The sequence below is a fragment of the Pristis pectinata genome, chromosome 12 (assembly GCF_009764475.1).
Source record: "Pristis pectinata isolate sPriPec2 chromosome 12, sPriPec2.1.pri, whole genome shotgun sequence".
Classification (NCBI taxonomy): domain Eukaryota; kingdom Metazoa; phylum Chordata; class Chondrichthyes; order Rhinopristiformes; family Pristidae; genus Pristis; species Pristis pectinata.
The window spans coordinates 10,220,706-10,428,512 of NC_067416.1; the positions used below are offsets into that span (position 1 = coordinate 10,220,706).

General features: G+C 41.1%; 2 protein-coding genes and 2 non-coding genes across 5 annotated transcripts; 2 read left to right on the forward strand and 2 right to left on the reverse strand.

Moving 5' to 3' along the window:
- Nucleotides 1-22,817: 22,817 nt before the first annotated feature.
- xpnpep1 (X-prolyl aminopeptidase (aminopeptidase P) 1, soluble) lies at nucleotides 22,818-87,951 on the reverse strand. Of its 2 annotated transcripts, XM_052027450.1 has the most exons (21): nucleotides 87,814-87,881; nucleotides 82,819-82,896; nucleotides 75,316-75,431; nucleotides 72,069-72,132; nucleotides 70,033-70,137; nucleotides 68,627-68,719; nucleotides 67,973-68,116; nucleotides 65,731-65,826; nucleotides 60,687-60,768; nucleotides 53,909-54,119; nucleotides 51,038-51,127; nucleotides 50,423-50,473; nucleotides 50,095-50,153; nucleotides 46,065-46,142; nucleotides 42,611-42,682; nucleotides 40,390-40,450; nucleotides 36,966-37,035; nucleotides 34,298-34,471; nucleotides 29,660-29,736; nucleotides 26,219-26,317; nucleotides 22,818-23,120 (listed from the first exon to the last, which is right to left on the reverse strand). In XM_052027450.1, the coding sequence occupies exons 3-21, from the start codon at nucleotides 75,421-75,423 to the stop codon at nucleotides 23,001-23,003; spliced, it is 1,854 nt and encodes a 617-aa protein (XP_051883410.1). In that variant the 5' UTR covers nucleotides 75,424-75,431; nucleotides 82,819-82,896; nucleotides 87,814-87,881; the 3' UTR covers nucleotides 22,818-23,000. The 2 variants fall into 2 exon arrangements, with proteins under 2 accessions (XP_051883410.1, XP_051883409.1); XM_052027449.1 differs by lacking the exon at nucleotides 82,819-82,896 and having other exon boundaries at nucleotides 87,814-87,951.
- trnad-auc (transfer RNA aspartic acid (anticodon AUC)) lies at nucleotides 24,330-24,400 on the forward strand. Its single transcript has one exon. It is a non-coding gene; the product is annotated as a tRNA-Asp (tRNA).
- A 16,973-nt stretch (nucleotides 87,952-104,924) lies between the features above and the next one.
- cusr (Copper-only SOD repeat protein) lies at nucleotides 104,925-197,317 on the reverse strand. Its single transcript, XM_052027438.1, has 10 exons — nucleotides 197,095-197,317; nucleotides 194,857-196,933; nucleotides 176,172-176,271; nucleotides 141,066-141,149; nucleotides 138,939-139,040; nucleotides 132,692-132,833; nucleotides 131,087-131,210; nucleotides 123,372-123,496; nucleotides 113,802-113,885; nucleotides 104,925-110,394 (listed from the first exon to the last, which is right to left on the reverse strand). Exons 1-10 carry the CDS (start codon nucleotides 197,165-197,167, stop codon nucleotides 110,291-110,293), a joined length of 3,015 nt encoding a protein of 1,004 aa, XP_051883398.1. The 5' UTR covers nucleotides 197,168-197,317; the 3' UTR covers nucleotides 104,925-110,290.
- Nucleotides 186,841-186,914, forward strand: trnat-agu (transfer RNA threonine (anticodon AGU)). The gene has a single exon. It is a non-coding gene; the product is annotated as a tRNA-Thr (tRNA).
- Nucleotides 197,318-207,807: the final 10,490 nt, after the last annotated feature.

Here is a 207,807-nt window from a genome sequence, read left to right on the forward strand (position 1 = left end):
CAGTTAATATTCAAAGGGAATTGCTTCAATCTCCTATTCAACAATCCTGTCTCCAGAATCTGTCAACACCACTAAAAATAGATGAAACCAGGTCAGAACAATAGACCTTGCTATTTATGTAGCATCTCCCTTGAACTTGAAATGTTTCAAGGCACTTTGCAACTGGTTAATTACTGTTCAATGGACTTTCTTGAACTGAGTAAAAGCAGTGCATTGCTTTATTGGGTCACCAGGATTAACCTGCAAAAAATGAGAAATTATGAAATAAGAAAGAATGTGAAAGGTAAAAAAGCTTTGGGAAAGCAAAGAGACACAGATATAATGAGAAAGAATGGAAAAAAACAGAGTTGAAGGCAAACACACTGAAAATAATAGACAAGCAGAAAGGAGCAAATTATAGGACAAGAAACAAGAAATTATTTTTCACTTTTGTCCATAAGCAATGTTAAAAAAGATTGTGATAAACCTCTGAGAGTTTACTGAATCTGCAGTCACGTTATGTATTGAACCTGTAAATAAAGACCAGTTACAACTAAATGTTTCCTTGAGGTCCTCAAAACATTTGCTATAAAAATACGTTCGATGAAAAAGCATTTTCCTGAGAAAGGCAGAACGTCCTCAGAGTATTGCTCGCCTGTACATGTCAAAGTCTATGAACCGCAATATTTTAGCAGTGAGGGAATATATTTTCATTATCAAATGCAAAGATATGCCACAATGGCAGCCCACAGAGCTTCATAATTACATGTCACCACAGCATATTCCATTACATAATCTAAAGTAATGCAAAATAGATCTGAATTCATCTTCTGTACTGTTCCATTGTAGCCTGCAGTTATCCTTTACCTTTTACATTTTCAATTTCTATTTGCTATATCAGATTTGAGTTTTTATTTTGCCCTTGTGGATAGCAACAGCCTGGGGGTATAGGCTGCTGGGAGACTTATTTGGCACATGGACGTTCTTCATCCACAACCAAGCTGTGCATTCTAAATATGTTTTTCACCCTGCAGAAGAAAGTTCTGCCACGCATTCCGAATAAAGTCGGAAGGTCCTTCACAATAAAGCTTCCCACATGCCTGCAATGGAGCACTTCTTCAATGCAAAAGCTGACAGTGCTGAAAGATATTACCAGCGTCCATAAATGAACAGCTTCCAATTGTGCTACCAGATTTAATAAATCTGAATAACACTCCAAAACACACCATTTCCTTCTTTTAAATATTGTTTCATTGAAAGAGATGTATATCTATGTGAAGCAGGCTATAAATCTCCTTGCACAGCTTCATGAGCCATTTTGTCTTTGATTCCTCGAGCATTTTCTAAGGTGCCAGGAATGCTCCAACTTCCACTTTGAACACACTAGCACTCCTTGGCCCCACCTGCCCCCTGTCCCCCATAACTCAAATGCTAACACACACACTAAAGGCCAATGGACTTTTTATTGGATTCCTGATTTCTAAAATGCTCAAGAAAAGCAATTCTTTCACCGCAAGGATGACCTCTCTTGTCTGGTTGCTTCACCGTTCAATAAGACCATTTGTTACATCAGCACCTCTTTCCTGTACTAGCCCCGTACCTTCAACATCCAAAAATCAATCAAATGAGTCACCACAGCCTTCTTGAGTAGAAAATACCAAAGATTTACCACCCTCTCCTTGAAGAAATTTCTTCTGATCTCAGCCCTGAATGAGTGACCCCTTATTTTCAGTCTGTGACCTATGGTTCCGGATGTTGCAGTCAGGGGAAACATCATCCCTGCGTCTACCTCATGAAACCCCGTAATCACTTTGTTTATTTCTATGAAAACGCTTCTCATTCTTACAAACTCAAGAGCATAGTCCCAACCTCTCCTCATGGGACAGTCACCTCATCCCAGTTGTCAATCCAGTAAATCTTCATCGCATTCTCTCTGTTGTGAGTATATATATTAAGATATCTAAGGTATTTATTTATTAGTCGCATGTACATTGAAACACACAATGAATTGCATCTTTTTGTGTTACTGAGAATGTGCTGGGGGGCAGCCCGCAAGTGTCGCCACTCTTCCAGCGCCAACATAGCATGTCCACAACTTCCTAACCCGTACATCTTTGGAATGTGGGAGGAAACCGGAGCACCCAGAGGAAACCCATGCAGACACGGGGAGAATGTACAAACTCCTTACAGGCAGCGGCCGGAATTGAACCCGGGTCGCTGGCGCTGTAATGGTGTTACGCTAACCGCTACACTACCGTGCCACCCTCCGGACCAGACTTGTACACAATAGAAAAGCTGCAGTCTCACCAGGACTTTATATAATTATAGCAAGGCGCCTTTACTCTGGTATGCAAATCCTCTTGGATTAGAAGCTAACACAGTTTGTTTTCCTAACTGAGTGTTGCACCCACATGTGGCCTTTCAGTGATTTGTGTACAAGGTCATCCAGGTTGCTCTTAATACCAACAGTTTTCAATCGCTCGCCATTTAACAAAAAAAACTCTGCTTTTTCTTTACTTTTTCGACCAAACTTTTTTTATATCAAAGCTGTTGACTTCATTTTTTTTGTGCATTATGTTTCATCTGTTCAGTCCGTACGCATTTACTTAACCTACCTCTATCTACTTGAAGCCTCTCTGCATCCTGCCAGCAATGCACTCTGCTGCCCAGCTTTGCGTCATCAGCAAATGTGGATGCATTACACTTGATCTCCTCATCCCGTTCTTTGACATCGACTGGGAACAGCTGGGGTTCAACAGGAATCCCCGAGGTACCCTATTAGTCACAGCTCCATAACCTGAAAGTTACCCATTTGTTCCTACTCTGTCTTCTGTCTAATAACCAGTACTCAGTACGTATGAAGTTGAAGCTGTTTGTGATATATAAGATGACCTGGATGATAATGTGGATGGGTGGATTAGTAAGTTTGCAGACAATACAAAGGTTGGTGGTGTTGTCGGCAGTGTAGAAGATTGCCAAAGGATACAGCGGGATATAGATCAGTTGCAGATATGGGCAGAGAAATGGCAGATGGAGTTTAATCCGGCCAAATGTGAGATGTTGCACTTTGGGTGAACAAATGTAAAGGGACAGTACACCGTTAATGGCAGGACCCTTAACAGAGGGATCTTGGGGTCCAAGTCCATAACTCCCTGAAAGTGGCTGCATAGGTTGATAGGGTGGTAAAGAAGGCGTATGGCGTGCCTGCCTTCATTAGCTGAGGCATTGAACTCAAGAGTGCAGAAGTTACATTGCATTTCTATAAAACTCTGATTGGGCCACCAGTATTGCATTCAGTTTCGGTTGCCCCATTGTAGGAAGGATGTGAAGGCTTTGGAGAGGGTACAGAAGCAGTTAACCAGGACACCACTTGGATTAGAGGGCATGGGCTATAAGAGTTTGGACAAACTAGTCTTGTTTTCTCTGGAGTGGCAGAGGCTGAGGGGAGATCTGATAGAAGTTTATAACATTATGAGAGCCATTGATAGAGAGATAGAGTAGTCAGCAGGTATCTTTTTCCCAGGGTCAAAATATCTAATACTAGAGGGCATGCATTTAAGGCAAGAGGGAGAAAGTTCAAAGGAGATGTGTGGGGCAAGTTTTTTCCACAGAGAGTGGTGGGTGCCTGGAATGTACTGCCAGGGATACTGATGGAGGCAAATATAATAGAGGCATTTAAGAGGCTCTGAGGTAGGGACGTGACTGTTCAGCCAATGGAGGGATAGTGACATTGTATAGGCAGAAGGGATTAGTTTAGTTAGGCATTTAATTACCAGTTTAATTAGTTCGGCACAGCATCATGGACCAAAGGGCCTGTTCCTGTGCTGTACTGTTCTATGAGTATGGAACCCTTAACCCCACATGTTCTTATTTAGTTTATTAGTCTTTTACGTGGCACCTCATCAAAGACTTTCTGAATATACCAAATACACCACATCAACTGGTTCACCCTTATCTTCCTATTCATTACTACCCCAAAAGGAATTAGCGGATGTCAAACATAATTTCCCTCTCATACATTCATTGATTCTGTTCAGTCCCATTAACGTTGTTGATTAATATTGTCCACAGACCCTGTTCCCAATTGCTCAGTAACAAGTTCTAGTGCTCTCCCTGATGTAGATCCCCATTTCTCTCTCCTTTTTTAAATCGTGGGGTTACATTTATGATCTTCCAATATGTAGGTATCATTGCAGAATCTAAAGAAAATGGAAAATGACAACCAGTGCATTCACCATCTCCAAAGCAACCTGCTTCAAGTCCCTGTGATGCAAGTCATCAGGTCCTGAGGATTTATCAGCACAATATTTTTTCATTTACCAATATTATTTTCCTTCTGTCATCATTCACTCTAGACCTGTCATTCTCCAACAATTTTGGGAGGCTTTTTTCTTTGCATCTTCTTCAGTGAAGACAGACACAAAATATTTGCTTCCTTCTCCTGCCATTTCCTTATTTTGTAACATAATTTCTCCTGTCGCAGTCTGCAAGAGACCCACACGAGCCTTTGCTGATTTTGTCCTTTTTTCCACATCTATAGAATAGCGAATGGAAATCTGTTGAAATTATCTTTTATCCCCCATATCTGAATAACTTCCACAAAATTGTTGCTTTTTCATGTCTTGTGTTCCATCTAACCAAGTGAAATCTGGATTTAACATGATGTCTTTTATAAGTGTGAAGGGTTCAAATCATAGAATGCACTTCTCATTTTTCAGCAAATCCACTTACATATTTACATATTTTATTCAGCAAATCCACTTATGCATTTTATTCAGCTCTGAAGAGAATTACTTTACTATTTTTGTATCAATCTATGTAATTATCTTAATCATAGGTCGATAATGTGACAGGGAGATGATTTACATCTTACTTCCATTAATTCATTATAACCACAAACAGCAAAATGCAAAAATGGTTTTTATAATTCCTGTCAATGGTTCACTTGGTAAAGAAGCAAAGAGTTATTTTAACTTTTAGTGATCCAGTCAGATACTGTTCATTTAACAGCAGAAATTAAAATGTCACCAGACATTAGTGTACATGTCGTGCATTTATGTGTAAGTTCACCTTTAAGAACTGAATGTACCATGTGACCTGACTTTTGATAGATCGTTCCACAAAACACTGCCATTTGTTGAGTGTTGGCTGCCTTGTGACCCCCTCAGCCCTTCTCTTTCCCCTCCCCCACCCTCATGACCTGTCCATTTATTCCCCACCTCCTTCCCTTTATTCCACGGTCTACTGCCCTCTCCCACCAGATTCCTTCTTCTTCAGCCCTTTGCCTCTTCCACCTCTCACCTCTCAGCTTTTTACATCACTCCCTTTCATCCCCCCTCCCCCACCCACCTACCTTCCCCCTCCTGGACTCACCTATCACCTGCCAGCCTGTGGTCCTCCCCCTCCCCCTCACCCCACCTTCTTACACTGGCTTCTGCCCTCTTCCTTTCCGGTCCTGATGAAGGGTCTCAGTCCAAAATGTCAACTGTTTATTTCCCTCCATAGATGCTGCCTGACCTGCTGAGTTCCTCCAGCATTTTGTGTGTGTTGTACCTCTGTTTTAGCCTTCATGTAAAATTCTATTGGGTCCTGGTAGGGTAGATGCAGGGGTGGTATTTCTAGTGGCTGGACACCTTGAACCAAGGGTCCCAGTTTCAGAATAAGGGACTGAAGTGAGAAGAAATATCCTCACCCAGAGAATGGTGAATCTTTGGAATTCTATCCCCAGATTCAGTCACTGAATATATTCAAGACAGATTGATGGATTTTTAGATATGAAAGGAATCAAGGTTGTGGGGTTAATACAGGAATATGGCAACAAGATAAAAAAAATGCCATAGTCTTATGGAATGGTGGGGCAATATGAACGCTGACTGGCTTGCTCCTGTTTCCATTTCTTATTTGAGGAGGTTAGGAAATTCATACTGAAACAAAAAATCACTGCAGCTCCTAATTACTGATTATCAACTACTTGAATGTGATGCAGGGTGGCAGTTGGAATAAGTTGGATGTAGATCCACCCACTTCACTGTAAGATTTAGTGTTATCATTTAGGTATAGCCTCGATCTCTGGTACCATTACTCAATAAAAGCATGCATCAGTGATGAAATTCACCATCACTTCCAGTGTGCCAACATCGCCCTTGGCCTGCTGAGGAAAAGTGTGCGTGAAGACCAAGAGCTCAGACTTGGGACCAATGGTGAACCAGGCAGCATTGATTTCTGTCCTCTTGTCTGCTTTGGAGGTCAGGAGAACCTACAGTGAACATCTCAAAAGTATTAGAGAGGTATCGCCAACACCATCTCCACAATCTTCCCTTGACAGGGTAGACAAACCAAGATCAGTGTCCTCTCCAAAGGCAACATCCACAGCATCAAGACTTCAATCACACTCAACCAGCTCGAATGGGTGGGCCATACTGCCTGGCACATGAGCAGCACAGTGATACAACTAGTAGTGCTGCTGCTTCATACCTTCAGAGACCAGTTCGATCCTGACCTTGGGTGCTTCTGTGTAGAGTTTCCACATTCTCCCTGTGACTATGCATGTTTCCTCTGGTAGCTCTAGTTTACTCCTACAAACCAAAGACATGCTAGTTGGTAAGTTAATTAGCTACTGTAAATTGCACCTAGATTTTTCGTGGGTGGTAGAATCTGCAGAGAGTTGTTGAGAATTAGGCAGGTTAGCATAACGCTATTACGGCGCCAGTGACCCGGGTTCAATTTCGGCCGCTGTCTGTAAGGAGTTTGTATGTTCTCTGCGTGACTTTCCTCCGGGTGCTCCGGTTTCCTCCCACTTTTCAAAGACGTACGGGTTAGGAAGTTGTGAGCATGCTATGTTGGTGCCAGAAGTGTGGCGACACTTGCGGGCTGCCCTCAGAACACTCTATGCAAAAGATGCTTTTCACTGCATGTTTCGATGTACATGTGACTAATAAAGAAACCTAATCTTAGAATGTGTGGAGAATAAAAATAATGAGATTAATGTAGGATTAGTGTAAATGGGTGCTTGATGATTAGCACTCAATCGATGGGCCTATGGGCCTATTTCTGTGATACATGTCTCTATGATTCTACATGTCTGACAACAGACCTCTGAAGCAGGTATTCTTCTCGAACTTTTTCATGGTTACCAACTTCCAGGATGTCAGGAAAAAAAATGCCTTAAAAACATTCTTAAATTCTCCTCAAAAAGATGCAACATCCTCTCCAAATCATGGAGATCGCCTGGTGCGTGAATGCTCAATGATTTGGAAAGGACTAAATGGGAAATGGGAATGGACCGCGAGAGAGAAGACACCGAACACCTCAAGTCTCTTTGACATAAGCACATTCATGCACAACATCCCAAACAACCCAACCTACTGCTCCACCTGTTAGATCTTGCACCAGACCTTCCACCTTCCTCAGAATCCACAAAGCTGGAGAGGAAGCAATTCATTCTCAATCCCAAGGGATTGCCCAAGAAGAAAGTGAACATTTACAAGGTTGCATTACCATCATTGATTTCAAAGCAGGTAGAACCATTGACACAATGCCAGGCAAGTCAAAGCCTTGTGTCGTCATACTTAGTGCTCCAAGAACACCTCAGTACATGCATAAAAGCTAAATACTGGAAGTACAGAATAAAACAGGATATGCCTGTGCCTAGTTACATCTCATCTTCCCATTCTGGCTAATGGTGCAGCGTTAGTGCAGCTTCTCTGTCCAAAAATGCTGTCTGACTTGCTGAGCACTTCCATCACATTCTGACTTTCCATGTCAGCATTATTTTTAGTATAATTTCTCTTTATTCTCTACCACTGGTCACTGAAATTTAATGCATGAAGATGAGTACAATTAGCGGCCAATATACTTGCTACAGTTTAATATCTGAAATTAAAGATTAATTTCTTCACCAAGCTAAGTGCTTTATGTTCTCCATAAATATCCTTGTAACTTATTAAAGCCGCAAGCAACTGTTATAAACAGCAAGGACAGGAGGTTAATATCCTTAAGTATACAATCTACCTTGCTTGTTTACCCATACAAATGGGTTGTAATTACTGACCAACATAGACATTTAAAACTCCCTCTCTATATTTTTCCCTTTGATAGTTTAATAGCATGAACAGGACTGACAGACAAGGACTTCCAGTAACTTGGTAGTCATAATTTATGCACAAAATCTAAAACCTGTCACTTTAACAAGGTACCAGGTGACCTTTTAATCGCTTTCTTCAAAAAAAAAGTCAATTTTGAAAGTAAACCTGACTGAAGTGTGGTGTTAGACAGGATGTACTTTCTTGTACAGGAGAATAAACTAGAATAATTTTGAATTTAATTAGATAATCGGAATTTTTTTAGCAGCAGGAGAAACCCAGAATGAGTGCTGAATGAAGCTTCCTCAGCAGATTAACTCAACCTGCCCAGCTCAGTAAAGCTCTCAGACCCTTCCAGCCTCTATGCACAGAAACAGGCTCCCTTGACCATGCCGACCATGATGCCTACCTTCACTACTCCTGTGTGCTTGCATTAGGCCCGTATCCCTCAGTGCTTTTCCTTTTCAAGTACTTGCCCAGACACCCTTTAACTGTATCTTTTATGAGGCTGCCTAAATGGGTTTCCCCTCAAGAGATTTAGCACAACATTTTTATACAAATTATGCTTGTTCTATGTGATGCACATTTACAATCGTTATGGTTTTGTGTTTGACCTTGGTTTGAATTCAATGGGAATGTCAAGGATTTTGAACCCAAGTTATCAGCAACATGAGGCACCAATAAGCTCAGAAGAGTTCCCAAGTCCTGAATTGGTACCTTTACTCCATTCCTTCCTGATGCTGCCTGACTCATTGATTGCTTCCACCATCAGCCAACTCCCCTCCAAGTCACAAATCATTACTTCATCTTTGAAGACAAAGAGAGGAAGAAAACTTCTTCAAAGTGGGCATCCTTTGAAGAGAAGATTTCATCTTGTTCAGGACTCTCCCATTGGTGAAAACGTCTCAACATCTACCTTGTCAAGTCCCCTTTGTCTGAACAAAGTCACCCCTCATATCCTGTCTAGTCACATTACAGCCCGACTGCAACTTTTACCGAAAGCATTAGGACGACTCACAATGCTGTTTTAATACCGAGAAAAGTCCACTCGGGTGAATTCCTAGGCCCATATATTTCAATCCTCTAAACCCAGTTTAAATTTCATGAACTCTTCCTTATATTAGTGGGTGGAATGGCACAGCATTTTTATACACTGTCCTTCATTCCCAGGACCTGAATTTAAGTCCAGCACACACTAGTTGGATAAAACTCCTCTCCCTTTGCTTTCTAAAGCAAATTGGGCAATTTCAATCCAGAAATATATTTTGGGGAAAAAATAGGGATGCTCTGGGGGGGGGGGGGTTAGTGGGGGGAGCGCAGATAATACCATCAATCAATCTCCTTCTGGAATATATATTTGCAAAGATCTGGAAAGGGCCCTCATTGAGGTTCATCCCACACGACTGCACAACACAGCTCCGTGTGCTCAACAGGCCATTTGCAAGGACATACACTGAGATGAACATCAAGTGTGGCCAGACAATTATCAACTCGGTGAGAGCTTCCCTGAAGTTTCCAGTGTAAGGAGCTATCCACAAGCAAATGTTGCAGACTGGCCCAATCGGGGTTGGTATTGGTTTATTATTGTCACTTGTACCAAGGTACAGTGAAAAACTTGTCTTGCATACCGATCGTACAGGTCAATTCCTTACACAGTGCAGTTACATTGAGTTAGTACAGAGTGCATTGAGGTAGTACAGGTAAAAACAATAACAGTACAGAGTAAATTGTCACGGCTACAGAGAAAGTGCAGTGCAATAAGGTGCGAGGTCACAACAAGGTAGATCGTGAGCTCAGAGTCCATCTCATTGTATAAGGGAACTGTTCAATAGTCTTATCACAGTGGGATAGAAGCTGTCCTTAAGCCTGGTGGTATGTGCCCTCAGGCTCCTGTATCTTCTACCTGATGGAAGATGAGAGAAGAGAGAATGACCCGGGTGGGTCTGTGCTGAGGGTTGTGGTGCACATTGGCACTGCCACCACAGAGACCCCATGGGAAAAGACAACAACTTAGGAGCCTCCACTACTACACACCAAGGGCCTGAAACCTGCACAAAGAAATTCTGGACATATCACTTCTGGAACAGTACATCTTACATTGTGAATGACAATGTACAAATGTGCTGCATTATTTAGAAAATTTGCAAATTATGTAAAGTATATTTATGGGAAAAAAGTCATCAGTAGACAATAAATGTTGGCCCTGCCAGCAACATCCACATTCTATGAAAGAATTAAACAAGACTCTGTATTTAACTCGAACATTACTTGTCCTGGGGCCACTGCCTGAAATGGGAAGGCACTTAAAATGAACAGAAAGCCTCTGCTCATTTGTCTGACTTGGCACTGCAATAAGTTCAGCTCTGCTTTGCTTGCCCTTGGAGGATATAATTTCTATAAATAGATACATCCTCAATATTACTCAGTTACAAGAACTGTGTTGTGCTGGCCAAGTAGAGCTCCTTTGACTGGGAAAAGAGTTCTCATTTTACTGATATAAAATTATAGATTTTGTGTCACTGTGAAGATTTTCAATCAAGGAAAGCAGGTTCTGGCTACAGCAACATAATGAATGATTACTACACCAATGCCTCCAGGCTCACTTGCTTCCTTGGATACAATTTGCATAAGGATTCAAACATTTTCTCACAGAACAGATGTGGATCCAAGAGTTCAAATCTGCCATTGAGAGAGATACAATGCACCCATTGTCCTGTTCCCTTTAGCTCAAGTGCCCAGATCCATGAAAGAATCAATCAAACACATTTTGTTTTTAAATAGAATGCACAACTAATAAAAACTTACAGCCTTATCCTGCCACTAAGTTAGCTCAGAAAATTTTAGGTCTGTTTTTCCAATAAATTCGGTTTATGGATTAGAAGGAAAGTAGCTGTTGGCATGGAAACCTGTGTCGTCCAGTCTAATCGCATGGTTTCGCAATTGAAGTGGCTATATCCAAGTTCACTCATTCCACATTGATGTGAAGATGAGCTTGAACGCCACAGATATTTTGGTGGGAGTTATAATCAATGGAACAGACTGCCGTAAAGGCCCGGAAGCTGCTGCCTTGGGTAAGCAGGTAAACGTTAAAAATTGAGTTACTTGTAGGAGCTTCATTCTCTCTCAACTGGTAATGCAAGTCTATGTTTCTTCTTGTTTACAGAATTTAAAATCATGAACATTACCATGGCCTCCATGGCATTTTGCATACTGATTGTGTCTGGAATTATCTGCAGCCTCTCCTATCACAGGCAAAGAAGGTAGAGTGAAGATTATGGGACAGATCAGTTAAGGGACATTTTGCTTTTCTTGAGACATTGGTCCCCAGTAGATTTCATTTGGTCTTGTAGTACAGAATAAGCAGGGTTTCCTTCCAGTTCACGATAGTGATTCCCAAGGAAACTTTGTGTCAAACACTTCTGAATAACGTGTCGGTGCTATTACAAAGATCGTTGCAAAGGAACTATCTGGAGAGGAGTCATAGGTTCAGTTTCCTTACATTGCACAGTACAGATCCTCCCCAGGTTACAACAGGGCTCCATTCCTGAGAACTATTTGTAACCTGAACAGTTTGTGAGTCAGAAATGCAGTCACCCAACAATATACTTAAATAAAAACACAGGCCAACTCAAGGTAACCTGTAGTTAAATCTGGACATTCAACTCAACCATTGCGATGTCTCTGCAAGATGCAATTATAATGTCACAAACCAATTCCCACATGGCAGAAGATGCCTGTAGCAGCCACCAAATCCATCCCCATTCATCTCACTGGTCTCCTAAATACTTGCTCATATATACAGGCTGTCCATAAGTTGGGCATTTATAAACGAAGTTGGACCTGTATGTATTTAATAGAAATCATTTAATAAATGGAATATTTTTGATAATTTATGTGGCTTTTACAGTATTTCATTCACAAAAAAAGGTGACTTGGTTCTTAATACAGGAATTAATTAGCAAAACCTACGGGACACAATTCTAAGTGCTCAGATCAAAGCATTATTTCAGGGCACTTTAACCCACTGTGGAATGACTTTCATTGGCAGCCTTCAAATTACACTCCTTTCTCCTTATCGATTTTAATAAATTATTTCCTAATGGCGCCAGCATTTATATATTGTGAAGCACGGCTTACAAGTCATTACATCATTCTTCGTCAATCACGAGTGAACATTGCTACAAGTTCTAAAATAGAACTGACAGACAAAGCCTAGACTAACAATAACCCACAGACTTTTAAAGGAGTAGACTGTAGCAGTATCAGAAGGCATTCACCATGGAGTTATGAAAGGATTTATTTTAAGTTTTGATAAAGGCACTCTGTAATTTTAATTCATTGTTAAATTCACCATTTAATATAGAATTGTACAGTGCAGAAACAGGACCTTTGGCCCACCAAGGCTATGCCAACCTGTTTGCCCATTACTCTAATCCCATTTGTCCACACTAGGATCACATCCTTCCAACGTTTTATATTTTGATCCAAGCCACATAACTTCATTCAAAAAGAGGGGAAGTGGGCCCGTTCCATGCTGCCACTTGGTTTGGCACTGGACAAAGAGAAAAGCACAGCTTCTGGGGAAAAGAGGTTCTATCGATTCATCCAAATTCAGGATATTAAATGGTCACTGCTACATTTCCTAATGGTGGGATCACTGACAGTGATCTCCTCCTGTCTGGAGGTTGGATGTTATACCCGTGACCATGTGGGTTTTCAGCTCAGTGCTCCAGTTTTCTCCTACATCCCGATGGCCTGCGAGTTGGTGGATTAATTGGCTGCTGTGAATTGCCCCTTTTGTGTAGTTTAATGGTAAAATTGGGGGGGGAGGGTGGGGTGGAGTTGAAAGGGGGGAATAAATTGGGATTAATGTAAAAAAAAGTGTCTGATGATTGGCATAGATTCAGTGGGCTGAAGATCCCATTTCTGTGCTTTATAAATCTATGATAAGGCACTGTACACAACCACAGGATGTCCCAAAAGGGCCTTAAAGCCACAGGCAAGCTTTAAAATTTAGTCATCATGTCAATGTAGGAAATAATGCAACCAAATAGTGCAAGTTCCAGAAACAGACAATGGTATCGAACAGTAATTTTTTTTTAAGAAGTGGTAACACTTGTGGAATAAATATTGCCCAGGACAGTGGAGAGAATTCCTCTACTGTTTTTAAAATAAGAACCACGGGATCTTTCACAATCATCCTAGTTTAACATCCCATCCCAATGGAACCTCTGACAGCAATCTCATTCACTACTGCTCTGGAGAGGCAGCCTAAATTTCATGCAAAGTCTTTGCAGTGGGACTTGAACCCACGAATTTCTAACTCAGAGTGTGGTATCCACTGAGTCACGGTTAATTATTACACATCTGAACACTAATAGCCATTTGTAGTTCTACAATTCCTTCTTTTAAAGATGTGTCCTGACAACAGCACGTGTGAAGGCATATCCAATGGGAATCATCAAACCATTCTCCACTTATAATTCAGTGGTCTAGCAAACCTTTCATTCCACACTTTAACACTTCTCCTGACTCAAATTAATATAGCATATATTCATACCTAAAATTCTTGCAGTTCTGAATGCATGTTCTGATCTAAATAATTGATTAATAAAAGCAATAGAAAAAGCCATAATTTGGTCAAATTCTTTATTATTCAATTCCATTACATGGTTATTAAAGTTGTAATGGTATTATCCAAATCACAACTATGAATAATAATTCCCTTTAAGAAACAAAGAAAGTAATGAAAGTACTGAACTACAAATAGGAGATGGTCTGGCTGGTCTTGCCAGATGTTTTATCACATGGTTAATAAAATATTAACCAGTTGGAAACCCAGGACTGGGATAACAAAATAGGGGAAGTGAATTTTGTAATTTGCAGAAAAGTCAAGAGTATAAAACAGAATTCTTAAGGACAGGAGTTTGGAAAGAAAAACTGAAAAAAATTGGCCCGAGGTCGATGAATGGAATTCACCGTGAAGATCCACTGTGTCTAATGAATACTGAGTTTTCTGGCAAACTTTGAGGCAATATATGTAACACCTCAGTGCTGTTTACAGCTGCTTGAACAGTTTTAAGAGCATTACAGTCTCAGATTTAATGCTTTTAAGTCTTCATTACCAGTTTTGTTTTACAAAGGGAAAAACATTATATTCATTTCCTCCTTTTCAGAGGAATGTTTTTGGTAACAAATGATTGCCGAATTCAACCACAGTTCAAAAGGTTGGGGAAGTTCTTTGAGACAGTTAAACGTAAATAGTCATCAATTACACCTTGCAATCCTAAACTGCTGGAAATAATGTCAAATACCAATTAAAAAGAAATGTTTTGTTAATTTCCCCAAATAAATTGAGATGTGTAACTTGTTTTTATATTATTCGAGGGGAAAACTAAATGACAAAAATAAGAGCTATTTACCAACATTTGAAAGAACTTTTCTTTCAAGTTTCTCAAGGTAGGGTGGATAAGGGAGAGGCTGTGGATGTTGTGTATTTAGACTTTCAAAAGGCCTTCGACAAGGTGCCTCACAAGAGGCTGATTAATAAGATGAGAGCCCATGGAATTACAGGTAGGATGGAGAATTGGCTGGTAGGGTGGGAATAAAGGGATCCTGTTCTGGTTGGCTACTGGTTACTAGTGGTGTTCCGCAGGGGTCGGTGTTGGGGCCGCCTCTTTTTACTTTGTACATTAATGATTTGGACGATGGAGTAAATGTTTTTGTGGCTAAGTTTGCAGATGACACCAAGATAGGTGGAGGAGTAGAGACTATTGATGAAACAGGAAGGTTGCAGAGAGACTTAGATAGTTTAGGAGAATGGGCAAAGAAATGGCAGATGAGATTCAATGTTGAGAAATGTGCCGTTGTACACTTTGGAAAAAGAAATAAATGGGCAGATTATTATCTAGAGGGGGAGAAAATTCAAGGTACAGAAGTACAAAGGGACTTGAGGGTTCTCGTGAAGGATACCCTAAAGGTTAACCACCAGGTCAGATTGGCGGTAAAGAAAGCGAATGTTATGTTAGCATTCATTTCAAGAGGTATAGTGTATAAAAGTAGGGAAGTGTTGATGAGGCTCTATGGAGCACTGGTGAAGTCTCATTTGGAATATTGTGTGCAGTTTTGGGCGCCATATCTTAGGAAGGATGTACTAATGTTGGAGAGGGTTCAGAGATTTATGAGGATGATTCCTGGAATGAAAGGGCTTACATACGATGAGAGTTTGTCGGCTCTTGGACTGTACTCACTGGAGTACAGAAGAATGAGAGGAGACCTCATAGAAACATTTAAAATGTTGAAAGGACTGGACAGAGTAGATGTGGCTAAGCTGTTTCCCTTGGTGGGTGAGTCCAGGACTAGAGGGCACAATCTTAGAATTAGAGGGTACAGGTTTAAAACAGAAATGAGGAGAAATTTCTTTAGCCAGTGGGTAGTGAAATTATGGAATTCTTTGCCATGTACAGCTGTGGAGGCCCAATCATTAGGGGCGTTTAAGGAGGAGATAGATAGGTATCTAATTAGTCAAGGTATCAAGGGATATGGGGACAAGGCCAGAAATTGGGGTTAGATAGGTATAGTTTATAGTGTAGCTCATGGAGCAGACTCGAAGGGCCGAATGGCCTACTTCTGCCCCTTTGTCTTGTGATTTTGTTAGCAAGAACCAGATAAAAGAATATAATCAATTGCTGATTAAACTTTTTTCCTTAGTGTAGATTGGTAGTTATAACCCCACAACCAATGATTTAGGCTCAAAATAATTGGATCTGGAAGACTGTGAAGATTACTTTGCAGGGAGTAAGAGAGAGAACAGAGATTTTCAAAAGGATGGAAGATCTTGCAAGATAAGTGGCAAAAGTTACTTCTACCAGTTGGCAAATTGTCAGAAGAATAAACTGAAAAGGGAAATTAGCAGAACTATTACCACATGAATAATTACTAAACTGTGGAATGTTTTTCCATAAATATCTAATGAGAGAGTAACAACAACAACATTTAAAACAGACAGAAGAACATACAAAGTTTAGTAGAAAGGATAGAAAATGAATTATTGACAGGAAGGACCAGTTGAAGAGTGAACAATCCTCCATGATTTCACAGAAAGGAATTTAGATTCTCTAAGATCACTTTTGTTTCATAAGTATAGACTATTCCATCACATTTTTTTTATCTTGAGATTTTTGAGAAAGAAATTTACACTGAATATTCTTTTGATAATTCAGAATAAACCAGGTCTTCGTTTTTCTAATCTAAGAGAAAAAAATGACATGTTGATGCATTAACTGGCATATTTTTCAAATAGGGCTATGCTGCTGCTACCACAATCATTCACAAGTCATCTTCACTCAACACACACAAAGTACATGGGCTGATGTGACAGATCATTCACTAATTTCCAATTTAAGGAAAACTGTAACAACAGCTCGTGTAACATTTGATGGATGCAATGGTGATTAATGCCTATATACTCATTTTATCCTGTTAATGAACACTTCATAAGTCACAAGTGACAAAAGAAGCAGCTTTGCATCAAGAGTATCTGCCAACAAGTAATAAAGAGACATTCAAAAGGTTCATTCAGGGATCCCTTGCAAAATGTGCTGGAAAAACAGAACACTTCATGGCCATAGTCTACTGGCAGCCAATGATATGATACTTAAAGTTTGAGCTCCCAAATTCTGGTCTGTGGTGAGTAAGCCCATTTCAATCATTGTAGTAATAGAGACCACATAATGGCATTAACAAGAATGTTTTTTTTTTAAATTGCAAATGCTGGAAATCTGAAATAACAACACAAAATGCTGGAGACACCCAGCAGGTCAGGCAGCATCTGTGGCAAGAGAAACTTTAAGTCTAAGTTGCAGATCCAAGACCTTTGTCAGAACTGGCATCAATGTCCCCAGACATGGGATAACAGAGGTTAAAATTGCCGGGGTAAGAAGTGACTCAAATTTCTTGCTTCATTTTGCCATCAGGTACTTCAGATTGGGTGGGACAAGTGTCCAGGCAGGACTGAACAAATATAATCCCACCTTGAGGACATGTAGCCTAGTGAAGCCTGCACTTCCAGGATGATGCTTTAAGCATGACCAATTAGGCGAGATTTCAAAGACAGGTTTGTGAACTTGCAAAATTGCATACATCATGATGTTGGAAGCAGTCAAATATGCGTTTTGACTAAGCATTCATCCACCACTAAGACAAGAGATATAGGGTCAGAGTAATACAGCAGGGAAACAGGTCCTTCGGCCCAACTCGTCCATGCTGACCAAATTGCCTGAGCTAGTCCCACATCCCTCTAAATCTTTTCTATCCATGTACCTGTCAAAATGTCTTTTAAACATTTTAATCGTACCCTTAATCTACCACTTCCTCTGACAGCTCGTTCCACATATCCATCTGCTATAATATGAGAAGGCCTTTTCCCAAAATGTCAAGGCTATAAATTTCAAACACAAATAAATTACTAAATTAGGAATAAGGCCTTTGCTTTGGGTTGAAGGGCCAAATTACTAAGGCTTGAGGCTGTATATCAATTGACCATCAAGTTGGAGGTATCTTCATGGATATCAAAACAGGAGAAGGCTTTCTGTGGACTTTGACTAAATACTAGTTAGATTTCTTGGAGCTACATAACAATAAGTAAACCTCTATAACCAGGGTACAAAAATTATATTGCAAAGTTAATCAGACAGTAACTAATAAAGGGGCCTTTCAGTACAACTGAACAGACCATCTATATTTAAAAGCAGGAACAAAATGGAGAGGTACAGAAAATAAAGAGAGACAAATTTTAATAACTCGCATTTGCAAAAAGTAACAAGGGCATTTTAGTTCAACTTAGTTTTTAAGATGAAAACCAAAGTGCATTTGTTCAAAGTAGTTTTGGTAAATTAACAATGGACTTGACTCAAATTAATAAAATAGAAATAGATGTACTGATTTTTTTCATTCTTACTTTACAGACAACATCAACAAGGCTGCCAGTATGAGGACACAATCAGAAACAAGGCAAATGGTGTAAATATAAAGAGTGTGAAAAGAACACAGAGTTTCTGCAAATCAATTTTCATGAGCAAACGAGAAAGCCAACACAGCATAGATATATTCTTTATTTATCAAAACCCATCAGTGGCATCATCAAAGTGTATCATTAATGTATGAAGAGAAAATCCTAAATGAACTTGCACAAATCCTAAAAGAAATGTACATCCTTTAGCAGAGATTGGTAGAATAAAAATATAGTTTATAAAACCCCATCACAATAAACCATCACTTTCAAATACATCTAGATTGCATTGGTTTCTAATCTTTAGCCATAACACGAGTGAAAAACATTGCTCCTGTGTACCTTGCTGGTTTGACCAAGCTGGTATAGCGCTAGACCCTATGGTAGGACGTTCAAACCTCACTCAAAGGCTAAAGTGTCGATTGTTGAAGATGCAGGGCTCTGGATGTGATGTAAAATGAAGTTTACATGTTTGAATGGAGATAAAAGGTAACATGGCATTTGTAGAATGAGTCCTGCAATCAAGTCCCAGCCAATATCTCATTACTCAAAGTACGGCACCATACTGCACAACTGGCAGGTGTGTTTCCCTACATAACAATGAACTATCAAGAAAGTGATAAAATGTTGTTTATGCTCATCCCATCCACAGCAAAGCACAACTTGTTTTTCGTATCAGCTGTGAGGCCTCTTTATATGAGATTACCATTTTAATTCCATTCTGGTGGTAAGAAGTGCTGCTTCCAAAAAGTTATTACGTTCCTGGTCCACAAATATTGCATCAACAGTGTTCCATCCAACAGGGCATCCAAACTGTAATCGAATCATAATAGAGTCACAGAGCTATACAGCACAGCAACAGGCCCTACAGTCTATACCAAACCAGTTGCCTACCTATTACGTCCCATTTGCCTGTGTTTGGCCCAAATTGAAATTGGTTTATTATTGTCACATGTACCGAGACAAACTGTTTTGCATGCCACCCATACAGATCATTTCGTTACACAGTGCATTGAGGCAGTACAAGGTTAAACAATAACAACGCAGAATGAAGTGTTACAATTACAGAAAAAGTGCAGTGCAGTATGACAATAAGGTGCAAGGTCATAACGAGGTAGATTGTGAGGTCAAGAGTCCATCTCATCGTATAAGGGAACTGTTCAATAGTCTTATCACAGTGGGATAGAAGCCGGCCTTGAACCTGGTAGTATGTGCTTTCAGACTTTTGTACCTTCTGCCTGATGGGAGAGGGGGGAAAAGATAGAATGTCCAGGTGGGTGGGGTCTTTGATTCTGCTGGTTGCTTCACCAAGGCAGAAAGAGGTATAGACAGATTCCAAGGAGGGGAGGCTGGTTTCTGTGATGTGCTGAGCTGTGTCCATAATTCTCTGCAGTTTCTTGCAGTCACAGGCAGAACAGCTTTCCATGGTGCATAGATAAAAATTGGTGAGTGTCAAAGGGGACATGCCAAATTTCTTTAGCCTCCTGAAGTAGTAGAGGGGCTGGTGAGCTTTCTTGGCCATGGCGTCTATGTGGTTGGACCAGGACAGGCTATTAGTGATGTTCAACTCCTGGGAACTTGAAGCTCTCAAACCTCTTGACCTCAGCACCATTGATGTAGACAGGAGCATGTGTACCGCCCACCTGAAGTCAATGACCAGCTCTTTTGTTTTGCTGACGTTGAAGGAAAGGTTGCTGTCATGACACCATGTCACTAAGCTCTAAACCTTTCCTATCCATGCACCTGTCTGAATTCCTTTTAAACATCACAAACGTACCCACCTCTACCACTTCTTCTGGTAGCTCGTTCCATATACCCCCCACCCTCCATGTGGAAAAACTTGCTCCTCATATCTCCTTTAAATTTTTCCCCTCTTACCCCAAATCTATACCCTCAATTTTTAGGCACCCCTACCCTGGGCAAAAGGCCGTAACCATTCACCCTATCGAGACCCCTCTCTACAAGGTCACCCCTCAGCCTCCTTCGCTCTGGTAAGAGGTTCTTAAATTGATATAATCTGCAATAAAGAACAATCCATATTTGGAGAATTTTAATGGATTCCCACTGTACAATGATACTGCAGTCTGCACTAAATTCCTGACTGGGATACGTCTTATTTCTATCAGAATGCTGATAGTTGGATAGCCTCTCATCTCTAATCAGGTTCTTTCTCCAAAATTAAGACGGACAAGCACATGTCCTAGCAGATGTTGCAAAAGCTCCACTGGGAGCAGTAGAAATTGGTCCATTCCTATCAAAATACTTTGCACTGTTATCAAACTAATTCTCAACTTATTCAATGATAAAGCTTCCAAATTTACTTCTGCTGCCAGCTTCCTGGAGGTGCTTCTCCATTCTTTAATCATTGTTCTCCTACTCCAGGATCAAAGATTTCCTTTTCACATTTCAGGATCTGATACTCACTGCAAAAGGTACAGGAACAGCAGTGGCACAGTGCTTAAATTACCAGGTTACTAGCCTAGAAACCTGGAATAACAATCCAGGGGCACAAGTTTGAATCTCTCCATAGCAGCTGTTGATTTTAAATTCAGTGAATTAAGTAATATGGAATTTAAAAACTAGTCTTGGTAATAGTAACTGTGAAGTTACCAGATTGTCTCAGGGGGAGAAATGTCCCAAACTTAGCTGGTCGGTCCTGATGCAACTCCAGACCTGCAGTAAAGCGGTGGACCCTTAATTGCCCTGTGAAAAAGCCAATCAACGGAACATGCTCTTAAAGTAGGGAGCACAGCATGTATTCTGGGTAGACCACATGAATATTTCCTCACCAAAAGTAGCTTGATAGCATCTTTACAGGCTAGGTTCTGAAAGAAGACACAAGAGACTGCAGATGCTGGAATCTGGAGCAGAAATCTGTTGGAGGAACTCAGTGGTCAAGCAGCCTCCGTGGAGGGAAATGGACAGTCGACATTTTGGGTCGAGACCCTTCATCTGGGACGCAACTCCCTGCATTTCTCTTGGAATGGATATGCCGTAAATGGACATCTATTGTGCCTCTGCATGAAGAGAATCCACACTGTGATTCAGGGAGAAGCGATTCAGCCACTAGGTGGAGAAGCAGGAGCCTGGTGACGACTTTCCCCTGTGACAGCCTTCAGGGAAACCTCTCCACAGTTATGGTGGTCAAGATGGTCACAACTGCAGCATCTGAGGTTCCCTGAAGCGTCTGTATCTTCCTAGACAAGGAAAGTGAAGTTAACCATCTGTGACTGAAGTTCCTCTAGGCTAAAGCTTTAGAACTTCAGCACAGATACCTTCTGCTCCCTCAGTTGGCATATGCCCTTTTCTACTACTTGTCATTTTGGGGTGACAGGGAGTTTGGACTGGAGACTTTGTTGTGGTATTCAGAGACACTCTTATCAAGGACAGAGTCAGACTTGAGGTTCTCCTTCCAGCAGCTGCTCACTACCTTTTTGTCCTCTATTCTTGGCTCTTAGCAGGGTGATCTCCTTGGAGTTTGGTCTGTAGATTGTCTTGACAACACTGAAGAATGAAGGCAGCAGGTCATAGAACAGTACAGCACAGGAACAGGCCCTTCAGCCCACCATGTCTGTGCTGGCCATGATGCCAATCTAATCCCATTTGCCCGCACATGGTCTGTATCCCTCTATTCCCTGCCCGTTCATGTGTCTGTCTAAATGCCTCTTAAACATTGCTATCATACCTACTTCTACCACCTCCCCTGGAAGCACGTACCAGGCACTGATCACCCTGTGTAAAACAAAAGCTTGCCTCGCACAGCGCTTGTTTCTTGGTTATCCTTCTACTACTAATACACAGTGGCTGCAGTGTGTACTATCTACAAAATGCAGCTGTGCAGTAACTAGCTTAAGCTACTCTGACAGCACCCTTCCAAACCTGGGATCTCTAGCACAAGAACTAGTGCAGCAGGCACATGGCAACACCATCACTTGCACATTCTCATTCAAACGATATACAGTCATTGGTCCTGAATCCTAGAATTCCCTCCGCAACACCACTGTGGGAACACCTTCAACAGGAAGGTAATGTAAGAAGGTGGCTCACCTCCATTTTTATAAAGGCAACCAACGCTGGATTTCCCAGCAATGCACATATTCTAAAAAGTAAATTAAAATATCTTGGACTTTTTATAATGCCTAGATGTGATGGAAGATAATTTTTTTCACAAGAGTATTATCAAGGAAAGTTGGATGGCAATTCACAAAATGGATAGGAAAGATCTGGGTCTCGAGGTATACAGAAGTAGTTTAGGGAAGGGATTCTAGAAGCATGGGTCTACACATGAAAAGATATGGAAACCTGTGGAGACATGTTGGAATTCAGGAATGTCCAACAGGCCAGTTTTGAAGAACAGACACCTCAGAAGCTTGTAGATCTTGAGGAACTTGCAGGGAGAGGAAAGTCAAAGCTAGGGAGGAAACTGAAAACAAAAGATAAGAATTTTAAAACCAACATGTGGCTGGTGCAGGAGTGAATGCAGATGTGTGAGGTAAAGGGAGATGTTGAACAAGGCTGGGAGGGCAGGGTGCAAACACGCAGCAGTACTTTGTACAAATTCAAGTTTCATCTCAAATAATAAAGCTACCCACAAACAGTGATCTCAGACTTGATGAATACCTCATCCGCTCACAAGGCTTGGAACCCTAAACACAAACATCAAAAACAGCTTTTTAAAACTGAGATTCATGAAAGGAAATGCAAGTCCTTTGAAAATCAATTCAGAAGGAAATAGAGGTAATGAAAACTTAGAAGCATGAAATATTTTATTTGTAAGAATTACATAATAACTTTGAAGGAGACATCATTTTAGTTTCCGAAAGTGTATTACAATGGTGAATTATCTGCCGAATACATTTACAGTGGGTCATAATGAGAGAAGTGCGCATGATAAACGAATAGGTTTTCTTTTGCAAACTTCATTCGGCCCATCAGCTGACTGGTTCGGTTTCCTTTATGAGCCATTGCAATGTTTCCAGTTTTCCCTGTTTCTCCAGTTCCGCTCCAATCACCTCTCTGCATGACCGGTGGTAGTGGTTGAGCCAATCACGCTAAAAGACATTGATAAAAGTGGCATTATTCATCATAAATTTAAACGTAATAAACAAAGGTGTTGAGTGATTGCATTGCAGGAGATACTGTATGTTGGGAGGATCAAAAGGAGCTGAATCTTGAGATAAATGAATAACTGAAAGAAAAAAAGTCACACTTTAGTGTCTGAAACATGAGATTTTGGCGATTGTGAACAAAGCCAAATGGATTTCCCCACATTCTAATGGATGCCTGATAAATCTATAATTGTTCTAATCACATATCCATCGGCAGAATTATGGTTTTGTGTCAAATAATTGCACACATTGTCAGCACGAGTTTGCGACTGTCAATTCACACACCTCCTGTTCAAGTACATTACAGGAAATAAAGATTATTTTTAATCCAATTATTTACCTGTTAAAATTGAAATCTATTTAGGAAAATATAAAAGTACAAGCTTCATTTCCCCTTATATCCTCCTGTTCCCCCATACTTTATTCATTTAAACCCAGTCTACAGTAATTTGTCTGTTCAATATTTCAGTTGTTCACTTTTATTCCCCCTTACTCACACAATTTCTCAACATTCATTTAAGATGGAACACCGTTTATAAACTTAATGAATTTTGATAGACTTGAAAACTAATTTTGAAGGAAATTTTAAATGACTGATTAAAATATTCAGATGCAGAAGTTGATGTTCTCCCATCGACTTTGCAAACTTGCTGGCAATCTCCAGGTACCAAGGTCACCTAGGAGGCAACCAGTCTACAAGATTTTAAGGACTAATTAACAGATTTTTGCAACAAATTCTGTTCACTGGTCACTGTCTAAGGTTGAAACTTCGTGGTCTGAAAATAAGCTTCACATCATATCTCTTGCCTCAGCTTATCTGCTCCAGAAACCTTCATCAATGCCTTTGTTTCACCTAAGTTTGTCCAATGCTCACTTGGCCAGTCTAACTCTTTCACCGTCCTGTGCACCATCACTCCTGAGTATAAAGGCTATGGATTAAAATCCCACTTGGAATCCCACTAGGAAGACCAAAAGGAGCCATGAAATATCCTTGGCCTCGCACAATATTGTGGGCTGAATAGCTCGGCCAGCGCTGTACCATTCTATGTTCAAAAAACAGCACAGTGGTGCAGCGAAAATGTGCTGTTCCCATAACCCAGAGGTCAATGGATTGAAACCATCCACTGCTATTCCTCAGCTGAACATTACCTTGCACTGGTGGTTCAGTGGTAGAATTCTCGCCTATCATGCGGGAGGCCCGGGTTTGATTCCCGGCCAATGTAATTGCATCTTTAGGGGCAGGCACGGTGGTGTAGGGGCAGGCACGGTGGTTTAGGGGTTAGCGTTACGCTATTACAGCGCCAGCAACCCAGGTTCAATTCCCGCCACTGTCGGTAAGGAGTTTGTACGTTCTCCCCACGTCTGCGTGGGTTTCCTCCGGGTGCTCCGGTTTCCTCCCACATTCCAAAGATGTACGGGTTAGGAAGTTGTGGACATGCTATGTTGGCGCCGGAAGCGTAGCGACACTTGCGGGCTGCCCCCAGAGCACTCTACGCAAAAGATGTATTTCACTGTGTTTCCATGTACGTGATTAATAAAGATATCTCATCTTATAATTTAAAGCTGCAAATTCTAGCCAGCAGTCCAGTGCATTAGTGAGGAAACGTTGTATTGACAGAGATGTCATTTTTAATGGGATATCAATTTCAGTCTTATTCCAAAAACCAAACAAGCCATTATTTCAAAGAACAGCAGACAAATTATTCTGCCCCCCACCCCCCCAGAGTCCAAGGCAATATTTGTACCCCAAAAGGACATTACTAAAACAAAACAGATTATCTAGTCATGAGCATACATGCAATGTTCAAACTACTGAATTTTCTACGTTAAGTTCAAGAATACTTCACTAGCTCTAATGTATCTTAAGACATCTAGAGGTCATGAAATATACGGTGTGAACATGTCTTTTTCTTTCTGCAAACTTATAGTAATACAAAACTATCTTAACCTGCACAAGTGCATTCCCGTGTTATAGTCATAGTCATAGAGTTATACAGCACGGAAACAGGCCCTTCGGCCCAACTGGTCTGTGCCAACCACAGCATCCTCCCTACCAGTCCCAGTTGCCCACGTTCGGCCCATAACCCTCCAAGCCTCTCCCCTCTGTGTACCTATAAATGCCTCTTAAGTGTTGAAATTGTACCCGCCTCGACCACCTCCTCTGGCAGCTCATTCCAGGTACTCATTATCCTCTCTGCAAAGAAATTACTTATCAGGTCTCTTTTAAATCTCTCCCCTCATATCCGTGCCCTCTAGTTTTGGACTCCCCAACCCTGGGGAAAAGACTATGACTGTTCACCTAATCCATACCCCTCATGATTTTATAAACTTCTATGAGGTCACCCCTCATTCCCCTACACTCCAAGGAATAAAGATCCAGCGTGGCTAACCTCTCCCTATAACTCAGGCCCTCTAGTTTGCTGGCTGATTGACATTAGCTACTGACTGGAATCACCCCTACTCTAAAATTCACATTTGCTTTCAACTCCCTCCACAGCCTTGCCCTTCCTGTCCTCAGTAACCTTGGCTATCCCTTTAAACCTGTAAAATCTCTGCACGCCCTCGCATGCTGGCTTTGATCCTTACACTGTAAGTGGTTGCACTTAAAGCTGTCCAAGAACTAAGCTCTGGAATTCCTCCCCAGACTTCTCTAGTTTTTGCTCTAAGCTATCTGTAGAACCTTGATAAGGCTCCCCCAGTATTACACAGTATATCCCAAAATGTTGCAAACATACACGCAGCACTTTGGGATATTTTACCCTATTAATTGCACATAATTGCTAGTAATTAAGTACTAAACACAAAGATAATCAGAACCAAGCTCTAGTTCACAGAATTTAGTTCTCAAATCAACACTCCATACAGAAATCTTGTTAAAATTATTTGTGTTATTACACCAAAAGATGGTTGCATATACACTGTGAAACTACAACTAACAAGCAACCAACCACTGTATATTTCATAGTTGATTCACAATGATATGCACAGATATCCATAAGAGATATCCAATTCATGTCTAAACAATTACAACAAATTCCTACCTCTTTTTCAGTAAGCATCTCGACATTCACCATTTTGGTTTGAATTGGGACAAGAGTCAATGCTTCAAAGCTCAGGCTCTCTCTGTTCAGAAATCGGTACTATACAAAAATAAACACTATTGTTAATGCAATGCTTAGTTTTCCTGTGAAAAGTTGCTGTTAGTGAATTACCTCTGGAAAAACAAAGCAATAAACTACTACAACGTATACTCATTTTTCCCAGTGATGACAGAGATTATAAAACTTGAAATGAAGTTAGATCTGCACACCCAGCAAAACAAATCTTTACCATCCTTTGTCATACATCTGTGAATAGACTTTTAATTTTTCTAACCTCAACTCTGAGGGACACCAGGAATTTATCCTAATGGCAGGATTCCAGGGATTGTAAACCTTGCATTTTATCTATTTTGTTGCATTTACTTACAATTATTCAAGTCTATTTGTTCAGTTGCATGTCTGCACCAGTCAGGTTATACTCACTACTAACACCTCTAGCACGACAGAGTCCAAGGGATTTCCAACTGCTTTAACGTAACAAAATCAATGCTCGGGTAATTATGCTGATGATCAATATTGCAAACTGCAATGAAATCAATGGGGACTGAACAGAAAGCCAGAATCATGTTGGAAAGAAAAATGATTTTCTGAACTTCATTCTTTCCAAGGTAAGGGAAACAATTTCAAAATGAATTGGTAGAAACAATATTTCAGTGAGCTGTGGGTCAAGCTACGTGACAGGCTAGGGCAAAGGAAGGAATCAGTTATTACTACATTCAAATGAAAATTGGATAGATTTGTCAGAAAGTAATATTTTGGGATACAGCATGAGAAATTTGAAACATGAAAAAATGTGACTTTGGAATCAATCTCGCCAAAGCTTTCTGCCACTGGGGCCTTCCTGATGCAAGGTTAGGTGTGGATTAATTGATAGTTATTGCTGGAAGTGTTGAATGGATCAGGTAGCATCTGTAGGGAGAGAGAAAAACAGGCTACTCATAAGAGCCAGAGGAAGTTAGAGGTGAATTTTAAGTTGAAGGAAAAGAGCAAGGGAGAAGTGAACAAAAGGAAGGATCTGTGATGCTGTAGACTGGAGGAGATGACGAGAAAAGGTAACACAAAGCCGCAAAGAAAAAGTGAACACAAAGAAGCCTAAAGAACAATTAACGTGAAACAACATTTACTGGAAGACATCAGGAGGAGTCTTGTTGTTTAATCCACACATTATAAGTGAAATAAAGGTAATCTGTGAGTAATTGTGCTTCTGTCAAGGAAGAATCAGATCTATAAACCACAATTTAATAATGGAAGTGGGAGGTGTGAAAATCACAATTCTTACAACTTTACTAAATAAGTGATGAAAGTCTTTTCTCCATTTGAGACAAAGCTCCCTATTTCACTAAAACAGCCGTTAATTCTTTTCTTCGGCATCACCAATCCAATTGAGAGCTACCAAAGAAACAACATTAAAGCAAAGCAGACAAGCATGGTAAGTATCCAAAAGAACAAGTTGCATTAATACATTGTTAGAATGGATCTGACGAATTGCTTTATCTGCAAAGTTGACCAGTTTTATAATTTCCATTGCTGATTAACCCGTTATGTATTTCACTTTTTTTTTTGGTATTCTCAACAATATTTTTAAGAAAGAAAACTGAAGCTACAAAATATGCAACAGGTAAAATTCCAGCCACAATTTCAATAATAGCCAGAGGTGAATATTATTGAAAATACAAATGGACTAGAAATAGGGGGGGTGAGCACCTGATGGTTAATATAAGGAATGATGACTTCAAGAATTCATGAAGGAAAACACGAACAACCTGTCTGCACTAAACAGTGATAACCAAGGCAAAATGAATGATCTGATATAAATGAACAGTCCGAGACAGAATGAAAGGACTCTTAACGAATAAATTGCTCAGTTGACAGCTGATCATAGAGTATATTGCAGGTTGTTGGGGTTGAAATAGATGATTGAAGTCCAGACTTAGACAAAAGCATCCCTGAAGAACATTTTAAGGCTGCTGCTGTTTCAACACTATGGTAATAATATTCCATTAGAAAGAATTCAACATCAGAACAGCTGCACTCAGATGTTATTTGCCCGCAAGATAAAAATCTAGAATACCCAAGGCAGAATTAAAAATCTGCACCGGCATGTTGCACTTAATAACAAAAATACAGAAAAGTTTCAAATCAAAATGGGAGCTGATTACACAGGGGTAACTACACCTAGGTGGCATTTAGCCATAGAACTACAACAGTGCGCAGTCTGCATAGTGTCTTTTGAGCATCCATTGGAGGTATGCACCCTGAAACATGTTTAAAAGCACCATTCACATCCCTTTCAAGTCATACTATGGTGCATTATAGTCAATGAGCAACTTTGGAAGAGTAGTCTGCTGTAATGTAAGAAGCAAGTGCATAGCAAGACCCCACAAAAAGCTACATGACTATGATCAGATAATCTATCATGGCCCACATGTTGTTGAATCTTCTAGTTTAATCACAGCCATTTGTTGGCTAATATATTTGCTTTATTAAGAACCTTAAAACATGCACTTAAAAAAATGAAGGGAGAAAATTTCTAATTTGGGTGAATGCTATTCTTACGAATATGTATGCAAATATAAAATACAAGGCAAAGTTGGACATTGAAGAAGCAATATTTGAACAGGGTTACAAAAACTTATAACTACATGTGTCCTTTGCTCAGCCATGTGGGACTGCCTAGCTAATTTATCACAACCCTTCAGTGAGGTAGTAACATGTGACTTAGAAACAGCAATAATAGGTCTAATCGGGCAAGTAGAAATATTTAATTAGGATATTCTTGAACCCAGCAACAAAATATCTCAATTCACTTTGTTTTTAAGAAAGGCAGCATAAAAAAAGTCCTTGCCAAGCACAACTGCATCCACAGCTTTGTTTTGGACAGAATCTATTGCGCTAGAACACATTTTCCACTGCTTGGACTGAGGTTGAATTTAGTCCAAACCAATGCATGAAGGATTATTTTAACTTGCTCAAGAGAAAACCTTTTGCCAGACACAGACCCATTTCCTCTCTGTGGTATTGAAATAATCATTACTTTTGCATTAATTGACTCATCTATTTCTAAAAGGTCACATAGAGGGCAGCTGTGAGGAATGGAAATTTGAAACCGGGAAAGGTGAGCTGCATACAACCCATGCTACTAAAGAACAAATATTGCTCTGCATCTAACAGAGCAAAAAGCTCTATTTTCCAATACCCCTGATGTGAATGAAGTCCAAGCTTTTTTTTTAAAAATAAGGCAGATGCTACAAAGTAGATTAAATGGACTTGAACGACACCCAGCAGAGATGAAAAGTCCACCCAACGTGATTCTTGTCATGGCCCACATTTAAAAAATTGAAATGCTCAGAACAAGACAAAACACTTGGGCTGGTAATTTACCTTGGTTTGTGCGGGAACTACAAGGAATATACTTTCGATCCGTATTCCAAAACTACCATCTTCATAATAGCCAGGCTCTAAAAATAAAGACAGAAATTTATCAGTTAATGTCCCCCAGATATCAAAACACTATTCATTAGTTATGTCAGATGGTCATTACTGCATGAAGAGCAAAAGGGGTATTGTTAATTCAGTTTTAATGCTTTGTCTCATTTTCCCACTATTAGCTTTGATAACAATGCAACAAATCAGTTTCTTTTAGGTCATACCGAGTTATGTATTATGGTCTTTTCAAAGCATCGCTTTCCATGATAGGATTCCTCTCTCTACCATGAATTTTAATCATTGTTGCTCGTATAATTAAGCAATCAGTGGTGTCTCGCTGAGAAAGGGAATGGAACACAACAAACTTGGGAGCCTTGTTTTTGATGACTACTGCATTAATAGTTCACCTCCATTTGTTTTCAATTTTCTCTGAGCCTTTGGTACTTTAATGCATCACTTAGCAAAGAACTATTAATTTTAAAATAGTGCAATATCATAGAGTAGAACATATTAACACTGAATACAAAAACCTATGACTAGCAACAACTGCAATTTTCACTAACTCCACCAGTTTAGTAGAGATTCTGTCACATTTCTCAGGTAAAGGGCTAGCAGAATCAGATTTATTATCACTGACATATGACATGGAATTTGTTGTTTTGTGGCAGCAGTACAGTGCAAAGACAAAAATTTATACATTACAGAAATAATTAGCGCCAATTTCAGAAATCTGATGGCGGAGGGGAGAAAGCTGTTCCTGAATCATTGAGTGTGGGTCTTCAAGCTTCTGTACCACCTCCCTGATGGGAGTAATGAGAAGAGGGCATGTCCCAGATGGTGAAGGTCCTTAATGATGGATGCCGCCTTCTCGAAGCGCCGCATCTTAGAGATCCTCGATGGTGGGGAGGGTTGTGCCTGTGATGGAGCTGGCTGAGTCTACAATCCCCTGCAGCCTCTTGCAATCCTGTGCATTGGAGGCTCCATACCAGGCTGTGATGCCAAGTCAGAATGCTCTCCACCATACATCTATAGAAATGTAATACTATCCCACTAACCCTCCGCCTTGGATAAACTTGGCTGAATAACAAGGTGGGAAAATGAGAGAGGGAAAACAAAGTAAAAATGCCAATGAATTAGAAGATCAATCCAAGGTCCACCTATTGTGCACCTTGTGATAATCACAGAACAACTTGGAAAAAAACACCAAGAATACACACCAGGTCTAATGAAAGCAAGGAGGTGAGCTGTGGGGGATGCAATGATGGTGTCAGACAAGTATCAAAATTATAAATGACAAAATACACCTTTGGAAAATATGATACTCTCTCTTGCATGCAAAACAATATATTTAATGTCCCCTGATATAAACTTCACTGCACCTTCTAACCAGAATTGAAGCATTTCTCATAAGGGTTATCAATGTGGATGAATTCTGTAGACTGTCGAGATTTGTAAATCTGATTGGAGTATAGATGACTATATTGCTTATTTAATCTTTTAGTGAAGTTATTATACTCTCTATGCAGTAGCAGACAAAACTGTTTTATCATGTTACTATACCAGAGCCAAAAAGGTAATGTCAAAAAGACTTACATTAACCACATCTCTCACTGACAGCCCAAAGAGCTTTAAGTATAAAATGACTTCAAAAGCACAATGAACTACCATTGCTTAGAAAAATGTAGGTACTTTGTCCCAAGACAGACATCACAAAACAGCAAGAAGATGAACGAACAGATTAATCCAAGTGATCGTGGACAAATGAAACAGTTGGGCAGCATACCCAGAAATATGGCTGGATCAACTATTTAACAACACAACTAAATTTATAGAGTAATATAGCATGGAAACAGGCCCTTCAGCCCAACTCATCCATACCAACCATGGTGCCCATCTGAGCTAATCCCATTTGCCCTCATTTGGCCCATATCCCTCTAAACCTTTCCTATCCATGTACTTATCCAAATATCTTTTAAATGTTGTTATTGTACCTGTCTCAACTACTTTCTCTGGCCACTCACTCCAAATACTGTTATTAAAAGTTAACGTAAATGTGTTTCAGGTGGAAAGTTAATTGAAAGCATTAACCTTAGCTCTTGAAAACAAGCTCAGCAAAAAAAAGGGGGTCTACAATACAGATGAAGTTAATACACACTTGTTAATTGTAAATTCGAATCCTACTTACAAGAACCCTTTCCTAATTACTTAGTCACTGAATCCCTGAAACACTATTAAATAGTTCATGACAATACAATGGATTAATCAACTCTAACTTGAGGTAGATCAACTCACTTTTACCCCCATCCCTTACCAAATCCCGAACTGACTGACAGCACAGAAATTAGACCACTTTGCTATTTAAAAATCCTGCTTATTTGTGAAAGGCTGGGCAAGAGAGGAAACAAATTTCCTTTCATTAGGAACTTGCATTTAAAAAAAAGCGAGTAGCATTTTTGCAGTAAAACCGTTGACAGCATAACTTTCAACCCTCAGATGTTCTCCACATTGAATAAATAACCTTTAACAGGCATTCACAGAGTGAAATATACTGACATCTGGTGACAAGAAGCTGGTACTGCAATTATTTGCAGAACTGGATTTTTATGTAGTCAATGAAGTGATAAAACAAGATGCCGGAGAAACTCAGCAGGCCAGGCAGCATCCGTGGAGAAAAGCAGAGTCAAAGTCTTGGGTCAGAACCCTTCTGACCCAAAAGACCTCCCCAGAAGGGGAAGCCGAATATATACAGTAGGGAAAACAGAGCAGTGATAGGTAGACAAAAGAAGGGGAGGCAGGGTGGGCACAAGGTGGTGATAAGGTAGAGGCAGGTAAGAGATAGTGATAGACGGGTGTGGGGGAGGAGGGGAAAGCAGATCCACCGGGGGATGGGTCAAAGGTATGGAGGCAGGTGGCATGGGGGGAGGGGAGGAGAGGGAAAGGAGAGAGAAAAAAATGGTGAGAAGAAAAAAAGAGATCGGCTAGGACAGGGAGGAAAAGAGACAAGGTGGGGTGGGGGGGTTGGTTTACTTAAAGTGGGAGAATTCGATGTTCATCCCGTTAGGCTGTGAGATCCCAAGACAGAAAATGAGGCGCCATTCCTCCAGTCTGCATTTGGACTTGTCCCAGCAGTGAAGGAGGCAGAGGACAGAGATACAGTGGCATGCAAAAGTTTGGGCACCCTTAGTCAAAATTTCTGATACTGTGAATAGCAAAGCAAGTAAAAGATGACCTGACTTCCAAACGGCATAAAGTTAAAGATGACACATTTCTTTAATATTTTAAGCAAGATTACTTTTTTATTTCCATCCTTTAGTTTCAAAACAACAAAAAAGGAAAAGTGCCCGAAGCAAAAGTTTGGGCACCCTGCATGGTCAGTACTTAGTAACACCTACTTTGGCAAGTATCAGAGCTTGTAAATGCTTTCTGTAGCCAGCTAAGAGTCTTTCAATTCTTGTTTGGGGGATTTTCACCCATTCTTCCTTGGGAAAGGCTTCTAGTTCTGTGAGATTCTTGGGCTGTCTTGCATGCACTGCTCTTTTGAGGTCTATCCACAGATTTTTGATGATGTTTAGGTCGGGGGACTGTGAGGTCCATGGCAAAACCTTCAGCTTGTGCCTCTTGAGGTAGCTCATTGTGGATTTTGAGGTGTGTTTAAGATCGTTATCCTGTTGTAGAAGCCATCCTCTTTTCAGCTTTTTTTTTTACAGACCGTGATGTTTGCTTCCAGAATTTGCTGGTATTTAATTGAATTCATTCTTCCCTCTACCAGTGAAATTTTCCCCGTGCCACTGGCTGCAACACAAGCCCAAAGTATGATCGATCCACCGCCCATGCTTAACAGTTGGAGAGGTGTTCTTTTCATGAAATTCTGCACCCTTTTTTCTCCAAACATACCTTTGCTCATTGCGGCCAATTAGTCCTATTTTAACTTCATCAGTCCATAGGACTTGTTTCCAAAATGCATCAGTCTTGTTTAGATGTTCCTTTGCAAACTTTCGATGCTGAATTTTGTGGTGAGGACGCAGGAAAGTTTGGAGAAAAATTTTTAAGTGAGAACAATGCGCAAATAGTTGAGGTTATGTCAGTGATTTGCAATAGATATATCTACAAAGACTGCAAGGTGTATGCAGCTCTGTGGAGACTCAGTGTATTACTAACACCAGCCTCCAGATTTCCATGTTTAAGCTGCACACACAAGAATGCCAGAAGTTGCTGACAGTTTCACTGTAATGACTGTGACACTGACAGTTTAGCTGTCATTATACACTAAGCATTTATTTGTAAGTGTGCAACTCAGAGTGACAGAGTACTTGAGCTACCACTCATAGGAGCCACTATATTCTTTCTATGGATATAGGTGACAAGTTTGACAAAATATATTTTACTGAAGTTAACTTTTGCAAAACCCAAGCAGTTTTGCATTTATTTGCAAGAAGTAATATTCCAGAAAACTACTGGAAGGTTTACCTATCCCCAGTGCAGGGGCCTGTGGATATTTCACCCTTGGCACTTTGTCATCCTTTGCTCTCCCTGGTCACCTGCCCAATGATCAGATACATACACCATTACTCATTATATCCCACCTTCACTCACCATCACTCAGGATCATTCCAGCCTCAAGCGGTTCATCAGCAAACGTTTTATAACTAATACTACAAGGCCCTTCGTGGACATTCAGGAAAGATCCAACTCCGTGTCCGGTGCCGTGAAGATAATCTAAACCATGATCCCAAAGGCTGCCTCTTGCAAATGAGTCGAGGAGATGCCCTGGCAGAAATGAACATATAGTGGAAGTAAATGTACTGAAATGTGCCAGGTACACAGTGCTATGTTGAAGGTGACCACATGCAAGAACATTTGAGAGGAGTTATCGATTCATCACAAAGCACTGTCAAGCTCCCACTGGGTTTGGACCAAATGAGTGCATTACCATGGAGCTCTTACAAAATCAATGATTCACTTATCTAATTGCACAGCACTGGCAAAACCCAAGGATCATCAGTTGCCATGGTACATGTTCAAAGCTGCTGCTCTATCACATTGACAGCTATTCTCAGTCATTCATGGCCAGCTAGCCGTTCAACTCTGCTCCAATGGAGACACCAGAGACTGCAGACGCTGGAATCTGGAGCAATAAACAATCTGCTGGAGGAACTCAGTGGGTCCAGCAGCATCTGTAGAAGGAAAGGAATTGTCAACATTTTGGGTCAAAGCCAAGTTGAGTTCCTCCAGCAGATTATTTGCAGCTCCAACTCTGGTCCAAGTCTGCTGTTTCTAAACTTCTATAATCCACTATGTCTACAGGACAGATGAATTAATTTTAGTATTCTGTGCAACAAGCTTCAGCCTTTATCACATACTCTACCTGTATTTCCAGATTCCTACACATATTTCCCTTTGATTATTCGATTCCATTTTAAAAGTTACTACTGAATCTGCTTCTCTTTCAATCTGTGCATTGCAACTCACTGCTCAACATGCAAGAAAAATTCTCATCTCACCTCTTTTGAGCAAGTTAGGCTTTGATCTGTGGTTATTGAGCCTCATGCCATAATTACTGGATGATTTTGAACATTTCTATTAAGTTCCTCTTTAGCCTCCACTGCTCTGAGTGAGGAAAATCCCAACTTTTCACATTCCCCAAAAATATCACCTCAGTCTACGTACTAACATCCAGAGGGGAAGATGACTTAGGGCAGCTTCAGCTCTGTTCATGACAAATGTAGACAGAATGAGAAAATTTGCATCTGATCAGATTAGGTTTAGGGCTAGGGCTAAAAGGCACCTTAGTAATGCAGAACCCCCCACCCTAAATGTCCTCTGCAGAACACCAATCAAAAGCAATTAGAATTCATTGCAGAATGAATACAAATGCTCTTCTGTACAACAGAAGGAATTGGTTAAAAGTTCAAAGATTCCGCACAGACTAGCCTGTAAAATTTGTAAAAGTGAAGTTTGCTCAAAGCACATCCCCCAGATCAAGCTTCTGAATCAAGCTTTCTGACTCTCCCACAATTGTTCAGTTTTGGCTCTCCTTTTCTTGAGAAACTACTCAATATACATTTCTGCAAAAGCGCTTAATAAATTCAAATGCTGTTGTATTTTCCACTTTTAATTTCACTCCAGTCCCCTTTCCCTGGAGTTATAATTTTTAACCCCACCACTGCTCTCACTCAAACCCACAGACTCCACAAAGTACTGATACAATTTGCCTTTGAAAGCCATTACAGGATCTCACTTGTACTATCATTAAGCAATGAATTCCAGATGCTGACACTCACTATCTGGATTTTCTTCATGTCACCTTTGGTTCTTTTACCACCCATGTTAAATCTGTCCCATCTGGTTTGCAACCTTTCCACTGCTGGTAAGTAAATTTTCTTGCCCTCTTTCCAAGGCTTTCAGATTTCTCCTAAATGGTTTGACCAGAATTGCGCACAGTTCACAGAGCTACTATTTTACTTCCAATGTGAACTTCCACTTGGGAGATACGTTGAATCTGTAGTAGAGCCATTTGACTCAAGATTGTGCTCATCATGAACCTCTCCTGCCTTACTCCAACCCAATCTGCAGGTTTTTCTATTTCTTCCTCCCCTGCACCTCCCCCGCCCCATTTATCGACCTAACTTCACCTTCATCGCTCCTTTCATCCAACTTTCAGATTCTCACCACACTCTGGACAAATAATCCCACTGAATTGCTATTGAGTTTATTAACGTCAGTCCTACAGTGACAAGCTTTAGCTTTCGATTCCACCAATAAGTGGAACTGCCTTCTCTGCGGTTAACCTGTAAGTTACTTTAAAACTAAGTACAGCCCTATCTTTTCTCATGAACAAAACTTCAGCCACCCCATTCTTTTCTGATAGCTACAACCTCAGCTCTGCCATCACCTTGGTAAGTGTTTTCACACCTTCTCCTGTCCCAGTAACATTAGCATATTGCTTCCCAGATGTCATTGACCATTCAGTGAGTTCTCCTTCATTTAAGATGCCAAATAAACTTTATTTTAAATCCTTTTGGTTAGCACTGAACAGCATTTGACGTACATTAACTTGTTCAAGGAAGTTCAAGTTAAAACCTGCTGCTTGTTCAGACCGTTATGGGTTCACTAATGCCTTGGTTTATTTTAAAACACACTCCTACTATTCAAGTGGTGAATAATTTTATGAAATAACTGACCGGTGTATTTTTTTTCCTCATGGCTAGAAGTAATTAGCCTTCATTTTTCTTCATTCACAACACTGCCATATAGATCTTACCTTTGGTGCCGCTTGGGAAAATTGCTGCAGCCAGACAGATGTGTCCCTTTAACACATAAGTGAAGCACTCCTAGAGGACACGTACAAAAGAATAGATGCATCTCACCACAAATGTACCTCATTCTTGCAATTAAGTTCTAAACTTTTACTTTGAAAGATCACATGAATTTGATCCTATGACATGCTGGATACAGAACTCCCATCCCATGCACACAAGCCAAGAGTTATTATCCATGAAACTTGCAAATGATAACCATTAGTTCTCTCAAGACAATGATGAGCACAAAAGTTGGCCAGAAACTAAACTGCACAAGGTTATAAACCAAGTCCAAATAATAATTTCAAGGTAGCTCTCTAACTAGATGGTGATAAAACTGAATCATCCTTCTTGCTAGTCATGAACTGTGTCAATCCACCACAGCCTCCCAAGTTCAAGAACAGCTACTTCCCTTCAACCAACTGGTTCATAAACCAACCTGCACAAACCTAATCACTGCCTCGATATAGCAACACTATGACCACTTGGCACAATGGACTCTCTTCTGTTCTAATTGCCTTCCTTCTTGTATAATGTATGTTTATGATTTGTATAATGTTGCATCTCTAATGCTCTGTGCCTGTGATGCTGCTGCTAGTACGTTTTTCATTGCACCTGTGCACACATGTACTCGTGTATATGACAAACTTGACTTTGACTTCTGTCACCTCACATGTGCGGGTTGCTAGTTATAATCTATACATGCAAATGAATCTCATGCCAAATAATTCATTGATGACCATAAAGAAACTTTCTTCCTCATACTCTCTACAGAAAATGTATTCACTGACAGTCACCAAAAACAAAAGAATAAACTAATTAGGGGTTACCCATAATTGTCATGGGGAGTATCTCAGAGGACAGATGTGATCACTTAACAGAGGTTAAAAATATCATCTAGAATTACAGAGAATATAAAACAGACTCAAACCATTATCTGTGCTGGCATTTATGTTTTACCTGATCTTTCATCAATATTATTCACCTCAACAATTCTGTAGAACCTGGTATCAAATTCCCAACCTTCAATAAAGACTATAGAGGTTTCTTCTAAATTCACTGTTTATTGCACTAAACCCAGTCTGCCCCTCAGAGTCAATCCCCACACTAACCCTCTAGTCACATTAAACTCAGTAGCCTTGTGGTTTTTAATGACCTTGAAAGCTCATCGCCAAACTGAGTGGGGCACTGTGTGTGTGGGGGGAGAGGGGGGAGGGGAGAGGGGGGGAGAGGGGGGGGGGGGAGAGGGGAGGGGGAGAGGGGAGGGGGAGAGGGGAGGGGGAGAGGGGAGGGGGAGAGGGGAGGGGGGAGAGGGAGAGGGGAGAGGGGAGAGGGGAGAGGGGAGAGGGGAGAGGGAGAGGGGAGAGGGAGAGGGGAGAGGGAGAGGGGAGAGGGAGAGGGGAGAGGGAGAGGGGAGAGGGAGAGGGGAGAGGGAGAGGGGAGAGGGAGAGGGGAGAGGGAGAGGGGAGAGGGAGAGGGGAGAGGGAGAGGGGAGAGGGCGAGGGGAGAGGGAGAGGGGAGAGGGAGAGGGAGAGGGAGAGGGGAGAGGGAGAGGGAGAGGGGAGAGGGAGAGGGAGAGGGAGAGGGGAGAGGGAGAGGGGAGAGGGAGAGGGAGAGGGGAGAGGGAGAGGGGAGAGGGAGAGGGGAGAGGGAGAGGGGAGAGGGAGAGGGGAGAGGGAGAGGGGAGAGGGAGAGGGGAGAGGGAGAGGGGAGAGGGAGAGGGGAGAGGGAGAGGGGAGAGGGAGAGGGGAGAGGGAGAGGGGAGAGGGAGAGGGGAGAGGGAGAGGGGAGAGGGAGAGGGGAGAGGGAGAGGGGAGAGGGAGAGGGGAGAGGGAGAGGGGAGAGGGAGAGGGGAGAGGGAGAGGGGAGAGGGAGAGGGGAGAGGGAGAGGGGAGAGGGAGAGGGGAGAGGGAGAGGGGAGAGGGAGAGGGGAGAGGGAGAGGGGAGAGGGAGAGGGGAGAGGGGAGAGGGGAGAGGGAGAGGGGAGAGGGAGAGGGGAGAGGGAGAGGGGAGAGGGAGAGGGGAGAGGGGAGAGGGGAGAGGGAGAGGGGAGAGGGAGAGGGGAGAGGGAGAGGGAGAGGGGAGAGGGAGAGGGGAGAGGGAGAGGGAGAGGGAGAGGGGAGAGGGAGAGGGGAGAGGGAGAGGGGAGAGGGAGAGGGGAGAGGGAGAGGGGAGAGGGAGAGGGGAGAGGGAGAGGGGAGAGGGAGAGGGGAGAGGGAGAGGGGAGAGGGAGAGGGGAGAGGGAGAGGGGAGAGGGAGAGGGGAGAGAGAGAGGAGAGAGAGAGAGGAGAGAGAGAGAGGAGAGAGAGAGAGGAGAGAGAGAGAGGAGAGAGAGAGAGGAGAGAGAGAGAGGAGAGAATGTTCTGAAAGCAGTACAGCTGTGTAAACACAAGCCCCTTTGTTAAAACAGTAGCTGCAACAGCAGGGAGCCACTTGACATAAGTAGCGTGGAATTTTATCCCCCCTACTTATACAGGCAATGATTGGTTCTTCAATGTATGTACATAGATATATTTGTTGAATATTGGGACAAAGCAAAGATGACATAACCAAATGTTTTGACTTTGCACCTTATGGTCTACCTGCACTCTCTCTGTAGCTGTTACACATTCTTCTGCATTCTGTTATTGTTTTCCCTTATGCCACCTTGATGCACTGTGTGATGAATTGCTCTGTATGAACGGTATACAAGACAGGTTTTTCCACTGTATCTTGGTACATGTGACAATATAAACCAATTCCAATGTACATGGAAAATAATGAGCTAGGTCAAGACTGAAGGAAACATCAATTAGATTCCAATCAACTGCCTACCGAGATACATTAAAATTCCAAACCACAACACACTGACGAGATCAGGATCAGGCAGATCAATGCACTATAAAGAGATGTGGAATGCATCAGGTGACTGAGAACAGCCATCATTAAGAGGAATGAGCCAGACATCAGAAGCTATTCGACAAGTTTTTCACTGTACCTCGGTCCATGTGACAATAATAAACCAACTTATGTATGGAACAATCTGTTTAGATGGCATGCAAACAAAAGTTTTTCACTGCATTTCAGTACATATGAAAATAATAAACCATTTACCAATGCAACTAACCAACAGCTTTCTACAGAATCTCAGGCTCTCTGTGGCACTACCAATAGCCATCTACATGATCCAGCATGGCTTTCAGTGCTGCCCTTCCCACAAGTGCATTTTGTCTATGAAAATGTTTTGCTGTTTTAAAATCTTCTAAAAGCTCATCCCTCAGAGGAAAGAGACATAGTCTATTCATCCTTTTCTGATCGATGTAACCACATGGTTCTGATATTGTTAACAGGTTCTTCTGCAGTTAAATGATCAATGGTCCATTGGATCTCATTAATAGGATAACATACCTTCTCAAACTCAGTGGGAGTGCCAAAATGCATTGTGCGCGTGACATCCGTAGTTCCATCCCTAGATGAAGCACAATGAACAAACTTTTAGAAAGAACCAAGCGCTTTACTTTTTTTACAATGTAAAGTAACAGTAGTAATGCTGCCAAGATCCGACAGTACAACTCAAAGAGCAACTCTGCTTATTCGTTTAAAGGATGAAAGAATACACAAAGCCTTTACCAACCTCAGGATGTCCCAAGGCACTTCATTATTGGGAGTATAGTTACCACTGTAATGTAGGCAGCCATTTTGCACACGTTCACACAAAGAACAGCAAGATTATTTTATTACTACTGTTTAAAGTTTAATAAATGTTAATCAGGCCCTCAGGAAAATCTACCACACTCTTCTTAAATTAGTGCCATGGGAGGCTTCATGTCCATATTACAGGGCCGACTGAGACAAGGTTTAATGTGGAATGCTGCATTTTTGATTGGGATAAACAGTAGATCAAGTTTCTGGGGTGGAACAGAAAATGTCTGTCTCAGAATAAAGAAGGGTACCATACATTCAAACTCCCTATGTGGGACTGTTATCATGCCATGGAAGTGTAACACCATGGAACATTACTCTTATTCATTTATACACCACTTATGGATCCTTTCAGGTAACCCACATCTCCTCAGAACCTTTCTCTCCCTTTTTGATCCACCCAGGTCCTCTTGCACACCCCTTCCTGCTAAAACCACCCCTCCAAGCTCTCTGTAACCCAGTTTCTTTTCTCATGGTCCCCCAAACCTGCTTATCACCCACACACTTAATTCATGCACTTATCCTTCCCCCCCCCCCCCCACCCCACCAACTGTTCCCACCTACCCAGCATTCCTCCATTATCTGGTTCCACTCACCACCTTCCTTTCTTAGCGGATTCCATAATCTGAAGCCCTTTGTTGTCTCCACTAATCACCTCCCAGTCTCTGTCACCATCTCCACCCTTCCCTCCCCCACCTGGCTCCACCTCATCAACCCCTCTTCATCTGCTCCAGCTCCTACCTCATCCCTTTATACTGGCTACCTCCCCTCTGCACTCTCAGTCCTGAAGCAGGGTCTCAACCTCAAATGTCAACTATCCCTCCGCCTCCACAGATGCTGCCTGACCCTCCTTGAGCACCTTGTGTTTTTGTTCCAGCTCCCAGCATCTGCAGTCTCGTGTCTTTATGGATTTACATGACAATTCTGAAAACCATTAACACCCTAGTATGACAGTTAAATTTCTATTTTTAAAAAAATCTGCCTAACACAACAGAAGCAAAGTGAGGGATCACCAAGGAGCTTGTGTACAGAGGCTGCCTCCCTTTCAAAGGATGAAGGAGCTGCACGTAAAGGTTGATAATTCTCTGGGGACTGAACTTCTGGATACTAATGGAGCACATGCAAGTAATAAAGCCTTAATGTGTATAATTCTCCCTTTTCTTTTTAAATATACAGATAGAAATGATTAAAATGTGTTTACGAATTGCACCTATAACATGGAGCCCTACGATCCATAAACAAAGATATCTTTGCCTAAATATGTTAAAATGGGATCATTAATCCACATTGTCATAATTTATTTGATCAAGCAAAAAGACATTGACATTATGGGCTATGGCCAATTAACCCAAAAGGAGCACAAGACAATGCAATCCTCCATTTTAAATATTGACATCTAACCTTCCAGATTTTAATTTCCAACTCCAAATGTTGGTCAATTGGAAGCATTCTCTCCTCTCATTCAAAGGATGTGTGTTTAATCAACTCCTCATGATACTAATTCCTTGCAGTCATAAGTCCAAGACACAAGCTGAAATGTTTGAGTTGAGTCCTCAAATCAAGGCATTGTCTGGCCGTGCAAGTAAATGTTAAATACTTAGGATATTATTTAAATCAACATTGGGAGTTTTCCCCAGTCTCCTGACCATCATCAGTCTCTTCACCAGTGAAATTTCTAGGAACCCGCGCATGAATCAATTCATCCACATCACCTTATATCTTAAAAGTCATGTGTAAAACATCAGGAGATGCTTTACAATGACACAATGAGATTCACATAAATGTAGTCTCCCATCACTTCTCCACTGGGAAATTGGTACTAGCTTTCATACTGATTACACTGCCACCACCCCATCACATCATTCAATTTTTCCTCCTCAAAATATTGCAAAGCATTTATGCAAATTAACTTAGTACTTTGTCTTACCTGTACTGGGCACCAGAATCCAAAAGATAGATTTCATTTAATGATAAAGTTCTGTTTGTGCTTGGGGTAGGCCTAAAAATGACAAAACAAATTTGGAATTCAAGTAATTTTCAAGCATTGAATGTAACCTGCATAGCACTTGCCTTTAATAGGGACAGGATCCACTGTTCAGCCCACTGAGCACGTGTTGCCATTCAACTAGCTGATGAAGTATGTGTTTTGGAATTCCATTTATCTACCTTCATTCCACATCTCCTTGTGGGGTTACTTAATCAAATTGGGAGGTTGTAAGTGTAGCACTATTAAATCCAGTACGTCATCAAGTTGGTAAATGGGGAAAGAAAATTGTGGTAATAGCCATATTTTGATCATTCCCAAACAATTCCTGCTCAAGTCAGACTTTGACAAGGACAGGGTAAAGATCTCACACGCTCCACACTACAGGCATTTACACATGAAGGGAAGTCACTCAGCATCAGTAGAATACCAATAACTATGAATTGTACCCTTGGAAGCGTTAACCTTAAGGACACAAAGTGGAAAGATTTCTTCCTCTTAAATTCAGTATTGCATCACTGTTACCTCAAGCAGTCAACAAGACCCTACCAAGTTGTCAAGTTTTAGGTGTGACGTTAACCTCTTGGAGCAGTTTAAGCGGACATAATATGCACTATTATTGAGAATAATAGTGCTCACACAAATGCGGTCTAATACATGCAGCAAATTGTCAGAACTGCAAACTGACAAGTCTCCAGGTCCTGATGGACTTCATCCTAGGATCTCAACAAATGGCTTGTGAGAATGTTCCTTATTTGGTTTAATTTTCCAAAATTCACTACATTCAAGGAAATAGCAAAAATGACTCCATTATTCAAAAAAAAAAGGAAGAGAGCAGAAAACTGCAAGCCAGTCGGCTTAACATCTGTCCCAGGGAAAAAGGTTAGAAGTTACAAGGAGAGACCTTACACTAATACCTAGTTTAGCACTCAGAACGCTTACCGAGAAAGGGGTGCGCCACTGGAATCAGGTGCTAAATTATCTTGACAGTGCTTCTGTACCAGGAACCCAGCATGAAACCTCGCCCTTCCTGAGAACAGCAGTCAGTGCTGCTCCTAAAGAAACCAAGACTCCTACCTCCACTGTCATCCCACTGGAGGAGTACTAGGTTGAGGAGTAAAAGAAGAACAGGAAGGAAAACAAAACAGGAGGACGTAAGGAACAAACCTTCATCAGCTACTTCTAAAGACCACATAGCAGATCAAAAGAGACCCAGTGGACTGGATTACTCAAGGAAGAAAAGTACAGCCCATAATTTAAAGGGGACCAACTTCTAAAGCAGTTGGAGGTGCCATTAAGTTTCCAAAAAGCAACAGTGGTACTTCCTCTAAAGAGGAGCAAGGAGGCCAACAAAACAAGTGGCAGAACAGGGAAGGAAAAGGTGAAACCAAAAATGTGACTCAAAGTAACTATGAAGTGCTAGGAACAACAGTCCTCACGCACCCAAGCTCCAGGAAACTGAGGGCAGTTATGCCCAAGACAAAGCTCACCAACCAACCCAGGGTGTATTATACTTAACTTTCCAGAAGGCATTTTAAATGGCGTCACCTCAAAAGTTACTGCAGAAAACAAGAGCTCAAGGTAAAAAAGGTAACATACTGGCATGGACAGAAACTTGGGTGGCTAACAGCAAACAGAGAGTAGGTGTAAATGGGTGCTTTGCTGGATCAAAAAACAAACTGCTGGAGGAACTCAGTGGGTCAGGCAGCATCTGTAGAGGGAAATGGACAGTTGATGTTTCGGGTCAGGACCCTTCAGCTGGACAGAGTTCCTCCAGCTGGAGAGAGTTCCTCTAGCAGTTTGGTTTGTTGCTCCGGATTCTGGATTTGTAGTCTCTTTTGTGTCCTGAGTGGCAGTATACAATGAGTGAATGTACCATAGGGATCAGTGTTGGGGCCTTAACTATTTACTGTTTATATAAATGACTTGAAGGCATCAATGGTAATGGTTGCTAACTGTGCTGATAATACAAAGAATAAGCTGTGAAGAGGACATAAAGAGGCTACAAAGGGATATAGGTAGTTTAGATTAGTGGGCAAATATCTGGCAAATGGACATACGTGGGAAAATGTGAAATTGGCCAGGAAAAATAAAAAATAAAGCACATGATCTCAATGGTGAGAAATTGCAGAGTTCTGTATGCAGGAGGACCTGGTGCATGGTTTGTAAAATGCCATTACAAGTAATTAAGAAAACCAACAGAATGTTATTACTTATTGCTGGGGGAATTGATTAAAAATGTAGGGAGGTTATGCTTCAGTTATATAGGGCATTAATGAGATCACATTTGAAAGACCATGCACAGTACTGGTCTCCCTATTTAAGGATGGATGTGAATGCTTTGAAAGCAGCTTAAAGACGATTTATAGGCTAATACCTGCAATGGGCATGTTATCTTACAAAGATAGATTATATAGTCTAAGCTTGTATACACTTGACTTTAGGATAGTGAGAGGGGACATGATTGAAACAAAATCCTGAGGGATCTTAACAGGGTGGATCTATTAAGAATGCTTTTTTCTTATGGGAGAATCAAGACTAGGGGTCACCATTCAAAATTAGGGGGTCACCCATACAAGACAGAGGTGGTGTGAGATTTTTACTCAGAGGGCCACGAGTCTCTTCCTTAGAAGGTAGTGGAAACAGAGTCTTTGAGTATCTGAAAGGTTACCATGGGTAGCAGGGAACATGGAGTTCAGATTATAATCAGATCAGACAAGATTATATTAAATGGGAGAGCAATCTGAGAAGCTGAGTGACCTAATCCTGCCCCTATAGTCCACTTCTCTTCCTAATTTTTTTTTTTATTATGTTCCCATGTACAACTCTGAAGCACGTGCTATCAAAAGGACTATGAAACAAATTGTTTAGTTTCTCAGTTATTGGTAGCCATTTACTACAACTAACTGCTGATTGAAGCGCCTGGTTTAAATTCACTAAGGAGTGCACCATCTATTTTGTACCAGAACGATAGAAAACTTTTCATTTTTAAGGCAAAATAGCTTCTATAATCGATAAATTGCATCACATTTGTGCTGAGGGGAATTAAAGACACACTTGCTCACTTTCTGAACAATAATTCAGGATTTCCATGGTAACAGCCACAGGGATAAAACAGGAAGCCAATCAGAAAATGTTCTGAAGTCTTCGTCCACTTTCATCACGCACCATTCATTCATTACCTTATTCTATTACTTTTGCTTTCAGTTCTCTCTACTAATTCTTTTTCTTAAATAAAGAAATATGAACTGTTTTAATCATTATTTACACATACACTTAAACATACAGTACTTAAAAGGAATGGTTTTATAGATCTTAAACAAAACCCTCAAAGTTAAGCATTTTTACCTCTCAGCACTAATGTACATTATGCCTACTCAATCTGTGCATTTGTTACCTGTAGTGAATTATTGCACTGTTTGGACCACTGCTGGAGATGCTGGAAAAGCTCAAGCCTACAAATTTCTCTTGCTGGCTGCAAAACATTAATAAAAGGGATTAAAACAAATGGTCTGCATTTTGAAAGTGACTTTTTAAACTGCAAAACTCAATATCAAATACACTGCAAAATATTCTTGAAATAACGTACTGCCTTTTATTGCTTATATGGCAATAGCATCCCATTTTAATTCCAGTAAGGCACACAGCATGAAAACAGGTTCTCTTGCTCACCATGTCCATGCCAACCATTAAACCCCATTTTATTCTCCCCACATTCCCATCAATTCCTCCTAGATTCTATCAGTCACCTATACAATAGGGGCAACATGGTCAGAGAGAGAACATGCAAACTCTGCACAGATAACACCTGAGGTCAGGATTGAAGCTGGGTGCCTGGAGCTGTGAGACAGCACCTCTACTTACAGGAGAAACAAAGGACTGCAGATGCTGGAATCAAGATGAAAAAACAACAAGATGCTGGAGGAACTCAGCAGCTCAGGCAGAATCCGTGGACAAAAGCAGACAGTCAACTTTTCGGGTCAGGACCCTTCTTCAGAAAAAGGGTCCTGACCCAAAACGTTGACCGTCTGCTTTTCTCCACAGATGCTGCCTGACCTGCTGAGTTCCGCCAGCATCTTGTTTTTATTTAAAACTCTGCTTGCATTTGAATTTGCACATTGAGCAGGAAAAAAAATACATTAATCTTCAGAGGATATGAGGCTTGCTGGAGTTGCTGCCAAAGCCCAAGGAGTTTTATACAAACCCCAGAATCCTACAGTGAAGCAGCGTCAATGAATCACACAATGAAGCAGTGTCAATGAGCAAATCAGACAGGGAATACAGACCACTTAAAATGCTTTCTTCATTAAAAGAAATACACATTAATTATACCGCAAGTGGCACTGAATTCAAAGCATTTGTTCAACATTTTTGAAATGTAGACCCGTAGTTGTTATCTTACTTCCATTGTTTGATTCAAGCTACTAAATAATGACATAACTTATTTTAAAAACAAAGTTCAAATGATGAGTAGATTCTTCAAGGAAGGAGTTGTCAAACATGTACGTTTCATTTACTGCACCCCTCCACCACAACATTCTAACCTTTCTGGACCAAATACCTACTCTGACAGGGAGCAGACAGCCTGCCTCCAGATTTCCACCTTGGAGTTTTATAACTAGTACAGGAGGGACCATGTAAACTCACAAGTAAATTTTTCTGTCACCTTCTTACTTTTGATAAAAATAATTACTAATATTAATTTCCTATACTTGCCTTGTACAAATCTCCCAAGGGAAACTAGCTGGGCAAATACAGCTCTGTCCATCACGGTGAAGGTCTGCATCAAGTGGAGAGGTTTGCAACCAGTCCATCCTACAGCAATGCTGTGATAAAACTGAATTTTAATTTTAACTAAATTATGGCCCCTTGCTTAGCCAGCTGTCAGTAAGGTATGGAATTGAATTCTTTGACAGTGTAAAATCTTTAGAAATTATTAAAAATGTTCAACCTTAAAAATAAAAAAGATACTTGAAAATAATTAAAAACATTGAAATGAACAAAAAAATGAAAGTTAATACTTTTGTCGTGACAGAAATAGCATTAGAAGTAGGTCATTCTATCCTTCAAGCCTGCTCCACCACTCATCAAGACCATGGCTGATCTACCTCAGCACCATTTTCTTGCACTACTTCCATTTCCCTTGATTCCTTTAAAATCCAGAAATCCATTGATCTCTGATTTGAATGATTTCAACAATAGAGCCTCTACAACTCACTGGGGCAGAGAATTAAAAAAAAGTTTAACCACCTTCAGAGAAGAAATTTCTCCCCACCAGTCCTAAGCTGAGACCATAATATCTGGTTCTAGATTCCTGAGTCAGGAGAAACATCCTCCCTCCATCCAGCCTCTCAAGCCTTTAAGAATTTTTTTTTAAATTTCAATGCGATTTCATCTCAGCCTTCTAAACTCTAGAGAATACAGGCCTCATCTACCCAATCTCCTCTCATTCTGCAAACCTGCCATCCCAGGAACCGGTTTAGCAAATCTTCATGGCACTCTCTCCATAACAAATAGATCTTTCCTTGGATAAGGAGACCAAAAGTGTACACAATACTTCAGCTGCAGTGTCACCAAGACTCTATATAATTGCAGTGTCTTCCTTATTTCTATATTCAAATCCTTTCATAATGAACGTTAATGTAGCATTCGCCTTCCTAATCATTTGTTGCACCTGCTTGCATTGTTGCAATATATTCCACCTTCTACATTCTTGTCCACTCATTCAGCTTGTCGATATTCCCTCGAAGCCTCTTTACGTCCTCCTCCATACTCACAATCCCACCTAGTTCAGTATCGTCAGCAAACTTGGAAATATGACTTTTGTTTCCCTCAAATATGTCACTGACATAGATCATGAAATGCTGGGGCCCCAACAGCCATCACCATCAGTCATGGCCTGCCACCAAGAAGGATCCATTCATTTCCACTTTCTGTTCAATAATTCTCAATCCACATCAGTGCATTACAATTCTGTGAGACCTTGTTGACAAACCTCCTGTATGGGACTTCATCGAACATCCAAAAGCCACTAGTTCCCTATATCTATTCTACTAGTCACATGCTCAAAGAACTCTAGCAGCTTAGTCAAACATGATTTTCCTTTCATAAATCCACATCATGTGTTTAATCCTAATATTAACATTCTATTCTTACAGTCTTCATCATACATTCCAGCAATTGGTCACAGTGCAAGTGGGCATCTGATAAATTACATTAGCATGAATCAGAGGAGAAAAGCATGGAAAATGGGGCAAGGGATTTACAGCAAGATAATAATAGGTGGATAAATGGCTCTAGTTTGAAGAAGCATAGTAGAGCATTCCGGGATCTTGGACAATATGCAGGCAACATCACTGCAAGATCGTTAGGTCATTATGGCTTTGCTAGTTGTAGAGCAATGGTGTGTCCAAATTAGCTGTTATGTTTTCTGCACTACAACATTGCTTTTTCGGTTGAAAAATACTTTGGGATGGTCCATAAATCAGAGTCATAGAACTGTATAGCACAGAAATGGGCCCTTCAGCACACCACGTCCATACCAATCTTTTTACCTATCTACACTTATCCAACATTAGGGCCATATCCTTCTATGCCTTGCCTATTTAAGTATCTGTTCAAGTGCCCCCTAAACATAGTAACTAATTTCACAACCCCCTCTGGCAGCATATTCCAGATATCAACCACACTTCTTTTTAAAAAATTTATCCCCTTCAGATCCCCTTTAAAACTCCTTCCTCTCACCTTAAACCTATGCCCACTTCTTTTTTGAATATTCCTACCATGGGAAGAAGATTTTGACCATCCATCCTATCAACATCCCTCATAATCTTGTATCAATTAGCTCACCACTCTTCACTCATGAAAGTACAAGATTGCTTGATAACAAAAGTCAACATGCTGATCTTCATAGATCACTAAGTTATACAACAATTAATCTTTGAACTTATTCGTTTCTGTACATTTCAAGTTGCCAACACAACATCATTGTGATATACCAGTTTAATGAGACAAAAGTACCTTGAACAGTCCTTTGCAAACCCCACACACTCAAAATGCAAATAAAACCAACCAACGCAAAAGATCAGAGATTCCTGGAGATTACAAGATTTTAACTGGAGTATCATATTTTATCCATTAATAATTAGAGAAGAGATTCCCTGGCAACAGAAATTTTATTTTAATTTCTGTTTTTGTTTCAAAACAAATCAAATTTTGTTTTTATTTCAAATTTCTGTGTTGTCAGTAGAGGGTTGACCACACAATTTAATTTTGTCCAAACACAGTGATCTTAAAATTAACAATGGTGAGAATCAGGCTTTGGTCTACGGGAGCTTAAGAAGTTTTTTTTTAAGTAACATTCCTTCCTGGTGAAACAAATAGAATTTAGGCTTCCTTCACATGATTCACTCACACGCCAGCCTTACCTACGTAATTCTGCAACTTTGTCTGAAGCATCCAGTTCGGTTATATTGCCTTTTGGAACCTGCAAAGTTCCAATTTTAGCAGATAAATCAGAAACAATGAAAATATAAAAAGACAATGGTAAAACAGTGAATACAAGGAATGACTTCATTACAATTATTCTGTGGTTACAGCAATTTGATACAAATTACCGTCCCAATATATTCGGCACACATTTAGTGGACTTGGTTATTATACAAGGTGCCTCGTGATAGTTAAGGAGTTCTGTTGAACAACCAAATGTCGAATAATCCCAGCAATAACACTGACGTATACAATGAGATTTCTTACCTCCTTCTCAAGCCAGGCAAACACCTCACAGAGAGCCACAGCATCTTTGATCTGGCATTTGGAAACAAAGACAACAGAATAGTTAATCCCCAGCTATTTCTTCTGATCAGTACTTTCAATTCCTATTGCGTTTGCATGATTCTGTACTTTTAAGAAGATTACAAATATATTTCCCTCAGCAAAGGGGGAGCAAGCCCCCATCCAAGTAAAACCCAACACTTTGCTGCTAGAGGTCACAACTGGATCTGAAGCAGACAACAACTACAGAAATTCTCATCTGAGAAAAATATCTTGCAAGCATTTTTACAGTGCTCGAGAAAAAAAAGGCTCAAAGTACTGCAAATATGGAAGCTAAAATTGATTGATTGGCCCAAGTACAATTAGAATTGACAAAAAGGCAAGACTTTGCATTGATATATAACACCTTGCACCCAAGTGTCAATTTGCACACACCAAAAAAAACACACATATTACAAAGATGACATATTCCAGGTAGATTACATACAAACAATTTAAGTGTCATCTTAAATTGTTCAAGATAGCTTAAACTTTCCAGAGATGACAGCAAGGACAAAAAAAATACTAAAAGGAAACTTGAATGATCATGTTACTCACATGGGCTTGCCTCATGCCTTCAATCTCGGTTGGATTCTTCATAGCTTTCGCAATGCAGACTGGGGTGTAAACTGTCTGCAGCCTTAGCATCTGTTAAAGACAAAATAGATAGCTTGTTTATGCTCAATGCAATTCTTGTTCTGTAGTTTTAAGCTAACGTGGAGTGACAAACACAAGATCAGTAACCAAAAAGTATTTAGGAACAATAAATTTTATCAACCATTTAAAATAAGTGAAAATGAATTGGCCACCTATTGAACACCTCCCCCCATCTCTTTCTAAGTCAATGGAAGTGTAAATTAGGAGAGGAATAAAACCTGCTGCTGATCTAATTTTTAAGTTTTCTGACAAAAAATTGAAAAGTAAAATCTGTACCATTACCACCCCCAAACCTGCACCATACCATGTGCAAACCTGACCCGTCAAATCAAAATACTGTAAAACATTAAGTTGCGCTAACTTGTGGGAATTTAATTAATGTGTTGCTGATCTCCCACTTGTACTTAAAGTGTCAGATTTACATTTAATAAGATAGTAAGCTCCTGGCCTTGGCCATGCTTTGACAGGAGGATAAACAAGAGCCAGTGAATAGAGAAAATTATGACAATTTTGTGGGCATACAGTAATGTGAACAAAATTTAGCAAAAAACAATTCAGTAGTTTGTAGATCTAAAATTCTTATGTCTGTGGTTGGCTCAGTATGTTACTTTCATAAGGGATTTAAAAGACAGCAAAAGCAAGAAAATGGAACTAAAAACATATGAAATTGGAAATGCACAGCAGGGTAGCTATAATTTCCTTCAATTACTGTCCAACCTGTTCTGCATTCCTGTCATTTTTTCTTCTGGAAACCACTCGGTTCTGGATAAGTGATTTGATGCCAGTGCTGAATCAAGCACTGTCAAAAGATAAAATAGCCCCTGGTCAACCTGACAATCTGTCAAAATTGCCAACATTTAGCAAAGATGGCAGAGTGATGATACATCAGCTCTGTGTTGATGCAGGTTACCCATAGCAGGCCCCTAACATTTAAATTTTGGCAACTTGCTTTCTGGAGATACGTGACTAGCTTGAGGAACCAAAATTTTTGTGTGTTCTGAGTGAATACAAAGGGAAGTTTTGCGGTCAGTACTCTTTAAAAAAAAAGATACATTTATTATAGCCTTTTACTAAAATGAATGCGAAAGAAAATAGAATCATAGTCATACAACAAGAAAACAGGCCCTTCAGTCCATCACGTCCACACAAACCGTCAAACACGCATTTATACTAATCCTACACTCATCATCATCTTCTCCCCCCACATTCCTATTAACTTCCCCCAGATTCTACCCCCCACCTTTACTAAGGGAAACTTACAGTGGCCAATTAACCTACCAACCCACACGTCTCTGTGATTGTGGGAGGAAACCGGAGCACCCAGAAGAAACTGATGCAATTACACGGGGAACAGGCAAACTGCACACAGACAGCACCAGACGGTCAGGACCAAACCTGTGTCATTGGAACTATACAGCAGCAGCTCGACTGGCTGCCCTAATATTACACTGAACACAATTAGCATCAATATATGCATCAATCATGCAAATAATTATAAAATTTAAGAAAAAGTACTGTGGATATTAGAGACTTGAAAATAAACAAGTTGTAAATGTCCTCTCCTATCTAACAGAAGAAATAACCAAATGCGGTAGGAACTTCAGGCACTTCTGAAGATGAGTTGCTGCTCAGTGGGTAATCAATTTGTACATTTCCAACAGTTTTTTTGGAACAGGTTACATTCAGCTGGCATCACAAATCGCAAGCTCTGAGAAGCTGCCATTTAACTAAACATTTGCCATTCCTGAGCTGACATACTATCTGCACAGCATGCACTGGTCAACCCTACGACTGTTTAATGTGAATTCCCACCCCTCACCAACTCCAAACTTGGCAAGAACTGCAACGTAAATCTGACGAGGGTGAAGCTGTAATTCTCTCCAGGAGCAGTAGTCACATTCCTTTGACATTTCTTACCATATGGAATATAAACCCCTTGGTTCTCGTTAAAACCAGACTTCAATTAAACAGGTTGAGAGTACAGGAAAATTCTCCACAATTTTACCTTTTTGGGTATTTGTGGGTTTGTTTGGGAGAAGGATTTTGTGTGCATCAAAGCCCTGTGCATGCACTCCACCTTCTACCGTACAAACCCATCACCATTCCCTCACACTTGTAATCCAAAGTGTCAAGAGTCCCAAGCAGATACCAAACAGTAAACAATGTCCTGCCAAACTGAAAGCTGCAGGCTGCTCCCAGTTTGCCATGAAAATGCAGCTAGAGTAACTGCTAGGATCACAAGTTTACTGTTACAACTATCAACCATCTGCTAGCCCTTTTACAACATTAATCAAATTTAACCTCCCACTGCTGCCAATCTCCACCAGCCCACTTTCAACTGTCTGCAACAGTATGGTGCTTAGACTACTCTGCAGGTGCCAACAAGCTTATGCAGGACAACGCAATTCTGGACAACTTTTCTCAGAGGGTTGACAACTGTGCGGGCAAATTTCTCCTGCTCCACCCAAGATCTTCTAAACTGCACCTGGAATCCATGCCAGGTTTAGAAGTAAGTGACCTTCATGGCTAAACAACTTCCAATGCCTGTGGAGTCTGGAGTTTAAATAACAGTCACTGAGAGCCATAATACACTCAGAATTCTCAATGTAATTCCCACTTCCTGATAAATTCTTACTCTGTCTTCACAAGATCATAGGAAAAAAAAACTTTGGGCATCCATCTTACTAACAAAGCTGTAGCTATGATATAATTGATAAGATTTCAGTTTTACTTTGGTGGGTTAATATCGGACTGTATTCACTAATGACAAACCTTTGGGATGGCTTCTGTAAGAGCATGGCTGGCTTTGCTACTGATCCAGACCTTTTCCTTGGAATTCATATTGGAACAAATAGTCCGCAGTTCACTCAGAACAGATTCATACGGGAGTACGTGTACTTTGAAGTCAGGTGCCGTATTGGAATCAAGCTGCAAGTGCCCTCGCACAACAGAGTCTTCCATGTGCTTCTCATTAATGAATAGTCTGCAGTGAAGAAGGGAAAAATAAATGTCTCCTGAGAATTGTGATGCTGATAATTTTATAAGCAATGTTTAAGAGTGCACATAAAAGTCACATTTTAAAGAAAATAAAAAACTGCACACACTGCAAATCCGAAACAAAAACAGAAAATTCTGGAAACACTCAGCAGGTCAAAACCATAGAACCATACAGCACAAAACAGGCCCTTCGGCCCACCGTGTCGTGCCGTCCATCAGACCACCCTCACACTACCTAACCCCTTCCTCCCGCATATCCCTCTATCTCACGTTCCTCCATATGCCTATCCAACAAGCTCTTGAACCTGTTCAATGTATCTGCCTCCACCACCACCCCAGGCAGTGCATTCCATGCACCAACCACTCTCTGGGTGAAAAACCTCCCTCTGACATCTCCCCTGAACCTCCCACCCATAACCTTAAAGCCATGACCTCTCATCTTGAGCATTGGTGCCCTGGGAAGGAGGCGCTGACTGTCTACTCTATCTATTCCTCTCAATATTTTATATACCTCTATCATGTCTCCTCTCATCCTCCTCCTTTCCAGTGAATAAAGCCCTAGCACCTTAAGCCTCTCCTCATATTCAATACCCTCCAATCCAGGCAGCATCCTGGTAAATCTCCTCTGCACCCTCTCCAATGCCTCCACATCCTTCCTATGATGAGGTGACCAGAACTGAACACAGTAATCTAAATGTGGCCTAACTAGAGTTTTGTAAAGCTGCATCATAACCTCGCGGCTCTTAAACTCAATCCCGCGACTTATGAAAGCCAACATCCCATTGGCCTTCTTAACTGCTCTTTCCACCTGTGAGGCAACTTTCAACGAACTGTGAATATGAACCCCCAGATCCCTCTGCTCCTCCACACTGCCAAGTACCTTGCCGTTTACCCTGTACTCTGCCCTGGAGTTTGTCCTTCCAAAGTGTACCACCTCACACTTCCGGATTGAACTCCATCTGCCACTTGTCAGCCCAGCTCTGCATCCTATCAATATCCCTCTGTAAGCTCCGACAGCCCTCCACACTATCCACAACACCGCCTATCTCAGTGTCGTCCGCAAACTTACTAACCCAGCCCTCCACCCCCTCATCTAAGTCATCTATAAATATCACAAAAAGTAGAGGTCCCAGAACCGATCCCTGCGGGACACAACTAGTCACTGCCTTCCAATCCGAGGGCACTCCTTCCACCACAATCCTCTGCTTTCTACATGCAAACCAATTCCTAATCCACACAGCCAAGCTTCCTTGGATCCCTTGGCCTCTGACCTTCTGAAGAAGCCTACCATGAGGAACCTTATCAAATGCCTTACTAAAATCCACGTAAACCACATCCACCACACTGCCCTCATCAATCTTCCTGGTCACCTCCTCAAAGAACTCTATCAGGCTTGTGAGGCAAGATCTTCCCTTCACAAAGCCATGCTGGCTGTCCCTAATCAGTCCATGATTCTCTAGGTGTTCATAAATCCTATCCCTTAGAATCCTTTCTAACAGCTTACCCACTACAGACGTGAGACTCACCGGTCTATAATTCCCTGGCCTATCCCTATTACCTTTTTTGAACAAGGGGACCACATTCGCAATCCTCCAATCCTCCGGCACCACCCCCGTAGACAACGAGGACTCAAAGATCCTTACCAGCGGTTCAGCAATCTCCTCCCTAGCCTCTCGAAGCAGCCTGGGGAAAATCCCGTCAGGCCCCAGAGATTTATCTGTCTTAATATTATTTAACAACTTCAACACATCCTCTCTCTTGATATCAACAACCTCGAGAACATTACCCCTACCAGCACTCCCTTCCGCATCATCAAGACCCCTCTCCCTGGTGAATATCGAAGAGAAGTACTCATTCAGAACTTCTCCCACTTCCGCCACCTCCAGGCAAATTCTCCCACCTTTGTCCTTAATCGGACCTACCTTCACCCTAGCCATCCTCCTACCCTTCACGTACTTGAAAAAGGCCTTGGGATTTTCCTTAACCCTACTAGCCAAAGCCTTTTCATGTCCCCTTCTAGCTCTCCTCAGCCCTTTCTTAAGTTCCTTCCTCGCTACCCTATATTCCTCACGGGCCCTGTCTGAACCTTGCTGCTTATACCTCACGTATGTTACCTTCTTCTCCCTAACAAGTCGTTCCACCTCTCTCGTCACCCACGGTTCCTTCACCCTGCCACTCCTTCTCTGCCTCACCGGGACATATTTATCCCTAACATCCTGCATAAGATCCCTGAATATCGACCACATCCCCATGGTACATTTTCCTTCAAAAAGGACATCCCAATTTACACTCCCAAGTTCTCTCTTTATAGCCTCGTAGTTAGCCCTTCCCCAATTGAAAAACCTCTTGTCCTCTCTGCACCTGTCCCTGTCCATGACAATTTTAAAGGTTATGGAGCAATGGTCACTGTCCCCCAAATGCTCACCCACCAATAGATCCTTCACCTGTCCCGGTTCATTTCCTAAAACTAGATCTAACATGGCATTCCCTCTAGTCGGCCTGTCAACATACTGCGTCAGGAATCCCTCCTGGACACATTTAACAAATTCTGTCCCATCTAAACCTTTGGCACTAAGCAGGTTCCAGTCTATATTTGGGAAGTTGAAGTCTCCCATTATAACAACCCTGTTATTTCTGCTCCTCTCCAAACACTGCCTGCCAATCTGCTCCTCTATATCTCTACTGCTACTGGGGGGCCTATAGAATACTCCTAGTAGAGTAACTGCTCCTTTCTTGTTCCTTAACTCCACCCATACGGACTCTAGAGATGATCCTTCTACAACAAGGTCAAGCCAGATTTACTGAGTGCTTCCAGTATTTTCGGATTTTGTTTTAGGCATTTCAAAGATCCTTTCATTACCTCAGGACATCAAGAGATCTTCACAAGTAATAAGGTGCTTGCAAAATGCAGCCAATTTATACCAAAGAAGCTCCCATGAACAGTAATGTGATATTAAAAAGAAACCAATTATTTGATGTGATATTGATTGAGGGATATACAGTATATTGGCCAAAATTGGAGCCCACAGGATCCAAGGCAAGCTAGCAAATTGGCTTGGTAATAGGAGGCACAGGGTGGTGGTGAAGGGTTGTTTTTCCATTAGGAAGTCTGTGATTGGTGTCATACCACAAGAATTGGTGCTGGAACACAATGTTTGTGATATTTATTAATGACTTGTTTGCAAATAGAATCATATAGCATGGAAACAGGGCCTTTGGCTCAACTCGTCCATGCTGTCTATGTTGCCCAGTGAGCTAGTCCCATCTGCCTGCATTTGTCCCATAGCCCTCTAAACCTCTTCTATCCATTAACTTATCTAGATGGCTTTTAAATGTTGTTAATGTGGCCTGCCTCAACCACTATTTCTGGCAGCTCATTCCAAATATGCAGCACCCTTTGTGTGAAGAAGCTGCCCCGATGTCCCTTTCAAATCTCTCAGCTCTGATCTTAAACCTATGCCCTCTTTTTAAGCACACCCTCCCTGCTTTCACCCTGTCTATGCCCATCATGATCTTATCAGGTCACCTCTCAATCTCCTATGTTCCAGAGAATAAAAATATTGGAGGCAAGATTAGTAAATTTGCAGATTAGATAATCATTTTTGATGTTGTCTTGGGAGGATTGTCTTAGGTTACAGCAGGATATTGATGAGATGGAAAATTAGGTTGATCAAAGATGGATGGAATTTAATCCTAACAAATGATGCAATTTGGAAGGTCAAATAAGGACAGGACATACACAATAAATGGTAGGGCCTTAGGCAGTGTTGAGGAGCAAAGGGTTCTTGGGGATACAAATCCAGAGATCTCTGCAAGTGGCAGCAACAGGTAGATAGAATGTGCGCCTTCATCAGCCGTGGCACAGAATACAAGAGCATGTTACACCGTTATAAAACATTGGTTTGGCCACACATGGAGTATTGAGTGCACATGTGGTCACCCCATTATAGAGGGATGTGATTGCACTGGACAGGGTGCAGAGGAGATTCACCAGGATGTGCCTGGATTGGAGCATTTCAGTTGTTACAAGGACAGATTAGGTAGGCTGGGTTTGTTTTACCACCATCCAGTCAGCCACCATTTTGTTTTCAGATGGTAATCTGGTTTAATGCTGCTGATTCATCAGTCTTGCACAGTGGGTGGATGTTGTTGTCTGTAATGTGTTTTTCATTTTTTACTATAACACTTTTTGTTTTATGCCATATCTCCATGACATCCACCAATCCCAATTGTTCACTGTATTCTACTTTGTCAATTTTATGGATCCAAAGTATTTACAGCACAGGAAAGGATTAAATAGCACATTCGGTTCATGCCTACATTTATGCCCCAAGTGTCCCTTCTCCCACCTTTCTATTTAACTCCTGCAGACCAGATTCACACAAGGCAATGCTTTAAATCAGTAGATCCTGGCACGGTAGTGTAACGATTAAAGTAATGCTATTACAGCACCAGTGACCCGGGTTCAATTCTGCTCCTGTCTATAAGGAATTTGCATGTTCTCCCAGTGTCTGCGTGGGTTTCCTCCCACACTCTAAAGACATACAGGTTAGGAGTTGTGGGTATGCTATGTTGGCACCGGAAGAGTGGCAACACTTGTGTGATGCTCCCAGCACATTCTTAGTAATGCAAAAAGACGCATTTCACTGTATGTTTCGATGTATATGCGACTAATAAATAACTTAAAAATTTAGTGAACACTCATACAAGGAATAGATGACTAATTGCTTTAACAAGTGTATAATCATTCATTATGCTTCGTTCCATACGCAAGTTCTTTACAAAAATAGTCAGGAAAAAAAACTTGAAAAATGTGCAAATTATTATCTAATAACAAAAATAACAAATGCTGTAATATATCAGAAACTGTCAAAATGATACTAATAGGGCATCAGAAGTTAAGTGCACTGTACTTTCGCAATCTGAATTTCATTCAACTCAAGGAAAGCAACCCCAAGCTTTTGGGTCAATCTGATGTTGTGAAGAAAAAACTTGAAATGCACTAAAAAGCTTATAAACCCCACTGAATGGATTATCTTAAGCAGATTATTGTAAACTATGTACACTGTCTTAATGATCATATTTGACAAATTGTAAGTTACTAAAGAAAAAAAGGAAGTTTTCTTTTAAAATAAAACAAAAGCAAGGATACATAGGAATCCGGACCATTATGCAAACAATGATGGTTTAAGGTAATAGCTCGACATTATCTCAAGGGCAATTATGAAAGGGTAATAAATGCTGACAGAGAGTGAATGAAACAAATAATAAAGAATCCATTTGACAGATAGTATATTCACATGACTAGCCTGCAGTAGCAGAATACAGTACAAATGTGGACATAGGAAATTGTAAAGGAAAGCTTGGCAAAGGATTGTGCCAAAATTTGATAAACTCAAGTTATACAAACAGTAGTGTTATAGTTACAATGTACAAAGTAAAAATATGGTGATACAGATTCATGCTCTTCGATGAATAAATGCCAATCAAAATATTTAGGGAGCCCAAAATGTTTAAAAAATATATACCTTACATTAAGGATTTTATTTGGGCAGTAAATACTTTGACCACATTGCAACTGTCTGCAATAGTCTGAAAGTATTAGATGAGAAGCAATATATATTGTATTGCATTTTCCCAATTCTGCTACAGTCTTACTACATTACATTTCTATGTAGGGAAGCCAAAAGATATTAACTCCAGGGCTCGGGGTTATTGATCTCTCCAATGTAGCTTGAAAGGTATCCCACAAAATTAGACTGCACAGGAGGCAATCAATCAAGCAACATATCTGTCCCACTGAGTTAGTCCCACACCCTGCATTTTCCTCGGAGTCCTGTGATGCTTTCTGTTTCAAGTATATAATCAAACACTTCCACCATGCCTCCCTGAACCTCACCAACTCTGTGGAAGTCACTACTGAATTGGCTTCATCACAGCCATTGTAGATTATAATAATTTGCTAACTAAACAAAACCCATTTCCTTTCCCAATCCCAAAATTACCTTCACCATTTCCCATGAATGTGTCCTCAGCCTACCCACTGAGAGAGTTTATTGTCATCTACTTCATAAGATATCTCTTAGTCACATGTACATCGAAACACACAGTGAAATGCATCCTTTGCATAGAGTGTTCTGGGGGCAGCCTGCAAGTGTCGCCACGTTTCTGGCGCCAACATAGCATGCCCACAACTTCTTAACCATACGTCTTTGGAACGTGGGAGGAAACTGGAGCATCCGGAGGAAACCCACACAGACACGGGGAGAACGTATAAACTCCTCACAGACAGGGGCTGGAATTGAACCTGGGTCGCTGGTGCTGTAAAGCACCTCTTATTGGAAGCAAAATATCTCCTCCTCTATATCACTAGAGAGCTGACCCTTATCTCTGTAAATTCACAGCTTTGAAGCTTTATGAGGTCATATCCATACAAATTTAATAAGCCTTAAAGATGAGGCTTATTGCAGTCTTGGGAAAATACAGTAAAAAATTTAAATTTAAAAGTTACACAACAATGTAAAATACAAGGTACTTTTTGTATCCAAGTTACCTAATGGAGTTTAGACCAATGATAGCAAAGGCGAAGAAGACAGGATTGTATACTATATCAGAGCCACGGAGGTTGAACAGCCCTGAGGAAGGAAACAAAATAATACAGTGAAGTTGTAAGCTGAGAAGTTAAACTTAATTTTGTCAGGGTTGAAGACTAAATGGATATTGGGTTTGCTGAACACCTCCATTCAGTCCACAACCCCCTGTTCATTTGCCACATCAATTCTCAAAATCTCAGATTATAACCACCATTGTTTTGAAAGAAAATGTACCTCAATCTCCGGTTACGGTTCAGTTTGCAACACTGGTTAAACTCAGAAGCATACAGCATAGAAACAGGCCCTTTCAGCCCACCTGGTCCATGGTGACCATGATACCCAGCTATTCTAATCCCATCTATCCACATCCCTCTGTCCTTCCTATTCAAGTACTTGCCCAACACCTTTCAAAGTTTGTAACTGTATCTGCCTCACCACCTCCTCTGGCAGCTTGGTCTGTGTGCAAAAACTTGTCCCTCAGATCTCCTTTAAATTTTACCTTAGGCTTGGGCCCTCTAGTTTTAGACTCCCTTCCCCTGGCAAAAAACATTCTATCTATGCCTCTCATAAAACTCTAAGATCACCTGTCAACCTCCTATGTTCCCAGTCTATCTAATCTCACCTTGTAACTACTCTCTCTATTGCTCCCACATCCATCCTATAGTGTGGGGACATCCCAACTCTCGTACTCAATGTCCATGAAGACAAGCAAACCAAATGCCTTTTCACTACCCTATCCAGTGTGGATAAGGTCTCTCAGTACATTAATGCTCCTGAAGTCCCCTGTCATTTACCCTATATTTCCTACCAGAATTTGAGGGCAGGCACAGTAGTGTAGCAGTTAGCGTAACGCTATTATAGCACCAGCAACCCAGGTTCATTTCCAGCCGCTATCTGTAAGGAGTTTGTACGTTCTCCCCGTGTCTGCGTGGGTTTCCTCCGGGTGCTCCAGTTTCCTCCCACATTCCAAAGACATATGGGTTAGGAAGTTGTGGGCACGTTATGTTGGCGCCGGAAGCGTGGCGACACTTGCGGGCTACTCCCAGAACACTATGCAAAAGATGCATTTCACTGTGGGTTTCAATGGACACGTGACTAAGAAAGAAATCTTCTCTTCTCTAAAGTGCATTACCACATACTTGTATGGATTAAATCCCATCTGCTACTGTTCCACTTAGCTTTCCAGCTGATCTACGTCCAACTGTATCCTTAGATAACCTTCTTCACTATCTACAACTCCAACAATTTTTGAGCCATCTAAAAACTTACTAATCATATGTCCTACATTTATTTATGTAATACAAACAACAAAGATTGTAGCAGTGATCCCTGTGGAACACCACTTGCTACAGATTTTCAGTCAGGAAAACACCCATCCACCCGTCTCCCATCACCCAGTCAACTTTGGATCCAGTTCACCAACATGCCTCAGATTCCTGTGCCTTTATCTTCTGGACCAGCTTATCATGTGGGACCTTGTCAAAAGCCTTACAAAAGTCCATGTAAACTATGTCTACTACCCTGCCTTCATTAATTTTCTTAGTTATGTCCTCAAAAAAAAACTCATTTGTAAAACATGGTCTCCCCTGCATTAAACTATGCTATTCCAAGTGAACACAAGTCCTGTCCCTCAAACTTCAACAACATCCCTACCACTGATGCAAGGCTCACCAGCCTGTTGATTCCAGGCTTATCTATACCTCCATTTTTGAAAAAGAGGACATTAGCTAGAGACACAAGAGACCACAGATGCTGGAATCAGGAGCAAAAAAAAGAAAATGCTGGAGGAACTCAGCAGATCAGGCAGCATCCGTGGAGGGAAGTGGACAGTTGATGTTTCAGGTTGAGACCCTTCATCTGGACTGAATGATAGAGGGAAGGAGAGGAAAAGAAATGATGCAAACTAGAGAAACAAATCATACTCTGCCTGGGTAGTCTATAATCTGATAGCATGAACACCGAATTGTCCAATTTCCAATAAACTGCTCCCCCGTCCCTTTTCTCTCTCCTCCCGATCTACCCAGTTCCTCATATACCACCCCAGCCCCCATCATCCTCTTTCTTTCCCCTCTTCTGGCCATCATGCACACATTTTCTCCCTCTGGGTCCCCTTCCCCTACTGTTCCCATCTGCCCACCACACCTCCCTTATTTCAGTTTCATGCTCCATCTTCCTCTCCCATCAGATTCCATCATCTGCAGCACTTTGCCACCTCCACCTACCAGCCTGTCGCCATTTCCACCCTCCCCTCCTCCATATGCCCATCAACCTTCCTCACCTGGATCCACCTAGCACTTGCTCCATCTCTTCCTCTCACCTCATCACACTGGTGATCTCCCCTCTCAGCTCCAAGAACATCACCATCCTCAGCTATGGGAGGAGCCCAGCATGCAAGTGTTAAAGACAAGACTATTCGGTCCCAAGTGCTAATTGGCTGAGTCACCTCAGTTGCCTCAAGAGACCCCATTGCAGAAACTACTCCAACAGCACCTTCCAAACCATTACCTCTGCTAACAAGGACAAGGCCAGCAAGAACACGGGCACATCACCTTCATGATCCCATTCAAGTTGCGCACCATCCTGACTTGGAGGTACATCACCAATCCTTCATCTCCTAAAATTTCCTCTCCAACCGGACTGTGGAAGTACCTACTCCATCCAGAAAGACTAGTGGGGTCAAGGCAGCAGCTCACCACTACTGTTTTAGGGGCATGAGGAGGATAGATAAGGCGGACAGTTACAGTCTTTTCCCCAGGATAAAGGGAATTGAAAACTAGAGGGAGTAGGTTTAAGGAGACGGGAAAAGAGTTAAAGGAGATCTGAGAGGCAATTCCCCCCCCCCACACACAGCAGGTAGTGGATATGTGGAACAAGCTGCCAAAGGAAGTGGTAGAGGTGGATACAATTACAATGTTTAAAAGACATTTGGATAGGTTCATGGATTGGAAAGGTTTAGAGGGATGTGGGCCAAATGCAGGCAAATGGGGCTAGCTCAGGAAGGCACCTTAGTTGGGCCAAAGGGCCTGTTTCTCTACTGTGCAACTATGAATCCAGGGATGTGCAATAAATGCTGGCCTTGCAAGTGGTACCCAGATTCCAAAAAAAAATAGAAAGTAGGAATGGCCAATTTGTTTCCCTTCCAAATATATGAATGGACCAATTTTTCTTTTTTAAAAATGACAATCCAGCAGTTTTCCTCCTATGTGTAACTGCTATAGGATATTTTAAATTCAGATTATTTAATCAACTAATTGCCATCTATGATTTGGCATCACACCTACTAATTCAGTGCTGTTAGTGCTTAAAATTAAACAGTTCAAAATCACATTCAAATGCAATGTTGATAAAAGGACATATCCACCACTGGAATATAAAGGTATACAAATTGCAGCACCTTCTAGTGACAAAGTACTGCAATAGCCTCACAGCAATAACCCAACAGAGTTGCAAACAGGATTTAACAATTTATAAATACTGATTTATGAAGCATCGTACATCAGAGTCATGAAAGCATAGACTACTATTAAATAAGGTGCCATAAATACCCTGCAAATGCTAACTATTCACTGCAGAATAGATTTAACAATTTATCTATTAAAGGAATGGATAAATAAAATTGATAAATAAAAGAATTAAACAAATCGGTGGGATTTAAATGAAGAGCTCATATTTCAATGCCTCCCTTTCCTGTCACTAGGTGTATTGCCCATTGTGAATACAGAAGAACCCAAGTTCCATCACATTTATGCTGCTTGCATTGTACTCACTCAGGACAGCAGCTGGATCAGTGCAATCTACCTCACCTTGCCTAGGTTCAAGTAGTAGTCATGCCTGCCCTGATCAATCTCAAGTGCTCATATCCCATTAACAGCCAGGGGAGAAATACACTTTGATCTCTAGCCCTAAAAGGGTATCTCCTGCCAGCTATATTCACCTCCACGCAGCCTCTTCCATTGTAGTTCTCTCTTCCACCGAGCAACAGGAGGACGTATGCACAGCCAATGCTCTTGCATTCATTAAGCACCAATGACCAGAGGTGACTTCCTATACCCAACTATCTAGCCTCAAGAATGGTCCTGCAAAACTGAATTCTAATTTAAGACTTTTTACCCCCCTTTCCCTTTAAGTATCTCATAATTGCAAAGAGCTGGTGTTACTATAGCTCGAGTGAGCTAAAGTAAATAAAAACCAGCAGAGGTACCCATTAAATGTTGACACTTCAAATAATGTCCAGATTGCCTATGATTGTGGCTTTTGCATAAGTAACATAATGACATCTTTATTATGCATCAGACCACTCATTACTGGTCGGCATAGTCCAAAGAGAGCATTCCCCAGCCCAACATCAGAAGGTTGAGTTCCAATTTTGCTCTAATGCCTGAACAACTATCTAAGCTAACAATACAACGTATAAATGGAAGAACATTGCACTTTACTAAGTGCTGTCCTGGTAATGAGCCATTGTAAAATGGGCTGTCAAACTTGGTGCTAAAGATAGCATGTCACATCACTTTTAAGCACAGAAAGAAAATATAAAAGGAGGGAGGAAGGTAGGAAAAAAAGACGGGAAGGAGTGAAGGGAAACAGAGGGAGAGAAAGAAAGAACTACAGATTGCATGGATCAATTTGCCATTCATCATACCACCATTTGTAGGAACTTGTTTTGTCTAAAATTTCCCCCAACATTGGCCCCAATCCCATAAGGAATTAAGACTTCACTCATATTACTGATAGAATCCAAAGCTTGCTACCACATAAAGAAGCTCAGAAAACAACGGGGTCAGAGAAAACATGTTACTGCTTGAGGGAGAAAGGTATGTCAGTAGGATTTGAGGGAGGAGGGCAAGATAAACATCAGCATGGATCAGTGGAGCTGAATGGCTCTTTCCTGTGTTGTATATATTGCATGACTACAAGCAGTGTGATCACATTTTTCTTTTCTACAATTGAAAAAATAGCAATAACTTTTCAATTTAATTCTTCAAAGAATAAAAGGGTACCCACATGCAACTTCATCAAGAGCTGTGATCACCAGCCAACTGGCATTTTTCTCTGCCATCTTTGCACGTTGTTGCACAATTTTGTCTTGCCATGACATACCTGAAAGGAAGTTAAAAACATGATCACTGAAAACTTGAAATAGTACTTTCATGAGAACACTCGGCACCATTTTACCTCGAAACTTGAACCAGTCCTTACTGGTTTACTCATTTCAATAGGGATCATTGGATACGAAACAAAAATCTGCGGTCACCTTATCCAAGACTGCTCAAGCAAACTCAGCATGTATCAGGGACTTCTCTAGTACATGTTCACTGGACAAATCCAATTTCTAAAATAGCCATTACGTGCTTTAGCACTCAAGTGGAGGAAACCCAAGTCTACACTGTCAGGCAAGGAATGGCACAAGACACCATAGCACTGAAAACAAATTCATCTCTTAAATAGCATGAAGGATACAAGTGAGTTTTTCCATGTTTGAAGAAGTTTGAGTGTTGTGTAATGTTATTCTTATTTTCTATTTCCATCACTAAAACAATCATCCAGATTACATACATGAATAAATTACAGTGTAAAACCATTACAGTGACTTTCAGATCACCATCGTGATTTATGTCATACAACAATTTAGTCTACGGTTCCTAGCCACACCAAGTTTAATACATTGTACTAGGTTTCCAGGTCAGACCAATGTTCCACACTAAAAACTGTCATCCTGCAAAAATACTGCCTTACACTGGCAAAAATATGATTTAAATATTGTACTAAAGTATCTATCCATCATGAGAAGTCCTGGGGAAAAAAATGAAAATTTAATTTAAAATTAAACAGGGATTTAACAGGGTAAAGAACTGCAAAATTGTATTTCAATTAAGGCCTCAAAATTACCACTTGGTCTCCCTTCTTTTGTTTTTAGAAAGCTTTAACCATCACTGACCATATCTGTCCAGTTTCCACGCAGTTACCTAGTGAGGCTACGAGGAGGTACATTATAACTGTAGTTGGAAGATTTCTGTAAGATGCCCTGACTGAAGCAGATTTTCTATATACTGTTCTTCACCGAGTTGATGTCAGAGAACTGAGCCTAGTACGCCTTGTTTGGCAAAGCCCTATCACCATTTTCTGCCTTCCTTGTCACCTTTCCTTGCAATCCTTCAAGCAGGATGCTCCCTGCACATTCTGTATCTCAAGAAGCATTTCTAGCATTTTCAGTTTTCATTTCAGATTGAGAATCTGCAGTGTTTTATTTAAAAAACAACTTTTAGAAAATTTCAAACATAGGATTCAGCAAATGTATTGTCAGTTTCAACACATTCTTCAAAGCAGCTCCCCTTGTAAATGAAGATGCCAAAGGAGGTAACATTTTGGTTTCCTGAAAGAATATTACAACTAATGTTTTGATTTTCACTTACAATTTTAATGGTCAGGGCAAGGCTTGTTTTTTTGCTTTAAATTTCATGTTGATGCAAACGTTTAAGATTATATCATTAATAGTCACATCATTAATCTACTTAAATGTTGGTCTTTTGAGGTTAACCTATCGGAATTAGAAGGCTGGTTAAAGATCTGTCCTTGTACCTCACATCTAGCTCAAAATGATAGTACAGTATCTTCTCTATTTAACATGGTATCGATATTAACAAGCTACTGGTACTCTCCTGCATGAAAATTCCACGAAAAATGAAGGGATAACACATTTTTTTCATCTTAGATTCATCTTCTCCATCAACCAGGAGAGACTGTGCAACACCCTTTTCAAATTTGACTGCTCACAGAAATTCATCACCAGTTTACATTTGCTTCTCTTCAACATGCAAGCATAATCCTAACGTCAGGTCTAAAACTGCCTTAACTACATATTAATGACTGCACATTAAAGGCATTTCATTTTGATCTGAAGACTTCGAAAATTTTTGACAGATCGCTCTTTTCATTTTTGAAGTGCTTGATGGACAAAGCAGTAAAATGCACAGTTAATAGATGTGCATGCTTAAATACCCATTTGCCCTGATACAGAAAGTGACCTTTAGGAGTACTCAAAGAATGAAGTCTGAAATGAAAATTCCACACAATAATCAAAATAATTTTAAAATATTATGTTGTATTCAAAGTAGCAGCATGGAATGACTTACTATTAAGAAAAAAATCTGAACAATTCCAATTGTCCTATAACCATCAATGACTCTTATTCAACTTTATTTAGCTTAAGCTTGCAATAAGACTCTTCCAAAGATAGCAGACTTACCAGTATAACTCAAATCCATAACCAATAAGGGTTTACAAGGTCGGCTTGGTTGATCCTTCCAAATCATATCAACAAGATTTTCTTTGACAGGCAGAAGAATATGACCTGCATTCTTCAGTGCTTTAGACAAACTTTTCCATTGGTCTGAAAAATACATAGAGTATGCAAACACATGAGAAAACATATGGAAAAATAACAGCTATCATGTGATTTCATTCCCATTCCCCATCTAAATCTGACTATCCATACAACATGCAAAGATAGCCTAAATACTCGAAATTTATGATGCCAAATAGTTCCTGCCACATCATCATTTCTTTGAAATTATGTTATCTTCACTAAACTAGCAATTTCTATGCATTAAATGCTTCCTATATATTCTCCCTTAAAGACCTTAGTCTCTAGTGACGCAGTGACACATTTAAAATTATATTCAAAAAAAATTAATTTGAAAACATTGCTTCTTGTCAGTAAAGAAACACTTAAGCATGATTCTTTTGAATAGGGAGGTAAGCAGACGATGTATGGATGAGTTCACAAACTTAAATGTGATTCTTCTACATATTATATAAGTTTAATGTACAATGAGAAAACAATGCATGGAAATGAGAGCAGATCATCAAAATATATTGGCAATGTGCAAATTTCACTTACCATATGCAATAATAAAAGGATCCACACCAACCTTTGACCCTTCAGGTAATACCTTTATCAGCCAATCTTCCTGGCTAGGTGTGCTCTTTAAACCTACAAATAAAGTTTATTTTAAAATTGCATCTATACAGTGCCTTATCTAACTTCTTGATAAAGTACTTGAAACCCGAGAAATACTTTGAAGCAAGTTACTGGCATAAAACAGGAAGTGCAGCAGTCAAATTTGCTTGCTCAAGATTGGAGTTTCAGTTAATAACATACTTTTAAGTTACTGTGAAACTTTTATTTAACTTGTTACAGCCTGTTTACAGTTAGACAAGTTCCTGCAAACAATGACAGAATAATGATCAGCTAATCCATCTACAGTGAGGTTACTTGACTAATAAGCATTTACACAGAACCTGGGGATAATTCACCAGCTCTTCTCCAAAATGTTGCCATTGAATCAGTTATATCCATTCGAGAGAGATCAGATGGCACTTGGGTTTGAATGCATCTTCCACAAGATGGTACCTCCAATAGCACAGTGCTCTTTTGGTATTGCACTGCAGTCAGCCTTGATTTTTGTGTTCAAGTCTCCAGAATGTGAGGTGAACTCATAACCTTCTATCATTGACCATTGAACCATAGATGACACAGAACACATTCAAAAATCAAAACCATTGGCACAAATTTCCCAACTCAGAATAGCAAGCAGGTGTCAAACAGTTTGTGTTATAGTCCTGTCAACTTTGCATAACACAGAGCCTGAAAAGAGGAAACATACAGAATATCGAATACCAGCTTGTGAAAGAAAGATCAAGCTTTTCAGTGAGAGTAAGATGTACATATATTTAACTTGTTACAGCCTGCTTAATTAAAAACACAATTTCCAAGGAGACAATGGGAGACTGCAGATGCTGGAATCTGGAGCAACAAACAATCTGCTGGAGGAACTGAGCAGGTCAAGCAGTATCTGTAGGAGGAAAGGAATTGTCGGTGTTTCAGGTTGAAACCCTGCATCAGAACTGACATCATCACAATATACATATATGCTTATAACTTGAGCTCCAATTTTGAACAAGTAAAATGACTCCACCTTACAGCACTAAGCAAATCTCATCAATAAGGGGCAAGAGGTTAGGGGTGGGGGGATAAACAGCAAGCAAATGGGACAGATTGAATAAACTCTTTCAAAGAGCCAGGATAGCCATGATGGGCCAAATGTCCCCCTGACGTGTTGTAACATTCTATGCTTCTATAGATTTGCCTATCCTTGACAACTGCCAGACTTCAAAAATATTTACCTCCCTCATTAGTTGGGGGAAACTTAGGATGGATGGCACACATTATATCAGAGTTTATCCTTCTCCGTGATAGTTATCAATTAATCCAATCTCTCAGCCACTAAACATGAATTCACTCACCCAATTTCATTAGGGTCCAGTTTTTATCCATTTGCTGGGCAGCCTGAAGAAAGTAACGCCCATCAGTCCACATGGCTGCATGCTCCTCTGTTACAATTGCAGTACCTGGAGATAAACCAAATTGCAAACCCTCAGCACATTTAATATCATTTACAACTGAGGAACAAAGTACAGTCAGGATCACAGCAGCATAGGGCTGATATTGGGAAATCATTTATGAAGCCACCAAATTTCCTACACTCAAATAAACAGCCAAAAAAAAATCATTTAAACACACCAAGTGATTCTTAACAGCTGGTATTGAGGAAAGATTGAAAGTTGTGCTGGAATAAATATGGGCACTGAAGGGAGCAAGTTTCATGGGTTGAATGACCTTCTCCCTCTCTGGAATTTAACATTTATGGACAATCCACCAGAGATGATTCTTTACAAGTGGTGTTCAGTCATCGCGTGACAAGAGAACAAGGGTAACATGAGAGTATATTCTTCACCTTATTGCTTACCTTGAAGATAAATATAAACACGTAGTTTTCTCCCCCCATTTCTGATCCATATTTCCTTTTACGTGCACACAAGACAATAACTGTCCATAAATATTAGGCAGATAAAAACAAGCTCCAACAATGAATTCAGGAGAAGTTTATATACCCTTTATTGGACAGGGAAAGGCTACAAATATTTAGTAATTAAATCTTATAAATTCTATTGGTTGCCATCACTGACAAGCCCATACTCAAAGTATTTTTAATGTTATTACAACACGCAAATTTTCTGTTAAGTCAATTTCCAATTCATGCAAACAAGTCATCCATTTCCTTAGCATCATCTATCATCCTTTCCTGAATGCAAAGTTTTTTTTAATAATGCTCTTCCTGAGATAGAGTCGGGCAAAGCTTTGGACGGATTTGAGGATTAAGATTTTAAAACTTGAAAGACTGGGTCGTTGGCAGAGATGGGAACTGATGCAGGTCAGCAAGCTCAGAGTTGATGGAAAAAAAATAAGAGCTGGTCAGGGATCAGGATTTGGCCAACAATTTTAGATGAGGTCATGCTAAGTGAAGGAAAGAGGCCAGAAAAGCTTTGGAACAGTCAATACAGAGGTAACAAAAGGTTTCAGAAGTTAACAGACTAAAATAGGGGCAATGTTACACCATATAACAGTTTCCATTGAAAGGAAAAACAAGGTAAATCATAGGATCATAGAGCACAGAAATGGGGTCTTTTGACCATGATGTCTATCTATGCTAATCCTACTTGTCTGCATTAGGTCTGTATCTGTCTATGCCTTTCCACAAGATATAGGAGCAGAATTAGGCCATTCTGCCCATCAAGTCTTCTCCACCATTCAATCATAGCTGATTTTTTTCTTCAACCCCATTCTCCTGTCTTCTCCCTGTAACCCTTAACCCCCTTACCGATCAAGAACCTATCAATCTCTGCCTTAAATACACCTAATGACTTGGCCTCCACAGCTGTCTGTGGCAAGGATTTCCAGATTCACCACCATCAGGTTGAAGAAATTCCTCCTCATCTCAGTTTTAAAAGGTCATCCCTTTATTCTGAGGATGTGCCCTCAGATCCTAGATTCTCTCACTAATGGAAACATCCTCTCCACATCCACTCTATCCAGGACATTTAGTATCACATAGGTTTCAATGAGATCTCCCCTCATCCTTCTGAACTCAATTGAGTACAGGCCCAGAGACATCAAACCCTCCTCATAGGTTAAGCCCTTCATTCCCAGAATCATTCACATGAACCTCATCTGGTCCCTCTCCAAGACCAGCACATCTTTCCTTAGATATCCCACCCAAAAGTGCTCACAATTGCTTTTCTTTCCAAGTACCCGTCCAGAGTTCAAGGTACCCGATTAATGTTCATCATAATTACATGTGGTTGTCTTTGGAAAAATACAAATAGAGATGTACTGTTGCATAATACTTAAAGTGTGTTCATTTAAAGAATACATCAGCCACAATGATCTATTCATATCAGATGTCAGTATTTAATGAATTTTGACATTAAATATTACTGACCTGCAGAACCATCAAAACCTGAAAGAAACTCACGCCGACAGTCACACGGAGCAATGTATTCACTCTGAGAAGCAAATTTAAAAGAACCCATTAATTTGACGCAGACAGTAAGGAACATTATTGCACAATGCAGATCAACCACTTTAGGCTAAATGGTAAAACTGATGTCTCTGTGGTCAGTGAAGCACAGTTATTAGCCTCAATAACAGAAAAAGCCAGATACTACTCAAAAGGTCACTAAAGTGCAATGCAATTATGATTGTAAGCTGGCTGGTGGGTGTGAAAAAATTCACAATTATTCATGGCAAGCTGAAATAACAGATGTATTCAAAATATAAAATACATAGCAGTTTAAAAACAATATTGCTAATCAGTTAATCAACACCTGAACATTTTGTAATTCTTTTCCAATAAAGTACAACAGTCAGTGTGATACAAGGAACATCTAAAGTGGAGAACAGTTTTAAAAGGTGGAAAAGAGTATTTAGGACTAGATATATCTCCCTTGTGTGATGTATGACTTCAGCCATTGGAGTGATTTTCCTTTGGTGCCCATTGACTTCAGGTTTACCAAGCACCTTAATACCACATTCCATCAAATGCTGCCTTGATGTCAGGAGCAATCATTCTCACCTCACCTACAACAAAACTACATGCATTAGACAAAGCTAAGCAATCTCAGAACTAACCAGATCAGTCCTGTTACATTAAGTTGTCAATGGTGGTTGACAATTAAACAGCTGATGAAGGGAGAAGAAATGGCCAAGAACACTGGATATAGCAAAAGCTGAGACACAAGAGATTCTGCAGATGCTGAAATCTGGAGCAACACACACAAAGCGCTGGAGGAACTCAGTGGGTCAGGCAGCATCTGTGGAGGGAAATGGACAGTTGACGTTTCAGGTCGAGACCCTTCATCAGGGCTGGTAAGGAAGAGGGCAGAAACCACAAAAAAGGTGGGGGGGTCACGGAAGAGTACATGCAGGTAGGTGATAGGCCCTAGTCAGTCCTTCCAGGTGAGACAGCACTTCACCTGTGAATCTGAAGGTGCGACATTTATTGCATCTGGTACTCCCGGTGCAGCCTCCTGTACATCAGTGACACCCGACGCAGACTGGGTGACCACTTCGTCGACCACCTTTGCTCCATCCACCACAAAAGCAAGGATCTCCCGGTGGCCAGCCACTTAAAGTCCACATCCCACTCCCACACCAACACGTCTCTCCACAGCCTCCTCTACTGCCATGTTGAGGCCAGATATGGGTTGGAGGAACAACACCTCATATTTTGCCTTAGTAGTCTCCAACCTAACAGCCTCAACATCAATTTCTCTAACTTCTGGCAACCCCTCCCTTCTTCTCCACACCCCCTTTTTCCTCCTTTGTCTTCCCTCATTCCTATGGCCCCCTTCCCTTTCCCCCGCCCTCATGACCTGCCTATCTACTCCCCACCTCCTTCCCTTTATTCCATGGTCCACTGCCCTCTCCAACTGGATTCCTTCTTCTTCAGCCCTTTGCCTCTTCCACCTATCACCTCTCAACTTATTACTTCTCCTTCCTCCCCCACCCTCCTACCTTCCCCCTCTCACCTGGACTCACCTATCACCTGCCTGTGTGCGCTCCTCCCCCTCGCCCCCACCTTCTTATTCTGGCTTCTGCCCTCTTCCTTTCCAGTCCTGATGAAGGGTCTCGACCCAAAACATCGACTGTTTATCTCTCTCCATAGATGCTGCCTGACCTGCTGAGTTCTCCAGCATTTTGTGTGTGTTGATATAGCAAAAAACTACAGGACCAGACATCCTCGCTGCTGTAGTACTGAAGAGCCATGCTCCAGAATTGGCTGCACTTCTAGCCAAGCGATTCCAGAACAATCACAATCCTGGCATTTACTGACATAATAGAAAACTGCCCAGGTATCTCCTGTCCACAAAAAAATCAGCACAAATCCAATCTGGTTAATCAATGTACTCTCATGATGGCATTTGGGGCTGACAGTCCTGTCAAGTGGCACTTGCACAAAGATGCCAGTTTGCATTTCACTAGGACCAGTCAGCTCTAGAGCTCATCACAGCCATGGACCAAAGAGCTGAATTCCAGAGGCGAAGTAAGAACGATTGCTCTTGACATGAAGGTAGCATTTGGAGTATAGGATTTATTGGGTGTATAGAGAAAGTGCAGGGAAGATTCAACAAGCTGGTTCCTGGGACAGTGGGTTGGTCATTTGAAATTGAAAGATAGGTCTCTATTCTTGAGTTTAGAAAAATGAGAGGCAACTGCTTTGAAACATACAATATTTTTTAAAAGGGCTTGACAGAATTTCTCCTGGCTAAGGAATCTGAAATCAGGGGTCAAAAAATCAAAATAAGAATTGAAATGAGTAGAAACTTCTTCACTCAGCTGATGAGGAGCCTTTGAAACTCTCTATCCAGGACAGCTGTGGAGGATCCGTTACTGATCGCATTCTTAACAGACTGATAGATTTCTGAATATTAAAGGAAACAAGGAGTATGACCATGAGACCATAAGATATAGGAGAAGAATTAGGCCCTTCAGCCCATCGAGTCTGCTCCACCATTCAATCATCGCCGATTTCTTTTGTCTCAACCCCATTTTCCTGCCTTCTCCCAGTAACCCTCAACAATGCCGCGCCCCCCCCACCCCCCCCCAAGAACCTATCGGTCTCTGCCTTAAATACACCCAATGACTTGGCTTCCACAGCATTCCGTGGCAACGAATTCCAGTTCAAAAAGTTGGGTGCATGCATGCCATTGACAGTGGAACACAGGGCACCAGGAATGAATTTCACCACCCACTAGCTGAAGAAATTCCTCCACATCTCAGTTCTAAAGGGACGTCCCTTTATTCTGAGGCTGTGCCCTGGGATCCTAGACTCTCCTATTAATGGAAACATCATCTCCACACCCACTCTACCCAGGCCTTTCAGTATCCTGTAGATTTCAATGAGATGCCCCATCATCTCTCTGAACTCCACTGAGTACAGGCTCAGAGCTATCAAACACTATGGGGATAGGGCAGGAAAACAATGTTGTAGTGTAACCTTGTTGAATGGCACATCAGGTGTGAAGGGCCAAATATCCTACTCTTATTTCTTATGCTTTGTAGGTAAAGTTAAATGTAACGAAAAACAGAATACATTTTGAAGGATTCGAAGGTAAATAGAACTTAAACAGCAATCCCATTCCATATGACATATATATTTCTAATGATGAGATGGCTGGTCTGGGTACCTGATGGTTGTCTCCTGAAGGGACAATCAGGGCTTGGATTGGTTCACTCCTGTGCTTCATCACCTGCCTCAGCTGCTTCAACAGCTCTGTTGTGACTTTCGGGGACATGATTCCTTCTGCCACAATCAGACAATAAAAAGGTAGAGTTAGCAACTGCAATAACTCCTCAATAATAACATTGGCTTTCAGAGGCAAACAAAAACAGATATGATGTTGCAGTAGGACATCCCTAATAGAATTTCAGAATCCCAGATAGTAAAATCAAGATCAAATCAAACCAGTGCCAACAAATCTCATTAATGGGTTGTGATCACTTTTTAAGAAATATGAAATTTAAAACTATTTTTAAATATACTCTCTCTTCCATTTGGGACTTGTCTGTTCCTACAAAGCAAACAGCAGTATATACCCTGAACCCAGACAATCCTACTTCCCGTAATGGGCACAGGTTAAATAGAATGATTTATCATCCCCCCCAAATCAGGGACAGCACGCCAAAATTACCAAAGGTGCAGGTGGACAGCGGCATTTGAATGTGTGAAATGGCATTTCTGCTGCATTTTGTTGGTTATTCTTTTTCTTGCACTATTTATTTTGTAACTTATAGTAACTTTTATGTCATTACACTGTACTGCTGCCACAAAACAACCAATTTCACAACACAAGTCAGTGATTCTGATTCTTATTGCCACAAATCACATTACTTTTAAATATGTTGGGGGGAAAAAATATGTTGAAACATCAGTTTGCTCAGGAGGTGGAACTGTCTCACTGAATTAGAAGGTATGGGCAACAAGCCAAACTCCAGCACTTGTTCTGAAGGCGAGCAGTCACCTTTCACCATTGAGCTAACATCCAGAACTAGCTCCTCATCTCATTATTGCTTATAGAAGCTTTCTCCATACAAAGTGGATGAAGTACTTGACAAGAAAGCCAGTTATTATATTTCAACAACGCTTCATAATAGAGTGCTTCAGAATTTCCACAGCACAGATTCAAGTTACACCTTTCTTTGAAGCACATTATAACCTGAAAATTATGTGGTGTGAGAAATACTTCAATACTCCTATTTCAAGCTCTTTCATCCAGGGAGGTGTTTAAAATTAATCAACACCTTTATTAAAATCAATTTGATTCAAAGGGATGAATCATTCCTGCAAAATCAAGCAAATTAGTTTCTGCACTTTTAATATAGTCACTCAAACCCACAGCAATTTTCAATGGCTGCAAAGGTCTTGTTTACGATTAGTTCAAATCGAGTCAATCAAATTCTCAGTAGCTCAGAAACCGCAGTACAGAAGTATCCCAGAATCAGTAATTTCAACATTGTAAAATAAGATAATCTCCGAATTGAAATTACACCAGCTTGAAAGGTGCTAAAAAAATAGTAAAAAGCTAGAGAGGCACTAACTTGAAAAAAACAATGCTAGAAATACTCAGCAGCAGCAATGGGTAGAGAAAAACTGAGTTAGCATTACGAGGTGATGGCCTCTCATCACAACTGGCCAGTTTTGATACAAAGCAAGAAAAGGTGGTAGCAGAGGTTATTGAATTAAATTACTTAAAAATACAATGGATTATGAACAAGCTTTGTAAATACAAGAAATTGGAGACAAAGGTAGATTTCAACGTTAAGTCCAAAGAAAGGTGATCAGGGCTTGTTAACTGACAGTCAATGATTCCAGACATCTCCAAAACTTTGACCCCCAAACCCTCACTCAAATACTTTTCCAGACAGTTATCACTTCGAAGGTGAAGTGGCACCTTCTAGATATCAAACTTGCCTTTTAATGGTTTGCACTCAGGTCTCCTACATATCATGCCACATGAAAATGTATTCTGGATTAATCTTTCTTAACACAAGACCCAATGCGAAGCAAAGTATCGTGATGAGCCTTCTCAAGACAGTTATGCTTTTACATTCTGTACTTGCCATCTGCAACTTGACTCCTGATTTATTCCACACCTCCTGTGCAGAATACTCTGATACAAAAAGTGTGCTTTAAAGTCCAGCAAGAAGTTATCAGAAAACTATGAAAACACCGACACTCATACACAACCTGGGTTATAATATTTGCGATATTTTTTGAATTCACAAGGGACGCTATGTCTTCAATGCACAATGTGAACGAAAGCTCTTCATGGGTTATAATACTTGCGACCAGGTTTCCTGATAACAGCTTTAGTCTTGCAGAAAATCTATTATTAGACTTATTTAAAAAGACAATGGATTATGAAAAAGTTTTGAAAATACAAGAAACTCAAGGCACATAGTGGAGATCACTTACCTTTAACATCCATGTTTTGTAGGTACAGTACAAGTGCCTTGAGATGTCAGAAGCACATTACTAGGAAGAAGATGATATGACCTTGCCCTTTACAATTCAACATTGCCCTGCCAATTTGTTATCTGTCCTTCCCCATACAACATTAACTGGCATCTAAACCTGTAACACATTAAACCTCACCTACAATAAACTTACTCAACAGTCATTATTGTGAAATTTTATTCTACTGTCAGGTTAATTTAGTAAATTGTGTAGTTGGCGATGGATGATTATCATTATTATTGCAGAGCTGAGAACTTTGGACACCAGTAAAGAAAGCACCAAATCTGCAGTATCAGATGTTTTTTTTCCCCCCAACTAAAACACACATGACCTTATGCAAGGTCAGAACTTAAGGTTTAAACACTCATGTAAGTCTTAGGCTGCCTCTAACGTGCAATCTAACATACAGGCTGCCCAATCAGGCATTGAATGAATTGTTAAATTGGTCACTAGGCCTAAGACAACTTCTGACCGAAAACAATTCACATATTCTGGACTAAAGTGCAGCTGAATCAATCTACTGTTCTGATATCAATTTTGCATAGAGTTAAATTTTAATTATTTTTCTCTTTATGAAGTTTAGAATACTGAAACTGTATTTACTCTTAATTATTGGAACATCAAGTTCAAGTCACACTCCATGGATTTGTACATACAACCAAGTCAAATATTCCAGTACAATACTGAGAACAGGCTGTACTGCTGAAGTTGCCTGTCTGTATCTCAGGTGGATTCAAAACATGCTGTGGTACTTTTTATCTGAAGATGAGCAGTGACTGATGTCACATCAAGGTTTCCTCTCTCTCACACATACTCACCACCAGCTTCCCTCCACCAAAGAGAAACATTGACAGGGTACTTCTGTGCTTAAGATTTGGCTTGTGCATATATGCAAGCCAACAAGATCACAGTACAAGATTTTAAAAATTCACCAGGTATCATATATTCTCAATGCAGTGTAAATGAAAGCTTTCTCCTTCTTTGTTTATGTTTTCTCAACCTGCAACCCAGACAATAGAACTGGAAATTAACATTTTTAGCAGAATACATGAATGCACTGATATATTGATGTTACACCTTGGAGTTGGGCTGGATGGCAGGCTCCTGGTCTCAGCTGTGTCACGAATGAACCAAGGACATTTGACTCAATGACTCCCATTTTTAGCTGTGGGACCAGATCCAAAGCGGTACAGCAGCAGATCAGCACCCAGCCCAGCCATTTCCCAAACACCCATATCATGCAGTCTGGAAAGACCCACAAAAGGCATACTTGGGCAAAAACATTAAAAAAAAATTAAATACTCCTTGAACCTCTGTGGCGACCTCCTTGACTGCACCCTATACAATTTAATAAAATATTGAAGACGCTGTTGCCTATAATTCTGGGATTCATTCAGTCTCAAAGTTCAGTCAGATATGGCTTTTTAGCACATTCTCTCATGTACTGATTATAGTTTTACCTTTCAAAATGGACAGGAATAGAGTCAAATATCAGTAGGAATGTATTAGTAGGAATGTCAAAGTTAGATTTGACATTTCTACCAAGAGGTTTGCTTGAATACAGCTCACTGGATTGTGCCTGTTTCACACAACTTCAACTCTGTTTTATATGAAGCATGCATCGTGTTTCTGAATAAGAATTGAGAACTACCAGGGATAAAAGCAAAGCCACTGTATGCAGCAATTTGCATAATAACACATTACTGAGAAAGTATTCTAATGCCTCGCATCTTAAAAACAGTCAAACTTATTTCCGTAGTACAGTTATTAATATAACACATCCTACTTTCCTCAACTTTTTAGTAAAATTGGTAAGGTGAAATTTCATGCCAACTGCAAAGCTGTGGAAAGCAAGCGTGGAGATGACACATTTGTGATATTTACTCCATTTCTCTGCCACTTCACAAATGGGTTCCTTCTACTTTTCAGGGGTTGAAACTGAGATTTTGACATCCCACTTAAATGGACCTTCCTGACATCAGATTGCAACTTAGCCAGGACATGCAAATTCAGTAATGTTGCAAACATCAAAAATACACATGCAATTAGGAGGACAGATTCAAAATTTCCATGCAAGCACTCAATCCAGTGTTATTCCTCAGATATCCTTTCATGGATAAATTCACTAACTCAAATAAAAAGATGTGAATCCTGCACAGCTAAACCAGAACTGAACTGGCCCACCTGGCTGACATCCTTGCTTAATGACAATGATTATTACAGCCCACTAAGAAATGTCACGAACCAGCAACAAAAGAAACACACTGAGCATGATTTAGTGTTAAAAACTATTTTATTAATTACTACTTATGATAATACGTAAAATAAAAGTAAAAATGTTAGTATGTTAGAATTCAAAAATGTTAAACCTCGAACGTTAACCCCAAAAACTAAACTCGTCGTGTGTGTGTGTGACCAAGTCCAAAACTCCAAGTTGCGGAATGGTTCTTAAAGTTCAGTTCCGCAAGCCATAAGGTGAAACATGAGCAAGGGCTTCTTCAACAACCACCGTTGTCTGAAGATAAGACGTAGACGTAGAGAAACATAGAGAGAGTAAATACAAAATCCAAATGTTCCACGATGGAACCCCAAACGACACTTCAGTGTTTACTCGGTAGTGACTTCCTCACCCCGAAAAGCATCCGAATCGTGGTCGTCCACACACAAATACCTGTTTCCTTCTACAGGTCAGCAACAAAGTGAACTCCACCGGATTACTTCCAACTTCCATACATGGATTTCAGTGGCAAACACAGTTATTGTTTCTCATCCATCGATAGAGAAAACAAGCAGGCTGGTGTCTCTCTCCCTTCTCTCTCTCTCTCTCTCTCCTAATTTCTTCAACAACGTCATTACGTCCTTTATCTTCTATTGACGTAAGCACGCCCCACACACACATACACACACACTCTCTATCTTAAAGGGACTTTCACTGAGTCTGTAACAGAAAGGACATATCAGTCCAAATAAAATGTCACTGTAAGGCAAGGGAATATAACATGGGAAATTAATTTAGGACAGGCTTATAAAATATAGTTTTTTCAAGCAAAAGTCTGTTTGTATGATTGAAGAGACAAAATGGAAAACTAAAGCACAGTGATTCATGTTGCTGGACTAATAATCAAGAAGCCTCGACTCATTATCTTGAGAGAAGTACAAACCTTACCTTGCAAGCTTGAGAATTTGAATTTAGTTAATTAGGTGGCTCCAGAATTAGCCATGCTTCTAGCCAAGGTGTTGTTATAATATTGGAAATTCTGCTTTTTTTTTTAAAAAAAGAGAAATGCCAATGTCCACAAACATCAAAACAAATTTAATCAGGCCATTTACCACCCCATCAATCTACTCCCAGTTGGGAGGAAAATGATGGAAAGTGTCACTGACAGAGCCATCAAGTGAATCTTGCTCACCCAATAATCTGCGCACTGATGCTCAGTGAAGGTTCCATCTGCACCATTCATCTCCTGATCTCCTTATCATCATCAAATAATGGCCAAAGTGCTGAATTCCAGAGTGAGTGTCCTTATTATCAGAATACCATTTGAAACAGCACAACATCAAAGAAGCCAAGTCAAATTAAAGTTAATGTGAATCAAATGAAAAACCTCTCACTCGTTAGTTATTATCTCAGACACAGAACATCAAGGTAGGAATTCCCTATCATTAAGTCAAATAGAGAATATTTGCTGATGACTTAATAGTTCCAGTCATAATTCCTCAAACAGCATGCTTGTGCCAAGACCTGGGTTAAATGGCAAATAACATTTGCCCCCATACAAGTGCATGGCAATAAATATCTCCAAGAATCCAACCACATTCCACTGACTTTCAATGGCATTACTATTGCCAAACCCCGACCATCAACACCCTCGGGAGGACTGCCATTGACTGGAAACTTAATTGGAGGAGCCCATAAATACTAGTGACAAGAGCAGATCTGAAGCTGGGAAACCTGAAGCAAATGGCACATCACCAGCTCCACAAATCCAAGACCTCCCAAATCAACAAGTCACAAGTCAGAATATGATGGAGCATATTTACCTGAATGAGTTTGTTGGGAGATGTACTCAGGAAGGTCAATACCATCATGGTCAAATCAGCCCATTAATCATAATTCCATCTACCTCTATAAACATTCGCCAGCAATAACACACCATCACTACAGTTTGTACCATCTACAAAAAGTACCAGAACACCACGGCTTTATCAATTGCACTTACCAAACCTACAAGCACAAGCTTAATGTGCATAATTAGCACGTGCGAAATGAATGCCTCATTCACGAATTTCTTTTCTGCTCCCTCCCCGCATGTCAGACTTTTTCCTTCATTGTCACTGGATCAAAATCCCAGAATGTCCATCTTATTTAGACTGGGACAATATCTTGTGTGCAAGGGGTACAGTATTTCAAGGCAACACTTCAGTTTCTTGAGGATAGTTATGATTGGGCATGAAATGCTGGCCTTACCAACATCTACATCTCGTGTATGATTAGAATGAATCCACATTTGGCCCTTGATTATCCAAGATAACAGACAAGTGCAATGGACTGCCATTGACAGCGTACTCTCCCTTTACATTTGATCTCCCATAGTGCAACAGCTCACACTTGACCCGATTAAACTCCACCTGGCATTTCTTCACCCATATCTGAAACCGATCAATATCCCGCTGTATCCTTTAGCAATCTTCTACACTATCCACAATGCCACCAATCTTTGTATTGTCTGTGAATGCACTAACCCACCCATTGACATTTTCATACATCACAAAGAGCAGAGATCCCAGTACGAATCCCTGCAGAACACCACTAGGTATGGACCTCCAGCCAGAGTAAGACCTATCAACTACTACCCTGTCTTCTATGGACAAGCCACTTCTGAATCCAAACGGCCAAGTTACCATGGATCCCACGCATCTTAATTTTCTGGATGAGCATACCATGAGGGACCTTGTCAAAAATCCATGTACACAACATCCACAGCTCTACCTTCATCAATCAGCTTTGTCACCTCCTCAAAAAAAAAACCTCAGTCAAGTTAGTAAGACACAACTTACCCCGCACAAAGCTATCATGACTGTCCCCAATTAGGCCATGGTTTTTCAAATGATCACAAATCCTATCCCCAACAATCTTCTCCAATTGCTTCCCTACCACTGACACGAGACTCACCGGTCAATAGTTTCCAGGATTATCCCTATTTCCCTTCTTGAACAACATTAGCCACTCGCCAGTCCTCTGGGACCTCACCTGTGGTTAGGGAGAACACAAAGGTCTTGGTCAAAGCCCCAGAAATCTCATCTCTTGCCTCTCTCATGAATCCAAGGTCTATCCCATCAGGCCCTGGGACTTCTCCACCTTAATGTACTTCAAGAAACCCAACTCTACCCCCTTCTTTATCTCAAAAAGCCCTAGCATATTAGCATGCTTCACACTGATCTCACTATCCTCCACATCCTTCTCCTCAGTAAACACTGATGCAGTACTCACTTAGGACCTCACCCACATCTTCTGCCTCCAAGCACCTGTTCCCTCCTTTATCCTTGAGTGGCCCTACCCTCTCCCTAGTTATCCTCTTGCTCTTGATGTACATATAGAATGTCTTGGGATTCTTAATCCTTCTTGCCAAGGACTTTTCATGGCCCCTCCTGGCTCTCCAAATTCCCTTCTTGAGTTCTCTTCTAGCTTGCTTTTTTATAATCCCCAAGGGCTCTGTTTGATTTTAGCTTCATGAAGCTTACGTACACTTCCTTTTTGTTCTTGACTAAATTCACCACATCTCTCATCATCCAAGGTCCCCTTGCCATCCTTGTCCTTCCTTCTTACTGGAACATACTTGTCCTGTACTGTATGCATTTGGTCTTTAAACACCCTCCACATGTGGACTTGGCCAAAAACAGCTGTTCCCAATTAACACTCCCTAGTTCTTGCCTAATACTCTCGTAATTTGCCATGCCCCAATTTAATACTCTCCTGCAAGGCCCATACTTATCCTTATTTATTGGTATCTCAAAACTTGAGTTGTGATCACCGTTCCTGAAATGTTCTCCCACTGAAAGATCTGTCACCTGCTCAGCATCATTTCCCAATACCAGGTCTAGTATGGCCCCTCCTCTAGTCGGGCTATCTACATACCGATTTAAGAAACCCTCCTGGATGCACCTAACAAATTCTGCCCTATCTAAATCTCTTGCACTAAGGAGGTCCCAGTTCATATTGGGGAAGTTGAAGTTACCCATGACAACAATCCTTTTTGCACCTTGCCCGAATCAGCCTGCATATCTGTTTCGCAATGTCCTGGTGGCTACTGGGGGGTCTGCAGTATAATCCCATCAGAGTGATTGAGTGTTATCCATATAGACTCAGTGGAGGAGCCCTTTGTTATATCCTGAGTGCAGCAGTGCCATTGTCCCTGATTAAGAGTAAAACTCCCCCCACCCCCTTTTACCTTCCAATCTTTACTAAAAGATGGAAACCTTGCAATGTTAAGTATCCAGTCCTGTCCCTCTCTCAACCAAATCTCTGTAATGGCCACAACATCATGGTTCCATGTACCAATCCATGCTCCAAGTTCATCTCCCTTACCCCTAATACTCCTAGCATTAAAATAAACACACTTCAACCCATTCATCCCATCGAGTCTATTATCTTGCTCCTGCCTGTCCTTTCTTACAAACTTACTGGCCATGACAGCTACCTTCCTCTCAATCCCTCCACTTTCTGACCCAGTGCTCTGGTTCCCATCCTCCAGCCAAACTAGTTTAAACCCTCACTATCAAAACTTACAGGTATTAGGACTTATGTTAGTACTCCCAGCCAGGATATCGGTTCCCTTCCAACTAAGGTGCAACCCATTCCTCTTGTACAGGTTACCCCTGCCCCAGAAGAGGTTCCAATGATCCAAGAATCTAAAACACTGCCCCCTGCACAAGCTCCTCAGCCACTCATTCATCTGTTCTATCTTTCTATTCCTGCCCCAACTAGCATGTGGCACCAGGAGTAATCCAGAAATTACTACCTTCGAGGTCCTGCTTTTCAACCTCTTTCTTAAGTCCCTATACTTACTGCGCAGGACCTCATCCTTCTTTCTACCTATGTCGTTGGTGCCAATGTGCACCATAACCTCTGGCTGCTCACCCTCCCCCTTGAGAATATTCTGCAGCTGCTCCAAGACATCCTCGACCCTAGCACCCAGGAGGCAACACACCATCTTGGCGTCTCTTTTGCAGCCACAGAATCTCCTGTCTGTCCCCCTAACTATCGAGTCTCCTATCATTATTGCTCTGCCTAACTTCACCCTTCCCCACTGAGCCTCAGAGCAAGTCACAGTGCCACCAACCTGGCTGCTGCTGCGCCCTGATAGGTCAACCCTCCCAGCAGTACCCAAAGGGGTATACTTGTTGCTGAGAATGGCCAGAGTGGATTCCTGCATCCTCTGTCTGCTCCCTTTCCTTTTCCTGGTGGTCACCCAACTAACTGCTGCCTGCACCTTGGGTGTAACTGCCTCGCTAAAACTCGTATCTATGATGCTCTCGGCATCCCAGACAACCTTAAGTTCGTCCAACTCCAGTTCCAGTTCCGTAACACGGTCAGTCAGGAGTTGTAGCTGGGCGCACTTACTACAGGAGAAGTCATCAGGGATAATGGTAGTCTCCCTGATCTCTCATATCCTGCAGGACAAGCATGCACTGCCCTACCACCATCCCAGCTACTCTAATAGGAAGAGTAATTCTCTGGAAAACCTTACCTGCACTTACCCAATTTCTCCACTCAGCCTCCTCTCACCATAGTCTCATGAAACAAAGCCTTGGCACTTATACCCAAACATGACACTTACAGCACAAACACAACCACTCACAAAAATGGGAGCTCTGTTAGAGCCTACTTCCCTTTAATACTTGCAAAACAACATTTAAAACGTGGCTGGCTCCTCCCCTCTGTTGAAAACATAAGACCCTGAAAGAGGTAGGGTCTCAACCAAAGCACCAACTATCCTTTTGCCTCCACAGATGCTTTTTAACCCACTGAATTCCTCTAGCAGTTTATGTTTTGCTCCAGACTCCAGTATCTGCAGTCATTTGTATTTCTATTCTCAAGCCTCTTTTGTTTCTCCAAAGACAGGATTTTACACCTGAAAGTGAGAGCTTTTAAGCCTGTGAAATACAAACCTGCTTCCTCCCCCACATGCTTAACCAATAAACAAGAGTCAACTGTAGTTAGAAGATTTTAATTAATAGTTTCATTTTGTTTTGTGTGGATGGGTGTGCTATTTTAGACTAAACACTGTATCCTCTATCTGCTTTAATGCAGTGACCAACTTGCATTGTTTTTTCTTTTATTCATTTTCAGGATCTGGGCAACACTCTCAAGACCAACATTTATTGCCCTTGAGAAAATGGCGCTGAGAGCATTCTGGCGATGGTACTCCTATGATCACTGACAATCAACACAGGCGCACTTCAAGGATGAGTGCTTAGTCCACTGCTCTACTTTCTCCACACTCATGACTGTGTGACCAGTTATAACTTAAATGCCATCTATAAATACACTGATGACACCACTGTTATTGGCAGAATCTCAGATGGCAATAAGGAGTGAGAGAGATCAGCTGGCTGAGTGGTGTTGCAACAACCACCTCCTCTCAATGTCAGTAAGACCAAGGAGTTGATCATGGACTTCAGGAAGGGGAAGTCGGGAGAACACACACCAGTCCTCATTGAGGGCGTCAGCAGTGGAAAGGGTGAGCAGCTTCAAGTTCCTGGGTGTCAACATCTCAGAGGATCTACCTTGGATCCAACACATGGATGCAATCGTGCAGAAGGCACACCAGTGGCCCTACTTCATTAGGAGTTTGAGGAGATTTGGTGTGTCACCAAAAACTCTTGCAACTTTCTACAGATGTACAGTGGAGAGCATTCTGACTCTGGTATGGAGGTGCCAATGCGCAAAGAGACTGCAGGGGGTTGTAGACTCAGCCAGCTCCATGACAGGTACAAGGCTCCCCACCATCGAGGACATCTTCAAGAGGCGGTGCCTCAAGAAGGCAGCATCCATCATTTAAGGACCCTCACTATCTGGGACATGCCCTCTTCGTGTTACTACCATCAGGGAGGAGGTACAGGAGCCTGAAGACCCACATTCAATGTTTTAGGAACAGCTTCTTCCCCTCCACCATCAGATTTCTGAACAATCCATGAACATCACCTCGTTTCTATGTTTGTAACATAGTAACTTTTATGTCCTGCAACGTACTGCTGCCGCAAAACAACAAATTTCATGACGTGTCAGTGATAATAAACCTGATTCTTATTCTGACAGTCCTATTGGGCAAGAAGTTCCAGGATTTAGACATAGTTGACGTGTAATATTTGCCATTCAGATATGACCCTGACTAATCGCTCCCCAAAGAAGGGTTGGAAGGTAAATGTCAAAATGGGCATAATATATACACTTCTAAACAATTGGCAACCAATAGATGATTGATAGTCTCACTACTGGACTTTTGACATCCAAATCCAGCTTGGGTCCGAGCTGCCTCCCCTGCTAGTTTTGTCTCCTGCCCCTTTTGAGCTCTATCTGACCCTCTCCCATATCTTCCTCTTTACTGCTCACCCAGTTCTTATCAGTCTCCTTCCCCCTCCTCTGACCCACCTTGTCCCCAATCCCACATTCAACCACACTGTGCCCCATTACTCCCCCTCTAAGCCCTCCCACACAATCCCCTCCAACCAACTCACCTCAACTCCAATCTCCCCTCCAAACCTCTCTTCTTTTCTCTCTCTCCTCCTTCCTCTCCTCTCCCCCTCCTCTCTCCTCCCCCTCTCCCCTTCCCTCCCCTTCTCCCCCTCCTCCTCTACCCTCTCCTCCCTCCTCCTCTCCCCTTCTCCCCCTCCTCTCTCCCCTTCTCCCCCTCCTCTCTCCCCTTCCTTCCTTTCTTTCTTCCTCCCTTCTTCTTCTTCTTCTTCTTCTTCTCCTCCTCCTCCTCCCTCCTTCCTTCCTTCCTTCTTCTTCTCCTTCTCCTTCCCCTCCTCCCTCCTCCTTCTTCTTCTTCTCCTTCTCCTTCCCCTTCCCCTTCCCCTTCCCCTTCCCCTGCCCCTCCTCCCTCCTCCCTCCTCCCTCCTCCCTCCTCCCTCCTCCCTCCTCCCTCCTCCCTCCTCCCTCACTCACCTGATGCCGCTTCTCCTGCTGTGATCACCTCACCGGCTGGGGGACGCCATTTGTAAACCAGCCGGCTCGCCAGCCCAGCGCATGCGCCGATTGTGCCACGCCACGCATGCGCGTTAATCCGACCGGCGCCCAGATTTTTTCCCTAATCGACGCAGGCGCAGCTCGGCAGCTATCGGCGCATGCGCGTTACTGCAAACTGCGCCCGGACCCTCGGGCGGCTCGGCAAGGCAATGGTCGGCGCATGCGTAGTGTGGATTTTTTTATTGACTTGTTTTCTTGTTTCCTTTCAGTTCTATAACATTCTCCTCTTAAATAAAACGTGTAAAATATTTAAAAAGAAGGCCCATTCAGCCAACTCTTTAAATGAAAATAAAAACAGGCAATGCTGGAAATATTCAACAGGTCAGTCAGCCTCTGGAGGGAGATGAAGGTAACACCTCTCAGGACTCAACACTGAATTCAACAAGGTCAACCACCAGGCTTTCCAGTTGGTATCAGAACAGGCCAATTCTGACGAAAGGTCATCAACCCATAATGTTTTCTCTGTCCACAGACGTAGCCTGACCTGCCGAGTATTTCCAGCATACTCTTTTATTTCGGGGTTGGTAGCTTAATTGGCCACTGTAACTCGCTGCTGGACTCCAAGTGAATGGGGAGAGTTGATGGGAACGTGAGGAGCATAAAATGGGATTGGTGTGGAAAGGGGTATTTGATAGCACAAACTCAGTGGGCTGAAGGGCTGGTTTATGTGCTGTTTGACAATAACTTTGGCTCTGTTTCTCAGTGCACAGATGCTGCCCAACCTATTGAATCTTTCCAGCATTCTCTATCCCACCTCTGCTTTTGCTTTCTAAAAATCATTGTTCACCTGAAGAAAGAACTCAGGCATGAAAGATATGGACAGAGTAAATAGAACAGAAGTTGAAGAGTTTAGAATCAGGGAGAAATGAAAGTGATTGGCAAAATTATGATATGATATGATATGATATGATATCTTTATTAGTCACATGTACATCAAAACACACAGTGAAATGCATCTTTTGCGTAGAGTGTTCTGGGGGCAGCCCACAAGTGTCGCCACGCTTCCGGCGCCAACATAGCATGTCCACAGCTTCCTAACCCGTACGTCTTTGGAATGTGAGAGGAAACCGGAGCACCCGGAGGAAACCCACACAGACACAGGGAGAACGTACAAACTCCTTACAGCGGCCGGAATTGAACCCGGCATCAAAAGTGATATGAGGAAAACATTTTTTTACATCAAGTGGTTAGTGTCTTGAATGCACCGCTGGAGGTAGCAGTGGAGGCAAATTTGTAAAACAGTACAGCACAGGAACAGGCCCTTCAGCCCAACACGTCTGCACTCTCCAAGATGCCAATCTAAGTAATGCCATATGTCTGCACATGGTTTGTATCCCTCAATCCCTCCCTGTTCATGTGTGTGTCCAAACGCCTCTTAAACGTTGCTATCATATCTGCTTCTATCACCTCCCCGGCAGCGTGCGCCCAATACCTAAAAGTCTCTGTGTAAACAAAAATTTGCCTCATGTATCTGCTTTAAACCTAGCCCCCCCCCCCCCCCACATCTTAAACCAATGCCCTCTGATAAGTGATGTTTCCACCCTGGGAAATAACTCTGATTATTTACCCTATCTATGCCTCTCATTTTATATTCTTCCATCATGTCGCCCCTCAGCCTCTGATGCTCCAGCGAAAACATCCCAGTTTGTCCAACCCCTCCTTATAGTTAATGCTCTTTAATCCAGGCAACATCCTGGTGAACTTCTTCTTCACTCTCTCCAAAGCCTCCACAAATTCCTGTAATGTGGTGATCAGAACTGCACACAATGCTCCAAATATGTCCTCACTAAAGTTTTATACAGCTGCAACATGACTTTCTAACTCTTATACTCAATGCCCCAACTAATGAAGGCAAGCATATTGTACGTCTTCTTTACCCTGTTACGAACCAGCAACAAAAGGAACACACTGAGTCATGATTCAGTGTTAAAAACTACTTTATTAATAACTACTTATGATAATAAGAAAAATAAAAGTAAAAATATTAGAATGTTAGAAGTAAAAATGTTAAACCTTGAACATTAACCCCAAAACTAAACTGGTCGTGTGTGTGTGTGGCAAAGTCCCAAACTCCAAGTCCAGGAATGGTTCTTAAAGTTCAGTTCCGCAAGCCATAAGGTGAAACATGAGCAAAGGCTTCTTCAACAACCACCGTTGTCTGAAGATAAAACGTAGATGTAGAGAGAACATAGAGAGTAATTATGAAATCCAAATGTTCCACGGTGGAACCCAAACAACACTTCAGTGTTTACTCGGTAGTGACTTCCTCACCCCAAAAAGCATCCAAATCGTGGCCGTCCACATAAATACCTGTTTCCCTCTACAAGTCAACGATAAAGTGAACTCCACCGGATTACTCCCCAATTTCCATATGTGGATTGTAGTAACAGACACAGTTATTGTTTCTCATCCGTCGATAGAGAAACTAGCAGGCTGGTGTCTCTCTCTCTCTCTCTCTCTTTTCTCTCTCTCTCTCCTCTGACTGACTTCGACTGACTTCTTCAACAATGTCATTACGTCCTTTATCTTCTATTGATGTAAGCACGCCACACACACACACACACACACACACACACACACACACACACACACACACACACACACACACACACACACACACACACACACACCACTATGCTCTATCTTAAAGGAACATTCATCTAGTCCATAACAACCCCCCCATCTACTTGTGTTGCCACTTTCAGGGAGCTATGGACTTGCACCCTAAGATCCCTCTGTACATCAGTGCTCCCAAGGATCGGCCACGTACTACATACTTAGCATTTTGACTTCCCAAATTGCAGCACCTCATACTTGTCCAGATTAAATTCCATCTGCCATTTCTCTGCCCATATTTCCAACTGATGTATATTCTGCTGTGTCCTTTGACAACCTTGCTTGCTAACCACAACTTCACCATTTTTTGAGTTACATGCAACTTTTCTAATCAGACCACCTATTTTCTCATTCAGATCATTTATATATATCACAAATAACAGAAGTCCGAGCACTGATCCGAGCAGAACTAGTCACAGACCTCCGATCAGAGAAACACCCCTCTACCACAACTCTACCACAACAAGCCAATTTTCTATCTAACTCACCGAAGATCCCATCTGACTTAATCATCTGGACCAGCCTACCATGTGGGACCTTGTCAAGTGTTTAACTAAAGTCCATGTAAACTACATCCATTCATTAATCATCTTCATCACTTCCTCATAAAATTCATTCAAATTTGTGAGACAGGACCTACACAAAGCCATGCTGACTTTCCCCAATAAGTCCATGCTTTTCCAAAACGTGAGTAAATCCTGTCCCAAAGAATCTTTTCCAGTAATTTCCCTACCACTGATGTAAGTTTTATTGGCCTATAGTTTCCTAGTTTATCCTTGTTGCCCTTAAACAAATGAACAACATAATGCAACTCGGGTTTTAATGCTATAACAGGCTACAAGACAAAGTTGGGCAGTATCCAATAACAGCACATCCCTTCCCGCTGAGCTTAAGGCATTCTATGCTTGTTTAAAACAGAAGGGGATTGGTTTATCACCACCACCCCGACAGTCTCCAATGAACCTGAACCCGTGGTCACCATTGAGGATGTAAGATCAGTCTTCCAGAGAACCTGCAGAAAGCATCTGGCCAGAATGGTGTCCCTGGCTGTGTCCCAAATATTGTGCTGATCAGCTGGCAGGGGTATTTGCAGACATATTTAACTTCTCCCTGCTTCAATCTGACACCTGTTTTAAGAAGACCACTATCATCCTGGTACCAAAGAAAAATAAGGTAACATGCCTCAATGACTACCAACCAGTGGCTCTGACACCCAACATCATGAAGTGCTTCGAGAGGCTGGTCATAGCACACATTACCTCAGTCTCCCGGAAAACCTTGATCCACTGCAATTCGCCTATTGCTGGAACAGGTCTACAGTGGACGCCATCTCCCTGGCCCTAAGCTCATCTCTGGAGCATCTGGACAGTAAAGACACCTATGTTAGACTATTGCTTATTGACTACAGCTAACCTTCAATATGATAATTCCAAGCAAACTCGTCTCCAAACTCCGAGACCTGGGACTCAACACCTCCCTCTGCAATTGGATCCTTGACTTTCTGACCAACAGCCCGCAATCAGTGAGAATAGGCAGCAACACCTCCAGCACGGTTATTCTCAACACTGGTGCCCCACAAGGCTGCGTCCTCAGCCCTCTACTCCCTATGCACTCATGACTGCATGGCTAGATTCTGCTCTAACTCCATCTACAAGTTTGCAGATGATACCACTGTATTGGGCCATATCTCAAAAAACGATGAGTCGGAGTACAGGAAGGAGATAGAGAGCTTAGTGAAATGGTGTCATGACAACAACCTTGCCCTCAATGTCAACAAAACAAAAGAGCTGGTCATTGACTTCGGGGTGGGGGCGCGGTGCACATGCACCTGTCTATATCGATGGTTCTGAGGTCGAGAGGGTTGAGTGCTTCAAGTTCCTGGGAGTAAGCATCACCAGTAGCCTGTCCTGGTCCAACCACGTAGACGACATGCCCAAGAAAGCTCACCAGTGCCTCTACTTCCTCAGGAGGCTAAAGAAATTTAGCTTATCTCCTTTGACACTCATCAACTTTTATCAATGCACTATAGAAAGTATCCTATCTGGATGCATCATGGCTTGCTATGGCAACTGCTCTGCCCAGGACTGCAAGAAACTGCAGAGAGTTGTGGACACAGCCCAGCGCGGCACGGAAACCAGCCTCCCTGCCATGGACTCTGTCTATACTTCTCACTGCTTTGGTAAAGCAGCCAGCATAATCAAAGACCCCACCCACCCAGAACATTCTCTCTTCTCCCCTCTCCCATCAGGCAGAAGGTACAAGCGCCTGAGGGCACATACCACCAGGCTCAAGGACAGCTTCTATCCCACTGTGATAAGACTATTGAACGATTCCCTTATACGATAATATGGACTCTTGACCTCACGATCTACCTTGTTGTGACCTTGCACCTTATTGTCTACCTGCACTGCACTTCCTCTGTAGCTGCGACACTTTACTCTGTATTCTGTTATTGTTTTTACCCTGTACCACCTCAATGCACTGTGTAATGAATTGTTCTGTACGAACAGTATGTAAGACAAGTTTTTCACTGTACCTCGGTACAAGTGACAAGAATAAACCAAAACCAAAACCAAAAAAAAAACAAAAGCTCCCCCACCTCTTTTATATCCCTATCATGTCTAAACTCTGGAACGCTGAGCTGCCAGACCGGCCCCTCTCTCAACCAAGTTTTTGTAATGGCTGCAACATAGTAGTTCCCTATACTAATCCAGTTGTGAGGAAAGTGACCAAAAAACACAGAGGAGTAAATCTAACCCCAGGGAGGGAAGTGCAGAGGGTGTTCAGGGACACTGAGGAACATCACTGAAAGCTTCAGTGTGTGTCCTCCAGCTCATGTGCATGAGCTATGTGTTTCTATGGCCCTGTAGTCTGTACTGTATTCAGTCACACTGTGACAAGAGAATTCAACCAGACTGTGACAGCTGGACTCTAGCATTGATCTGCCAGACTGTGATGGACCTCAGAGCTGTAGAGTATGATAAACATAACACATTCAGTCTGTGGCACTCAGCATGACACTCCGCTGTGACAGAGAGCACTCTGGTACTCACAGCCTGACAAAAATTGATGTTGTAGTCTGATTAAATACATCTCAGCTGCTTTACTTCTTGTGCACTACTGCAATGTTCCAACCCAGATGCCTCCCATCAAAGCTAAAGAACCAGTTCGGTAATCTTTCCATATGACAGATTTCATTCACCCTCTTGACTTCTCTCCAGGGCCAGGATGTAGGCAGCACTAATGAGGGAAGAGGACAGATTTAAATGGATGTTTCCAGGATTAGAGATTTATAATTATGAGAAAGGTCTGTATAGGGTGGGATTGTTTACTTTGGAGGAAAGGGGATGAGGGGAGATTGAGGTGTGCAGAGTTATGAGACGTCAAGACAGGGTACACAGAAAGTGCTTACTTCCCCAAGCAGGGAGGTCAACAACGAGGGGACTATGGATCCAAGTTAAATGATAGCAGGATTAGAAGGGAGTTCAGAAGAGTCATTGTATCTGGAAAAAATCCCGGAAAGAGTAGTGAAGGTACCTGAGGAGTGGTGAGGACAAGGGGCACTTGACAACCTGCAGGGCTAAGGACAAGGTCTTGGAAGTGAGGTGAACCTGGACACAGCATGGATATAAATGCTGTAAACACTCAGCAGGTCAATCAGCATCTGTTGAAAAAAAAACAGAGAAAACGTTTCAGGTTGAAGACGCTTCATCAGAATTGGGAAAGAAAGAAAAACATGTATAGACATGATGTGCTTAACAGCTTTGTTCAATACTGTCAACTTCTGTGATTATATGCACTGAATATTTCCACTTTACTACCAAAACTAAACTAAACACCACTTGGGGTAGCGCTTGATCATGGATTAGCTGTGAATCTAGGTGATCCTAGCAATAGAAAGAGAAATTCAGCATTCTGTTAACATTGTTTATTGGCAGACACGGTAGTGTAGCGGTTAGCGTAACGCTTTACAGTGCCAGCGACCTGGGTTCAAATCCAGCCACTTTCTGTAAGGAGTTTGTTCTTTCTCCCCGTGACCATGTGGGTTTCCTCCAAGTGCTCCAGTTTCCTCCCACACTCCATAGACATATGGGTTAGGAGCTGTGGGCCGTGCTATGTTGGCGCCGGAAGCGTGGTGACACTTGCGGGCTGCCCCCAGAACATTCTACACAAAAGGTGCATTTCACTGTGTGTTTCAATGTACATGTGACTAATAAAGACATCTGATAGTCTGCAATGGGGTGTGGGGGTGGTGGTGATTGATCGATTATTAGGCCACTTACTGCCCTGAAGATCGAAATCACAAAAAAACCTGCAGATGGCTGGAAATCTAAAATAAAAACAGAAAATGCTAGAAACATTTAGAGAACAGGCAGTATCTGTAGAAAGGGAAACAGATTTAATATTTCACATCCGACACCCTTAATCAGAAGATGCTGCCCTGAAGATGATGGGTTTGTTTGGATGGTGTTAATAGCATCTGCGATCAGAGCCTTTGAAAGCCATTTGCCCACCAAAGTTGGCAGATTAGTGGTGAAATAGAGATAATCATTGCTACAGCTCTGGACAGCAGCTCTTACAACACTAAACATTCCCTCATTCCTAGCAGCAACCCATATCTGCATGACCTTTTCAAAAGCAACTCCCAAACCCATGATCTTTACCTCCAAAAATAACAAGGGCACTCTGCACATGGAAGTGCCATCCCCTCCCGCAATATCCTAACTTGGAAATATATGCTAATTCCTTCACTCGGCCTAATTTCTGGACCTCCCCAGCCAACAGCAGAGTGGGAGAACCTTCAGTGCATGAGAGTAGCTGGTGGTAAGACACCTTCTTGAACTGTAGTCCTTCTGGTAAAGAGACTGCCACAGTCCAGGAGTTCAAGAAGGTGGTTCACTATCATTTTCAAAGAACTGTTAAGGATGGCAATAAATTATAGTCTTGCCGATAATCCCACATCTTATAAATGAATAAATAAATAAACCCCTAACAGACAAGAGACCTTGAACTGCGAAGAGAGGCAAGTGATAACACAGATTTTGATGCAAGATTTTGCCAATGCCACCTCGCACACCACCAGAAAGAAATAAGATAATATATCTTTATTAGTCACATGTACATCGAAACACACAGTGAAATGCATCTTTTGCGTAGAGTGTTCTGGGGGCAGCCCGCAAGTGTCACCATGCTTCCGGCGCCAACATAGCATGCCCACAACTTTCTAACCTGTATGTCTTTGGAATGTGGGAGGAAACCGGAGCACCCAGGGGAAACCCACGCAGACACAGGGAGAATGTACAAACTCCTTACAGACAGTGGCTGGAATTGAACTCAGGTCGCTGACGCTGTAGTGGGTGAGCACAATAAAAGAAAATAGACTCCAGTCCTCTTACAGTCATCAGAGGAAAGATCTGTCCTGAAGGCCCTTGGAACTTTATGTCTAAACTTCAGTTTTCCTATCCTGTTTTTGCAAAGTTGCTGTTCCTGATGCTGTAAAAAAAATTATTGGGTCAATAGAAATCCTCAGTGCAGGAAATCATGTCTCCTGAACAATTTACTGTTTACCTCAAGGGGGCAGACTTTGTTTTGAAATCAATAGCCTAGAAATTGGACTGTGTCATGCTGTTTATCAGGCACAAAACTATCAATTTACCCAGAGTAGCTATTGCCCGGTGAAAGCACGACAATCACAACATTGGATAGGGCTTTTGTATTAGCATGCCTAACTATTTCCCAGGGTCAGACATATGCATAATGATGTCACTAGCCACACCCATACATTTCTGCTCATTCTGACATAAATTAGAGCAAAAAGCTCTACACTATAACAGTTAATAAGTCCAGCAGTACATCATACAGGTCCTCCCCAGCTTATGAACGCCCGACTTATATATAGTCCATGCATGCGAACGAGTGTTTGGGAGATCGGCAGGATGGATTTGCTGGCTGCTGTGGGGCTGTAGGCATCTTCTGCCGTGTGGGAACTTGGTTCGCAGCCGTATTTCTGACTTGCAAACTGTCCGGGTTACGAGCAGTTCACAGGAACGAAACCCTGTCATAACCTGGGGAGGACCTGTACTAGTTTGCTTCCTGTTCGGAGTCGATTTTCAGGTATTTTTGGTCACAAAGTATCCCACCTCCATATTTCAGGAAAGCAAAATGAGACCATAACCCAACATTATTGTTATTGTTATCTTATTGTTTTTACCTGTACTACCTCAATGTGCTCTATACTAACTCAATGTAACTGCACTGTGTAATGAATTGGCCTGGTACGATCGGTATACAAGACAAGTTTTTCACCTCCGTACGAGTGACAATAGTAAACCAATACCAATATCATTACTGGATTAAGAAATCCCACACTGCCTCCAGTCCATCATTTGATTCGGGTAAGAAGAGCAAAACTGTAGACTACTCCAGATGTGTCCTTACCAAGACTCTATATAATTGCAGTAAGAAATCTTTACTCCAGTACTCACGTACTCTTGCAGTAAAGCCAATATATCATTTGCCTTTCTAATCAGTTGCTGCACTTGCATGTTGGCCTTCAGTGACTTTACAAGTACACTTATATCCCTCTGAATATCAACATTATGCAGTCTCACCATTTAAGAGATACTCTGCATTTTCGTATTTTGCACCGTGGTGAATGTCCATATTATGTTGCATCTGCCATGTTCTTGCCTTCTCACTCAGTTTGTCCATATACCTTTGATGCCTCCTTACAGTCCCACTGAGATCTATATCATCAGCAGAAATATAACATATGGTCTCCTCTATGATATAGATCACGAATAGTTCAGGCCCAAGCATTGATCTCTGTGGTACCCCATTATTCACAACCTGCCAACCTGACAAAGATTCACTTATTCCCACTTGAATTTCTGTCTGATAACCAATTCTTCATCCATTTCATTATGTTACTCCTTGAGGAACTCCTGCAACAATGTATTAAAGCTGAGATGATTGCCCTTTAACAACCACTACTATCTTCCTTTGTGTGAAGTATGACTCCAGCCAGCAGAGTTTGCCTTTTACTTCCCATTGACTTCAGTTTTTCTCAGGTTCTTCAATGCCACACTACGTCAAAGATTGTAAATGATTTTGCTTCCATCAATCTTTTAGGCAATGTATTCTGCCTCACAGTAACTCACTGAGTAAAATTTCACTTCATTTTGCCTCTGATTCTTTTGCTAATTAGTTGTCTGCTGCCTCCAGATACCGGCCTTCCTGTCAATCTTTGTATCACGTCAGCGCTAAAATATCCAATTTTATGCACAACCATTAGAGGACATGTGCTGTAAGGAGAAGTTGGACAAATAAGATTGTTTTCTCTTGAGCAGCAGATGCTGAAAGGAGACCTGATAGAAGTTTATAAAATTATGAAGGGCATAGATAGACAGCTAGTATCTTTTTCCTGGGGTCAAAATGTCTAATACTATGAGCATGAATTCAAGGTTACAGGGGTAAAGTTCAAAGGAGAGGTACAGGGCAAGTTTTTTTTACACAGAGAGTGGTGGATGCCTGGAATGCGCTGCCAGGAGCGGTGGTGGAGGTAGATACAATAGAAGCATTTAAGAGGCTCTTAGATAGGCACATGGATGTGCAGAGAATGGAGGGATATGGATCATGTGCAGGCAGAAAGGATTAGGTGTCATTAGCTTAATTAGTTCAGCACAACATTGTGGGCTGAAGGGCCTGTTCCTGTGCTGTACTGTTCTGTGTTCTACTTTCTAACTCAGTCATTTGATGCATGGGCTCAGAGCTGTGAAGTGTCCCATTACCCAAACCTCAGTATCATTCACAAAAGCACCAACTTCACAAAAGAAAAATAACAGTAGTAGTTGGTGTCATTTTCTGGAGCATAGTTTATCGATCAGCTTACACAGGTATTAATAGTAAGGATAGCTAACCAGAGCAGAACTAGAGAGGCTTCAGTGGCATGCATAATAAATAACCTGGCTACGCTGAGTATTAATAAATACTCTACAGTGCAATGTGTGGATAGATTGTTTTCCTTCTCTGAATGGAATTGGAGCTGTCGCTAACTGCAGTTATTGAAGAGTTGGTGTAATGTTCCTTCTTCTATTGGAGTAATGTGGCAATCAACAAAATCATGACAGTTATTTCATCAGAAACATGGACTTCCTGTATTCAAATCATTTCAAAATATACATCTCTTCACTAAATTTTGCAGCTTCTATTTAGTTATTAAATGAATAATTCATTGTTTTATTAAATTTTGTTCCAGAATGCAATTATGTTAAGCAATTTTTACATTGCTTTTGTGTTGTTACCATAATTCCACTCCCTTCCAAAATCATGTTTTCACATAGGTCCCAGTTCAATATGTGGATTACAATCATATTTATGAGTTTACAGATCCAGTCATATGTTTGCCCTCATTGAGTTATTTCTATTATTATAGAAACATAAGAAACAAGTGCAGGAGTTGACATTTGGCTCATAGAGCCTGTTCTACCGTTCAATGAGCTTAAAACCTGCCTAGTCATGGACGATGATGCCATCTTCTTCTCAGACCCATGATCGGTCCACCGACTGATCTGTATCTGCCACCAGTTTGCATCGACCTTGGGTCAATCACAGCAGGAGTGAGGCCATGTTCTTTGGAAAATGGCCCAACCAATTTTCTCTTCCCTCCACCACTAGGACTGGTTTAGAGGGGCAAAGCGTGTACGACAAGTATCAGCTGGAATGGATATCCAAGGTGAAGGAGAATTTGGGAATGTGGGAATGACACTCCCTCTCAATTGCATGCAAGTAAGTACCAGGTCATCAGATGCAAGGTGCTCTCAGTGTTGCCGTATGTGGCACATGTGTTGCCCAGAACCACAGCACCTACCAAAGCCACCTTCCATTTCATCTGGAGTTCCACAATGGATTGTATTAATGCTGACCTTCCCCCAAGATGTTGGTTGTAGGAGTTTCAACAGAGTTAATATTGTTGAATGTTAGGGGCAAGTAGACTCTTCATTATCAGAGATGATCATTGCCTGGCTCTTAAGACACAAATGTCTTACTTGTCTCAAATCAATGCAAGCCTCGATGCTGTCCGGGTCCTGATGCATGAGGATAGAATACTTCATTATCTGGGGAGTTATGAGTAGAACTGCATCATTAGCTATGGAAAACAAATGGAACTGAACACAATATAATCATTAGTGAATATTCCTAGTTTGTCCTTGTGATGGAGGGATTCAGGAAGCAGTTAAAGATGGTTGGTCTCAAATCACTGTCCTGAGAAACTCATGAAACAAAGTTGTGAAGTTGGGATGAATGACATCCAATAGCCATAACCAACTTTCTTCATTCCTCTATACTGGGTTTGATTCCAGCCAATGTTCAGCTTTCCCTGATTCCCATTCTCATTAGTGTTATGAAGGCTTCTTAATTCCACATACAGTTAACCTTGCCTTGAAATAAAGGACAGACACTCTCACATCACTCAGGAATTTAACTCTTTCATCCATGTTTGGATCAAATTTGTAACGAGCTCTGGAGCCAAATAGTCCTTGTGGAACGCCATTGAGTCAATTTTTTTAGCACCTTAATTACATTGTCAACAATATCACCACTTTTCTGATGATTGATGGTGGGCTGATGGGGCAATAATTGTTTGAATAGAGGTTATCCTACATTTTGTGGACAAGATTAAACCGTACAATGTTTTACATTTGTCAGCTACCTGCCGGACTGTACAAGAAGACCTTGACCAGAGTCATGAGCACAAGTCTTCGGCACTGTGACCTGCATGTTGTGTCGTCTCCTGGTCTTTGCTGCATCCTGATCCCTCAAATCATTCCTTTATATTAAATGGAATGAATTAAAATGATTGAAGGTATTTTTCTATGATGCTAAGGACAAGACCATCCATACTACACTTCTTACTGAAGATGATTTTAAAAGTCTTAGCCATATCTTTTGCACTCATGTAACAGGCTGTGGCATTGTTGAGGATGCAGATGTTCATGCAGCCTGTACCTGAAACCATCAGGTTCTTGAGCCGACCTGCACAACCCTAATCCTACCTCAGCAATGGAACACTGCGGACCACCACTTGCACTACTATGCACTTGTCTCTGATAGCATGTGTTTTTGCACTAATGTCTTGTTTCGCACAGTTTTTTCTTCTTTTTACTGTCTTGTATAATTTATGTTCTGTGTGTTGTCTGAATCTATCATGTTTGCAAGCTGCTGGATCTGATCTCAATCCAACATGTTTATTACAATGGTGTTTACGCAAAGCACAATTCTCAATGTGAAAATGCAGCTTCATCTCCAGCAAGGACTGTGAAGTGGCCACTCCCTATGAACATTGTTTTGGCAGGTGTACTAGTGATTAATATATTAGTGAGGATGAGGTCAGGTAGGTTTATCCTTGTGTTGGTTCCCTCACCAGCTGCTGCAGAACCAACTTGTTCTTTAGGATACAGACAACTCAATTAGTAATGGCACCACCAAGTGAGCCTTGAAGATAGACAATGGCAATCCCACTCTCAGTATATCCCATGCCCTTGCGACTCTCAGTGTTTTTTCCAGCTGGCGTTTAACACAGACATTAGTCAGCTAAACATCAGGATGCACAGGAAGAGCTTGAATGGAGTCATGAACAGAAGTCTTTGGCTTTGAGGCCTGCACGTTGTCTAGTCCCCTATCCAGTTCTCTCAATGTGGTAACCAAACGTGGGCTTCTTTTCCTGGTCTGATGCCACGAGACTTCAGGTAATCCAGAGCCAATACTGAAGTTTCCCAGAGCTATTCCCTCTAAATTGTACATTGTTCCACCATCTGTGATAGGTCAGCGATGGAGGAGTCTGGGGTATTGTTAGGAAGACGTGATTCCATGAGTCAGACCATTGCCAGTCTGTAGGTCAGCTTTACCAACTTTGACATTTCTGCAGATGTTATTGAGGACGTCACTTGTTTGGTTAGGGATGGATCAACCTTTGTCAAATGTGGTACCCAGCTCAGTGCTGGATGCCTATCCTACTTAATTCTCACTTTGGTTATCTGTAGCAGTTTAATAAAACCAAATGATTTTCTTGGTTATTTCAATGGCAGTTAATAGTCAACCATATTCCAGTGAGTCTGGATTAACAAAAATGTCTGCCATTTTCATAAGGTCATAATGAACTGATTTAAAATAAATTTTATGACAATCCAACAGTTTCATATAATTGTCATTCCCGAAGCTAGCTTTTTCTGTTTCCAGATTTATTCAATAATTTACATACTCCATTTCAATTTCGGGACCTGAGCTCGTATTTTCAGATTTATACAGGCCTCTGGATTTAAACATTACACAACCATACTCCCAAATAACTTTTATTACTCTTCAGTAGAATTTGAAGAAGAAAATCTGCGGCAAGAACACCAAAAGTAGAACTAGACCCTGATGTAAAGTGCCAAGCACTGACTGCCAAGAATGACAGTGATTGACTCCAGTGTTGTCTGCACTTCAACTCTGGGCAGGGTGGTGTGTGGTTAATGTTTGGCACAGTAGATAAACTGACTGCCCTTTCACTTCTTGGACCTCGGTTCAGATCCAGCTCACACTGATGTAAGAATCCTCTCTCTGTTAGCTGCAAAGCCTTGCATGAAATAGCCTCAGCTCTGTTCCTCATGTAAACCCACAGCACCAAACTATTCCCAATTAGGATGAAATTAACAGCCTCATTGACGCACGGAATGATGTGCAGTGGGAAATGGTCCTTTGCCATCTGGCAAGTTTTTGTGGCAGTCTAGAGGAAGCTTTACATTCACCTAATTTAAACTGACATAACATTCGCAAATATAGTTTACAACCAGGAGTATAAGATTATCCTAAGACTCCCTTCAATCTAGTATGTTTACTAAAGTGACAGTACAGTTCAAGTTATGCAAAAGCCTATGTCCCTATAGACCTTGTGCACACAAGAGTAGCATCTGTCGACTGTTGCAGCTCTTCCTCTACACTGAGCAATAAATCTTCGGCCAAACACTTTGGACAAGCAAACGTACTGCTTAAGAATTTCAGGATTTTTGCTGTCGCTAAGAATTGATCTTCTGCTTCTATTTAAACTTGATAATTAGCATCAGCAACTCAGAGCTTCACAATTGTAACTAATAATAATGTTGGTCCCTATAATATTTCCTCATTGAATATTATTTTAATATAACCAATAAATACAATTGAATCACATACAAGAATGGATTGCTGCCATTGTAATTTTGCTGAAATTATCAACAAGATCAGACAGCAGATATTTAAAAGGCTGGTCATTTTCAATGACTGTTTTGGAAAGTTAATCAGTGGGCAGATTTCATACTAATGTAACTGAATCTATTATGCAGCAAAGGTCAATTCTGTGATTTCTGGAGTCAATTTTCAGGTACTGAACTAGTAGCGACAATTTATCCTGAGTATTTGATTGTAAGTTATTATTTCTTAGTGCAGGATTCTGAAGCGATTCAATGTACCTTTGTCTCTAATATGTGTATTTACAAGTGAGGTAAAGTTTCCCTGTTTACACAGGGAGCAATGGGATAATAATTTCCAGACTCTGATTTTGGTTGAAAAAATGTGCATTTAATTTAAATTCCCTCTGAATGACAACTAACATGTCCATAAATACCCAGTTAAAAAAAAATTCAGTTTCACACACTGGTTGATAGAAAGTTTATTTTCTATTCCAGTTCATTTACAATAGTTTCATTTTTAGTAGCTCTGGGCTTTCATTCTGTTTGTGAATTTAACCACCCTGAACATTTTCAATGTTTGAATAGCAAGTCAGACAACCAGAACTTTTTTTTTCAAGGAGGTTTCCCTACCCAGTTCATCAGTTAATCTAAAGAGTAAAAACCAAAAGCATGTTATCCAACATTTTCCCACCATCAGAATGCTTGTGTCCTGCCCCTTATAGTAGGGGAGTTTTCCCCTTGCCTCCTCTAATGAGAAAATATGGACGTGGAGTACTCTAAGTACTGCAGCAGCTTCTCCTTATTGCTTCAGTTGACTTACAGCTGACTTCAATTCCTCACTTTCTGAGGCCTGTGTATTGCAGTATGGCATTTGGAAAAGAGCTGGATGTCAGATGCTGGTACATCTGCCCTTCAGCTCTGCCATTGGACTCAGCACTGGAGTGAATACATATCAACCTGAGGAACAGAGGCATTTCACATTTAGTCTCTGAGCTTTACACTGTGGATGGCTGTGTATGTAGCACGCCCCATTCATTTTATAGCATCGACGGCCACGATTGTAAAGGTTAAGTGCTGGTAAATGGTTTGGGTTTACTTTATTCATTTTAGTTTATCATAATGTTCTTCATTAATTTCTGTCACTTTAAAGTCACAGAGTTATACGGCATGGAAGCAGGCCCTTTGGCCCAACTAGTCCATGCTGACCAAGGTGTCTTCCTGAGCTTGTCCCATCTGCCTGCATTTGGCTCATATCCCTCTAAACCTTTCCTATCCATGAACCTGTCCAAATGTCATTTAAATGTATTAATTGTACCCATCTCTAACACTTCCTCTGGCAGCTCGTTCCAGATACCCACCACCCTCTGTGTGAAAATCTTGCCTCTCCGGTCCTCTTCAAATCTTTCCTCTTTCACCTTAAACCTATGCCCTCTAGTTTTAGACTCCCCTACAATGGGAAAAAGAGAGTGCCCATCCACCTTATCCATGCCCCTCATGATTACATAAACCTCCATAAGGTCGCCCTTCAACCTCCTTCACTGCAGGGAAAAGAATCCCAGCCTATCCAGTCTCTCCTCATAACTCAAGCCCTCCTGTCCTGCCAACAGTTGTTTTACACTCACCTATTCTTTTTAATTATCTAACTCCATTTAAATAGGTTTTAAGTAAAACATTTAATTGCGGCTCTTGAGTTTTTGACAGCAACAAGTTGTCAGAAGCCCAAGTTTGGGGCCACAGGGTCTGCCTGAGGCCTCGTCACCACCTATGGATCTCTCCACTTCTCAGGGTAGCCACAGCAGCAAGGCTCTAGTACCACTGGACAACTGACCCACAAAAAAGTAAATGTAGAGACCACAGCAAAATCATGTTTTTCCTTGTAAATTTTGAAAGATCAGGATTCACCAACAAGGCTATCATTTATTTCCCATTCTCATTTCAAAGAGGCATCTGAGAATCTGCTTCTTACAATAATCAGGTATCATTGTGGTCATCTTTATCAATGACTAGCCTACTTCATTAATTTCCAAGTTATTAACTGAATTCAAGTGTCACAGCTGGGTAATAGTGGGAACTGATTTGAGAATCTGAGGGAAAAGAGCCATAAGGATCCCTAACTTTTAAGGACAGACTTTCTTAAGAAGTGTTTTGCAAAGTAGTTCTGTTTATTTGACAATTAGGTGCTGAAGTAATACACATAGACACATGCCATTCTGTTGCCAAAACTTTATTTTGTGACTTGATGTTAACTCAAAAAATATACACAGCTGTTCTGGCTCTTTACTCCCTTTAAAGACATACGATGAATATGCAAATTCTAAAAAAGACAGAGAGAACCAAATATAGTACACTAGTGGCTTCAAGTATGTGACCTATCTTTAATTTCACATCAACCCCTTCTCAAGCAGCTGTGTCATGTTTTTAACAAGATGGACAATTACCAAATGTAAGTGTTAAATTAACCTCTGCACATTCACAACTAAGAGTGAAGATTTCTGGGTTTCAAAGGAATTAGCTGAATTTGAGCAAGAAAAATAGGAGCCTGCTGCTAAAAAAATGGAAGTAGTAATTGCATTTGGATATTCCAAACTCTGAAATTCGAGGGCCTCGTGCATTGATCTTCTGTTAGGAATGATTCCACTGCTTGCACTGTTGATTCTGGTTTCTGTACAATAATGATAGAAAGAGTTTTATTTCAGTCCATAGGTCTGTGTTGGTCTTTGAAATCTGGAACTGTGTCCAGACCCAGCACATTGGGCCCCCGAAATCCAATTTATAACTCACATAAAAATGAGCTCAGTAAAATAAAGTAGGTTGTCTTTGCAAATTAGTTACTTAAACACAGACTAAAATAGTTTATGTATTGGAGTTGGCTTAATTTTGGAGGGGTTGGTATCCAAAAATGAAAGTCACTGTTTAATTCCAGTTCAACACCAATCCTATAAGACTAAATAGGTTGGTTTAGTCATGTAGACATGACAAGGCACAATCAATACACAAATTCACAACTTATTGTGAGTAATGTGTTCATGAGCATTGTAGATATCTTTCCTTTTTGCGTATCAGTGTTACATTATTAAGGTTCCCACTAAAGAAGATGATTGGCTCACGATTATGATGATATTGTAAGGATGATGGTGAAGTAAAGATCGGATAAGATTAAACCTTAATTACCAATTTTCTATCAGAAGTTCTTGACTTGAAAATCATTCATTGTTTGCGCCACTTGCATTCGTTTATAAAATATTCTGTTTTGGAATGTGCGGATCACCTGCAAGACCAGCATTTACTAACCAAATTAATGAGAAGATAATGAGCTATATTCTTGAACTGCTACAGCTCTTCTAGCGAATGTGGTTAGAACTAGTGATTAGGAAGGAAAGGTGATCTAGTTCAAATCAGTACAGTGTGTAACTTGGAGGGATGAGTGTTACATATATTCACTGCCTTTGTCAATTGAGGTGTTGGATGTTGCAAGCAGGGATGCTGCTGGTAAAGACATCTTGGTGACTCAATGCAGTACGTATAGTAAAGGGTGTACGTTGTAAAAGGAAATGAATATTCAGCGTGGTGGGTGGATTGCCAGTCAATAAGGATGCATGATGCAGAAGATGTTGAGCTTCCTGAACACTGGTTGATGCTGCTGTTCTAGATGTATACTCTACTATGTTCTTGACTCATACCTTCAGAGGGTGGAAAAGCTTTGGCGAGTCAGGAGGAAAGTTACACACTCCAGAAGACACAGCCTCTGATTTGGTAGGGGAGGAGCAACAAATTTGGTTACAATTAAAAATTGATAGGTGACCTTCTTCATTGCTTAACCGGTTTAATTATGGACTGGCACATTACTAAGTCACATAGGACAAATTGTGAACAGTAATCTGATCATAGCTGAGTTGGTTGTTTAGATCCTACAAAATGAGCTCAATCTCATTTTGAGAGGTGAAATAAATCATACTGATTTTTTAAAAATCTGTCTTGTACTCTGCCTGGAAAGGTGGATCTTGAGTAAGAATTAAATTTTCTGCAGGTTGAGATGTTTGTCATTAGCCACTTGCTTACCAAAGCCCTCTGTCAAGAGTGAAAACCAGTCACATTGATCACGTGACAGAGCCCCTGGAAGAAGACAATGGCCTCAGACAATAGATTAAGCAGAGGTGAAAAAAATGGAGGAGAGAAACCACAAGTTTTGTCATGTTTTTTACAATAACAAGTTCTTGAGCGGAGTCAAAGAAAAATCAAAAAAAGTACAAAAAATTAAATTTAAAAGGTTTCTAAAACTGCTCAAAAGGGAAAAAAACATTTTACACCAAAAATTGTCTTTCAGACGACTGTTTTCACATAGATGCCATCAGTATAATTTTTTTCCCCTTGTGCCATTACTTTAAAAGCACTTACCACTTCTACAATGCAAAACAAGCAACATTTAAACAAGCAAAACATTTGAGAAAATATAAAGCAACCCAAATTAATGTAAACAGAACTGTTTAAAAGAACTTTTTCAGTCTTTTTCATTTTACTGCTATAATCATAAATCTGTTCTCCCTTCTGTGATTGTATTTTGCAACTTCAAGTCTTGGATGGTAAACTAGTGGCTGCCTATTAAAGACCCCCATAACACCACCCCACCCAGCAATAAGAATAAACCAAGTTATTTAGTGGGTGGACAATCCCATCAATTGGATTACAGTTTAAATAATTCAAGTGAAAATTAGCCTTGATTGAGTCCAAAACCCACATTTAATTTTGTTTTTTGACTTACCCACTCACAGAACTTACTTCGCAAATTCCCAAACTATTTATATGCCATTTGACATCTAAACAACCCAATACAAAGATAATCACAATATAGATTATATTCCATTATCTCTCTGGAAAGTCACATAACAATACACAGATAAACGAATCCAAACGGGCTAATTAGGTCTGATCAACTTTAAATTCCCAACAAAGAAAACTGTAATATTCTAATCTACATTTTTAAAAAATTCCAAGACTGTACACACAATCTGATGACCCAAGTAATTAGTTTTGGATAGTACAGTATCAATCATCAAATGTAGCATGTGTTAATGTTTATGTAACAAATTTAATTAAAAGGAAAACATTGAGACAATAATGATGAATCTACAATGAACTCGAAGGTAATTTGGTAAATATATACAGAAATCTGTCGGAGTAACTTGTATTTATCAGGTGTTATATCTGATTTTTATGATTCATGGTTGCTCCAGGCTTTACTGATTTCCTACATGAGTTATCCCAGGAAATATTTTATTACTGATACTAATAAATTTGGCATGAACAGGATAGGAATATTATAAGCAGTGGTTTCCTGGCAAATAAACAGACTTCCTGCATCCAAATAACAGGATTCAAAAATTCAAATCCTGTATCAAAAAAATTGGCAGTATGTACAGACTATACTTGCTGACAGTATTTCTCATGATCAACTTCTAAATATCTGTCAGCAAAGATTATATTGGTCTTGAAAAAGTCAGGTTGATAAGAGTTATTAAAATAGAGCAATCAGTATAAAGGGAAGGTACTTTTACAGATATCAAAAATGAAAGGATAACCAAGACTGAATAAAAATAGCCACTCGTAATTGAAAGTAACTTGCCTAAATTTTCATAAACATGCGGGAAGTGGAGGTGGGGGGAGAAGTAACAGAAGAGTACATGGACAAACATGGTCAGGACATAATTATTCAAATAGGACCAAAAGTCGAATTGTCCCAGAATACTAAAGGAGGTCAAGAAGCAGCGAGCACAGGTACTAAATTGTACTTTTAAAAAGCATTTGGAAATAGAGATTTCTAAAGGACCCAAGTGTTGCACCTGTTGAAGAAAGGGGGAAAGCAAAAAACCAGTAAATTAGGACATAGTTAGTATTTTCTCAGAATGTTTAATCTGAGGCCCCATTGCCAAGAATTTCAGTAGCTCAGGAGGCTTTTCCTTCACGTGCTATGCCTGTAAGAAAAGGGATTGATGAGAGGATTAGTTGGGGTACTAGGGAAAGGACTGGCTGCTGTGGGTTGGTGGTGGGGCTGGAAAGAAGTCAATGGTGGTGGGCCCTGATGATAGTTGAATCGGGCAGTGAGAGAGCCAGTCAGTGTCAGGGCTAATCAAATCAGGGGTGAGATCCTGTAAGGGATCAGTGGGGAGAGGGATAGTGGGCGAGGGTCACTAATTTCAGGTGGAGAGTTCCAAAGGTAAGTCAGGTAAGTAAAATAATTAAGGGTATGAACCCAAGTCAGAGTTCCAGTGCTGGTATACTTTGCCGTAGGTAGTTGTTGAAGCAGAAATGGTGACAATGAAGAATTGGACAGATGTGCGAAAAGGAAGATGATGACAGGAAAACTTGGAGAAGATTAGTGCGGGTGCTCCTTAGTACCAGCAGAGTAAAATGGGCTGAATACTACAATTTCTATGATTCGACAAGCAATCTCAGTATAAGTGTTACTATGGTGAACGTCAATAACAGGAACCAGACTGGTTGTGTCCACATTACATCTGTGATTATGCTTCAATAGTACTTAACTGGCTGTAAATCACTTTTGGATGTCCTAAGATCTTGAAAAGCACAATTTAAATGTTCTTCTTTTAATCTTCTATATGATTCAAAACAGAATGAACTTTAGATTGAGGAAACCATTAGAGCCAAATTCAAAGTATATTTTAACAAACTGTAATGGGGTTTCAAGCAAACCATCTAATCCTAAACTGAAGGTTGCAGTTTCTGTATTTATCTCATTAGGGTAGACACTATATTTTTAAATCATTCTCTGCATAAGACTCATATACCAGCTCAAATCACACTGCAACTGTATGTTGCACAATTCAAGTTCACCTTGAATTTTTATTATATTGATTGCATATTATTTATACCAGCATAGGTTAGGATGTAAATATACTAATTTAGACTATGCAAGATGAGTTTAAGTTTCCATGTCTTTATATAATGCACAATTTGAATATAGTCCTAAATTTTATTCAAGCATCTGTTTTATATATCATTTTGTACAATATTTACCAAAATACATTCCTTTGAGTTCATTATTTTTTGACACGTTGGACCTTCGATGCCTTAAGATTACGCTCTTAAATATTAGTGTACACATCCTTATAATGGTGACATAGGATAGAAATTTGACCTTGGCCACATGGGCTAAACTATAGCAGTAACTACTTCACTGTAGAAGTTTGGTTTCACTCAGATGAACAGAAGAGTCGAATTCTCAGTTGCAATTGTACTGTGTGTTTGACACATGTGACCCAGAACAAAATTCTACCTCATGATACTTCTTTCTTGTTTTAATGAAGCCATTATCCAACTTCTTTTAAAAAGCTGGAAGTGAAGTATTCATATGCTATCATTTGAAAGATCCTAATTTTAAGGCAATACACATTGATTCATAGAAAAATAAAGTGCAAATCTAAGAATGGACCATTTGGTGCCATCAAAGGAAATCAACAAAAGTAAAACCCCTGGATTTATTTAAATGCGTGACACAATTTTGTTTTGGACCCAGTTGGAGATTCTGAAGCAAATGGCTGACACAATTTGTAATGCTTCTATTCAAATACAGAGTAGAGAACAAGCTGCAACATCAGAGTCATTATCCAGAATATAAACTGTTTGGCATTCAGGAATAGGCCTGGAGTTGTACCACCGGAATCTGTTAAAAAGCACAAAGAGATTACTATTATTCCTTCTATTTATCAACAGTATTAAAGGAAATTAGTCTTACGTAAACTTGTCTGTATGACAGGAACTTAGAACGTGTTACCACTTTAAATGAGGCGATGTTTAAGACATGAATAAGCCAATTTCTAAATGTTTGATAGTTTGTTTATCCATGTCGATTACTTTTGCAGGGATGGTGATATTGTTTCCTTGTCTCACAAACCATTTTGGACAGCCAAGAGACTCACTGCCAAACTGCTATTAAGAAAAGCTTACACCCAGCCCCAATGTGGAGTCTGTGATTTGGTGATATTTCCTAGTGTCCATGAACAGGACAGCAGAGATCTAAAGTTCACCACCTGGGTGAACTGTTGGTTTAAAACCAGTTTCTCAGTACACTCATTTTAATAGTTAATACATGAAATAGGAGCATCGATGGGCAACATGGCCCCTTGAGCCTGCTCCCTCATTCCATAAGATCACAGCTGATCAGGGTGTTGGCCCCTGATCCTCTTGTAGTCTAACAATCTCTTTTACAACCTTGAATACGTTTCGTGATTCAGCATCTACTTCTCACAAAAGTAGAGAATTCCAAAGATTCTGAGTTTAGAAATGTCTCCTTGTCTCAGCTTTGTGACTGAGACAGTGCCCCGTATTTCTAGATTCCAACACCAACTCTCAGCATCTACTCTATTAAGCCCTCTCAGAATTTATAAAACCAAAACTTTTTTTTTTAAACAGTTCTCCAGCTGTGGTCTCATCAATATCCTGTAAAGTTGCAGCCAGATTTGCCTACTTTTAAATTCAATCTCCTTTGAAATAAAGACCAACACTCCATTTACCTTCCTAATTACCGGATATACCTGCATGCTAGTTTTCTATGTTTCTTTCACAAGAAAATCCAGATCGCTCCAAACTTTTATTTATCTCCACCATTTAAGTAATATTCTGTTATTTTTTTCATTCACGTGACCAAAATCTACAACCTTACATTCACGATAATCACTGCCTCTTAACGGCTTGCAGATATTTGCGTCCTCACGACATACCTTCCCAGCTATCTCTATGTTGTCAGCGAGTTTGGATACAATACACTTAGACACATCATCTGAGATTAATGTAAATGGTGAATAGTTGAGGCTTCACCACTGGTGCCTGTGGCACCCCAGTGGTTTTTGCTTACTAACATGAAAACAAACGATTCTCTGTTTCCCATCAGCTAACCGATCCTCTGGCAATGCTAATATATTATTCTCAATGTCACGAGCCCTTATCTTGCACCTAATTAAATGAACTTTCAAAAAACAGTTGCACCATGTCCACTGGTTCTTCTTTACTCATCCAGTTACTTACATACCTACAAACTTGATTTGCCTGCTTTAAAATCATACCGATTCTGTCTAGTCATATTCTGATTTTCTAAGGTGTACTGTTGCTTCTTCATCCTGAAGTGCACAGGTCTTTTGTCACATTAGTTCCCACTTTCTCCACTGTTAATTATTGTTATAAATTTTTCTCTCCACTTTGCCCCTCCCTTTATTTCCTACTATTGTAGGCATGCTTTTAGACTTCCGCAGATGCAATTGTTTGCTTAACGTCTCTGTCATTCCCTCCTTCCCCGTTATTATTTCCCCCATCACAGTTTTTAAAGGAATAAAGCTTGTATTTGTTATTTTCTTCCTTTCTGTGTACTTTTGGAAATTCTTGCAATCCATTTTCATATTCTTTAATAGGTACAGACAAGCAGCACACTTTGCCCTTTTTTGCAAGAGGATTTGAGTATAATAGTGGAGACACCTTGCTTCAGTTATATGGTGCCCTGATGAGACTGCATCTAAAATAATGTGTGCAAGTCTGGTCTCCTGAGCGAGGGAATAGCGGTGGAGGGAGTGCAATGAAGGTTCACCAGATTGATTCCTGTGGTGGCAGGTTTGTCCTATGAGGAGAGAATAAACAGACTGGAGAGATTAAGCATAATGGGCCATGCTCTCTTGAGTTTAGAAGAATAACGTACGATTATTGAAGCATGCAAAATTCTTATGAGGCTTTACAGGGTGGATGAGGAGATTTGTTTCCCGTGGCTCGGGTACTTAGAACCAGGGTTCACCATCTCAAAGCAAGAGATGGGCCCTTCAGCACAGATGAGAAGAAATTTCTTCACCCATTGGTAGTGATTGTTTTTGAATTCTTTACACAAGAGAGCTGTGAAAACTCAGTCATTTAAGACAAATACTGAAAGATGGTGAGATATTAAGGGAATCATTGGATATGGGGTTAATACAGGAAAGTGGTACCCAGGTAAAATAAATCAGCCAGATCTGATTGAATGGCAGAGAAAACAGTCGGGGCCATATAGTTTACTCCTGCTTCATAGCTACTCTCATCTTTGATTTCATCCATTTTAATTTTTTCTTAAATTAGCCTTTGCTGATTTCTAAATGTTTCCAGACCTCAGGCCTTCCACAATTCTTTTATCATTGTATGTCTTTTCTTTCAATTTCATGCCATCAGTAATTTCTCTAATTAGTCAGCTTCTCTGTAGACTCACTATTCCTTAGTGGTATGAATCTTAGTTGAAAATAATGACATTTTCCTTTAATATATGCCACTGCTTATCTACCATCATACTTTTACTTCCAATTTCCCAATTCACTTTAGCCAAATTGTTCTTCACCTTACCTTTAAATTTATGACTGTAGTTTCAGACACGAGTGTGTCACCCTCAAAGTGAATATAAAATTCTAGCATGTTATGCTTACTCTTTCAAAGAGGATCCTATGTTCAACCACCCCGACCTCTGTAGCAAAATGAAGATTTTCAGTCTTTGTTTGACAGCATTGACCAATATTCCAAAGAACCTATCCAGTATCAAAGCAATGTAAAGATTTTTCTACCTCCCCGACCCTCAGGCTAAAGGTCTTGAGCATGAAAGATGTCAGTGCTGGGAATAATTTTTCCAGGCAGTGCATTCTGAGTCAGGTCCTCCCACTCTGACACAGCATAAGTTACACGTGAAATGTGTTTATGAATTGCACAAAAAATTGGTTAGAGATGAGTACTATTCCAGTGAATCATTTTAATTCCCTATTTTAGATGTCCTCATTTCATTGGAGTACAACTGTTAATTGGGTATCAAATAGTGCTCATTCGATGGCAACTATTATTCAGTAGGAACTTGAAAGTTCTTCTCTTGCAGAATCCATACAACAGAGCAATGACGAGGAGGGAAATGACTTTCTTCTGCTTCTATTTCTTATGTTGTAATGAGGAAATCACAAATCAACATCTCATCATGACTGTGCAAGTGATACACTGATGCACTTTAATCCCATTGCCTGCTAAAAGTAAAGCAACAAAAGCATTTATTTTGATACATAAAAAGCAAATATTGCAACATACCTGCTGTACATTTTTTGGAGGCCTTAAATTTGCCCATTTTATCCTCTTGCTCTAACTTGTCCATTTTGTTCTTATCAACATTTCCTGAAAAGATAAAAACATAGTGTGTTATAAATTTGTTCGCAGAACTCCAAAAGCAGTGCTGTGCTGTTGAAAATCTAGTTCACCCAGATTGCAGCAATTTAACACACACTTCTGGGTGCCTGATTGTCACTCAGGATGTTTGACTCCTCATTGTTCGTTGAGCATTTTGTTCTCCCTGGCAGTTTTCCTTCATCAAGTAACTCACCTAAATGACATTAACAACAGTGCAAAATCCAAAATTTGAATGCAGTGAGATTTTCAAACTCACTTACTCAGAGTAAATGAGTTTGAAAATAAGAGTAGATCTTCTTATTTACTCAAAGAACATCTGCCACAGCAGCCAGGACCTCCCGGTGGCCACCCACTTCAATTCCACATCCCATTCCCATACTGACATATCCATGGCCTCCTCTACTGCCACGTTGAGGCCAGGCGCAGGTTGGAGGAACAACACCTCATATTCCACCTTGGGAGTCTCCTTTGTTTTCCCTTATTCCTATGGCTCCCTTCCCCTGCCCTGATGACCTGCCCATCTCCTCTCCTTCCCTCCTCCATCCTTTATTCCATGGTTCACTGCCCTCTCCTACCAGATTCCTCCTTCTTCAGCCCTTTTCCTTTTATACCTATCGCCTCTCAGTTTATTACATCTTCCCCCTCTTACCTGGACTCACCTATCACCTGCCTGAGTGTGCTCCCCCTCCCTCCCCCCACCTTCTTATTCTGGCTTCTGCCCTCTTCCTTTCCAGTCCTGATGAAGGTTCTCAGACTGAAACGTCGACTGTTTATTTCCCTCCATGGATGCTGCCTGACCTGCTGAGTTCCTCCAGCACTTTTTGTGTATTGCTCCAGATTCCAGCGTCTGCAGAATTTCTTGTGTCTCTTGTGCATTGATCCAGATTTCAATCATCTCTTTTCCCCTGCAACCATGGTATTTGAAGGGGCAACACTCAAACTGCATTGTTTAATGAATCTAAATACCAGTGCCCTTGACTACTCTTGCTTTGCTCACATCACTGTTCAGTAACCTCCAATGGATCCCATCAACATGAAATAAAAGCTCTTAATAGGGCAAGGAAAAACACAACAAAATAGGATCAGGAGTACGCCACCAGGCCCCTCAGGCATGCGCTGCCAAGATTGGTGGAGTTGTGAACAGTGTAAAGGACTATCAAAGAATACAGTGGGATATTGATCAGTTACAGATATGGGCAGAGAAATGGCAGATGGAGTTTAATCTGGGCAAGTGTGAGGTGTTGCACTTTGGGAGGTCAAATGGAAGGAGAAGGCATACAGTTAATGGTAGGCCCCTTAATAGCATTGAGGTACAGAGGGATCTTGGGGTCCAGGTGCATATTTCACTGAAAGTGGCTATGCCAGTGGATAAGGTGGTAAAGAAGGTGTAGCCACATTGGTAGGGGTGTTGAGTATAAGAGTAAGGAAGTCATGCTGCTGCTGTATAAAACTCTAGTTAGACCACATTTGGAGTATTGTGGGCAGTTCTGGTCACCCCATTATAGGAAGGATGTGGAAACTGTGGAAAGGGTGCAGAAGAGGTTTACCAGGATGCTGCCTGGATCAGAGGGTATGAGCTATAAGGAGAGGTTGGACAAACTTGGGTTGTTCTCCCTGGAGCATCAGAGGCTGAAGGGGGACCTGACAGAGGTTTTTTTCAATTATGAGAGGCATAGATAGGGTAGACACTCACAATCTTTACCCCAGGGTAGAAATGTCAAACACCAGAGGACATGCTTTTAAGGTTAGAGGGGGAAAGTTTAAAGGTGGTGTGAGGGGCAAGTTTTTTTACACAAAGAGTAGTAGGTGCCTGGAATGGGTTGCCAGGGGTAGTAGTGGAAGCAGGCAGTTTGGTGGAATTTGAGGCTTTTAGATGGACACATGAATATGAAGGGAATGGATACACAGGAAGAGGACATTTAGTATAAATTGGCATTAAGACTGGCACAACATCATGGGCCAAATGGCCTGTCCAGTGCTGTACTGTTCTATGTTCTATGTTAATATGATCATGGCTGATCTATGCTGGCCTCAACTCTCCTTTTGCGTCAGTTCCCCATAATACTCAATTCCTTGACCTTTCGAATACTTATCCATCTCCACCTTAAATGTATCTAATGACCTGACCTCCATCAGCCTCAGCAGCAGAGAATTCCAGAGATTCCCTTCTCTCTGAGAGAAAAAAATTCTATGTGTTCTAAGGAATAGAGGGAATTTAAACCTGAGGTTTCTACGCAGATGCTGCCTGACCCGCTGAGTTCCTCCAGCATCTTATTTGTTGCTTCAGTTTTAAATTCCCTGTATTCCTTATTCAAACACTCTCCAAGGAATACAAACCCAAACTGCCAGGACAAGTCTCTCATCCTAGGAAGTGCACTAAATAACCGGTCTCTATTTATTAGTTTTGCATTTTAAAACAAATAATGTGAATTTCTTATAGGGAATCCTGAAAGCTGATTGAATGGAAAAAGTAGGTACTATCTGTAGCGACTTGCTTTAGTAAATGTTGTAGAGTTCTCCAGTTACAAAGGCTATAAAGGAATAGTTTGCTCCCAGTGGAAATCAAGCCATGGACATTACATAATTAATGAGGTGACTGGCTGAATACATTTTGTATCTGGCCTATCAGTTTTACACCAGCCCCAGAGCTGACAGATCCAACACTGTTCCATTGGTTTGAATGGAGTTCATTGTAAAGATATTCATTAAAATGGTAAATGTAGGTTAGTGGTTTGTTAATCTTAACTTTATTTTAATTAATTTATTTCAATTAAATGATTTTACCTGAAGGTATAATGTTTTAGTATTTTTTATATTACACTTTTCAACTGTCTCTAAAATCTTTTCAATAATTGGAGGCATTTGGAAATAGTGAAAAAGCTTCTGATGGCATGAAGTGTCAGAAGTCATCAGGACAGTCCATGGGCAGAGCCGTATTTTCTGCCACCCAGCCGTCACTCCTGGCCGGCACCACCTCATGGAACAAACAAGTCATTGATGCAGGACCTCAGGAGTGCATGGCTGCTGAAGGTCGGTGCAGCCATGAGTCCTGTGTGTCAGAGTGGCGACTGCAAAGCAGGCTTCTGCCCTCTTCCTTTCCAGTCCTGATGAAGGGTCTCAGCCTGAAACGCCGAGTGTTTATTTCCCTCCATGGATGCTGCCTGACCTGCTGAGTTCCTCCAGCACTTTTTGAGTATAGCTGCAAAGCAGGTATAACACAATCCAATCTCCAATCTCCAACCTCCAACACAATCCAACCCAATTTAGATATTTCTGTGCTACTGTAGACAGGCTTTAAAGTAATTCTATATTTACAGGAGGTCAGATAATGCGTTCAACATAATTAAATTTGTTTCATGTTTAACCTGACTAAATGGAATACCACTTTTAAATTCAATAGCACACTGATGGCAGTTCCCAAAGAACCCATGCAACTTTCACACTTTTGAATTGGAACCTTCCACGGCCTAAACTTAATCAAAAACCACACAACAGTGGTGAATGAACTTTTCAGCTCACAAAGCTAAGTCAGATACTCTGAGTTGATTTTAATCCCCACCAACCAGATGTGTGGTTAGTACTGTACTGACAACTCAAACCTGGTCTACAGTCACTAGGATCTGAAGTTCCATTGGCTGCTTTTTGCTCACTGCACATCATATCCTGGTCTAACCTGACTGCAATCTTTGTTAGCCACTCTGAGCAGGAGATACCAGACTGACCGCATATGAAAGCTGGGTAAAAAAAAAAGGACCACATTTGTCTTTTACTTTTGTCACTGAGCCATAGTACACTTAGCTGCTCCTCACGGACCTACATAAATCAGGCCTCACCTACACAGCACCAGATCCCACACACAGCCCTTGAAGAACACAGAACAAACCTTGTACCCTTCAAGGGATAACCCAGCAGCTGTTTTTGCTACTTCCCTGGTGTTACAATGACCCAGAGCTTGAGGCTGCAATGTCTAATTCACACCCTAACCCATAGAACAGTACAGCACAGTACAGACCCTTTGGCCCACGATGTTGCGCCGACATTTTATCCTGCTCTAAGATCTATCTAACCCTTCCCTCCCACATAGCCCTCCATTTCAACATCATTCATGTGTCTAAGAGAATTCATCTGCAGTTAAAATCTGACCATCTCCGGCATATATAAAAAGACAAACAAAGAGAAAGGTTCAAAAATAACCATTTCCTCGGTTTTACCATCTTGGTTTTCGAGCTATTTCATCTGGGTTTTTTGCTAAACATAAATATACAGGAATGCCATTCAGAAACAGCTATTTTTAGTACCTGATGTACCAAAAGTTTACAGGAGAGAATTTGCTCTGAGAGTTACTTTCCTCATTAGCAACATGAGATACACGCAACAGGGAGACTTCATGTGTTCGTTATTTTGGAAAATTACAAAAGCATCTGAAAAGAATACATTTACAGTCTCACTAGAGAAAGCTTTTAAAAGAAATCTTCAGGGTATGTTTTTATTAATGCTGATGAATTGCAACATCAGGGCCATCTGGTGACATTTTGACTCAAAGTCCTTTAACACCATCTAATATTATACACCGAAAGCAAAACTCTGAAATTCTAATTATTATTGTTATCGCTAATGACAATTGGTTTCACACCAGCAAAAATTAATGTTACATCCCTGTTAGTGTTGTTAGGGAAGGCTTTCAATATTATATTTGCGGCAGGTCAAAAAATTTGTTTTCTATAATCAAGACAGTGTCATTTTTGACCAACACAATGGGATGTAGTTTTCAACTTCACCACTTAGGTTGTAATTGGCAAACACGATGACCCGCCACCCCATAGACCCCATCCAATTATACTGAAAATACCCCCCAATGTTCAACAGAGCATGATAATCATATAGAATGCAACAGGGTTTTTCTCAAGCGTACAAGATCATGGCTGGTTTAGAGAAGGGTAGTTAGAGGGAAGTTGTTCCGATTAATCGATGTTCACGGACCACGGAGCAGTGATTCAAATTTTGAGCAGAAAATACCGGAAGGATGTCAGGAAAAAAAAAATTCAGGAAATGGTCATGGTCTGAAATTCACTGCTTGTAGGGACGGTGGAATCAGAGTCAAAGGCAATCAGTGCCTTCACATAGAACATAGTTAAGCACTTAAGAGTGAATAATTTGTGGGGAAAAGCAATGGAATGCGACTGATGGGATTTGTCCTAAAAGGAATTTGGATAAGTACATGGATTGGAGGGGTTCAGAGGGATATGGGCCAAATGCAGGCAAATAGGACAAACCTGGTGGGCACCATGGTCGGCATGGACGAGATGGGCCAAAGGAGCTATTTCCATGTTGTATTGCTCTCTGACTCTATGACCAAGAGGGAGCAGCAACTTGCTGGGCTGAATAGCCTTCCATGTCATAACAATACACGAGCTGATCTATGAAGCAGTGATCAATACATCAATTCACGAGACTGAGTCGGTTACTCTGGGGTCAATTTTACCTCATGTACCCAGTGGGTAGTTAATATCACCATGGCCACATTTCCTTCTTGAAGACACTGCAAGCCCATCTTCCACAAAGGGAAAAGAAACACATCCAAAGATGATGGGATTCTTTTCAGCATTTGAATGTCAAATCCAAGTCTAATTTGACTACCAATTATATCAGGCTGCAACAGCTTGATTTCCTTCAGGCTATCCTAACAAGAAAGCCAAATTGCAAAAGACAGAAGACAGGTGATTTAAAAATGTCTTTTTATATTTTCCTTACAGAGGCAAGAAAAGCCCGAATGCTCTTCCAGCTCTGACAAGGGAATTTAGGCCACTGACATTTTATCTGCCCCTCCCACCAACCTACCCTCACCCACCCCTCCTCTCCCACTACCAGCCATTCCCAGGATCCCATACAACTAGTTGGTAACCAATTCCACCAGTGACCTGGTTTTATAATCCACCAGGCCCAGTTTGTTTTTCCAATTCATGCACCTGTTCACCTGCAGCTAAAATCTGACCTATTTCCAGTGAATAATATGTTGTTCTTAAGAAATGAAATAAGTTCAGAAATTACCCTTTCATGAACTTTTACTGTTGCACCTCTCCAGCTTGATCTTTCAATGGGCCCCAAAGATAAGAAATACATCATTTGGGAATAAGTAATTTTTATATTTTATGTAAAGATGTTTACCAAAAGAATTTTAGGACAGGATTTTCTCTGGAAATTATTTTTCTCATTAGCAACATCATAGGCACGCATTAGGGAGCGGTGTCATGTTGATTGTTTGGGAAAATTACAAAAAACATCCACAAGGAATTTATTTACAGTATCACCAGAGGGAGAAACTGGAATAAATCTTCTTACTGTTGTTTTTACAAAACCGTTGACACAAAGCAACCAGAAATAAATTCCTTTCAGATTACTTTGTGTCACTTTTACTCTAACTTAAAATGCATTAACACCACATAGACAGCAGATTTTTTTTAAGTCTCATTTAGGAAGTTATTTCCATTTAAGGTGTTTCCCCACACACCCACATTATTCTCCTGCTGAGAGGTAAATCAATCAGTCGTTCCCTGGCCTCAGTCAACAGTGCTATGGGGTCAGCTGGAATTGATTTAGATTCTGACTCATTATTTCCTCCCAATGGAAGCCCCGAACCTCTCATCTTGGGGGAGATTCACCACGGAACAAGCCAACACATCCTACCATTCTATCACAACGTATAGCCTCCCCAGTATGTTAAAGCATCAGGCAAATCTTCCATTCATAAGCTTACCCAACAGTATATGAGCAGATTCAAAAATACATCATAGAGAGAAGAAAATTATCTGAACAGCTATTAATCCCTAAAGGGTTGATTACTTACGATGCTTATCAACAACAAATTTCTAGTTATTGATGTGTTCTGTAAACGGAGGATATTATCACCAAAAGGCTTCCTCATTTGAATTGGGTGCAGCTAGTGGAGCCACTACCTAAAGGTGTCAGAGACCCAGGTTCAATCCTGACCTCAGGTGCTGTCTGTGTGAAGTTTGCATGTTCTTCCTGTGACCATGTGGGTTTATCCCAGGTGCTCCTGTTTGCTCCCACATCCCAAAGACATGCAAGTTGGTGGGTTAATTGTCCACTGTAAAATGCTCCTAGTGTGTAGGTGAATGGTAGAATCTGGAGGGGAGTTAATTGGAGTGTGTGGAGAATAAAAAAAAGAATTAACAAGAAACCATTATGTAAATAATTTTGGGCATGAGCAAATGCAATTCTATGCCAAAATTGATGAGCAAGGAGACCATACAAACTTAGTATTGACCCATTGTAATGCAACTTGCTGTGTTGTTCCTTTGTTTCAGGAGGACAACAGGGATCATCCAGGAAATTATAGAATGGTGAGCCTTAGATCAGTGATAGGGAAATTATTGGAGAAGATTCTTGGGGATGAGATTTACTCACATCAGGGAGAGTCAGCATGGCTTTGTTCTGGGGAAGTCATGTCTCACAAATTTGATTGAGGTTTTTTTTTGAGGGGTTAGTGACAGTGAGGGTCGGGCAGTAAATGTTGTCTACATGGACTTTAGTGAAGCATTTGACAAGGTTCCTCATGGTAGGCTGATCCAGAAGATTAAATCACATGTGATCCATACATTGACAGTGATGGCTGTCTGTTGTAAATTGATCTTCATAAAATTATACTCTTTTGGGGAACAATTGGTCATGCTTTGCTGAATGGGATTCCTCGAAAATCTGGGTATACACTTCCTTTCTGCAGTTATTTCATTTCCATCCCAGCTCTTTCGACAATTGATTTTCCTCACTACAGCTTCAGGAAGGTTATTTTTTCATTAGCTATTGATTACTCCCTTATTGGTCACACTAGGCCTGGACTAGAAGCAGTTTAACCTCTTGTACTTCTGCTCTATCCCCTTGTTCTTTTGTACATGATTCCTACTGGTCCACGCCAACCTCCTCACTCACCAAGGCATCTACCACCATTTCTGCTCCCTGGAAAATGATCCAAAGACAGCTATATCCACCCAGCCTTCCAAGGTTCAATCCTCCAGTGTCTCAATGCTTTCTTAACTTTGTTCTGGCATTTTCCAAACAAATGTAATAGATTTAGCTATGCTCATTTAGTTCTTGACATCTGGTGTCCAGATAGAAAAATCTTTGCATGGTTTCACCAATCATTATTCATACTGCACTTCCTTTACATACAGAAACCACAGATTAGCTAACTCTCTGCTAAGCACTTTGATTCCATCTACAATTACTTCTGAGCTATCTGTGCTAACTCCTCTCGGTAAATTATAGCTTTTTCAAGTGTTGCATGATTTTGAAACTCAATGACCTTGGCCCATAATTGGTTCTCAGCCTCTGCATCTTCCTCACCTAATTAATGAGACAGATGATTCTTATGACCATCATCAATGCATCATTTAGAACCTTCACCAGGCCACGTTAAGACCTTTTGGGGATGATTTTGCCCATTTCATAAGAAGCAGTTTAACACATGCTACCTTCAACCACTGCCATTTTTCAAGTAATATTATATACGGTAATTGCTTGTTTTGCTGGCAATATGAGTCAAGTCTGTCTTGAAAGCTGTTCAAAGCAGCTGGTGTTTTTTTTGAAATTGCTCTTTCTACATGGTTAACTAACATATATATTATGTTTCTCTGTGTGTGTGTATGTGTATGTGTGTGTGTGTGTGTGTGTGTGTGTGTGTGTGTGTGTGTGTGGGTGTGTGTGTGTGGGTGTGTGTGTGTGGGTGTGTGTGGGTGTGTGTGTGTTGGGGGTGTGTGTGTGGGGGGGGTGTTTGTACGCATACAAGTGCGTGATCAGTTTTGATTGCATTACATTGTTGAAGGTACATTACCTCAAAGAGATAACAGCATCATGATTAGCAGTTTATGGAAATAATGAGTTGATCTTTCACTTTCACTGCTCGAGCGAGGCAGATTCTCTGCCTGTTTCGCCCCTGACCTGACTTTCCTTCCAAATGGGAAACTAAATTGGACCCCTGTACATTCGGCAGCAGTAAAGGTAAAATTTCCACCCAATCCTTCATCCCCACAACGCCTACACCCCTCTCCACCCCAGTGTGTTCCACGTGCTCAGCCGACATAATAACAAATACTGAAATATAACAAAGGTGACTTCTGAATGTTTCATATTTATGGTTGATTGTATTGTTGAATGCAGGGTAAATAACCTCGAAATAAAATACATTTTTATTTTCCTTCCTGAGCCCAATCATTTAAATGTTCTCCCATTGGAATTAATACATTAGCTGGTATTATTTAAAATCAAAATAACTACTCAAAAAATTATTTTAATGTAGTAAAACATTCAATAAAGCTTCACCAGTGAAGAGACAGAAATAAATTAGGACACCATTTTGAAACTGGGAGACGTGTTAGAAGCCAAGACTATTGTGATACATATTAATCTTCTTGTGCCTAGCTAGTGCAACTGCAAAATAGAAAGTATTTAAAAACTTGCCTGCCACGTAGAACGTGATTTGCTGGCATCCTTTTACAGGAGCTGCAGATGGGCCCCCTGGTAAAATAGTTACTCTCCAGAATGCAATTCCTAGAGCATCAGCAACGGTGCTGCGGAATTCATATCTAGAAAGAGAAGTGCATTTCAATTTAATCTGTTCAAAGTCCAGTTTGTGGCATTGGTAAATCTTAATGGTTAAATGCCAAACCATCAGGAGCTTTAAGCTGTGGGCTGAAAGCTACAAGGAACTGAAGTGAGATTGTCCTGAAGTTTGTTTCAAATAAGAACATTACCACTGAGAGAAAGACATCATTCATCAAATCAGTCCACATTCAAACTCATATCCAAGTTTGTTTTTGCTTTCATTCGGCTAAGGTGGCAAAGCAGGATCCCGGGATAATAAACAGTGGTAGACTGTTTCCATTAGTCAATGGTTAAGGCACAAAATTAAGACAATCACAGAAAGAATTAATCAGAAGTTCAGAAAATATTTCTTCAAAATAGTAAGAATATATCAGCTTTTAATTTCCCCAGTGTCCTCAAGAGCTACAAAATGGGCCATGTCGTGAGCAGAATGCACAAAGAAGATTGAGTAACTGTAGGTCACTGATCAAGCGAAGGACTTTGCAGGGAAGAAAGGACTGGAGATAGGAGCAGGAGCAATGAATCAGATGGGGCTGGGCAGTGGGAAGTAAGGGGCCAGAAGGCAGCAGACCTAATGCAGGTAAATGGGATTAGGGTGGATAGGTAAAATGGGTGGCATGGACAAGGTGGGCTGAAGGGCCTGTTTTTGTGCTGAGGATGACAACCAAATGTTGAGAACCAATAATAATGATGGTAAGCCATGGGAGGGGCGAAGGTAGATGGTTATTGGTGGGTGGGAATCATGAGTGAACATCCAAAGCTTTCAGAAGGTGGATGGGGGTCAGTACTGCTGGGGGCAGGTTGGGATCCTAAAACAGACAAATAAATCAACTTAAGTAAATAACTTATGGGGATCTGCCAGAGATACAGAGACACAGAAAATTCTGCAGATGCTGGAATCTGGAGCAATGCACAAAAAGTGCTGGGGGAGCTCAGCAGGTCAGGCAGCATCCATGGAGGGAAATAAACAGTCAACGTTTCAGGCCGAGACCCTTCATCAGGACTGGAAAGGAAGAGGGCAGAAGCCAGAATAAGAAGGGGGAGGAGCACACGCAGGCAGGGGATAGGTGAGTTCAGGTGATAGACGAGTCCAGGTGTGAGGGGGGAAGGTAGGTGGGTGGGGGAGAGAGGGGCAAGATGTAATAAGCTGAGAGGAGATAGGTGGAAGAGGCAAACAGCTGAAGAAGCAGGAATCCGGTAGGAGAGGGCAGTGAACCATGGATGGAGGAGGGGAGGAGAGAAGATGGGCAGGTCATCAAGGTGGGGGGAAGGGAGCCACTGGAATAAAGATACATATGGCTCTGAGGCAAGGTTTTGACCCGAAACGTTGACAATTCCTTTTGAAACATTGACAATTCCTTTCGAAACATTGACAATTCCTTCCCCCCCCAGAGATGCTGCTCGACCTGCTGAGTTCCTCCAGGAGATTACTTGTTGCAGCCAGAGGTACATCACAGTACTGGCCTGGCACCAACTCGGGGAAGTCTACTTGAAGACATGCGGAAGCAAGCTTCACTCGCTGTGTGAATGCTTGTTTCTGCGGGCTCCTCTGTGGATCATGTGGCACTCATACAGAGCCACCAGAACCAAAATTGCAAACCATACAATGCAAGCACCATGGCTTCTGTTTGTAATTTGTTAAAGGAATTAAATGTTCAAAAAGAAGAATTGAAGGCTCTGAGGAGTGGAAAGAGGATTTGTTATTTACAGTTACATGCAGCTAACACTTGTTTTGTGCATCTGCCTCAGGCAACGCAATCTGTGAAATTGGTGCAAATCACATCTCAGCATAAAATCTAAACAGAAAATTCAGGCAGCATACTGCAGAGCAGTCGGGAAATTTAAAGAGAAAATAAATATATTAAAATTTCAGACATGTAACCAAAAAGGAAGCAAAGGAGACAACTACGTAAGGTGGAGAAAGGTGATTGTGACAGAGAGGGAAGCTAATGGGTCCAATGACTGCAACGCTTTTAACAGTAAACGGTTAACATAAAAAATTCACATTGCCCACATTTGTGGTGTTAATCCAATCGTGTATTTAGCTCTGAAGTACAATCAAGGTTTCCCCAAAAAGAAAATGTGCAACTGAAGTCATTTATCTTGCAGCAATTTTTCTCTACACTGCATTAAAGCATGACCTGTGTGATTTCAGATGGAAGCCATCTGTGCTGCTGTCATGTCATTCCCACGTTGGCTGTTAGGAAATGGGGCAGATCCTTCAAGTTTATTCCCTACGGCAGGCACAGCCCAGTGACATGAAGGCTATCACGGGAGGTGGAGATAATCAGGAGGGAAGCAGCAATCTGCCTGGGAAATATCAGTGTGCAAAGTTACATCCCTTGGAATTTCCTGTTGAAATGGAGAATATATTTGGCACACAATTTTATTTACAGCAACCCTTCAGCAGCTTGAATCAATGTCAGGAAACTGCACTGGTGACTTGTGTACAGTGCTCTTTTTGGAAAGATTTTTGTGTTTTTCAAAAGCGTATCATAATGTGTAATGCACAGGTTTCAAATAATAATCCTGTTTCCTTGACAATATCGGATATTGAGTGTGGTGTCTTCTGAATGAATAGAAAATGTACATAGAACTAAGTTGTTTGAGTCCACTCTGTAACTAAAATAACAGGAGTTTTAATATTATTTACAAAGGAAGTCATCAATTGGTACAAAATTACTCCCAGTAGATTATTTTCAGCCTGTAAGTGGGTTTCATTGAAGTCGAGTTGACGCCACAAGGACATGCCCGAGATTTAATTCGACACTCAAGCCAAACAGATCTGTGCTATTCCAGTTGTTTGTTACTGAACAAGTCCCTTAATCGATAATAAAACCTGGGAGGAATGGGGTTTGGTGCTTTTACTGGGGTTGAGACTCCAGTAGCTCCAGATAAACTTGAAAGTTAACAGACTAATTATCAGAGTAATTTTTACTGGCCAAGCTTTTGGGAAGCTTATTAGTGGTGGTTAATGTAGTTTCAACTGAATATAATATCTAACTGCAAGACTGGGTCGTTTCTGTATATCCCCTTTATATTTTGGTCAGCCTTACATTCTCCAGGCTCAGAATTCCACATGGACCATTTCCTACATCCAATTCCACATGGACCATATGGTTCCACATGGACCTTATTCTACATCCAATCCATCCACAAGCCTCACTCTCCCATTGCTCCTGTCCTCACTGGCCTGCATTGGCTCCCGGCCGTCAACACCTCCAATTTAAAATTCTAATCCTCCTGTGCAGTCCTTTCATGATCTTATCACTCCCTGCTTCTGCCCTGTAAGCCCCATCCCTTCACCACAGTTATAAGTTCCTCTAACCTACAGAGCTTCTTGGTTATTCCTCCTTCTCTTCACCATTAGTATGTTTCTTCTCTTCTTCCCTTTCCTAGCCTCTCGTTCCTCACTCTTCTTACCTTTGACCCATCCCCTGGTGGATCTGCTCTCCCCTCCTCCCCCACACCTGCCTATCTCTATCTCTTACCTGCATCTACCTATCACCACCTTGTGCCCACCCCACCTCTCCTCTGTCCACCTATCACTGCTCTGCTTTTCCATCCTATAGATTGGGCTTTCCTTTTTCCTATCTTCAGTCCTGAAGAAGGGTCCTGACCCAACACATTGACTGCCTGCTTTTCTCCACAGATGCTGTCTGGTCTGTTGAGTTCCTCCAGCATCATGTTTTTCAATTAGCATGAGACTCATTTGTTAGCTTTCCTTCCCCAAACTATTCTGACTCTCCCTCGCTCTTTCTTCCTTTAAGACTCCTATAACCCTGTATTTGACTAAGCTTTTGGTCACTCTTTATATTATCTCTTTCTTTCATTTTTCACTGTTCCAATTCTGCCGAGCACCAGAGGATGTTTCTCCAGGGTGAAGTAGCTCTACAAATGCAAATTGATGTGTTCACAATTGGTGAAGGAATATTTCATGTTGTATAAACGTAACATTTTCATTAAAAGCAGATATGAAAGTATGAAACGAGTATACCTAAAGTGGTGGCATTGGCAAAAGCACCAGCTGTTTCAGCATTAATCATTCCCACTGTCTGATGTTAACTTCAATTTATTCCAGGAACAAAGCCAAGCTGATAGCTTACTGAAGTGACATTACCCCTTTCTTGATACTATTTTCATATTTTTATTATTAAAAAGAACAGGAACAGAAATTGGGTGACTTCAATATGGTATATTTATATCATATTGTAACTGTTGAAACCAGAAGTACCATCAAAAATAAATAATTATTGAGAAAAAAGGAACCAAAGCATTTCAAGAGTCTCATATGATAATTGCCGTTTCCTCATTTCTGTACAACTGTTTTCATTCATCGTGAGATTGTTTGAGGAACATAATGTTCATGCTTCTTGATTTTTTTATGCTGTCAAGTGACCGTCTTCTGGACCTGGAAGTTCCAATTTATGTCAGGAAGGCTTCAACCATGCAATGCAAGACAAACGATACCATTAGATGCTCGTTGGACACTGGGAGCACAATGGACACAGTAACTTGGATTCTGACTAGAGGTGCCCAGTCCAATGTCGCAATTAGCACAACTTCACCTGGAAATGATCACTAACTTTTGAATTCAAAAATTCAATGCCATGTGATGCAATTTCCAGGGACTAGCTTTTCCCTTTTACAAGGGTGGCAGACAATAGAAAAAGAATTGATTGCACCTAACTGCAAATGGACCCGTGGGAATATTGAAAAATCCTTTATCCAAATGATTATTCAGGGAAGAAACCGGGAAGTATCAGCAATGGTCTGTGTGGAATCTATATCATAGAATACATGAAGAACCTTAAAGACTGAATCAGTATTACCATAGTTTGGACTTGTGCTGTTATAATGAAATATTAACTCTATTTTACTCTATCTACAGCTGTTGACTGACCTGCTGAGCATTTTAACTGCATACACTACGGAAATTTAATGGATTACTAGGTGGCCACCACCATCATGAAAGACAGCAAGTTTTATTATGGACACTGGCAATAGTTCAACTCTATAAAGGGAAGAGAAAGTGTGGGGCACAAAGTTCCAATAACAGAATGGAACATTACCAGGTGGCCTCTGCATGGCAAATGAACTGAGATCTTTGGGTTTTTTTCTTTCTTGTTTCCTTTGATCATTATTACAAAAAAAAAGTCCTCTTTCCATTTTAAATAGACCTTGAATGCACTGTTATAAAGTTGATATATGTTATTGGAGAAGACATTTAAGAGGGAAAGAAACAAGCTGCCTTTTGCCAAATGAAGACTCAATATACTGTAAAATGCATTAAGCAAGAGACAAGAGTTGCACTATCCCAATCAATGTAAACAAGAATTAAAATGTGAGCAATGCCAGAAGATTTACAGATAACCTGCATGATTTCTTTCATTTTAAGAAAGGGTAATAAACAAGTACAGTGAACCACTTATCAGTGGGCTTAAAGTCAGCAAAAGGACAATGGAATCCTCATGCCAAGACAATAGAAAGAACACCCACAAACTGAAAATATGATGGTCAATGCGAATGGTAAAAGGGAAGTAAATGTTTAATTACCATTGTGAAGCAGCAACAAAAGGGTAGATAAAGGTGAAATAGTGCACATGATATATTTGGATTTCCTAAAGGCCTTTGATAAGGTATTCAGCAGAAGACTCACAATGAAAGTTCATTGGCCTGTTTTCGCTCCATAGATGCCAACTGAACTGCTGACTATTTCCACGATTTTCTGTTTAAAGTTCAAATAAACCAGCAAACAAAGAATGAGAAGTGGCATCAGTGGTGTCCACAGGATTTGTGGTGGGACCACTATTGCTCACCATTATTATAACTGATTTATGCTCAGTAATCAAGAGAGTTGTTTGAAATTTGTGGATGACATCAGATCGAATCAGAGAAGGAATAGAACTACAGAGGGAGGACTGCATTAAAAATACATGAAGTCGTTAACTGATTCTCCGAATGAGTACATAATTGGTAAATCAGCTATGGACAAGTGTGGGATGGGACATTTTGATGGGAATGAAGATCATGCTGTTTAGAAAAAGCATCTAAGTAGGGTAACAGAGCGACAAGATCTGGGGAAGCTGAAAATATGGAGGGGGATCCTATGTACCTAAAGGGTGGTGGGATGAAGAATGAGGACAAGGGGAAACGTCCCCTGATACCAGCACCAGGGTGAGAGTAGAAGTGCTAAAAATGTACTGAACACTGTTGTAGGTCTTGTCAACTGCAGGGGAAAGGAAGAGAAGACACATCAGAAGCGGAGGTATGCAAGGTGGCATAATCAGGAGGAAACCAGAATCATATAATGGAGTCCTTGCAGAAAGCCACGTGGGAGGGAGGAAGTATTATAGAGGCATTTGAGAAACCCCTGGGCTGGTAGTAGCTATGGGTTACCTGCATACTTCCCTGACTCCTGAAGTTGATAGGAGGAGTCGTAGAAAGAGAGTTCCATGTTTCACTAGTGAAAGAGTCAGGAACAAAGGGACATAGCTAGAAAATAAGGCGCCAGCCACTTCGAACTGAGGTGGATAGAAATTCCTTCTCTCAGAAGGTAGTGAATCTCTGGAATTCTCTGCCCTCGAGGGTGATGGAGGCCAGATCTTTAGATGTATTTAAGGTGGAGATAGATAATTATTTGAAAGATTGAGGAATTGAGGGTTATGGGGAACTGGCACAGAAGAGGAGTTGAGGTCAGCATAGATCAGCCATGATCATACTCAATGGCGGGGCAGGTTTAATGGGCCTGGTGGCCTACTCCTGCTCCTATTGTGTTCTTGGAAAGAAAGGGAATGGGTGGGGATGGACCATGTGAATTGATAAACTGGGTTATTATTGTCACATGTACTGAGGTACAGTGAAGAACTTTGTCCTGCATGCCATCCATATGGATCATTTCATTACAAGAGTGCATTGAGGTAGTACAAGGGAAAACAATAACAGAATGCAGAATAAAGTGTTACATTTACAGAGAAAGTGCAGTGCATGCGGCCAATAAGGTGCAAGGCCATAACGAGGTAGATTGTGAGGTCAAGAGTCCATCTTATCGTACCAGGGGACTGTTCAGTAGTCTTATAACAGTGGGATAGACGTTGTCCTTGAGCCTGGTGGTACGTGCTTTCAGGCTTTTGTATCTTCTGCCCAATGAGAGGGGGGAGAAGAGGGAATGTCTGGGATGGGTGAGATCTTTGATTATGTTGGCTGCTCTACTGAGGCAGCGAGAAGTATAGACAGAGTCCATGGAGCAAAGGCTTGTTTCCATGTGAAGATGACAGCAGGATAGAAATGGGACCGAAGGTGATGATGTTTTCTAGTTCAGGGCAAAAGCAGTTCAAGCAGTTCAATGCATCAGTAAAAGAGCCAAGGTGAGATCCCCAAATAGGTGTGAAACAGAGGTATCCAGGAATTTAGCAGCATCCACAAGTGGGGCAGTAAATTATCATTGCAGGCTACACCAAAACTCATTTCATCATTGACCCCCTGCTGAAAAATTTACTAGCACCCAATATGTAGATACTATGTAATCCCACATTAGGCACATCACAACCTTCCTCCACTTCAGTTCTTACCTGTTGAATGCGCTCACATTTGGAAAAGTAAGTGATTTCACTGGATAACCAGCGACAATGTCAGCACAATCCTTCAAGCTTTTAAGATGATCATTATTGTGAATCACCACTGATCTGCCCACCACTGGAAATAAAAAAAATAAAATTAGAAGATTACCTCAAGGACAAGATCCTGCCATAAATGCAAATCCGAAATTAAAATAAATGCTGGAAAAACTGAACGGGTCAGGCAGCATGAATTTGAAGACCTTTCTCACTTCACAGATGCTGTTGAAGGATTGTTCAATTTTTGTGTTTGCATTTGTACCAGTGTACAAATGCTTAAGCTGGTTTAGGAATTTCCAGGTGGAATTTAAGCCCTTGCACTTACTTTGGTGCTGTATTGATAATAGTTAGATGTGTAATGTATGTCCTAAAATGAAAAAAAAATCAGTTAAAAGGAATGAAAAGGCATTTTGCTGCATGACAGCATTCTAAATGTTTGGTCCTTTTGGACAGCAGGGAGGTTTACAGTGGTGTTTCCTGGTGCTATATTGACATACAAAAATGACTTGGAGGATTCAATTTCAAGCCTTGCAGCGAACTCGTATTTAAAAAGGAAGTAAATGGGATTCCACCTATATACATCAAGTGGTAGTACTGGCGGGCTCTTGCCTGATTAAGTTCACTGCAGTAAACGGTGAGGCGATGCGTTTTAGTAGTGGGAATGAGGGGAGGTAATACAAGCTAAATGGTGCAATTTTGGAATTGGGTGCAAGAGATCCAATGGTGTTTCTGTGCAAATCGTTGAAAGTAGCAGTAAATAACAAGAAAGTGATTTTTCAGCCGTTGGAAACAATATCCAGAGGAACAGATTTAAGATGTACGGCAAGAGAATCAGAAATGACATGAGGAGAAATCATTTGTTATGCACTAGTGGGAAGGATTTCGAATATTGGGTTGGATAGGGTTGTGCATATTGATTTGACAGCAGCAAGTCAGAATTGTTTAAATACTTGAAAGAAAAAAGTACAGAGCTGTAGGAAAAGAGTGTGACAACAATGAACATTGGAGTGTGACAACATTGGAGTTTGTGCAGATGAGGCAACAAACAGATTCCATCTTCATAGGAGTGTTCTATTATTCCATGAACATCCAGTTAGACTCTTAATTTTTTTCTCTATGTGCACAACCATTTAGTACTCTGCTTCTCCAGGTTTCTTATTTACAACCATTCGGAAAACACTGTGTCATTCCCAGTGATACATATATGAGATCTCACCCATCACCAAACTCCACTCGGTGTGGTATTGCCCATTCACTTAGTTTACCAATGTCTCTTTGTAACTTCCTGCTCCCATCTTCACTGCTGTTCTGATATACAACTACAAAAGGTCAAGTTCACTCTTGTCTCTGTGGATGCTGCCTGATCTGCTGCATATTTTCAACACTTACTCATTTTACAGCTTTGAATTCCTCTGTTGAAATCACTGGTAAATATATCTTGCCAAAAGTACGCACAATAAGGAAATACTATTTGTGTGTTTAAAAGAAACAATTAAAATATTTGCATTTCACACGGTTAGAATCTGATGATCTGGTAAACATGCATCCATATAAACCTACCAGTGAAATCTCCAGTTAGTGGCAGATAGACATCAGTCTTCAAATATCTCTTCCCAAGGCTTATAGGACCTTGTTTAGAATTTAAATCTCCCACCTCACAGTGCAAAGGATAGGCTAATGAACAGCTGTACTTATAGCTGGCCTGCAAATGTAAGTGAAACAATGATTTAGATTCCAAAGACACACATTAACCAAGGTCTGTCTGTCGTCCATTGACTTGAAGTGGTTTTGGTAGTATCATCGCAAAGTTGCTGGATTAGACTGTTCTTTGGGGACAAGAGCTGGATTCCCACCATAGTTGAATAAGGCCACTGTGGTGCCCATTACAGGTGGGGTAAGAGGTGCTTGACAGGACGGGTGAGTGGTTGGGGAGGTGTTACACTCTTTCTACCATGATGGCTGAGCTTCTACATACTCCCACCAAAGGATTTGAGTCCTCATTGCCATCCTAGATGCTCCTTCTCCATCTGGAGTGATCACATGCCAGCAAGTCCCATGGGGGATGGGGAGGTTACACTTTTCTTCAAGGGCACTTTGAGGACTGCCTCAAATCCTTTCCTCTATCCTCCTAGTAATCACTTTCCATGGTGGACATAAGAGAAGAGTGTCTGTTTTGGGAGTATGCCATCAGGTATGTGAATGGTACAGCCTGATCTTCAGGTTGGCCAAATGTAGTTACGGCCGTGATGTTGGGTACATTGGTACCCTTATCCTGCCAGTGGATTTAGAGGATTTTGTGGAAACAGCATTGGTGGTATCTCTCCAGTGCCGTGCGTACTTCATGTCAGAATTGTACAGGAGGGCAGGGGCCATTGCTGCCCATTAGACCAGAAAGCATTGTATTGGATTTGAGGCCTTGATCTTCCAACACTTTCTCAAATGGCTAATGTCTATGCTGGCCATGATTTGGAGATGAATTTCATCATGGTTGTCTGCCTTCATTGAGTGATGCCTCCTAAGACATTGAAAGCAGTCCACATTGTCTGAGGTCTTGTCATGGACCTTCATTGTTGGGGCACAGGGTTGTGTAATGGAGACAGGTTGTCATAAATCTTTTGTTTGGAGATGTTTAGTGTCCCCTTCTCATAAACTTCAACAATGACTTGGAGCTCAGTTTCTAATCATGTACAATACATACCATCTGCACACTATAGGTCAATGACTAAGGTTGGGGTGACCTCTTGGAGTGGAAGCAATGTATTGAAAATTTCCCATTTGTCTTAAAGATTAGGTCTACTGCCATGGGCAGCTCATTGCGGATGGGTGACACGATATGGTGGTGAAAAGATTTGAGAAAAATGTTCACCAAGACGCAGCCAGAATTGCCACCAGTTTGCACAGTTTATTGTGGATCAATTGGTTAGAATCATGTTTGCACATCAACCTGTAGCAGATGGACGACTGAGAGAGTCAAAGGCTTTTTTACAGTCAGAGAAGGCAGGTTTAGTCATAGCTGTTGCTCCCTGCAATACTCTGGAACTCAGTGATTATTATGTCCATGATGCCCTTAGTTGGACAGAATCCATATTGTAATTTGGGGAGTAGCTCTTCAGCCACAGGGAGGAGGTGGTTGAGCAGGACCCTAGTGGTGACTTTCCCTGTGGCAGACAGCAGGGAGACCCCTCTGTAGTTACTGCAATTAGATTTGCCTTCCTATTTGAATATGGTCATGATTTGTCTCTGAGATCCCCTGGTAGGGCTTCCTCTTCCTGGATGTGAAAAATGAGGCTGGTGGAGAGGTAACGTCAATGCTTCCTCTGCAAATCCTCTGAATCCTCTGGCAGGATAAGCAGGTCAACATTGAGCTTCCATCATTTACATGCCCAATATTAGACTCCCAAAGGCATTAGGCACTCTACTCTGAGGATGGAGGAAAGGATTTTTTCAAAGCCTCCTTGAAGAAAATGCAACATCCCCACCAAAATGTGGAAATCTTTGGAATTAAAAGGAAAAGAAATGTGTTTAACTCTGCAATTTTGTATAGCACTGGATTCAAACACAGGCAAGTGAGGCAAACATTCCCACTCACCCAACCCCTGAAACCTCAATCTGCCAACACCTTGTCTGTGATGTATTACAAAAACACAAGAAAATAGGAGCAGGAGTAGGCCACCAGACCTCTACCCTGCCATTCAATATGATCGTGGCTGATCTATGCTGGCCTCAACTTCTCTTCTGCGCTGGTTCCCCATTCTTTCAAATATTTATCTATCTCCACCTTAAATATATCTCTGCCAGGGGCAGAGAATTCCAGAGATTCACTAGCTTCTGAGAGATGAAATTTCTACACACCTCAGTTTTAAATCACTGTTCCCTTGTTCGTGACTCTCCCACTATTGAAAACATCTCAATATCTACCCTGTCAAGGCCTCTTAGGATGTTATAGATTTGAATAAGTTTACCCCTCATTCTTCTAAACTCCAAGGAATACAGACCCAAACTGTCTCACCTCTCTTGATAGGACAACCCCCTCATCCCACAGAGTAAATTAAAAAACTACACCATTTTTATCTTTAATAAAACTATTATTTACTTCTCCCAAAGACACTAGTATAATTAAATACTACACAAGTGAACAATGTGGGAAAGTTTTTGAAAACCAATGAATCATGCCATTTTACTGTTGCTCAATGACTTGCTTTGTTGTAAGCTGCTCAAAGGTGAAATTTATTACCCAGTAACTTTTGAATACAGGCACCGGTTGTCATCAATGACTTCCTCTGGTTTCCTGCTGCACGTTTTTTCCAACAAACAACTAGATAAAACTCTTGAAGTACCATTTTCCATTGAAAAACAGGAAAGTCCTACTCTCGTGTACAGTATGTTTTGTTTCAAAACATGGCAAAGCCATAACTCAGAAACTTGAATCGTCTGTTTCCTTGTGTAAATTATAGTTTTTGATCATCATTTGTTGACATTACAAAGTTCATAGAGTTGATGTAGTGCACATCGGTGAGATACATAACAGATGGTATCTATAGAGGAATTAATGATGTGCATCCTTTCCTGCTGCAGTCTGTTATCTATAGAAAGCATCTGATCCAAATCCAGGCACTGAACAAACAGGAGACATGGAATTTTGTAATTGAAATCTCAGATTCATTGGATAGATGCATATCAAATTATGATCTGCTAAAATAATGCCAAGACAATTGTAATAAAGGTGACCCCTAGGTTAGAGGGGGCTGTGTTCATAGACAATGGTCCATATCACGATTTTCCATAACATGTAGCCGCGTCACCTGAAATTTGTGTTTATTTATTTACCTTTTCTCACACAAATTTTGTAAGGGCAAACTTTTTTCCATGTCCCACAATTTTTAAGTAGTGATTTGTGAATTCTATAAGGACAGTCCATAATGACCCAAACTGCAGGAATGTGAGTGTTACCTGTATTGGGCTCAAATGCCTAACTCCACACACCAGCACTAATCTCAGGATTTAACAATGTTTCTCCATGGAATTCCTACATTGTAGTACTGGCATGGGGCCAAGTCAGTGCTAAGCCCTACTGCCTGTACTTCTGGATGTCCTGTGCATGAAGCTCAGCAAGTTTTCCCAGTCTGGGAACTCTCTCTGCTTGCCTGCACCCCATTAAATCTGCAGCAAGTACAGGGGTCCCGTTAAAATAACATGGGAGAAGAAGTAAACTGCTGGAAAAAGCTAAGCAGAAAATTAATTGTATTTAAATATATCAGTTTAATTGTTCTTAAAATGTGTGCACATTTGTGTTTTAACTTTAGAATTTAAAGATACTTTTATTTTTTGACAAGCCCCAAGTGCTATCCAAATAGTTTTCACAAAGAAGACAAAAGAAGCCCCTGGCCATGGAAGACGAGCCAAATAAAAATAACTCAACCATGAGAACAGCAGGACCACACTGGCTGTCAAAGCTATTCTGTGAGTGCAGCCCAGCCAACTGTCCTACCTGATGCACCCACTGCTCTGCACACTGACACGCTGGGAGCTGGCTCCCAAGTGCAAAATTATACCCAGTGATGTCCCTAGAAGAAACAGCATGGCCCAGGGGCTGGCTGCCAGTGATCTGGGAGCAATGGAAGATCTGCTACTGTGTGTTACTTAGTAACATTTTATAAATGTATACTGCACAAAGCAATCTGAAAATGATAGCAATCTCAACCAACAATTATAAGATAGAGATAAGATTTCTTTATTAGTCACGTGTACATCGAAACACACAGTGAAATGCATCTTTGCGTAGAGTGTTCTGGGGGCAGCCGTCAAGTGTCACCACGCTTCCGGCGCCAACATAGCATGCCCACAACTTCCTAACCCGTACGCCTTTGGAATGTGGGAGGAAACTGGAGCACCCAGAGGAAACCCACACAGACACAGGGAGAACGTACAAACTCCTTATAGACAGCAGTGGGAATTGAACCCCGATCACTGGCGCTGTAATAACATCACGCTAACCGCTACACTACCATGCCGCCCTATTAAAAGGCTGACATAAAGAATAATTAAACAGGTAACGATTGGGACCAAATAAATAATTTGGTTAAAATGCAGAAACAAAGTCAAAAGAAATCGGAGCAGAAAGACAAGCAATCCACACTATCAGCGGAAATCCAAAACTTTAGCCTGGAAGTCCAAGCTGTTTTTAATCAGCAAAATCAAACCAATACTTTTAAGCACAGTATAAATGTGAAGAGACAAAGTAAAAAGTCTTTGAATGACCAGACATTCAAAGACTGAAAAATACTCATTAAGAATGATAAACTGCTCGCAGAACAGAACAGGAGAGCAGAAGGCTGCAAATATTGAGAAAACAGAATTGCATAGGACATACCTTTAGAAATCCTCAAATCCTGATTCATTCACTTTTACAGTGGTAAAAAAATCCTCAGAAAAAAAAAAGACAGAAGTACAGTGGAAAACATTCTGACTGGTTGCAGCACAGCCTGGTATGAAAACTGCAATGCACAGGACTGCAAGAGGCTACAGAGAGTGGTGGACTCAGCCAATTCCATTACAGGTACAGCTCTCCCCACCATCGAGGACATCTACCAGAAGCGATGTCCTAGAAAGGCAACCTCCATCCTCAGGGACCCCCAACACACGGGCCATGCCCTCTTCTCGATGCTGTTAAATGTTAGTGGTTGGGCATTTATATTTTATAACATCAAAATCAAGTATTAATTATTAAGTACGTTCCTTTGTGTCAAAAAGCAGGAGGTGCAGGAACCTGAACACCCACACCTCAAGGTTCAACAACAACTTCTTCCCCACTGCCATCAGGTTCTTGAACTGACCTGAAAAACCCTAACACGACCTCGGACTTTTTTTTTGCTCTCTCGATCTTGTACTCGTGTTATTTATTTTGCACACGTGTAAGTGATGTATAATTTATGTTAAGTTTATGTTAACTTATGTTTGTCCTCGTCTTGTAACGTACTGTGCTGCTGCACAAAGCTAATTTTCATGGCATTTATACGCTGTGGATGTATGCCTATGACAACAATAAACTGAACTTGAAACTCGGCAAATCAAAAATAGTGTTTGCTGTAGAAATGTGGATGGAAAAATAAAGACAGCAGACAGGCCTCAGATAGAAATGGTTGCTAAAAAGGCCAATGGCACAGGTTTACTCTGCACACTTGAAAGATAACATATGCAGGCTTGCTCAGAAGGCAGATCTCTAAACCAATGCTAAAACACAGGCATCTCTCAAAGGCTTAGAAGTGGAGCAGCCAAGAAATCGACTCCCAGTTAAAGTGATTACTTGAGAATACTTGATTATTTAGATGTGGGAGGTCCATCAATCCTCAGCCTGGTATCAAATGAAGAGCTTTCTGGCTACGATTTACTTCAGCTTGGTGGTGGGGAAACAACACCGTGACTCATTATTAATGGCAGTCATAGAATAGTTTAAAGTTTCAGTGCCACCAGTTGTCTACTATGTAAAGGCAACAGTCTTCAATTTGTTTTTATTGTTAAACTCTTTTTATTTAAGTGGGGGCTAATTCTTTGTCAGTCAGGGACAGCAGTTTATCCTATTTTCTTTATGTTAAATATATTAGATAAAGTTTATTATAAATGGACAACGATTCAGTAAAAAAAAATTAACTTTTGACACAAAGGAACATATTTGATAATTAATACTTGATTTTGATGTTATAAAATATAAATGCCCAACCACAAACTTTTAACAGCAGTATAATTTTCAGTGATGACTGGTTTTCTTACTGCAGTCTGTACCAAAAAATTAAAAGCAGACAGCACTTGCCTTTATGTCTACGTAGTAAGGATTATAGTGTCCTCCTACACCACTGCAATTCCCGGCAGACTGTAGCGGATAGGTATGAACGTGCCACATGAGATGGTCAATCTGTGGAGTGAACAAATCCTATTGCATAATGCGGAAAACAACAACTTTACAATTACATCATAAATACTCTGCACCTACTTGCTTGCTCATCTCTACTTCACAAAGAAATAAGTTGCAAGTGAAGAATTATTTACAGCAGGAGATACTGTAAGATGCATTACAAGATTGAACGGAGGTAATGTTACTGCATTTGTCAACGAAGGAAGTTTGAAATTTTAATCCAATTTTCAAGATCTGGAAATAAAAAGCTGCTGTCAGCTAAAATGAGTATGATTCTTTTAGATTATTGGAAAAATCCAATCCAATTCCACATCAATTTGATTTATTCTTACACAGCCCTTAAAGTGGCCCAGCTAACCTCCCAGTGGTATCAAACCACTGCCAAGGATGAAGCAAATGATTCAAAGAGGAGACGTACCATCACCTTCACGTTAACCAGGGATGAACAGTAAACACTATCCTGCCTACAACATTCTGACCAGTGACTCTGAAGAGAAATATCTGCTATGATCTCCTCACTGGTCAGCTCATCTCTGACTTCCACACCTGCACATTGAAATGCTCAGGACAGAGACAAGCCACAGATCAGGTGCCATTGCAGTTGAACTCCCACTTTGTTACTCAATCCACTAATGGGTCTAGCACCAGAGCACTGATTTACAGAGGTGGCTGTACTTTATGCATTGCACATAACATTTCTTAATTAATTTTCACCAAGAAATCCATGTTTCCAACACAAACAAATACACTTCACATGTGACCCCTCAGCTTTACACCGATCTTGGGATAGGTTGTGCCATCCTATTCATTTGATTGGATACATCGACCTTAACTGGTTTATTTTTCGTGATTTAATCATTAATTTCCAGTGTTTTCTATGCATTTTTACTAAAGTATATATTTTTTAAATAATATTTAAAATCAAAATCAAATAGTCTTCAAGGTCAGAGTCATTTTTGTTTTTAAAAATAGCCCAAATCCCTTCATCAGCAATGAGCTGCCAAAAGGCCATCAGGACACACCAGGAGCAGGGCCCTGGTATTTATCAGCTGAGGCCTGGTCACCAACTGCACATGACCGCACTTCACAGGAGAAGTGCTGACCCCTCTATCCATTTATGTTGTTACGTGCAGCAGGGAAGTACCAAAGGTGATGAATTTGGGCAGAGGGCAGGCCAGATCCAATGGAAATAAGAACATAATTAAAAAAAGAGGAATGTGAATATACCTCTTGGATCTTCAAGCCTGTCTCTGTGTTCAATATTATCACAGCTAGTTCCCCATAGCCCTGAATAATTGGTTTATTATTGTCACATGTACCGAGGTATGGTGAAAAACTTTGTTTTGCAATTCCCTGACATTTCAAAACATTATCAACTTCCACTTTACACCCCCCAGTGACCTAGCCTCCACAACCCTCTTGGATAGAGAATTCAGGACATGTTAGACTTTTTAATGAAAATAATTTATAAGATATAAGGTAAGATTTCTTTATTAGTCACACGTACATCGAAACACACAGTGAAATGCATCTTTTGCGTAGAGTGTTCTGGGGGCAGCCCGCAAGTATCGCCACGCTTCCAGCACCAACGTAGCATGCCCACAACTTCCTAACCCGTACGTCTTTGGAATGCGGGAGAAAACCAAAGCACCCGGAGGTAACCCACACAGACAAGGGGAGAACGTACAAACTCCTTACAGTCACCAGTGGGAATTGAACCCGGGTCACTGTTGCTGTAATAGCGTTACGTTAACCGCTACACTATCGTGCCTGCCCATTCAATAAAGTTCATGTACAACTCATGAAGTGCAAGGGAATAGGTTCTGGTGCTTTGGAATTTTATAGGTGGATTAAATCGTGAGCAAATCTTTTATTCCTATATCCAGAATCAATTTTGTAAAATGCATCTAGCAAACCTATTAGTGTTTTCAATGAATGTTTAATTGCAGCAGCCATCTTGAAACTGATTTCAAATTCAGCTAACTCAAGCTGAAAAGCAAAGCATTGAATAATGTTATCACTTACACCACCTGCGTTTGGATCGGATTGTTCAAGGGCTACTTCCATTGTTGTGTCGCTTGAACTCCCATCTGGGAAGACCTGTTGCGACTGTAAATTAAAAGGAGAATGTTAGACGTCAACAATTCCACAGGAAAATGAAAATGTCCCTGTTTTTCCTGTACAATCATTCCGGAGTTTGGAAGGAGGAGGGAAATCATGTCATTGTTCACTGTTCACTGGAAGGAGTCTTAGTAAGTGACCTTCTGACTGCAACACATTAGAAAGATAAAGCATGGAAACAGGCCCGTCAGCCCACTGAGTCTGTACCAACCATCGAACACCTATTTACACTAATCCTACATTAATGACTTTTTTTTATTATTCTCCTCATATTCTCAAAAACTCCCTCCAGATTCTATCATTCACCAACACACCAGGGGTAATTGACAGTGGAAAATTAACCCACCGACTTGCATGTCTTTGGGATGTGGGAGGAAACCAGAGCGCCCCGGGGGGGGAAAACCCACGCGGTCACAGGGAAAATGTGCAAACTCTGCACAGACAGCACCCAAGGTCAGGATTGAACCCGGGTCTCCGGTGCTGTGAGGCAGCGGCTCTACCAGCTGCGCCACTGTGCAATCTTCACACAGTTCATCCCTTTCTGCATATTCTCTGTCATGCAACAACAACCACTACCCCATCTTGACATATTTTGCTGAATGATACAAGAACCCACAACACTCCAGGGACAAATCTAAAGTGAGCAGGGTGGGTGATGACTCACCCTGGGCCATGAGCTGACAGCAGTCCCTCGGCATGAGGGACAGATGTCCAGCTCATATTGAACCTAACTCATTAAATAAAATCTCACCAAAAAACACTGCCATAAAATAACAATACTCACAGCACAGGCCCTTAGTGCAACACACTGAATTCTGTATTTTCTTCGTCCAACTCCATTTTGCACTAACCCTGCACTAATTTTGTATTCTGTATACTGTATACCTTTTTTTGCACTATTTGCACTTGCACAATTTTTTGTCTGCGTTTATTGTATGTCCTCTGTTCTATGTATGTCCTCTGTTGTGTTAGTCTGGGGGAAGCGACATTTTGTTCCTCCATGTGTTTTTATAGCATATGGGTGAATGACAATAAAGTATAACTTGAACGTGAACTTGAACTTATGATATGCTGAACACTGGGGAAGAAATCTTCTGTCGTGTTCCTCTTCACCAAGTTGGTTCAGCATGACACATTGTGATAAGACACATGAAACTTGCTTTCTACCAGGTGCAGACACAAAATAAACCCACATTACATAGTGCTTTAACCAGAGTCTGAACTACACCATAATGAAGTGTCAAACTTTTCCTAGCCTCATCCAACACATTTTTGTTTCAAACAGGGGGAGAATGTACTTTCAACTAACAGCTGCAACATTCCAAATATTCATGCATTGCCAGAAGGGTCAGCAGACTTCCTGCACACTTTTGGAACACAAGTTTCACACCTGGATAGATTCATACTGTGCACTCAAAATGGTGTGGGGTGCCCATTCTGTGGGTGACACGGGAAAGATGACAGTTTCAGGGGAGAGGGAGGGCAGACCAGGGTCTTGGTGTGAAATTTCATGTAAATTTAGTGTATTCTAGTTAGGTTAGGACTTGATGCCTCTTCCATGGCCTGTGCTAAAATTCAGTCAAATTTTAAAAGGCAACAAGTTGCTAGGATTGCTTTTCAGATTCTAGACAATGACGAAAATTAGCCAGAGATTTGGCATTGAGGATAACCAATATAGGATGCAAATACAGCCACTACGGTTCAGTTACTGATGTATGGCCTGGTCAGAGACAATGGCCTTCTTGTGAGACATTAAACTGAGAAATTTTAATGCATCATAATAACTAATGAATGTGAAACACTTCAGGATAAGATATAAGGCACAATTAAAAGATGATCACTTTAATTTCTTCTCTTATTTCTGATATGTGCATATGAATTTCAAATTCAGGCAGGCTGATCACATCTATAAGAGGCTGCATATTTTTAACCACGTTGTTATTTGTATTCAAAACAACATGGGTGAGAGTGAATTGTACAAACCAGGAGCAGCCTATTCAACCCACTGTACCTGTGCCTCTTGTTTAAAGGGTTAACCATTTAATGCTTCTTAAGGTTCTTTCATTACAACTTCAAGTTTCTTTCAAAATTTATCCTTTTAAAATCTATTGAGGACTCAAGTTCCACCACTGTTCCTCGTCACCACAAATTTCCTGGGGCACTGTTTTTGTTTGTGAATAAAAATATGAATATCTAAAGAGGAGCATGACTGCAACCAGTTCCATGTTGAATCCCACTACTTTCGATTTGCAAGTGCTGAATCCTGGTCTCATCTCTCCTCGTAACTAAAAGGTTCGTATTCTTGGTTCCATGTCCTAGAGTGGGTTCAAGGCCCATTCCGAAGTACAAAGACTCCATGCCAACTCTTCAGTGCAAGAATGAGGGAATGTTGCATTGGCAGAGGTGACATCCTGTCTGCACTCAGATGGCAGTTTGTAACAAGTACACCCAATTGATAGATCAGTCAAATAATCCTCATCCACAATGTAGGATCATTTAACCTATATTTATCCATGGATTTATAATTTTCCCATTCTATTGTGGCCAAAGCAAGGTGATTTAACACTCAACATTCAATGAAGCATTCACTCAACTATGCAGACACAAAGACAATATCCACAGACACCTGAAATCACAGACCACCTGGAGTTCATTAAGCCCCTTAAGTAAGCCAACAATCCCCTGAAATGTAATACCTACAAATTCTTTTGCTACTCAGTGGTACAATAGGAAATGTGCTTATCTAAATATATGCTGGACCCATATGGTTTAAGCCCCAATGGGTATTGCAGTACATTATTAGGTTTCAAAAGATTTATAAGTTAAATTTGTCCCTTGCACTGACTTCTTGTTCAGCTTTTCACATTGCATTAAAAGAGGTTACTTAATCACCAAAAGATTAGGTGTTTAACATTGAGGAATTTACATCTTGCAAGCAAGAAACTCAATCTCCCCAACCTAGAAATGACCTATCAACAATGGTAGTGATACTGCTGTTCGTACAGCAGACAATGTGGGTTTGTCAAATGGAACTGTAAAGGAAATGCCTTCCTGGTAGACGTTACCTCAGTGGCGTTTTATCATTTTCTAGCAAATAAGTCAGAAAAATACAGCTTTAGAACATAACTGTAGTATAGGTACCAGGAAAGGACTTCAGTCCTACAGACAACTTCAGACTGTGCAAGATGATTTCTGGCTCTCTTTCATTTGTTTACCAATATACTGAGTCCAAACCTGAAATTCTGATGATATCAAGGACCACTGATAGATGAGAGAGGTATTGATAGGAGTCCAAAGCCATTCTTTACATCAATATCCAATATATACTACAATGATACCTACAATCTAATGCCAACAAACAAAATTGATTTTGTTACTTACCAACATTAAATTAAATTGCTTCTTTCAATAACCTTCCAGATTAGATTTCTCTGATATCACAGTTATTCAGTATTCTTAAAGCACACATTTTTTTGCTTTAATATAACCTCACACAATGTAATGATGTTGTGTGAGGTGATCCTACAGTTGATGAAACAGAGACAACATCATACGTGCACTTACTTAATAATATGCACTAGGCCTGAAATTCTACATCAGTGAATAATAGCATCAGAAACAATTGCTTTCCCTCATCACTGAGAAAAAGATCTCCACACAATCAATGCATCTCACTGGGTGCATTGATCATTGTCCTTCAACGCCTGAAAGACCACTTTGCAGAAAATTATGACCACTGGCTTCCAAGAGATTCATAAAAGAGTTTGCGAATTTAACAGAGATCATCAGATTGACCGTCTGGCAGTCAGATACAAATCCCAGCACAACCAATACTACCTGCTGGGATTCCCCAGTATTATTGGGAATGTCACCTCTCGAATCCTGCTGCTGATCCGATCTGATCACACTGGGGTTGTAGAGCTTCACATTAGGAGGCAACCAGGGAGGGATGTTCCTTTGTTAAAAAAATGCTTTAAAAATTAATAATCTTTAATTTTTTTTTAAGTAAAGAAGTGCAAATATTTTTTTTAAATATCTCTATTTTGAAAATTGCACCGACTTTAGGGAAAGCCCTGTTCACAGCTGTCAAAAGCTGTCAAGACTGAAGTGGAGAGGTGATGCATATGCAAAGCAACACAAGAGGTCTAGTCAACACCACTAGCCCATGTGGTGCGGAGAACCCACTGTACCTGGCCCAGGTGAGTGTGTTGTGGGCAGACTGCAGATGGTAGTTCTGGGCAGCCAGACTGGGCTGGAATGTTTCAATCCACCTGTAGCTATGCCAAGCCACCAAGGCAAAATGTCACTAATTATGGTTCCATGTGCCAAGTTTAAGTAGCACAGGAGGCAGTATTTATTTGCACAGAGAGTGATCAAAAACTGGAATGGATCTCTGGGAGGAGTGTACTGGTCTACTTTTTAAGAAAAGCTAAATGATTGGCTGGAAGAGCAAGGGTTACTATTCTGAGTACAGAAAGATTCAAATGTATCAAAGGACTATATTTCATAGAAACATAGATAGAAACATAGAAAACCTATAGCACATACAGGCCCTTCGGCCCACAAAGTTGTGCCGAACATGTCCCTACCTTAGAAATTACTAGGCTTACCCATAACCCTCTATTTTTCTAAGCTCCATGTACCTATCCAAAAGTCTCTTAAAAGACCCTATCGTATCCGCCTCCACCACCGTTGCTGGCAGCCAATTCCACGCACTCACAACTCTCTGAGTAAAAAACTTACCCTTGACATCTCCTCTGTAACTACTCCCCAGCACCTTAAACCTGTGTCCTCATGTGGCATCTTCAATCAATAAAGAAAAGGACTCCTGTAGGTCAACTCAGCAAAAATATGGAATATTACCAAGGCATAAATCGTTAACTAAGTGGAAATCCTTGCAGGAAAACTACAGGAAAAATACAGAATAAAAACAGGAAAAGCTTGCAGCAATTTGTTAAGGATAACTCTGGGAAGGACTGAACCTGTCATCAAAAGTTCAAGACAGCAGAGTGAATTATTCTGGAGACTAAGTGAAAATACCCCAGCTGTATTGAAACTCCTGACAATAATTAAGTCCCCATACTCAAAGGAAAATCTCTCATAGTAAAGAAAGTAAAATAGTGTTTTAATAAGGCAGAAATATTGCCTGGCAAGTTGGTTAGAAGTTTACTTGAGTCGTCGACATTAGCAATGATAATGGCATTTTTATTCTGCATTTACAGAATCAGTTGTCAAGGCTCTTCTTACCTTACATGACCCCTAATTCATAGAACTGTTAATGAAATATAAAGACACCAACAAGATTGTCATTTGTCTGACTTACACCTATATGCCTTCAATGATGTTATGGACAATACTTTAGGGTCTGTGTATTCTCCATGGATCAAATAGCTGGGGTAAAATTCAGATTTTGAAGGAAACAGAGGGAAAAGTAATAGGGACACTGGCACTCATATCTAGATGGTGGTGGAAGGAATACCACAGGTAGTCCAACAGTAAGCCAAGTGGTATGTTGGGGCTGATATTTGAATAGCTGGATAAGTACTCTGATATTTTGATAGTGAGTTGGGGTTGAGGTAAACAAATTGGGATGCCAAAGGAAATCAGTAATTAAACACCCCAAAACTGTGTGAAGTAAGGTCATGTTCAATGGCGGTCACACCCAAAAGACTGCATACCTGGAAGTAACATGAGATTCCCCAAAACACTGGCCCTTATAGCAGGAAGTTGGTACAGTATACATGAAATATTTGTATTTATACTTATTACCTTTGTCATCTCCTGCTACTCCTGACATGCCGTTCTCAAAGTCAATAGTGCATATATGGTTGTAATTTAATTAAGGGTTGGAAAGGTCATTACAAATCACAAGGAAAAATTTAAACACTATAAATGATTATCAGAACCTTTAACATTGGATTATTGATGGGAAACCTTCTCTTATCCATAATTCAAATATTTTCTGGTGTTATTCTATTCTATCACATTTGTCTCGTTCTTAAAGTCTAACTTCACTTCTAAAAGCCTCTCCAGAGCGTTTCAATCATGCCTTTGGTCCTTAGAATTATTTGAGATTTGGGTGTAAGTTATGTTTTGATTATGGTATAAATTTAGATTCACCTTCCAAACGTCAGCTCCCAGAAATTCTAGTGCCACTTAAAATGTCACTTTTGTTGATTCCTGAGAGGAGCGCCAGACTAGCCAAATATTAAAGGCATCACAGATTGTTCTCATTTACATTGCGTTAGTCCTGAGAAAATATAGGGTCAGATTGTGCCGGACAAGCTCATCACTCACAGTCCCTGCATGCTCACACTAACAACAGATCGCCCATCTCTCCAGTACTCCGTGCCCTCAAGTGAGGTACTGAAGCCCATGCAGTGAATGAATTGCAGACAGTGTCAGACAGAGGTCCCACATCAACATTCCCCAGACTTTGCCTTATGTCACAGACATCAAGGAATTTAACAGATTTTAAGTATCTCTGAAATTCAGAGACATTTAACAACTGTTTTTGAATATTAATTCAATTTTAATAAATTTTTTTTGTTTTGGTAAAATCCTTAGAAATAATTAAAACATAATTTTAAAAGAAACTTTATTTCCCCTTTGCCTACTAAACTGCAGGACAAGAAGCCCTACTGAAATCAATGGGGTTTTTAGATCCTACACCAAGTCTGACCTAGTCTGGAACTAGGAGGAATTATTCCCTAGCATTATACGGTGGAATCCCAGCAAGACTGGAACCTGCAAATGGACTTAAATGCTCCCCAGATGGGTCAATGAGGCCCAGACTCATAAAGCTTGCACATAACCCCAGGCTCACCTAAGCTTTAATGGCAGAATGCTCACGGGTCCATTCAGAATTACTGATGAACCTTACTGAACAAGATTCAGCCCAAGGTTATTAAAGACTGGTCCTGGGTATTTCATTATAGAACAGTCTTCCTTTCAGTGAGCCCAGAAGAGGCTTAGTTGGACAGGTAATATGGGTTTCCACAAAAACCAGACAATAATGCATTCACGTCCAGGTTGCCATTTTAGTGAACCAATGTGGAAGATCTACATGGGGGTAAGTTTGTCAAGGGACAATCTCTCTCATTATCATTTTCCTTCACTCTTTTTCCTTGGATATAGGAGTCAAAAGCAGGTCATCAGAGAAAACTCTCTCTGAGTTACTGTAATAGAAAGGTCTTCGAGGTTGAAATTAGAACACAGCCTGTGTTCAAAAATATTTTACCAATTAGCCAGGAAAGGAAAACAAAACCTTGATGTACTGAAAGATAGGACATCTAATAATGCAGCACTCTCTCAGTTCTGCGCTGAAGTTTCTGAGGACAAGACAAACCTAAACCCACAACCTTCTGATGCAAAACCAAGGCTTACATGTCAACATATAAACATTGTCCAGGTCAAACATCACTGCAGAACATGAACTTTTGACAAAAAGGAATCAATTTTTTTCACTTGAAAGATTAGGGAACCCGCAGTGACTTTTCACCCTATAAATTTCTAATCTTCAGTTACAATGAAGGTAGTCACTTAAACACAATGTGTTTTCCAACTTCATCACAATTTAAAAGAAACCTCTGTACACCTTTTAACAGAAACATTAACCTAATTTTAATAATTTGAATATGATTTACAAGAGCAAAAGGGAGGATTTGAGCTCACACAACATTCATAATAATTTAATTAAGATAAATGTACGTAAACCAGTAGTTATGTCTTTTAGCTATACTGGAGGGTATATTGTGACTGAGAATAAAACTGAATTTTACTGTAGTGTTTTTTAATGATTAGCAAGATAATTTTCTTTGAAATTACAAACAGAGCATTATTTAGCAAAAGAGATCGATTACTGTGTTTAAAATGCAGAAACACTCAAGCAGGTTTAATGAATAAGCAGTATAATGAATCAATTATATTACCCTCGCCTGCTCTGGGATGAAAGGGAATAATGAAAAATAGCAACAATGAACAGAATAAATTATTTGTAATCCTAATTAGTGTTTACTTATTGAAAATGCAATCAATGTTGTTGCCTCTTAAAACTGTAAAAAAGGGAAGCAAGGCTGGTTTAAAGTCTATCAATGAAGTACAAATAAAATGAAAGCAAAATAGTACTGCAGATGTCAGAAATCTGACTTTAAAACAGAAAATACTGCTTAAGCAGCATTTGCAGGAAGGAGAAACAGAGTTGATGATTAGGATAAGACTGGACTGAGTTATGGATAAGGATAAAACTGGACCTTGGGGTGTGGTTGTAAATTGGAGGGGGGGAGGCTAATTACAAGAGTATTAGGCAGGAGCTGGGGAGAGTAGATTGGGAGCTGCTATAATTGGGTGACTCCACATCTGATATGTAGGAGTCATTTGAAGGCCAGCTAGTCAGAATTCAGGACCAACATGTTCCTATGAGGAAGGAAGACAAGGATGGCAAGGTTTGGGAACCCTGGATAACGAGAGAGATGGTAAATTTAGTCACAAAGAAAAAGTAAGCATATGTAGGGTTTAGGAAGCTGAAATCAGACAGGGTCTATGAGGAAAGCAGGAGAGAACTCAAACAAAGAATCAGGAAGGCTAAAAAGGGCAATGAAATGTCCCTGGTGGGGAGGATGAAAAAGAATCCCAAGGCATTTTGTACAAACATTAAAAACAAGAGGATAACTAGGGAGGAGTAGGACCACTCAGGGACAAAGGAGGGAATTTATGCCTGGAGCCAGAGGAAGTGGGCGAGGTACTAAAGAAGTACTTTACATTGGTATTCACCAAGGAGGATAGCAGGATCAGAGAGGGGTGTGTTGATATTCTAGGACTTGTTGATATCAAGAAGGAGGAGGTACTGGGGCTCCTGAAGAACGTTAAGGTGGATAAGTCCCCGGAGCCAGATGGGATAAATCCCAGGTTATTTATACAGGCAAGAGAGAAGATTGCTGGGGCTTGACAGAGATCTTTGTAACCTCTTTAGCCACAGCCAAGGATGATACAAAGGGTTAGGGTTTTCCTAGATGACTGGAAAATATACAATGTTGTTCCTTAGTTTAAGAAGAGAAACAGAGGAAGGTTGTCAAAGGATTCAGCAGGATACAGAACAGTTGGAAATATGGGCAGAGAAATGGCAGAAGGAGTTTAATCTGGACAAGTGTGAGGTGTTGCACTTTGGGAGGTCAAATGTAAGAGAAAGGTATGCAGTAAATGGCAGGATCCTTAGGAGCATTAATGTACAGGGGGATCTTGGGGTGCAAGTCCATAGCTCCCTGAAATTGGCAACACAAGCCGATTAGGGTGATAAAGGCAGCATACTTCATTCTTGCCTTCATTGGTTGGGGAGTTGAATATAAAAGTCAGGAAGTCATGATACAGCTCAATAAAACTTAGGTCAGATCACATGTGGAGTATTATCTGCAGTTCTGGTCACCGCATTGCAGGAATGATATGGAGGCTTTGGAGAGGGTGCAGAAGAGGTTCACCAGGATGTCGCCTGGATCAGAGGGTACTAGCTACAAGGAGGGTGGAGACACAAGAGACGGCAGATGCTGGAATCTGGAGCAACAAACAATCTGCTGGAGGAACTCAGCAGGTCGAGCAGCATCTGTTGGGGGAAATGAATTGTCGACGTTTTGGGTCAAAACCCTGCATCAGGACTGAGAGTTGAGGTAGCCAGTATAAAGAGAAAAGGAGTGGTGAGACAAGATCCTGAGGTGATTGGTGGACTGATGAAAGGTGAAAGGTGATGGGCAGGTGTGCCGGGGAGGGGAGGGGAGGGGAGGGGAGGGGAGGGGAGTGCAGGGGGTTGTAGTTGGGAGTCAGTGGCAGGTAAATGAGAGATGAAGGCAGACAAAGAAAAAACAAATGTGACACAGATAGAGTGAGGTGGGGGAAGAGGAGGGAGAAGGTTGAAGACAGCTGCTGGAGAGTGAAGAGTAGGAACACAAAGGGCTATCAGTGCTGGAAACTGATAAGCATCATCTCAAATCGTAACTCCAGGAACAAAAACCAAAAATCTCACCTTGTGAAAACCAGAACAAATTAGAAAAGTACTGTTCCCCGTTCAGAGGATTGGCCTTTCACAGCTACAAGACACATAGTAAGCCAATCCCACTACAAAGCAACTCCATTACACAGATCAGCACTCTTACTATTTCAGTTTAACTCAACTTTGTTCTGCTATCACACGGCCAATGTTTCCTTCATCTTTATGGGAAAGCCAATGGATCCACTTTGTGATTTTTTTTTTACATAGCAGGTTTTCAGGTTTCCAATTCTTTTACATTTCTTTTGCTGATCTATTCAAACCTTCTAGGCCAGACCTGCCTTGCTGGTCCAACACAGCACTGCCTGGACAGCAGGAGGATCTTCACTGGCACACTGAGGAAGGCCAGTGACTGAGAATGTCACTGAGAGCATTGACTACTGGCAAAGTACTGTCCTTGCCTTTACCATCTGTTTGGTATTGGTATTGGTTCATTATTGTCACTTGTACCGAGGTACAGTGAAAGACCTGTCTTGCATACCGATCATACAGATCAATTCATTACACAGTGCAGTTACATTGAGTTAGTACAGAGTGCATTGATGTAGTACAGGTAAAAACAATAACAGTACAGAGTAAAGTGTCACAGCTACAGAGAAAGTGCAGTGCAATAAGGTGCAAGGTCACAACAAGGTAGATTGTGAGTCCATCTCATCGTATAAGGGAACTGTTCAATAGTCTTATCACAGTGGGATAGAAGCTGTCCTTAAGTCAGGTGGTACGTGCCCTCAGGCTCCTGTATCTTCTACCTGATGGAAGAGGAGAGAAGAGAGAATGACCCAGGTGGGTGGGGTCTTTGATTATGCTGGCTGCTTCACCAAGGCAGCGAGAGGTAAAGACAGAGTCCAAGGAGGGGAGGCTGGTTTCTGTGATGCAATGGGCTGTGTCCACAACTCTCTGCAGTTAAGAGCTTCACATACTTGGTGGAAGGTATGCATATGGAGCCATTTAAAAACTATTAAAATTGAAGTTAACTAATGCATCTACAGCAGCTAATCAAAAACTTTTAAACCACAACTAATTAAATTTGAAATGTAATATCTTCCCTTTGCTTTACATTCAGCTGACTCTGGGGAGTTCAGCAAAACTGGTCTTACTGCTAAATGCATATTAAACTAATGGCACTCACGAGCAAATTCCTCACTGTTCTTTGATTGTCTGATACAGAAACTATAAACCAATTAATCTTCTGTTTTGATATGAAGCAGGTTTCAGGGCAGTCTACCAATACATTCTCTTTTATCCATTGTTTCCTGGTCTCTCCCCTCCTTTTCTGATTTAGTGTAAGTGTTTTCTTGCATCTTGCAGTTTTCTACTCTTATAAGGCTTCTAAGAAGTCCAGAGGTTGGTAGAAATAGTGAAATGGAGTAGGAGCAAAACAAGGCAGCCAATACATCAGAGGCAAGTTGAAAATCCACGGACATGAACGTTGACATCCATAAGCATCACCTCACAACATAAACCATATCAGGGTGCTTGGTTATGCTTCAATGACCATTAATTGGACAAAATCAGAAAATGCTGGCAGTGCTCAGCAGGTCAACTAGCACCAAGACTGATGCTCTATTTGTAAGCACTTCCTTTATGGAATGGCAGAAAATCATTTTCCATTTATTTTAAACTCCAGTTGCACGTAAGCTTTACTTTTGTTGAGACGCAAGAGACTGCAGATGATGGAAATCTGGAGCAACACATAAAGCGCTGGAGGAACTCAGTGGGTCAGGCAGCATTGATGGAGGGAAATGGACAGTCGATGTTTTGGGTCGAGACCCTTCATCTGGACTGGAAAGAGAGGGGAGATAGCCAATATAAAAAGGTGGGGGAAGGGGTGGAGCAAGAGCTGGCGAGTGATAAGTGGATCCAGGTGAGGGGGGTGATAGGCAGATGAGGGAGGGGGGAGAGTGGGAATGATGTAAGCTGGGAGGTGATAGGTGGAAGTGACAAAAGGCTGAAGAAGGTGGAATCTGATTGGAGAGGACAGAGGACCATGGAATAAAGGGAGGGTGGTGGGGAGGGGAACCCAGTGCGAGGAATGTGTGGATGATGGGCAGATCGATAGGGTGGGGGAAGGGAAAGAGATGGGATGATGGGGGCCAGTGGGATAAGGGAAAAAAAGGTACAGAGGGGAGTTGTTACTGGAAATTAGAGAAAGCGATGTGGATTTCAGCATCTGTAGTTTTTTTGCACCAACCACTAACTGGACAATTTGTTCAAGTTCTCTGATCGCATACCATACTTTAATAATTTCTTATCGGTATTGGCATATCCTTAAGCTTTTAAGGTTTGTCCACATCCAATAAAAAATGACTTATATGATGAATGGTTCCAGAGGCGAAATAAAAATATAATGTCACTAACAAAGGGGCTGAATATCAACATAATCATGTTCCTTTTCTATTCCATCCCTTCACAACCAGTTCAATACAGAAAGTTGTAAAGCAGATTTTGATTTCATTTTGAGGTTGGCTTGTTCCACAAAAAGTAAATTTCAGTGTGTGCAGCTAAATAATACATGACTACGTGCACAGATGGTCATTTTCGGAAAATTGGATGGCATATTCAGACTAATTTTATGAAATGACAAGTAGTTCTCCCAGGAAGAAATATTTTGCAGTTTTGCTCACCAACCTGTAGGTTAAAATAATAACGGCATCTTCCCAAGAAAAACTGCTGGGGTTCCAGTCTAACAATATAGACATTGAAGATTTTAAGTCCTGCTCAATTTGACCACAGATTTGGTAGTGGAAGAAATGAATGTTTAAAGAGGAGATGGATTACCATTAAAGCAAGCTGCTTTATACTAGATCTTCCAAGCTTTCTGAATGTTGTTGGACCTGTACTCATCCAGGTCATCACATTCCTGACATGCTTGATCTGATGGATTCAGAGGATGAATGCTTCCCAAAAGACTAGTCAGCCTTAACTCTTTTTGCTACACAATATACATGTAGGTTCAGTGAAGTTTCTGGTCAAATGAGAATGTTATGTGTTTGGTTTTTTACTTGGATACCAATAGCAGTGAATATCAAGAGAATGTGAATAGATCTCCTCTTGTTAGAGAGAGTCATTATTTGGCACAAGTGGCAAGAAACTTATTTACCATTTATAATGCATGCCAGAATGTATTCAAGGTCTGGCAGCATGCTGGCATGAACCACTTCTGTAGAACTGAGTACTATGGAATCAACAAGAGGTATGATTCTGTGAATATGACTATGGTATGCTGTCGCTTAATTAGTCTGTGGGGTGGTTCTGCCATTTTAGAGGGAAGAATTTACAAGTTGAACTGCAATGGGCGTGCCTTTGACATGTTGGAATCCAATATCCAGATTAATCTCAGGTAATCCATCTGGTTTCTTTTGTTCATGACATGAATCTACATAGCATGGCTGATGATGCAAAGCTGATTGAGAAAATGGGTTGTGAGAAGAGCACAGGGTTTAAAGGGCTATGGATATGAAGCAAGTGGGCAGGTAGGAGGCAAGTACAGTACCAAGTGGGAAAATGTGACCCAAGCCTAACATGCTTTCCAATGGTGAGAAATAAGTTAACATTTGCGCACAGAGGGAGCAGATTGTGCCAGCTCAGAGGACACCAAAACGTTCAGGTACAAGTAATAAGGAATCAAAGACCCCACCCACCCCGGACATTCTCTCTTCTCCCCCTCCTATCAGACAGAAGATACAAAAGCCCGAAAGCACCAGGCTCATGGACAGCTGTTATAAGATTATTGAATGGTTCCCTAGTATGATAAGGCGTACTCTTGATCTCACAATCTACCTCGTTATGACTTTGCACCTTATTGTCTATCTGCACTGCACTTCCTCTGTAGCTGTGACTTTACTCTGCATCCTGTATTATTTTACCTTGTACTACTTCAATGCACTGTGCAGTGAATTGATCTGAATGAACGGTATTCTCCCCCTCCTATCAGACAGAAGATACAAAAGCCCGAAAGCACCAGGCTCATGGACAGCTGTTATAAGATTATTGAATGGTTCCCTAGTATGATAAGGCGTACTCTTGATCTCACAATCTACCTCGTTATGACTTTGCACCTTATTGTCTATCTGCACTGCACTTCCTCTGTAGCTGTGACTTTACTCTGCATCCTGTATTATTTTACCTTGTACTACTTCAATGCACTGTGCAGTGAATTGATCTGAATGAACGGTATACAAGACAAGTTTTTCACTGTACCTCAGTACAAGTGACAATATTAAACCAATTTCAATTCCAAAAGATATGTTGGTCTTTATAGCAAGTGGGTTAGAGTATAAAAGTAAGAAAGCCTTCACTTGGAGGACCACAAGAAAAGCACCTCATCTTCCGAGTCATGGAAACAAGCCCTTTGGCCCACACTGAGTCCACCCATTGAAACTAATCCCAAAGGCTAAAGGTAATTTACAGTAGCCAATTAACCTACCAATCTGAACCTTTTTTGGGATATGGGAGAAAATCAGAGCACCTGGAGGGAGAACGGGCATACTCCACACTGACAGCACCAAAGGTCAGGACTGAACCTGGCCTCTGGAGTTGTGATGCACCAGCTCTATGAGCTGTACCACTGTGCTGCCCTACATACAATATTGAGACATGCAATATTCTGAGAAGGATTGACAGAGTAGATACTGCAAAATAAATTTCTCGCTATGGAGAGGCCAGAAGCATTGTTGTAGCCATTTGGAATTCTCTGACTTGTAGCACTATGGATATCAGTCATTGAGAATATTGAAGAGTGACATTAATGGACAATTGGCATTGCTGTATGTGGAAATGAGCCAGACCAAGTGGATCCAGTATTAGTTGGGGAACATCCAGAAAATAGTGATCATAACATCTTAAGGTTTATAAAATAATTTAGCCCATTACAGGATTAACAAAATTATCTTGAGGTCGGCCAATTTCAGTGGGATGAGAACTAACCAAACCTTGGAAAATTTGAATCAAAATGAGGCAGGCAAATTTGTAATTAATGCTAATGAAGTACAAATTCAGGTTATTGCTTACATGTGATTCCAAACCAACAGCAAAGTAGTAGAGTTATTTATCTATTGAAATGTTTTAACAAACTACTCAACTATTATATTAATATATGATAAGAATAAGGTACAGGAGCGAGAGTAGGCAACACTTCTTCATTCTATAGGATCATAGCTAATCTTATGTTTCAAGTCTACTGCATCCTCAGATCCCCTTGGTATCCGAAATTCGATTTCAGAATCAAAAAGGTTTTGGCAAGGAAAGAGGTCCACAAGATCAATCCAGCTCATTCCAATCCACTACCCTCTCTTCACTGCCCTGCAAATTCTTTCAGATGCTCAATGGGCTCCCCTTTGAATTGTACAATTTAATCTGCCTCCACTACATTCTAGGAGTGCATTGCAGATATTAACCACTCACGTTGTCTCTTTTGGTTATTTTGCCAGTCATGTTTATTCTATGTTCCCTCGTCCTTGATCCTTCCACCAAAAGGAACAATTTCTACATGTCCACTGTCTATACCATTAATTATTTTATATAGCTTCCTCCAGTTCTTCTTGTAACTGCTCAGTTCCAATGAGAATAACCCCAGTCCTTCAGTCTGTCCAGAGCACTTCATCCCCAGAATTAATCTGGTAAATCTCTTCACTTACTAAAGCCTTTAGATCTTTCCTGAAACTGGACATGATATTCCAGTTGAAGTCGATCCAGTGACTCAAAGGTTCATCACTACTTTCTTGCTCCTATACTCTACTGTTCATTAAAGCCCCAGATTCCATCTGCTTTTTCAAACAATTTTCTGAACCTTCTCAGCCACTTTAAGATATCTTTATTAGTCACATGTACATTGAAACACACAGTGAAATGCATCTTTTGCGTAGAATGTTCTGGGGGCAGCCCACGAGTGTCACCACGCTTCCGGCACCAACATAGCATGCCCACAACTTCCTAACCCGTACGTCTTAGGAACGTGGGAGGAAACTGGAGGAAACCCACGCAGACACGGGGAGAACGTACAAACTCCTTACAGACAGCGGCCGGAATTGAACCCGGGTTGCTGGCGCTGTAATAGTGTTACGCTAACCGCTACACTACCGTGCCTGCCTGACTTTCAGCAAGTCATGCACCCAAACCCTAGGAACTTACTGTTCTTGTATCCCATTTACAATTGTGCCTTTTGTTTATATTCTCCCTTCTCATTCTTTCTACTAAAATACAACACTTTGCATTTCCTGGCATTACATTTCAGCTGACAGCTACCTGCCTACTAGTTCACATCTCCTTTGAAGGCCAGCACTGTCATCTTCACAATCCACCACACATCCAAGTTTTGTGCCACCTCCACGTTTGAAATTTTGTTCCACGCACTCAAATCCAAGTTGTATATTAAGAACAGGAACAGCCCTAGTACCAAAACCGAGGGAACTCCCCTCCAGTCTGCTGAACAACCTCTTTGGTTCCTGTTATTTAGGTAATTTTCTATTTATGCTGCTACAGCCTTTTATTCCATGGTCTTAATCTCAATGACAAGCCTATTATTTGTATTTTTAATCAAACGCCTTTGGAAAGTCCCTCTCAACTGCATTTCCCCCATTGACCATTTCTTTGTTGCTGCTTCTAAGAGCTCAAGTAAGTTAATTAGACACATTTCCTTTAACAAATCCATGCTGTCTTTGTCTACTCAGTCTATATTTGTCCAGATGACTAATTTTGCCCTTGATTATTATTTCTGGAGCATTACCCATTATAAAAGTTAAACTGACTGCTCAGTAGCTTTGGGTTTAATCACTGCACTGTAGTGTAGGGGGCAGGCACTGTTGTGTAGTAGTTAGTGTGATGCTATTACAGTGCCAGCGACCCCGGTTCAATTCTGGCCGCTGTCCGTAAGGAGGTTGTACGTTCTCCCCATGTCTGCGTGGGTTTCCTCCGGGTGCTCCGGTTTCCTCCCACATTCCAAAGATCTACAGGTTAGGAAGTTGCAGGCATGCTACGTTGGTGCCGGAAGTGTGGCGACACTTGCGGGCTGCCCCCAGAACACTCTACAAAAAAGATGCATTTCACTGTGTGTTTTTATGGTCACGTGACTAATAAAGAAATCTTATCGTATCTTATCTTGATGCAGTTTTCCAGTTCTAGAGCAGAACTACAGAAGTAATGACTGTTACGGCAAAGGTGTCTCTCAATTCCACCTTTATTTCCCTCAGCAACCTAGGATGTATCCTTAATAATGGCAGCCAGACATTCACATCCAGCAATTTTTACCGCATTCACAATGTCAATTGCATCTTCCTTTGCTGAACCTCCAGCAGCATTGTCTTCCTGAGTAAAGATTCCTCGGACCTCAGCCATGCCTTCTGCTTCCAGAAGCAGATTTGGTATTGGTTTATTATTGTACTGAGATACAGTGAAAAGCTTTTGTGTTGCATGCCATCCAGACAGATCACATCATACATAATTACACTTAAATAATAAAAAGTAAAACAGAATGCAGAATATAATGTTTCCTTTTTAAGCTCTGATCTGTCTCACCTTTCCCACTACAACTTTTTTCTCTGTCACCTGCCGACAGAAAACTTTTCAATTCCTTTTTGTTTGCTGTCAATCTTTCCTCTTTCTCTCCCTTTGTTTTCTTTCATTTCCTTTTTTATTTCCCCTCTGAATGTTCTATAATCAACCTGGTTCTCAGTTGTATTAAAATCTTGCATCTGTCACATTACTTCTTTTCCCTGATTTATTTTATTCTCTGTCAAACGAGCTCTGGCTTTAAGTACACAACCCCTCCCCGTCATGGGAATGTACCAGCCGAAACATCTCCTCCTTTTGAAGATCTCCCATTAGTTCAATTGCAGTCTTGCCTGTCATGTTTTGATTTGAATTTTCCCAGGGTTTGCTCTGTTCTCATCCCACTGAAATTGGCCCCATCTCCAAATGCTTATCAAGAAGCTATCTGCCTCTGTGTTAAAAATATTCAAAGACACTGCTTTCACCACCATTTGAGAAAGAACTCCAAAGACTCACGACTCTCCAAGTGAAAAACAAAATTGCTCGTCGGTCTTAAATACTATTTTACAATCTAATGGAACCTTTCCCCAATCTAGGGGACCTTAGCCACCCTTTAAGACCCTGGGATGAAGTCCTTCAAGACCTGGAGACTTGTCAGCCCATAGTTCCAACAAATTGTTCAGTATCACTTCCCTGGTGATTGTAACTTTCCTGACTTCCTGCCTCACTTCCAATTCCCAATTTACAGTTATCTCTGGGATGTTACTTGAGGCCACAATAGTGAAGACCATTGCTAAATACCTGCTTAACTCATCCGTCATCACCTTGTTTTCCATTATTAGTTCCCCAGACTCACTTTCTATAGGATCAACAAGTGTTGGGCCTATAGAAAGTGAGTCTGGAGGATTAATAATTTTGTTATTGAAATATCTGTAGAAATTCTTGAGTTTTTATTTCTGCTAGCTTTCTCTTATTCTAATTTCTCCTTCCTCATTAATCTTTTAGTCATTTGCTGCTTTTTGTACTGTATCTAATCCTCTCATCTGCCATCAACCTTTGCACAATCCTTCCTTTAAGTTTGATACCCACTTTAACTTTTTCGGTTAACCGTGGGTGGTGGTTATCCTTGGAATTATTCAGTCCCATCAGAAGGTAACTATTCTGTGCATTCTGAAAGATTCCCTTAAGTATCTACTGACTGATCCCTTAACCTAATCCTGTTCACTTTAGCTACCTCTGCCTTTATTTGAGTTTAAAATACTGGTCTTGGAACCATTCTGCTCTCCCTCAAACTAAATGTAAAATTCAATCATATCATGATCTGTGCTACCTTTCATCACAAGGTCAGTCTGAACACCAAAATGAAGGTTTTCCAAAGAGAACTGGCAATAGCTGTATTTTTCTGCTAATTTTCTCCGTCAGGTTTGAACTAGGCAGCTTTTAAGCTTCTTGGCCTGAAAAGTCGACATATTTCCCAGCCCCATGGAATGTTCTGAAGTCATAAAAGTTTATAGATAAGTGCAAGTTTTTCTTTCTAATATGTATGAAAACGAAGACAATGGTCTTGATTTTCCTGAGGAATTCTGGCAATTCTCACAAGATCACAAGACAAGGGAGCAGAAGCAGGCCATTCGGCCCATCGAGTCTGCTCCAAGGAAAGGGAAATAGAAATGAGAAATGGGGAATGGGGGAAGAAGAAGGAGAAGAAAAAAAAAACTATTCTAATCCCAATTACCGGCCTTATCCCCATATCCCTTGATATCCTGACTATTTAGATATCTATCTATCTCCTCCTTGAATGCCCACACTGATCTGGCTTCCACTGCTGTACGTGGCAAGGAGTTCCACAAATTCACCACCCTCTGGCTAAAGAAATTTTTCCTCATCTCTGTTTTGAAACTATACCCTCTAATTCTAAGATTGTGCCCTCTGGTCCTGGACTCACCCACCAAGGGAAACAGCCTAGCCACATTTACTCTGTCCTTTCCTATCAATATTTTAAATGTCACTATGAGGTCCCCTCTCATTCTTCTGTACTCCAGAGAGTACAGTCCAAGAGCCGACAAACGCTCCTCATACTTAAGCCCTTTCATTCCTGGAATCATCCTCGTAAATCTGCATGAAACAAGGTATTTTTCCGTGTAACTCTTAGTAGGTCCTAGACAGTTACATAATGTCTAGTACATACTTACAGTTACAAGAGGTTCTGCAGATGCTGGGATCTGGAGCAATAGAGATCGAGTCGAGACCCGAAACGTCAACTGTTTATTTCCCTCCATAGATGCTGCCTGACCTGCTGAGTTCCTCCAGCATTTTGTGTGCGTTGCTCCAGATCTCCAGCATCTGCAGTCTCCCTTGTGTTTTGCTTTTAAGATAGCAAGAGAGAGAATAGGGAATCTGCACCAGAATCATAGATCTACAATACTCAAAGAAGCCATTCATCCCATCAATTCCATACTGGCTCATTGGTTCAGCATATTCCCCTACTCTTCTCTCACAGCTCTGCTGATTATTTTCTTTCAACTATCTGTCCAATTCCCTGTTCACCTTTCAAAATCTCCAAATGATACTGTATCCAATACCCTTTCCATGCAGCAAGTTCCTGATCATTCCCACTCACTGCAGAAAAGAGAAAGTTTCTCCTTCTATCCTCTCTCTATCAATGGCCCACCAGTGATTAGCCTATATTTACGTCTTCAAGTCCTTGGACACTTCCCTGTGTCTAGGAAGGATTGGAAGATTACAGTGAGCCATTTGATTATCTGCACCCTCACTTCCCTCAGCAGCCTAGGATGCATCCCTTTGGGAGCAGGTGACTTGCTTACTTCGAAACGTAGCTGGTATGCCTGGTACCTCCTCCCGAACAAGTTTCATCCCATTTACCTTCCTTTTAACTGAGATGTTGAGAACATCCTTTCTTGGCTGAAGACCAGTGCAAGGTTTTCTATTCCAGCCATACTCTCAGATTTTATGCACAGACTGCCTCCTTGGTCCTTCCTTAGCTCCATCCCCCTCCGAGTGCTAACATGTCTAACTGTCATCCCTTCTCATATTCTTTCTCTACTCGGCTCATTTTACTCTTCACTTCCCCTCTCAGTCTAGTTCTTATTTGAATTATTCATCTCATACTCTATTCGGCTTGACCACAAACCATGTCTGTATACTGTAAGCAAGCTTCAGCCCACCTCAACCAAAATCACAAGTGTATTTTCATAATTAAATTTCATTCTAATTTATCTTAAACAAATTTTTTCACACAACTCCATAGTTTACTTTATTTGGATTAAGGACACTAGTTTCCTTATATCACTCTCGAACTCAGTGTAACACTCTTCCCTGGAAACTCTTTTACTACAAGATAATTCAGCCTTTATCATCCCACAATACTACATCAAAAATAGTATGTCTTTCAATTGGGACATGGGTCTAGAAAACTATCTAAAGTGCATTTGGTGAACGTGTACTCCATGGCGTTACTCCAAATTTGATTTACTCGGTCCATATTAAAGTTTCCCATGATTATATGTTACAAGCATCTCTGATGATCTGATTTATACTGTGCTGAGCATTATCAATACTGCAAGTTACCAAACAGAACTTTTCTGCCCCTTGTTTAACATTGGCTTGACTAAACTAGTGTTGGTACATAATTGTCACTTGTACCAAGGATCAGTGAAAAACTTATCTTGCGTACCGTTCGTACAGATCAATTCATTACACAGTGCATTGAGGTAGTACAGGGTACAAACAATAACAGAGTACAGAGTAAAGTGTCACAGCTATAGGGACCCTGATTTTCTAAGATAATGATCCTTTCTCTCGTGTTTTTCATCTGCCCTTCATCATTAAGGATAGTTCCCCCCACTCCCCACCCTTTCCATTTTATCTTCTGCCTGTTGTAATGTACCATTTTTCATACACTGCCTCTTTTTCTATCTTCCTATCAAATTGAAGCATTACATAATGGTCATAAAATTATGCAGCACAGAAACAGGCCCTTCAGCCCAACTCATCCATGTCGACCATGATGCCTATCTACGCAAATCCCATTTGCCTACATTAGGCCCATATCTCTCTACTTCTTTCCTATCCAAGTACCTATCCAAATGCCATTTAAACACTAATTATATCTGCTTCTTTCGCTTCCTCTGACAGCTCATTCATATAACCGCCACTGTATGAAAAACTTGCCCCTCAGATCTCTTAAATTTCTCTCCTCTCATCTTAAATCTATGCCCTCTAGTTTTAGATTCCCCCACCCTCGGAAAAAGATTCTGACTGTCTGTGCTATCTATGCCCCTCATAATTTTATAAACCTCACTTGTCAGTCTCCTGCGTTCCAGTGAGAATAAACTCAGCCTGTCCAATTTCTCCTTACAACTACAGCCCTCCGTTCCAGTTTCCTTATAACCACAGCTCTCCCTTCTCCAATATTAAGTCCCAAGTTCACAAGTGATTTCTACATCCACGTGAAGGATATTACAGGCTGAAACTCTTCGCCGGTCCGGCACCCTTGGGACCTGACTGGTGCCAGACCACAGAAAATCCAGATCACAGAAATTGCCCCGATCATCTTCCTCTGAGCAGGAGACCTCTTCTTTTTAAGTACAGACATTCTGCAGGTCACATAAGGGTTCCCAGAACAGCTGTAACCCAAAGTTTCTGTAAATTCTGTAAATTGGAAATGCTGTCGGCTGAGATTGCAAAAATTGCACTGGCATTTGGATAGGTACTTGGATAGGAAAGAATTAGAGAGATATGGGCCTAATGTGGGCAAATGTGATTCATGTAGATAGACATCATGGTCAGCATGGACAAGTTGGGCTGAAGGGCCCGTTTCTGTGCTGTACAATTCTATGACTCTAATGTGTAATGCTTCAATTAATAGGAAGCAATTAGCTACAGATCAGTACTGTTCTTAGTTAATTTTATATCTTAGATCGAATTAGTTCATTAGTACAGATCTGTACTATAGATTCAAAGCGTGCTAGACCACAGAGTTTCAACCTGTATAAAGCTCTTAATTGTTTATTATATTTCTGAGTTCATGTCATCTGCAAATTGTGAAATTATGTCCTGTATCACCAAGTCCAGGTCATTAGCATGCATATGAAAAATGCACTGCTCCAGGGAGTACCAAATAAAAATCAAAAATGCCCAAAATATTCAGCAAGTTAGGCAACAGATATGGAGAGAAAAAGAGTTAACGTTTCCACTTCATGACTTCTTGTCAGAACCATAAAGAATTAGTTAACAGGCATGTTTTAGAAGAGGGAGAAGTAGCAAGAACAAAGGGACTCTCTGTGGTAGGATGCAGACCAAAAGAAAATGAATCACACAGACTAGAGCCGACTGATATGAAGCTGACTGACTGAGGTGAAGATGGTGTGTTGGAGACACAAGAGACTGCAGATGCTGAAATCTGGAGCAACACACAAAGGGCTAGAGGAACTCAGCGGGTCAGGCAGCATCTATGGAGAAAAGGACCGTCAATTGTTTCAGGTCGAGACCCTTCATCTGGACTGGAAAGAAAGAGGGGAGATAGCCAGTATAAAAAGGTGGGGGGACGGGATGGAACAAGAGCTGGCAGGTGATAGGTGGATCCAGGAGAGAGGAGGGTGATAGGCAGATGAGGGAGGGGGGAAGAGTGGGAATGATGTCAGAAGCCGGATGGTGAAATTTGGAAGTGACAAAGGGCTGAAGATGATGGAATCTTATAGGAGACGGCGGTGGAGCATGGAATAAAGGGAGGGAGGTGGGGAGGGGGATCTGGTGGGAGGAGTGTGTGGGTGACGGGCAGATGGAGAGGCTGGGGGAGCGGAAGGGGATAGGATGATGGGGGCCAGTTGGATCAGGAGAGAGAAAAGAAAAATGTGGTGAAAGGGACAGATCGTCTACTGCAATTCCCATGTTGAAACACTGACAGCTTTAAGTCATAAAGTGTGGCACATAAACCCAATTTATTGCCATCCATTTTCCATCCACCGTCACTGCCCCTTTAATCCTGATGCTCTAATTTCGCTAACAAGTTACCTAATGATGCAGGACTTAACATCTTTTCATTTTAATTTGTTCCTCATTTCCTTGAAGTGTGATTATTATTGCGCTCTCAAGATAATGAATGCGCTTTTAGCAACCGTCATTAAACATTGCCTTGGCAACCGCCTCTATTTGTCTAGCTGTTCGTAATCTATGAACTCAATTTGACAAGTACATATGGCAAAGACAGCATTAGATGCAGGTTGCTGATGTTTGCAGGCTGCTGTGCACTGACAAACAGTGAAAGATGCATGGTCTGATAATGAGAGCTGCAAGATTCCAAACCATTACTGGAGAACTATCCTTAAATTGAAATGGATCAGCTGTCAGATTTTTCCGACAGCCAAAAAATTATAACGGAGAAGCTCACGCTATTTGTTTACAGTCTTCTACATAAAAGGAGAATATTAAATGAATGCAGGAAGATTAGGATGCAGCACACACTAATTGGAGCTGAAATGTATTCAGTGTGCAGAGCTTTACCCATTCAATCTTCGGGCTGATAGTTAGAATATTGTTTCTGATCTATTCTTCCTTCTTCGTGCATCCACAGCAGGAATCACAATTCCAGTATTTCTGGCACTCTGTTCCATTGATGTCAATGCAGCAAAGATAGTGGGAACAGGGTCATTCCCACATTCAGAACAGACCACTCATCCCTGCAACAGTAGAACAGTATCCACCTTTCAAATGTAGAGCAGAGCTCTTTGACAATATCCCCAAATGCACTAAAGAAAATTATAAATCTAATACTAGTCTTTGGTTCCCAATGGAGGGATTCTAATGATAGACAAAGTAATTGAACCTATTTTCGGATCTGCTGGTAAGCTCGGCTGCCTATACCTTACTTGCACCTTACTGTTCACCGAGATTGACAACCCACACTGGCTCCTGTTCTGGCAGCATCTCAATTTTATGTCACTCCATGGTGTCAATTATTCCTATCTCTATAACCTTCGAGCCTTCTGATGCCTCTGGGCTCTCTGTATTCCAGCCTCTGGTGCATTACCAACTTTAATCACTGCATCTAGAAAACCCAAATCACTAAAATGTAACAGAATCCAAGATGGATTATAGACAAGTACATTTTGGATGAAAGATTATTAAAGATGGGAGGGCTATAATAGACAGTTGTGGATATGGAAGAGGACGATGACCCCTACCATCTTCTGGATGAAAATTTTTTGCCCCCTCATCTCCTCCATTACTTTAAATTTATGTCTGTTTTTTGACTATTCAGTTCAGGGAAATAAGTTTTTATACTTCTACTCTCTAGGGCCCTCAATTATGTTTATAAATCCACTTCCATTAGGTTCATTACTCAGTTTTTCTCCATCTTTCCTCATGCCTTACAAACTTGATTGAGTTTTTATGAGGAGGTGACAAAGATGATTGCTGAGGGTAGGCCAGTGGATGTGGTATACATGGACTTTACTGAAGCTTCTGACAAGGTCTCTCATGGTAGGATGATCCAGAGGATTAAGGCACATGGGATCCAGTGGTGTTCTGAAAGGACTGGTGCTAGAACCTCTTTTGTTTGTGACAAAGGTACTTGATGAGGATAAGGCAATGGACGTTATCTACATGGACTTTAGTAAGGCATTTCATAAGGTCCCTCATGGGAGGTTGTTTCAGAAGATAAAGAAGCACGGGATCCAGGGTGAATTGCAAGTTTGGATTCAGAACTGGCTTGCCCATAGAAGACAGAGAGTCAGGGTGGGAGGCTGTTATTCTGGCTGGAGGTCCATGACCAGTGGTGTTCCACAAGGATTGGTACTGGGATCTCTGCCGTTTGTGATATCCGTCAATGATTTGGATGAAAATGTAGACGGGTGGATTAGCAAGTTTGTGGATGACACCAAGATTGGTGGAGCTGTGGACAGTGTAAAGGACTATCAAAGAATACAGCCGGATATAGATCAGTTACAGATATGGGCAGAGCAGTGGCAGATGGAGTTTAATCTGGGCAAGTGTGAGGTGTTGCACTTTGGGAGGTCAAATGGAAGGAGAAGGCATACAGTTAATGGTAGGCCCCTTAATAGCATTGAGGTACGGAGGGATCTTGGGGTCCAAGTCTATAGTTCACTAAAAGTGGCTATGCAAATGGATGAGGTGGTAAAGAAGGCATATGGCACGCTTGCCTTCATTGGTAGGGGTGTTGAGTGTAAGAGTAAGGAAGTCATGCTGCTGCTGTATAAAACTTCAGTCAGACCACACTTGGAATAATGTGTGCAGTTCTGGTCACCCCATTATAGGGAGGATGTGGAGACTGTGGAAAGGGTGCAGAGAGGTTTTCCAGGATGCTGCCTGGATTAGGGGGTATGAGCTATAAGGAAAGGTTGGACAAACGTGAGTTGTTCTCCTTAGAGTGTTGGAGGCTGAGGGGAGACCTGATAGAGGTCTTTAAAATTATGAGAGGCATAGATAGGGTAGACAGTCAGAATCTTTTCCCCAGGGTAGAAATGTCAAACACCAGAGGACATGCTTTTAAGTTTAGAGGGAGGAAGTTTAAAGGCAATGTGAGAGGCAAGTTTTTTTTTTTTACGCAGAGAGTGGTAGGTGCCTGGAATGGGTTACCAGGGGTAGGCAGTTTGGTGGAGTTTAAGAGGCTTTTAGATGGACACATGAATATTATGGGAATGAAGGGATATGGATGATACAAGGGAGGAGGACATTTGGTATAAAGTAGCATCAAGATCGGCACAACATCATGGGCCAAATGGCCTGTCCAGTGCTGTACTGTTTTATTTTCTATGCACTTGGGATTCTTCTTCCATTGTCCCTTGTAACTTTAACTTCAGTTTAACACAATAAGCAGACTAAATCAATCAGGCCCAAGGAACAGCAGGCTGTGGGTTGGTCAGATCAGACTTTTGTAGCATACTGCATATCAGGACAAAGATCCTAATAGTACACAGAATATAGAACTGTACAAGAAGAACAGGCCCTTTGGCCCGTGTGGTCTGTACCGAACATGATGCCAGTTTAAACTAATCTGCCTGCACATGGTCTGTATCCCTTCATTCCCTGCATGGTCATGTGTCTGTCTAAATGCCTCTTAAATATCACAATTGTATCTGTCTCCGCCACTACCTTTTGCCAGTGTATTCCAGGCACCTACCACTCTGTGTAAAAAAACCTGCCTCGCACATCTCCTCTAAACTTTCCCCCACCCACCTTTAACTTATGCCCTCTAGTAATTGACTTTTCCAGCCTGCAAAAAGACTGACTAGTTACCCTATCTGTGCCTCTCATAATTTTATAAACTTCTATCAGCTCAACCCTCAGCCTCTGACGCGTCAGGGAAAACAATCCAAGTTTGCCCAACCTCTCCTTCTAGCTAATGTAGAGGTGGCATTCTATGGATAAGAGCCACTGAAGTGTTTGAGAAGTCAGCGTTGTCAAGGAGAATCAGTAAAGCAGGCAGGAAAGAAGGCCCAAGTTCTGCAAGAATGAAAAGTACACAGGATGCTAGCTCACTAGTTTTTGAAGGGTAGAACAAGGTATGAACAGTCGAAAGTGGTTGGGCGGGGCATATGTTCGATCAACCAAAAATCTTGAGAGTAGCTTTCAAAGTTGATTACTTATCATGTGTGGTAAGAGATTATACAGGATGAAAGAGACCATTTTGCCCAAACAGTGCTTGTTCCTCCAGATCTATCACCGCACCCCTCCATTCTCTTCCCCATCAAGTGCTTGTCCACCTTCTCCTTATCTCTACAACATCTTCCTGTGGTAGACTTCAACATTCTCACCACTCTTTAGATGAAGAATTTTCTTCTCAATTCCTTACTGGGCTTCTCAGTGCTTCCTTGTAAAAAATCTGTAGCAGAAGGGAAATTGTGCATTGTTGTGCACAGACAATGAAGGGTACAGTTTACAGAGAGCAACAGGACCAGAGAGAGGGAGCAAGCACAGGAGTTAGAGCTTGTGTGAATAACTGTATGACCAATAGTAACTGAAGCCCTGAAATCAACATTCATACTGTGATCTGCAAAGTCCATTGCCAAATATCAATTCTGAATGATGCAAGTCCATTATATATAAGATTCGGACTTGGTGAGGTTAAAGAGATGCACTGTGTAATGAATTGATCTGTATGAACAGTATGCAAGACATGTTTTTCCACTGTACCTCAGTACATGTGACAATAATAAACCAATTCCAATTCCTTTCCTTGGAAGGACCATTCCTACCCATCATTCATGTTACATTGGTTAGGCCGTATTCAGAGTACTGCATGCAGTTCTGGTCACCTCACTATACAAAGGATGTCAAGTCTTTAGAGAGGGTGCAGAGGAGGTTTACGAGGATGCTGCCTGGGTTAGAGGGCATGTGCTATCAGGAGAGGCTGGACAAACTTGGGCTCTTTTCTCTGGAGCGGAGGAAACTGAGGGGTGATCTGTTGGGTGTATAAAATTATGAGGGGCATGGATAGGGTGGACAAGCAACATCTTTTTCCCATTATAGAGTGATTCAATACCAGAGGGCATGCATTTAAGGTGAGGGAGGTAGGTTCAGGACAGACATGAGGGGTAAGTTTTTTTACTCGGAGAGTGGTGGATGCCTGGAATGCGTTGCCTGATAGGGTGATGGAGGCAAATTCATTGGGGGCTTTTAAGAGGGGTTTGGATGAGCACATGAGTGAGAGGAAAAGAGAGGGATATGGGCATTCTGTAGGTAGGAGGGATTAGCTATGTCAGCACAACATTGTGGGCTGAAGGGCCTGTCCTGTGCTGTACTGTTCTATGTTTTAATGACTACAGAGTACCAGTTAATTAACGAATTGATGTCAAAACAATCAGAGAGTCATAAATTTTAAAAAAACAATAAAATTCAGTCAAAGCGGTAGGTAGTGCAAAATCAAATCAATGGCAAGTTCAACATAGCAACAAAATGATGAAAACAAACAGCTTCATATTAATAGGTCTGAGGATATAACAATAAAGAGCTTGGCACTGATTAATTCTGACTTCATAAAACACCAAACACATGTAGTGGCATGTTGGCATACATAGTTTGTTTTAAAATTGCTGGCATTTCGATTTGGGACTTGACACATTATAAATGCTGTCAAGGATAACATATCAGGATATACAAGTTGGATAAGACCATCTGAATCAACAGCTCCTCACTCCACATCAAACAACCTCTTAACATCCAGATACGTGCTGACTCATTCTGTCCTTTTTCTGTCCTTAATTGCTCTCACCAACAAAAAGACTGTCTTTCCAAATCCCAGGAGCAGTACATCCTTCCTTATTTAGGAGTTAAGCAACATACTGAAAACTGACTGTAATTAGTGTGTCAAAACATCAACTTAATCATAGGAAGTAAATGCAAGGCCTTCATTTTTCATTCAGAAATTCAGATCTCAAATTTTAGTAACATTGCAGCTAAAGTTACCTCTTCAATGGCATTTAAAATCACACCTTGTCAAAATACTGCAACAAAGCACTGATTCTGATAAAGTAGTATAGTTCATTTTCACGGCATGGGGATATTAGATAACCTGTGGTTATTAATCTGATTTTTATGTGCTCTTCTGTGAAAGAATTCATGTGCTGATCATGTCTCAACTAAGATGAAAAATCAGATAGTAACTTATCTTTTAAATTAATTAGGCAACAACAATCTTCACCGGCTCTTGATTCAACTAAATCTTCTATCTTTTTCAACCTCGATGTGATATTGTACCATGGGACCCAGCCCTTCAGCTAATTAGAGTACTTTTTATCCAAAAAAAAATGAGTAATGACTTTGTGCAATCACTAAATAAAGACTTTGATACATTATCTATCATATTACTTCTTGCAATTCTGTTTCCTGTATAATGTTAACCCCAAACTCATTCAAGCAAGAATTAATTTATAATAATCCTTAAACCATTATTGAAATAAGCTTTGTAAATATCTTTTATTACAACTATAATTGGTCACGGTTAAAATGGTAGTATTTTTGCAATCACTTTAATGAAATAGCCATTGTATTTTTGAGGTATTAAACCAGGACTGAGTCCAGTGAGTTGTAATAAGTCAAATGTAAAATATTTGACATTTGCTCCAAGTTCTGCGCTCCCAGAGTTCTGGCCTCTTAAGTATCCCCATTTTTAATCCCCCACACTGTTGGCAGTGACTTCTTCAGTTGTCAGGTCCCTAAACTGGAGAACTCCCTCCCTAAATCTCACCAAAACTTACAAAGTTCTTTCAGGGCTCAACAGGGTAAACATGGAGAGGATGTTTCCCCTGGCTGAGGAGTTAAGAACCAAGGGTCACAATCTCAGAATAAGAAGTAGGCTATTTACGTCTGTGAGAAATTTCTTCATACAGAGGATGACGAACCTTAAGAAATCTCAGCCACAGAGCTGTGGAATCATCAGTTTCAATCAAAGCAAAAAAAAATAGATTTTCAAATATTATGAAAGTCAAGGGATATAAGAATGGGGCAAAAAATGGAGCTGAACTGGATCACCCATGATCTTGATGAATGGCAGAGCAGGCTCAATAGGCCAAATGACCTACTCCGCTCCCAAATAAAACCAGAGAATGCTGGAAGCACCCACCAGATTGAAAAGCGACTGTGGAAAGCGAAGCAGAGTTAATGTTTCAGGTCAGAAAACCATCGTCAGATCTGGTGAAGGGTCTCCAATCTGAAACCTTAACTTCCTTTCTCTTTCTATGGATGCTGCCTGATCCGCTGGGTGTTTCCAGCATTTTCTGGTTCTATTTTGGATTTCAAGCACCTGCAGTTTTTCTGATTTTCATACTCCTGCTCTTAATTCACTTTTCCAGTTCTGAATTCTGAAGTCTTAATTCTAAAACACGAGCATTTCTCTTTCCACAGATGCTGCCCATTATGCTATGTGTTTCCAGCGTCTGTAGATTTTTGGATTTTCAATGACTGAGTAAACAAAAACATTTAATTTCCCTAGCTTCCTGAGAGAGTGCAGTCTACAACGAAACATGTTGCTGGATATTCCCAAGCAGGAATGAAGCAAACACCTCCTTCCATCCACAAACCACCATAATTTGCAGTCCGTCATAGCACCACACACATTATTAAAGTTATAATTTTCCTTTGCAATGGAAAATCTTGAAGGGTCAGCAGGTGAAATTCACAGCGGGACAATCCCAATACCTCTAGATAGATAAGTTGCTGCAAATTTTCTGTCCCAACTTTTTAAAATGCAGTCATTCACAGGGATTGGATGTTGCTGGCACCACTAATATTTACCCCTACTTGGCCCCGAATGGAGGAGGCAGTTAACAACCAATCACATTGGTTGGTCTGGATTCATATCATTGGGAAAGGCAGCAAACTCCCTTCCCTGAAGGACTGTAGTGAAGCAGTTGGGTTTGTTTTAAAAACTATCTGATAGTAATAGGAATCGTGAAACTAAGACAAGCTTTTCCTGTCATTCCCAATTTATTTTTGTTTCTTGGATTTTAAATTCCCAAGTGGATTGGGAACTCATATCTTTGGGTCAATAGTCTGGAACACCGTCAGCAACTTAACTAAAACACTACACTCCACTTAAAAGTGAAACAATCGATTTTTCTTTAAACACCGATTTCCTCATTCCCATTGACATCAGCCAGGTCTGCTTGCTATGAGGATAAAACACAAACAGTGAATGTTTCCCAACCTTCACTGTTGAGTAACTTGAATGAATATATCTGCTTTTAACACTCAACTCTGGAAAGGTAGTTTCACAGAGACCCTGCTTACTCAGATACTCAAGGCTACAATCTTGTTGCCAGTCATCTGGGATGCAATCATTCAAGAAAAAGGAAGCACTAAATCATGACCAATGGTACATCAGTGGATGAGTTCTCTATTAAATTGGGAAAGAAATAAATTAAGTATAGAAATGTTGCTTAAAATAGTGAGCTATATAATTGAGAAACAACTGACTAGAAACATCTGATAATGATTCTCGAGGGAAATTTCAATTACTTCAATGAGTCATCAGTTTGCAGAAATGCCTAGTTTTTATTGATCTATCTGAACCTGCCAGCAATTGCATTTTAGGTCTAAAACACGAACGTTATTGTTAGAAAAGCAAAAGAATTCCAGATCAACAACTGAACTAATTTTGACACAAATTGGGTCACGGAAAAGAAAAATGTTACAATAAAGCAGTGATGAATAAGGGATTTTTCTGACATTAAAATATCAGTAAGAACTGCTTGGATTTATTCCATTTATGTGAGATTGTGCTCAGTGCAAAGATCTTGCTCTTTTTTGTTGAATGATGTTGTCCAGTGTTAAATATTCAGTAATTAATGGATTGAGCCAGTAGATGGTGGTGACAATTTAATTCTTAAATGAAGAATACATGAGGTGGCAAATGGGGGAACCCGTTGTAAATTCAGTCCCTGGAATGGCCAAGGAAAAGATCTGCAGATTACAGATGATTGGCCCATTTTCATGTTGCAGTTTGATCACACCTATTTTAGCAGGGAGATTAACAAAGTCATACATGGCAAACTGATTTTGTAAAATAAAAACCATTGTTGCACAAGACAAGGTGACAAGCAAGATTCAAACGTGGCTGAGTGAGAGAAAGGAAAGGGTAACAGTTGACTGAAGTTTTGATAATCCGTTGACTGAATGCACTGGCGTTTCACAGCACTAGGTCCATTGTTTTTCATGGTAAACATATCAGTGATTTGAACTTCAATGTAATGGCCACAATTGCAAAGTCTAGAGATGTTACCAAAACTGACCGTGTAATTAAGAGCGAGAAGAACGTTTCAGACTGTAGGAAGATATCGATAGACCAATTATGTGGGCACAAAAGTGGCAAATAGAATTCAATAAGAAGAACCATGAAGTATTGCAACTGAGGAGAGAGAACACGGCAGAAGGAATACACAATATATGCTACAATATTAAGAAATATTGGCGTGCAGGTCCACAAGTCCCTGAAGGTGGCATGACAGCTAGTTAGGGTTGTTAAAAAGGCACCTGGGATACTTGCCATAATCAGCTGAGGCACAGATTACAGGAGCATGGATGTTATGCTAGCATGTAAAATGCTACCTAGGTCACAGCTGGAGTACAGTGTACATTTCTGATCATCATACTGTAGGACGCGATAGGACTAGGAAGAGAGCGTGCAGGGGGATTCACAAGGACGTTGCCAGGGCTGGAGAAGTTTAGCTGCAACAAGGGCAACCCACAGGAGATTTAACCTTGGTGTGTAAAATTATTGAGAGTGTAGACCTGATGAACAGGAAGGATATGTTTCCCAGCAAAGGGCTCAATAAGTAGGAACGTACACTGAAGCTAATTAGTAGAAGAATTGGAATAAAGATTTTGTTTTAATGCAAAATGTATTGAGATTATATTGACAGGGTGATGGAGGAAAATGTAAGTACTAGGTTGAACACATGAAAAGCTATAATCCAAAAATAGAGACTTAGAGCTAGAAAGTAGGATTAACCAAGACCATCCGTAATTGGGGCTAGAAAGTAGGATTAACCAAGACTATCCGTAATTGGATGCCTTACTTGTACTTGATGGGAAAAATGGCATTCTTTCTGTGCCATGAAGTTCAATAAATAGTTATGAGCCAGAATTCCAATTCAGTCTTCAGTATTTTTAAACAACTTCGCAGACAGTATCATCACAATCAAGTTAATTCATGCTGATAAAAACTGCAATTGGATTGTGTGAAATCAAGCTGAAGTGCTTTGGAAACGATTTCACTTTATGCACGAATATTTTTTGAACTGTATTTATAAAAAGAAATAAGCATTTCCAGAGCAAATTGACCTCTGTTGCAAATACTTGAAAAAGAGACATGGCAGCAAAATCCTACCAAAAAAAAGTTCCGTGAGGTATTGATCCTCTAAGTATAAAATCGCACTCCATTATCACAACTTCATTCATACTCAGAGGATGGCACCTAATGAGGGAAGCAACTTCAAAGAAAAATACTGAAGAGGCAAATCAGTTCGGCACAAACTATTTTTACTATTCAACCCAAGTTAGTTGTTCTACCAATTATTTTTTGCAATATACTTCACTTTCAGTTTCTCCTTCTCCAAGTGTACAGACCAGCCCCTATTCCATACAATGTCTATTCCTTTGTCAGAATGAGGAAGAAACTTGTTCCAAAATCTACTTGTACCTTTTCTAAAATTCTGTCAAAAGGTAACAGCAGAAGCAGAAAAAGTGAGTATCAGTAGTAAATGGGCAGAGGGATCGCAATAAGCAATTAATATGCACCCATCCAACTCAGCAAAGGCTGCACAGTAATTTTGTGTTGCATGCTTCTTAACACAATGCCATCTAGACAGTGTTAAATGCATTGTTAATTAATTAGTCCCCGGACAGACAGCACTCAATCTGCCTCAACTCAATCACTCACCAACAAGTTCCATCTATCTGGACTCATTGTTTATACTCCCACATCACACTCACACACAGAGCACTACTGCAAGCCTAATAACTACATTTCACAGTGTGCAAACAGCCAGCTATTCAACCATGATAGCAGCACGTAGTATCACACCTTTCTCTGCCCTGCACAAAAAAGCACAGTATTATCATTGCTAGGAGCAACTAACCACTGGCGTCCAAGATTAAAACAAAACCAGAAAATGCTGGAAACACTCGGCAGGTCAGACAGCATCTGTGGGAAGAGAAATTAGTCAATGTTTCAGATCGAAGATCCCTCATCAGATAAAAGAAAGAGAGAAAACAAGTTTGTTTTAAATTGTAGGGTGGATGGAAAGGACAAAGAAACTCTCTCTGATAGGATAAGGTCAAGATTCTGCAGGTTATGGAGCAGTACTGGTTGACAGATTAATGAGGGAAGTTGGAGAAAGAGAGAAAAACAACAAAGGAAGACATGAAAGCTATGAAATGCATGTCAGAGCTGTTTGCCAAGGCCTGAACCAAAGGAAAAATGTAGGAAAGACCCAGCAGATCAAGCAAGCATCTGCGAAGAGAAAAATACTGAGTAATGTTACAGATAGACAACATTCCAACAGATCTAACCAGTTATGCTACAAACATAAAAAAGTGAATTATCTGAAATTGTTGTGTTTGATATCAAGTCCCAAAGGATGCACTATGCATTAATGGGAGACAAGGTGTAGTTCCTCCATCTTCTAGATTTTAGCAAGGTGGTGTTACTTTGGAATATCACAGTCCAAACTCCTAACCCTCCACATTGGAAATACTTAACAGTTACCCTAAACAATGGCATAATTTTAAAGTGTTTTTCTCATGATTCTCTCTCCAATCATAAATGTTGCATCGTCTCTTTAAATATTTTTCTGATTGCCACAGGAACCTGAATTGCATAATAACTGAACAACTATTTAAATGTCCACATTGTTCCCGACATTAATTACACAAGGTTGCTCCAACAGGACAGGGAGCTACATCGTCTTTAAAAGTGGAAAAAGTAACTTAAGAACAAACGTAGCCTTTACCAGAGTAATGGTTCCAGTCACCAAACCACTGAAGACAGCTTTGGCTTGAATAAACTCTCCTTCTGTCGCCTTCGCAGCAAGTAGATTTGCACATTGTAAACTTTTTCCCCCACGTCATGGCAAACAAAAGAGAAAGAAATAAATTAGAAGCACGTCAAAAGTAGTACAATATTTCACCTAGTAAGTCTACTCTTCTAGATTTTATTTTAGAAAGTGTTCTCAGTCTCATGCCAACCACAGAATAAACTTCTGGATATACCCAGATCTTCAGAATATGGAATTATATTATTCTATAAAGCATGATTTACCCTTAAAAGCTTCTAGATAACCAGAGAAATTAAGATTGAAGAGACTGCGGATGTTGAAATCTAGAGCAAAAACTCAGCAGGCTGAGCAGCTTCTGTGGACGGAAGCAAATTGTTGACATTGTGGGTAGAAAGCCTGCATTAGGACTCCAACCAAAGAAATGAAATCAATATAAAAACAAGTATAAAATGGAATCCAATATAAATGCAATGGTAACATGTGTTTACACTTCACAAACTTAGCAATAGTACAAAACCAAAATCATTTTGCATTTATACTAAATGAGAATTATGTCAAATTTTATAACACCGAGGACTTGATTTATACTCTTGGTTAAACATTGAAAACAACCAAGAGGATATTGCAGACATTACCACTGTACCCAGAAATCATGGAATCTAGTCACAGAGATCAGTGAATTCTAGAACAAGACATGGATCTGATCCAGTGGGATATACCTGCTGGAAACTGATAGCACAATACGTCTCGGAGATCTCCGAGATAGATTTTGATCTTTACAGTGAGGGCAGTACCAATATATAAGGGACATGTTACACAATTTTTTTTAAGATAGTCATTCCTCAGATCTGTTTGTCACTGGTAAGGCTAGCATTTATTATCTATCCCTTATTGCTCTAGAGAAGCGGTGGTGAGCTCTCTTGAACTGTTGCAGATCTTTGGGAAGGTACTTCCACAATACTGATATGTAGGAAGTTCCATGATTTATCCGTAGAACCATAGAACAATACAGCACAATAAGGCCCTTCGGCCCTCCATGTTGTGCTGACCTTCAAACCACACCTAAGACTATCTAACCCCTTCCTCCCACATATCCTTCTATCTTAAATTCCTCCATATGCTTATCTAACAATCTCTTGAACTTGACCAACGTATCAGCCTCCACCACCACCCCAGGCAGCGCATTCCATGCACCAACCACTCACTGGGTGAAAAACCTCCCTCTGACGTCTCCCTTGAACTTCCCACCCATTACCTTGAAGCCATGCCCTCTTGTATTGAGCATTGGTGCCCTGGGAAAGAGGCGCCAGCTGTCCACTCTATCTATTCCTCTTAATATTTTGTACACCTCTATCATGTCTCCCCTCATCCTCCTCCTCTCCAATGAGTAAAGCCTTAGCTCCTTTAGTCTCTCTTCATAATCCATACTCTCCAATCCAGGCAGCATCCTGGTAAATCTCCTCTGCACCCTTTCCAACGCCTCCACATCCTTCCTATAATGAGGCAACCAGAACTGGACACAGTACTCTGAATAGCAACGACCAAAGAATGGTACTATATTTCTAAGTCTTACCAGCAACATCCAGATCCTGAGAAATTAATTTAAAAAAGCTGTAACATGCCCCTCATATGGTGGTACAGCTCTCACTGTAAGGAACTAAATCCATCTCAGATCTTTCCAACTCACACAATGATGTGCACCTTGAAGGGGCGCATGTAATTATGGTGTTACTATGTGCTTGATAACCTTGCCTTTTCTGGTGGTAGAGACTCCAGGTTTGGGTGGTGCTATCAAAATAGCATAGGCAGGTACCTACACCATATTCTGTAGATGCTATAAACACCAATCACTATACACAGCTGATGGAGGGAATGAATTTTTAATGGTGGTGTGCCAATCAAGCAGACTGTTGTGTCCTGGATGATGTCCAACTTCTGTTGTTGGGGCTGTACTATCCAGGTCAGTGCAGAGTACTCCGTGTTCTTGACTTGTGCCTTGTGAATGGTGAAAAGACTTTGGAATGGCAGGAGATGACTCACTCACTACAGAATACCCAACCTTATCACAGTATTGATGTGATTCATCTGGTTTAGACTCTAGTCAATGGTGACCCCCAAGGATGTTAAATGATGGGGGAAAGATCATTATCTCCTTATAAGACAATTGTTGAAAACATTTTCATGAATTTGCATGTGCACATGATATATTTTGGGCTGCAAAAATGTCTTCAATGTGTTTAATATTGTTGTTACTTCCAGAGGAAATTAAAGTCTCAGATCTAATCATGAGCTACGTAGCCTTATTTGATATGTTAACTGTCATGTAATAAAGAATAAATAATACAATATTTGTGTACATTTTACATCATTAAATGAAACTCATCTTTAAGAAAAATTAACAGTTTAAGGTTTGATTCTAGGAATTTGTAGCAGTATAAGATTATGTAATCTGCTGCTTCTATAAAGAGCAACTACTATCCTTTCCAATTTTTCCTCCAGGTTGACACGAAGACTTTTGATTTCTCCTGAGTGTATAAAGTTGGCAACCATTGAAAAATAGTGCAAAATTAGCGAATAGTGAAATAGTGAATAAAAGTCATGGAAACGTGCATAACATGGCTGCTGCTGGTGTTAATGCACACAGATGCATTTTTGGGGTTCACAGGCACACAAAACAATTAAGCGGCAATTCTGAGAAAAGTAAGCATTTGGGTTTGAACCAATGTAATAGAATTGCTTGAGACTTGCTCAACTATCTGCATTGCCCTAGTTATAAAAGAAGCTCCTGGCAGCAGAGTTACCACCAGTGCACATACAGTACACATTGGGATTGCTACCCCTTACCCGAGATCCTTGCTTCAGGAATTAGCAATACAAACCACCATTGAGATAAATCTTAACACAAGGTAGGTGGAAAAGGTGATGACAAATAGGAATGGCATCTATACCAGTTTCCATGACGAATTTAATCATGTACAAAGGGAGCTTTGGTTCTTTCGTCCAAACTGTTAGCAGAATAATTTGGTATGTTTCTCCCCACTGATGAAAAAAATGCAGCCATGAGTTGGACCAGAATTTTTTTTTAACCCAGTGCACCACAACAGTTCAAGGCGTATGTAATAAGTTCTGGCTTCCCAGTGGTGCCCATAATCCAAGAAGTGATGCAGAATGCAGCCCAGTAACATGTTTATGGGTTCAATTGGTGCCATTTGCTCTTTTTCTCAATGTGATAACTTCACTGGGAAACAAAATTGTGTGAAAATGTGTGGGGTTTAATGTCCACATAGCCTTAGCATTAGTGAAAGTGCTCACTGAACCACTAGAATTTATCAGAGGTGATTGCAAGCACTGAAAAAGAGGAGGGAAGACATATCAGGGGTCAGAAGGGAAAGATAACATCTATCTTAATGAATGGTTAGCCCAGAAGCTGCTGACGCTATCAGCACCTACCATTATAATGGAGAAGATCCAAAAGTGATTTCTGCAGTAAATGTAGAAACCCCGGAAGCTGCTATTAATGATTCCTCAATCTTCCACTGTGGCAACTTTCTCCAGGGTAGTGATCAGAAATCAGTGAGTTGTCAAGGATCTCAACTATATTCAAACTATTTTGATGGAATAACAACACCAACTATCATACACCTTTTTGAATGAGGTATAGCGGAGATTTAATGAAATACTAAGCCTCAACTAGCATTTAACACTCTCTCTGGATGTAAAAGAAGCTGATTTTAAATGTCTGATGTCTAATTCCCACAGATTTCCGTGGATTTAAACTAATTAAAAAGCATTAAAACATAATACAATTTTTTGGTTTATTACTTAGTTTCTGTGCATGTCCCAGCTCTACTGAGTTTTCTGTAAAATTGGGATACACACTTCTTTTTCAGTGAGGGCTAGATTAACAATCCAAATCACTTCTGAGGACTAACCACCCAGATGCTGAGTCAGTAGACTACTCAATCCTTAAGTACATCCTGTTAACTTTTAAATATTTTTCAATACTTGTGAAATTCAGAGTTGTTCCCAGACATTCCAAAGTCTGATCATTTTTAAGCAGTCAGTAAATTTGGGAATTATCAAAGCATTCCTGAGGGCAACGCGAATAGGAAGAACCTGCATACCATTGGGACTCACTGATCAGGATCACACTTCAGGGTCTAAAATAGCAAGCCAGCTACATGCATTAAGGGATTAGCAAGCACAGGCAACTTGTCACTCACCCACAGGCTGTTTGTATCCATACCTTGTGAATCATCATTGTAAAATGTTTTTAAAAGTTAGAACTTCTTTCCATTTTATTGCAATGAGAATTCTTCAATGTGACTGGATGCTCAGCCTGATTAATGTTAGACACCAGATCCCCTGCACAGTAACGCTGGAGCCTGACCACATCTGACAAATTACTAGATCGATGTGGCCAGGTTTATTCAAGGTCAGCAGCAAGTACCTTTGCTTTGCCACTACAACTAAATACAAGCCACCATTTTAGCTCAAAAAAGATAAAAGTTTAATCAAATGGTACTGAGATAGAAATTGATGTTTACTGCCATGGAACAGTAATCCATTAATTCTAAAAGGCTAATTTGCAGAATAACCCATTTCAAGGCATTTTTCCAAACATTTCAGTTACCCAATCTGGTTACTTTCTCAAAATAAAAACAATCAAATTGGTAAGGTATTTTTTTTTCTCTAGAAAATTCCCTTCAGGGGAGGATAACAGTAAAACAACAATTTATATGAAGGATTTACTGTTTCGTTTAAACTCAACGTTTGATATGTGATGGATAACATGTGTGTCCAGGGCTTCAGCTGCAAATTGGTGGCAGCCTCATCAACATATGCAATTAAATTACCATGATGTATACACACAGGTGTCCATGCTGCGTCAGGCTCACTGACTCTGACTGAAGCCTGAACTTATTCTCCAGTTTATATTTATATACAACTCCAGTGGTGTATTTGTACATCTAGATATGGGTGAATGTATTTAATATTGTTTTAGCCAAAAAAAAAGCACATGTTCTTCCCACTACTGCACAAAAATCTTCTCCTGTAAGTGCTGGACTTGAGCCCTCCCTCCCATTTCCACAAATCCACCGACCCAACTTCCGTAAAACAGCAAGGGCTGGTTCAGTTCTAGAAAAAAGCACAGTCGACATTCTTGTCTGGCAGCCACTGAGCTGACCATTGTAACACTCCTTTACCACAGATATCTCATGACTTAGTTTATGGAGGCCATATCATGAAAATTGCTCTGATTGAGCAAAGTAATAATGGAATCTTATTTCAGTTCCCCATGAATAGTAATGACAAGGAGACATTTGTGAGAGAGAAGCAAAGATTCAATTACATCCCCATTAACTAATCAGAGAACAATGCTGCCAATGATTATGTAAAATTCTGTAGGTCAGACTGCTTGGCAGCTGAATGTGGCAGCTGGCCAATATTTAGAGCGGATGGGGAAGGGCTTATTATAAACATACTTGGGTGCTGAAGCAGGTCATCTTCCAACCTTGCATACCAATTTAACCACAAGTTCATCACCAGGTATATCCTTACCCATTAACTTCGCATTTCCTTTTCTTGCTTATTGGTGTGTCACTATATAAATTGAAACAGATCCAAGGAGCACAAGTGGTGTTTAATCTATACCATATCTGATCTGGTAATTGCAGTAGCAATAAACACCAAATACACCTGAAAGCTTCATCCTTCAATTAGATGTCTTGGAGTAACAGCAAGAGAATTCATATATAACTCAACGATCAGGCACCCAGAAGGGAGCTATAGAGGGGTACTGTGTATGTGGGATATAGAAACTCTAAAGAGAGAATGGGAACGTGCACTTTTCCCCTTTAACTGTACACTTGGAGTATATGTAATTGTTTGGACACTTTATTAGTGATGGTGTAGCGACTCACCGCACCGGCATCGAAGCGGCTCCCGACATCATGACGTTGTCGGAGGCCCCGATCCAAGATGGCGCGGGGCCCTCCTTCTTCCCCAGCGTTGGGCTGGGAAAGCCCGCGCGCGACGTCAGCGCGGGAACTGTAGCGTGGGAAGTTTTCGGCTACTAAAGACGCACCCCGCCCCGGTCGGCATCCGACCTCTGATTTCGAAACCAGCGACTCCGTGTCTTCATTTCACAGTGTGTAGCTAGCCGCTACAATGGTTACATTGCTGAGCAGCAAGGTCAGACATGTAGTCAGCATAAGAGATCAAAGAGGACCCAAAGCACGAATAGCATCAAACTGATGAGCGATCAAAAAAAGGCAGAAATACCAGAAGTTACAAAGTACCCACCAAATGGAAGGTTTCAATGTTATTTTTCTATTCCCTCAATGACTGTGGGTTTCTCAATGTTTTTGCAAGCATGACTGATTAGACAGAGGTAGAGCTATAAAGAGAACACCTTTCACTGAAGGCAGTATCTCTCAACTAACTATATATCAGAGTCATACCACATTTTGTTGACGACTGCAAAGTGATGGTAAAGGTACCTTTATACTTATATACACAACAATGACCATATCATGGATTAGGCCTTCACACCAAACAAGTAGCTTCCATAAATCCATGTGTGCTATGTTGTAATAAGTAATGACGACACAACCAGTTATCAGCAATTACCATCTGGTGAATCATTAACAATTCTATCAACTCCAATCAACATTAACAATTCTAACATCTAACCAATCTGTTCTCCTAACAAATACAAATAATCAACCCTTATATTTAAACAGGAATATCTGAAATGTTAGAATTGTGTGCAAAAGTAGTAAGACAGCTCTGGAAATGAAAAAGAACTGGAGCAGCAAACAGCTTTCAGGCTGGATGCTCTGTGCCTGTGATGCTGCTGCAAGTAAGTTTTGCATGTGCAGGTAAGTCGTTCACCTGTGCACACATGTACTTGTGCGTGTGACAATAAACCCGACTCTGACCTTGAGACTGTGTCGCCATTCTATAAAAGCAAAGATGATCCAGGACCCAACTCCATAGATAATGTACATCGTAGCCCTATAAGTTACTTCGTACCTGTGGTGAATGAACACCTATCAATGTCCAATTTAAAATTTACAATCAATCCAACATTGCAAAAGAGAAGTGAAAACTTCCACTGTCCTTTGCAAGCAAAATCCACTAACCACTTCTGAAAAGCTTAGTTCTATTTTTTAGATCGTGTCCCATGTCCCCTGGTTCATGACAGAGGAAAGAGTTTCATTCTTTTATCACACCCTGAAAACTTCAACCACAATTTCTAAATCCCAGAGAACCCAATCCTAGTTTGTGTAAAGTATTGGCCCATAATACCTTCAGATGTCATTCAATTAAATGTACACTGGATTCCTTCCTTGGTTAATGCATGCTTCTTAAAGTGTAGTAAACAGTATTGAACCTAAAACTCCAGGTCTGGCCCAGCAAAGACTACATAACTACATGTAGAATTCTTAAACCATTTATATTGTGGTTCTCCAGATGTAGAAGGCAAGCAGTGCATTATCCTTGACTTTTGCTGTTCCTGCCCAGGCTATCTTACTGGGCTGGGATGCATTGATGGCTAGCCAGCAGGTTAATGGAGAACTAACGGCTCTCCCATTTGTCACAATGCACTCTGGCCCTTTGGGCAAAGAAGGCAAATCCCCAAAGTCTCTCTGGAAGTTCACTGCTTCTGGATTGTCATTGTTTAGAAATTACTCTGATGGTGCTTCAGCTCCTTTTTAGATAAGCTTAAATTTGCCATAGATTCATTCAGTCTAGGTTTTTGTTACTCATGGTACTGCCTATCTTTCTGCCATTTGTCAGCTTGATATATGTACTTTATTATCTACCTGCAATGCACTTCCCTGTAGCTGTGACACTTTACTCTGTATTCTGTTACTGTTTTTACCCTGTACTACTTCAATGCACTGTGTAACGAATTGATCTGTACAAACGGTATGCAGGACAAGTTTTTCACTGTACCTCAGTACAAGTGACAATAATAAACCAATACCAATATGGGCTCTGTCCCAAGTTTTTAAACAAATATGTTGAAACGTTGAATCCTCAACATGGATCACTAGGGGATGCTGGTAGATATGGCCAATTAAAGCATTTATCCATTATCCCCATCCCCTCCTGCCATTCAGCTAATCTCCTAGCAACATGAACAATTCCCCAACTATTCTATAAACTGCAACATTACCTAGCAATCTCTTATGAGGGACCTTATCAAATGCCTTCTGGAAACCCATGCAAATATCATCAATAAGCCTTCCCCTCTTTGAAAAGAAAATAGAATCGATTCAATGGGCATCACCTGTTCTTTACAACTCTGTTCTGGTTCTTACTGATGAAAACATTTGAAGCTCTGCAGATAATCTGTAGAAACTACTTATTTCCTGGCCATAAATATTAGGCCAAGCTGGTTTCTTGCTCTCACTTTTCTTGAACAGCAGAGCAGCACAAGCAATTTTCCAATCTGAAGGAATAAGTCCTTGAGAATCATATACCGACACGTGACAAAGATTCAATCAAAAGAGATCTAAAATAGTTATTATGAGTAACTTCTGTCCAAAACTCTGATAAATACCACAATAGAGATATGAAGCCTTAATTTTCCTGTTTACTTTTCAGAACTGAAATTTCTTCGTACAGTGGATAGAAAATTCCAAAGATTCTCTACTCCAGAGAGAAGTCCTTCAGTGGCACAGTGGCACAACAAGTAACCCAGGTTCAATCCTGGCCTTGGGTGCTGTCTGTGAGGAGCTTGCACGTTCGCCCTGTGATTATGTGGGTTTCCTCCAGGTGCTCCCGTTTCCACCCACATCCCACAGACTTGTGGATTGGTAGGTTAATTGCCCTCTGTAAACTGCCTCTAGTGTGGAGACGAGTGGTAGAATCTTGGGGGAGGCAGTTGATGATTACAGTCCAAGCAGATTTCTCAATATTATGGGAATCCAGGGTTTTAGGATTAGTGGAAGAAAATGGTGTTTGACGGAAAAGGTCAGCCATGATCTTAGAGAAATAAAGGATTGCAGATGCTGGAATCTAGATGAAAAACACAATGACGCTGGAGGAACTCAGCGGGCCAGGCAGCATCCGTGGAGAAAGTCCCGAAGAAGGGTCCTGACCCGAAATGCTGACCACCTGCTTTTCTCCACGGATGCTGCCTGGCCCGCTGAGTTTCTCCAGCGTCATCATGTTTTTCATCAGCCATGATCTTGTTGAATAGCAGAGTGAGCTCCAGGACCAAATGGCCTACTCCTGTTACGATTTCAAATGTTTTTATGTTCTTAGGACCAAGCATATCAGATGTTCATTCTCAGCATTTTACCACAGTGTAGAAATTCTTCACCAGTGATAAAATGATGTGAAAGAGTTATTGTACTAGCCACTGATTCATTCATACAAAATCAGTGGAACCAGAGCCTCAAGATGTCAGGTTTCCTCGCTCACACTGTATTGTAAAGGAAAACAAGTTCTAAACCAGAGCCAGGTCCAAGGTGGAGTAGGAGGTGTGGATGTGGGCTGATGTCAGAGGGAGACAGGGCTGATGGCCAGGGACCTGATTCGTGGCTAAGGGGAGAGAAGAAGTGCCTGGACAATCTGAAGTCTGGGTAAAGGAGGGGTAGTTGGGAGATATAGGGGCCAGTATCATGGGAAGGTGGGGGTGGGGGGTGGGGAAGGGAGTTGGAAAAGGTCCAGCAAGATTGCACAGTGGCACAACAAGTAACCCAGGTTCAATCCTGGCCTCGGGTGCTGTCTGTGAGGAGTTTGCACGTTTGTCCTGTGATTATGTGGGTTTCCTCCTGGTGCTCCCATTTCCACCCACATCCCACAGACTTGTGGATTGGTAGATTAATTGCCTTCTGTAAACTGCCCCTAGTGTGTGAGATGAGTGGTAGAATCTGGGGGGAGTTAATGGGAATGTGGGGAGAATACAAAGTAGGATTAACGCAGGGTAAGCATAAATGGGTGGTTGATGGACGGAGCAGACTCGGTGGGCCAAAGGGCCTGTTTCGTGGGCAGAAGCTCTTCATGACTCCAAGACCAGATACGTTAAAGAATATTTCCATGGGACCTCTACGAGTTAAGCTCCCAGCACAGGACTCCAGCAAGCTCACTTTAATTGTGTAGAGAATGCTTCAGCATGTGAAATGAACACACAGCTTGTGTTATTAATGCAAGGAAAAGATGCAATCAGAATAACAAGAGGAACAGTTGGAAATATTCAGCAAGTGAGGCAGCATCTATGGAGAGAGAAAGAGTTAAAGTTTCAAGCCAATGACTGTCAGAAGTAGAAAAGAAAGAAAATGTTTTGAATTGCAGAGATAACAAAGTGAATATCTGCAAGAGGGTGGCAATGAAGGTTATCCAGGTGACACAAATAATCTACAAAATAAGAACAGAAAATGCTGGTTGGGCAGGTTGGATGAAAATAATATTGTGATAGGATGGAGACCAAGACTGTCTAGCTGCTGGTGTCATTTTTCTCTCCTGCTCTCATTTATCTCCTTCTATTTATACTCCTTGAACCAGATCAACTATGATTAATGAGCACTCATGTGGTAGAGCATTTGACTGCAGATCAAGAGGTCCCTGGTTCAAATCTGGGTGACCCCTTTAAAATCTATATAGTGGCACTGTGGCTTAGTTGGTTAAAGCGCCTGTCTAGTAAACAGGAGATCCTGGGTTCGAATCCCAGCGGTACCTGCTGCTGAGGTCCTGAACCTCAGTCAATTTTTGGGGCAGGCACGGTAGTTAGCGGTTAGCGTAATGCTATTACAGCCCCAGTGGCGCGGGTTCAATTCTGGCCACAGTCTGTAAGGAGTTTGTACGTTCTCCCCGTGCCTGCATGGGTTTCCTCCAGGTGCTCCGGTTTCCTCCCACATTCCAAAGACGTACGGGTTAGGAAGTTGTGGGCATGCTATGTTGGCGCCGGAAGTGTGGTGACACTTTGCGGGCTGCCCCCAGAGCACTCTATGCAAAAAGATGCATTTCCCTGTGTGTTTTGATGTACATGTGACTAATGAAGATATCTTGTCTTATCTCAGCACCACTAGTTATTATGTTGCGTGGATAACCTTTATCCCCATCCAGTGCTGGGAGCCTGACTCAGAGATTTCCCTTGGCTTTCTTTTGCTTTGCAATGGGAATATGCCATTTTGATTTGATCTGAAAACGATCACAATTGCATTTTATTCCAAATTTTCACATGCATAATGCTAAAACAAACAGTTATATGCAACAGAATTTTTGTCTAAAACTTACATCATACCTCAAGATGTTCAACAGGAATCAAGATTTTTTTTATCCTTATACATTTACAGTTTAAAGAATTTGTCTGCCATCTTACAGTAAGCGAAACATGTTACTGTTAATTCAAAAGGACAATTTTAACCCTAGTTAATTCATGAGAAATTGGGCAGGTTCTACAATAAAAGGACAACTGTTCAACTAAGGTTCCACTTAAGTGGCAGCACAGTGGTACAGCTATTAGAACTGGTGCCTTACAGCTCCAGCAACGCGAGTTCAATCCGACCTCTGGTTTTTGTCTGTGAGGAGTTTGTATGTTCTCCCTGTAATGGTGTGGGTTTCCTTTAGGTACTCCACTTTCCGCCCACATCCCACGCATGTGCACGTTGGTAGGTTAATTGACCACTGTGTGTAGATGAGCCATAGAATCTGCAGGTAGCTGATGGGAATGTGGGAAGAATAAAATGGGATTCATGTAAATGGATGCTCGACGGTCAGTGTGGACTTTGTGGGCAGGAAGGGCTGTCTCCATGTTGCAGGACTATGGTAAAGTTGGAAGTGTCTCCCTCTTAAAATCAATAAATCCAACTCCACTTGGAGATACTGTTGTACCAAAAGTATGCAAGCAAAGTAGAAGTTCAACTATAGTATGACAGTAAATGACAATCCTCTGCAAAACCAAGCATCAACACAGTAGAATGGTGAAACTACAGGGGCCAACCGTCCTTTAATCTCTATAATAATGCCTCATTTCAGTAACACAGGTAAAATGCATATACTGTACCTTTGTCTTGCACTAAGCCAAGCTGCTTCTCAACTTTCTAGTATTGTCCCGATATAAAATTACAACATTCTTATATGCCTTTATCTTTCTCCTAATTAGCACTTATTTTGTTTCGAGCAATTATATCCCCTGCCTGCCTCCAGAATGCATTTGCCTTTTTCTCACACCAAGTCCTTGATTCTCTAATGGAACTCTTACATACCTTGCTTTTCTGAACTAACCATTTCATTGTAATAAACATCAAAAAAATATTGATTTTATGATGGAAAATATTCAAGTCAGGCTTAATCTGTGAAGAAAACAACAATGTTTCTGTCAGCGACCTATCCTCAGAATCCAGTTCTGATAAGTATTTCTACCAGTCTCCATTTTTTGACCTAAAGTATTTTGCTTTTAGAATTCCCCATCCTTTCCTCATGTTCATCCCAACTCTGCACACGAGAAACTTGACACCTTTCACGTCATCTTTCCTTATGTCTATTGCAGTCAAAGTGAAAACAAACTGAGGTTATTTCATAATTCTAATCTTCTGTTTAAACATCCAATTGATATCAACAGAAATAATTACCTTTAAGGATTGCAACTAAAGATTCAAATCACTCCTCTCATCATCAAGTCTGATCACACACACACCATGACATGCTAATATAAAATGGAACCATCAGTCTGCTTAGAAGCTGACAAGATCATGTGCACTGATGCCCCTTGAGTCATAGAGTTACACAGCCAGCATTAAAACAGGCCCTTCGGCCCAACTCATCCATGCCAACCAAGCTGCCTATCTGAGCTGGTCCTATTTGTCTGCATTTGGCCCATCTCTCTCTCAATCTTTCCTGTCTATGTACCTGTCTAAATCTCTTTTAGACACTGTAATTATACCCGCCTCTACCACTTCCTCTGGCGGCTTGTTCCATCAACCTCTGTGGAAAAACTTGCCCCTCCGGTCCCCTTTAAATCATCCCCCTCTCACCTTAAATCTGTACCCTCTAGTTGTAGACTCCCCTACCCTGGATATTCCCTTGATTTTATTGAGAGGTAAAGGAAACCATTATTCTACCTAATCCCAGAGGTTTTCTGCTCTGTATACAATCAGTATACTTATCGCTTTAACTTAGAATTTTTTTTGATACCAGACCAAAGGTTATAAACTAAGTCCTCAGGTTTGGTTTGGATTTGATCGGCTCTTTATAAATAAATGCACCAAGGCTCAGTATTGAGTAATTTAGGACTCACTAAGCATTAAAAATGGGAGAAACTGCAGGAAGCCATTCCTATTTCCCAATGTCTGTTTCATTATGGACCTCGGCTACCCAGCTCGAGCCCACTCTACATGAGTGGAAGTATCTAGGCTCGGATCAAGTTCGGAATGACCACAGTCAGGTTGAGTTTTCAAATTTACACCTTATCAGCCCCCCTTGTGCAAACACCACTTAGAGCCTAACCATAATGTCGACTGATATCAGTTTAATACCTAGAAAGCATGATACTGTAGGAGGTGCCAGCTGACAAATGAAGAAATGTTAAATTTAAATGTCAACGATCTGTTCTGTTGATAAAGTGATGCTGAAAGCTAACAGTGCATTCACAAACAGAGTTCTCCAAATGTTCCTCAAATAAGAATAATCTAATTAATGGAGCATACATTCTAATGTTTGTGGGCTGATGCTCTATGCAACCTATCTGACCTGTTCACCTCAATAAATTACTCCAACTGAAGTCTTGAGATGTCCAAGATATCTGGAACGCACTGAGTAGGTATCGGAGGCAGCTACTCTCTCAAGTAATATCTAGATATGCACTTGAATCACAAAGGCACAAAAGACTATCGACAAGGGATTAGTATAGATAGGTCCTTGATGGTCGGCATGGATATGGTGAGACTTAGGGCCTGTTTCTGTGCTGTACAACTCCCTGACATAAAGCAAACTGCAATAAGACTGGAAGTCCTTTAGAACATAGAACATAGAACAGTACAGCACAATACAGGCCCTTCAGCCCACAATGTTGTGCTGACCTTTAAACCTCACCTAAAACTATCTAATCCCTTCCTCCCACATATCCCTCTATTTTAAATTCCTCCATATGCTTACATAGTATTCTCTTGAATTTGACCAATATACCTGCCTCCGCCACTGCCCCAGGCAGCGCATTCCATGCCCCAACCATTCTCTGGGTAAAAAATTCTTCCTCTGATATCTCCCTTGAACTCTCCACCATTACTTTAAAGCCATGCCCTCTTGTATTGAGCATTGGTGCCCTGGGAAAGAGGCGCTGGCTGTCCACTCTATCTATTCCTCTTAATATTTTGTACACCTCTATCATGTCTCTTCTCATCCCCCTTCCCTCCTTTCTTCAAAACAATGCGAAGATTCAGCAATAATTGTACATATGATAATGTCAAATCACATAACCACAGAAATAAGGTCAGTATTTTACAAATACTTTTAAACATTGGTTTACTTTATAATACTAAAATATTCTTTAAATAATGTTGGTTTTCATATAGCATGCAATATTTAAAACAAGAAAAAATGGGCATTAAAAATAAATCACTCATTCAATTTCATTTCCAGCTTACAAAATCTTTCAATGCATTAAGTACATCCATCCAATCACCTGTCATTTATACATTCAAGAAACGATTTTGTTTTCCTATCCCAAGCCCTGGTGTCATTCTGGGTTCACTGCAGAGAGTAAGCTTGTGCTTAACCCATAGTGGAAGTGTGTCACTCCACCATGGGATAGTTTTACCCGAGGACACTTGGGGCATACCCGATTTTGTTGCATTCACGGATCACTGATAATACACACGTGAAGCCAGCACACTGACTCATAAATAAAGCCACAAGTTGAACTTAGCTGTCACTAATGCATGTTGAGTGCACAGAACCAGGACTGTGCCCTGAATGGGATACAATTCAACTTTTTGTGCATGATATCCAATCTCCCAAAACCTGGCAGAATCTGAGCTTTAAAACTTGCTTTGGATAATCAGAAACTGTCTCCTTGGAAAATAATAGAAGACAGTAGATACAATATAACACAACAACATTAAAAATGCCAAGCAAACCAATTGATTCAGCTATATCAAGGTAATCTTTCTAAATAATTTATTACCATCCAGCCTGAAACTGCAGTATCACATGAACATATGAGCTTATGTACCTGCCTCTGTTCTCTGAAAACAGGAAACAATGATCTCATACCGAGCAATAGATGTATTTAAATACTAGAATCCAGCCATGATCCCAGCTAATAATGTCAAGATAAAAATATATTTAATTAAGCAGCGCCAACATTTCAGAAAGACATCAGCACAGAATTCTGTTAGACTGAAGACCCAGAGACAATGAGAATCTGTCTTCACCACACTTATGTGAATCTGCCAGTTCACACCACAACACGCACAGAGAATTACAGCTGCTATCACAACCAGCAAGTGCTTCATTCAACAAAACTATAGTGCTGCATAAAGCTAGACGTAAATGTGCTAGTGAGATACAGGATAGCAGATGGCAATAGACACATGCTTGCAACTAGAGCAAAATAACGAGCCGCTGGAGGAACTCAGTGGGTCAGGCAGCATCTGTAGAGGGAAATGGACAGTCAATGTTTCAGGTCGGGACCCCTCATCTGGACTGAAAGAGTAGAGGAGAGATAGCCAGTATAAATAGGTGAGGGGATGAGTGGGACAACAGCTGGGATGGGATAGGTGGATCCAGGTGAGGAGGAGTTCATTGGTAGATGGGATCAAGTGGGGGAGGGAAGGATAGAAATAGTGATATGCTTGCAACTCATCTTTGAGATATATGGGTTGGAATAGGTCCATCATTGTACCTTCCTTTTCTTAAATTCACCACTGCCATTTTCTCTTTCCCAGCCTGTACTTGGTATTAACAGATTAATCCTACACCCATAGATATCATAGAGTCATATAGCATGCAGAAAGGCTCTTTGGCCCACTGAATCCACAAGACCATCAAACACCCACTTATACTAATCCTACAAAAATTCTTCCCACATTCTTAATTCCCCTCCAGATTCTACCACTCACCTCTACGTACACAATTTACCCTGGCCAATTAACCTATTAACCCGATGTGAGTGGAAACCAGAGCACCCGGAGGAAACCCATGTGGTCACAGGGGGAATATGCTAACTCTACACACACACACACAACATCCAAGGTCAGGATTGAACCCTGGCATTGTGAGGTAGTGGCTCTACTAGCTGTGCCACACTGCCGCCCAGCTGGACCAAGCTTAAAAGCAATCATTTCAGGTCTGCCAGGTTCAGATGAGCCCAGCTTTGTAAAGATACATGCATGTCAACTGAAGCCAATTTCCCTTCTTGGCTGGACAGCAGATTACAGCCATTATTTATTTAGAGTAAGTTACATTGATTGGAACCACACCCTGCATTCTATAATACCTTTAATGTAATGTTCACAGAACATACATTGAAAAACTATCATCCACTAAAGAAAAAGAGTGTTCTAGGATGAATTTCATTTTTAATCAGGAGTCACGAGAACATAGAACACTACAGCACAGTACAGGCCCTTCAGCCCACAATGTTGTGCTGACATTTTATCCTGCTCCAATATCTATCTAACCTTTCCCTCCCATTTCTCTATCATTCATGTGGCAGCTATCATTCAGAGTAGCAACTATTAATACAAATGAGAACCAGACTTCATATAAAACGTTCACAAGTAGATTACGAGCAATCTTCAAACAGACACTACTTATTGCAAAAATTGCAGGCTACCAGTTCACAGCAAGAGATCTCTTAAGAGATATCGTCTGGAAACTGACAACGCAAACTCTTCTATTGACACTTGTAACAAGATTCTTTATTGAAAAATGTAATACCCACCCACACTGCAAGGTCACGGATATCAGCCATTAGGCATGGGACATCCTGGTTTTGCACCCCTGTAAGTTACATCAGGGAAACAATGAATGAATGCCTGTGTTAATTGGACCACATTGAAACCCCCAGGATGAGATCAGGGAAGGGATTAAGTGGCCATCCTGCCACTTAATGCACAGCTAAAGACATATCTGTTCTGTCAATCAATATTTGGGATACTTGTATATCCAAAGAACCGCCCCACAATACTATGATAAAAGTATGTTTTGAATGTCTGAGGTTTTCCGGTCCTGATGTCTGAATATTCAGAGGTTTTCTTGTCAGTTGAGATGTGCTCCATTGCAAATATGTATTCCCATCGAGCCACTTGCCTACAACTAGGATATTGAAGTAAACTATGTAATTGTGGCTATTTAGACTATTTAATCACCTGATTTTATGTTTGTGCTTGAGTATAAAACCTCAATGTACTTCTGAGTTCATTGCAATTCTTTAAAGAGATTTTTCCAAGTGATTCTTCCAGAATGCCTGCCTATTGTAGCAGCCTTCAAACACTTGGTGGGTATATTGTTCAGAGGCCACAGGAGTGGTATTGGTGCATTGTAAATAGAATGCATTGACTTGATGACCCTATGTAAAACATGTACTGATTGTATTGTACTCTATGTATACAATAATATATTGTATAACAAACTGCTTCTGTTTTTACAGATGACCTTAAGTTAGTTTTATCCGTAAGTCAGAAAATACACTTGATCTTGTCAAGTGTCAAGTCAGAAATACAAAAATCGCTTGATACCTCCACAGTATTGTAATGAACGGCATCAAAAGCACACAGGACTGATAAGAAACAACAAATAAATACGTTGGACTTTTGAATGTAATAATATTATGGGAGTTTGTTTGTATGTCCATAAGTCAGGAGTGTGTAACCCAGGGTTGGCCTGTATATTTTTTAATGAATAAATTTTCCTCTTAAAAAAAAATGAATGCCAGCCTGTTGTGTTGAATAAAGATCTTTTGCATCTACAGCTTTGGTCTCTGTGTGGCTCATTCACAGTCGCATCAAAAGGAATTATAGTAAACAATGGAAAATATAATGGAAAATGATTATACTCTTAAATTCAGTGAGGAATTAAACAAAAAAAAGGTAATTTAGCCAATCTGGTTCAAGGATTTGCCAATACATATTCTGAAATGTTAAACTCTCACCATTTCCTTTAGTCTCCATCCAACTTTGAAATCTGTGGAGACTTAGAGAGCAGAAATGACTGAGGTTGATCAGTAGTTTCCGCTAAGTTATCAGTTTTCAGTCCATTTGCAGTACAGCTGAATGTATCAAAGCCAGCCAGAGAGATAGCAATCAGGACTTTCTTTCCACATCCCCATTCAATGATTTCTCTTGGAACGTATGCAAAGTGAATACTGGTTGAAAATAGGTTTGGGCTCAGGGACCTTTAGAGGAGTTTTTTTTAACTGATACAGATTAAGCACATACGTTCATAAGCACTCAAGCTTAATGATTATATTGTCTCTCACTGTCCAACTTTACACATAAAGACCAGCCACTTGGGCAAGATAATGAGTAGGTAGTTCACTGCTAGTGAGCATGGAAATGTACCCATGTATGATACAGCTTTTGAGAAAATAAAAAGATATTAGTTATTTATAATCCAAGAAGCAATGAGAATCATTTAATCAGACTCAAACAGCAAAAAAAAACAGAAGTTTGAGACTTACGGTGATCCACCTTCTTGATAAATAACCAAGGAACGGTTTAAGATACTATGAGGTCCAAACAAGGGCATGTTCCTGTCCATATATTCTTCAGTTGTTTGGTTCAAACCATTCAGTGTTCCAAATTTCCCACTGATATCACCAACTTCATACAGATCAACTGTACCATTGCCCGGCGCAGGGGTTAAAGGTCCATTCACATTGAATGGGTTATAGCGACCATCAACATTAGTAACAGAACAAGCATCTGTGCTGGAAGAGGCAGCTTTGATGGGAAGTGTGTGGATGCTGTAAGTTCCAGCTTTGTTATTCAGATCTGTTAAATTAACCTCCACAACCGTATGGTCTAAATCTGAAAGCTGTTTGAAGGCCACCTTTCCGATAGCTTTTCCAATGCCCTTCCATGAATCAATCACCACTGAAACTGGGCGAAGAATGGTTACATTAGCACAAGCTACATAATCGGTTGAAGGATTTTGTCCAAGAATGACCACTGACCGAGGAACAATGTTCGAAGGCCCAGCCAGGGATGAAGTGGTGTCAGTAAAGAAATACTTGGTGTCAACAGCTTTGGTTCGGTTGGTGAGCTTTATTGCTTTATGTTTCTTAGCAAGGTCTCCAACTTCACATCGGAAAGGGCTGTCTGGACTACATTCAATGCTATAATTATTTCCGACATCTACTTTGAAAGGATTAAAGTGCCCCTTGGTACTTGAGCAAACATTTGCACTCAAATCTGACTCAGAACTGATGGGATATTTGTTAATATACCAGAAGTGATCAGCTGTTGTCAGAGCGGATGAGTTGGTATATGAAAGGTCCATAAAAATGGACAAGTCTGAATAGGGGTTGCTCTTCAGTTGTCGAAAAATGATTCTTCCTGACACTGGGCTCGTAAATATGGCTGCAGCAGTTAGGACTTCACCAGGGTAACCAATTGTGCCACACACCCACCTAGAGGAGTTGGGATGATGAATAATTACGGAACGGCCAATAATGCTATTTCTCCCAAACAATGGGAGATTCCAGTCCTTAAAATCGTCTTCCACCATGTCTTTTCCTTTCAGAAAGCCATGCCTCCCACTCAAGTCCCCTACTTCATATTGATCATGGGTTTCATTTGTGCTCTGGGGATAAAAAGGACTGGATGAATTCTTCCCAAACGGATTCAAGTGCCCTCCCAGATTATCATTAACACAAAGATTATCATCTGGAGTGCGGCGTTGAGGCAGTGGGAAGTTGTGTACATGGTAAGCACTGGCCATCTGCCGCAGGTTCTCCAGAGACACGTTGTAGTATGTGGCATCGAAGGGTGAAACCTGACGAAAACTGAAAGTTCCTTTCACGCCTTTCATATCTATGTAAGCCCAAACCTGCTTCGCTTCTACCATGTGAACCTCAGTGCAAGACCACACTGCCCCATCATACATGTACAATGTTTTGGGACCGCCTTCTGGTAAAGAGACTAGGTCAAAGCGACTTTTGACATGTTTCAAAGGTGTGCCAACTTTGAACTTGCCTAATGAACTCTTGTTTTGCCCACTGATCTGTGCTGCTGGGGGACAGCTGGTTGCCCCATCGTGTAGGTAGAGAGTCACGTTCGTTGGCTTCTGGCTGTCCTTAACTGCCATCAGGTTAGACAGGACCCTCGCCTGGCTCTCTCCAGCGTTCTGACGAATGTATACATCCCCGGCGATGGAAGTAAAGAACTTCGCCTGCCAGGTTTTGGTGGGGATATCTTTCCTCACAGTGGCGCACGCTTTGCTTCCATTCTGACAGCCAACAATGACCAGGGTCAGGTCGGAGAGATCGGAGTTGAGCTGGAAAAGCTGGTTGTCCATCAGGGTGGAGTTCGGACCGTCTGCTGTGAACTCGTAAATCTTCTCACCTACGTTCGATTCGTCGCAGGGGTCCTTGGAATTACCGTACATGACCGGGAATCCGTGTAAAGAAACATGCACTCGGGCGCAATCCGCCAACAAATGTATCGTTATCTGTTGGGAAGTAGTGTTAAACTCCACTGTACCCTTAATTGTTGCCATGTTTACTTCAGCCGTGTAGCGTTCGGACGACACCGATGCTGTCAACAAAAGCAAAACCTGTATTAATTTCCAAAACTTCAATGCTTATTCGCTCTGTTTAAACAAACGTCTGAAAACAACAATCCCCGCGCACTGCGATTGCTGCAAAGTGCTGGTAATTCAAACCGAATCAACTGTGTTCGAATTTGGCATTTCTTACCGAACATTGCAACTAGCACAACACTCCGCAATGAAGCCATAACGATGGTGTTCCTGACAGCCGTACAACGCATACAAGCTCTCAATAACCAAAGGCGAGATGTTCAGCTTTCAACCAGTTTTTGTTTTGTAACTCAGCTCATTGGAATAACTGCCAGGCGATTGGGTCGCTGGCGTGTGGCTCAACCCATTTGGTGAGAGAGGCTCTCCAGAGTGAGATTTGAAAAGGTGGAGATTTTAACGCTTGTTTTTATTTCTGTTTCACTAATTGAGTCTAGCCTGCCTTTTTTTAAAAAAAAAATTGGAAAACATAAGTTAGTTGAATCCGGCATTTTAGAAATTGCCAGTGAGACTGTTGTTTTTGAACCGTTAGTTTTCTTTCCCCTGTTGCGGGGATTCGTGTTGCACTGGACACAACTTTAAGTGCGGCGATTTTCCATGAATCATGCGACCAGACGGAAAAAAAGCAGACGACAGACGTGCAGTATGAACCCCGTGTTGCAGGGAAACACGTTTGAACATTGCCTCGTGGTAAAATAAAAACGCCTTTGCAAAAGCTGGCTTGGTGCAAAGTGCCTTGTGGTGACATTGGCATGTCGGAAACAAAACGTCGTGAATTCAAACTCCATCCAAGCACTGAAGCGCATAATCCACTCCAATGCTGCCAACAAATGTATTGTTATCTTCTGGGAAGTGATTCGCAATTTTTAAAAAGGTTTTATTTACAATACGTACATTATTTCCAGCTGAATATTCAAATTAAATCATGATAAGATCTTTATTAGTCACATGTACATCAAAACACACAGTGAAATGCATCTTTTGCATAGTGTTCTGGGGGCAGCCCGCAAGTGTCACCTGGCTCCTGGTGTCAACATAACATGCCCACAACTTCCTAACCCGTATGTCTTTGGAATGTGGGAGGAAACCGGAGCACCTGGAGGAAACCCACGCAGACAAGGGGAGAACGTACAAACTCCTTACGGACAGCGGCGGGAATTGAACCGGGGTCGCTGGCGCTGTAACAGCGTTATGCTAACCAGGATGCACTCCGGCCCCTATGGCGTCTGCTGGTTCCAAAAGGCCTCCAAGGAGCTCAGTGGACCAGGCATGCTCCCTGTCCAGGGACACCCAGGCATGGCCGTATCCTCGGAAGAGGGGCAGGCAGTCGGCTCGGGGAGTACCCCCGACAACCTGCTGTCTGGGCCTGTGAATGGCCACCCTTCCCTCCACCAGCAGGGGAGTACTCCAACTGGAGGCAACTGTGTCCCAGAATCTGAAAAGATCCCAGTAAAAGGTAGGCAACTGCTGCAGGCAGCATGACTGATACTTGCCACTGGAAGCATTATTCGATAACCGGGGAGGTTATTCGTCAGTTATGTAGGACATTGGTGATACCATGTGAAGCATTGGTCTCCTTATCTAAGGAAGGAGGTAAATGTGTTGGAAGCAGTTCAGAGAAAGTTTATCAAACTAATACCTGGAACGGGCAGGTTGTCTTACGATGGAAAGGCCAGGTTTGTATCCCTTGGAATTTAGGAGATTTGTTTTAAACCAATCATATTCTGAGAGATCTTGACAGGGTGGAAGAAGAGAGTATATTCTCCTCCATGGAGTGGGCCAGGAGAAGATGGTTTCTCTTGTGGGAGAACCAGGAGTCACTATTCAAAAATAAGGGGTCACTTAATTAAGATGGAGGTGAGGCAATTTTTTTTCTCTCAGAAGAGTCATGGATTTTTGGAACTCTGTTTAAGGTCCGTAGAAGCAGAGTCATTGAACATTTTAATCTCAGAATTAGTTACTTATATAGAACATAGAACAGTACAGCACAGGAACAGGCCCTTCGGCCCACAATGTCTGCACCAAACTAAAGTATATCTCTCCTGCCTGTACATCGTCGATCTCCCTCCATTCCCTGCATATTCACGTGTCTGTCTAACAACCTCTTAAACGCCACTATCGTATCTGCTTCTACCACTCCCCCGGCAGCCCTTCCAGGCACCCCCCACACTCCGTGTAAAAAAACTTGCCCTGCGCATCCCCTTTAACCTTTCCCCCTCTCACCTCAACTGTGTGTCCTCCAGTATTAGACATTTCTACCCTGGGAAATAGATTCTCGCTGTCCACCCTATCCATGCATCTCATAATTTTATAACTTCTATCAGGTCTCCCCTCAGTCTCCGACACTGGAGAGAAAACTACCCAAGTTTGCCCAACCTTTCCTTATAGTTCAAACCTTCTAATCCAGGCAGCATCTTGGTAAACTGTTTCCAAAGCCTCCACATCCTTCCCGTATTTGATAAGCAAGCAAGTTACCACAAATAGATAAAAATGTGGAATTGAGGTTGCAGTCAGACCAGCCACGATCTTATTAATGACAGAGCAGGTTTGAAGAGCCAAGTGGTCTACTCCAGCTCCAAACTTTTATGTTCCTATCTGAAGTTAGGTGAGGACAAATTTCTTAAGTTATGTTCTACAAGGAAGTACAGGTAATCATCTTTCAGAGATACATTTTCCAAGCAACATTCCTGTTCTGAAAAGGGATGATTAAAAGTGCAAGTTATTTCTTTCTAAATGGTTGGACTCCTGATTCTGTCATGGATGCATGCAGTGGGGATTGCTGGATGGCAATCAAAAACAATAATCTTGGTTGAGTTCCCCCCTCAATCCAGTGTTGCTCAGGCCAACAGTGCCATGACTGTTGTCCGTTCCAAGATAAGCTAAAGGACTACAAATTAGAAAGTGACCTCATCTGTAAAATTTCACCATCAACTGCCTTAACCAGCTAATCCATTAAGTGAGGTGTTTTGAAAGTCAGATAACAGGAACGAATGATGCAATGCATTATCACGACATTTGGGAAAGGAATGTGAAATCACCGCCTTCATAACATCTATCACTTTCAATAGTCTCAAGCATATAGGGTGTGGTTCAAATAGTTTTCCCAGTATTCCAGTACTATTCATACTAGATTGATGAAACCTACTCAGGGAGACCACAATGTGACATAAGAGCAGAAAAATTGGTAGTATATGCACTGACTGAGCAAAATGGTTGCATCCACCAGTAGTAGTACTTTTTTTTACCTTGATAAAGACAACAAAACAAGCAAAAATAGTACTTCATTCTTTCTACAACTTCCCTCTGAATTCCCAACTCCAGTAAGTAATCATTTGTAATGGATATATTCTCATGAATCACAGCTCCCTATTAGCTGGGACATAATGGCCAACATGGGCATATTGGGTCAAAAGTCCTGTTTCCATGCTGTATAATAGTCAACACAGGCACACCTCAAGGATGCGTGATTAGCCCACTGCTTTACTCTCCTACACTCGTGACTGTGTGGCTAGGCACAGCTCAAGCACCATCTATAAATTCACCAACGACACCACTGTTGTTGGCAGAATCTCAGATGGCGAAGATGAGGTGTACAGGAGTGAGATAGATCGGCTGGTTGAGTGGTGTCACAACAACCTCACACTCAATGTCAGCAAGACCAAGGAATTGATTGTGGACTTCCAGAAGCGGAGGTTGGGAGAACACACACCAGTACTCATTGAGGGGTCAGCGGTGGAAAGGGTGAGCAGCTCCAAGTTCCTGGGCATCAGCATCTCAGAGGATCTATCCTGGGCTCAACACATTGATGCAATCAAGCAGAAGACACTCCAATGGCTCTACTTCATGAGGAGTTTGAGGAGATTTGGCATGTCATCAAAGGCTCTTGCAAATTTCTACAGATGTACAGTGGGAAGCATTCTGACTGGTTGCATTACCTCCTGATAGGGTGGCTCCAATGTGTAGGATCAAAAAAAGGCTGCAGAGAGTTGTAGACTCAGCCAGCTCCATCATGGGCACAACCCTCCCCACCATCGAGGATGTCTTCAAGAGGCAGTGCCTCAAGAAGGAGGCATCCATCACTGAGGACCCTCATCATCTGGGACATGCCCACTTAACGTTACAGGAGCCTGAAGACCCACACTCAACATTTCAGGAACAGCTTCTTCCCCTCCGGCATCAGATTTCTGAATGGTCCATGAACCCACGAACACTACCTCGTTATTCCTCTTTTGCAATATTTATTTATTTTCATAACTTATAGTAACGTCTTTATGTCTACACTGTACTGCTGCCGCAAAACAACAAATTTCACGACATATGTCAGTGATAATAAACCTGATTCTGATTCTGATTCTGACTATGATTCCAAGTCTTCATCTGTGATCTTTTGTGATTCAGCTCAGAGAACTATATAATCCAAATGGTTATGGTAACTAAATCTGACATCTCTACTCTGACATCAAAGTAAAATTACTGGGATGTGATCAGATGAGGAATCCCTTCTCAATTTTTTCTTCTCCCAAACTAGTCAATGCTGTTCTCTGGAGGTCACCACAGTTAAAAAACATCGAAGTCAACACTAGTGGATAATGCAATCTAAAACTTTCTTGACTCTGTATTTCCCGGTGCCTGGGCAAAGCTGCCAACATAATCAAAGACCCCTCCCACCCCGGTCATTCTCTCTTCTCCCCCCTTCCATCAGGCAAAAGATGCAAAAGCTTAAGAATACACACCACCAGGCTCAAGGACAGCTTCTGTCCCACTGTTATAAGTCTCTTGAGCGGACCTCTTGTGTGATGAAGATGTACTCTTAATCTCAGTCTACCTCATGATGGACCTTGCCCCTATTTGTCTACCTGCACTGCACTTTCTCTAATTATGACACTATATTCTGCATTCTCTTATTGCTTTTCCTTTCATACTACCTCGATGTACTTATGTTTGGAATGATCTGTTTGGATGGCATGCAAAACAAGGCTTTTCACTGTATTTCAGTATGTGACAATAATAAACCAATTACCAGTTAGTCTATCCACATTCAGAACATGTCATGCAGAGAGCTGTGGACACAGCCAAGTGCATCACGGACACCAGCCTCCCCTCCTTGGACTCTGTCTTTACCTCTTGTTGCCTTGGCAAAGCAGCCAGCATAATCAAAGACCCCACCCACCCGGGTCATTCTCTCTTCTCTCCTCTTCCATCAGGCAGAAGATACAAGAGCCTGAGGGCACGTACCACCAGACTTAAGGGCAGCTTCTACCCCACTGTGATAAGACTATTGAACGGTTCCCTTATATGATGAGATGGACTCACAATCTACCTTGTTGTGACCTTTCACTTTACTACACTGCACTTTCTCTGTAGCTGTGACACTATACTCTGTACTGTTATTGTTTTTACCTGTATTACATCAATGCACTCTGTACTAACCCAATGTAACTGCACTGTGTAATGAATTGACCTGTACGATCGGTTTGCAAGACAGGTTTTTCACTGTACCTCGGTACAAGTGACAATAATAAACCAATACCAATACCAAAATGATTTTGCTCATTGGTCTCTGTAACCTGCTGGTTCTTGAGATGTGTGTTCCAATTTTCTCCTTTCCTGCATGGCTCTTCTTTCTCATGGTCTAGCTGAGCTCAGCTCAGCCTATTAAGGGAGTCAAGAGCAGCAGATTTAAATAGCATGGGAAAGGCTGTAGGATCAGAGCCTATGTGGTAAAGAAGAGTCATAGATATGAAACATAAAAAGAGTTACTCAATGAGTAATGTCACAATCAGCACAAAGTGTGAAGGGTTAGTTACAGGTAAGCAGTTTATTAGTTTTAGTTTGTCTAGCTTTGATTCGTGCTTCTTTTGTGATTAGAGGTTTAATGCTTTGGTATTGGCTAAACAGCTTTAAATTTGGAAAATGAGTTTGAAAACATTGTTGGTTAACATGGCAGGAGAGCTGGACTCCACTGCATACACGAGAGACTGCGGATGCTGGAAATCTAGAGCAACACACAGAGGTCTCAGCCCGAAATGTCAACTGTTCAATTCCCTCTGTAGATGCTGCCTGACCTGCTGAGTTCCTCCAGCATTTTGTGTGTGTTGCTTCACTGCATACACATACCATAAGTGCATTCCAGAGTACTTAATGGGAACTGGGAAACCACAGAGACAGGATTTGTTGCCAACTACTTGAGATTAAGTTGAAAGGTGCCGAACTTGAGGGTAGGTTAGAGTCATAGAGCACAGAAACAGCCCCTCCATCCACCTAGTCCATCCCAACCATCAACCACCCATTTGCACTAATCCTACAATTACTGTCTTTTACTTTTTCCACATTCCAACAAACTCCTTTCAGATTTTATTAGTCACCTACATTAGTCACAGGGGCAATTTACAGCAGCCAATTAACCTATTGTTTGTATGTGGAAGGAAACCAGAGATCCCAGAGGAGATCTATGGAGAGAATGCACAAACTCTACACAGACAATACTGAAGATCAAGACTGAACCCGATTCACTGGAGTGTAAGGCAGCAGCTCTACTTGCTGCACCACTGTGCCTTTCCTATGGGCAGCATAGCTGTGGTGTATACAGGAAGCTAAATGTTGTGTATAGACCTTCTCAGGAGAATGTCATCCCTGTAACTACAGATGGTTGAGGCACATGGGTGACCACCCCAAACACATGAGGGATAGGCAGATAGTGCATGAATTCTCTGGGACTCTGCCACTGATAGCCAATATTCATTGTTGAATAACTATGAGGGTAGCAGTACTTTGGAATAAAGCAGTTAGAAGGAAATCTATGGAGATACAAGAGACTGCCCATGCTGGAAATCTGGAGCAACACACAAAGTGCTGGAGGAACTCAGCGGGTCAGACAGCATCTATGCAGGGAAATAAACAGTCAATGTTTCCGGTCGAGACCCTTCATCAGGACTGGAAAGAAAGAGGTGAGATAGCCGTTATAAAAAGGTTGTGGGGGGGGGGGGGGGAGGGAGGAAACAAGAGCTGGTGGGTGATAGGTGGATCCAGGTGGGGGTTGGGGGTGATAGGCAGGTGGGGGAGGGCGGAGAGTGGGAATGAAGTCAGAAGCTGAGAGATCGCCTCAGCTCTTGCTTCACCCCTTCCCCTCCACCCTTTTATACCGGCTTTCTCCCCTCTTTCTTTTCAGTCCTGATGAAGGGTCCTTGATCCGAAACACCGACTGTCCATTTCCCTCCATAGATGCTGCCTGACCCGCTGAGTTCCTCCAGCTCCTTTCTGTGTTGCTCCAGAAGGAAATCTATAACACTGAAGGCAAACCAGAGTAGAAATACAGTTATTATTGAAGATTCAGTAGCACCAAGGATGGGCAGTCATTTCTGCAACTGTAATTGTGAGTCTAAAGTGGCCCATTGCTCTCCTTATGTATGGGATGTTCTACAGGGTGAAGGGAAATAGCCAGCTGGTTAAAGCATTGAGGTACGTTGGTAAAAGGTTATTTCAGTAACTTGCATAAAGATTAATGGGTATATATTTTGGAAAACTCTGAGTGACAGAGAGTGGAGATACTGGAAGATAAACAGATGAATACACAATAGGAAAAGAGATGCAGAAAAGAGAACTTCAGAATCCACGGAACATTGGAACTCCTAAGAGTAATAGGGCTAGATCTAATGTCTTCAAGGGCCTGTTAACTAATGCAGTAGCAAAGGAAGCATCAATAATAAGCTGTAGAAAACAAAGCTGGTTCTTAGAAAACTGGGGCTAAAGAGTAACAGAATGAAGAGAATAAAAGGCAGAGAGTTGTGGACACAGCTCAGTCCATCAAATAAACCAGCCTCCCTTCTGTTGACTCTGTCTACACTTCTCTCTGCCTCGAGAAGGCAGCCAACATAATCAAAGGCCCCTCCCACCCCTAGTCATTCTCTCTTCTCGCCCCTTCCAATGGGCAGAAGATACAAAAGCTTGAAAACACCACCAGGCTCAAGGACAGCTTCTAACCCGCTGTTAAAAGGCTCTCGAATGGACTTCTTGTACGAAAAAGATGAACTCTTGACCTCACAATCTACCACACTGTGGCCCTTGCACCTTATTTGTATACCTGTATTGCACTTTCTGTGTAACTGTAACACAATATTCTGCATTCTGTTATTGCTTTTCCTTTTATACTACCTCAATGTACTTATGTTTTGGAATGATCCGTCTGTCATGCAAAACAAAGCTTTTCATTGTGTCTCAGTACATGTGACAATAATAAACCAAAAAACGAATTACCAGTTATGAAAAAGCTGACTAGCATGGTGCTGGGATCTACTTGTGGTAAATATAAGTAGTATTAAATAAGATTGAATGGTTACAAGGACTGTCCCAGCAGTCCTATTGTCTCCGTTACAGCAGTCCTATTGTCATGTGAAGTTATAAAAGTTACAACTTAGCCATAGACAGGAATGGGAATTTAATGTTTCTGGACAACAAAGTAATAATGGGAGATAGTGAATGATAAAAGACAAAAACGGGTGTGGTATTGTCGGAATATAAAAGGAAACTATTATAATTCTAAGGGAGGACAATATATCCAGAGGGTTCAATGTCTTAATCTGTAAGTGGCTATTGTAGCACAGTGGTTAAGTTAGGTTACTTATTGATTTGGAAGCATGAGCTTGAATCCTACCACAGTAACTGGGGACTTAGTAATTTAAAAAAATCTGGAAAAAAGCTATTATCAATAATGATGACTATGAAATTACTGAATTATCAAAAATACACATTATATCATGCCATGGTAATTGAAGTTCCTGTCCTATCATTTTTACATTTCTCTGTAATTTGTCTCCAGTTTAATCTGAAAATGGATGAATTATGTCAGGCAATGTAACAGGTCCTCTTCACACTTCTTTTTAATGGATGGTACAGAGACGTCACTGACAATCACGGCATTTGTTGTCTATCCCTGACTGCCGCCTAAACCGAATGGCTCACTAGGCCATTTGAAAATCCAGTTAAGAGCCAATTAAAGTGTGGGCTCGGGGTAATATGCAGGGTAGAGTGTATATGAATGATGAATCTTCTTTAAAGTTCTCTCAAGTATCAAGTGAGAGAACAAAACTTCTGAACTCACATTTTCGTTACCATTCTATTTCACCTTACACCGCAATACATTTTGGCATTTACTTATTCCTGGCTTCCTTCCAATACTAACTCTTTATTTTGCTTTTTCTCCCTTTCTCTCCTTCCCTTCCCTCTGTGCTTGTTTAAACCTGTTGTATCTGAAATGTTTCCCGGTTATGATGCAAAGTCACCAATCTGAAACATTAATACTGTTCCTCTTCCCCGCTCCCTTTCTGAATGGTTCTCCAAGAGTTATTGTATTAAGTCATAGATGAAGAATGCTGAGCTGGAGGAGGTGAACCTCTGCCAATAGCAGCAAATTTCAGAGTGATTAACGACCTTGAAGAGAAGCAGAAAAGTACTAGCAAAAAAAAAGTGATTTCAACAAAACATTCCCCAATCTTTGTGTGATGCTTGCAAATCGCTTCCTGACCCCCTCTTTCCTTCCCTGCACTGGGCAAACATCTCTTTCCCCTGGCCCAATGCACTCCACCTCCATACCTCCATTTCCTCCCCCCTACCTTCAGGCAGCCACTCCTTCCAAAGTCTTCGCCAAGTTTTCCCTTGCTCTCCAGCCCTGAAAAAAAATCCTCTGCGTCACTGTAAAGTGGCATTCCCTCAGCGATGGGCCATAGTGTGGGACAGCTAAATCCTGTGGCCTTGGGTTGGGGCTGGGTACTGAGATAGGCCCTGGGATGATGCTAGAAGAGACTGCAGATGCCGGAAGCTGGAGCAACACACAAAAAGTTGGATGAATGAACTCCAGTCCAGATGAAGGGTCTCGACTTGAAACGTTGACTGTCCATTTCTCTCCATTGATGCTGCCTGACCTGCTAATTTCCTCCAGCTTTTTGTGTGTTGCCCGGATTGCTGCTCTTGGCAGCGGGACAATAAAATGAGCCCACAGAGGGAAAGCTTGCCTGGGGAGAGGGCAATGTCCTCCTATTTATCAGCTCTCTCCTTCACCCCCCTCCTTGCTCTTCACTTTTTCTTTCCCTCTTGGTTCCCTATCATTCTCTCCTGTCAACTAGACAGCCTTTGGCCTAGCCTAGGGGACCTCGGGAAAACCACCCACTTGGTGTTCCCTGGTGTCAGCAGCTTGCTGTCTCCCATTGCCCAATTGAAGAAGCCAGTGATTGTGAGTTCAGTTACCACTAGGGCTGCCTTTACATCGATAAGGCCTCTCTCTCCATTGCTTCCTTTAAACCCATGGGGCTTCTTTCTCTCACAAGTGAGAGGGTTTAAAGGTTGGAAGGACAGGGTCCAAAGAAAGGGTGTGGGGGGATATCAGGGGCAAGGGGGAAATTGAAAGATAAGAGATTCAGAGAGAGAAGATCGAGTACGTGAGAGCTGATGTGGAATGTGAAGGATGTAGAAAGCAAGGATTATCCTGAGGTGTTCAACCTGGAAAAGTGTGAAGTGATACACTTTGGAAGATCAAATTTGAAGGCAGAATACAAGATTAATGGCACGTCCATAGATCCCTCAAGGTTGCCGCACAGGTCGATAGGGTTGTTAAGAAAGCGTATGGTGTGTTGGCCTTCATTAGTCAGGGTATTGAGTTCAAGAGCCATGAGGTAATGTTGCAGCTCCATAGAACTCTGGGTAGACCACACTTGGAGTATTGTGTTCAGTTCTGATTGCCTCATTATAGGAAGGATGTGGAAGCTTTAGAGAGGGTGCAGAGGAGATTTACCAGGATGCTGCTTGGATTGAGGATAGGTTGAGTGAGCTAGGGCTTTTCTCTTTGGAGAGGAGGATGAGAAGTGACTTGATTGAGGTGTAC

Coding starts and splice junctions, on each gene's coding strand:
- xpnpep1 (XM_052027449.1), bottom strand. CDS start 75,423: ATGTCCCCGAAAGTCACAACAGAGCTGTTGAAGCAGCTGAGGCAGGTG. Junction 42,683..46,064: donor AGTGCAATAATTCACTACAG/GTAACAAATGCA, acceptor TGTCATTTTTAG/GCCTACCCCAAGCACAAACA. Junction 29,737..34,297: donor TGGAATGATCCTGAGTGATG/GTGAGTGAAGGT, acceptor CTTTATTTTTAG/AGCCTGGCTATTATGAAGAT.
- cusr (XM_052027438.1), bottom strand. CDS start 197,167: ATGCGTTGTACGGCTGTCAGGAACACCATCGTTATGGCTTCATTGCGG. Junction 139,041..141,065: donor CCGATCCAAACGCAGGTGGT/GTAAGTGATAAC, acceptor TTCACTCCACAG/ATTGACCATCTCATGTGGCA. Junction 110,395..113,801: donor CTCCAAAAAATGTACAGCAG/GTATGTTGCAAT, acceptor GCTTTTTAACAG/ATTCCGGTGGTACAACTCCA.